Below are 288,358 nucleotides of genomic sequence, written 5' to 3' on the forward strand. Positions count from 1 at the left end.
TCAATTATTTTTCCCTAAAATAAAGCTTAAAGTGTGGCATCAGTGTTCTCCACTAAAAAAAAAAAAAAAAAAAAAATGGAGGGATGTTAAAATGTTCAGGCATGTGGCGGTTGTATACGGTCGAGGAAATCTCCCAGCCAGCTTGCTTTTGAAAAGGGAAAGATAAGACCACAGTGCATGGCGTGACGGTCCAGAGCACTCATGACCTCCTTGGAGAAAGTACTCCACGAGAGACCACCTATCTGGTTAGAAAGTGGCGTCCATGACATGAACTTATTTTGCTATTTCTGTAGGCTTTTATTAGAAGGTCTCACTGAGAAGAAAGAAAAGAATGTTCCTATAAACTTGGGACAGAAAAGCAATAAAAGCCACTAGAGACAGTCTGAATTTTTTTTTTTTTTTTTTGCGGTACGCGGGCCTCTCACTGCCGTGGCCTCTCCCGTTGCGGAGCACAGGGTCCGGACGCGCAGGCTCAGCGGCCATGGCTCACGGGCCCAGCCGCTCCGCAGCATGTGGGATCTTCCCAGACCGGGGCACGAACCCGCGTCCCCTGCATCGGCAGGCGGACTCTCAGCCACTGCACCACAGGGAAGCCCAGTCTGAAATTTTTATTGTAATATTTCACTGATCAGAAGGAGGAAGCCGGAAGCCTCACGAGGTTTGAGAAATCATAGACGATATGGACAGACCATTTTTTTTCTGCCTTGTGGAAAGGTAAAAATTAATCGGGGAATGTGGTTCAGAGCGGAAGAAGCAATTGGTCTAGTTGTGCTAGAATGAAGTATACTTTTTGTGAATTTTTTTATTGTGGTAAAATATATACAACATAAAATTTGACATTGTAACCATTTTTATGTGTCTCATTCTGTGGCATGAATTACATTCAGTGTTGAATAAACCTTCACTATGATTTCCAAAATGTTTTCATCTCCTCAAAGAGAAACTTTGTAACCATTAAGCCTAACTCTCCTCTTCCCCCAATCTTTGGTAACGTCTTTTCTACTTTCTGTCTTTATGAATTTGCCTATGGAATGAAGTACTTTTGTGAACCAGGGAGCTGTGAAACTAAGTTGGAGCTTGGGTGAAAAGACTGATCCTTTTTTTTTTTTTTTTTTTGCATTTTATTTATTTATTTTACACAGCAGGTTCTTATTAGCTATCTGTTTTATACATATTAGTGTATACATGTCAATCCCAATCTCCCAATTCATCCCACCACCACCTCCACCCGCCGCTTTCCCCCCTTGGTGTCCATACGTTTGTTCTCTACATCCGTGTCTCCATTTCTGCCCTGCAGAATGTACCATTTTTCTAGGTTCCACATATATGCGTTAATATACGATATTTGTTTTTCTCTTTCTGACTTACTTCACTCTGTATGACAGTCTCTAGGTCCATCCATGTCTCTACAAATGACCCAATTAGAAAAGACTAATTCTTGATGGATTCAGTACTTAATTTTATAGACAGGTGAAGCCGTGCAAAGTTTCAGAGCAAGAAATATGACCTGATCTATACGTAGCTTTCGTAGCTTCATCTGGAAGAGGTTTGTGGAATGGATCGGGGTCTGGAGACCAGTTGAGAGGCTGTTATAAAGCCCCAGGCTGGGGGTAAGGAACACTAGTAGCTGCTACTGAAATGGAAAAGAAGATTTAGGAGACATTTTAGGGGAAATACAGGAGGAAGCCACTACATGACCTGGCAAAATTACCTTGGGGATAAGGAGAGGGAGGATAACAGCTGTTTTGAGTCTGGGTAACTTGGGTGATTAATTTTTAAGCTACACTTAAATGAGACATTCTATTAAGAAGTCAAGAAAACAGTTACTTAAATTATCAACACAGTACAAGGAAAAGGTCTGAAAGAGGTGTGATGTTCTTTTAGGATAAACCCAAACTAAAGAACAAAAGAATTTTATCTTCTCTTAAACGTCATGGTTCGTGTGACATGGCACTTCATAGGAAGGGAAAGAGGTGGGAAGGATGGGTGGTCAGTCACTCTAGGGTGATGGAAAGTAACAACTCAGGGAGGGAGTGTGAATTAATTCTATGTGGAAGATCAGTCCTCGTGGAGGATTCTGCTGTGGTCAATGCTTGGCAGTGGTAAGTGTGATATCATGGCTAGGAGCCTGGAGTTTGGATCCAGACGTCTTGAGTTCAAATCCTACTCTGTCATGTACTAGCTGTGTGGGCTTGGTCAAGCTACTTAACCTCTATGAACCTCTGTAATAAGGAGTCATAAGAGTATCTCACTGGGTTGTTATACACAGATTAAATGATTTAGCATTCGTTGAGTGTTTAAAGAAGTACCCGGCTCAATGGTTTGAGTTAACCAAGAATACTGGCCTCCACGTCAACGCTAATTATTCATTTTATGGTTAAAAGTCAATTTTAAAGTACATAATTGGTATCATCATAACTCACTTTGAAAAATTCATTGACTTGGACTTGGATTGTTTGTTTCTAATGGGGTGTACGTTTTTTTTTTAATTTGTTTATTTGTTTTTTTTTGTTTTTGTTTTTGTTTTTTTTTTGCCTACAACGTGTAATATTGAGTTGAGCACATAGTAGGGCCTGAATCACCATATGGTTGACTAAATGAAGGAAATAATAAATTATCTTTATCCACGTCTAAAATTAGGAATACGGATTTCTAAGGATCTTTTGCTTCACTTGTAACTAAAATCAGGGGCACTGTTTTGAAGGTCATATTCAGCTTTTAAATGAGAGGGTTTTTCTATCATTTTTCTCCCAGGAAATTTAGAAGACGCCCAAATTGGCTGTGCTTAATACCAAGTGCCTCCGTGCGGTACACGCTTACCCCTGGACCAGCTGCACGCCGCCTTGCCCACCGCCCCTGGAATTCCTGATCGCCAGGCGGACCTGGGGCCCCCGGGAGCCGGGCTCCTCCGCAGGCTGGGCTCTGAGAGATTCGGTGGGCGCTGCTGCCCTCTGCTGGTGACCGCACGAAACACCGCTCTCCGTTCCCTTCACCTGGGCTTCTCGGAGGAAAGGGACTGAACCTGTGAGTACCTCCGAAACCTCCCTCACCCGCACCCTACACCCTGCAAAAAAAATGTTCAAAATCAAAGCACTACTAAGTGGTATAGATGAGCAGTAGGAAGTCTGACACAGTTCTGATTTTTCCCATTAGACCACAGCTCTTCTTTAAACGTTCACTATTTAATTCTTTCCCAAAGTTCACTTTCCTGCGCCTCTGCTTTGTTGAATTGGCTGGATACAGTGCTGTTTCGATGTGTCCAGTGTAGCGTTTTCAAGTTTATCTTAAGAAGAAATTGGAATGTAGGTGCCGTGTGTTCTGGACTGGTCGCACGATGTTTAGCAGTGCTCTGTGGTTGTGTCCTAGACTCCTGATGACAAAAATCAGAGACTCACCCTTTTTTTCCTCTTTATTTATGGCCTAGTGGTTAGCTTTGAATTTATACCTTTTGTAGTGCCTTTTGCCTTATGCCTCTTGATCATTTTTGTTGTTAAATGATAACCTTTGATTTCTGGAAATCATATCAGTTCATAAGGATTTTCCTTATTCTTTTTTAGCTCAGCCTAATGCTTCATCGTGTGTTATGTGCTGTAGCTTATTCGACCCCTTTCCTATATTTGGGCATGTAAATTGTTTCCAGTACTGTACAACTTCACGTAATGCTGCCATGAATAAGCGTGTGCGTGTGTATTTTTGTATGACTGGGGGTGTATCTTCAGGGTAGTGATTAGAAGTGGGATTGCTGCCTGAAAAGGTGAGGCCATATGTAGTTTTGTTCAATTTTACCAGACTTACTAGGGGCAGAGGCTCACTCTGAGAGGGTTAGTGACTAGCATTGATTGTGAGGATACTTGTGATGAAAGAAAGAGAGAGAGGGAGAGAGAGAAAGAGAGAAAAAGAAAAGAAAGAGAGGAAGAAAGAAAGAAAGGCAGAGGGAGGGAGGGAGGACCACATGGAATTTTAGCCATGTTGTCCTATCTCATGAGGACTTAGGAAAATAGTCTGGTTGGCAAGGAGGGGGAGGCATGCACTAGACCTCTTGGGACAATTAGAAACTGTAGCACGACTCGGCTCGTAGAGACCGATCTGCTGCTTGCTGGTTCTGGCCGTAAGGCTGACCTTGGTCCCTGCACAGCCTGGGTTAATGAAGATTCGTTCTGGTATGCCTGTCCCCGTTGGTGACACCACTCTTGTCTGTCTGGCTACTCTTCTTCCCACCACCACCTGAGTCCTTGGCTCTGTGAGACATTCATCCCTTCCTCCTGCTCTTTCTTGCCAGCTCGCGCCTAACTGTCTGATCTGATCGTGGCCACTCTAACTGCACCGCCTATTTCATGCTGTGCTCTGTACGTCCACTACTAACTGGGGAATCCCACCACGTTTCTAATTCAGGTTCTGATAAGTAAGAGTCTCGGTGCCCCGTACTTCCCTTTGGGACAGAACTGGTCATGCCAGGGCGTCTCCTAGGCCACCTGCAGTTTACACAGTGTGTCATGTGTCCCCCTAGGGCAGCCTGTCCAGAGGGGCTAATGGGTGGCACTGGAGCTATGACAGGTAACAGGATTGATATTTCTATAATTGAGCAGTTCAGCAGAAATGGGAACATGGCCGCGCTTATGACTTTACCTGTTATGTTCTCAATGGCTGCACAAGGCCAGTTGTAAATCCGTGCTCTTTCCCATCGCACTCTTGTTTTTAAACTGTCAAGAGGGGGAAAAAAAATGCTATCACGTGTTTCATCACTTGTTTTGTATATGAAGGGAGGTAATTACTAATGGAACTGAGAAAGTTGGTACCAGGTAACTTCCTGAAAAAGTGATCCTAAACCAAGTCCGTCATTTGTATCTTACCCTAAATGTCCCCTTGTCACAAAAGCCTTTCCTTACCATCGCTATCCCAAGAATGTGTTTACGTCCTCGCTATTCTGGCCACTGTCTGAATAATTTACTTAGCGGTCTGTTGTTTGTTTACCTTTCCCCATTCCTTCCCCACCAGAACATAAGCTCCATGAACTTAGTGGCTACCGGTCTGTCCTATACCCACGGCACCCAGAACAGGGCTCGGCACACAGTAGGAGCTTATAAATATTTGTTCAGCAAATCAGTGTAATGACGGCGAGGCTGTGTGAAAAGTGTCATGCTGTGTGACACAGTCGACACTTCCTGCTGCGTGCAAATGGCTTTTAGTAATCAAAAATTAAACTGATCTTGTTTACATCAATTATTCCAGCTCGATAACCCAATCCAGAAACAAGAGCATTTTGTAAGTACTCTTCTTCCTCCAGAATGCTGCTTTGCAAAGGTGTCTTCTAGCGAGGGCGAAATGAACGTGCTACGTGGATTGATCATTATGCTGCCATAACACTGGAGTTTGGTGTGTTCGGAGCAGATGGTCTAAGTCGGCATCCTCTGAGGTGTCATCAGTAGCTGCCTGTAAGGAAGGACGCTGGCAGTGGCAGAGGTAACTGCGCCTGCTTAAACCCATCTCGGACGTAAGCGGGGAAGCTGTCATCAGCCTCTCATATCAAGCCTTTGAAATTCAGTCAAAACGCTGAAAGTGCATGCCATTAAAAGTGAGCATCGCCACAGCCAAGCAGATGAAGTTAATTATACACCAAGAGGACCGTTTTTTAATGCAGTGGGCATGGTCGTCATCCGCATCAGCAGCCTGCGGGGCCTGGTACAGCACACTGACTACGTTCTGCTCAGAATGAAAGAATCCAGTCCCCTGAAACAGAGCATCCTTTTCAGAGCCAAATGCTCTCACATAAAGGGAAAGTACAAAGGCTGAGAAGAAGGAGGGCCCGCTTGATCGGGTTTCTAAATAAAACCAGGCTCCAATAGAAGAGAGCTTGTAACACTCATCATAAATGAAGAAAGTATGATTTAAAAATAAACCCTAGAAGCAGGGCTGATAAAGGAGACATCCCTGCCCTGAGCTCACCATAGCCCGTGTCACGTCAACGTTTTAATTTCTAGGGGGCTGGATTCTACAAAGAAGAGGCATGTTTATTTGTTCTCCAAGAGGCAACAAAGACCCCAGACTTCAGGCTTCTCTAGCAGGGTCTTTGTGAAACTAGTTAATCCAGTCAAATGGAGTTAATGGCTACAGAGAGGTTGATGGAATGGGCAATTTACTGTTCAATAATGAGCTGTCAATATGGGTCAAAGAACCCCTTTGATCAAGCCAATCACGGCAACCGTTCAGGGTTCCATTGATTTCTCTGCAATTAGTGGGCACGGTGCTAAAAAGCAAAGACGAAGACAGACCTGACTAGAAATGTGTCTCCTCTGTGCCGAGCAGAGAGCCTGACAGCAGGAGCCGGGCACGTGGCCTCAGAGAGCGTTGGCACCTGGCGATGAGTCCCAGAATCCCCTGTGATTTAGGTCTCTGGGCAATTGCAGTCGAAGTTTGGTTACGAATCTACAGTAGGAAGAATTGGAAACCAGAAAATACCAGTCGTGTATAATTTAAACGGCTCTCTCTGCTTTAATGACTATGTATACAGGTTTTCCCTTAAACTTAATAATGAGGTTTTTTTTTGTTTGTTTTTGTTTTTTTTGCTGTACGCGGGCCTCTCACTGTTGTGGTCTCTCCCGTTGCGGAGAACAGGCTCCGGACACGCAGGCTCAGCGGCCATGGCTCACGGGCCCAGCCGCTCCACGGCATGTGGGATCTTCCCGGACCGGGGCACGAACCCGTGTCCCCTGCATTGGCAGGCGGACTCTCAACCACTGCGCCACCAGGGAAGCCCAATAATGAGTTTTTGATCATACATCTACTCCTTATCAAAAATCTGAGTCTCTGATGATCATTTTTGGGGGGTTGGGAGGATTCTTTAGTTCTTTGCTGATGGACTTGAATTTATCTTCCCCCTTCTTTGAATTGAAATACTTCATGCCTTAGCTCCAGGTTTTAAAACATTGGCTAATAATTTATACTGGATTTTGTTTAAAGCTGGGCTTCACCTGAAATCATAAATCAAACGACAGAAGTGAGGATTTTCACATAATTCCCTGAGAGATTTATCTTCACATAAAAATGTGAAAAGTGAGGTGAAAAAAAGAATAAATGACAACTAAAAGCATCCCAAGTATAAAAGTCAAAATTTTTCCTGCATTCATTGTAATCAGTCTGTTGTTTTCATCCAAGAATGCTCATCGCCGTCAGAGTTCACCCTCTTGTCTGTGGGGTTAAAGTAATTCCTCAAGTGGAAAATCTCCAGCAGAGATACGGGTTTCCAGAAGTGTCCACAATGAGTAACACATTTAAGAAAAAACACCCATCATGTATCCAGGAAGAAGTATTGTTTAAGGAGGCAAAGAGATTTGCAGATTCCAGACCTTCACAATTACAAATTCCAAAGCAGAGCCTTCAAACAAAAATGCAGAGTCTTGACTGCGTTTCTCAAATATTTAAATGTGTTCTTCAAATTATTCAAGTAGTATATGGTTTTTAAAGGTTTGGTTTGAAAAAACCCACAGTGCCTGGCTTCCAGCACCTTCCCCAATAGTATCCCATATCCAGAGGCCACCACTTTTAACCTTGTCTTGGGGGTTTGACCCCTGTCTTTCTAAACAACGTGCTTGTACTGCTTTTGAACTTCTTTTCCAGTCTTAGATATTAACTTTTAACTGCCCACCATGAAAAGTAAAGCTCCGTGCAGACACACATTTTCTCAGATCCTCTGAAAAAGTTTCAGTCCTGGCTGAAAAAAAAAAAGGACATGAACGCAGAAGAATTTGTGCTGATTGAGAGCACAGTGGTCTGGGCCCCATTCCTAATTGCTGGGCCCGTCGTTTCCATGGATTTCCCATCCTGCTCTCATTAATTCCACGCCTGCTCTCCATCTTCTCAATCTGTTTTTATCCTAGCTTTGCTTCCATTTACATTGTTATAATGACATAAATGTTATTCACAATTGAGCCATGAATTATTTCAGAGTTATATTTTCTTTCCTGTACAACTTCGGTGCAATTGGGGTTAATAATTGTCTTGTGGTTTTGGGCATAGTTTTCTAAGTTCCTATCTGAGACCTAGACTCTCAGGCAAGAGTATAAATACACTCTCAGTATTTTCAAACTCATCATGTATTTGATCTGTTTCTTCTTTTTGGAGATTCCCTTCTAGAAGCCTCCACTCTATTCATTCATTCGTTCATTGATTCAAGAAATGTGTGTGGGTGTCTACTAGGTGCCAGGCCATCTTCTAGGCGCTGAATGTGCATGAAAGATAGGATTCTTGCCCTCCTGGAGTTTACATTGGAGTTGGAGGAGATAGAAATAAGCAGTAAGTCTAATAAAACATATTATTTTAGATGATGGTACATTGTATGGGAAAAAAAGTGAGCTTGACAAGATGGATTGGGAGTGCAGGAAGGGGGGGCGCTAATGATGTTATGAACAGAGGAGTTGGGAGAGGTGACATTTGAGCAGCCTTGAAGGGATGAGCGGGTCACGGGGAAGCGCATTCCAGGCAAAGGGAACGGTCGTGGCAAAGGCTCTGATGTGAAAATGTGCCTGCTGTGTTCAGGCCATAGCTAGGAGACAGGAGCTGCAGCAGATGCGTGAGGGGAGAACGGTCGAAGAGGACAACACAGAGACATTGGGAGGCGGCATCTCGCAGGGCCTTGTGGGCCACTGTAAAGGGGAACTTGAACTTGAAAAGGATCACACCATGGTGACTGGTCTGTCAAGAAGAGCACCAGGGGCGACGCAGGGAGACCAGTTAGGAGACCAAGATGCAGGAGGCAGAGAGTGGCGGAGTGGACCAGGTGTTAGCAGGAGAAATGGTGGAAAGCGGCCAGACTCTGGGTAGATTTTGAAGTTACTGTGAGTATGATTTCCTAGGGAAGTGAATGTGAAGAGGAGAGAGGGGGAGAAAGAAAAAGAGGTATCACGGGGAACCCACTTCCTGCTCCAGTCTTTCTGGAGCTTTCGAGGTCATCGACAAGGTTGTCATCCTGAGATCTCTCCTTTTTTCTTCATTGGAAAAAAGCAGAAACTTCATTTAAAAAAAAAGGAAAAATTGCACATAATTCTGCCACCCAAAGATAACTACTGGTAACATTTTGATGTATGCTTTGCCAGACGTTTTTTTAAATTGAAATATAGTTGATTTACAATGTGTCAATTTCTGCTGTACGGCAAAGTGATTCAGTTATTAATATATATACATTTTTTAAAATTTTCTTCATTATGGTTTATCATAAGATACTGAATACAGTTCACTGTGTGTAGCACCTTGTTGTTTGTCCATTCCCTGAGCTCTCTCTTTATACCATCCCAGGGATTCCTCTTCCCTTGGGTTGGATTCTCCATTTTCTAGGTAGAGTTCATCCTCTGCGACTTCCTTCCTGAGAATGGCAGATGGGAGATATGTTTGAGATTTTTGTAGGTCTTCAAATGCCCATATTCATTCCACAGTAAAAGGTGAGTAGGGGATTCTAGGCTGGTAATCATTTTACCTTGATCTCTGAAGGCCCTGTTTCATGGTCCCCAGTGTTCCATTTCAGAAGATATGAGCCATTCTGATGCTCATTCCTTCCTAAGTGACTTTGTTTTTTCTTCTCTTTAACCCTTGGAATTTTCTTGTTGTGCCCACTGTTCTGAGTTTTCACAGTGGGGCGACTTTAAAAGAAATCCTTATTGCTGGGTACTCAGTGGATTCTTTCAAATTAGAAACGTGGTGTCGTTCAGCTCTAGAGTGTCTCTCTTCTTAGTTTTCTCTGTTCTCTCTGGAACTCTTACTCAGATGGTGGCTCTCCTGACAGCTTCTCTCTGAACACCGTCAGGGAGGTTCCTAGTTCGGATTCTCCAGAAGAAAACAGAATCTGCCCAACCAGTTCATCTAGTTGAGACAAGACAAATTGGTCATGAATTGCTAACCAGCCAATGAATCAGTTTCCCTCAGCTTCACTCTCTGATCAGCTTTGGGTCACATGACCACAGCTGCCACTCCTGAGAGTTCCATAGAGGAGGATAGGCATTTGGGAACGGGCTTATGTCACTAAGATAGAGCTAATTGCAAATATTCTTTGCTGTCAAATCTTATGTCAAGTAATAGATTCTGGGCTGGAAAATATGGTTTTATAGATATATATAATATATATATTAACATATATATTAAAAAATATATATGTATAGTTTAAATATATATATTATAAATATATATTATTCCCCTAGTAAATTGTAAAAATATTTTAAATATGATATACCTTTCTCTTTAGATGTACATTCCAGATGGATCAAAGATTTAAGTGAAGAAAGAGAAAGAGAGAGAAAGGAAGGAAGGGAGGAAGGAAGGAAGGGAGGAAGGAAAGAAGAGCATAAATATACCAGAGGAAAACATGGATGAATATTTTTCAAACCATGGTGTTGGAAAGGTTTGACAATGAGAACAGAGACCATAAGGCAAAGAATGACAAATGTAACTACATAAACACTGTAAACTTTTATGTTGAAAAAAATTCCATAAAAATGTAGAAAAATAACTAGAGGAAAATTTGCAACAGTTGACAAGCATTTAGTTTCCTTAAGATATGAAGAGTGCTCACAGATCAATAAGGAAGATTTCGTAGAGGAATTGATAAAGCAAGATAGGCATTTCATCAAAGAGGAAATATATAGCGTCAGTACAATTGTGAAAAGAAATTCAGCGTCATACTAATAAGAGAAATGTAATGGGAAAGCAACACTGTTTCTGTTGCCGAAGATTAAAATGGGTGATAAAAATGTCTTGGCAAAGGGGGAGACAGGCCCTCTGTTTAATGTTGGTGGGAATGTGAGTTGGTGTATAATTTTTAGAAAAATAATTTAATCCTTATATACTATGTCAAAATGCAAAACGTTCAGCCCTCTTATTCAGCAATTACACTTCTAGGGATTTGGGGTAAGAAATAATTACCCAAGTGTGAAAATATATGCATGTAGATGGTCAACCCTAGGGTGTTTACGAGAGTGAGAAAATGAAAATGATTCAAATTGATATCAATTAAGGATTGAAAGGGGAAAAGTTGGTACATAAAAATAATGGAATCCTATGTGGTCATTAGAAGTGATGATGTCAATCCATATTTACCGGCATGGAATCTACCATACATGGTGGGGCGAACAAAGCAGTTTGTAAGGTACAAGTTTAGAATGATCCTATTAATATATATCTAGGTGAATTTCATTGACGCTAAGTGTCTCTAGAATGTACGTTCCCCCGAGGACAAGGCCTTCATGGTCTTCACTGCTGTGTTCCCAGTGCCTCAAACTGTGCCTGGTACTTTGCAGCTGTGCAATAATGTTTGCTGAATGAAGGAACGAATGAAAGCGGTTTACAGAGTTCTTCACCAAAAGTTTAACATGAAGGAGTGCTGGTAATTTTTTCTGTGCTCTCTACATTTTCTCTGTCTTTTGAGTTGCCTTCAAAATGTTTACTTTTACCAAAACAGATGCGCTATTAAAAACCTATGGTAATGCTTTCTGCTGGTGAGAACGTAGCAGTCCCAAATGTTTCAGTGACTGTGTAAACTGGTTTAACTCTTTCTGAAAACCACTGGATATTCAATATTTGAAAATCACAAAGGGTTCCTTCCTTGTGCCTATTAATCCTGCCTGGGTATTTATGCTAAGGAAAAAAAAAAACAAAACGTAAAATATGAAATGCTGTGTACATCCCAGGGTGTTCATCTTGGTTTTTATATTAGGAAAATAACAACCCTGGACAACCTAAAGGCACTTCTAACGGAGGGAAGAGTAAAAGTAAATTATGAAAATCCACTAGGTGGAATTTCCTGTAACCATTACCAGTTCTGAAGACTCTGTAGCAACATGAACAAAGAGAGGCTGAAAACACAGGCACGCAACGACTTAAATTCTGCATAAACAAAGTAATGGTGCTTTGGTATTAAGAGTGTGGAATTCTGGGAGCCGTTTTCTGAAAAGAGCGGAAAGAACATGAGCTTTCGAGCTGCAGACAGAGGTTTTTATTCAGGCATAGCTGTTGCATAACCTTGGCTGGTCATATTCCCTAACTTCTTTGTGCTTCATTTTTCTTATCTACAAGATGGGCTAATAGTACTACTTCCTAATACTGGGAGAATTCAAATGGGATGCACATAAAAGTAAAAGCCATCACAGATATAGAGACAAACTAATGGTTACCAGTGGGGAGAGGGAAATCCAGCCTTGGAGTTGGGCACCACCCACTCTGGGACTCTCGTGGCTGAGAGCGAGGGAAAGCCACCGGCGACCACACGAGGGCGCCCGCATTCGGGACGGGTGAGGCATTCCCGGGCGTGTCCAGCAGGAGACGCTATGGGCGGAGAGGGACCCTGGACCGGAAGCCGGGCTGGAGGCGTCCGGGCGCAGTCGCGGACTCCTTCCACTTCCGCCGCCGCCGCCGCCACGGGACCGGGCTGAGTTGCTGTTTGTTCCGAGCCGCTACCCTCGCCGTTGCGATGCCGCTGGAGAACCTGGAAGAGGAGGGTTTGCCCAAGAATCCGGACCTACGCATCGCGCAGCTGCGCTTCCTGCTCAGCCTGCCGGAGCACCGCGGGGACGCGGCCGTGCGCGACGAGCTGATGGCAGCCGTCCGCGATAACAGTGAGGCCGGCGCGAGAGCCGAGTCAGCGGCCTAGGCCTGGGCAGCCCCGCGCTCCCGAGCCTGCGGGGTTTTCCACAACGGGGCTCGCGACCCCGGGGCGCCCCTGCGACGGGGTCCCCGAGACCAGACCTGGCCTTTGCGCCCCTCGGGGCTTTCCTTTTGTCGGGGGCGCCTTCTGGGACCTCCAGCCTTGCCCTCAGAGGTTTGCATCTCTGTGCGCCTCCCCCCCTGGGGCCAGCCTCGGGGCGGGGGGCGGGCGGATCCCGAGGTATTGAGCCCCGTGCCAGGCACGGAAGAGAGACATGACTTACTGTCGTTAGCGACTGGTCTCGGGGACTTCAGCATTGCGGGTGGAGGGGAAACTTGGGTCGGTTCCTTTCGCCCTTCCTAGGAGTGAATGGCAGCGGGCCCTGTACCCTTGTACGCACGGGTCTGAGTGTGTGTGTGTGCGTGTAAACAAGCTTAGCCTTTCCCTTGTTGGAAGACTCTGTGGAACAGAAGCCGCCGAGAGGCAAACCGAGGTTGCCCTCCCCCCGGCCCTAGTAGAGGGCGGCGGTGACAGGCCTGGCCCTGATGCTGACCGCCCAGCCCTTTACCAAGCTCTGTCCTATTTCTTCCTCCTGGCAGGTAGGCGACTGGTGGATGACCTCGCAGTCGTGTACGAGGAAGGAGTGGGTAGACACTGAGGTTAGGGCAGGACGGGGCCTCACTCCTAAGCCACTTCCCTCTTGTTCGCTCTCAGACATGGCTCCTTATTACGAAGCCTTGTGCAAATCCCTTGAGTGGCAGATGGACGTGGACCTGCTCAGTAAAATGAAGAAGGCAAATGAAGACGAGTTGAAACGTCTGGACGAGGAGCTGGAAGATGCGGAGAAGAATCTGGGAGAGAGCGAAATCCGAGACGCGATGATGGCAAAGGCCGAGTACCTCTGCCGGATAGGTGACAAGGTGAGTGAGATGGCCTCCCCTCTCTGTAGAGCCTGAAATGGGCACTGTGCAAGATTAGTAATGTCTCATTTTAAAAACCAACGTCCTTTTCCACCAAGTGCAGAGGTAACCTGCTTGCCTGAACTAGTGAATCAGTGCAAAAAATTAATAACGAAAAAGTAGTCTTCTTGCTACACCCATTCTGTCACCTGCCCCCAGACAGCCACCGGTGTGTAGTCGTCCCCCTCTCTCTCTATGCCAATAAAACAAAGTGCCTGTTCGGAGGTGTGTGTTTGTTTATTGTTTTTACAAAATTGGGATCATTCTCAGTAGTTCACTTTTGTAACGTATCCTGGTTGGGAAGCATTGGTTCTGGTGCATTTTGAAAATTATTGTTTACACAGATAATCGTCTCCTTGTAAGAAACTAAAATATTATAGTTAATGGTGAAGTTCTATTTGTTTTTTCTTTATTCTCTATCTCCTCAGATAATCCTTTAAATTCTTTTATTGTACATTTCCACGCATGTGTATGTACTTGTAGAAATTAGGTAGTATTGGTTTAAAAAGTTTGTTTTACATCAATGGAATCGTAGTGTACTCATGTTGTCCCGTTTACTTTTTCATTCAGCATTATATCTGAGTGACTTCCTGTGCTAATGTTCCTAAATCTTGCTCATTCTGGTTGACTGCTAGCTAGGAGTCCATGGTAGGGCTATGCTGTAGTTTATTTAGGTATTCAGTGGTTGGGTATGTGCGTTGTTTTCAGCTGTTTTTGCTAGGACAAGCCACTGCTGTAAACACATGCCTGTGTGTGTGCCTCTTTGTGTATATATGCTCATGTTTCTCTAAGGTGTATTCTGTGAGATGAAATCTCTGGGACGAAGAACAGTTTTTATCTTAGTATGTGTGGCCTGTTCTCCTGCACAGCAGCCAACGTAATTTATACTCCACTATCAGGGCACAAGAGGGATACCCACAAGCATTGGATCTTATAAATTTTTTTACTTAGTAGTTCTGTAATAGTGGTTAAGAGGATGGGCTTTGAATGTCCTAATTTTAAGCAGTGCACCCTGAAGTATTTACATAATGGATGACAGGGTGTCAATATAAAAAAATTAAACAGTGTTGAGCTCTTGGATAAGATTCCTTGGGTTGTATTTCTGACTTCAGTAATTATGATTTACTCCTCTGTATGAGTTTCCTCATCTGTTAAATAGGGATAATGATAGTGCCTAGGGGCAAAGAGCTTAGACTAGTCCCTGCTGCAAAGTGCTGAAATGTTAAATGGTACGAGCTATTATTATTTAGTTTAAATTTAAAACAAGTTTTTTTCTTCTGAGTATAAATTTAGGGTTTGGAAAAAAAGAAGCTTTGGTCATTGTAAAAAGTTGGAAAATACAGAACGGTTTAAAAATAGCTAATAGTTTGTGTGGCTTTCTAGGCTGTGTGTGGTTTGCTTTGGTTTGGTTTTAAAGAGGATGAATTATTACACGTGAATGAGAAACTTAAAGCTTTTGATTCAGGCCTTAAGGAATTTCAACAAGGATGTTTGAATCAACATCAGGGGGTTGTAAATCGGTGATGTTCTAATAATATGTTCCATATTTGTTAAATAGCCTTCTTCTAAAAAGAAGAGTTGTCTTTTTTCCCTCCTGTTTAATTTCTTGTTTTAATATTTTATTTTGTGTACTATTACTAAATAATGGACTTAGTGCATTTTTATTATTCACTGTGGTGTATTGATTACAGTCATTATTCTTTCCGGTGCTCAATTTGTTACAAGTTTGTTAGTGCAGGTTCCTTCAAGATGGTTTCTTGGTCCTTTTGACATGATCTCCTTGGTCTTCCTTATAACAAGATGTCACAGGCTCACCTGTTATTTTCACTCTCCAAACCTGGAACCATCCATTTCTCCTAGGATCCCTGGTTTCTTTTACTGGGTGATAGTATTTGAAAACCGAGATCTTAGTACTGGGTGTGCCCATTACTGTCTTGCCAGTCTCTTTTTAGAAATGTATGAGGCATAACTAATAATTACGTAAAATGAAGCCAGACACATACTAAAAGGTACCAAGTATAAACAAATGATTTTATTCATGTTCATTTTTTTGTTTTGGGGGGTGGGTTGTTTTGGTTTTGTTTTGGTTTTTTTTTTTTTTTTTGCTGGTGGTGGTGGTGGTAGTTTTTTTTGCTGTTTTTTGGCCAGGGCACGTGGCATTGTGGGATCTTAGTTCCCCAACCAGGGATCAAACCGCATCCGCTGCAGTGGAATCTCAGTGTCTTACCACTGGACTGCCAGGGAAGTCCCACATGTTCATGTTTTAAAAGCAATAAAAACATTTTATTCCACAATGATTTGAGATAGAATTGTATATTTAAATACTCAATTGTGTTCTAGTAGTCAGTGATTAAGATAAAATATTTATTACCCTTTAGGTGATAAGATTGACAGTTTACAGTAATTTTACAGTAGTGTATTGTAATTGTTAAAGGAAAAAATATAGAACAAAGAAGAATACTGACATAATGGTGAATAAATTATGAATGTGTTTCTTCCATTGTTTTCTAGAATATAAGTATATGCTTAGACAGAGTTGATGTGTTTTCTATAAAAGTGGAGAGAATCGTATAAGGAGCCCCATGCAATTATCCCCCGGCTTTAACAAGATCAGCTCATGGCCATACTGTTCTATCTCTACTCCTACATGTTTCCCCAACTCCTTGCTAAGAAAATCCTAGACAGCTGTTAGCTTTTGAAACTTTTAACCTTTTCTCACCTGTTGCCTTGGTTCTCTTGACAGGAAGGTGCTCTGACAGCCTTTCGCAAGACATATGACAAAACCGTGGCCCTGGGTCACCGACTGGATATTGTGTTCTATCTCCTTAGAATTGGCTTATTTTACATGGATAATGACCTCATCACACGGAACACAGAAAAGGCCAAAAGGTGAATTTTATTTTTTCATTTTTTTAGTGTTTTATTTATTTATTTTTTGGCTGTGTCGGGTCTTAGTTGCGGCACACGGGATCTTTGTTGAAGCACGCAGGATCTTTTTGTTGTGGCGTGCTGGCTCTTCGTTGTGGTGTGTGGCCTTCTCTCTAGTTGTGGCATGCGGGTTTTCTCTTCTCTAGCTGTGGTGTGCAGGCTCCAGGGCGCATGGGCTCTGTAGTTTGCGGCACACGGGCTCTCTAGTTGAGGCGCGCAAGCTCAGTAGTTGCGGCGCGCGGGCTTAGTTGCCACACGGCATGTGGGATCTCAGTTCCCTGACCAGGGATGGAACCCGCGTCTCTTGCATTGTAAGGTGGATTCTTTACCATTGGACCACCAGGGAAGTCCCCAGAAGGTGCGTTTTAGCAGTGGGGATTTATTCCCTCTAAATTATGATGCTACAGATAAGAAATTGATGTAAGAAATTTACCTATTTTTTTTGTTTCCAACTAGTAAATTTGGTCAAATAATTAATGTTCTTACTTACAGAAATGTTCTCTTTAAATTTTTCTTTTTGGTCTAAGTTGTTAAAAGCTGTTTCCTCTTTCATAATAACGCAAAACTTGTAAAAAGTGGCACTGTTTATTTCCAGATCATCACCTTACTGTTTTGTATTTTATAGCTTGATAGAGGAAGGAGGAGACTGGGACCGGAGAAACCGCCTAAAAGTATATCAAGGTCTTTATTGTGTGGCTATTCGTGATTTCAAACAGGCAGCTGAACTCTTCCTTGACACTGTTTCAACGTTTACATCCTACGAACTCATGGATTATAAAACCTTTGTGACTTACACTGTCTATGTCAGCATGATTGCTTTAGAAAGACCAGATCTCAGGGAAAAGGTAATGACTGGATCATATTTAAAGAATACCCCTTAAATACACAAAAATACACCTTAAATACACAAAAATCATTAAAGCACGTATTTGTTTTTAAAAAAAATTTCTAGGTAATTAAAGGAGCAGAGATTCTGGAAGTGTTGCACAGTCTTCCGGCAGTTCGGCAGTATCTGTTTTCACTCTATGAATGCCGTTACTCAGTTTTCTTCCAATCATTAGGTAAGGATAGAGTTGCTCGTTTTGACTGTCTGTCTTCATCTTATTCCTGACCCTGTTTGCAGATAACCTAAGATGATTTTTCACATACATGAAAAATATAGTGTGCAGACAGCTGTAGGTCTTTGGTCAGTACAGCTAATCTTTTGCCCATCTTGTTTAGAGGGGGGTTAGCAGACTTTGATCAAATGCTTTTGTGTGGTCCAGGAGGTAAGATTGATGTTTACATTTTTTAAGGATCGTTTAAGAAAACAGGACAAAGAAAACTACATGACAGCTCTATGGCTCTCAGCGGCTAAAAATACCAACCATCTGGCCCTTTGCCGAGGAAGTTTGCCTGACCCCTGGTTTAGAGTCTTACTGGGATGTAAGGCAGAAAGTGAGCAAATGGTTCGAAGTACTGAGTTTTAGAATTGAGATCTTGAATCTCCGTTTGATTGAGTTGATGTTAATTGAGTTGAATTCAACAATGGGTTATTTATGCAACAGCTAAATCTTTGTGCCGATTTGCAAATCATTTTCAAGGGATGTTGTTTGAGAAAATCTGTTGAAAGTGCTTGTGGTGTTCAACCCAAGGGTCCTTCCCAGATGATTTTCCTAAAACTTAAATAACTTGGCATTGATAATTCTCTCGTTTGTGCTGCAAGTTTCAGTAAGTATTTGGTTAATAAGTAGGTAGAATTTACAAAACATGGGTTAGGAGGACTCCAAATGATGGTCTTCTGTGTTTGGAGTAGGTTTTGGCCCAGTGTTTATGGAGTGCTTTCTGCATAAAGTTAGGCTGCTTTATGGGAATTCATACTACTCCCGTCATGCAGTGTGGGAACAGGGCTCCTCAAGTGTGAACGACCTGCATGGCCCTGTCTTCCCATATGTGCACGATGGGTGGGTTTGCACCCAAGGTTGTACTTCAGAATTGCCCTTCTCCCTTTTTTCTGCGTGTGGATCTCGTCATTATTCTGCTCAAATGTGGCGCTTTTCCCTTCGTCCTTCAGTCCAAAAATTTTAAAAATCCCTTCTCTGCATTCCTAGTCTTATTTTAGTCTTATCTTATTCCTAGCCCCATCCTCTTTTTTTATTGAGATGTCAATCACTATAAAATTCAGTATTTTAAAGTGTGTAATTTCAGTGGTTTTAGTATATTGACAAGGTGTGCAGCCACACCACTAATTCCAGAACATCTTCATCACCCCAAAAGATGTTCTGTACCCATTAGCAGTCACTTCCCGTTCCTGGTTCCAGCCCCTGGTCTTTCTGTCTCCATGGATTTGCTTGTTCTGGACATTGCACATGAATGGAATTACACAATATGTGGCCTCTTGTGCCTAGCTGCTTTTGCCCAGCATAATGCTTTTACTGTCCTCCATGCTGTAGCGTGTATCAGTGCTTCATTCAGTTGAGAGCTGAATGATAACGCCGTTGCATGGATATACCACATTTCATTTATCCGTTCATCAGATGGTGGATACAGTATAAATAACGCTGTAATGAATGTTTACAAGTTTTTGTGTGGACACAATGTCTAGTTTCTCCTGGGGATATACCTAGTAATGGAATTGGTGTGTCATATGGTAACTCTTTGATTAACTTTTTGAGAAACTGCTGAACTGTTCTCCAAAGCAGCTACACAATTTTACATTCCCACCAGCAGTGTGTGAGTTCCAGTTTCCCCACATCTGATACTGGTTATCGTGTGTCTTTTTGATCATAGGCGTCTTAGTGGGTGTGAAGTGGTATCTTACGGTTCTGATTTGCATTTCTCTGATGACTAGTGATGCTGCATATTTTGGCATGTGCTTATTGGTCAAATGCCCTATTTTTACTTACTTAATTTTTTTTAATCTTTATTTTTTTTATTTTTCGGCCATGCCGCGTGGCTTTCAGGATCTTAGTTCCCCGACCAGGGATTGAACCTACACCCTTGGCAGTGAAAGTGCAGAGTCCTAACCACTGGGCCGCTAGGGAATTCCCTGCCCCATTTTTTAAACAGCAAATTATTTTGTGATTCTTTTTTAGAGTTTTTCTCTACTGCTACTTGAGATAATTAAGAGTAGACCTTACGCTTTTTTCCTTTGTAATGATCTTGACACCAGCACAGTGCCCGTATGTTACTGAGTGCTCTGTGTAACTGTAATTTAAGAGAAAAATGGGGGGAAGTGCTATCCTAGTGTGAAATTGATGGCTTTTGGAAACTTTTGAATGGTTAAGGTAACCTCTTTCCATCTTCCCCATCCCTACTGGCAACCTTTTAAAATTTACTCATTTCCCAGATAGTTTTTTATTTTTATTTTTTTAAAATATTTTAATTTCATTGGAGTATAGTTGATTTACAGTGTGTTAGTTTCAGGCGTACAGGAAAGTGGTTCAGTTATACATACACATATATTCATTCTTTTTTAGATTCTTTTCTCATATAGGTTATCACAGAATATTAAGTAGAGTTCCCTGTGCTATACAGTAGGTCTTTGTTGGTTATCTATCTTATATATAGTAGTGTGTGTATGTTCAACCCGAGCTCCTGATTTATCCCTCCCCCTCCCGTTTCCCCTTTGGTAACCGTAAGTTTATTTTCGATATCTGTAAGTCTGTTTCTGTTTTGTAAGTAAGTTCACTTGTATCTTTTTTTTTTTTTTTTTTTGCGGTACGTGGGCCTCTCACCGCTGTGGCCTCTCCCGCTGCGGAGCACAGGCTCCGGACGCGCAGGCTCAGCGGCCATGGCTCATGGGCCCAGCCACTCCGCGGCATGTGGGATCTTCCTGGACCGGGGCACGAACCCGTGTCCCCTGCATCGGCAGGCAGACTCTCAGCCACTGCGCCACCAGGGAAGCCCTGTATCTTTTTTTTTAATTAGATACCACATATGAGTGATACCATATATTTATCTTTCTCTGTCTGACTTACTTCACTTAGTATGATAATCTGTAGATCCATCCGTGCTGCTGCAGATGGTATTATCTCATTCTTTTTTTGTGGCTGAGTAATACTCCATTGTATATGTGTACCACACCTTCATTATCCATTCCTTTGTCAATGGACATTTAGGTTGCTTCCATGTGTTAGCTGTTTTAAATAGTGCTGCAGTGAACATTGGGTTGCATGTAACTTTTCGGATTATGGTTTTCTCTGGATATATGCCCAGGAGTGGGATTGCTGGATCATATGGTAGTTCTATACTTAGTTTTTAAAAGATCCTCCATATTGTTCTCCATAGTGGTTGCACCAATTTACATTCCCACCAACGGTGTAAGAGGGTTCCCTTTTCTCCACACCCTCTCCAGCATTTATTGTTTGTAGACATTTTGATGATGGCCATTCTGACCCTTGTGAGGTGATACCTCATTGTAGTTTTGCTTTGCACTTTTCTGATAATTACTGATGTTGAGCATCTTTTCATGTGCTTTTTGGCCATCTGTATGTCTTCTTTGGAGAAATGTTGATTTAGATCTTCTGCTCATTTTTATTTTTATTTTTTTGGCTGCATTGGGTCTTTGTCACTGCGTCTGGGCTTTCCTCTGATTGCGGCGAGCAGGCTTCTCATTGCGGTGGCTTCTCTTGTTGAGGAGCACAGGCTCTAGGCACATGGGCTCAGTAGTTGTGGCCCGCAGGCTCTAGAGCACAGGCTCAGCAGTTACAGTGCACAGGCTTAGTTGCTCCATGGCATGTGGAATCTTCCTGGGCCAAGGCTCGAACCCATGCCCCCTGCGTTGGCAGGCGGATTCTTAACCACTGCGCCACCAGGGAAGCCCTGCCCATTTTTTGACAGCATTGTTTGTTTGTTTGTTTTTGACATAGAGCTGTGTGAGCTGTTTGTGTACTTTGGAGATTAATCCCTTGTAGGTTGCTTCATTTGCAAATATTTTCTCCCATTCTGTGGGTTGTCTTTTCCTTCTGTTTATGGTTTCCTTTGTTGTACAGAAGCTTTTACGTTTAATTAGGCCCCATTTGTTTATTCTTATTTTCATTACTCTAGGAGGTGATCAAAAAAGATATTGCTGTGATTTATGTCAAAGAGTGGTCTGCCTATGCTTTCCTCTAAGAGTTTTATAGTGTCCAGCCTTACATTTAGGTCTTTGATCCATTTCAGGTTTATTTTTGTGTATGGTGTTAGAGAATGTTCTAATTTCTTTTACATGTAGCTGTCCGGCACCACTTATTGAAGAGACTGTTTTTTCTCCCTTGTATATTCTTGCCTTCTTTGTTGTAGATTAATTGACCATAAGTGCCTGAGTTTTTATTTCTGAGCTTTCTGTCCTGCTCTGTTGATCTGTATTTCTGTTTTTGTGCCAAGTACCATATTGTCTTGATGACTGTAGCTTTGTAGCATAGTTCGAAGTCAGAGGGTTTGATTCCTCCAGCTCCGTTTTTGTTTCTCAGGATTGCTCTGGCTATTCAGGGTCTTTTGTGTCTCCATATAAAGTAAAAAAACTTTTTGTTCTAGTTCTGTGAAAAATGCCATTTGTAATTTGATAGGGATTGCACTGAGTCTGTAGATTGCCTTGGGTAGTACAGTCATTTTGACAATGTTGATTCTTCCAATCCAAGAACATGGTATATATCCTTCCATCTGTTTGTGTCCTCTTCAGTTTCTTTCTTCAGGGTCTTACAGTTTTCAGAGTACAGGTCTTTTGTCTCCTTTGGTAGGTTTATTCCTAGGTGTTTTGTTCTTTTTGATGTGATGGAAAATGGGATTGTTTCCTTAATTTTTCTTTCTGATCTTTTCTTGTTAGTATATAGGAATGCAAAGGATTTCTGTGTATTAATTTTGTATCCTGCAACTTTACTGAACTTTACTGAATTCATCGATGAGCTCTAGTAGTTTTCTGGTAGCATATTTTCTATGTATAGTATGTTATCTCCAACGGTGACAGTTTTACTTCTTTTCCAGTTTGGATTCCTTTTATTTCTTTTTCTTTCATTGCCATGGCTAGGACTTCCAAAACTATGCCGAATAGAAGTGGTGACAGTGGCCATCCTTGCCTTGTTGCTGATCTTAGAGGGAACGCTTATAGCTTTTCACTGTTGAGAATGATGTTAGCTGTGGGTTGGTCATATATGGCCTTTATTATGTTGAGGTAAGTTCCCTCAGTTCCCACTCTGGAGAGCTGTTATCATAAATGGGTGTTGAATTTTGTCAAAAGCTTTTTCTGCATCTATTGAGATGATCATATGGTTTTTATTCTTCAGTTTGTTAATATGTATCACACTGATTGAGTTGTGGATATTGAAGAATCCTTGCATACCTGGGATAAATCCCACTTGAGTATGCTGTGAGATCCTTTTAGTGTATTGTTGGATTTGGTTTGCTCGTATTTTGTCGAGTATTTTTGTGTTTTTGTTCATCAGTGATACTGGCCTGTAATTTTCTTTTTTTTGTGGTATCTTTGGTTTTGTGTCAGGGTGAGGGTGGCCTCATAGAATGACCCTGGGAGTGTTTCTTCCTCTGCAATTTTTTGGAAGAGTTTCAGAAAGACAGGTGTTAATGCTTCTCTAAATGTTTGACAGAATTCACCTGTGAAGCCAGGACTTAGGTTTGTTCCAAGTTTTTAAATCAGTTTCAATTTAAGTACGTGTGATTGGCCTGTTCATATTCTGTATTTCTTCCTGGTTCAGTCTTGGAAGGTTGTATCTTTCTAAGAATTAGTCCACTTCTTCCAGGTTGTCCATTTTATTGGTATGTGGTTGTTTGTAGTAGTCTCTTATGATCCTTTGTATTTCTGTGGTATCCCTTGTAACTTCTCCTTTTTCATTTCTCATTTTATTGATTTGAGTCCTCTCCCTTTTTTTCCTTGATGAGTCTGGCTACAGGTTTAGCAAGTTTGTTTGTCTTCTCAAAGAACCAGCTTTTAGTTTCATTGACCTTTTCTATTGTTTTTTTGGTCTCTATTTCATTTATTTCTGCTCTGATCTTTATGATTTCTTTCCTTCTCCTAACTTTGGGTTTTGTTTGTTGTTCTTCCTCTGGTTGCTTTAGGTGTAAGGTTAGGTTGTTTATTTGAGATTTTTCTTGTTTCCTGAAGTAAGAATGTATTGCTGTAAACAGCCGTCTTAGAACTGCTTTTGCTGTGTCCCAAAGGTTTTGGCCCATCATGTTTTCATTGTCATTTGTCTCTAGGTAATTTTTGATTTCCTCTTTGATTTCTTCAGTGAGCCATTGGTTGTTTAGTAACATATTGTTTAGCCTCCATGTGTTTGTGTTTTTTACAGTTTTTTTCCTGTAACTGATTTCTAATCTCATAGCGCTGTGGTTGGAAAAGAGGCTTGATACGATTTCACTTTTCTTAAATTTACTGAGGCTCAATTTGTGGCCCAAGATGTGATCTGTCCTGGAGGATGTTTAGAAGAATGTGTATTCTGCTGCTTTTGGATGGATGGAATGCTCTGTAAATATCAATTAAGTCCATCTGGTCTAATGTGTCGTTTAGTGCCTGTGTTTCCTTATTGATTTTCTGTCTGGAATGATCTGTCCATTGATGAAAGGGGGATGTTAAAATCCTCTGCTATTATTGTCTTACTGTCAATTTCTCCCTTTATGGCTGTTAGCATTTGCCTTATATATTGAGGTGCTCCTGTGTTCGGTGCATATATATTTACAACTGTCACATCTTCTTGGATTGATCCCTTGATCATTATGTAGTGTCCTCCTTTGTCTCCTGCAAGTCTTTATTTTCAAGTCTATTTTGTCTGATATGAGTACTGCTAGTCCAGCTTTCTTTTGATTTCCATTTGCATGGAATACCTTTTTTCCATCCCCTCACTTTGTCTGTATGTGTCCCTAGATCTGAAGTGGATTTCTTGTAGATAGCATATATACGAGTCTTGTTTTTATATCCATTCAGCCAATCTGTCTTTTGGTTGGACCATTTAATCCATTTACGTTTAAGGTAATCATCAATATGAATGTTTTATTGCCATTTTGTTAATTGTTTTGGTCTTTTTTTCTTTCCTTCCTCTTTTGTTCTCTTCTCGTGATTTGATGTCTATCTTCAGTGATGTGTTTGGATTGCGTTTTCTTTTTTGTGTCTCTATTGTAGATTTTTGGTTTGTAATTCCCATGAGGTTTTGATAATGGCAGTCTGTGTATGTACAGGATTGTGTTAAGTTGCTGATCTCTTAATCTCAAATGCATTTCCAATATCCTGCCTGTGTACTTTCCTCACAATTGCTGGTTTTGATATAATATATACGTGTGGATGATTTCCTACCGTAACTTTGTATTTGCCTCTACCAATGAGCTTCTCCATTTGTAATTTTCTTGATTCTAGTTGTGGCCTTTTCTTTTCCTCCTAGAGAAGTTCTTTTAGGATTTGTTGTAAAGGTGGTTTGGTGGTTCTAAACTCTGTTAGCTTTTGCTTGTCTGTAAAGCTTTTGATTTCTCCGTCAAATCTGAACTAGAGCCTTGCTGGGTAGAGTATTCTTGACTGTAAGTTTTTGCCTTTCATCACTTTAAATATATCATGCCACTCCCTTCTGTCCTGCAGTTTCTGCTGAAAAATCAGCTGATAATCTTATGGGGGTTCCTTTGTATGTTGTTTGTTGCTATTCCCTTGCTGCTTTTTATATTTTTTCTTTGTCTTTACTTTTTGTTAGTTTGATTAATATGTGTCTTGGAGTGTTCCTCCTTGGGTTTATCTTGTATCGGCCTCTCTGTGCTTCCTGGATTTGAGTGTTTCCTTTCTCATGTTAGGGAAGTTTGCAGCCATAATCTCTTCAAATATTTTCTCAGGCCCTTTCTGTCTCTCTTTTTCTTCTGGAACCCCTATAATGTGAATGTTGGTGCATTTAGTGTTATCCCAGAGGTCTCTGAGACTGTCCTCATTTCTTTTTTTTTTTTTTTTAATTTATTTATTTTTTTATTTTTGGCTGCATTGGGTCTTCATTGCTGCATGCGGGCTTTCTCTAGTTGCACAGCGACCGGGGGCTTCTCTTTGTTGTGGTGCGCGGGCCTCTCATTGCAGTGGCCTCTCTTGTTGTGGAGCACGGGCTCCAGGCGCACAAGCCTCAGTAGTTGTGGCACTCGGGCTCCAGAGCGAAGCCTCAGCAGCTGTGGCACACGAGCTTACTTGCTCCGCGGCATGTGGGATCTTCCCGGACCAGGGCTCGAACCCGTGTCCCCCGCATTGGCAGGCGGATTCTTAACCACTGCGCCACCAGGAAAGCCCTGTCCTCATTTCTTTTCATTCTTTTTTCTTTATTCTGTTCCGTGGCAGTGATTTCCACCATTCCGTCTTCCAGCTTACTCGTTCGTTCTTCTGCCTTAGTTATTGTGCTACTGATTCTTTCTAGTTTATTTTTCATTCCAGTTTTTGTGTTGTTCATCTCTGTTTATTCTTTAAATCTTCTTTGTTAAACATCTCTTGTAACTTCTTGGTCTGTGCCTCCATTCTCTTTGAGATCTTGGATCATATTTACTGTCATTAGTGTAAATTCTTTTTCAGGTAGGTCGTCTACTTCCTCTTCATTTAGTTGTTCTTATGGATTTTTATCTTGTTCCTTCATCTGAAACACATTGCTGTCTCCTTTTGTCTGATTTTCTGTTTGTGGTCGCCTTTCTGCAGGCTGGAGGATCGTAGCTCGTCTTGCTTCTGGTGTCTGCCCTCTGGTGGGTGAGGTTGGTCCTGAGGCTTGTGCAGGCTTCCTGGTGCCAGGGACTGGTGCCTGCTCACTGGTGGGTCTTGTCCCTCTGGTGGGCAGGGCAGTGTCAAGGGGTGTGTTTAGGTGGCTGGGAGCTCAGTATGGCTTTAGGCAGCCGGTCAGCTGATGCGTGGGGCTCTGTTCCCATCCTGCTGGTTGTTTGACCTGAGGCTTTCCAGCACTGGAGCCTGTAGGCTGTTGGGTAGGGCCAGGTCTTGATGCCAAAATGGTGACCTCCAGGAGAGCTCATGCTGATCAATAGTCTCTGGGGCCTCCCCCCAGAGACTAGTGATTGGTGTGAGCCACAGCCAGCCCCTGCCTCCCCAGGAGACCCTCCAAGACTCACAGTTAGGTCTAGCCCTGGCTCCTGTGGAGTTGCTGCTTTGTGCTGGGTCCCAGTGTACATGAAACCTTGTGTGCACCCTCCAAGAGTGGCGTCTCTGTTCCCCTCAGTCCTGTGGAGCTCCTGTACTCAAGCCCCACTGGCCTTCAAAGCTTTTGGGATTCCTCCTCCCAGTGCCAGACCCTCAGGCTGGGGAGCCTAATGTGGGGCTCAGGACTCTCACTCTTGTGGGAGAACCTCTGTGATATATTTATTTTCCAGTTTGGGGGTCACTCGCCTGGCAGGAATGGGATTCGATTATGTCACAACAGTGCACCTCCTGCCGTCTTGTTGTGGCTTCTTCTTTTCACTGAGTGTGAAATATCTGTGTTGGTAGGTTCCAGTCTTATCAGTGGTTGTTCAGCGGCCATGATTTTGGTGTTTTTGCGAGAGTAGGTGAGCTCAAGGCCTTCTACTCTGCCCTCTTCTCTGGCATCGAGTGGTGGCTTTTAGTTTGGATGCTTGCTGCCTCTTTGCTCAGTGTGTGCTGGCTGTTATCCACTCGATATGGGTGTGCAGGTATAGTGGCCCTTCCCGGTATAGCGGGGTTAATTAGCACTTGGTGCCTTGTGGCGGGTCTCATATGGGTGGCTGCTGTTCACACACTTCTGGGACAGCGGGGACAGGGCCTGGTGCCTGCTCGTGATTTCCCAGATATTTAAAATACAAAGGACAGATAGTTAAATCTTTCTGACAACAGTCATCATTTGTATCATTTACTCTCTCCTTTTATGTACTAAGGCATGTAGCATTTATTTGGTTTTATATATAAATAAGCCTTTTTGCTTCTCCAAATATACATAGACTTTGTACTATAAAATATTTTATTTGAAAGATAAAATAGCATCCTTTTCTGGGTAATACCTGATGGTTTTCAAAAATTAAAAATAAACTGAGATGAGACAGTCCTAGGCCCAAATTCATTTACACGTTCACATACACAGAGTTCTTCCGGAATAGAAACATTTTAAGATTGTTATATATCCTTCCAGAACTTTTATTCATTATATGTACTTTAAAAATCAGAAAATAACACACCAAAAAAAAACCCAGAGTTTTTTGTATACATGGAAAATTTTCAAACTGTATCATAGAAAGAAGAAAAAGTTTCTCTAGCCTTTGATTGCCCAGGTCATTTCTCTAGAGGCAACTACTGATTTCAGGTTCCAAGGGTGTCTGTCCAAGGGCATTTGTATCCAGACGTATAAGCACGTAACACCTTTAAACATGTGTGGGTGTATTTTACATGCAGTTTTGTAAGTAGGTTTTTTTTTTCTTTAAAATGTATCTTTATGTCTTTTAGAAATAGCTGGTATTGAGTCAGTATTTTTAAGTGGCTGTCGGGCATCAGACGCTGGGTATGTAGTGGCAGATCAAACAGGCAGAACTCCTTGCAACTGCCAGTTATCCTTTTTTAAGGACCTTAGAACTTCAGTGTATTGAAATAATGTATTTTCTCTGGACCTACTGCCTCATCCTTTGTTAGGCCTCTCAGTGACTAACTGGCCCAGGCTTGGTCATTGCCCTTATCTCTATAATTCTGTCATCAAATACATATGGATGGCAGTGATTTCCAGATTCATGTCTCCAGCCCCACACTTGCCAGTGAGCATCAGACCCAAGCCTTGGGATCTTTGACTTGGGTGTCTGACAGGGGAATCCACCTCAACCCTGCTGAAGTGTAATGTATGAATCCTTCCCTCCCCACCTCCCCCCCCCACCACACACACACACACACACAAAGCAACTCAAAAAAAAAAAAAAGAAAAATTCTCCTTCTCCAGGGATTTTTATCTTGTTCAAGCCAGAAACATAAGTATATTCTTGAATGTTTTGTCTTGCTTACCTTCTGTATCCTTGTAGCTGTCCTCCTGCTACGTTCTGAACCTGCTCTCCTTTCTGCTCTTGGGCTTAGCCAGGCTCTTCCTGCCTTGGATCTTTGCATTCTTTGTGTTGCTCTAAGCCTCCTGCTCTCTGCAGGGCAGGTTCCTCAGAGAAGTCTTCTCCTGTCGACTCCAATCCCATGGAAGCCCTCCTGTTCACTATCACATCAGTTTTATTTTCCTTACAGAACTCGTTCTTTTCAGAGTACCTTCTTTATTTGTTCATTTATTTATCTCCTCTCTCTGAAAATTTAGTTGCTGTGTGTGGCAGCAGAGATCTTGTCTTTTGGTTTCCTACCGTATCCTCATTATTTAGAACAGTGATAGATAGTAGTAGATGTTCAGTAAAATAATTTGCACTTGTGTGTGTGGATTGCTCATTAATACTCTGTATACACTTTGTAGATAAAGGCTGTTAATTTCTATCATGTTATAAATCCATCCTCCAGTTTAATCAGTTTATCCAAAGGGAGGTCCTTATAATTGTCATGTTATTCATTGCAGCTGTTGTGGAACAGGAAATGAAAAAGGACTGGCTTTTTGCTCCTCATTATCGATACTACGTGAGAGAGATGCGGATTCACGCATACAGCCAGCTGCTCGAGTCATACAGGTCATTAACCCTGGGCTATATGGCAGAAGCCTTTGGTGTTGGTGTGGAGTTCATTGATCAGTAAGTTTAAATAACATCATGTCAGTTTACTTTTTACACTTACCTTTGCATGTGTGAACTTGTATATTTTCTCCATTTACATTGCTCATGGAGGAGATGTCCCCGTGTCTTGGACGCAGGGTAGTGGGTGTAGAGTTGGGGAGAATGTGAGCTGTCCAGGTGGTATCTAGATATTTAAGTGGTTCCCAAACATCAGCCTTTTAACTTTGAAGATGTAGTTTGCAGTGGCTCACAGTGAAAAACGCACTTTTTAATGAAGCTGCATTTCATTTTAAAAGACCACACTCTCTTTAGCCATTTTGGGTTTTTTTCTAATATTTTATTATGAAAAATTTCAAACATGATGAACATTGTAAAGAGTTACACTGTAAATTCCCATAGATCCTTGATTCTGTAATTTATTAACATTTTGTTATATCTGTTTTATCACCTTCCATCTGATTTTTAACCGCTTGAAAGGAAGTGTCAGACACCAGTACATTTCACCCCCCGTCATCTTAGCATGCATAGATGACTGGGGGGGTGCTTGTTTATGGGTGGGCGGGTTGGTTTAGAGTAATCTTTACGTTCAGTAAAATGCACAGATCTTAACCGTACCCAAACTATGGAGCCAGAAATTTCCTCCTTCTCTTCTGTGAAAGAAAAAGAGGCAGTGATGGTGGTTTTTGTTGGTTATCCTATCCATACCAAAATAGAAGGCTGCGTTCCCTCGGTTGGTTTGGTTTTGTTTCACTTCTGAATTGAACTCGTGTGTGAAATTGGTAACCACTGCCCAAGAGCAGTGTTGTAAACGTGCTTCTCATGCGGCAGTGTAAGGAGTGGCTTCCTGTGGTGGGCAGTGCACAAAAAGCAGGGGCTGGTCTGGCTTCCTAGCCTTTAGTTTCTTAACTGTGCTGTGGTGGTGATAAAGCCGTGTCCACTGGTTGGGAGCAGTGCGAGGCTCAGTTGAAGCTGTGGATAAGATGCACAGAAGCAGGGGAGTACCAGTTAGATAGACACACTGCAGTGTTCTGCTAGTCATTACAACGGCATCTGAATTGATGGTATGTGGTACATTTCTGGTGGTATTTCTTAATTGTTCCCCATGGTCTCAGACCAGCTTTAGAGGCGGAGGTTGTCAAGTACATACCGAGCTGCAGTTGTTGTTACCAGAAAGGCCTTCTTTGAAATATCTGATTCACGCCTGGGTTTTCACAGATTGTTTTCTTCCCTCCTAAAATGATTTTGGATGATTGAACAACGATTGTACTTCCACTTCCTTAGACTTAATAAGATATTGTCGGAGAAGGGGACCAGGCCATTATTTGAATAAACCAGGCCTTCTGTTGACATATGTAAGGTTAGAAACCATACCCATGGGCTGTATTCTCCCATTTTGTTGGTAGGTGGTTTGTTTGGGGAAGATGAGTCATCTTGGGATATGTTTGATTGATTAGCACACGGGGAGGCAACAAAAACGTCGCCTGGGGAATGGGACTTGAACACGGATTTAGGGCATTAAGTAGTTAAACTTTGGTGTTGTAACCAGAAAGGAGACTCTGCTTACTCTTAGTGTACATAGTTCAGAGTGAGCATAACTAGGAGTCAGAAAAAGTGCCCCCGAAATGGGCACACCACAGATGGCTTCCCGTGGGCATTGAGACTGGCTGTCATTGCGTATTTAGGATTTTTATAGGTAAAGTGGTGGGGAAAAGGACATTTCAGATGGAGGAAATAGCAGAGATAGATTTAGGAGCATGGTTGAGAAACCAGCAGCCTAGGTGCACGGGATGGAACGTGTGGTGATGGGCACAGGGAGGTCCAGAGCAAAGCATGGGAGGAAGATACTAGGTTGGATCTGAAGGGCTGTTGTAAAGTTGTTTAGAGTCTCGTCGTGGGGGGGGGGGGGATGGGGGTGGTAAATGAAGGGCTGAACTAGTCTGGTGATGGTGGGCATGGGAAGAAGCAGTGGAATTGTCAGCCTGGGTGTCAGCAGTTGACTGGGAGGTCTTACCTCAGGGCATTCTTGAGTTAGAGTTTGCTTGTACGTCAAGTCTAGTGCTGTTCTCCTAAATCATAACATCAAGATTCTTCTCCCCTGCTGTTCTTTGGATCTGGGTAGGACTCACAAGGCTGGTTATATCTGGTTGGGTAGTTTTCTCTGTGTACTTCGGTGCCAGTGGGTTTTGCAGCTGCACTCTGGAGATGCAACTATGTACACTGCTGGAAAATGAACACAAGTGAGTTTAGAAACAGTGCTGATCTCTTTTAATTTTTAGATTTTTACCTAAAGCCACTCAGTAACATAACTCAAAAACCAACAGTTGAATTTTTAATGAGTATAGCACTACAGCATGCTCTATAAACAGTTACACATAGTTCTCGCTAGTTTTAAGATAACCTCTAGCTTAAAATCTTCAATAGCATAACTTCCCCATCGTTCAAGCCCATCACCAGATTTTCCAGAATTGCACATTTCCTTATTGAAAAGGAATAGTGGGGCTTTCACCACTGACTGACCAGTGGCAACGACATACTGCAAACATCTTTTAGCCACGTTTTCATTTGGTTTTGGACTTGATTTTGGTAGTGTTTTGCTATGTAGAAATTGTCTTTACATAATCGAGTTTATCGTTTTCTCCTTACATGGTTTCTGGCATTTGCGATAATTAGGCTGCCTCAACACCATTCCGTAAGCCAACGTTTCCCCACTGACTTGAAATGGCACTTCCGTTCGAGATTTGGTTCTTAAGATTTGGAGTTCCTTTCCTGTTGGTGTTTATGTGCTAGGATCAAGATGTTTTAGTGTCTGTGACAATAATCTGTCACATAATTTTTATTTGGAATCAGATTTTTCTTAATTAGGAGGACTCCCCCTAATTAATCTCCAAATTTAACATCATTCTATTATAAATGGATTATCTTAAAGGAGGCAGCTTTCCGTTTATGGCAGCATTGGAAAGCTGTCTTCATGTAGCTCTAGTGCATTTCTGAGCATTTTCTTTCTTCTCTGTGTCATATGGTGGTAGATAGACCTGGATGGCGGGCTTCACTGCTGATGCTGCTGTGGAGCCAGGTGTGTGACTGTTGTTTAAGTAACTGTCTTAAATTAGGGGGTTTGGGTTGTGACGGGATATACTCACAAATGCCTTTTTTCACATTCCTAATCCGAATTTATTGTGGCACGTTATTCCGTCTTAAAAATAATTGGAAAGCTTTCCTTCCCTCTGTGCTCTGAAGGATTTTGAAAATCCTTAGAGTTCCCTGCTCCGGAAAGGTTAAGTAGAAGGAAACTGGATGGTTTCATCAGGTTCCCCCGCCCCAGTAAAGCTCATTATTTTCCTCATGTTTAATTTTTCTAACCCCTTCAGGTTTTTTCCTGAGCACTTCTGTACCTGTGAATGGCTTCATTCTTTGACCACCTACGCTTCATAGGAATAGGCACTTGTAGGGTCACGTTAATGCTGGTAGATAAGACACCTGCAATACACTGGAGACCATCTTCTCAACTACTGCACAGTGCATCAAAATGTTACCTTGAAAGACAAATCATGTGTTTGTTTATATTTTTCTAAGAATTGTCTATAAGGCTAATGCTAAAGGCTTTTTTTCCCTTCTCTCTCAATTAGGGAACTCTCCAGATTTATTGCTGCTGGGAGGCTACACTGCAAAATAGATAAAGTGAATGAAATAGTGGAAACGAACAGGTACTCTTAAGTTTGTGTATCAGTTGTAATACTGCACAAAATAAAGGGCACTCTTAAGAGTGCCTTCTTTTTAAAGTAGGTCAGCTATTGTTATGGAGTAATGTGACTGGTAAATAATTCATTTTTTTCTTCGATTTATTTATAGACCTGATAGCAAGAACTGGCAGTACCAAGAAACTATCAAGAAAGGAGACCTGCTATTAAACAGAGTTCAAAAACTATCCAGAGTAATTAATATGTAAGAAAAAAAAACCTCATACACCAAGGATTTCCTGTAGCGGTGCTTACTTTACTTTGTGCCCAGTTGAACTGTATAAAATAAATACTGCATGGTTTCTTTCAGTTTACTTTTTTTGACATCTCTAAGAATGGGGTCCAGTAATGTTAAAATAATGTCACATTTGCATCATCTGAACAGCTCTGGTTTATGGTAAATGGTTACAGAGACTACAGGACTTAAGTTCTAATCCTGACTCCGCCTCTTCAGTAAAATAGGGGATCATGCATGTCATCTCTTACCTTTAAGCCTTCTGAATTTTACGAAGAAGATGCTGTATGATTAAACGCGGTGCTTAGTACATAGAAGACAGATGAGAAATGCAGTGTATTGTAAGCTTTCCCTCAGAAACAAGTATCTACAGAAGATAGGAAGTTACTCCTCCTTTTTTGAGGCTACCATAACCCTAGATTCTAGAATCTGCCGCCAAAGCCAGTCTCACTGAAGATTTTAGCTATATTGGCAAAGGGAATCTTTTTTCCCAATTATAAACTTAGTGAGTCAGAGGGGGAGAAGTGCTAGGAAGAAAGAAATACAAAACCAGATAAAGGTGATTAATAGGGCATGAGAGCTCTCTGCTATAGGGTGTCATAGAAGGCCTCCCTAGTACCGTGATACTTACAGAAAAAGGAGAGAGAGAGACCACGAGAGCAAGTATCGAGGGAAGAAAGTCGCTGGAGGTTTTCAGCAGAGGAATGGCCCAATTTGACCTACCTTTTAAGTGTCACCATGGCCCTGAGCTGCAGGGACGCTGGGGAGTGGTGGAATAAACTGTAGAGGCAGCCGGATTTGCTAAGAGGATCCCAGGCTTGCTGAATGGTGACCTTGACAAGAGCAGTTTTGGTAGAGCTGAGTTAAAAAGAGAATGGGAGATGGCATTTTACTGTAAAAAGGAAGGGGAGAGAAGTATGAGGTTTTTGATTCATTTTTTTAAGAGAGCATGTTTACATTGCTGATGGGAATGATTCATTAACATATTAAGAGGATAAAACAAAACACATGATCTCAGTGGATAATCTGTTGAAAATAACTTGAAACATTCATTCTTCATTAAAAACTTGAGTAAAACTACGAGTAATAACAGGTTGGGAAAGCAAAGCCCTCTTGCAAATGATATACTTAATGGCAAAGTATTAGAAGCACTGCCTTAAAAGTCAAGACAGTGGCAGCCGTCAGTACTGTACTGAAAGAGGGGCCACTGACTGTTTGCCAAGGAAGCAGGGACCAGAGCTGTGCTCTGACAGGAGCTTCCTGCAGGTGCTGTGGACTCTTAAAATGCGGGATGGATTTCTAAAAATGCTTATTTATAAAAGCTTATTAACAATGATCACTGTAATTTCTTGAAGAAATTGGTAATATGGGGGCTTCCCTGGTGGCGCAGTGGTTGAGAGTCTGCCTGCCGATGCAGGGGACACGGGTTCGTGCCCCGGTCTGGGAAGATCCCACGTGCCGTGGAGGGGCTGGGCCTGTGAGCCATGGCCGCTGAGCCTGCACGTCCGGAGCCTGTGCTCCGCAACGGGAGAGGCCGCAACAGTGAGAGGCCCACGTACCGCAAAAAAAAAAAAAAAAAAAAAAAAAAAAAGAATATGCTCATTGCAGAAGAAATTCAGGATACTAAAGTGGACTTGCCTTGTCATTCTACCCTGCAGAGGTAATAACGCCTATTAATATTTTGATGAATATTCTCTATATTTAGTCCTATGCATTTGTATTTTTTAATACAAAATCAGAGTCTCTGTGTTAGCTTCAGAGTATCAGTTTGGAAGTGAAAATAAAACTGGAACCTAACACATTTCTTTTTAATGTGGCCATATGGTATAGGAGAAATGAGCACTGGACACTGCAGCTGGAAAACCAAATTCTGATCCCAGCTCTCCTCGTGCTGGCTCTGTGATGCTGGGAGAAATTACTTCCTGGAGGAGAAAACCAGGCTTTATTATGAGGTTCATTTATATGAAAACATTACAAACTATAACACATGCACATTAATTACCATGAGTGTTGGCAGAAAGCTGTCACATAAAATTAATAAACTGGGCCATCTAAGCCATGTTTTATGGGAAAAACTGAGAATTTTTTTGTATTTCACCACCTCATTGATGTTTTTCACTTATGTTTGTTATGTAGTAAGACTACGTAGAATGCTAATTTCAAACCTTGGTTCTCTGCTTTTTGACCAGTGGGGGTATTTTAAATCTTGATAAAATCCTCGTCGAGGAAGTTTTAGGCCCAGGCCCTTATTTCTCACAATTGCAGAAACAAAAGGTTCAGAAACCTAAAACAAGTCAGGACGCCAAAGGAGGCTTCCTGAAGCTACCAAGCTGCAAACTGGTCACCGATGGGCAGCAACTGTCATCGGCCCCCTGACCCCCATACGTTTTTTAAGAAAAAAATATGTATGGCTGCCATCTAAAAATTGAAAGACAATTCAAAAATCACCTATTATCTAGCTTCTCTGGAAAAATGGACAGATCAGGTTAACTCTGAGCTCACGTTTCCACTCCAGCCGAATGGCTAGCACATCTCCAGCAGGCCCGGTGCACCCGGCCTGCCCTGTTTGTTACCTTACAGTACCTGCCTGGCTCCACTGCCATTTGAGTTTGTTGTCCTGGTCCCAGCCCCCTACCGTACACCTGGGGTTGATGATCAGCAGCCTCCGTTAATCACCTAGGAGAATCCATCCAAAGAATTAAAGTCTTAATTTTCTGGTTTTAGTCATGAAGGGCACACATATCACAATATGAAAATAAGATTATCATCAAATGATAGTTCTATTTGCTAAGTGATAATAGCGCTAAAACACTTTCACTGTGTTTAGTCCCTTTTCAGTACTGATCAAAGTTGGCAACCTGTCACTTTTAGCAACCCTAGTCTCATAATACACGATTCAAGTACAAAATGAAGTCACTGGGATGAACGATTTTGTCATCATTGTTCTCTAAAACCATAACATCTGTGCATCAAATTTATCCAGTGAAATAAGTATTTATAAGCTTTGTCAAATTTTGGTAATCTATTTCCTAAATGAGAAAAAATAGATCAATTTTTCATTGACTAGCAGTCTTTTAGGAGTGGAAATACTCTCTACAAGCATTTTTGTTATTAAGTGTCTACACCTAACTTTTACCTAACCCAGTGGCTGCAAGGATAACCTACCTCATTTGTTCACGGAGCACACACAACTGCAGTGCACGTAACGTTTTGTGACTGAACACAGGTAGTCTTCAGTAACCTGACCAGGCATTAATAGTAATTGATGGATGGAAGGTTTACTGACCATTAGCAAATCAATTGTATAATTAATTCTAAATTAATCCCTGGTGCTGTCTGAAACCTGTTTTTGAAGATTAATAGCTGATACTTGACATCTGTCCCCCTGATTACAGGGTAAAAAAGGGAGAGGGGCTGTGATAATCCCTCATCCTTCTAATTCTACACAAATTTGTAGTCGTTAGTAACCAACGTCACATCTCCACAACGGCTATGGGGGAAGTGAAGTTACATGCCTGTCTGGAAAACATGAAAGGCTCTAATTATCACTGGTTTTGGTTTCAAAACCATTTTGCATTATTCTTCTGTCTCGGAAGACCTACAAAGGGTATCAAGAATGTGGGTCAGTTTGGTCCAGGCCATTATAATAACCTTGAAGTGCACAGTACCTCTCATCATTTGGAAATCTCCTGTGGTGGCATAATTTTCCCTGTGCAGACTGGATGTAAGAAATAAAAGGTACAACTTGCCAATGAACGATCAGCCTCCTGCCCGGCAACTACATATCATAAGACCTGACACTGCCTTGGGGAAGGGACCACTTAGTCAAGACTACCAGTAGGTGGCGTCCTGACAACGGTACTAACCCTCCCTTTTAGAAGTTATCAGAGACCTGCTTTCCCAGAGTGTCTCTGCAGTTAGTGGATTATCAACACTGGTATAACTCTACACTTGGTTTTGGAGGACTCAACTTTTCTTGAAGTGCTCTGGCATAGAGGCTTTTCTTTCATCTACACCTCAGGAACTTGGGGCCAAGATGAAGTCCACTGTTTGCTACTCCCTGGATCTCTCTCCTGGCCATTATGTTTCCACCCTCATTCAAAACACCTTTTCTTTGAAGCTGCTCACCACCCAGCAATACCACCAACCCACTGTGCTCACTGCCCTCAGAACTGTAAGTTACCATGTGTCGTCCACTCCAGACCTGAGCAGCTGGCCCCGTCTTCCCCTCACCCTTCCCGACTCTGAAATGGACAACGTGTGCAGCAACAGCCTAGTTCCCTGGCCTTAACTCCAGTGCTCTTTTCCTCCGTGCCACTTCCATCCACTGCCACGGGCTCACCCAGGTCCCAGGGATCACAAGCACCTCTGAACAGCTCTGCTTTTGAAACAAACCTGGAGTGCCCCTCGGACTCTCTTATCCTATTCCTATCCTGATCTATTCCTAAAAGTGCTGTGCCACCATCATAACTCTGGATCGGCCTTGTACATAGTCCTTCTTCATTACTGGCTATATCAAATTGGACTTCGCTCTGTAACTCTGAACAAATCACTTAACTGGTGTGATCACAGACAAGTTGCCTGGAAGGAGGATCGTAAGACGTAACAAGAGGGAAACTGCAAATACCACTTCACTAGGGGGCCAGCATGGACTTACACGGCAGCTTCCAGTTCTTCGTTGAAAACCCAGGCAAGGCCATCACTTAGCCACACTCATACTTCTTAATTCTCTGGCAATCTCCCTGCCCAGGTTCTTCTAACTTTTCATCTCAATACCGATTCCAGTTATCCTGGAGAAAGCAGAAGAAAAAAAATACCTAAGTGGGTTGATGGGTTGATAATTAAGACAGAGTCAACTGTCTGAACTTCTAACTCAACCAACTCAACTTCATCCTTCTGTCTTCCCTCATCTGATTTTCTGCTCTTCAGTACCGCTTCTCCATCTGTCTTTACTACAATACTCTCTTCTCCAGGGTTTCATCTTGGGCTGCCTTCTCTCTCTGGGCCATGGAGCATGGGCTTCGTTTGTGAAATCCTGGAAACGGAACATAAAATGTGGGGTGCCTGTGCCTCTGTCAGAGAGAACCTATGATTTCTTCCATGTGATTCTAAGCATCTATTGGAAGGGGGGAAAAAGAAAAGACTTAAGAAGACAGACCTGAATTCAAAGCCTGGCAATACCCCTACTCATTGTGGGGCCTTAGGCAAGACACCTACCTTTTTGGAAGTTCCTCATCAGTATGATTAGGATCAAAGTACCAACTCTATTCGGGGCTTTGTGAGAGAGAAGGCAGATAAAGTGCTTGGTACCATATCTGGCACATTAGGCCTTCAACTTGATGAGTATTATTTTAACTAATAATAAGCCAGATAGCTACCTATTTTTCCTAGGTGAACTCATCCACTCCCAGTGAAAGACAACCCTCCAATTCTGTTTAGGCTCAGACCTCTCTCATAAGCTCCAGACTACACAGATAGCCACTGGGTACTACACTTGAATTTCCCATGGGCAACTCAAATTCATTAGAGTATGTTTTCCCGTCTCTATTGCCATACCACGTATTTCATGTTAAGGCGCCTCAACCAGTTTGGCCACGCTAGAAATCTCTGAAGTTCTGTTAGACTCACTCTTCCCTTGAATGTTCAATACAATGAGACCTCAAGTCCTTTTGGTTCTACCTTTAAGAGATCTCTGGAATCTGTCCCCACCTTATCCACATGGTCACTGCCTTAGTTTGGAAACTTAACAGCTCTTACCTGGATCACTGCAACAGCTTTATGAATGACTTTTGTCCCAAGGTTCTCACCTGTCCATTCTGTCTTCCACATTTATTGGAGGGCCCTACGTGATGGGGATTTTAAGAAATTATTAAATTATAAGTGTTAGATTCTCCCCTCCCCCCGAAAACTTTCTCTTTGGCTGATGGTCTCGCCCTCCCCTGGAAGAGATCCTCTGCCAGTGCCACCTTTGTTCCATGAGCTCCGATTATGGAAAGTGAAGACAACGGGTGCAAGAATCACAGCCTTACCAGGCGAAGGACTCGTTTCAGTCCCACCAGCAACAGGAGCAAGCGTTTCTTATGAGAAAGGGAGGACTGAGAGGGCAGAAAGTGGAGTAAGAAGGGGGAGGACCCTAGGCTTGATGTAGGGGAGAGCCCTGTGATGAGGACTTGGGGGTCGGGGTTGGGGGCTGAAGACAGAGTTTGAGGCCAGGGTGAAAATGTGAGAAAGAGGGACAGAGATTTAGTTGCTTCTTTGATTTGCCAGAGTCACCACTAAAGATGTGAACGACTATTATTTCTGCATGTGCTGGGACGGGACCATGAAAACCTCTGGGCTCTGACAGTTACATCTGGTTAAACTGCATGTTCCTGAGGATGAAGGCCCCATGACATTTAAGGTCCTTGACCATCTGGTGCCAACTTCTCCCACCCTGTCCGCCCCTCCCTTCCAGCAAGCTTCACCCAGTTCGCCCTCCAGTCTGCATTTCTTCACACCTGTGTCAGCCCAGCGTGTTCCCTCTGCCTAGAATGGCCTCACCCTGCCTTTCTGCTGGTCACTTCCCACAGGCCAGCATCCAAAACTGCCAACCTCCATTCCATGAACTGGGATAGCCTCCTGCTGTCCAGAGCCAGGTTATCTGCAAGAGAGCTGAAGTAAAAAGCGTAAAGAGATTGAGTGATTGAAGCTTTTCCTTGAGTGAAGGTTAAGGAGGACATCCGAAGTGAAAGGAGTCATCCACAAGGAACTTATCAAGAATGACTTTGAGCCGTCCGGCGGCTGATCTAAGGACTGAACGGAAGTCCACGGGGCAGGGCAGCGGCGACTGAAGCCAGCCTCACTCCTTCCTGTAATGTATATGCACCTTTACTCCAGTACACAAATCCACTGCTTCCTTCATTGTTTTAAGCAACAAAAATAATTTGTAATTTATAAGAGTGATATGCAAATGGTAAAACCGGCCGAACTTCTAGAGGTGAAAGATTATGCTGTGCCTGATATCAAAATGTACTGCCAGTGAGGGAGGTCTGTAAAAGCAAGGAAGAAACCAGACCAGCTCCGGTTAAAAAACTTACCTCTCTCCTCAGCATTCTGTAATAACTTAAATGGGAAAGGAATCTGAAAAACAACGGATACTTGTGTAACTGAATCACTTTGCTGTACACCTGAAACTAACACATTGTTAATTATACTCTAACACAAAATAAAAATTTTAAAAAAACACACAAAAAACTTACCTCTAATGAAAACTGACCACATGCCATCAAACAGTACAAACAGAATGTATTTCTCAATCTATCAACTTCCCTTTGTTGACAAACCTACAGGGCAAGAATACAGTAGTGGTCACTGTTTACCCGGTTATTAATTTACCCAAGGCAAACCTTTGTGCCCAAGAACAGAAACATCCTAAGCCCTTAGAACCTTTTAGGTGGTCTGGAAGGGAAGCTGAGCTTCATAAGGGTGTCTGATGCTACAAATGAAGAAAAGTCAGACTAGATTGAAAAGGGTTTAGTATCACAACGAGGCAGAAACATGTAAAATATTTCATGCAGCCAACCTTCTTTATTGAGAAATCCTGGTTTTATTGCCCGTTAACATGTTTGCTCCACAAACTAATTTCTCATAAAGCAAAGCACAACTTTTTCTTATAAATAGTATAAATTATTTTATTTACAGAACTTGTTACAAAACAAATAGACTATTATATTTCTTCTCTTTTAAATATCCAAAGTAATTTTCTATCCCTTGACATTTGTTCATGTTCTATACAGCAGCCAACACAAAGTCCAGCTGAGATGCTCTTGATTATGTGTACAAATGATCAACCTATTCACACATTTTAACACAGGAGATTGCTTTTATAACCAAGCTCAAAAACAGAAAACAAACAAACAAAAAAACACAGCAAAATGCTTTCAAGGCCCTACATTCACACTGACAGTATGTAGTGCTCATTTAAATGATCTGAAAATGTAAAAGGTTTTGCACAAAATGTAAAAATGATTATTTTCTGCTAAACAATGAAACTTTTAACAATCATTTTCCAAAGCCCAACTTTTTCCCCCGCAGGACAGAATGGGAGATATTAAGAAATTCCTTGGCAACAGAACTCTCGCAGGAAGACAGCTGCCTTTATAAGTTACATTTTTCAAATTATACATTTTTTTCAGTGTTCTCAGAGGTACTCTGTATATTTTTGGAATACAAAATATTTTAAATATTCTATTTTAAACTCTGCATTTCATGAGTGAATAACAAAACAGACACATTGTGTAAGTTGCTGGCTGACAAGAAGATCTGTAACCCTTGGTGCCACCGGGCAATCCATCACCAGTTGAATTCCTGTGAACCAAAAGGTCTTAATTTTAAAATACCTTATAAAATTACCAGCATTTGGTGGTTTTCGACTCCTCCCCTAAAATTTTAGTAACAATATTTAGGTGGAAAAAGCAAACTCCAAAAGTTCAACTGAACGTTCAAGTCTTTTTAAAGTATCTGTCTAAGCTTAAAACTAGGTTCAGGCACTTTCAGTTTTTTTTTTTTTTTTCCCCCCATTAGTTTTAATCACATCACATACTAACGCACATGTGCTCAGGGCACGCGCGCACACACACACACACACACACACTCTCTCACACATAAAACACTAACAAAAGAAAAGCAGTGTGTCACTTATTACGTGTAGTCTATTGGGAAATCAGGCAACTAGGGAGAAGCAATGCCCACTTCATCTGTATGAATCCACTCCCAAGACACTGAAAGGGACAAAAGACTTTCACAGAACAGAGGCATCCCTTAAACCGTAAAGGAGGCAGGTTCTAGAACTATTGGCTTGGCAGTGAACCACTTCAAATTATAAAAAGGTATTTACTTTTATTAATTAATAAATAAATACTAGATGATCTCAATTGTACCAAAACAGGATATCCGAAAAAAAGACCTGTGCAAAAATACATATTTAAATATGTACAATTCATTTTTAACAAAATATTTCTTCTCAAATAGGGATACTTCCATATTTATAATAGAACAAGAAATTCCAAAATAAAGATACAAAAGTAGGTTTTGTATAATTCTTTGTTCATCATTGCAGCACTTTTTTTTTTTTTGTAGGTTAAGAAAACTGCAGTTGTCATGAAATTCTATTGGAAAGAATATAAAAATTATCTTGGTTTTAAATTGATACCAAAGTCTGTCTAGAAACAACCCAACCACTGCAAATTTGGTTTTTGCAAGTTAATTTAATTCAAAAAAATACTTGTACTCCCGTGTTTTAAATGGTCTTAATTGTTCACCATAATAAAAAGTAGTTGTAGGAGAAAATACAATATTTGAACAACAGTCTAAAATTTAATAGCACTGTTTAGGTCTGTTTGTGGCAGGCGGAATCCAAAATGGCTAATTTCCTAATCCCGATGCTCTGTGTACTACCGGGAGACAATAATGAAATTTCAATTAAAACCTCAGTCTAAGAAATCAAATGATCAAGACTCGCTAATCTAAATATCTACATTATTCTGCATCAACCTGCTAGCGTGGATCCTATTCACATCTTTCGGAACAACATGATCTGTCTATAAATTCCATCACTAAAAGCAACTTTATTTATAACCATCAAGTCCCCTTGGCTCTGAAAATAAATTCTACCCATACCCCATTGCACTTGTCACCAAGGAATCAACTAAGTACGTTCTGATTCCCTCTTACCTCCTTCTCTCCATCTCCTGGGATGAACAACCAGACTGATCTCTCCTAACGACACCAAACTGGCCCATCCGTGCTTTCTTCTTATACAAGCTCTCTTACAGTATCATTTTTAAAACATTTACTGACTGATTGCATAATAGGTGAACAAGATACTGTTCTCCCCTTCCTTTAAAAAGAAAATCAATATTTTACATCAATTTATAGCTAAAGTATCCGAATAAAGTTTTTGTTACCTTACATAATAAGAATAGTTCTGTAGCAATTCACATTATTAGGCTGGTAACCAAGTATTTATTCATTCTACCTGTTGTTGACTTAAAATTCCCTGAAACTGAAGTTTGTAACCCAAGAATTGTAAGGAAAACGGATGCACTGACTGGCTCTGTCCCAGCCCTGCCCAGGGCCATGATCAGAACCTTGTGAACTTTACCCTGTGTTCGGCAACTTCGTGTGTTCTTCTAAGCAAAAGTGCCCGGTTCTCCTTTCAGGAGCTGTGGTGGTGGAATCATCTGTTAAAGAGCTCCAGCTCATCCCCTCAAATTCAAGGACACCTTCTCAATCAGTGCTGTCTGAACCTATCAAGCTCTTTCTTTTGGGGTGGGGTACTGGAAACACTATCCTGGAGGCTCTCTGAAACTCTCCATGAGATGGCAGGCGTAAATCCCCAGAAAGGAGGTGTGACTAGCAGACACTACACATGCCTCCCGCCATCTCCGCATGGGCAGGTGTGCACAGTCACCAGCGCCCCTCCCTGGGTGCCTGCTCCCCATGCCAACGGCATCCACATAAACGTGTAGAGGCAGGAAGGGGTGTGTAGACCCACACAGTATGGGGAGTGCTCCAAGCGGAAATTGACACTTAGTCCCAGGACAGTATCCAAAGAAGAGGTTGCGGGCAATGCACCGAGTGCCTTGGAAACATTTAAAGTATATCAGTGACTTTGTGAACGACAGAGTCTGCTGCATCCCAACTATTTCACGTTACAAAGGCAATTTTTAAAAACAGGAGACTGGGCAGGACAACCAACCTAACTGTATACTGTTTAACATGAAAACAAAGGTTAAAAAAAAATTCAATCTCTTTGGAAATCTTGGAAAATTTTCCCCCATAGTGATTTCTGTCTACCTCCCCACCCACCAGAATTTGGCTTTCCATTATCAAAATTGTTTGCATTTGCATTTTCTTTAAAAAAAAAAAAAATCACACAATTGCTTTTGTACCATGAAAAGTAAGCCTCTAAACTGGTGTATACTTGCTCTCTGGCCATCAATGGCTTTAAACCAGTTTGTACATTAGAAACTTCTGACGGCTTCTGATCCCAAATTACTTGCAAAAGGCTGGGCAAAAACACAGGCTCTTTTGTCATGGTGCCTCTCACTGACGTCCATATACCATTCCCGGCACCTGCTATAAAAACCTAGCTGCAGACCCCCTTTCTCCAGAGGGCTGCTTGGGGTGCAGCTCTGTTCGCCCCTGGGAGGTGTCTCCAGTTAAGGTGCCTGACTGCTGGAGAGGGACCTACAGACGACAGGGTGAGGAAAGAACTAGGCAGGGAGAGGAGGGAGGGAGAAAAGTCTACAGTCACGCTCTTGCCAAGACACTCTCGCCAGCCAACCTCCTCCAAGAGTGGCTCCGTGAAATACTGCAGGTTCAACGAGACAGGAACTTCTCACAGATTGTAGCAAGTAGTCCAGACCACTCTAACACTGATAAAAGCAATTCGGTGGCTGGACTTGATCCAGTGTCCTTTACGAGTACTCACTGCTACAGACAAAGCTTCAGGGACATCCTCGTTAAAACAACAGCCCGGCAGATTTCTACCCTCGAGGCCCACAGGAGGTTGGGAAAACAGACTCAAAGGCATCGTGGAGTCCAGAGTGCTGAGTGGAGGTGTAACTTGTCGTCAAAAGTGTCCAGATTATTCCTCCCCGTGCTATTTTCAGCTGTCAGGGACGTGCCTTTGGCTTTCAAAAAAGAGGGGGTGGGGAGACAACGAAAGGTAAGTAAGCGGCTGTACACGGCCCCGCCCTGATTTCTAAACAAGGTATTCCCGAGGCCACTGCGTCTCCGACCGACTGGGCAATGCCAGGAGCAGGCAGCTCTAGAATTTGGCTTCAGCTTTCAAAAGCCTTCTGTGCCCTGGGGCACAATCCTTCTAAAAGACTGGCTTTTAGAAAACTGTCCAGAAGAGAAGCAGCCTGGGTTTCTAGCTCAGAGAAAAGGCTCACATGTTTGCCTTTTGGTTCTATTTACTGATGCTGTTTCCTTGAAGGTATTCCAGGTTGTCAACTGAGACGTGAACAAGGTCAAATGGGCCACCACACAGGTGTGAAAACTCACACCCAAGGCCGTGCTGAGGCGGGGAGAGGGGACTCTGGCCTTCACAGTCCCACATGAGCTATTTTTAGGTCCTTGGTGGCAGAGCCCAAGAATCAACTCGGGGGCTGGGCTCACACCCAGCCCCATCTCCTAGGCTCCCCAGCAGGTCCCACTGATTCCGTTGCTGAGGGGATTCCAACCAGTTCAGTTATCTCTGCTTTAAAATCAGCTCCGTGGAGAACAGCGAGCTCAGGTCCCTACTGGTCTAAGAAGCAGCCTTCTTTACAGCATTTGGAGTCATGGGTCCCTTTGATAGTCTGAAGAAAGCTACAGGATCCCTCTTGCAGATAAATGATCACAGACGTAAAAATACGCAAGGTTCATCCATCCTCTGATCTGTAGCCATGGGCCCCCCTAGAATATGTGCAGCATAATAGAAAGTACGCCACTGCAGAGAAAATCTTTCTCAAATACAAATTTAACATGAAACTGCTTTTAAGGAAAAGAACCCAAACTTAGGCTGTTTGTCCTAGTGGGACACAGTCCCCCACCCCCGCCCCCCAGACGGTGGAAATCAGAGGTGGCAAACTGGCAGCTCATGAGCCAAACTTCGCTGGCAAACGTGTGGGCTTCACCAGATCAAAACAAAAGGAAAAACTACAGAGCTTTAGAAAATGGTCAAATTTCTCACGCAAGTCCAGATCAGCAGTTTCTCTTTGCAACTGGTAACAAGCTTCTGGGAGCAGCTGCTCTGTGTAGACGAGACTCCCACTCCCCCAATCCCCACAGACACTGTCACTCTCTGCCGCACCCGCCCTGCCTCTTCCTCGCCTTCTGACACTGGCGGGCAGTAAGGTCCGCAGCGGCGTCTACGTGAAGACGGCGTGCTCAGTGACACTGGCGTGGGCATCCCGAGGCAGTGGGACATCCCTCCTGGGATTCATGTGCATCAGGAAACTACACCCAGAAGGGAGTTATTAAGGGATGGATTCTTACAGTGTTTGCACTGCGTTTTTATGCTTATCGTTAAACTAGAAGGAATAACTACAAATCAAGGAGGTTTCGCTTGTCCAGGAACCCCTGTTCAAAGAGACCCAAACAACACACGAATAAGCCCATATGTATTTGTGGCTCAGAGAGAACTGAAGCAGCTGCTACCTAAATTTGTGCATAATTGTTTTCCCCATACCTTTGGCACTGAGTATTAATTCACACAGATATTGGAGGGAAACTTCTATCACGTGAACAAACTTCTTGGTATTTTCTGGAAAAGTTCTAGCCTGGCATTTAAGTTCAGTTTTGAAGATGAGGAAGGGAAAAAAACAAAACAAAACAAAAAAGAGGCTCACATTTTAAAGTAGGGCTCTGGGGGTGACACCGCTGAAATTCCTGCTTGTAAGCAAGGACAGGAGGTATCCTGCTGAATGAAATAACAAGATGAGAGAGGACCTGGACAGGCGAGAAAGGAAGCTGGAGGAAGCGGCCACAGAAGGGCAGGCCAGGAGGAAACAGCAGCAGGGGGAAGAGTGGGGAAAAGACAAGGTAGCGCCCGAGAAAGCCATGGTCAGCAATGAATCCGAAGGCCAGAGAGCCCTTCTCTACAAATGGGTCACGTTCAGATTTTTTTCAATCTGTTAACTTAAACAAGATTTTAGTCTTCTGCTCTGCCCACAGTAAATGCTGTTTTCCTGCCTCCTCGGAAAACAGGGAGGAGGAAAAACAGGGAGAGAATTAACAAGGAAATTAAAATTCTGAAATTCTTTGATGGGAAAAATATTAAACGGTCTCTTTCAAATTTAAATCATCCCTTTCTAGATCAGTTTGATTTTAGCCCAGCTTTCTTCAGAAAAACACACTGAAGGACTGCTCTCTGGGAAACACGGCCCGCCGGCCTCGGGGAGGGGTCTGCCATCACGCATGAGTGCCGAAACGCACTTGTCGTGGCCTCCTCACCCAGGAGCGTCCTCTGAGTCATCACAGAGTCAGGCAGAGAGGAGCCTGTTTGACCTCCGTCCGGCCATCAACTCATCCTTTTCTTAAAAGACCCCACGAAGCTGGACATTGGCTTTTAGGCAAACCCACCAACCCGACCACACAGATCTCCGAGCTGACGAAAGATCTCAAGGGAGGGGCCACGGGCCTCCCCACGGGGCTCCCAGGCCCTGTCCTACCTGATGCAGGAGGGAGCTGTTTGCCAGTCCTGGCGGCCCCGGGCTGGGGCCCGCGTGCTTCACATGGACGTTGTTCAGGGCCGGCAGTTTGGCCACCTTGGTGGGCCTGCCGCTGCTGCTGTTGATGCCGCTCGAGCCGGGCGAGCACTTTCTTTTCTTGCCTAGGAGCTTGTCCAGAGGAGTGTGCGGGTGGGAGCAGGCGCCGTGAGAGCTGACGGGCAGCTCGCCGGCCTGGTGCACGAAGGGGCCGAGGGAGAGTGTGGAGTCGCCGCTGTTCACCATCACGCTCATCCTCTTGATGGACTCGCCGGGGCTCCCGCCGGGGGCGCCCCGCCCGGGCTGCTCGTGCCGGCCGCTCACCGAGTTCGCTTTGCCGGCCACGCAGTTGAGGCCGATGCCGTGGGGAGAGGCTACCGCCGTGGGGTGGGGAGGCCCAGGGTGAGCCACACAGTTTTTCCTAAAAGACTCCATGGAATGAGAAGAGGGGGAGGGGGAGGGGACTACCAGCGGGGAAGTGTTTTTGCGTTTCTTTCCTGAGCCGCCGCTGCCGGCACTGCTACTCGCGTGGTGACAGTTAGTGCCGTTACCAGAAGGCTCCTTGGGCCTTAAAGACTTGCTAGATTTCAACTTCTGAGGTTTCCTGGCCATGGGGGAGGAGGGCACGCAGGACAGGCCGGAGGGCGTGCAGGGGGAGGGCGAGGAGGAGGACACCTGTCTGGACTGCATGCTGCACGCGGGATCCACGGCCCCGGAGGCGGCGGGCTGTGTGTTCAGTGTGGTTCCATGAGCTGGTACCGACTTGCTACTGGGGGAGATGCAGGAGGACGAGAGCGGGGCAGGGGAGGGGGATACGGTGGCTGCCGCCAGGCAGCTGACCCCACAGTGTGATGTCGGCACAGAGTTTGTCCGGTGAGGAACACGTGTGGAGACGGGCAATGCGGTACTGGGCACTGGCGGGATCTTCCTGCGAAACAAAAGAGGGCCTGAGCAACGTCCACCACTGCCCTTCGTGGAAACTTTCAGAAGGACACCCCCTTCACCTCTGGCACTGAACACACCCCTTGGTCACAGGGATCGCGCTGAGATGCTGGGCCACACAGAGGGTCACTTTTCCCCTTCAAATTCTTAATGGCTTCCTGCGCTATGAGAACAACGGCCTGTAAGGCCGTGCGCCTCACTGGTGCTGCAGCCGCAGGCATGTACCCCGCACCCTCCCATCCGGCACCCCGAACTCCGTGATCCTGGCTACTGATCTTCCTTCAGTTCCGAGAACGGGCCGTGAAGCGAGACCCTGGGTATCTCTGCCTACAGCACTCCCACCCCAACTTCTGCTCACACTTCTGTTTCAGCCCCCATCATCACTTTCTTAGGAAAACTGCCCTCACCGTCCTGACTCGCTTCATTCCCGCACTGCCCCCTGTTCCCAGACTCTGGAAGACTCTGGCAGTTTTAACGTGTGACCGATGATCACTGTCTAGCATCTCCGCAGACGGAGAGATCCACAGCTGATTTACCACTGTCCATCCAGCACGGTGCCTGGCACATAGAAGGCGCTCAAATGCTGAGACAACTCATGAAAGAACGAGGAAAAAGCAAGGGCACAGCTAGTTAATAACAACTGCTCGGTCCCAGCTACTGGCCTGAGAGCCTGTACGTGCCTGTACAAGGGAACAAAGCCCCCAGATCTCAGGGGGACTTCTGCTCACGGTGCGCTAACAGTGTACTCTGTCTATAATATTTGGGTAAAGTATGTATTCAAACAGTCAAACCAGGAAGGACTCCCCCACCCCGCCGCCCTCACCCTGGCTTTTATTTTAACTCTGATTTTTAAAACGTGACGGCGCCAAAATCTCAGAAACCCCTGTGGCATAATGAACACTGAGATGCAAAACAGCAAACGGCCTGACTGGAAGCCAAGTGCCAAGACTGCCCAGCTCCCGGCCTCCACGGGCAGCTCTGGCTGATCCGGGCGCCGTACCAGCGGGGGCCGGGTCCCTCATCCTTCAAGTGAGAGCGCTGGCCTAGACTGCTGCCCAAGGGCTTTCCACATGCGTTTTGAGAAGGACTATAGTTATTAATAAACGGTATCAACAACTGCAAGTGTGCAGCCCAGCCTTAAAACTCCCACTCAAAAGTGTGGCTCTGGCCCTAAGTCAGTGCTTCCCAACTGTGTCTGCACATCAGAATCACCTGTGGAGTTCAGGCCACACCCAGACGGGCCACACCAGAATCTCGGGGTGAGGTCCAGGCGTTAGTAAATTCCAAATCTCTCCAGGAGACTCCAGCCCCCCATGCTACTCACGAAGGATAAGCACTGACATTACCTGAGAGGCTTACTAGAGACGCTGAGTCCCTGGGCCTCACCCCAGACCTCCTTCATCGTGGTGTGTATCTCAACAAGATCCCCAGGGCAACGGCACCTGTGAGAACCTCTGCTCGAAACGCAGCACAGGGGCTCCGGCTCCCTGGGCGCAGTGGCTTCTCATGGCCACCAGGTGGCTTAGGAAGACGGGCCTAAGGGCCAGGCTGCTACAACCAAATCCTGTGAAAAGGAAAGGCTTCCACAGGGGCAGGGATGTGGACCTCTCTGGATGACATGGCCGGTTTCTCTTAAAAAAGCTCTTTTAAGTCATTTCTTACCTTCTGCATAAAGAAGAGACAAAAAAAGAAGAGGTAGTCATATTGACCTGTGTTTGCACACATGAACTCAGAGACACAAGCAACTGATAAAACTGCTTCTGTCTGTGAGGAGTGGGTAGAAAACAGAGGAGTATGGGGGCCAGGGGGACTAAAACTTTTCACTGTATGCCTCTTTATATTCATGTTTCCTTTTTTAGCCAAGTGACTTTATTACCAATCTAAAAAATTAATTAGAAAAAGGAAAACCCAAACCACAAAACCTTTGATGGCCATCCCAACCCCTCCTTAGGGGAAGTGCAATAGTCGTCCCCAGTCACAGCACACAAGCAGTGGACAGAGCTCACAGGAGCTTGCAATGCTCCAGAGGAAGAGCTGGTCTACTTTCACTGCTGCCCAGAGACTCCACACACTGAAGATAACGTACTTCACTGCCAGGCTCAAATCGCACCTCCACTTATCCCAAAGTTAACCACAGTAACTCAAGGGTAAGGGGCTGAGAAGAGTGCTGCCGGGGCTCTTTGCAAAAGGGAGGACTTTCGGCTGAGCCAGTAGGATGGGACCTGGCCGACCTCAAGACCTTCCGTGAGTGCCTCAAAGATGCCACCTGAAGAAGAGCTCTCTTCCGGTTGAAAAGTGCCGAGCCACTCCCGGCAAATCTCAGGGGTGGCCTGCGCCAGGCTCCCCTCACTCCCCTGTCGGCAGCATTTACTCCCTCAAGCACCTGGCCTGGCACCTCTCTTCAAGCTCCTACCTGCCCCAGGCCCGTGTGCCAGCTCATCACTGAGTGGCCCGTCTGTCTCTACCGAATTGACTTTTTCAAAACCAAAGGTCACGTTAACAGAAAGAACAGTTTCCTCCTCAATGGGAGCAAGTGACGGATAAGGCAGTGAGCCTCTGACAGAACAGAGAGAGACAGACAGTGGAGTCAACTTCAGGACCTGCTTCTTCAGAGGTTCAGAGCACAAGGAAGAAAACCTCTCCAACACAAGCCGTTAGGAACCGAAACTCTCTCAACCCAAACCACTGGCCATAAACCACTTACCAACATAATGGGGATAAAAATTCTGAGGACCCTTCTAAACCCTTAGGAGTACATTAAACCCATAGTTCTGTGAGCTCAATGAGCTCTCCAGGTCCCACCAGTAAGAAGCTGAGATTTCATGCATTTTAAAGTTTTCTGATGTGAGGCCACCCCCCAAAGAATCCCAACAAACCATGGCCCAAGTCTGTCTGTGGTTCAGAACACTGTTCCTTCAGAAAGGTTCTTACCTAGGAAGAACCAGGAAGAAACGTGAAATAAAGCAGAGCAACACTGCTGCGGGGCTGGTCTTCACCGTGAACAAGTGCAAGTCCTATCAACGAGCATGGGGATGGTTCTCTGGATTTTGGACTACCCGAGGTCTCTGACAACTCCCTCTGACTATATCAGGCAAGCAAAGCAGAGAGGCAAAAATAGATGTACTCGCAGAGTCCACTCAGGAAGGCACTAATAAATGACACCCAAATGGAGGGTTTGGGATGACTAAGTATTATCGGACAGCCCCCTTTAGCAAAGCTCAGTGCTTCCCGAAGTAGGTTCCACCAAACGCTAGTCCCCAGGATGCTCCCCTAAAAGAGGTTCCCAGGTCAAAAGAGCCTGGGAGACAGTCCGCATTATACACGATATCCTCTGCTTTGAGAGTTACGACGGACCGTGCCTATTAAAGGCTTTGAGAAGTCCTGCAGTAACAAAAACTATTTTACTTTAGGAAAGGCTGAGCTAATAAACCTTTCGGGCCATGGAACTGTTCTTCCACTTAAAATCATGTTGGGGAAACGGCGTGCATAAGGCCACACGAGATGATCGCCTTACTTTCAACTGTAAACCAGAGCAAATGGCTCCTTTCCCTAAAGCCCTCAGCAGCTCCTCAGTGCCGTCAATCAATTTCAGTGTCACCTGACCTCTCGGATCCCCTCTTGTTCCAGGAGCTTTCTTGCTCTTTCTCAAACAAGCCATGTTCTTTTCTGACTCAAGACCTTTGCACATACGGTTCTCCTTGCCTGGAACCCACTCCTCCCCGCCAGCCCCACGGCTGCTCTCTCTCATCCATTCATCTCAGTTCAAGGGCCCCTTAAGACAGGCTCTCCATGAATCCCTCCATCCTGTTATTTTCCCACCTCAGCTCTTAGGTGGGTGCAGACCCTGGCTCTACCTCTAACGTTCTGTGTGACCTTGCTTCTCAGTTTCATTACCTGTAAAACAGGAATAATCCAGGCCACGTGACACAGCAAGGTGTGAAAACTGTACTTGCTAAGGTGCCTGGCCTACAGTAGTCTCAGTAAGCGCTACAGGTTATTAGCGTTTCTGTTCTCTCCCTTACGACAAGCTATGAGCTCTATGTTCTGTTGACTGGCTTTCGCATTTCTCCCTGACCTAGAATGTGAGCTCCGTCCATCTGGGAGTCCCTCGGCCTGAAACCCCAGCACCGAGAACAAGACACATTTGCTCCGAGAGTGAGTGGATGAATGATGAGGGCCCTTCCTCCAGGGCTGGTCAAAGGCCATGTGTTCATCTCAGAGACCACTACCTTCATTAAACCAGCCCCGTAAGAAACAAAGAGGATGCAGCCCTAACGCGCCACCCGCCCACAGAGGTGGGGGGACGGGCACTCACTTCCACAGCTGCGCGTTCAGATGCTTCTCCACCATGAGGTTGAGGGCGCAGCGAAGCCGGTTCCACCTGGAGTCAAACACGTAATAGCCTCTTCCAATCTGCCGGCTCCCGAATGTGCAAAACTGCAAGAGAGAGAGCACACGCTCGGACTCGCTAACTCCGAGGGCGTGCGGCCCGGGAAGAAGCGGCCAGGACAGACGGCGCTTACTGAGGACCGAGGGCTGTGAAGCACGAGTGTGACAACGCCTGGCCCTGAGTGTCATGGAAGAGAACGGAAAGAGCAGGAGACGCGCCCGACCGAGTGCATGCCGCCTCGGGGCGCCCTGCTCTGAGCTGCACTCGCACCTTGACCTCGCCCCACACGGACCGGAGGGCATGCCCAGGTCCCCGCCGCACCCCCCCTGCAGTGCCCCGTCCCTGCGGCGTGGGGAGGGTTGGCGCGGGGGCGGATGTGGAACTTACAGATGCTGGCTGAGGATGATGACCTGAATAATGACAGTCCAGTTTTTCAACAGACTCTTCTTTGTCATCGCCTTCTCCCTCCTCACTGGATAACCGAGAAGCTGGCTCAGTGGCAGGCAGGGGAGGGTGTGGAGATTCATGGACTGGAGGAGGGTCAATGGGGGCACTCCCACCTTGCTGAGCAGGGCAGCCTGGAGGCCTTGGTGAGTAGAAAGTGCAGCACTGATCAGATCACATCACATGTATGGGAATCAGCCGCCTTAACTCAGATACAACAATGTCTCCAAAACCATCAGGGGAGGTCTGGGCTCCACCACTAGCACTAGGGACACAGATGCTGATCCGGGGGGCCTGGGAGTGAAGGGTCCTCTCTCCCGAACCGCGCGATGTCAAATGCAGCTGTCTGCCCAGTCTAACCAAAGTAACTTATAGCCACTTCTCTATTCCACAGCCACCTGGTCCGCCTCCTATTCTCCCCAAAGAAGGCGAAATACATGTGGAGTTTGAGAGAATTCTTTCTTTGATTCCTCTTCAAATTTCACCTGGAACTGGGTGACTAAGGCAATCAATGACGTAATTGGTAATGTGCTCGAAAATAACCTAAGAGGGACAGGAGGTGATAAAAGAAGGTAGCTTTACCATTTTATGTGGGTAATCTAGAGTGTGTAACTCAAGGACAGCAGTGTGCTTTTCCAACACACATAAAGGCCTGGTGTTTCTAGACTTAAGCCTATTTTTTAATAGATGGAAAAACTTTAATGAAATTGGCCAAAGAAAGGACTTGCAAAGGAATCGACAGCCTGGGCCTGGCCACATTCTCGGGCACCTCTGATCACTCCTCCAACCGTGTTGTTCGGAAACCAGGGGGCCCACGTGGGGACAGGCTCACGGGCACGCTCAGGTTTCCAAGACGGAGGCACTTCCACCCCTCACAGGACCATTTCAAGAATCAGACACGTGAGGATAAAAGGTTAATTAAGCAAGAGCACCCAAGGGTTGGCACATTGCTAAGCACAAGCCCTCGGCCCAGACTCAAAACCCTCGTTCTCTATGCCTTTCTTTTCCCCTTCTTTCTGGAAAGTGGGTACAAAGTCCTTTACTTCAACTGGGTTAAATATACAAGCACGCACACACATATATTCAGCCCACCATCACTGTCTCCAAGGGATGTGTCTAAGTTCTGACCTGCTGCTCACTACACAGCTCAAATGACTCCTACACGCTCAGGCCAGAGTCCCAAATGAATGAATGAAAAAACACGCTGTAAATGGATGCTGTAAAGACGCAGGCTGAATGCCTACCCCCAGCAAGAATCCCAACTGCTGTGTTTTGCAAGAAGCGAGATAAATGAATGGGAAATGGCTGCCAAAGCCATGTGAAATGTTCCCGTCACTAACTTGCAGGCAGAAACCGGGCCGCAGCCCTACTCAACAGGGTCAGGAGACACCGAACGCTGAGCAAGGGCAGAACAGATAATTCTAGCTTTACTCTGCTGCTTGCATTTGGCCACAAACAGTCCTGGTTGAAACTCAGTGATGAACGTTCTTTTTTCTTAAAGTAAAACCCCATTAGAGAAACATCTCTTCTCGCAGCGAGCCTGATGTCTGTCCTCGACATCACGATACACCGGGGCTCTACAGTCTGCACGTCTGTTCTCTGAAAGAGGGAGAGAGAGCTGTTGGACGGGGCTTACCTTGGAAGACTGGGGGTGTGAGGTTTAGGTTTACTAGCTACAAAAGGCTTTGATTCGGAAGGAATCACTCCGTGAGAGTTTTGGTGTGGCTCCTGTGAAGTTCTAGGAGGAGTGGGATGCGGGTCCCTGAGAGGCTGCGTTGGTTGCTGAGAGTCCGGATGGCGAATCGATTCCTTTTCCCTGGTTTTGTTTTTGTGCTCGGCTAACAACACATCGAATCGTTTTCTTCTACCCTGGACAGCCCTCCGCTGGGTTAAGGAATGTGTCTACAGACCAAAAACAACAACAACAAAAACAAACAACCAGAAATGGAGGAATCGCAGTCATCACTTTTTCTGCCATACATCCAAAAACACCAATGAAACAGCAACTCGGAGCATTAGCTTAATCAGAGGCTGCTCAGCATCTGACAGGCTAAAAATCTTGAGTATGATTTTTTTTTTCCTAATAGTTAGAAGCAGATATTCCAGCCCCCAAATGTATAAGAACCTGGTGATGTTATTTCCACCATAAGAAAGAAGAAATGTTAAATAACCATGCCACCAGGTATGTAACTGAGGGGCAAACAGTAGATACAAACAGGTAACAGGTCCTCGTGTTTTGTGCGACAGGAACTATTCATTGATCGGAGCTGTTACCAACTCCGCTAGAAAAGCCCCCTTTGGGCCATTTAGAGTTTTGAACGTTAACAGGGGAGAAGCACTTATTCCATAAAATACGTATCACAAAGTCTTCTTTCACTAACTGCCAGAGAGTAAAAATTAAACACAACTGTTTCTTTCTTCCTGTGACAATGCCATACAGAGAGAAAGGGGCTCACAGCATCCTGGAGACAGGCCGAGGGAGACCTGGGGGGATTAAAGAGTAGGAGGCCAAAAGAAGACAGGCTGTGCACAGGAGAAGACGCAAACCAGCATCTGAGTCCCTATCGAAAGACACTCCCTATGGGAATCAAGAAAACGGGATAGGATTTTTGGATCCAGAGACGATGTCTAACCTCAGAATTTAAAAATGGTCACATTCTTTTTACTGGAGTATAACTGCTTTACAATGTTGTGTTAGTTTCTGCTGTACAATGAAGTGAATCAGCTATATGTACACCTAGATCCCCTCCCTCTTGGACCTCCCCAAAACGGTCATTGTTGAGAAATGTGAAATTACTTGAGAAGAAGAATGGTCAAGTAAACCTGACCACTCCATACTGCTTAGGGCCTCCGTCTGTAAAGAAAAAAATGCAAGGAGCCGCTAACCACAGCAGCGCCAAATCACACCTCCCAAATATGCGTTCATCTACATAACTCCTTCCCTCTTCTATGTTACAACAATACTACAAATGATACTTTCTGTGTGTTCATTATACACACATTATACAAATGTATTGCTCTACAGGCTTACATTTTCGCTACAATTTAAGGGATTTTAAGGGGAGTTAGGCTTCTAATTCTCTTTTGCGGTTCAATAACATAACCTACGTCCGTACCACATACACTGCAAACTATGTTTGCCCAAAATCTAACCTGGCACAGATAGTTAGAAAACTGTGTTGAGGTTCTTTTTAAGATTTTACTTGGTTTTCTTTAATATGTAATATATCCACAAGAAAGTAACCCTAAATGAAGACAAGGACCTTTGCTTTGTTCAGTGCTGTACCAACACCTAGTACAGCACCTGGCACGCCATAAACGCTTCAAACAAAAACCAGATAAAAATAATGGCCCCCAATACATGTTGAATGAACAAACAAATATACAACATCACTGGGGGTCCACCTGCCTGTCTCTCCAGACAGATGACACAGAAGCCTCTCCTCACCTTTGCGTGTCCCCTGGTGCTTAGAAGACGCGGAAAGACCAAGTGAAGAAAGTAGGCAGAGACGATCAGTATTTTCCCAGCTTGGTTTGAAGAGAACATAGCATTTGCCCTGAGCTCTGAAGAACCTTCCAGCCGCAACCCTGATGCCCCCTCCTCCCCATCAGAACTCTGTGGGGGGCTGCCCAAGGCTCGCAGGATAAAGAGCAGCTGTACGAGGCCCGGGGCACCCCCGCCCCCTGCTCCTCTGGCACCAGGTGCCGCCTCCGCCTCCTGGCTGCCTTTCACACCCTAAGCTGTTTGTCCTGCCCCGTCCCAGAGCCTTCACAAAGGCTGTCTCCTCTGCCTCTCCTACCCCTTTCTGCCCAGACAAATCATATGGATTTCAGCCCAGTATTCCCACAGCAAAGGAGCCTTCCCTGACTCAGTTCCCCTAGTGAAGGCTGTCATTACACAGGCCTCTCTTTTTTTATTACCCCTCAGTGGTAACTTTTACAGTTACTTGAGTCATTACCAAGTTAATCTTCATCTCTTCCATTAGACTGTAAGCCCCAAAAGGGCAGGAGCCACGCCTTGATTTTGTTCAAGCCTGTATCCTCTGAGGCCCAGAAGGAGGTCTGTGCCCGCAGATGTGTGCAGTAAATGCTCCTACCCTGAGAGGAACCCACATCTACTTGCATGGAAGGCACAGAGGACACAGAACAGAACACTGGACAGATGAGGAAGTGAGGAGGGGACAGTGAGGGTGGCAGGCAGACGACAGAGGGACAGGAGTGGGCAGCAGCAGATGCCCTGACAGCTAAGAGAACGGACAACGTCCTCAGTCTAAGACAGGAGAGATCTGGGCAGCAGCGTGGGGGACATTCAGCTGGGTCCTTTGACACGCAAGACCCGCCGCTTGCATGTCAAGCATTCCAGTGTGTTTACTGGCCCACCGCTGAATGGATTCGGGCCGCAACAGAGGCAAGCAGAGGGAGAAGCACTGACAAACAGAACACGGGAAGAAAGTAAGGGTGTTCTGTGCAAGTGCAGGCCAGCCACAATGCTGCATGTTCTGCCAGCTCTATGCCGAACTCATGGCATGCCTGGATGGAGATGCATACTAATGCAAAGACAGGCTTAGCACCCTGCTACAGATGGTAATGACACCCTTAACAGGACACATGGAGAGCATACACGACTTAAAAAGGAAGATGCGAGAAAAATGCAGGATCGACACAAAGCCAATGAAGGTTCAGGAAGAAGGCTGGTCAAATTCCTTGCGGATTCGGAGTTGATAAAGCTTTTGGTTCACCAGCATGCCTCACAGACGATTAAAAAAGAGCACCCTGGGTAAAGCTAGCATCCTTCATTGACCACACGTGTCACAATACTGAGAAATCTATGTTTCTGAGAGCCAGGCAGGCAGGAAGAGAGCAGAGAGGGGTTGGCAGTGTGACATGGCGTGGAGCAGGGCTGAGGCACACACTCACAAGTTCCCTCAGGGGCAGCTGAACAGGACATGATTCTACAGAGCTCAACTGGCTACCGTCAAACAACACACCACTCGATGTGTTCAGTTAATATTACATAAAACAAAGCAATCTGTCCTGAGGAGTTTTTAACCTAGAGATTCAATGGTGCAACTGGAGTGGGGATGACCATCCACCTCTGAAATAAAATGCAAAATTCAGAATACATATGTGTATATATGTCTTCCTCTGGGAAGAGAATCCATAATTCTTTAAAAATTAGGTATTTAAAGGTGCTTTTGACCAACCTAGTTCCTCACAAGATTCAGTACCATTGTTGCAAGATAAAATCCACACGCTAAAATTAAATTAGAAATTGAAATTAAAATAAGAACTACCGAGAAATAACATTTCCCGTTTCTGAAGATTTTAACATTCCTCTACTGTTTAGGGCTGGAGTGGAGTCTGAATTTCTTTATTCAAATATAATCTTTGGTAAAACTTAAAATAATACATCAAAAATTTTATTAATTTTTAGAGAACAACACTAATTTTTATAATTTTTAACCTCCTCCTCCAAACAAGTGTTTTAAAATTACTTCAAGGCAATGATTCTTAATACTTTTTGAACCCTTCTGCACAGTGGCTGGGGACATAAGCATATATGCTCATTTATGAAGGGGGTCTACTGAAGCCAGAGGCCACCCCCATGTCAACCCTTATTTTATAGCCAATATACCGCCTTCTCACTAGCATACTGGCATTTCAAAGGAAAACTCAGGATAGAAAGGGGGAATCTTTACATTTTCTTGGGTTTTACATATACATTAGATTATGTGGTACCTAGCATTTTTTTTAGAACTAAAAAAATAAAGCTATCTCAAAGTCACAGATATTTTTAAAGTAGCTGTAAAACTGAAGAACCAGAGATAACACAAACATTTTAAGAATATTCACATATATGCAAAGGAAATGTCTGGACTCATTCCAAGTCAGTACAATTTAAACCACAGTAAAGGGGAGCCTCTCAAATTAAATTTCTATGAGGAAATATTAAAAGGCTTTGAAAATAACAGATTGATTAGGGAAAAAACACCATTCCCCTGCATATAGTAAGGCTCACTGAAGGCAAAACCCCTCTTAAGATAGCAGTTTATAACAACAGGCTCCACGTTTTCTGAACTTGAGGCATTCTTCATCAAAACGGAGTCATTCCCTCACTTAAAAATTCAGAACAACCCTCAGAACAGATGCCCTGTGAGTGAGAGACGCTTGGGGCGCAGTGCTGTGCAGCCCAGGTCCCCAAGCTTCCTGGAGCATCGGGCTCTGCCCAGGAGCCCCCCTACCTTGCATGTCAAAGATCGGGTGCAGGGCTTCTTGGTGTCGAGATCGATGACCCCACAGTGGATGTCAGGATCAAACTCCCTTTCTGTCAAAAGCACACAGACATTACAATGTCAAACGCTGCTTCATTTATTTTGAAAATAAGAAAATAGGAGAAATCTGAGATTCTCCTATCTCAGACCAATTATAACTTGAAGAAAATCTACCACATTATCAATAAATATAAAATACACAATGTACGAGCGCCACAAAAAAGCCATGACATCTCTAAGAGAGTGGGGACTTTCGCCACCAGATGACAGGAAAGAGACTGTTTAAGCCAGCATTACTCATTACTCCATTTAGGAATACACCACTAGAAAGCTACTTTTACGTCACCTACCTACACGCGTGCACTTTAAAATCAAGAATGAAGAGCTCGAAGACACTACTTAAGGAACTTCATCCTTAAGCTGAAGTTGGCCAGTTTTAAAAAAAGGACTTACAGATAACGGTTGATTTGCTCTCCCAGGAATGCCCAATTAATACAGAAAGGAATACTGAGAGAAAATGTGAAGTTACCTGATAATCTCTTATTTAAAAATTTCCTGTTATTGGAGTTATCTTCTGACTTCTTTTCCAGCGTAGGCGGTGCAGGAAGCCCTTTGCCATTCAGAATCTGTCCAGGCGAAGGCAAGGTTGGCTTTGGTATTGAGGGGCAGTTAAGGCCAGGCTTGACTGAGGAACTCACAGCAGCAGGACAGGCTGGCCCTACCGCAGATTTCAGTAGTGTGCCATCCATCTTCGGAGGAATCTTTTCCACTTTGACAGAGGGCGTCATGCTGTCGTAGGGGGAAGTGAGAACACCAGCACCTGAGTGCCCCAGCAGCCCAGGGTGACTGGTGAGCCAGAGGGACGAGGGCAGAGCCTGGGTCTACCTGTGCACCGCGCAGAGCTAGGCTCCCAAAGGTACATTACGAAAATTTGTTAGGGCTGCGCAGAAAACTCAGTAAGACTTTTACTCAGTCTGTAAGCCCTTCTGGAGAGGCAGAAAGCTCCAGAGGAACCATCAAATTTACCTGGTCTATCGTCATTCCCGTTACCCAATGTAATTCCTGCAAGAAGCAAAATATGAAAAGGTCTAAAAGGACCAAAGACTACTGCAGGACCTTTAGAGGATATCTTTCGAGAGCTGTCATTTTTAAGAAATGATCCATCAAAATAAAGTAAAATGAGTGAGCAGAGAAAAGAATAACTGAAATTAGAGAACATTTCCAAGAAATGTCACTAAGGACTTGGAAGAACTCAAATGTGCCTAACAATGTATCTCCAAGAAGAGGCTCTCTGCCTCTGTCAATGAGGAAGACCAATGTTTAATTAGGATACGATGTGTCAGTGAAGTGGTAATTCTCCAGTCCCTGAAAAAGGTTTCTCTATAGGAGCCTGGAATCTTAGTGCCTGACACTCAGCTGGTGAGCACTGAATACCTGTATCGCTAACCAAGAACTGACTTTTTTCTGGAATCTTACTGATACTGTCATTTGGGTGGCAAATGTTGGTACGAAGCTAACAGTTAGCCTGGTCCCCGTCTAGAGCCCAGCTACAAATAAAGAAGATTTGGACTGATGAGGTTTTATACACTTTGCCCAGTGGCGTCAGTGCTCTAACAGCTGGTAAGCGGGCGAATGGCTTACACACTGTACTGGCATTTTCTTTGGCTCTCTGACAGCTCCAGGAATGAAAGCCAAGCTTCCTGTACTTGCACTTCTGACAGATGAGCAGAGGCTGCGGGCTTAACAACCAGGACAAATAGCACCAAACAGCTGTACCTGGAACAGCCCGAGAGCAGCAGAGACACTGCAAGATGCCACGGCCTCTCCCAGCTGGCAGGGTCCGTGCGCAAGAGCAGGTGCTGGCCGTTGCCCGAAGATTAACCAGGTTATCAGACCTTGGGACTGCGATGTGTGGCATACCCTCCGAAAGGGAGGCAGGCCAGGGAAAAGCCACCTGCCACCAAGGCCGAAGCATGCCGTGATGGGGCAAGATATATTTCCACGGGAGTGCACGGCTGCTCCCTCATGTCACCCACAAAGAGCCTGCCAGCCTACAGGCCCACCAGGGAAGCTCGTCAAGGCCTTGCCTGGTGGTGTGAACTTCTTCCAGTCTCCCCTGATCAGGGCTTGGATGTGAACCCAAGACTGGGGGTGGGAGGAAGCACTGCTTCCCTATTTGCTGTGCAGGCCCCAGAAAATCCTAGAACAGCTTCTGGGGATCTCTTCACCTTTTTATTCCTACTGTCATCCTCAGCGGCGGCACCAGCATCCGTTCCTTTAAGGTCTCCTGTGGGCCGGACACTAGCCAGGTGCTTGAGTCTAATACATGAATCCTGCCACCCCCACTAACCCTGCACAGGGGCCGTTATCTCAGACTCTGAGATAAACAGGGCCTTGGCCAGGCCCCTCAGCTAGGAAATGATAGAGGCGGGATTTGAACCCCAGGCCTGTTTGACCTGAGGGGCCCGTGGCTAAAGTTCTTCAATCTTATCACGCTTCCCTCTCCTTACCCAGAAAATGGAGATAACAGCAATACCTATTTCAAAGGGCTGTTGTGATAAGTAAATGACAATACACTTAGCTAAATTTCAATAGCTGGCACACAAGAAAGGATCAATAGATAAGTATTATTATTGCTATTATGACTCTATAAAGTCTCCCAAGGTATAATAGGGAAACAAAAAGAAACAACAACATATATTTGAATTTTCCCCAAAGTGGGCTCTCTTTCACATTATGCACATACACTCTCAGATGCTACTCGTGTACACAGTTCCACTTCTGGCAGGTGAGCTTTAAGAACCCTCTGGGCCATACTCACATTCTACCATGGGGGACTCTATTTTGCTGAATGGGATGCATTGGCCTGTTCCCCCTGAGCTGCAGTTTCTCTTTGGGCGATTTCAACAACTTGGAACTTAACGAGGATGCACTTAGAACACCTCCACTGGAAGAACGGCTGCTTCCACTTCCACTGCCTCCTTTGCTTTTGGACAGAGAAGGGAAGAAGGAAAATACTGAAGTGGGAGGAACGGCCAAAGAAGGCTTGCTGGATGAGCTATGTCTTCTTTCTGAAAAGGAACACAAAAGGGGCGGGGGGTGGGGGGGGGAAAGACACTGTTTCAGGCAAGTCTCCAATGGAACCCTGCGGGAGTCCCCGGAAATCAACACATTTAGGTTCAAATACGTGTCACTAAGTGAAAATATATTAAACTCAGCAGCTTTCAGAAATGGCTTATCTAGACCCCACAGACTTATTCTGGATTCTAGGAACTGGTCCTTCTGCTTAGGAAACGTCTCGGCCTGAAGAGGTTTATCATACATAGACAACCATTAGGAAACAGACATTCTAACCCTGAGAAGAGTGGGTTTTGCATTTTAGAAATGAACCTCACTGCAACTTGTAGTCAGAGAGGGGAAAAGTATTCATTCATCTGCAGAGCTCTGCTAATTGCCACTGCACGGAATTCTTTCTTCCTTTCTAGCGTAGTACCTCTCCAATTTTCAAAACAGCAAAATGTTAAGAAACAAGTTGTACCTTAATTTTTCTTTTTGTCACTACCCACCAGTATATGACACCAAATAAGAATGTTTCTAGGGTTATCTTATCGTTCCCTAAGAATCTGTGCTGAAATTTTCCAGTGAATCACTTCACTCCCCACTCCCAACGCCCCCCCCCTTTTAAATAATCTCACTTGACTACAGATGGCACAGCTCTTGTTCACACCATAGGATGCCAAAGGCGCAAGACAAAAATACCACAAATAGCTAAGCCTGCTTTTTATACCAGGAAGTAATTCATGGTTAAGTAAGGACTACTCAGGCTTAACTGAAAGTAAGTCTATCCACTAGAGAATCAGGTTTTCTCAGAGTAAGGCAACCCACACTAAATAAATCGAGAGCTGTTGAAGAATGTTACCATCGGAAACAAGTAAATTACTTAGTAACTTTATCTACTTAAGTACCTCAAGCTGGTAGCTTCAGTAGTTGCCTTTAGTTGAAGTTGTAATTTAAAATACGTTTGCTTTACTCTTAAGTTTTAAAATGTATGTGATCCAACATTTATTTATCACAATATGGAAGCTATATGAGTATTTTTTAAATTAAGCATATTAGAATCAATTTGACTACAACCATCATGTAAAGGATTTATTTCCAAAGGTCCTTTTAAATCAGTCCTGAGACTCTCTGTGAAGCTGTGCTGACTTATTCCCAGGAGGGCAATAGCTCAATGACGCTGTATGAGGTACTAAAGAGCCTGCTCTACACCAGGACAAAATCATTATGCTATCTACAGGCAGAATTCAAATTCTCCAACTAGACCACACAAAGGCTACAAGCAGGTTAGGAAGGCTAAACTGATAGTAATTTGTAAGTGCCTGCTGCTTCCCCCCACCCCCGCCAGATATGAAAGTAGTGTGTAAGGGAGGGAAAGCTAAAATAACAAGTTTAATAATTTTCCAAATTTGGCACCTGAGGTTTTCTTTAAAAAAAATTAGTTTCCTTCTCTTCCGTGATCCCAAAACACTCTGAATATACTTTCAGGCATCAGCACTTGTCAGCCAGGACTGTAAAAATCTGTCTCCCGTTCTGCCGACTCCCTTGGATGGTGGAGCTTCCTGTCTCGGTCATCTGCCCCGACAGCATGGCACAGAGTAGGCCTTCAATTAACATTTGCCCGATTGGTATGGCTCTTCTTATGAAGACAGTGATTTTCAAATGGTCCTAGAGCAGTGGTTCTCAACCTTGGCTACACATCGGCATAATTTAATGAGCTTAAAAAATACTGATGCCTCAGTCCCACCTTCAAAGATTCTGATTCTGATTTTTCTGTGGCCTGGGCATCCAGACTTTTACAAACTCTTCTGTGTGATTCCACTGCGCAGTCAATGGTGAGAGCCTACCCTAGACGAGGCTAATGCCTCAAGAACCATTAACCACAGCTGAGTAAATTACCATCTCTATGGCACTGAGAACACTGCCGAGCACGTGGCACTATATACCAGGGTTTGTTAAATGAAGCTCACCGCTACTACTTGTCCTCAACTAGTGTTTTCCAAACTTCCCTCAACTGCAAACTATTTTCATCATTCTTACCAAAGACACATAAAATACTATTTTTTACTCAACACTTTTATTCAAATTATCAACTCTACTGTTCCTTCCTCCTCCTCAATCTAATACTCACCAGTCTTTCACGGGGACAGCATTGGTATTTTGGACACAACAATCCTTGTACAGGATTTCAGGGTGGTTAGAATTCCTGTCCCCCAGCCCTTAATCACCAGCAAGTAGTGCCCCTCTATCAGGGGCAACCTGAAACTACCCCCAATCTGTTTTCAGATGGCCCAACTTTGAAGCAGGGTACCATACCACTCTCAGTGTTTTCCAGAACTCTTATTGTTTTCCAAAACAATAGCATCTATAAAACAACAGGTTTCAAAAGTGTGTAATATATATCTCTGATATACATTAAAATTATTAAATATTTAAATTAAAATGTTCAGCCACAAAAATCACCCCCAGTGGCAGTGTACTAAAGGAATAATTACCATGTCTGTGGTACAAAGAGGGGGAAAAATTCCAACCAAAACTTTGACTTCTAGGAAATACACTCTTTTTACTATTTGGGGGGTATCAGAATTCTCAAGCAGGTGTCTCAGAGTAAAAGTGATATATTTTCTCTGATATCAAATGATGTAAAGAAAATTCTCAATCGAATTAAACATAGTTCACTGTAATGCTTGTTTTGAAAACGTAAACTTATTCCGAAGTCACTGATCTACTAAGGAACAATTTGAGCAAAAAGAATTTTTGTATTTCCTTCTGCAAGATTTCATCGGCAAGAAGCACTAGGTAAATGCAGAAAACGACACCTGGCTAAACTGAGCCACGTGGGAATAAAAGCTCACACCCTCAGCCTGCCCAGCCACCCCCCCGCCCCGCCCCCAAACATGCACCATCCACCTCAGTTCACCATGGACCTTAGGAGCCACACCATCCACACAGCTGGTGCTACACCTTTTCCTCGATATCAGATAATCTTCCTTCCACCACTTCACAATAGCTTACAAACTGAAACCCTTCCGACACCTACCTGCAAAAGCACATGTCAGGTTGTTTTCAAGGAAAACTGTCATGTTAGAATGAATATTTATGTATTTTTTAAACCATTTAATACACATAAAACTGTGCTACCATTCTTGTTAGGTTCCTATCTTTTTCTGGGTGTCACTGATAAAGTTTTGGGTGTTGTACCCATTATCCCATTTTTCTAATGAGTCTCCTATGGTTTTTATTACGTCATTTTGCATAATGCGGTAATTTCTTAGGAATGTGTGCTGTCTTATGGCAGAACTGGCTGCAACTTCCAGTCTGCCCTTTCAATTTTTTCCTTCTTTTTTTTTTTAGCTGCACCGAGTGGCATGTGGGATCTTAGTTCCCTGACCAAGGATCGAACCAGAGCCCCCTGAAGTGCAAGTGCGGAGTCCTAACCACTGGGCCACCAGGGAAGTCCCTGTCCTTTCAATTTTCTATCCCCATCATAGTCCACTTTCCCTGTTTTCTTCTGTTAATGCTTTTTTTTTCCCTGAGTTGTCTATTAACTCTTTGATATGGGATTTTGCATTAGAAAATCAAGAGTGAAAGCTTTCTAACATTAAAGGTCAGCTGATATATCAATAACATTTCAGAAAAGTTGTACTTTCTACTGCAACAATAAAAGCTATTTAAAAACTAAGAATGGCAATCCATCATGTGAACTTCTTTCATTCACTAGAACTTGAAACAGACTGCGTGCGCGCGTGCGTGCGTGTGTGTAACTGTGATTCTGGCTGAAAAGTGCCAGCTCAAATCCCTGTCATGCTGCTGAATTAAGTTGTTCCTTCACATCATGGTCTGGTAACTCATTCTCTGGAAAGGGTGGCATTTGGCTTTCCCTTCACGAGAAAGCAAAGAAGAAAACACAAATTAAATTATAGTTGAGTTGGACTCTCCCCAACCTTTCACACTGGGCCCCTATTTTTCTTAAGATTTTAAACTGGGCTTCCAGTTTTAAAAAAGTGTTTGTTTCCAGATCAAAAGGGAAACGGGCAAGTTATGGGTAGGGTTAGGGACCTTATATTAAGTGGACAAACTGGTGGCCAGATGCTAAGCATAACTGAAGTGTGGTTTGGTGAGGAGTCCAAGTTGAGTTTTCAAAGCACTCCTCTCTCCAGGGTCTGGCACCAGCCCAGAGAAAGCACACTCTGTCCCTGAATGAGCAGGGCACTGTGAATGGCTCCAGCAAGCAGGAGAGACAGGCAGACCAACAGACAGACAAACACAGATACAGTGAAAAGACAGAGCAGAGACAGAAGGACAGACACGGGTGAGTGTGCGGTGTATGTGTGGCAGTGCTGGGGTTGGGGGCGGGGGGGACCACACAAGACAGATCTGGAAACAGAGACAGGGAGAAAGAGACAGAGCAAGAGATGGATGCATCGGGCTTTCTTCCCTTGTGGCTTGAGCATGTGATACCACTGCAGGCAAGGGTAGGATTCCGAGGTGGCCAGGGGAGAGGACAGCTTTCAGTCTTCCAAAATAGAAAGCAACCAAGAACACTGGGCTTATAATTGTGGATTCATGCTGAGGTTTAAAAATATATATATGTAAGTGTTGACACCTAGGTACAAACCAAAAAGGAGTTCAAAGCAAATAATTAGATCTTTTAAAGGCATATACATTGCTTTGAAATAAAAAACTAAAGATAACTTATATAACGTGTAAGTGTCAAAGTTAGGACACAAACCTAAAATGCAGTCAAAAGCACACTGTCACGTCAAATCATTCATGCTTGAAAAAAATCTAGAAAAATATTTGTCAAACTTTTTTTAAGTGGTTATCCCTGGGACTGTAGGTCTATTTTTGAAAAACTTCTGCACAATGTTTAATTTTTCTACAACAAATATGGTTTACTTGCTTATTAAATACATACTTTTAAAAGAGAGAGATCATTTGGTGTTCTGGCCTCAATTTCACACATGCCAAAATAATGCAAGGCCTATTATCACTCGGGAGCATAGAATCAATTTGTCCCATGCTCAATGATCATCACACAAGAGCAGGCAGAATGGCTAACAGCTCAGAAAAGCCCACAAAACTGTTTTTACTCCAAGCCCTTTTCTGGTATCTTATTAAGTAAGCCTTTTGCTAATCTTTTATGATCCCAGCAACTGATTAATGGAAAGTCTCACCTGCAACAACAGCAGCCACTACTGTTAGTGGGCGGAAACCACCCATCAGGCACCATGCTACGAAACTTATAGGGATTGCCTCATTTAGTCCTAACCATCTTCCTACAGAGCAGATATTGCCATGATCCCCACTTTCCAGATGAGAAGGCCAAGGATTTAAAGGACTCAGGTCAGTCGCCAACATCACCCAGCTAGCGAAGAGGCAGGATCAGGATGCAACCCCAGGCAGGGTGACTCTAGTGCCCAGGCGGGACCACATGACAGTCCACCTTAAGCGGTGTCATTAGCAGGCCACAATGCATGGTCCAAAGGCAGGCAGAGGGGTGATGGTAAGGGTTGCGGCATATGTCATCTTTCCAAGCGCTCCGCAAATGCAGGCTATTAGCACAAAGGGCGGCACAGTTGGAACATACAAGTTTAAGACAGAGTTTTGGTAAATTTGGGGTGGGGATCCAGAATCTGTTTAAGGGAAACCCAGGCTGTTGTGGATTTAATCTTCCTATTTTGGAAGTTGCTATCCTAAAGATTAGCTATGGGTGTCAGCCAGTGTTGCATTTGTTTCTTTTCCCGCAGGGAAACATTAAAGATGGTTTGAAGAGTGAATTTTGGTACAAAGTGCCAGTCAGAGCTGTCTTTCTGGCTTGGCTAAAAAGAATCACTTAGAAAGTTCCCAGATGGATATGCTCTACAAAGAACCCATGAGGAGGAGCAGTTATACCTGTTCTATACCTATAACAGAAATACCTGTTCTATAGGATTAGGCTGGCCGGCCCCCACAGACCAACACCATTATGCATGCTTGCAGTCACGCCCTGGTCCTGGTTGCCTTCCCAGCAGAGGCTGTTGGGCACAGTCTTGATTAACTAACCAGCTTGAATAGAATCCAAAGTAGAACCAAAAAACTTAAAAAAAAAAAAAGATCACGTGAAGGGGCAAGAACGCTGGAGTCAGACACATGTGGGTTCAAACCCTTGTTCTGTCACTAACTAGCTGGGTGACGCTGGGAAAAGACCTGACTCTATCTACTTTGGCAGACTCTTCATCTGTCAATCCTACCCTGCAGGGCTGTTGGGATTAAGTAACAGAGTTGTAAAGCCTGCAGCCCAGGGCTGACTGTGGACCAGGTACTGGGAACTCCAGAGGGAGTAAGAGGCCCCCTGTTAGTCCAGGTAATGCCAGTTACAGACTCAAGTGAGAAAGGCCAAGCAGACAGAAATCAGTGAAGAACAAACCAAAACCACTTACTCTACCTTCCCCAGTGTGGTAGAGACTTAGTTTATAGATTTACTTTACATGTCGTCCAGGAAGATACTAAGCTCTTCTCAATCAAGAGCTCGGAAGAACAACGTTTAGAATTCATTAAAAATGAATAAGGAGGGGCTTCCCTGGTGGGGCAGTGGTTGAGAGTCCGCCTGCCGATGCAGGGGACACGGGTTCGTGCCCCGGTCCGGGAGGATTCCACATGCCGCAGAGCGGCTAGGCCTGTGAACCATGGCCGCTGAGCCTGCACGTCCGGAGCCTGTGCTCCGCAACAGGAGAGGCCACAACAGTGAGAGGCCCGCGTACCGCAAAATAAATAAAAATAAAAAAATGAATAGGGCTTCCCTGGTGGTGCAGTGGTTAAGAATCTGCCTGCCAATGCAGGGGACATGGGTTCAAGCCCTGGTCCGGGAAGATCCCACATGCCGCGGAGCAACGAAGCCCGTGCGCCACAACTACTGAGCCTGCGCTCCAGAGCCCATGAGCCACAACTACTGAAGCCCGCATGCCTAGAGCCCGTGCTCCGCAACAAGAGAAGTCACCGCAGTGAGAAGCCCACGCACCGCAACGAACAGCAGCCCCGCTCACCACACTAGAGAAAGCCCGCGTGCATCAACACAGCCAAAAATTTTAAAAATAAATTTAAAAAAAATGAATAAATTCACACACCAACCAAAAAAGATGCTCATTCAAACTAAAGTTATTTTATAAGTAAAAAGTTGGCTCATTTTCCTGACAGAACTGAGTCACTTAGGAAGAACTGCAGGTGAAAAGGAAGAAAGTGAAGATCAAGTTTATGGATCCAAGGGTGGCAATTTTATGTGGATTATCAAAGCAATGATTCCTAAAACTCACAATTTTTTCTCTAAATGAAACTCACACTTTTGGATAGATTTGGTCAGGTAAGGTTAAATAGAGTGCATACTCTGTTACAGAAAATGCTCTCTATAACTGCTCCCATTTAAAGCAAGGATTTTTAATAATCAAGCTTACACATAGCTATAAAATGTAAAACACAGGTAAACATATAGAGCTCCTTTGGCCAGGCACAGCAATTAATAATTACATATACCGAAAGCTCAGTTTAGAAACGCTGGGTCATTCATTAAGCAGCCCTTTCAAAAAACTAATCGAATTGTTTACTTTGACATCCAGGTTGAAAATAACTGCTATGTACTATTACCCAGCTCCCGGTTAACCCAAAGTAGCCATCATAGTTCAGTTTCAGGCCACCAAACACAACTCATGAGGCATCATCTGTCTTTCACAAGGATTATGACCCACTATGAAACATCTAAGATCAGGGCCTGAGGCAGACTATATATCAAAACTGCATATGTGTGTGTGTGTGTGTATATATATATATATAATATACATAAAATTCAGTGACTGACCAGGCATACCCAATTCAGCATTATCCTAAGCAGTATCTGTGAAACCACACTTTGGGTGGACACATCTATTTTTTTTCTTAATAACTATTACAAAAAAATCCTTGGGACTTCCCTGGTGGCGCGGTGGTTGAGAGTCCACCTGCCGATGCAGGGGACGCGGGTTCGTGCCCCGGGCCGGGAAGATCCCACATGCCGCGGAGCGGCTGGGCCCGTGGGCCGTGGCCGCTGAGCCTGCGCGTCCGGAGCCTGTGCTCCGCAACGGGAGAGGCCACAGCAGTGACAGGCCCGCGTACCGAAAAAAAAAAAAAAAAGTGTGCCAAGGTTGTTTGTTTGTTTTTGCGGTACGCGGGCCTCTCACAGCTGTGGCCTCTCCCGTTGCGGAGCGCAGGCTCCGGACGCGCAGGCTCAGCGGCCACGGCCCACGGGCCCAGCCGCTCCGCGGCATGTGGGATCTTCCCGGCCCGGGGCACGAACCCGCGTCCCCTGCATCGGCAGGTGGACTCTCAACCACCGCGCCACCAGGGGAGCCCCTTGGCACACTTTTAAAGTCACACTGTGGACTATGTGTGGACATAAAGCATTTAATAGTGTCTCCTCACTACTCTCACTGTCAACTTCTCCCTGTAAACGTTCTTATTCTTTTCTAAAAGCACTTTCACGTGTCTCACCAGCAAACACAATCCAACTCCACTCCTTGTCATTACATATTCTTTTTTAATCCTATATCTGCTTTTTCTTTGATCCAATTTCTGGAGGGTCCCCAGGGACTCGACCGGACTACTCCACAGCAAGCAAAGCGTGGTCTGATGCTAAAAAGGAAGCAAATCTGTGGGACTGTCCCGAAACATTCAAATCTCAAGTTGTGGAATCCAGAGCTGACCTCTGACACACAGTGCCTCAAAGGACAGTTCACCAAAAGCCAAAACCAGAGCCGCGAGGCAGCCTCAGAGCATGCTTAGGTGGGTTACAAATGGCACTGGAAAACAGTGAGGAAGAAAAAAAAGTCTTTACACAAAGCACTCGGCATCATTTCCACTAGAGAGATTTAACTGAAAAGGATGATTTCAACACTGGCTGCCCTAACAAATTAGTCTCCAACTGCGACTTCTGCCAAATGCATTTCTCCTCCCCCTAACGCAGAATGTTTTTAAATTAAAACACGAGGGGAAAGTGCAGAAGAGAGAGTCATTTACAGCACTTGGGCCACTTGAAACAACTTTTCGCCAAGGTCTATAATCAAATTATCAAGCTCTTGAAGTCAGTGCTTTATGACGGAAATAAAAGCCCCACTAAAGTATTCCAGGTCCCTTGGCATTTCCACGTCTCTGGGCAGGGCGGCACTGCAGCATTCCCATTCACACTAGCTGATGAAAGAGAACAGATCACAAAGGGCAGATTACAAGGGAGAATGACTCCAACTCCGGTGGGGGAAGGGACAGGCGTGAATGGATTGTAAATAATGTTGCTAAGAAAGGACCACAAATATGGCAACCTCAGATAATCCTCTTGCCAGGAATTCTTCCCATGGGGACTGTTCTTTCTGAACTTTGCTTTCAAGTATGTGAGAAATATGAAAACCTTACTGAATATCTGGAGGTAGCCCTCCCCTGCTGTCTCAACTTGTAGGTCTGTACAAACATTAGGAAAAAATGGCTTTTAAAAATTCCAGATACTTTATTAAAGGAGATGGAATGATAGAGAAAAAGAGGGGATACTGGATGGTATAACAACTGATCACCTCCGTTGGGAGAATATCATTTCTTCATAATCGTTGTCATAAGGCATCTTGTTTAAGGAACATTGAATGGTCTGAATAAGAGTTCATTTCCTTAAGGGGGCCCTTCCTATCCTGTTCAAGGTGCAGACTTCGAACTGAGAGTTATCATCATGATTTCAGACAGACACACACAGATGTTTTTAGCAAATACAACTTTGGGGAAAAGGCTGTTACCGCCTTGAGCAAAACACAGCCACCAAACTATGCCACCCCTGTGATGTTGCCGTCACCATTTCTGGCTACAGGATATCATGCAATGAACGACATGCTGGCTGACACTTCCACTTTGCTAACAGTCACAAGCAGCTCTCTCCGCCGTCCTCAGGACACACACTGTTACCCAAATGATACTGGCAGAGTACAGCAAGCACTCACCCTGCCTGAAACAAACAGGACCGCAGGTCTGAGCGATGCACAGCATCTCCCCCGAATTCGCTCCCATTGACTTGAAATGTCGGCACGCCTCAGGTATCAACATGTGAGAAGAAACCAAAAGCCAAAACCAAAACTCCATCAGTCTCCATTTACTTTTGCTTTAATCCTTTATCTGCTGGAGGAAAAAGCATCCCATACGTTTAGCGATCTATCATTTTAAGTTTAGCCTTCCAATTTGTGAACACCTTGCACGGGTCAAGCATCGACATCCTCAGTCCTTACGCAAGTACCTCTCTAGTCACGTTTTGGGTCTGGTTCCCAGTTTTTCTCTAATGAAAGATACAAGGCTATCATCAAAATGCAAAAAGTATTAACAAAAACAAGCTATGCCTTTACCACTCCAATCCAGTTTTAACACACACACAAAGGGTAGGGGAGAGAGAAAATTAAAAGAAACCTGGCAGAACTCAAACTAGAGGAGTTCTCTGTTTTTGTTCTGTTCCTTTGTTTTTTAAAAGGAAAACTTCTGTGCAGGAATCCCCTCAGGGAGCACTGTCCTCTGAGGCCAAGAGGAGCAGCAAGTCCAAGGTGCAACGGAATGACAGCACCATCTGCTTCAGAGTGCTGCGCTAGTCTGTAAGCCACATCCTTATTGCTGTTTCCCAATAGTTTTGTGGCCTTTATATTTCACTTTATTGGGGAGAAGGTGGAGAAGGGGTGAAAAGACCGTGAACCTGGGAATAACAAAAACCCCAAACTCACAACACAGCCCTTAAAGTCTCCTCATTAAGCGCTCTGTTAATAAGGAATGGGTGATTCATGACGTAACAATGCCAACGAGGAGTCTGCAGCACGTGTTTATTTTTTCTGAAGACAGAAAACAGCGTCTGCCCCACCTACAGGATGGGGCTGTCAACTAATCAACACCAAAAGCGATATGCAAAAATGAAACCAGAAACAGCAACACTAAAACTGCCTGACGAGAAATAAGAGTTCTTAGAAAAATCAATTTTAGGGCATTAAACAGCAATTTGAATAAAGGTTTGAAAATCTGTTTGTATTTAAAGTTCTGCAAACCAGTAGTTAAATTTCAGCCTCAATGAGAACCATCCGGTCAAGCACATTACTGCAGGAGGCATGAAAGGTGAATCCAGTGAAAACTAAAGATTTCAACTGTCACCTCACTTCCTGCTTGCAGACGAGGCATGAGAGAGTTAAGGTAACTTTGAGAACAGCCGCCCAACCCACCCAGGAAGAATCTGCTTGGCTGTACTGGCTACCTTAATAACACAACCGAAAAAGAATAGTCTTTTCTGGCAGTCAGTCAGTAATTAAATTTTTATACACTCAATTTAAGTTACTGAATGACTTCCCAGGGTTACTGTTTGTATTCTGAAGTTGTTCTTCCTCTTGACACAGTGTTCTGCTTGAAACTTTGCTGTGGATTTGAAGTATCCGACAAAACAGCTTTCAAACACGTTCTACAGGAAACACGGTGAACTGCCTGTCATGAAACCTCACTCACCACAAGTGAGATAAAAAACAAACAGTTAAAGCGTGTTACAACGTTCGTCCATTTTTAGAGAGCGATGTAACCACTGCTCTCCCTGTTTTGAGATATGGGCACCGTTTGGTGCAAACCTCAGCATTTTGTTGGAGTTAACAGCAAACTCAACTCCTGCCTGCGTTTGACCTTTGGCCAGATCACTCAAATGACATTTCAGCATGGCTCCTGTGGACGGCCGGCAGCAGCTAATCCCTCTAGCTGCGATTACCCCCCTGCTCCACGGGTCTGCAGAGCGCACTCTCTCCACCACTTCAGCCACGAAGTGCTCCGGGCCTGCTGGCGGGGCAGGACGGCCACCAGAGGAAGGGGGCCTGCGCCAGCTCGCCACACTCGGCTCTGCGTGGGTCTCTGTCCTGTTCCCAAAGACCTAGCCCACCTTCCGCAAGCTCGTCCAGAACTGGGCCCCGGGCCAAGTCCAGCCTCGGAAAACTGCTTCGGAAAACTTACCCGGTGGAGCTTTCAGCCCCCGTGCGGAGGAAGGGCTGTTCTGAAGAGGCTTCTTGTTACCTTCCATTCACATAATTTGGTTGTGCTTCATTGCACACTTGCTACTGCAGGCTTGCATCATGATTTGAGTCTGCCCACCAACTCCAAATATGCTCCATGTTTGGTCTTATGTAACATTTGCTACTACTGTAAAAAGCACTTGAATTACAAAGGTCCTGGCAGATCAACAGAAAACAAGGGGTGGAGTCTAATTTCATCTAATATGGTCATACAAGGCGTCCTGGCTGGTGTAAATGAATCCTTCTCTTTGAAAGGCAGCTGGCCAAAACTGAGGGAGATGGAATTTATAAATTTAACCTGCTAGAATTAGAATGTAAATTACTCACACCTGATTTTCCTGAGTGAGTAAAATGACAACTATTACCAGGTATATTAGAAAATGTACTTGATTCGTTATATATCTACACTTTAAGCCTGGACAAACCTACAAGTTTTAATGTTATACATTTTTACAAATATCAGCAGTCTTTCTCCACATTCTATTTTCCCACGATCTATACTTTAAAACAACAGAAGTCTGTTATACCTAAGCACACTTTTCCTTAAATCTAGTAAGAAAAATCTTAACCCATTTTCTGTGCATGTTTGTAAAACAGTCTAATTTCAGAAAAAATATACACCTTATTGTCCAGAGTTCAACCACTGGATGACCGACTAAAGCTGGGGAACTTTTAGACTTTTAATCCCAGTACTTCTCGAAGTGGCTCTTTGTAAACCAGGCCTTCCTGGTTTAGCTGTTTGTCTGTCTTCAGCCCTATTACACTCCCTGCGTCACTACTCCCCAATCTTGTCAATCGCCAAATCTTACTATCAAATAGACGTGGAAAAAAGCAGCCAACAGATCTGAATTTTATGATAATAAAGGCTGCACACATAAACAGACTCAGATGCCTGATAGTTCAGAATGAACACTTTTAAATGTCAAAAGGAGGGGGTAAATTCCTCTACAAAATACCATCACCCAACACAGACTATTTGGCACAAAGTCATGAATTACATGTGTGGAAAAGATTTGGCCTGGAAGGGGTGGTAAAGAGTTGTGAGGCATAGGAAATGGCTTCTATTAGACCAGACACAAATTCTACATTTACTGTAAAACAAAAGAGTAGTAGCCACACTGCTTTATTTTCACAGCAAGCATTCAGACCCTAACCACAGCAGCAATATTAAGATCTAGAGGGCTTTCTGAAACCCTCCCCCGACCCCCCACCAGATTTCCGGTTCAAACAATGCAAAACTATGGTGGTTCTTAAAAGACAGAAGAACACAAGGAAAGAGCCATCAGCGGGACTAGAAGCACAGGATGAGCAAATCTTTCCAAAGTTAATTAGCAAAAATAAGACATTTAGGTTAACTCACTGACGGGTTTCTTAAGCTAGCAGGAGAAAAAAAAATTCTATTGCCATACTACCTGATTGCAGAAAGTTTTTTATCATCATTCCCTGCATCCACCTGCCCTCGCCCTCGCCAAGGGGGAGCTGAGGAGTCTCCCTGACACCATCAATGGCAGACCTGAACTGGGATAAGAGGACCTGACTCAGACTAAGCCTCAGCTCCACATCACTGCACCCCTCAGCCTGGACACCAGACTCCTTGCCAGTCTCCCAGCACAAACGCTTGCCTTTCTAATGTTCCCTTTTGTAGATGGTGATGGTGCTAGTGGGGAAAACAATCCTTACGAGAACCAGCCAACCCAAGACAATTTTGGAAACGACGTCTTTCTGTAACCTGGAGGAACTTCAGGATGAGCTTCAGCAAATCTTCGTAAATGCTACAAACATACGTCTACACTTAATTTCATATATAAACAAGAAAGAAACAATCCGAATTTATCTTTAAGATCTATATCAAAGAAGGGATGAATGATAGTGCAAACCAGAAAAATTAAAATTTGTACAATAAGAATAAAAACAAATACACAACAACTGGGCATATAAAGCTCAGACTGAACTTTTAAACACATACCGCTCTTAATACCCTGAGTAAAATACTTAACCAAATACCACCCTGTTCTGCTTGGAAAGCATTATTACTATTTTCTTCAAACCACTTCTCAATATCCTATCCAAATAAAGTTTATATTGATATTAAATCTCCCAATGATGGCTCATATTTCAGTGCCTAGGTCTGGGGACATGGTCACATTTCTTTTTTCTTATGAAAAAATAAACAGACTACAGACTAAAAAAAGACTACGGACTAAAATACCATTTTAATAGAATAACATCCATGCCTTACAGACCAAAAATTATAGGTATTGGCTGTGGTGTGGATGGTGTGCACTCATCAATTTTACTCTGGTTGCACAAAGGGAGTCCTGAACTGACACAAATTCTTCTGTGAATTAGCCCGCTCCCAGCAAACAAGCAAACCGGCAGCAGCTAGGAGGGGCCACGAGGGCTTGGGTTTGGCCACAGCCTCAGCACTTTTAGTTGTGTAGCCTTGGGCAAGAGACTTCTGTCCCTCAGGGTCTGTGCCCTCCCCTGAGAAGCAGTAATACTGCCTCCTCTAACAGGGCCTCGGTGAGGAGTAAAGGAGGTGACACATGTAATGCAGTGCCCAGCACATCTTAAATGCTCGATAAGTGTCAGCTATTACGATGAGAAAGAAGGAGAAACTGGATGGTGGACATCATTCAAAACAAAGGAAGACCAAAAGAAAGACAGCGGTTTCTGTTACAGAAACTAGTGAGGTCCCCAACACATCTTGGGATTTCCTAAATCCACACCTGAGAAGCCAGCAGAGGTGTCATTTGGTGTTCTGCAGGACAACAAACGAGCTGTTGGCAGTTGGGAAATCCTGTGTTCCTGTCACCAGCGGCAGCCAGTTCTCCAGCTTACAGCAAGCAGCACAAGCCTCCACTCACTCCACTTCACTGTCTCAGCAGGCCGGGCCGAGTTATAATTGGCCTTAATTGGCACTTACAGGAGCTTTAACATTCCTCACCTGCTGCCAAGGAGCACTTGAAAGGGGGAGAAAGTATTTTCAAACTTGGAAATACCAAGCAATTCATTCAGCTGTGGGCCGGGAAGCCTGCTATCCAGAATCAGATTAGCTTCACCCAGAAATGCTGCTATGTTATTATCCAGTGCTCATTAGGTGCTCACACAGGATTAGGAGAGGTGGGAGATGAAGTTTAAAAGGGGATAATTCACCTTGGGGGCTAACAGCACGCAGCAGCCTCCCTCTGGCTGGCATCGTCTGATCTGTTTGGTGGACACTTCTTCAGGGCTCAGCCACACTTCGTGTGTGTGTCCCTTTTCAGCTGTTCAGATTGTTCAAAGGCAGGCAAATAAAGTATAACCTCACAGCCTCATTTACATAGGCTTTGTGTGAACCACAGTCTGACCTCGGCCCAGTCATTATTTGATACACAAAGTGAACACTGTTAAAAGGTGACCAATCACACCAAATTCAAGGAGGATAATGAGATCAGAAATAAAACTGGCAATAGTTTTTCACTGGCCTCGCAACTGATCTCAACAGAAATTACTGTCTTCTAGAAGACTACACATTTTGCAGAGAGGAATCTCAGCCTAACAGAACTAGATTTCTTCCCTAAGATAAATTCCATACAGAATGAATAGAAATCTCCCACAAGTGCCAGGAAAACTGCCTATAATTGTTTAAACGAATATTTTAAAAATCATCACTCATTTTGAAAGATCTCTTTGCCTCGTATCATTACTCAAACTATCACTCAAACTCAGAAGACACATGCTACACTGGTAGTAAACAAAAGTTTGCACTTGTTTGCGAAACTGACTTCAAAGTCAAATTACAATTAATCACACTTGTGCATATGCGTGTAAAACACTGTAAGAGGCTTTAGAAAAATAAGAAATGGAAGTTTAGAAAAATAAATAAAACACCTACTCCTGATGGTGATACTGTCATACGTGGCTAGTAGAGAGCCTTTTTGGAAAACAACATAGTAGCAGCTATTAACAATGCAAATAAATACCCTTTTTGATCCCAGAATCCTTTCCTGAGACTCTATCCCATAGAAACAAAACCACCAGCAGTTAAGGACTTATGTAGCAGGGTGGCTACTGCTGCTTTGTTCATAGAGGCAAAAAGCAGGAGACAAAGTGAATGTCCACAGACAGAGGGTCTGGCTGAGGAAGCTACCGCACAGCCGCACCTTAAAAAGGGGATTAGTATTATCTTGGGATGTGAGTGGATCTCCATGTTGTATTGCTGAGTGGAAAAGAAGCAGAAGTATGCATAACAGGATCCCTTTTTTTTTCTTTTTTTTGGGTAAAACTATGACCAGTAGCCCCTGCTAATGAAACATGGGATTACATGTGTCTGTAAAGAGTTATGAGCATGAGAAAAAATATAGAATGATGTATACTAAGTTACATACTAAGAATGTATCTAGTTACATAGATGGATTACAGAGTGGAGGACCGTTACAGTTGGAGAAGGTGGGGAGTGAACGCCAAAGAAACAAGAAAGATGGGTGACTAATAAGAAAATAAATAAATAAATAAACATTTAAAAAAACAAGAAAGAAGTAGGCTGAACTGAAAATAGCATGTTTGAGATTACTACATTTGTGTATCTATGTAAGTATATATGGCGGATGTATGCATCTCATATATTCCCATATCAATCAAAAAATCCACTAAGAAACTCACTTGAGTTTTTGTTACAAAAAATGCACTGTGAAGAAAGTGGAAGAAAAATTTAAACAGTATGAAATTCTGGTATTACATCAAAGCACTTTATCCTGACTGTGGAACCCATTTCATTTGTTTGGCTACACAGACTGAGAGTCTAGTAACACAACTGAGCACAGTAAGAATAACATAGAAAAAGGCCTATTAGCCACTCTTGCGAAACAACACCTGAATTTTCTAAAGCTCACTACAAATCTTCTATAGTAGGAGTTTCAGCAATCTTTTTAAAATATCAAGCATAAGAAGTGATGAAACAAATTTCATACTGGAGTTTTTCACCCTAGGAGACTACAGATCAAGAACTATATCATGTGTGATTAGGGGCTGATGGCTTGTATTTTAAATTGAGATAATTACCTTCCTCCATTTCTCTTTTTATTAACTTTCAAACACACAAGAGGAAAACGTATACAATTGCTTTGACGTTCAAATTGAGAACTGTCGTCTTAAAAACAGAATAGAGAAGTAAACCTAAAGACTGGAATTTCTATACACACAATAAGGAATGAGGAAGGAAACAGATATATTTAGCCATTGCCCCCTCCCCCAAACCAGTTTTAGGGGTTTGAACTAGCATGTGCGTGGGAGGAACTACCCCAGCCAGGTAGTAAGTAGGTGCTACTGCATATCCAAGCGATAAAAACTCCCTCTTCTGGTCAGATATAAGACCACAGCTTAACGGGGTTGACATAGCAGGTGTATGTGTATCTTAACTAGCCAACCCACAAATTAGCCTTGTGAAATGATTGTCAGGAAAAACATCTTTCAGCAAATATAACTAAAATATGGATTTATATCCTGAAATGTCCCCTTTAAAATCTGAAGCACATCCATCCTAATAATTTCTGTATGTAGCAGACAAGAGTAGCATAGGCGAACATTAACAATTTTTATTGAATGACTGATGCTGCTGGAAACTCACATTTTCACTGCCTCATTCTGGTGACACAAATCAGACCCGTTGAAGTAGTTCATTCAATCACAGTAGCACTAACCTGGAGGGCAGCTCTGACCAGCCTCCAGGTGGAAAATCAATACACTGACATACTGACAGACATTCCCAAAGAAGAATGGGTTTAGGGCTTCCCTGGTGGCGCAGTGGTTGGGGGTCCGCCTGCCGATGCAGGGGACACGGGTTCGTGTCCCGGTCCGGGAGGATCCCACGTGCCACGGAGCGGCTGTGCCCATGAGCCATGGCCACTGAGCCTGCGCGTCCAGAGCCTGTGCTCCGCAACGGGAGAGGCCACAACAGTGAGAGGCCCGCGTACCGCAAAAAAAAAAAAAAAGAAAAGAAAAAAAAGAATGGGTTTAAAGCGCTGCACGTGATAATGTAGCACTAACAATTTATATGTCCACCAATAGGGGACAGGTTAAATTAAGTACATTAAGAAAGTGGAATAATAGGCAATCTTTAAAAAGAAGGAAGTAATGTGCATTAACATGGAAAAATAAGCTAGATCACTAAGTTTAAAAAAGTGAACTTATAATAAGTCTAATTTTCCATGTGTGTGAGAAAACAAGAAATACACAGCTAAATATTCCTTTGTCCAGGGTCTAGAAACATCCCAAGAGTTTATGTCAACCTGTACCCCTGAAAGGTTAAGATGGAGATTTACTTATTCTGACCGCATATTTAACCTCTTGCTGATGGTTACTGTTTTTCTTTCACAATGTGCATTACTACGTTAATAATGAAAAAATCAAATACATGTGTTTTTCCTTTTTAATCAATAAGTTTCTATTACCCAAGTCATGGCTTACATGACTAAATTACTGTTCCACTAAAAAAAAAAACCAAAAAAGACAAAACCAACAAAAACCCAAAAGAATAAATGACCCCAAAGTTTGGCATCACTGCAATAACTATTTTCTATCCCCACAATCTCTAGAAAATGTCTAAAGACTGAATGAATATAATACATCAAAGGCTTTTCATTCAGGTCAGTACACCTCATTAAAACAAAACAAACAAAAGCCCATATACAAATTGAAAGAACAACCCCATGATCTACAAGCTAAGTAAATCCATCCAGCTACTGAGGCCAAAGCCCCAAGAGCCATTTCTCATCCCTTCTTCTCCCGTATCACTCAATCCCAGTCCATCAGCCACCCCTGCTGGCCTTCTACTTCTGTGCTGATTCCCAGTCTATCCGCATCTCTCTGCCTCTGCTGCTACCACCTTCAACTTAAGCTTTCTCTCCAAATCCCACCCTCACCTGGACTAGTGCAATACAGCCCACTAACCGTCTCCCTGCTTCCGCTCTTGCCCTCTATGTTCCTCAGAGCAACCATGAATCACATCAATACACTTCCTTGCTCAAAATCCTCCAGTGACTCTGCATGGCCTGCATTGGCCAAGCCTGGTTCCTTCCATCTGGCGCCAGCACCCCTTTCTCCAACCTCAACCTGGACCCCTCTCCTCCCTGCACACTGTTTTTCTACCTCCTCACTGGCCTCTCTGCCAAGGTCATTCCCTCCCACAGGATCTTTGCACCTGCTATTTTCTCTTTGTGGAACACTGCTCCTCCAGATCGTCAAATGGCTAGCTCTTTTTCATCACTGACCTTACGCATCAACTCCTCAGAGCGGCTTTCTTTGACTAGCCTTACCAGAAGTGCCTTGCCCCAGTTATTCTCTCACACTATCCCAAGCCTTTATTACTACCTGAAATCATCTTATTTTACTTGATTTCATCTTTCTACCCTAGAAAGATTTCTATCTTTCATCGCTCTACCCTCCCTAAGCTGCATGAAATCAAAGACACTGCTTTCCTAGTTCAGTGGAGAGCAATGCCTAGACAGGAGGTACTCAATAAATACTTGTTAAATGTGAATGGTATTATTCATTTCCAGTTTATGATTTTTAAAAAAAACCCAAAGGCACAGACATTAATAAAGGCCCAGATTTCAGTATAAAGGAAAATCAATACATTTTATAACTAGCAATTAAAATGCTGCTCCTACAAATAACACCATTTTAAATGTACTTGCTTTTGTATTACTAAGAAAAAAAAGATAAAATTACATTGATCCTTTATCTGATGCTGCTGAAGTTATCTGAAATTTTTAATTAGCACTATTTGGCTTGCGGTAAAGAAGAACTGAATTCACTGCATTAATTTCACATCATGCTGTTCAGTGACAAGAAGCTTAGATCAAATAGTTAACTTGGAATTTCCTTCGAGAATTAAACTAACGTCTACCCTGACATTGCTCACGTTTTGATGTGCCTGCTCTGGTTTGCTCCCTTCCCTGGCTCAGCCCCCGACTGCTGGAGAAAGGCCTGGCGTGTGTCTTTGAAGTAAAAGAGTGAAGTATTTTTGGCTCTGCAACAAATTTCAATCTTTATACTGACTGCAGAAATATGCCAACCAATTCTCTAAAGAAGCTGGAAAATGTTATGAGGCTGCAACAAAAAGAGGAGTAGCTTGGCTTTGGATAACTACTATGATTTAGGGTTAAATAAAGTAGAACGGGCTGAAGAGAAATCCAATGACTATGCTAAATCAAATATCTACCTACTACCATTACGTCTTCAAATTACTAAATGTCCTCTCTGAGGTAATGGCTTTACAATGCTGACCCAGCCACTCTAAGCAAACTTAAAATTCTACCTGAACTAGAACATCTGTCATTAATGACAGTTTTGTGACATGTGGAATTCATTACATCTACTCTAGATTTTCTTTTAACTCTATACATCCTTATTATATGCAAAAGAAACAGATGTAAGGAGACAGAAAACCCAGCCTCGGACATTTTATCTGTGTGAATGAAATTTAATTTAGGAGTTTGATCCGTAAACTGGGAATAAAACCATCCATTCAGTGGGTTGCTAAGAACAAGAAATAAGATAATACGTGCAAAAACACTTTGTGAATCAAGTACAAATTATCATTAGCCTGTGGGCTTTTAAATGAATGCCAATCCTAAAAAGATTAAGTATCACTGAAAGTTTCAAAGTAGAATAAGAACCAGATTATAAGAATGTAGAGGCCAAATTTAGCTAACAACTGGAAGGAAAAAAGAAACATTTTTTTCTTTATCCAAAATCACAGTTACTTAATAACCAAATAAAACAACTCATTCAAAATACCTGAATATGTTATTTTCCATGTCTAAGTCAATCAGATGACAAGAGGGAGAGGGTGTTCTTTATTAAACAGCAAAACCTCTGCTCTGTGATGCAGATTAACTTAATTATGTGATGGCAATCATTGGTCACAACTATGTGAAATTGTTGTCAACAATGGGATCGGCATTTTTACCAGAAACAGCCCACGGGATCTCATAGAGTAAGATTCATTTTGCTCTCACACTGACCGTCTTTGAAACCAATTAATTAGCTCAAAAAAGTATGAGTAATTTCTGTTTACTCGTCCTCTGCTGAAAATGACATTTTAGAAAAATATAATTTATCCTGGCACCTAAAAGAATCCAATCCACTTCAGTGCACTTTAAGGAACGTTAAGTCCAAGCAATACATGTGGCTGTTAATTTTACAGGATTTGTAGTATCTGCAAGCGGAGAAAGCTCTCAGATTGCAGAGGTGTTTCTGCTAAAGGTACCTTCACAAAGTTATGAAAAAGCCATATTTATGACATCCCCATCTGTGAAGCAAGGTCTGAGAGAGGGGCAGATGTTTTACACCGAGCCCAGACTCCCACCCCACTTACAGCAATGGGACAGCACGCAACACGTGATACCGATGGATAAATGGCAAAGGGTATTTAACTGTGATCCTTTTGCAGATCAACATGAGATCTGAGAATACTGCTCGGTAAGGCATTTCCTAGGCTAGGGTTGGCCTCAGGAGACAGCTCCCTGAACATCAGAGGAAACCAAATCCAACAGCTTGAGCTGGTGTTTCCCCAAACATGGAGTAGGTTATCACTCTTCAACATTAATAACATTAAATCTCAAGTGAAAACTTACTCCCTTTCCAAATCTCTTTCAAGTCTTCTGGTAACATCACGCTACTCTGTGGATGACACTTGCCTAAAACGTGCTAGTCTTGCTTTTAACTAAGAGAGCAGGCTTCAAGGTTCAGTGATGGCATTGGCAAGAGCAGCAACAAAGGATTTAATCTTTTCACTGTGTTTATTTTCACACTTACCATCTATGGCAAAGAAGAGTAGTTTTCCCGTTGATGATTCTAGTAAGGTTTTCTTTGTGAAAGATTTATTTAAATAGAAGTGGTTTGATTTAAAGAAAAAATATTAAGTGGCATTAAATAAGCAAATCATAAAGATGGAACTCGGTGGATCGAAATTGGGAAAAGGTAGCAGAGGTACATGTGCTCAGGGACTCCGGGCTGAGCCACAAGGTGAAAAAGTAGGTCAGCCTAACTCATCAGAGGCAAAATACTTCAACAGCTGACATTCGAGCAGGTTTCAATTAATTATAGAGATGCTAAACGTAGCACCTGTCCAAGCTGAATTAACATCACTCATTTATTTCACCTAGGTAAGATCAGCCTATGTCTGCCTAAGAGAGAAATTATCGTAGTCTTCACAAGGAAATTCAAAGAGAAGCGGCAGAGCACAGAGCAGTGCAAACACACAGCTTCTCAGAATCACCTGCGAGGCTCTTTCAACACAGAACCCCACAGGCCCCCCACAAGTCATCAGCTGATCCTACCTGTTCAGATCCAGAGTAAAGGCATGTAAACAGGAATACAAAGTTTACAAAGTTTACTTTGTAATACAAAGTAAACAAAGTTTACGCTATTCAGTAGCCAGTTTAGGACCAACACACTTATTACTGAATGATCAACTCAGATTCCCAACTTGGTTCACCACCTCAAAAGAAAGGTGCTTCTGGCCATAAGGAATGTCACCATCTCAGCCCTCTTTCATATGTAAAGTTTTAGAGGCAAATGTGAGACTTCTAGCAAATAATACAGAAAGTTAAAAATCAGTTAAAAAAAAGCAGGGGCCTCCTTTCATGCCATCCTTGCTAGACTCAACGAATCTCGGAGTGCTGATCTGCGCCAGTCACTATGCCAAGCACAGGAATACAAAGCAGCAGCCCCTACCGAGTGAGGGGATCTGCTGTGAGCATAATGCATCCTGGCCAGCTTGTGGGCCAGAATCAGCCTAGGGAGCTGTGTGGAATGCAGATTCCTGGGTGCTATCCCCGGCGACTCCCAGCCAGCTAGTCTGCAGTGGACTGTAGGAAGGGGCCACTTAGGAAGCTCCCCTTTGATGTGGAGGCACAGCAGGTTTGGGATCCACTGATTCAATTATATTTTTAAATCTGAAAATTAGCAGGAAGAAACATCTCACTCCTAAAAATACTGAATAACTGAAGAGAAATATGAGGCAGCCTGGACTATTTCAAAACATTAAAACAAAGCATGGTATTACTATGCAGTTTCCAAGAAAGAAAGCCATCTATACTACAAGAACAGTCAGACTATGAAACTAGAAATGCCAAAATGACACTACAATCACTCACCATCATTGCTCCAATGGAAATCCTGCTTAATAGTCAACTCCCAAAGAGGCAGCTCGGCTAGCAAAAGAGTACTGGCACACTCCACAGATATTACACTGCAGGTGTGGTTCAAGACCACCGCAATAAAGTGAATATCGCAATAAAGCAGGTCACACAAATTCTTTGGTTTCCCAATACTTAGTTATGTTTACACTATACCGTAGCCCATTAAGTGTGCAATAGCATTATGACTTGAAAGAATGTATATACCTTAATTTAAAAATACTTTATTTAAAAAAAAAACCTTTATTTCTAAAAAATGCTAACCATCATCTGAGCCTTTAGCAAGTTGTAGTCCCAACAATAATCACTGATCAAAGATCATGATAACAAACATAGTAACAAAGAAAAAGTATGAAATGTTTCAAGAATTCCCAAAATGTGACACAGAGACATGAAGCCAGCAAATGCTACTGGAAAAACGGCACCAACAAATGTGCTTGATGCAGGGTTGCCCCCAACTTTCAATTTGTAAAAGACGCACTATCTGCGAAGAACAATAAATCAAAGCACAAGAAGTGAGGTATGTCTGTAGGTCTCTCGCTACTATGGGTAATAACCTCCTCACCAATTCAGAATAACATTTACCACCAACATGAACTGAGTTATAAGCCTTGCTGCCATTGTAGCTCCCTCCCTGTCACTGCCAGGCAGCAGTGGTTTTAAAGGAACCGCCTGCTGAATTTTGTAGCAACTGCTCATTTGTTCATAAAAGTCACAGATGAATATCAGTAATACATGAATTCACAGAAGACTGCCCACCCACACATTTTCACCAATTTCATCAAAAGATAAGACAGGGCTTCCCTGGTGGCGCAGTGGTTGAGAGTCCGCCTGCCGATGGCAGGAGACACGGGTTCGTGCCCCGGTCCGGGAAGATCCCACATGCCGCGGAGCGGCTGAGCCCGTGAGCCATGGCCGCTGAGCCTGCGCGTCCGGAGCCTGTGCTCCGCAACGGGAGAGGCCACAACAGTGAGAGGCCCGCGTACCGCCAAAAAAAAAAAGATAAGACAGTAGAATCTCTCCTTTAGCAGGTATGAGTTCTTCCTAATATAGTCATAAACAGATTGTAGAAATTTCTTCAATTTCAAAAACATTTTTGGTCTTTTGGTGTTAACTCTGGAAAACAAACATGTAGTGATAAGCCTTCTGGAATGACAACAAAGAAGAACGGGTTCCAAATACTTCTTCCTGTTACAGCCCCTCACCCCAAACACAGAAGAGACACTGGCAACATTGGGAATGGTTCTTGGTCCTGGTCCCCTGACTGCCTCTCCTTTCTAGGTGAGTAAGATGTTACTCCCAAACCAGCCGAGAGCCATCACATGGTGCCTTCCTCCACTGCGTGGAGTTGCCCCCAAGCCCACACAACTATCCATCTCCCAACCTCCTGTTTTTTCCATCAGCCTTCTCCTTGGCTGCTGCTCCCAAAGAGGGACCTCCTTCTACACTTCCCAGCTGAATCCCTCTCTCAGCACCTGACCCTCATCCTTCTGCCAGACTCTCTTCTTTCTTACAGCTTTAAATTTCCCTTGCCACAAGAGGGTCCAAAGTCCCCACCCAGGGGCCTTTATCAGTTGCATTTCCTGCCTGGCTGACAAAAGGCACTGGATTATGTATGTAAATCCTGCATTCACACCACACCTTCTTCTACTTTGGAAGTTACCACGATTGCTTTGTCACTGAACAAGTACCTTATTAGCAGACACTGTGTATGCTACACATTGGTAGATAAAAAGAGCAGAAATATGATTTTAAGACACTCCCTCCCCTCACCCACACCCCGCCCCCAATACACAGACATTCTATGAGAGAGACAGAGGAAGAGAAATAAAATCATCTCCATGAAACGTGCTGTATGTAACTGAGTGAAGTGCTTCTGGAAGAGGGGACCAAGAGGGCCCCCTTCTGCCTCAGGAAGTCCTGCAAGAGGTAACACCTTTAAGTGGGCCTTGGTACAAACAGCAGCTGTTTTCACACTCCTTTCTAATCCACTTTGCCCATTCTCTAGAGCATCACTAAGTCACATCACTCAGGTGCTAAAAAACCTGCAATAGGTCCCCACCGACATATCAAGGCCAGGGGTGTCTGATGGCACTGAGTCTCTCTGAGCAGCCCCAGCCTGCCTTTGCACACAGCTTTTCCACACATGGGTACACCAGCTCCGGCCAATGGAGACTTCGTGGAGTACATTCCAGACAGCCTGGAATTTCCTGCCTCTGCACTTGCTCCCATCATCCCTGCTGCCAACCTGGAGCCACCAAACATGGCTGTTCAGTGCACAAGCTGTGCAGCTGTATGTGGCAGCCCTGTCCATCCATCAGAACACTTCCAACTTTAGGGTATTATAGTTGATTTTTTTAAAGTATTTTCTGCATTTTCCACAATGGACATGTATGTATTACACACCTAAAAATTGACGGGAAAAAATGTGCACATGGGAAAAACAATCCATTCTGCTCTTCCGAATAGCCTAATGTGAAGGCTGTTTCCTTTAAGAAGCCTGCTCTGAGTTACTGTGCGAGAAGCAATCTGTGACCCTCCTTATTCTTAAGAACTTGGACTGTTTTACGACTTTCGCCACATCCTCCTGTATCTACGGCTGTACCCTTTTTTCTCTCTCATACCTATCAACTGTCAGGCACTGCATGAGGGGCTTCACCATGCTGTTTCATTTCATCCTCTCTGGAAACCAGTGAGGTTGCTATTACTGTCCCCACATTATAACAAAGGAAGCCAAGGTTGGAAAAACTTGCTCAAGACAAAGAACTAACCTATGGTTCTTCCAAGTTTAGATTTAAATCCAGTCTAGTCTGGCTTCAGAATCCTTAACTCCAAAATACTTGGCAACTAACTGCCTTTTCTGATACTGGCCACTTAAGAGTCTTCAGCAAGGAGACAGTATCTTATTCAGCTTTGTACTCACTCTGGTGCCTACTCCCAGGCCTCACTGAGAACCACAAACTCAAAGAACTTTTTATAATTACAAAAAAGATTCCTTGGGGTAAGAGGTGGGATGTTGATTATGACACTGACTCTTACAACTGCATCCAGCCCGACAGAAAGCCCTGTAGGTTCAAAGCTAGCTAGGCTGTGTCCCCAGCTCTACTCCCCCACTTAGCCTTAGTCTATTATCATCTTCACCTCTGAACCATTCTCCCTGCTTCTACCCTTCTCCCACAGTCTACACTCAGCAAGTCAACCAGTGAGATGGTCCTGTGTTACTCCCTTACATAAACTTTCCAATGCCCCCAAGCGGCTTCTTCCTCTGGCCTACAAGCCTGTACATGAACAGGGTCCTGGTTCAAAAGGTCTGACTTCCCAAGTCTCTACTTCCCTCACCAACTTCACTAGCCTTCTTCAAGTCTGGGCACCGGCTCTCCCCTCTGTATCAAATGCTTTTATTCCAGATCGCCACATGGGTGGCTCCCTCTCATCACTTAGGGCTCAGGTCCCCAGGGTCACCTCCTTAGAGGCTTTGCTTGAACACGCTATTACAGAAAGACCCTGTTGTTCTTCCCTGTCTCAAGCTTGCATTTGTAGTCATGAGGACAATGACAAAACAACTTGCAGTCATTTAAAAAAATGTGTCTCGTTAGTTTTGCCTTTCTCTCCAGCTAGATTTTAAACTCCACGGAGGTAGGAATGATACCACATCCCCAATGCCTGAAACAAGGTGGGCACTCAAATACTTTCGAGTTGTTACTGAATCTAACTGGATATAAAATTAAGTTTTATGATCGGAATTTTTTTAAAACACTTTAGGCAGCATTATGACAATGGAAAAACAAGCTTATTTGGATTCTCACATGATTGACATCAGATAACAACAGGCTTGGAGCCTAAAAGAACAGGGACAGCTCAGAGGTTCATGAAACTCCTGAAGTCACAATGCTTCATTCTAAGTACATGCGCATTTTGATGGGGCAAGATAGCATAGCTTCATCACATTCACAAATTACAACATCAAGATACATTTAGAACTACTGAACTTGGACATTTCAAAATCACATTTCCTTTAAAAAAGCCATGCCTCTATACTCTGTGTGTGTATATATAATTTTGCCAACCACTGAATTCACAACCGTGGGATCTAGAAGGAAACAAACCTTTTACTACACTGATGCAATATTTCAACAAAGATTTTATAAAGTACACTTTTTCCCTGTCTAATTTTAATAAAAATCAGAAAATGCACATCCCTTTCAAGAAAATTCAGAAAATACCCAACATCTGATAGGCATTAACCCATTCAATGAATTAGAAAACCTACTTCCTGACAGGGGGAGGGGTATTATAGCCTACCCATGCTGTCACTGGTTTAATACTGCTCTACCTTTTACCCTCTAATAATGATTTTTAAATGGTTAAGCACTTACCATAATGTGATTGAAATGCCTGCGGTTTGACAACCTGATTACAGTCGTTACACACCACCAAGTAGAAATCATCGTGGGCTGGACAGAGACCAAATATTGGCATGTCTGCAATAAAGAAAGAGAGCATCACTCACTCATGTGGTTCCTGTTAATATGAAACCATCTGGGGTGGCAACACTTTCTAAAGGAGCTGCCTTATGATAAAGTACACAGGATAAAAGTTGTTCCAGTTTAAAAGTAACTGATGTGACACACCATGACTATTAAAACAGAGAAATCAAATCAGGCTTACAGAAACACCGTTATAAAGGGTTAAAATAAAATGCACGAGAAATCATTAGTATGAGGTAAACCAGACAAATCTTTTAAAATGCGAACAATGAATACATTCACACAATAAAGCAACTTTAGATGAACTCTACCAAGGGTTATGAGGAAGAATCTGCAACCACATAAAATGCCTAGCAATTCACAAAGCTGTAGCATCTAATGGTTTTGTTTGGTTAACTATGCATTCTATTCCAGCCATCTGGTCTCTGCGTTCTATGCAACCATTAAGAAAGGAAGCAGAGGTTTCACTGAAGAGTAAAACTGCTGGTTTTGTCAGCATGTAATACAAAGAAAATGATTTTCGTACTTTTTTTTCTTCAGGTCACAACTAACCTCTAGTCCTTTGCTTGCACACTGATGCCACTGGACAGAAAGAACCTCAGTACAAGCACAACATTTCATACATTAATCTCAGTTCAGTTACCAGAATAGGGCAAGATACAAGTTGGATTTTTTTTGTACTAAGAAGTTAATTAAAATACAAATGTAAAACTAGACTATCTGCATATACATGAAAACGAAGTACAGTAACTTGATACCTGGTAATATATGGTTAACTAAAAAGTCCTAACTGGACAATTAATTATTAGTAACAATCCAGGGAACAGAGCTAACAGTTCAAATCCAGAATCTAAATCTTTTAAATATTTCAGACTTGGCATTTTACACTATAAGCACTATTTAGAACATCTGCAATGAATGGATAATTAGCACATTTCAATTAGGCAAATATTTTAGTAGACCAAATACCAAGTTTAAAGAGGGAAGAAAGATCCAAAAAGCTGATTAGCATCTGCTTTCTTTCCTGTTAAGATTTAATTTCACACTTTCTCCAGCTTGGGTGGGCTTGGTGGTTTTAAAGGAAACAGAAAATGCCCCGAGGTGATGTAAAGTGATGATAATCTCTAAAATGTCAAATTACGGATCTAATAATATCTACACACAGCTATAGGTCAGATTTTCTTAAACAGTTTCTATTACACTGAACTGCACAGATAGCTAGCTGTGAACCTGAAATATACCAGGGACCAACAGGATTCCGGGATGCAGCAGCAGCACTGAGCAGGTTCTACGTGCTCCGATCTCATTTTATCCTCACAACTACTTGGGTAGATACCATTATAACCCTGCTCTGGAGAGGAGTAAACTGATTCACAGAAAGGTGAACTACTTTGTCTAAGTCAATAGCTGAGATTTGATTCTGACTCACAACAATGGGTTGAATTTGGTCCCTTGAAGACCGAAGGAATATGATTTCTAGAAATTCCTTCCAGATTCCAACTCCAACAAGTTGAATGTCAGGGCTGAACACCTTTGACGGAATAAACTGATAAGACAACAGAAGAAGTTTCTAACAGACTGCTGACTTCTGTGACTAAGCTTAACAATTTCACGAAAAATAAGAGCCAAACAATGTGCTATTTTCCTGGAAAGCATGCCCACATTGAGTTAAAAATAGTACATGTGGGAGAAGGGGAAAGGTTATATCCATGCAATGATCAACAAGTAATAAGCCATTTTCAATGGCTACAGTTTGACATGACATTTCCTTTTTTCTTTTTCTTTTTTTGGCCATGCCCCGTGGCACGTAAGATCTTAGTTCCCCAATCAGGGATTGAACCCGCTCCCCCCTGCATTGGAAGCGCAGAGTCTTAACCACCAGACTGTCAGGAAAGTCCCAACATTTCAGTTTTAAAAATAAAAATTTAAAGTAGTTTACTTTAAGTTCCATATATCCCTATGCTAAATCATTCTGACACAGGACAATTAAGTATGAATTACAGAAATGGCAAAACATTCATAACTTACAGCTGAAAAGTATGAAATGCCTATACACATCAAATCAACAGTTTCATTAATGAAATCAACTTGATCAGTTTTATTAATTAAACAGTAGTTAAAGTATTAAATTAAGTGGTCTCAGTTTAGACTTAGGCCTCGGCAATGTGCCTGGTTTGTGTGATTTCTCACAGCACTCTATTTACAAGCGATGCTGTTTAAAATATGTCACTTTGCCAGATACCAGATATTGCTGGGGACTAGCTTCCCACCCCTTTATAAATAAGCCAATTGTAAAAAATTAAAAACTGTATAAATCCTTGCAAATAATAAAAATTTAACTGGCCACAATGATGTTTATGTAGAAAACTGTTCTTTTTTTGTTCTGATTCCTTTGATCCTTTTGTGAGACTCAGAAATACTAATAAAACTAAGTGAGTAGGGGTCATTCTGTGAGGGACCAAGAATTTATACTTCTGTAAAAAGGTTCAATTTCCTCAATAACTTATAATTATTTGCAATTGATGACAATAAAGATGATAATCATAATGATAAACAGTTGGCATTCTCTGAGAGACCACTCTGTGCCAGGTTCTCAGCTAAGCACTTTTCATAAGGTTTATCCTTCAATATAATCTTCATTTTACCGATGGAGACAAGAACTTGTCTAATTTCACCCAGCAAAAAAGTACAACCAGGACTCAAACTGAGGTTTTTGCACCATCTGTGACCTCAATTCCACGCACACCCACACCCCACACACACACACACACACACACACACACACACATACACAATCCCTGTGGAAAAAAACATGGTACATTTAAACGCACTTCATGCTACCCTATGAAATCAAGTTCCTGTTCGGAGAACCTAAAGCAACTTTAATTTTAGCTTTCTGAATTCTTTACTTTCAGATATCCATATTTGGACGTAAGCTAAAGGATACAAAATAATTTAAATAAAATGTCTTCTTTGGGGGAAAAAAAGGAGTTTATATCCTTTTTCTGAATTAGGACATTCCAGAGGCCTTAGCAACAGGAACAGCGTGTGGAATGTTGTGGTAACAGAGAAAATGAAATAATTTTTGTCAGCGACAGTATGTATGTTTCTGAATACTTTCCAAGTGTAAGTTCACAATCAGCCCATCTACAAATTAACACATGGAACTTGCCCAAATGCAAGAAGGGAAAAGCTTCATTTATGACGGAAAACAGAGTTCCTATTGAGTTAAAATGAGTTCCTACTGAATTTTAAAAAAAGTTTACAAAATTTTCTTTAAATATACAACTTAAACCATTATATGAAATACAATGAAAGTTTTAAAACTGTACTTGACCCCATGGACTCTGACCTAATTTGAAAGAATGGATTTTATCATGTGTAAGCCCTAAATCTTTCTCAGGTTTCAGGTCACCCTAACCTTCCAATCAGTGAGTGGCCCGGCACCCACACCAAGGCCGTCATGTATTTTGGAGACCCCAGGCCAGCAGCGTAGGAAGGACTGGGTTTAAGCACATGGACACATGAGCACATGTGTGCAGAACCTTCACAGTCCCATGCAGACTGAAGGCCCTCTGGCCAAAGCCTGTCCTGAACAGTTACTTTGGTGCTGCCATCCCCATTTTGAGGCCTGTGCCCAACAACAAAACTTGAGCACCGTAGCAAAGCATTTCACCTTTGCAGTACCCTGTGCGTCTCCCTTCTCCCACGCACCCAAACTTCTACATGCCAATGACTCCCACATTTCTATCTCTAGCCCAGACGGCTCCCGAGCTCTGTCTAGACTCACAAATCCAACTCCCTCCCTATTAAGACACTGCCATCTGGATGTCTTTCATACATCTCAAATCAAACAAGCACGTCCAAGAGAGCTTTGCCTTCCACCCTGCCCTGTTCCCTGCCCCCCAAAATCTTCCCCCTTTTGGGTAAATGACTCTGCTCATCTTCTAAAACTAAAAACCCACACAACACCCCGACTCTTCTTTCCCTCATCACACCCAGGCCACCAGCAGGTCCGATCAGCTCTCCTCTAACACCTCTGTCCATTTCTCTCCACTGTCCAGCCCGCCACTGTAAAGCCTGTCACCAGCACCTTTCCTATGGACTGTGGAAGAAAGTCTCCCACATGGTTGACAATCCCTTCCACACGACTGCCAGAGTGATTCTTCGAAATCCTCCAACAGATCACGTAAATACCATTAAAACTTCCCAAGTGACTTCCCACTCCTCTCGGAATAAAATCCAAGCCTTTACCACAACCCCCAAGGTTATGGGATACACCAGCGGTCTGTCCTCCGCCCTTCACTCCCTGTCCCCTGAGTCCCTGCTCCCCTCTCTTTGGCTCACTCTGCTCCAGGCACACTGATCTCCATTCTCTCCTTGGAAAGCTTTTTCTCTGCCAGGCTCTGCCCCTGCTCTTCACAAGATGCCTGGGGCATTCTCACACATCAGGTCTCAGCTCAGCTGTCATCTCTTCAAAGGGCTGTCTCCAGCTCCTCCCCAGTTAGTTATTCTCTGTCACAGGTATTTTAAGCAGAGTGGCTAACAGTGTGGGCCACTCCCCAGCACCCCGAATCCAATGTGATCTCGGGCAAGTTCTATAACCTCTTTGAACTTCAGTCTCTTCATGTGTCAAATATTGACGATCACAGTACCTAATTCACCAGGCACCTCCCAGGGTAGAAAGAGTAAGAGAGCTAATACACGCAAAGCCTTAGAAGGCCCCAGGAAGTGCTCAATCAATGTCCCCCAACGGCCTGTAAGGTAGCAGTCATGCACGCCCACTGTATTGCTCAGGAAACTAAGGCACACAGACACTGAGATCTCACAAGCTAGTGAGTGGCAGAGTCAAGATTTGAACCCAGGTCTGCTGGGCTCAGAAGCCCAGGCATTTCCCAACATTCTCCCAGAAGCTGCCAGAATCTGCCTCCTCCATGCTGCTCCCACTGCCAGTGCCTGCGGTCAGAGCCTGGTGGCCTCCACACACCGGTACAGAGCTCCTAATAGGGTCTGAGTTGCTTCCCTCTTCAGCCTCCTCCACTCTGCTGCCAAAGCCACCAACCTACAAAGTAATAAAGCCATTCCTCTCCTTGGAGACCTCTGCTGGCTTCAAAGTGGTACTTGGACCCCTGACCTACCTCTCTGTAAGCAAGGCCCTAGCACTCTTTTCTCCTCCCATCTCTCCAGGCTGAGTCAACCTGCTCTAAGCTCAAGACTGTGTGGGTCTTCTCAGAACCTGCCCTGTTCTCTGCAATCCTACCTTTTGGACACAACTGTTCCTACAGCACAGAAAGCTCTTCTCTCTTCTTTCTGGAATTCCCGCCATTCGACCAGAGCTGTGCTCTTACTCATACCATTCATATCTCCATCACAGTCCTTCACTCACTGACTTATGATTTTTGAATGGTAATTGATGCCTCTGCAGCCCTGTCTGACGGCAGACTCCTCGCCTTGCCTAGCACAGAGTCTGAGAAGTGAACTCAAGATTATGTGACGGTGAAGTAATGACTGACATCTGGAACTCTCCCGTAGCTTCCACTTGCTCTTAGGATAAAAACTAAGACCCCTGACAAGGCTCTCTCCACGCTGGCACCCTGCACCTGGCCCCTCTGGCCTTCATTTTGTCCCTGGTGCACACCATGCTCTCTCCTGTCACAGCACCATGGTGCTTGCTGTTCCCTCTGTTTGAACTCCCTTCCTCCAGATCTTGACCTGGCTTGTTACTTTACTTCATTTGGTCTCAGCTTCAATGTCGCTTCCTTCAGACTTGGCTAGTCAGGGCCCCATTATCTGCTCTCAGAGCACTGACTTAGCCTTGCCACACAGCACCATGCCCTGTTCGTAACTATCCATCTAACTGTGTGAGCCTTAATCTCCTCCCACTAGACTAAGTTCCACATCTGTCTTGTTTTCTGCTCTAGTGGCAGTGCCTAACAATGCCTAACTTGATGGACAGGAAGCAGCAAATGGATGTACTAATACTATTGGGTGGAGAGTAACTAAAGTATTAGATGAAGTCCCTGTGGTGCCACCATAAGTCAAGGGTATAATTGCGCCTTTATGTCGTGTAAAGACATACAGTCACCCACTAAAACTGGGTATCCAGTGAGATAAAAGTTCAAGGGTGAGAAGGTTTCCCTTGAACACATGATCCCATTCCTGGGGGCGGTTTCTGGTAAAATTTGTGTTGCAGGGTCTGCTTCTCAAATGTGCACACTGGCAAATTCTCTTCTGCTAGTGTGTGCAGTGCAGTAACTAGGAACAGTTCTGGAGTCAGACTACTGAGATTCAAGTCCCTAATCTTTCCCTTACTAGCTATGTGAACACAGTTAAGTTATTAACTTCAGTTTCCACATCTGTAAAATACAGAGAACAGGACCTACATTTCACAGTGCTGTTGTGAGGATGAAATAAACTACTCCGTGGAGAGCATTCCATGCTGAACACATAGTAAACACTCAGTGTTAGCAAAATAAACAAAAACACACAATATACACACACTAGACGTGTTCTGCTGCAAGGGCCCCAGTTCTCACTGATTAAAGTCGCAGAAGATCGATATATACACCAAATGGCAACTATTTTATAATGTGAGCTTAACCTTCAAGTGGTCTCTGCCCCTGCTGCTGACCACACACTCCTCCCTGTAAGCAATGAAAGGCAGGGGAGAGGCGGACGAGACTTGCTGGTGCTCCCCCTGCAGAGGGTCAAGGCTCAAGTTTCGGAGTTTAAGCTCCACCCCGCAAGCCTGGGAGAACCCACAGTTTTAAGGAAGGCAGCCACATGATACAAAAGGTCACTCTGGCATGCGTCTGGATCTACCGAGGTAAGGGGGTAGTGGGCTGGTCCCCAAGGGCTGATGCAGAAGTCAGAGTGAGACAGGAAGTGCCTATGTGATGAAGATGGAAGAGACCAGACTGAAGACATGCTCTGGAGAGCTCTGCAAAGAGATGGGGAGACCATGGATCGGGGGTGAGGGAGAGGGGAGAAAGCCAAAGATGGGCTGCAGTTTGTTCCTTGCTCACTGTAGCTAATGTGGCCAGCTAATGCATGAAGGGAGACACACAGATGGAAGAACTTAGCTTGCTAAGGCAATAGAGCCTGGCAGTTAAAGGCACAGCCACCAGAACCACAATGGCTGCATTCAAATCCCAGCCTTGCCGCTTGGTAGCCTTTACCTCAGTTTCCTCATCTATAAATGGGAAAAGTGACAGTACCTACCTCACTGGTTGTAGGAAGAACTAACAAACAGATGTAAAATGTTTAGAACAATGCAAAGTACTTTGTAAACATAAGCCATTTTTAAAATCATCTTCCAGATCACTGTCCTCTGGTCTTTGACCTAAATAGTGGCTATTCTCCCCTCCGCCTATTCCAACTCCCCCACCCATACGCATTTAAATAGTGGTGTTTTTAGGGACTTCCCTGGGGGCACAGTGCTTAAGAATCTGCCTGCCAAGGCAGGGGACACAGGTTCGATCCCTGGTCCGAGAAGATCCCACGTGCCACGGAGCAACTAAGCCAGTGCGCCACAACTACTGAGCCTGCACACTAGAGCCCATGAGCCACAACTACTGAAGCCCGCGTCTAGAGCCTGTGCACCGCAATGAGAAGCCCGCGCACCGCAACAGAGTAGACCCCGCTCGCCGCAACTAGAGAAAGCCCGCGCGCAGCAACGAAGACCCAATGCAGCCAAAAATAAATAAATAAATTTTTAAAATTAAAAAATAAAAACAGTGATGTTTTTAAATCATAAATGTCACCTAGTCTGATTAAACCCTTAGTTTACCACGTAGAGTACTCCAATGCAGTCAGAATGAAAATCAGTGCTTAGAAAGACCCTGCCTGATCTCTGCAACCGTAAGACACAGCCACTCCTCATCCATGCCAGAATTCCATCTCCTCGACAGTTACGCACACAGGCCAACCACTTTCCCACCTCAGGCCCTTTGCTAATTCTGCTCCCTCTGTACAGAATGCTTTGTCTGGCTGGTTCCAGATCACAGCTTACATTCCACTGAAAGACCTTGCCTGATCACTCAGTTTAAAGCAGGAGCCTATCTCTTCAGGCAGTACTCTCTCTTCACTCATTAGTTATTTGTAATTTGTGTTTTGGCTACCGCCCTAAGATATAAGCTCCATGAGGGCAGAGGCCATGTCTGCGCAGCACAGTGCCTAGCACACAGTAGGTTCTCAACAAAAGAATTTGAGAAAGGCCCCTGGATTGGACTTCCTGAGTTCAAATTCCAATGCCATCACTCACTAGGAGCAGTAACTCGGGCAAGTTCCTCCGCTTCAGTACCCTCATATGTAAAATGGACACGATAATAGTAGCTACCTTAATGTGTAGTTATGAGGATGAGATGAGTTAGTATACATAAAGCTCTTAGAACTATGTCTGGCACAGAGCATGTGCTAGGTCTGTCTTACCTATTAGGATTATAATTATTTCCATTTTCACTGTCAGTGGCTTACACTGGCCACTGCTTCTAATCTTCTGCTGGTCTACAGCCACCACCTCTTGTACACTCAGTGTATTAAGTACTCACTGTATGTCAGGTCTCATGGCAAGTACTCTGTGTATATCATTCATTCATGTATCAAAAGTCTACTATGCCTAAACACGATTCTAGGTACTGGCTATATATACATCAGTGAACAAAAATCACAACAGCAACACCACCATCTGAGAAGCAATACATATAACACAAACAATCAAAGTTTTCAATTACTGAGCACTTCCTATGTTCCAGGTACAATGCTAAGTATTAACTCATTTGCTCTTCACAACACCACCCACCTTTCAGGGTCGCTGTCCCCACTTCACAGATAAAGCAAGTGAGGAACAAGATTACCTGCCTTAAGTCACAGAGCCAGCACACAGAGGAGCTGAGATGTGAAGGTAGGCTACTCCCACGTACGTGCTCCTCACCTCACCTCACCTCACGAGCCTCAACATTGCTCAGCGCACTCCCAGCCTCTCCCGCCTTGTTTAATCAAAGTCAGTCAAGGCATCCTATCGAACAGCAGACTTCTGATGCTACCTCTGGACTGTCTGCTCTCACTGCTACGCAAAGGTTTCCTTAGATACTAGGACTCTCAGCTCCACTAGTGTCGGAAACACTTCGAAGTAACCTGATGGACCAACTTGGAAGGCTGGTCTGCACATAACTGACTTTTACTATAGTCAGTCCCAAATTTATTTCAAATGGTAACTGTCAGTTCTGGGTAATCAAAAGGAATATCAATGATATAATAAAAAAGTTTTAAACTGCTCTTAAGTGAGCTTTAACATCTCAACGGGGAAAAGATAAAACAGAATTTTATTTCTACCTTCTGCACACACTTCTCCAAAATTCATATTCTCTGCTCCAATAATTAAAGGGAACTGGACTTTCCTTTGATCATAAGACATTAGATGATGAACCAACCAGACACAAATAAAGGCAATCAACAACCTGCCAAAATGTATGTGTTTTGGGACCCTGTCTGAAGTAAAGCAGTCAATAAAATTACATTAAAAAAAAAAAAAAAAAGAGATGTTTCCAGTACCAAACACCAGAGGACCAAAGAGTCAGAGATTAGAAAGCAGTCTAACAGTTATTCATCACTATGTAAAAGTGGCCAACCTTATAGTGACCCTCCATAGACAAGTCATAAGTGCTACTGTTGTCACTAATTGTACTGAAAATGAGACACAGTACCTGGCAAAGAACAGAGGAAGCAAATATCAAAATCCTAGGGAACCTGAGTTAGGGAAGGCCAGGTAGGGTTACAAAGGTGACATACATGACAGGCTACCTCACATGTACCTTTAGCTACTCAAAATACTGTCAGCAAATTCTGACCTTTCAAACGGAAACTAGAGGCACCTTCCAAAACCCTTAGGGAATCTTACCTGCATCACTACCATTCAGCTAAGTTGCAGACTATGATAAGATATGGGCTATAAGAGAGTTTACCACTTAGCTGGTATTATAACCTCAAGAGAGGTACTTACCTCTAGACATCCAGTTCCTGCGTTTGAAAAATGGTGAAAACAATGGTATCTATGTCAGGAGATTGTTGGATTGAATAAGATAATTCACGTAAAATGTTTAGTTCTATGTCTGCCTAAACACAGTAAGCAGAGTATATGTAAATACTTAATGAAGAGTAGTGTTAATATTATTATTGTTAAGCCTATGGTTATAAACTCATGACTCAGTTAAGAATACTTTCTTTTCTTCAAAAGGCAGTCAATACCCAACACCACATCTGCCAGACATCTTGTATGCGGAAAACCCACAGCTCTCATACAACTAAAAACAGCATTAACTATGGAATGGTATTGCCTACTCACCTAGCTTTATATTTTTAAGTGGTTAGCTTTATACAGACCATACCCTAGCCCAGAAAATCAAGCTCAACAAATTTAAAAGAAATGAAATCATGCCAAGTATTTTCTCTGACCACAACGGAATCAAATTGGAAACTAGTAACAGAAAGATACTAGAAAATTTCCAAACACTTGGAACCTAGACACTTCAAATAATCCATAACCAATATAATATGTGATATTAACAAGTTAAAGAAGAAAAATCATACTACCGTAATAGTTGATGCAGAAAAAATATGTATGATTTTTTTAAAAAATCCAGAGAACTCGGAATAAAGGGGATTTCCTTAACTTGATAAAGAACATTTACAAAAAACCCTACAATTAACATCATACTTAATGGAGAAAGGCTGCATGCTTTCCTCCTAAGGTCAGGAACAAGGCAAGGATACCCACTCTCATCAAAGCACTGAAGTTCTAGCCATAGAAATCAGGCAAGAAAAGGAAATAAAAGGCATACAGATTTGAAAGAAAGAAATAAGCTTTCTCCATCTGCAGATGACTTGATGGTCTGTGGAGAAAACCACAAAGAACCTACAAAAAACCTCCCCAAATTTACCAGCTTAGCAGTATCACAGGATACAAAATTTACTTAGTCTGTTTGGGCTGCTGTAACAAAATACCATTGACTGGGTAGCTTATAAACAACAAACATTCATTTCTCACGGTTCTGGGAGCTGGGAATCCAAGATTAAGGCACCAGCACACTGAGTGTCTGGTGAGAGCCTGCTTCCTGTTCAGGGTCAGCTTTTCATGGTGTCCTCCACATTGAGCTTAAGGGGAGAGGGAGCTCTCTGGAGCCTCTTTCACAAGGGCACTAATCCCATTCATGAGAGCTCCACCTTCATGATCTAACCACTTCCCAAAGGCCCCACCTCCAAAAATCATCACACTGGCGATTAGGTTTCAACGTATGAATTTGCGGTGGGTGGGGGGGACGATGGGACACAAACATTCAGTCTGTACACAAGATCAACGCAGAAAAATCAACTGTCTTTCTATATATTTGTAATGAACACATGAAAACCAAAATCACATGGCTAGCCTTCAGCTGGCATAGCATGTTAAGCAAGTTATTTGCTTTATGGTATACCTGAGTATTATCCAACAGCCATGTGGCTATGATGAATGTAGCAAACTAGAGAGCTGTATCTTTCATAACATCCTTAAAGGGATGTTATAATTATCTCATATTTGTAAAGTCTCTAAATATCTTACCCAAAGCATGCCGCAGAAGATTCAGAGCTTTTAATAGAAAATTAAAGTGTAATAACTGTCTTGAGTTTGTTTCAGATTCCTCAAGTCAGAGGGGAAATGCTCTTTAGATTTTCTATATTAATGGTCACAATGAAAAAAGTACACTGAACTCTATATTCATCCTCAAGATAAAGCCTCACTACTTGAAGTACGGTCCACAGGCCAATTGTTTCTGTATCATTGAGAACCTGGTTAGAATTACAGAGTTTCAGGACCCAACCCAGACACTGCAAATCAGAATCTGCATTTTATCAAGATTCCCAGGTGATTTATATACATGTTTGATAAGTGCTGAAAACAGAACATCATATAACCTGGACTAAAACTTGAATAATGTGACCAATATTGGAGAAATTATTCATATATTATCCAGACTTTTCCCAATCCATCCATCAAAGGCATATTGAACATATTTCCTCACCTGTACATTGCTCAAATGTGTATTTAGTATTTGCCTATTATAGAATATAATAAATATATACTATATCACGTATACTGAGTATATTAGTCTGTAGTTTTCAGTTACTGTGATGTCTTTGGTTTTGGTACTGGCCTCATAGGATGAGTTTCTATTTTTTAGAAAAGTTTGTGTTGGGCGGGCCCTACTTCTTTATACATTTAGTAAAATGCACCAGTGAAGCCATCTAGGCCTGGGCTTTCTTTTGTGGGAAATTTTAAAGTTTGCAGTTTAAAGTTGACAGTATCTTTCTTGGAATTTGTCCATTTCATCTAGGTTATTCAATGTGTAGGCATACAGCCATTCACAGTATTCCTTTATAACCCTGTATCTGTCAGGTCGGTAGTGATATTACCTATTGAATTCCTGATTTCAGTGATATGAGTGATGTGGTCAGGTCTAGCTAAAGGTTTGTCAATTTTATCAAAATCAAAGCACTCCAATGTTGTCAAGGATCAACTTTTGGTTTCACTGATTTTTTTGCTTTGTTTTTCTACTACCTAGTTCATCTAATTCATTATTTTCTTCCTTCTGCTTGCTTTGTGTTTAGTTTGCTCTTCTTTTTCTAGTTTCTTAGGGAGGAAGGTTAGGTTATTGATTTGAGATCATTCTTACTTTTTAATATAACTATTTACAGCTATAAGTTTTCCCTTAAGTACTGCTTCAGCTGCAGTATGTTAAGTTTTGGTATGCTATGTTTCATTTTCATTAATTTCAAAGTATAATTTCTCTTGTGATTTCTTCTTTGACCCACTGCTTATTTAGGAATGTTCTTTAATTTTCACAAGCTTGTTAACTTCCCAGATTTCCTTTGGTTGTTGATTTCTAATTTTCTCCATTGGGGTTAGAGAATGTAATTTGTACTTGTATGATTTCAGTACTTTTACATTTAGTTAGGCTTATTTTATTGTGGCCTAACATATTATTCTGAGAATATTCCATGTGTGCTTGAAAAGCATGAATATTCCGCTGTTGGTTGTGTCTAATTGGTTTATGTTTTTCAAGTCTTTGACATCCGTCCTGATCTTCTGCCTAGCTGTTGTAACCATTCTTTAAAGTGAGTTATTGAAATCTCCAACTATTACTGTTGAATTGTCCATTTCTCCTTTCACAGTGTAAGTTTTTTGCTTCATATATTTTGAAGCTCTCTTGTTAGGTACATATATCTTTGTAACTGCTATTTCTTCCTGAAGGATTGACTCATTCATGATTATAAAATATCCTCCTCTATCAGTAATGACTTTAAAAAGTCTGTTTTGTCTGATATTTGTACAGCTAGACTAGCTCTCTTTTGACTACTGTTTGCATGTTATATTTTCTATTACCTTTCAACATACTTCCAACTTTGAATCTGAAGTGTCTCTTGTTGACAGCATATCACTGAATCATGATTTTTTAAAATTCATTCTGCCAATTTCTGCCTGCTGATTAGTGTTTATTCTATTTACATTTAACGTAATTACTGATAAGGTAGGATTTATGTCTGTGATTTTGCTACTTAATACATGTTTTATGTCTTCTTTTGTTCCTCTATTCTATTACGGCATCCTTTTGTGTTAAATTAATAGATTCTAATATACCTTTTTAATTCCCCTTTTTTTCTTTCACTCCCCCCACCCAAGTTATTTTCTTAGTAGTTGCCCTGGGGATTACAATTAACATCTTAACTTCAGACAATGTAGTTTGAATAAGACCAACTTAATTTCAACAGTATTTTAGAAATGCTTTGCTTTGATATGGCTCCATTTTGTGCTTTTTTCTGCCAGCATGTGGGCCGTGTTCTGCTGTTTCTCTGCCTTATAATTTTTTGTTGAAAACTAGACAATACAGACAATGTAATGTGGCAATTCTACAAATCAGATCCACCTGCCCTTTTGGTTTGTTTAGTGAGTTACCTGGTCTAATTGTATAGTCTGTATTCTTTGTTATGTGTGTGCTTGGTTAGCTAATTATTGGACAGGGATTTCCTTAAATATCTTGAACCAATAAGTCTCCCAGGCTTTGCCAAGGGGCTCTGTGCATATGTTGGGACATGTCTTCAATGCTCTAGCAATCAATTTACAACTCTGCCTTAGCCTTCACTTCCTGCTTGCATAGAACCTCAAAGTCAGCCAGAGGTGAGATATTAGGGTTTTCTCAGGTCATTCCTGGGCATGTGGACAGCCCTATACACACACACTGTTTTCTTTTCTTTCTTCTTTTTAAATTGAAGTATAACTAATTTAATGTACTTGGTTTTCTAGATTCCCAGGAATCTTGAAAATGTTGGAGCTCTTTAAAAACTCCAACTGACATCTCATTTCCCAGTGTTATCTACTTAGTTTTTTGGTCAGCCTCTTGTCAACCTCAACTAATATCACCACCTCAAACAACTGCAATGTACAATAATTGCCACTAATTTTTTTTTTTTTTTTTTTTAAACAAACACCTTAGGGATAGGGCACAGAGTGAGCTCTGATACGGACAACTTCTGAGAATGGAGCTTTTTAGGGAGCTACTAGACAGATCAAACAGTGACAATTTTCTGGGCATATGGCTTTAGGGAAGCTCCCAAACCCATTCTTTCCACTCCGATGGCTTCTAAGCTACTGTTTTTCACAGCTACTGTAGTTGTGAGGTTTGCAGGTTTTCAAAGTTACTGTGGAGTTGGGGGTGGGGTGCAGCAGCATTAACACAGAGTGAGTTAAAACACCACAGAGTTTGCTATATTTATTTACAGAGATTCAGTTATTTTTCTTGTATAAATGCTCCATAAATCCTGCAAGCCTTTAATTTTTAGAACTCTGAAAAAGTTAATTTTGTCAATTCTTGCCAGTGTTCTCACTGTTTTTACAGAGATTTGGGGAAGTCCTTACTCCACCAATAGGAAATGCTCACTGGAAGTATTTTAATGGAGGATAACATTATCAGATTCTTTATTATTTTCAACTCTACTCAAACTGTGGAATGGAGAAGGGAAATTTGTGGTTCAAAAGTAAAAGTGAGAAGGCCAGGCATTTGCATTTGCAATAGTACAGGTGAGAGACACAGGGTAGCTTGGACTTGGAGATCACAGTGAGATGGCATAAAAACAATTCACAAATATTTAGAAGGAACTGCTGACATGACTTGGTAATGGCCTGGATACAAGGGTGGTGCAGAGAATGATGCCAAGTTTCCTGTCTTGCAGAACAGGATGGATGGGTGGTACCAGTCTCTGAGAAGGAATCCTGGAAGAATGCCAGGTCAGAGTAGGAGGAATACACACTGGGGACATCTTAAATCTAGGTGCCTCTGAGATTTCCAAGAAGATACCAAGGAAGCCATCATCTTGCAGACTCTCCCCCGGTTTTAGAGAAATGCTTTATAAATCAAGTCCTTAAACATTATTTCCTCTACATGGGGAGGGGGGAGGAAAGGCAAGGCATGTATACTAAATACCAATAATTCAAAGTCACCCAGGAATTAAAAATACGGTTCCAAGAATGATGAGAACCATGCATAAATGTCTGAGATTACTCATTGCCTACATGCAAGTGAATTAAAGCTTCCCCAAAGGCAGCTTTATTTAAAGAGAAGTTACAATGAAAATAAAGATAAATCTTTCCTCTGTCTTAAAAGATTCTGTTGCACTCTTGCAGACGTCAATTTAATGTTCAATTTAATGTTCTCATTGATGCCTGTGAAAACAAATCAATCACATTCGTTCTCGCCTCCACTCATTCCATAAATACTCGAGTGCCTCCTATTTGAAAGCGCTTGGTCAGGCCTAGGAGACAGCTGGGAATAGGTCAGACTAGGTCCCTGAAGTGTGAATTGTTCTTTTGGTCCCAACATCAACTTGTCTGAATATCATAGTTTTTTGGTTCTGTAATCCTTTCCGTTAGGCCTCTCTTTCATGCATGAAATTCACTTGTACAGATGCTTTTTCTGGTCAGAGTTGGGCAGGCATAGATTTGTAAGGCAACACTGCGGGGGGGGGGGGGCAGGGAGGGTTGACTGCTGGCTAATTACTTCTATTCCTAATCTCTCTTAACGTTACAAAGGTTTGTTCTGCTTAAATATATGAGGTCCAGTTTATTACGACTGGGAAACATTAAAGTATTTCAAGGTTGTTTTGACTGTTAGCTCATTTCTGACCTAATGGGCAATACTTTCACAAGAAAGTTTTATGTATTCTCTTATCTCAGTTTTGCTTCTTCAGACTTTGTAGTTTCACTCCTTGTCCTTCCAGAGGAAACTGGTCAACATACCTGAACAAAGAACTCAAAGCTCACTTACCAAAACCATATGCAAACAGATGTGGTTTGCAGATAACACCCTGTGCAGCCACAGTTCAGAGTGATGCCTCAAAGTTCAACACCCATTTCTCCCCAGTAGCTTGTGTGTTTGTTTTCTAGAGAGGTTCTAAAGTAAAAGGTCAGGCAAATGTTTAAAATACAATATAATAACAATAGCCACCTTGTCAAATGTTTATGGAGAACTTACTGGGCCAGACAGGATGATAAGTATTTTACATGCTGTATGTTACAAAATCCTCACAACAACCCTGTGGTACAGGTACTATTATTAGCCCAAGTTTACAAATGAGGAAACAGGCATGGAAGGATTAAGTAACTGGCCCAAGATCACACAGCTGGCAAGAGGTGGGGCTGGGGTTAAAGGTTAAATCTAGTTGATTCCAGATCCTAGTCCCTTAACCAGCATGCAATGACATGTCACTGGTCACAGAGCTTCAGTCCCTCCTCCAACAGATATTAACTAGGGGTCCTAGTAGTGTCACCTCTGGGGAAGAATAAATAAGAAACACAAAGTGTCAGTCCTTACAGAATTGACACAGCTGCTTATATCATGAAAACTGTTTAAGACACTTGTCTGGGCAAAACTATTCACGTACATTCTTCACACATACTACTACTTAAAATTCACAACTGGCTTAATAAATCCCAATTAAAGTATGGTGTATAAAAGTTATAATGGAAATGATTTTAGTTGGTGGGGGTGGAATCCAAATATGTTCAATTGAGGTACAAAGCATTCAGCTATAGTTTTAAAAAACTAACACGACAATCCACACTTTCTCCCGCCACTCAGCACATTAGGAAGCACTTAGAACAATAAGGAAAAAGAAATACATGTGCTAATAAATGGAAACTAACAGAAACTATACTTTTCCCCCCACTGAGCATTTGGTCTATTTTATTTGAGGTAACATGTTTCTGTCCTCCCACATTTTAGAAAAACAGCCGACACACTGCCTTACTTACATCTATGCTTATCAGTAATGACACGGCTATATCTCTGCAAACAGCCGGTTAATTAATTTGTACCCCTCTCTTTTGGCAGCCTGCCTATGCAACCAAACAGCAAAAATAATTACACTAGGCTAAAGAGGGAACATTTTCACTCTTCTTTTTGAGATTTCTTATCAAGGGGCCTGCTGCCTTTCTTTAAATGGGTTTGAGTTGTAGAACACTTGCAAACCAGATTAAGGTCATTACAAAATGATAATGTTTCCATTCTTTACTAAAGCATGAATATTCAATCGGGAGACAAAGGGGCAAGGGAGAAAACTGACCAACCAGTCTAAGGCAAAAAGTATGGGCTGAGTAGAACCATGAACGAAGAAATATCCAGCTCTTTTCCAGAAGAGACCTTCATCACTTTCATCATGTTAAATCTGAGGTTAATCTATCAACAAATATTTACCTAGAACCTACCAAAGGCAGTCCCCTTCTTTTCTACACAAAACCATACATGAGAAAGTCAAACAGGAGATCAGTGGGATCCTGTACTCAGCACCACAAGCCACAAAATTTCTAATAAGGTATCACCTTTGAAACCCAGTCTCTGGTGATATAGTTCTAGCTCTTCAAAGGTAAACACAGCAGTCCCTTGATCCGCTTAAGCCCACCTAACGTACAACTGACGTCAACGCTTTCTGCATGCCTAATGATTTTCATCTGTTTAGGTTGTGATGGTGGAGTTCCGTTTTAAGAGAGGAATCTGTTGGTTAGTTTCTAAAGTCACTTGAAATCATCCATGAAAATTTCTCGGACACCACATGGAGCTCTACCAGTAAGTCCTACACAGCCAGTTGTGTCACTTATGTCAGAACAGATGGCTGCTTCTACCAGATTAAGTAGTTGGCTTGCGTTTAAGGTCCTTCTTGTATGAAAAAATCCATGTAATTCAACACCACAAACATAGGACAATGAGATGCTTACATTCTGAGACACTTGGCGGGAACTGAGTCCAAATAAAGGAAAGCAATCAATATTCCATAATAATTTGTGTGCTTACTATGTTCAAAGCACTCTTGGAGGATGCTGAAGAGACAGCAGTAAGCAAAACCCTGTCCTCATGGAACTGACATCTTGGCTGCTTCACACCTCCCATTTCAAGCACATTTCAGGTCAGTATGCACTGAATGACTGGTGAAATCAGCCACACTGCTTTTCTCTCTTGTGCCGTCGTATAGTATAATTCAAATAACTTACAAGCACTTATGATACAACCCTCCTGTAAAAGTTGGAGACATATGTTTCTTATCACCAGCGTTAGAAAACTAGTTTGTACTGTGTACTCACTCATCTTTACAGTAAGCAGACTGTAGTAAAGCAGTCGAGTAACCACCCAAACACACTGCGGCAGGGCAAGATAGGGACCACGCAAAGAACACTGCTGGTACCAACCTGTGCGAGACTGCACTGGTTTCTGTCCGGAGCTGTGTGAAGGTCCAAAAACCACGTGAAAGGCAGTTTAAGGGCATCATCACAGAACACTGGAAAGGGCAGGCTGCTCAAACGTTTGAGACTGTGCGTTTGAGGCACTGTGCTGAGTACTGGAAAAAATGGCCAGGTAAGACAGCCGCTGCCCATAAAGAGCTTCCAATCTAGTTGCAAAGCCCAGACATAGACAGAAATACCTCATTCCTTAATTTCAAAGATGCCATCAAGTGTGTGTCAAGGCCAGCATTTGGGGAACAATAAAAAAAAATGTACCCTTCAACTTTATAATCCATTCTGATTTCAGAAATAATGAAACATGAGAAAAATAGGCATCTTGGAATCAAGGATATACAGTAATAGCTACTCTGACACTTCATGGGTGCTGCTGTGCAATGGAAGTGAAACTCAGGATGGGGAGGGAGGGCTCCTCTTGGTAGCCAGCCCCAAAGATTCAGTTACCCGAGTGCCACTAGAGTCTCACCAAGGAACCTCGTGCATGTGACTTCTACGGAGGCAGCTAGCACCCTTCCAGTACTCCAGCAACACAAACATTCATTCATGCATGCGCATTTTTATCAAGCATCTCCTACGCCTCAAACTCCGAAGAACACTCTACCTGCCACACACTAAGCAAGGGGCTTTAAAGCCATGGTTCTCGACTGGGGGCAATTTTGCCCCACGGGGACACTGGCAATGTTCGGAGACGTTTTTCCGCTGTGACGACTGGAGGGGGTGGTGCTACTGGCATCCAGTGGTAGAGGCCACATGCTGCTAAACATCCTACAATGCTCAGGACATTCCCCTACAACAAAGAATGATGTGACCCCAAATGTCAGCAACATTGAGACTGAGAAACCCTGCATTAACTAAAGCACCCTCAAAACGGCCCTATGGGGGAAACACTACTCTAATCCATGCCCACTTGCAAGGAAACTGAGGCCAGGAGGTATTACATAACTTGCCCAAGATCAGCAGTGAAGATATGGAGGAGGGACTGTGACCCAGGAAATGCGATGCTATGCAACAAGCATTAACACCCTGCGAAACTCTTAATGTGATTACAGAAACCCAGAGAGGAAGTACTTAAAAAACTGAGTCACCAGGGCATAATACTCATTTCATCCTCTCTTCCCTCAGCTCCCATCCAAAAGTATTCCCTTTCTGCATCTCACACAGGCCATCTCTCTCCCAGTGCTACCCCATCTCATCTTGATCTCTAGAAAGAGGTGCTTAAGTAGGATGACTGTCTGATCTCTGATTTCTCCATCCACTCTTCAGCATGGTTCCCATAAGCATCCACAAATACATCCCCTGCCCCCAGGAACCCAGAGAACCAGGCAATTCTTTCTCTCTGTGAACTCTCTTCCCAAAAGGGGAGAAACCTCGGCACGTGGTCCGCCAAAGAAGCCAGACTCAATCATGGCCTCCGAGTAGGCAGGAGCAAAGAGGCTATGGGACGTGGGAGGCTACCAGCTGGCAGGCAAATACGAAAGGACAGGACATAAAGGGGTGGGTGTTCAGATTTCCCCAGCTCCTGGAGGAATTAGCCTTTGGCCTCTCAATACGGATGCAGTGTTGGCCATCAGCTGCAAAGGAGTTAGGACAATTGATGATTCTGAAAATAAGGATGAATATCAGTAACTTTTTAAGCACTAAATGTGTGAATGAATTTTGAACCACCCAACTTCTAGTAACATTTTTTTAAAACGAAAAAAATTTTTTCAACCATTTTACCTTTTTAAAAAAAACATTCTTTGGGAAAACTGAGGGTTCTATCTCAAATACGATACCAAAAAAAAAAAATCAACTAGCCGCTCCCTCCAACAGGTACCTGTGAGGCGTCAACTTTATTATCCCTTCAGCAGGAACCATTACCCCCTCACCAGAAAGGTTATCTAACCAACTACTTTGCACAGATTTATTTCAATACCCAATAAAGAATATCATTTTATCAAGAGGGAGGACAAGGGAAATTACCACAGTCACAGGAAAATTATGGTTCCTCTTTTTTTGTGAAAAAAGAGTAGCTTAGACTACAGTCACTTAACATTCTGTTCCGTATTCCACCCCCAATCCTGTTATGGGATGTTCACTCATTGTGGACTTTCTCAAGGAAGGTGGAAAACAGCTTTTGCCTTTGTTTGAGACTGTGGAGGCCAGGGCTTAGCTGAGTAGGTGAAGAAAGTCAATGGTAATGTGGCAAAAACTGGACCCCAGATTTTGTGTGGATTAAAGAGCGAATCCTCAGGTACTCTGTGAACCTCAGATGATGAACCTTATTGTAACTGGAAGCCTACAACTGATTCTTCCTTTAACAACAACACTTTGAAGGTCAGACTGCATTTTCAAAACACGGAGCTCTAAATTTCCACAGGACAGACGACTGCAATTTCAACAGCCCAAAACTTGGGGAGTAGGAAGACAGGGAAAACAGCTGGATCCTGCCAGTTCCTTAAGGAGAGACAAACTCTCAGAGTAAATAACTGTGCCCCCAGCCATAAACATACTTTTCTGTCACCTTGAAAAGACTCTGACACTTGAAAAGCTTTTTCGGAGGGCACTTTGGCAGTATCTACTTAAATATACTCTACATTTGTCTATTTATTTAAGGAAAAAACAAGCAAAATAAAACTTCACTAGCACTAAGAAGCTTATAAAAGTACTTTAACTGGGGCACTGTTGGTAAAAGCAGCAAAACTGCCAGCAGCCTAAATATCCATCCAGAAAGGTCAGGTTTGCACAACCATGCTAATACTCATGATACAAAACACTATGCAATAGTTTAAACAAACCTAGGCAGAGCTATACACAGTGACATGGGGAGATGTCCTCTGGATTAACATAGAAAGCACACTGCAGACATAAAGCCGGCCCAGGGGCCCAGGTGGGCTGCCCGGAAGAATTGATGTTGAAGCCTGGACCTGAGAGATGAAGGTCAGTTTTCCTTCTGTTGGGGAAGAGAGTTAGGGGAAAGAAGGAAGCAGGAGAGGGGGAGGGTGTCTGGGCAAAGGGGGCAGTGTCCCTACCCAGGGACAGCACAGAACCTGGAGGGAGGAGCTAAGGAGCTGAGAGGCTGGGGTGGCCTCAGGCAAACAGAACCTTATCCAGCAGCCACAGTAAGTAGTTTTACCTTCACCCTAAGGGCAAGGGGAATGAGTGAGGTCCTTCAGCAAATAACACTATTAGGTGTGAATTTCACAAAGAACACCTAGGCTGCCACTTCATGTCCTCAAGTCTGTCCCTCACTTGCCCTTCAGTTATAAACAGGTGCAGTTAACAAAACTTCAGGCAGGATTTATATCTGTCTATCTGAAATGACACAGGTCCACAAGGTATTACTATGAAAAAAAATGGCCATCTTCTCAGGTGGCCCACTTATGACTCGTAACCTTTAATGTAGCCAGAATACTATGTTTTTTAATGAAAACTATAGAAAACAATACTGCTGTGAAAGCATTAATAAGCAAAACAAAAAATTTAGAAACCCAATAGGAAATTTTAAAAATATGTATCTTGAATATGGCAACTGGAACACAAAACCTGCTTTAACTACAAATAAAATAATAATGGAGACTTGCTAAGATCTTATAAAAAAACTTCGGGTATCTTCACTGGTAGCGCTGAACACTATTAGTATTAGATCATGAAGGCCTTTGAACATCTGCTGAAATGTATATTGTCTCCCCCTAGAAAACTGTGCTTATGCAAATACAGACAATATTTTGCATAAATCTATGAAGGGGTTCAAAGACTGTTCACTACTCAAGTTTGAGAACCCTGATTCCAAAGCCCACGTATTAGCTCTTCATGTATCTGTTTCCACTTCTACATTCGAGGATTTTCTTCCCTCTGACACAGGTTTACCGCAGTCACTATTTACATCCATCACCCACGTCATAACGTAAGATGAGAGACGTTAAAAGAAAGCAGGATTTAACGTGAATTATTTTCCTGAAATAAGACTTAGAGGGGTAGGGGGTCAATTTAAAGAGGGTGTGGGTATACAAAGGAGACTACCTAAACCAAAGAAATACAGCCAAGAGTGTTGGAAACAAAGTAAAAAAAAAAAAAAGAGATGGCAATGATGTACTTTTTTTTCTGAAGAGAAGGTAAAAAGGCTGTAAGGAAGAGGGAACCCTGACCGGGTGGGTCCGTCAGTGGCCTCACAGGCCAGGGAGGAGGCTTGTTTTCTGTAGTAAAAGAAAGTCCACGAGCGCCCTCTCTGGTCTTCAGGGGCTCTTCCTTCCTGACACCCTAGTCAAAAAGCCAGACATCTATAAGCACCAATTCCACACATGGGTATCCACAGCTACCACTCGCCAAACCTCTGTCAGAGCTCAGTTACAATTCTGAGTAATTAAGCTTCATGTTTTCCCCTCCACTTTTTCAGGGGCTGCTTACAAGTAAATCATGGTAAGAACATTAGCAGTAGAAACTTCTACCATACATTCCATTGATTTCCGAGCTCTTCTAGACCCCTGTTTCACTTTAACTCCTAGCAGTTCTTTGTAACGGCACTGCTCCACTCTCCACACCTCGTACGGCACTCAACAGCCAGACTCAACAAAATGAACGTGCAAGCTCTTACTATGTCTCCACAGAAGCAGCCCCCTGCCTAGGGCCTTAAAAGTTGGTACAAAAATCCTAAAGCAACAGGGGTGTGTTAGAACCACCCCAAATTTTAAACTGTAGGCTTGAAAAAGATCAGGTGGCTCTTCTTCCACTCTGGCTCCTCTCTTCCTTTGACAGTGCCCACATATAGACATAATCCTGGCCAAGGCCTTCCAGGGAAAGATGTGGAGGGCTGCATACAGAGGGATCTTACTACAAGATATGTTCATCAGGCAAATAAGAACTTGAGTGATGATGCCAAACCAACTGCTCAAAAGACATATTCCCTACTCGCTCCTTAATTACCTTTTCATAAAACTGACAGCACTTAAAATTTCCTGGGGATTTGAGAATAAAAATAAAAACTTGTTATCTTTTTAAATGGAAGGAAAAGCTGTCTCTGAACAGGGGCTGCTAAATTTTACCGAAATCAAGCACTGAAGTCTGACCTCTCAAAGTAATCAGCACTATTTGAAAGCCATTAAAATATACATTAAGACCTATTTTTCCTGTAGAAAAAAAAAGAAACCCAAATTATGACCAATTTAATCATAACCATTTCAAAACTCTAGATTCCTGCCAAAGGCTCCTGAACCAGTAATTCCCAGCTCCCGTGGATGAACAGGGAGCCACTAGGTCATCCCTCCACTACTTGTCAGTCGCTTCACTGACAACAGGCTGTGTAAGCCCACTGTGTGCAGAGCAGCTGGGATGCTGTGAGGGGCTCTGTGGCCAGAAGAGTAGGCTGCCTGGCCTTCGAGCCAACTCCCATTTGCCTTGTGCCAACCGTGGCACACGTAGGCAAGACCACCATTAACACAACACGACCAGAGCAGAGAAAAAATACGTGACGCAAAGTTTTGTTGTTGAAACCTATTTCCCTTTTGGGGAAGCACCACCGGCAAGACAGAGATGGGGGGAAAAAAGAATGAGTTCAGATCAATCAACTGAGCTACTTAATATCAACCAGAACGTGGTTTGGTGAGTGAGATAGTAAAAATCAGTGATTAGAATTTTCAAGAGTTTTTCCAAGTTCTCAAACACTTTTCAAAAGCATTTTGCCACTCAAATAAAATCGGTATGCAAACCACAAAGCTATCAGGATTTGACATGTTTTCTTAATTCTTGAACACCATCTATCAAATTCTTGTTAAGGAGCTCTTTTTATTTCAGAATTACTAGTGAGGAAAAACAATCTTTGTGACATTTCTACAAGAAACTGCTGCACACTAGCGCTTCCCAACTTTAGCCAGCATTTAATGAATACTAGAGCTTACCAACTTTATTAATCTATCTGGGTGGTTTGGTTTTTAGATTATAAAAAAAATCAGTTATTTTGTTACCCTGCCATAACTCTTTCTTCAATGACAAGGTTATGATTCATGGACAGATTATAAACTCACACAACACAGATTATTCTCAGCAACAGCCACCAGCTTTTAAGAAAACATCTACCGAACACAAGATCTTTTAGAGAAATAGCCACTGCAGCTGCCAGTTAACAATGAAAAGCTCATGAGACATGGTGCTAAGTGAGATAAGAGGAATAGAAAGTGTAGCACACAAAGTCTACAGTAAACTCTGAGTCTGTCCTGAGTACAGTGGTGCATCAGAGAGACAGAAAAAGGCCTAGAAATAGGAATAAAGGGAAGGCAGAAAATAAATTTCCTATTCAGAGACTGAAAAAAGCACAGAGTTTATCTTGGGAAAGAAAACCCCAGTGATGTAACAAGAGGATTCGGGCACAGTGTCATTTATTCGTACATAACCAGTTATTCTAAAACCAAAACCATTTCTCTCTTCACAGCATACTGTTACTCAACCAAAAAGAGGGTGCTGGAACACTGGGAATAAAGATGAACAATGGCCTATCAAACTTCATAATCAACAGGGGAATGAAATGTTATTGCAGTGAACACTATCAACCAGAGGCCAAAGAATATCATTAGTGGCTATTCTATATTGGTTTTCCCCTCTAGGTCAAATTTGCAAATTTAGCCGAGACTTATGTAAAAACTTGCCGTGATAATTCCTTCTACCCGGCATTTATACCCCAAATCTAACAGTAATGACCTATCTTAGTACTGGTGATGGCTTGCTTTATATCAACACAAGATACTAACAGGGCTTCCCTGGTAGCGCACGGTTGAGAGTCCGCCTGCCGATGCAGGGGACACGGGTTTATGCCCCGGTCCGGGAGGATCCCACATGGCGCGGAGTGGCTGGGCCCGTGAGCCATGGCCGCTAAGCCTGCGTGTACGGAGCCTGTGCTCCGCAACGGGAGAGGCCACAACAGTGAGAGGCCCGCGTACCGCCAAAAAAAAAAAAAAAAAGATACAGTTTTTGAAAAGGGCTATGAACCTATAGTGATGTGGAGGACTCCTTCAAGAAGGTGACGCCCCCGGGACTTCCCTGCTGGTCCAGTGGATAAGACTCTCCATTCCCAATGCAGGGAGCCCAGGTCTGATCCCTGGTCAGGGACCTAGATCCCACATGCCGCAATGAAGATCCTGTGTGCCTCAACTAAGACCCAGCGCAGCTAAATATATAAATATTAAAAAAAAAAAAAAAGAAGAAGAAGAAGGTGACGCCTGACTTGAAGGAAGGGGTAGGGGGCAGAGAGAGAGGGAAGAGCCCATGCAAGGGTTCAGAAGAGGGGAAGAGCCCAGCCTGCAAGAACAACTGGAAGGAGGCCGCATGCCTGAGGCCCAGGGGAAAACAGAAGGGGATGCTGGCTGGCCTGGCAGAGGCCAGACCAAGCAGGGCCTGTGGGTTGCAGTGAAGGGATTTGGATTTTCAATGGGCTCCGAGGCCCTTAAGTGATCTGCCTCCCCAACTCCCTCCCAAGCCCTCAGCAGCTGACTTCTGCTGCTACACTCGCCTTACTCAAGCTCCACCAGTCCCCCTGACCCCCTGTTTTTCTTGGAACCCTCCAGGACCTTCTCCTGCCACAGCCTTTGGATTCTCTGTTCCTTCTGCCCAAGGTTCATCCACATATCCACATGGCTCACACCTTCACACCCTGCAAGTCTTGTTCAGAGACCTCCTTCTCACCCTATCTTAAATTGTACCCCTTCAACTTAATCCTTCTCCAGACCACCCATCACCAACTACCGTATATATATTTCACTTTTTTTTTTTTTTTTGCGGTACACAGGCCTCTCACTGTTGTGGCCTCTCCCGTTGCGGAGCACAGGCCCCGGACGCGCAGGCTCAGCGGCCATGGCTCACGGGCCCAGCCGCTCCACGGCATGTGGGATCTTCACGGACCGGGGCACGAACGCGTGTCCCCTGCATCGGCAGGCGGACTCTCAACCACTGCACCACCAGGGAAGCCCTATATTTCACTTTTTTAAAAGTTGTTGCCTCTCGCCCACAAAAATAGAAACTCTGTGAGGACAGCTCTAGAACGTTTGCTGTTTTTCTGAAAATTAGAATACCTAGCTCAAAGTAGGTGCTCAATTAATACGCATTGAATCAATGAATCAATGACTGAACACAAAGAAACAGACACCAATGAAGTGTGTTATGAGGGAGAAACTATCTACTTTAGATTTTAAAGCTGTATTTTGAAACCTCACTTCCTCAGCTTATGATTACCTATACCCCTGAGGATTTCACATAAGGAGGTAGGCTACAGGCCCCACTGGCCTCCAGCTTCTACCTCAGCCACTGCTAATTCAACATCCATATTACTACCATGGCAACCTTTCAGAGCCCACCCTCTGGACAAAGTACAAACCTCTTTTCAGGATGACTTCCCTCCTGGTGCATGGAGAGCTCTACCTCCTGCCCTCCAGCACTCCCCTTCCAGGACTGCAGCGAAGTTCCAGGCTCCCCCACCCCCTAAATACACCCCCCCACCCCCCCACACCTGACGGACGCAGAGGCTGCTCCCATACCACACCAGCTAACTCCTCCTTCGTGGCTTAACAAAAGCTCCAACTCTCCCCTTCACCGCCTCCAGGAAGCCTTCCCTGCCTGACCACTGCTTCCCCACTCTGAGCTCTGACTTTACTCTCCCTCAAGTTGCTGAGATCGCTGATTTGGGGGGCTCACACTCCCACCCATCCAAGGCCTCACAGGTCTTGCTAGGAAGTTTTGATTTTCTTCTAAGCACCATGGGAGGCTTCTAAAGGCTACATAACTGCCCACTTACTTGGGTAACACCTCCCCATCAGCCCTGTCTAGACACTTTAAGAAAAAGACATACAAAATTCTTCTTCCTACCCACACTCAACTGATAACCTCCTATGTTCTCTTTTACGTCACAGAAATGACAGGAAAGAACTCCCTACCTTATCTTCCCACAATTCCACATCCCTACCTGCAACTGATCCACGTGCTCCTCCTCTCATTACAACAGAATAAAGTCTCTGATTCAACCCAGAACTGACCCATCCACCTGGGCTGTGATCCCATGGCCTTTTCCCATCACAAGGTATTATCCTCGTGATTATCCATTTTCTCACATGTGATCGATTACCTTTCACTCCTGGATCATTTCCAGTGGCAGACAAATGTGCCCTAATACTATCCAAAATAAATAACATGAAACAAAATGAAACAAAACACACCTTCCCTTTATTGCCTTTATCTATGCCCCCATCCTGCTTTTAACTCATTTCTCCACTCTCTTTAAAGCAAAACCCTCTCAAGACCTGCCCCCACTTGCCCTCTCCACTTCAGCTCTGGTCATATAGCTCCCCTCCAACCAGGCATCTGCCTCCCTGACTCTCCTGATTAAGGTCACTAACGACCTCCACACTGCCACAGCCAGAGATCAATTCCCTGGCTTGGCTTTACTCTACTTCACAGCAGCATGGGACACGGGCCATCACTCCTCACTTACTGTGTTTCTTCTCTGGAATCCTACACCACCACACTCACCTGGTTTCCCTCCCCCCTCACTGGTGATTCCTCACCCCTCCTGCTGATTCCCCCTCACCCACGCACCCCCTTAATGAGGGCTCAGCCACTGGCTCCCTTCTTTTCTTTACTGACACTCACACCTGAGAGGAACTCACCTGTCCCCCAGCTTTCCATGCCCTCTGTACAGTGATGACACAGACTCACCCAGTGGCTCCAACCCAGGCTGCTCCACCAGCTCCAGGCTCTATATTCAACTGCTGCATGAGGATACACAGTGTGGCCAAAAACAGAGCTCCTGACCCTGAAACTCCTGATTTTCCACCATTCCTCAGCTCATTAGATGGTACCACTCAGCTGCTCAAGCCTCAGATTCCAATCCTTACTTCTCTCCCTCATCCACATTCAATTCTTCACTAAATCATAAACTCCAGGGTGTAGAGAAAAAGAAACCCTCGTACACTGTTGGTGGGAATGTAAATTGATACAGCCACTATGGAGAACAGAATGGAGGTTCCTTAAAAAACTAAAAACAGAACTACCATATGACCCAGCAATCCCACTCCTACGCATATACCCAGAGAAAACCATAATTCCAAGAGATACATGCACCCCAATGTTCACTGCAGCACTATTTACAATAGCCAAGACATGGAAACAACCTAAATGTCCATCAACACATGAATGGATGAAGAAGATGTGGTACATATATACTATGGAATAATATTAGCCATAAAAAGGAACGAAACTGGGTCATTTGCAAAGAGGTGGATGGACCTAGAGTCTGTCATATGGAGCAAAGTAAGTCAGAAAGAGGAAAACAAATATCGTATATTAACGCATATGTGTGGAATCTAGAAAAATGGTACAGATGATCTTATTTGCAAGGCAGAAACAGAGACACAGACATAGAGAATGAACGTATGGATACCAAGGGGAAAAGGGAGGGGGGTGGGATGAATTGGGAGACTGGGATTGACATATATACACTACTATGTATAAAATAGATGACTAATAAGAACCTACTGTAGAGCACAGAGAACTTCACTTAGTGCTCTGTGGTGACCTAAATAGGAAGGAAATGCAAAACAGGGGACATGTATACGTATGGCTGATTCACTCTGCTGTACAGCAGAAACTGACAACAATGTAAAGCAACTACACTCCAATAAAAAAAAAAAACAACTCCACCTCCAAAATACATCCTTAAGAGGACAGCCTTTCTGCCTTGCCAGCACCATCAGCGGGCTCTAGCCACTATCACCTCTCACCTAGTTGACTGGTCCCTATACCCTCTCTCCAATCCATCCACCATCCAACAGCCAGTGGTCTTTACACATCACAAATGAGATCAGGCCACTCCCTGCTGAAGCTACTACCCCCCAGTAGGCTCTCATCACACTTCGGATAAACCCAAATTCCTGACCTTGGCCTCTGTTATCTGATCTTTGTTAGCCTCATCTCCCTCTACTCTGCTCCATGCCCACCTCAGAGGCTGCATACTTGCTTTTTCCTTCTGCCTGGAACCCTCTTTCGCCTTCTTCCACATGATCCAGTGGCCACTTCCTTCTCACCATTCCCATCTCAGTTCAAATGTTAAAGCTCAGATAAGCCATCCCTGATCATGCTAGCTTGAACTCCCCCTCCTCCACCGCCAACTCATTAGCCTACTTTACTGACTTTACAGCACGCAATGTCCTTCAAAAATGTTTGTGTATTTATTGTGTCTCGCTTCACTAAAAGGCAGGGGCTCTTTCTAACTTGTGTCACTCTATCCCAACACCCACAAGAGAACCTGGCACTTAGTGGGTAACTCCATCAACACTTGCTAACCAACTGCCGGACAGGACTGTGCCTTCTTGTTTGCAGTTATACCCTTGGACTCTAACCCCACAAGAGGCACAGAGAATGTGCCTGTCAAATGTCTGTGGGATGAAAGCAAATGAACAAAGGCAAAACAGCCAGAGGATTCTCAAGGCAGGAATCATGGCTGGACAAAATATCCTGAGGCCTGCTGAAGGACAGAGTCTGGACCTTGACAGAAACTGAAACGACCAGGCTGCAAGTATACAGTAAGTGCCCAAGGTAGTTACATGGGTGTCCCTGATCAGGTATGAAGTGCCCTAAGTCCAAATCCTGTAACTGAAGACTCGAAACTGGCCTAGAGTGGGATTACAGAGAATGATGGCTACATACTACCATTAGTAGGGAAAAAATTAGTGAAATTATTAGCAGAATCTTTCCAATGAATATGTATTAAGTTCAATAACAATTTTTTTCCATTGTAACATATCTGTCTATATAGTTTCCAAAGAGAACAAGGTCAGTTAAATGGAGAACTGCTTCTAATTTAAACGGAAATTTCCTAGAACTGAAAGGCAATTCTTAAAATTCCATCAGGCAGAAAACCCCGTGACTACCACCACACATACATAAAATCATAAAATAGTAGCCTCAGTTATTTCTGACCCATTTCCCAATGAGGATGACTTTATTCTGGTGGCTGCAATTTACCTTTCTTGCCCAGAAAAAGAGCTTTGTAAAACATTCTAAGAAACACAAACTACAGGCTTCCGGGAGAGGAGCAAGTGCAACTCTGTACAAGCAGGGGAAAGTCAATCCCCACACTAGGCTTCCCTCTGCAAGTCAAGAGACTGACTAAAGGATGAAACAAGCAATGTCAACCCCCCCCCTTCTCATTTTCACTAGAGTCTGTGAAAGCTGGGAGCTTGGGTTCGTTTGCTATGCTCTGATATCCTGAGCACACTGAGGTGTCCTCTCACTGCCTACAAATTGCCTGCAAAAGGAAAACTAGCATTTCACTTCCTGCTGCTCCCGAGAGTCCTGGCAAACCACTTGATTAGAGGCATGCTCGTGTCACCGCATTTTCATGATTGACAAAAATAATAAAATTAGCAAGTAACGTTTATTGAACAGTTGCTCTGCCAGACATTATACAAAAGGCTGAAACCGTATTATACCATTTCATCCTCCCAGTCACTATGAGGTACTACTGTACTACGATTCCCATTGCACAGGTAAGTCAACTGAGGCTTAGCAAAGCTATGTAAATCTTTCTCAAGTTACTCACCTACTAGAGCTGAGATCTGAACCCAGGTTTGTTTAATTCCAGAACTGGAGTTCTCAGTATAGCCTGTATTTAAAGTTATCTTTTGCAAACTTACAAAATGGAACCTGGTTTTCTGCATAACACCTACTAGGGTTACAAGACAGACACTTAGGGAAGCTGATTTAAAGCGGTGATTATCAAACACCAAAATACACACTGAGCTCCAAAAAGTCCACAAGGAAATGTGAAAAATGAGGACAATGCAATGAGTCCTTCCCAAACTTAAACTTTCTTCAAATTTAAAGGATTGTTCTTTATTCTAAAACAATGGCCCTCACACTTCTATGATGATAAGAATTATATGTTATAATGTCTAATTATATACATTATAAAACGCTAGCAACCCTTTGTTTGGTCCCCAATTTATTTCAGAAACTTTCTGGTTTGAAATATAAAAGCCTGGGACCACTGGTTAAATGCAATCTTTGTTTTTGTTTTTTTTTTTTAAACTGCCTCACTGGAGTTCAGGATTGTGGAAAACATCTGTATAACCTGGGATGGGAATATTTTCTGTTTTTAAGATTATGAGTCTAATTGATAATGAACTATTACTTTCTCCTTGCCAGAAGCTTACATATAAGAGAAAAAGTATTTGATGTTAGCAAGGTCTTTATCACAAAGAGGAACAAGAATACTGCATCCAGTTTTATGTTATAAATGCCTGAAATGCAAAAATCATTCTTCTCCTTCTTCTGCTCATTTATAATAATCCCTGCTGTACAAGATGAATATAAATGTAATCTTCTGCCTTCCTCTCAAAAGTACAGTAACTCCAACTGTTAAGTCTACTAACAGGCTTCTTTTTCTTCTTAGAACTTCAATGAAAAAATACTTTAATAATCAGAGGAGCACATTTATTAAAAATACTGCCATAAACTTTGAATATCAATGTGATTAAAAGCAATCTTGCACTGAAATGCTATTTAAACAGTGGAATTTCACTTCTTTTTTTTAAAGGATTTTTTTTAATGGTACAAATCCCAGATGATTGTGTTTGCTATCCGCTGCAACTTTAGCTTTCATTTAAATCTTTTTTTTAAAAGCCAATTACTTCTAATGCAAACTGTGCATACTTCCCCTCCTCCTCAAAAAAAGAGATTTTATGAAAGAACTGCTTTAGACTGCTGTAAAGCACACCAAAGAAAGGGTTCTTCATCTCTTTACTTAAAAAAAAAAAGAAAAAAAAAATTTTTTTTTTTTTAAGTCAGTATTTCTAGCCAAAGAGAAGGAAAACAAAGGTCACAGCAACCTGTTCCGGCTCATGAAAAGCAGGTGCACATTCTGGAATGAGCTCAGCACAGCAGAGGGTAAAGCATGTGAGCTGTGGAGTTAGGCAGATATGGGTTCCAGGGTCTCTTACATGCTTTGTGTTCTTGGTGAGGTAATCTCACTTCTCTGGGCCTCTGTTTCCTTATCTGTAAAATGGGGATAATGCTAATACCTAGATCATACGACAGCTGTGAAGAATACATAAGGTAAAACCTATGCTGACACAGAGTAAAAGTTCTCACTGAACTTGAGCTGTCCACATACATGTAGGAATATCGTGAGATGTGGCCAGGAGGAAGCAGGATGTTGTTATAAGGGAAAAATCAGACCGCATAACATGTAGGTCATACTCAATAACGAGGCATAAATTCCCCATGCTTCCCTCCTGAGATCAGAGTTCATAAGAACCAATCAAAACTGTAAATGGAGTACATTCAGCTTGGAAGCCCCTTGCTACTACAGGAAACGTGCATGGTTTCCTTTACTGAGAAGCCTTGTAGGTTGAAGAATTCAGCATGGACTGTGCCAGGTGTGACACTTCCCAGCAAGCACAAAATCAAAGATGAGAGATCAAAGGATTCAGTATGCCCTCTTTATAAATCAAAATGTAGATGTGTTTCCTGGAGAATCTGCCTTGTAAGTCAAGTTCCAAGGCCTCCAACAGGGCTTCAGCTTCTCTAATCCAACTCAAGGGCAGAAATTCTCAAGAATCTGTGTCAGGTACCCTTTTGAAGAAAATCCCATGAAAGTTCTAGATTCCTTCTCCTGAGGATTTACATACTATACAGGAGCTTAAGAGAAGCCAAGCCCCATCCTCACAGTCAAAGGCTCTGGGAAGCTGGGACAGTAACAGCTCTGTTGATGTTCTATATTTGCATTGCCCAGAAACAGGTATATGCCCTAGAAAAGTGGCAGGGAACGAAAAAAGTGACAAAAATATGAACTTTCTTACACAAAACCTTATACTCTCACATGTATCTCCTTCTAGCTCAACATTATTTCTTCAATGTTGAATTAACTTTGGGTTTAATAGTGGTTTTTACTATTTTGAAGATTCTCCCCCTCAAAACAGAAAGTTCGAGTAGTAGAATCACATTCTGCAGAAAGAATGGCCCTTCATTAACCAAGAAACCCATTAAAACAGGGATGGCAAACTTTTTCTGTAGAGTCAGATGGTGAATTTAGGCCTTAGTGGGATGTATGGTCTCAGTCGCACCTAACTCAGCCCCATGGTTCACTGCATGGAGAAAGCAGCCACAGACAGTCAGTAGATGAAGGGCTGTGGCTACGTTCCAATGAAACTTTACTCATGGACTCTGACAGCTGAATTTTACATATTTTCCCACAGGTCATGAACTAATCGTCTTCTTTCGAAAGTTTTTATTTCAACCATTCAACAATGTAAAAAGCATTCTCAGCTAGAGTGCAGCTTGCGGTAAAATGCTAAGGAGCCACACTCAGGGGAAAGAATCGTTCCTTATGAGTGTCTCTCTAGGTCTACCGGGGCTCTCACTCCTGGGTTGGCGCCGACTTTACAGGTAGAAAGCTACAAACAGGAACTGTCAGCAAGGACACTGACTACTGCAGCCCTAGCACTCATCCAGGGAGTGTCAAGTGTGGGTGATCTGCAACCAAATCATCCGAATGCTCTCCTTAAATATATGCTAATGCAATTCTGATGCAGTCAGCTTGGATCGCACTGACTCCTGTCTGAGGCTTAGTTTCAGTCTCTACTTGAGATGTCGGCCGACTGCAAGCCCTGCCACCTGCAGAACCCTTACACACTCATGGAGGGGATCACAAATGGCAGCCGGGCTTGACTCAAAAGAAGGCGCAGAGTACAGGAAGGCTCCGTTTTGCAGGAGACAAGCTTAAGTCCATGCAAGCACAAAAAAGAAAACCAAAAGAAAAATGATGTCTGGGACATGTGGGGAGTTCAGCAGAGATGAAACAAGATTGGGCAGGGACTCATTAGCTGTTTAAGCTGTAGGAAAGATATAAGGAGGCTCATTAAAATCCTGTCTCTAATTTTGTACATTTCAAATTGTCCAAAGGAAAAGCTGGGGGGAAAAACATAAGGGAAACCCTAGAGAAAAACAGAAGAGCTCTTTACTTCAGAGAGAAAGTTTTATGTCTATAACGTAGTTACTTTAATAGTCTTTGGCACCAATACCTAATTTGTTTTCAGTTAACTCACTATGAACATTTTTTTTTCCCTAGGAAAGAAAAAGGTGGTATTGTTATATTGACTCAGTCCGTGTTGACTGAGGCTACCCATCTTCCTAGTCTTTTTTTTTTTTAACCAGCTGCCTGTAGATGCCAACCAACCTCTCTTCCATCTTGCCCTAGGCTCAACTATGTCCCTGTTATTTTGACAGGGAGGTCAACTGTCATCAAGTGTGGATATCCTCTAGGTTGCCATCCTACTCCCTTGCCTAAGTATCAGAGATAAGAGAGGTGGTGTCCTGTCTGCACTCTTTCTGGAAAGTGTAAATGGAGTGCTAAACTCAGGACAGAGATACAGGAAATGCTGAAAGACAGTCCCTGGCCTCCCCTGGGGCCAGAAAGTGCATCTCGCCACAGAACAGGTACCTTTTTTTTGAGTCACAACACAATGGAAAATTGGTCATTTGAACTCTTCAGTCTTCCTAGTAGCCCAGTTCATTCATTTTGGGGGCAAATATTCACTGAACACAAACAATGTGCAGGAGCTCAATATATCTTGGTCAATAAGAAGCCTGTCCTCTGGGAGCTTGCACTCTAATAAAAGAGCCATCACATAACACACACTTTCAAATGGTGATAGAGTGTTTGGAGGAAGGAAGAGTACTGGGTTTGTCGATGTTGTATAAGAAGTGGGCGCAAGAGAAGTTAGGAATGACTTCCCAAAGAAAACGTCGTATTTCCACTGCTGACTCCCACAATAACACTTTACATTTTGTTTCAACTTGCTGTGAAGTTAAGGCATTTAATGTATTTATTTTTTAAGGCTCCCTACATTTTCAGGTACTAATATGGAAACCTTAGTCAGTTACTCATACCAATTAATTTCATCTAAACATTACTTTGTTAAATCTACAATTTCAAAAATCACCTTTAAATAAATGTATTTTTCTTCTGAGTTTAGTCTTTGAAAAAGTTAAAACTGTATTATCAATCTTTTTCCACTAAAACCAAATGTGCCATCAAATAATATTACAAATTACAGAATAAAACAAGGTAATAAAAATGTGAGGATGCAGATAAAAAATAGGCTGCCCTCTGAAAGATAGCTTAAATTTTATCTTAACATTTACCTACTTGAGCTAATAGGAAAACGGGGATGACATATTAGCTAAACCACTAATAATCTCACTTCCATCTAAATCTATAGTTCCGACCTCTCCCACAGCATTAACTCTTGGGCAGTCTCACATGAGGAAACTGGCCAAAATAAGCTACAGGAGCAAAAAGAAAAAAGGACAGAGATCCTAGCTTAGCAGTTTTGAATTTTGGGGGTAGAGATATGTGAAGAATCCTTGAGAATCCAAGAGAAGCTGGGAACACTTGCCCTGAAAGTGGACATACATACTATTTTGCATACAATTTCACAGGAACTATGACCCCCTGAAGCCCATTCAAGCCCCAGGTTAAAAACCTCTGACCTTGACAAATACCAAATTAGGAGATCAGGTCTAAGATTACCAGCATTTAAAAGAGTTGAAAGGAATTAGTATGTGTAAAGTCATTTTCCATAATCTAATTTAATGTCAACCGTTATTAACAACCAAGGGAAGTAGGTGTTATCATCTCCTTTTACAAAGGGGAAAGCTAGATTCTGAAAGGTAAAATGCAATATTAAGCAACTTAATCTTACACCCAGGTTTCCAACTCTCAGATGCACAACTGTGAACTGGAGAATTCGAAACGTCTGGCCAGTATTCCTCAATATCCTCCAAGATGAGGAGTTTCTGACTGAGTGCTTCATTCACATTATCAATTTATCTACATATTTCTTTCCAATTTAACTTTGTTGACAAGAGGAATTAGTATAAATTTAATTCCAAAACACGTTTTCTTGGTAGTAGATAATCTCAACCAAAGACAAAGGATAACTGTCTAATAATTTGATAATTTAAAAATGTATCTTCTGGGCTTCCCTGGTGGCGCAGTGGTTGAGAGTCCGCCTGCCGATGCAGGGGACACGGGTTCGTGCCCCGGTCCGGGAAGATCCCACATGCCGTGGAGCAGCTGGGCCTGTGAGCCATGGCCGCTGAGCCTGCGCATCCGGAGCCTGTGCTCCACAATGGGAGAGGCCACAACAGTGAGAGGCCCGCGTATCGCAAAAAAAAAAAAAAAAATGTATCTTCATTTCTTAAACAGCCTGACATGAACTATTTGTTAGAAAAACAAAGGCCCACTGTGTTAGGTGCTGAACATCCTTATGCTTGGATTTTTAAACTGTCCCAGAAAATCCACAAAGTCACAAATGAATCAAGAACTGACTGAGTTAAAAACTTCAGTCTCTACTCAAAACAGGCAGGCAGAGTTTCAGCCATCCTGGCTGCTTCAGCATCCTCTGAATGGTTAGAGCAGCCTACACAAAAATGGCACCTCTAACAGTCACAAATAATTTGATAGGTCAGAAGCACACACAACCAAATAATCTATGATGCCTTTGTGCCTGAATAAAGTAATTAAGAGGTCCTAGATCTTCTTGGTAAAATCCACTCATGACTATGTCCCAACTGAAAATAATAAATACAGCAAAAAGTGGGTCCAGGCAACTAAATTTGGTTGGGTCTCAATCCAGACCAAGTTGCCCAGTGAAACGCTAATACACTTACTCATCCTCTATAGGGGAATTACCAATAATTAGCACCCTGTATTCACACAGATTTAGAAACCCTTTATGGGAAATGCATCCACACCCAGAGAAAGAAACTAAGAACAGGAGCAGGTCAGGTCCTCTACAGCTCTACTCCAACTGCTTCCTATGAGTTACCACCTAGTGATTTTAATTTTTTTAAGCCCAGGCGGGCTGCCAATTCAACACTAAAACCGGACTAACAACTGATTTTTCCTATTGCAACATTGCCAACAAGTCCTGTGCTTTCCCTTTCTTTCCTTTGGTCTCAAACAGCAATTCTCATTCTCAGAAATCTACTACTTTGCTCTCTAATCTGTTCTAATTGGAAGCTCTCAGAGAGCTGCCACTGGTATTACTCTTCCTCCTAGTGCCAAGAGGCCAACAAATGGCCAGTTCAAAGAAACCAAAACAGTGAACGTGGAGGCAACACAGGCACTAAAAACAAGAAGTAACTGCGGAGACAGAATAACAATGGGCCAACTCTGGACCTTAAAATATTCCACTTGCCAAAGTTGTACCTATTCTTGGGCCCCTGACAATAACTATACCAAAATACATGGTCACGCTGAGAATTAAAATTGCACTGGGAATATAAACTCAGTATTCTGGATACCAAAAACTCACTCAAGTCCTTGTCCGTACTGCTACTGAAGGAATCGCTTGAACTGAACCTAAAATTGACTGGGCTTCAGAAGTCCTTTCTGACCACAGTGTGCCAAGGCCTAGCAGAGGCATTAGCCAGCAAAGGCGACTATTCACAGAAAAAGAAAATCTGAAGTAAAGGTCTGACAGTTCCTAGATACCTGACCTTTCATTTGGAGGCACACTTTTAACTACAGTTATTTCCCTAGAGTACCCCTCTACCGGTTTTATTAAAAACTGACCAATAACTAGACTCTGGTTTCACTAGCTAAGAGCACTAAAGGCTTGTTTCACCATATAAAATTCTTCACCCCCACCGCCTCGCTGATTTTGGCAGCTCAAAAAAAAAAAAAAAAAGTAAAAGAAAAAAAAAAATCCAACCAAGAGCTCCTCAGTTGTGATGATCCTTTTGATAAAACTCTAACTTAAATCCCATAGAAATAGGCTGCACAGGTAAAGTGTCACCTTTTTTAAAGTTCAAAATTCATTTTGATTGCCGGCAATAAATTTCAGGTGGCAAGGTTTCCTTTTCAGAGCCCCCTAAAACATTCGTGGAAAAGCTTTCGGAAGCTGACAATTCCTCCACTCCTCTTGTTTCTCCATAAGGGGGTCAGACCCGAAGGGATCTGGGTTAAAATCACTGCTGCTCCCCAGCGCTCATCACGGAGCGCCGCTCAAACTGCACCCAGCCAGGCCTCCACTGAAGGGTTCCTGACGCTCCCCGTTACAGGAAGCCCCCGGAAACGGGATTTTCCAAACGCGCAGTCCTCCCCCTTCTTCCTCAGACAGCATCCTCGCGTGCGGGGGCGGAGCGGGTCAGGTGGGCTCGAGCTCCCGCCCTGGTTAGCCGGCCGGGGTACTTCCCCTAGCCTTGCACAAACTCCTTCAGGGGGCTGGACTCACCTTCGCGACAGAGCCCCATGACTTCGCGGTTTTTCCCAAACTCCTTGAAACTTTCGTCCAATTCCGTCCCTAGGAGATACACACACACAGGAGGAGGGGAGAGGCAGGTCAGTGGCCGGGAGTGTGACGCACGCTCACGCACGCACGGAGTAGGTGCGGGCACCTCCGCGTTCCCCAACCGAGCGATAGCATCTCTGACCCCCGAGGGGGGCGGGTCACGGGACGGGGGAGGGGAGAAGGGTCAGACGACGGGGGAGCGGGGGTGGGGGGGCGGAGCGGGGGGGAGGAGGAAGGCGTGGACACTCACCGTCTTTCCCAGGAAGTTTGGAAGCCTCGACCCACAGATTCCACGACTGTCCCAGCATCGCTTCGGGACTGGGCAGGGGCCGGCGCTCCCCGACGGTCGCCATTGCGGTGGCGGCCGAGGTGGAGGCGGCCCCGGGGCCGCCGTCCTCCGGCCGTAGGCGCCGCGGCGGCGGCGGCGGCTGCCGCTGGGGCTGCGGAGTCTGCTGTTGCTGCTGCTGCTGCTGCTGCCGGGCAGCCGCGGCCGCTGCTCCGCCCGCCGCCGCCGCCGCCGCTCGGCGCGGCTCCCCCCTGACGTCATCTGCGGCCCGCTCCGACATTCTTTCCGCTTCTACAATGTAACAAAAAAAGGGGGGAAAGAGTCGCGCGGGGGCCGCTTTTAAGGAGGCGCCGGGGAGTTCCGGCGGCGTGCGCGGCCCGCGGGCCGGGTGGGGCGCGCTGACAGCGCCCCCAGCCGCCCAGCCCCCCAGCTCGTCTCCTCCCGGGCCACCCCCCGCCCCAGGCGCAAAGTCCGCTGCGCGGGCTCGCTTTCGCTTTCGACTCCGGCGCCCCTCGGGGGAGGGGACAAGCGCCGGCAACCCGCCACCGCGGCGCAGGATCCCCAGCCTGCCTCCGCCGCGGAGAGCCGGCGCGGAGGCCGGCGCCCCGAGCTACCTCCGCCCCAGCCCCGCGCTCCGCCGCGGCGGGGAGGCCCAAGATGCACCCCCGGCCCTCGGGCTGCCCACCCTGAGGCCGCTTGCATCCCCGGGCCGGGCCCGGCGGCCCCGCTCCTCCCTTCCGTCCGCGCGTCCGTCCGAGCGGCGGCGCCCGGCCGGCTCCCTTAAGCGGAGGCGCCTCCCGCCGCCTCCTCCCCCTCGCCGGTCCCACCCTCTCAGCTCGCTCCGGCGAAGTTTGCGCGTCAAGCCCCCGGAGTGGAGCCAGGGCGAAGTCGGAAACGCAGCCACCTATGGAGAAGCCGGCCGGCTGGCCCCGGAGCACCAGCGGGCGGCGTCGCCGTAGGGCCTTCCCGCCCGGGGTCCCACCTGGGGCGCAGGGGTCGGTTCAGGGAGCAGTTGGATGTCCGCTCGCGGGCGGCCGCACGGCTGTCAAAAGCATGAATGGGAAACCGCCGCCGAGCGGAAGCCTGGCGTGGAGGAAACCACTGGCAGGCGAGGAAATGCGGCCCAGGTGCAGTCCCAGGTGTCGGCCCTAAGCCCACCACGGGAGGTCACAGCGTGCTCCCGGGGTATTTGAGCTCGTCCAGCAAAGAGGAGACCATGAAATCAGTGTAAAATGGAGTGGAGGAGAGAGAGACCGAGGCGAATCCATTTACCTGTTTTGGAGACACTACCCCAAATTTCTTTATTTCTCTTTCCAATGCTCCTAGAAGTGATTCATTCGCCCCGCACCCCCCCCCCCAATCTAGTTTAGTTTTAATTCAAGCCGTTGGTCTCCCTCTTTATGATTGTCTTTGCCTGGGCAGGGAGGGAACCTAAGGTTTAGGTGTAGGTACAGCATTCCTAGAAAATACTGTTTTCTGTTAGATATTGTTCACTAAATTAAGCATTGGCCCACACAACTTAGCACCCCTCCCCAATACACAGACTGCGCGCAAAGCTTTTGCTCAAGTGATGGGTAAAGATGATAAAATAAAGGGATACTTAATGAACTAAAGCACCTGAAATATTTGAAACTGTAGCAGACCACATCAAGCACTTTCGATTAAGTGTTCTTATCATTACTCTTCCTTCAGACAGATGTGAAAATCTGCAGCCTGAGACATGAAACAATGATTTTAATCATCATGTTTCACATAGCAGTAATATCAGCACTCCTGAGGCACGTGTGTCATAGCTGCTTGCCTAGAGGTGCTTTCTTTAGGTGGGGAAAAAGCGGGCTTATTCAGGTTTTTTATCTAGAACATCTGGCGTCATAGAGGTGGCCAACTTCTCTGCTAAAGAAACAAAGTCCAACTCTCAGAAACATAAAAATGTTTAAAAAGAGTAAAAATAAGGAAATGTTATTGCAACCTAAACTCAATGCAGGGCTCCTGTAGAAAGTGCTTGTTTTGGGTTCAAAATTTAAAGGCTTTAGTGAAAAAAAAATAAAATATATATACACACATATATATTAATTTTTTTTTTAAATGTTTAGAAATAAGTGCGTAATTTTTTCCTGGATTGCATGCAAACAAAAGTTCCCCAAAACTATGGATGCTTCCTGTCCTTATCTAAGAAGCAGAAAAAACAGAATAAACAAAAATGGTAGAAATGATTGGTAGGATTAAAAACCATATTTCTAAAGCTTTAACTTCCTACATAAGAGCATCAATGACCAAAAAAATGCATAGGTAAAACATAATTCCCTTAGTAATAAGGTTCCTAACTCTTAACCAAGGCCCTCAATCTTGGATGTCACCAATGCAGACCTTCAATTTTTCATCCAGATCACTGAAAAATCTGTAGAATTACAGAAATACATAAAAACACCTAACTTTTTAGTTTTCCGAGATTAAAGTGCACAATTTATGAATTGTTTTGAATTTTCTAATTCTACACTTAAGGGAAACAAAAATTTGAATTTTATGGCATTTGGAGCTGCCATTAAAAAGAAAAGCTTAGGGCCACCCAGCTATATAGGTAAAAAAGACAGCTTGCCTATTGAGTACAGCCCTTCTCTGATCCCTGAGAGTAGAGGGTGAGAATGAAAATAAGGGGAAGAATGGCAAACATGAAGTACAGTCCTACTTCCTCAAGACACTGCTTGATTTCCCCCTTTTTACATGTGAAAATACTTCGAGATTCACTAATATGACTTCAAGCTAATGGGGGTCAATATGGCAATTTATAATACTTCAACTTCTGTCATTATTCTTGTTTCATACTTCCCCCCCCATTTTTTGATTGGTTTAATAAAGAAAACACGACAGGGCTTAGAATAAAAAATACTAAACATCCTCTTAGTATTATGATAGTTATTAAGAGAAATTGTTACTAATAGCAGCTATCAATTATTGGTCACCTACTAGGTGCCAAGCATTGCTGTAGGTACCTTTTTGCATTATCTCTATTAATATTCTCAGTTGTGTAGGGTAGGAGTTGTATTACTATTTACAGATAAGGAAAATGAGGGAGGGCTCTGGAGCCAGTCCCTGTGAATTTTTTCTGGGTTCATATACTGGGTCTTTCACTTACAAACTGTGTAACGTAAGCAAGTTACCTAATTTACTTGGATCTCAGTTTGCTAATCTGTAAAACAGAGATAAAGCCAGGTTTCTGAGGATTGCATAAAAAGATCCATGGAAAGTACAAAATAACACAAAACGAACACTATAAACAAGTATCTTATATCACACAGAGCAATTCAGATCTATTCTCATCTAAGAAATGTGTCACCAAGTTGAAGAAGATGCGAGCACCAAGAGAATGACAGGCAATTCCTGGCCATCTCCCTACCAATTCTCTTCTGCTGCAGCCAATGCATTTTACTACATTCTCTTCACCCATGAGAAAGTCCTAACCCCTTCCAGAACGTGCAGTTTCTGATATCCATAGTTGGTTTGGGTTTCTCAACTGTTTGAATGAGTCACCAACAAAAGCCAAAACTGCTAGCTGAGAAAGTACAGTTGTCTGATACTCAAATCTGGGCAACATTTAAAAAGTGTTCTTATACAAAGGGCACTCTCTATAAACAAGAGTACGACAGAAACTCAAACACTTGGTTTTATAATAAAGAACCTGATGACTTCTTAACCTAAACCCCCTCCTCTGCACCCAAAAAATATTTTAAAACATGAACAATACAATTTACATTCATTTACTATAATTATTTTCATGTAATAGCGTTCCTTGTATGCTATCAATCAGTTCTCCTACCGGCGTACTTCTGATGATGTCCTATAGTTCTGAAGATCTTCAGCATTTGTCTGTACAGATAAATGATATGTTTTGTAAGGTTTGAGTAATGAGGATTCAATTTATCAAACCGTTCCTGCTCGCCTACCACATACCAGGCACTCTGCTAGGCACCAGAGTAAACACAACATCGTAATTTCACTGAGGATGTGAGAAGAATGAGAAGTAGGGGAAATTTTTTAATTTAATTTTAATCAAAATGCTCTTATGGAAAAAGCTGTCACCACCAATTAGACTGTATGTGGCTTAAGAACTAGGCCGTCAGAAGTGAAACGCTGCCAAGTTCTGAGTATTTCATCCCTTCCAGGGATGTATTTAAAAGGTGGCCTTACTTCACCATCCAAATTTAGGGATGTTCCCAGTAGGTGCCAGGGTAACAAGGTCTCTCTTTACAAAAAGGATTCTTTGCACAGCAGATTCACTTGTAAAATGCTTTGTTCAAAGGCCAAAGGCATCACTAAATACAAAACAAAACAACAGCAACAACAATAACAAAATCTTTAAATTCGGTTTAATGTAAAATGGCTGAAACTGTCCAAAACTTGCCTAAGATGCAAGACACCACACAACCAGCCTTTTTATTTGGAAAGAACCACCAGTCCCAATACAACATTTTAATAAACTTGAAAACCAGCAACTACAGTATATTTATGGGTGCAAATTACAGGGCTGATAACAGAGATTCTCCATTATCAACCCCAAAGGATTGCAGTCATTTGAGTAAAAAGAAACTTGGAACCACTAAATTAGGAATGTGTTGCCTTGGGTTGCATTATCTCCTCCTAAAATTGGCTGTGCCTTTGTTCATATCCTCTCTCCCTCCTCTGACCACACCTATCTCTTTCCTTCTTTCTTCTGGAGACAGAGCCAGGGCTCTCTTCTGCATAAGGGGTATGGCAGGCAAGGCCCCTCTTTAACTGTGCTCCCTCTAGTGAAATACCTTACAGCCTGTTATAAATACATCAGTATTCCAGAAGGGGGAGAAGAGAAGAGTGGAAGAAATTTAACTCATCAGCTCGGTGGCTAGAATTGCTGACAATCAAATGCGAAATTAGGAATAATAAGGAGAGTTGCAAAAGTGGAGACTAAAAGATGAAGGTAATTATCTTTTTAAAGGCTTAACCTGTATGCATAGTCATTCTATAAACTGTGTCATTTGCCCAAAAGTTCAAAGCTTTGAATTTTTGGTTTGTTTTCTTAATCATATGTGTGTAGCTACAAATTCTCCCAAAGAATCATTCACCAGTAATAGTAAACCGCTTGAAAAGAGAGAAAATTTAACAATACACCTATAAAAAGGTATTAACATGTAACTTTAAACTGAATAAAGGCCCAAATGTTTCTAGGAATTTAATACCGGCCTGTAATTTTGAACGATTGGCAAATTTCATTTAAAATCTTCATTTAAAGCCTTCAGGTTAAAGAGTTTTTTTAAAAAGAGAGAGAAAGGATTAAGTTATAGGAAAGGAATGGAAAAAATAGCTAAATGGACTAACATTTAGCTATAAAAAGCGGCTGACTGTATAGTCATAGTTCTAGCACACTGCCTCAGATGCACTAAAATGCAAAGATTAAACACACTGTCAAAAATAATTCCCTATGTCACCTTTGTACCCATCAGCTTTCACTGAAGTGATGGTAAGTATTACCATCTTATGGGCCCAGCAGTTAAGAACAGGTGTTCTAGAGCCAATATGCCCAGGCTGAATCCCAGTTCTATATAACTCTGGGGAAATTTTGACTTCTCTGTGCCTGTTTCCTCATTTATAAAATGATGTGGGACTTCCCTGGTGGTGCAGTGGTTAAGAATCCGCCTGCCAATGCAGGGGACACGGGTTCGATCCCTTGTCCAGGAAGATCCCACATGCCACGGAGCAACTAAGCCTGTGCGCCACAACTACTGAGCCTGCACTCCAGAGCCCACGAGCCACAACTACAGAGCCCACGCACTGCTAGTACTGAATCCTGCGAGCTCTAGGGCCCGTGCTCCACAACAAGAGAAGCGACCGCAGTGAGAAGCCCGTGCACCGCAATGAAGAGTAGCCCCTGCTCGCCGGAACTAGAGAAAGCCCGTGCAGCAACAAAGACCCAACAAAGTCCAAATAAATAAATAAATAAATATGATGTAAAATAGGAGTATCTACTTTATGAGGAATATTAAAAAAGTTAATAGTGCAAAAGTACCCTACCCTAGAGCTATCATTACTATCACCATACCTATCACATAAGAAGCCCCAATTCTAATCTAGCCATGATATGCTAGCAGATCATTTTTGCAGGGTAAAGCATGGCATTAGTTTGTCAGTCCTTGCTCTAACACTTTCAGGGGCTCAGCACTGACCACTGAACTCAATAAAAACTTTTCTGCTAGCACTCCAGGCCCTCTCCAGGTGGCCCCAGGCTCAGCTCCACCGCATCTACAGTGTTCCCTCTTGCAGGTACCCTACAGTCCAGCCCAAATGACCAATTCATAGCTTTGAATATGCTCCCCCTCCAGATCCCAGCTCTCAAGCCTTTGTTCATACAGGCCACGCCATCTGTAATGCTTCCCCCCCCCCTTGGCTGAAATCCTACTGTTCAGTTACGTTCCCCCTCAAGTTTCATTTCCTTAACAAAATCTTTCCTGATCTCACACTAACCTCATAGGAACTCATCCCCACTTCTACATCTAAATCTAAATTGGACTTCCTGGACTAGGGTTAAGAGTATATGCCCTGAAATCAAGGTGGCAATGAGATATATGCTTAGTCTCCCAAAGATTAACAGTTTGCATTCCAACATAAGGGTGTCATTTGGAACATGGAACCCACCTCCTCACAAACCATAAGATGTGCAGTGTCCAGGTCCCCAAGCTGGTCAGCAAAATGCCTTAGGGCTGAACTCTAGGACTAACAGTATAGGTGTGTTAGTACAAGAAGGAAGGAACAACACAGCTTTTTCTTCCCCCTTTCTGCAGCAAAGTTCCAGTCCTAAGTAAAGACACAGATCTAGCAAACACAATCCACCTAACTTTTCCACATTCTTTGTGTACACCCTGATCCAGGAACCCATCTGGGTTTGTACTGCTTCCCCAAAGGCAGACTGTTCCACAAAGGCTTGCAACCCCTTTCCACCTCTAAAACAAAACCTTCCATCTCTTGGTAAAGATAGATGGCATGCAGATTTTACTACATTTCACTAACATGTGAGTGAATGACTATGAATGAATACAGTTCCCTACCTTCAACCCCCAACCTAAACACATATTTTCTCATACAAAGGGCGAGACCTGAACCCAAATGACTCTCCAGATTTCAGGGTCCCTAAACCATTCTTCCCAGAAACACAGTTACTTCTCTCCCCGGGCCTCTCTGATTTTAAATGGCACCACCTATGACTCACAGCGAAGTTTTGACGTTTTATTTTAACCTATTCAAACCTCTCTTTTGACATAAAATCTGCAGGACCCGGAGACCATGATCTTCTCCACTTTCTACTGCATCCTCCTCTCCACCAAACTGCTCCAAGTGAAGGAACTTCAGGAGCCAAAACGGTGAATCAAAACAAAACCACTACTGGTAGGAAATCTATCTTTGCTGCTTTCTAGAGCTTCTTGCCTCCACTTCAGAAAACAGGGATCTTCACAAAACATTAGGATTTTTCCAAATGGTTTCTGGGGGAAGTGGCAGCACAGCAGCAAGCACAAGTGGATGATTAGAAGGCTGGAATCCAACTTACCAAGTATTTCTTACAAAACAGGGCCAAATAGATAAACTGGACTTCATCAAAATCATTAAACTTTTGTGCTTCAAAGGACACCCTGAAGGAAGTGAAAAGAACCCAGAGAATGGAGAAAATTTTTGCAAATCCAATATCTGATAAGGGACTTGTATCTAGAATGTATAAAGAGCTCTGACAACAACAACAACAAAAGACGAAGAATCCAATTTTTGCAATGGGCAAAGGATCTCGACAGACATTTCTCCAAAGGAGATAATACAAATGACCAACAAGCACATGAAAAGATGCTCAACATCATTTGTCATTAGAGAAATACAAATCAAAACCACAATGAGATACCACTCCACATCCACTAGGATGGCTAGTAAGGAAATAAAAACAAACAAAAACAGAAAATGACAAGTGTTGGTAAGGATGTGGAGGAATAGGAATCCTTCTACATTGTTGATGGGAATGTAAAATGGTGCAGCCCCTGTGGAAAACAGTTTGACAGTCTTTTGAAAGGTTAAACAAACAATTACAATATGATCCAGCAATTCCACTTCTAGGTATACACTCAAAGAACTGAAAGCAGGGACTCAAAGAGATACTTGTATACCAATGTTCATAATGGCATTGTTCACAAAGCCAAAAGGTGGAAACAACCCAAGTGTCCATCATTTTACTTAGAATGGCTAAGTAAAATGTGGTATACCCAGCCACACAATAGAGTATTATTCACCCATTCAAAGGAATGAAGTACTGATACATGCTACAATATGGATGAACCTCAAAAACAAGCTAAGTAAAAGAAGCCAGACACAGAGGCCACATATTATATGATTTCATTTATGTGAAATATCCAAAACAGGCAAATTCACAGAAACAAAGCAGAGCAGCGGCTTCCAGGGTTTGGTGAGAGGGGAGGATGGAAAGTGACTGTTTAATGGAAACGATGTTTCCTTTGGGGGTGATAAAAATGGTTTAGACCTAGATAGACGTGTTGTCTGCACAACATTGTCAATACACTAAAAATGATTAAAGTGGTAAATTTGTGGCATTTAAATTATATCTCAATAAAGCTATTTTTTTAAAAGCCAACATTAAAATCTGGAAAATTTCACACAAAATTCCAGATTGACTTCTCTTGAAAAATCTTTATAATCTCACACCAGTGGCCACAAGCTCCCTCGTAACAACCATCAGTTGGAGCTGAAGCTGGTCCTGGAGCCCATTTCTGCTACTGCCTAACCATGGACCATAACAGGACACATTTTGTCTCTGCCTCAGTTAACTTCTCTGTAAAAGGAGGATCAAAACAGTATCTACCTCATCAGGTTGTTACAAGGAGTGAGTGAATTAATATGCTTAGAAGAGCGCCTGGCAAATAGTTAGGGCCCATTAAATGTTAGCTACTTTTACATTTTATGATACCTCATTTTCTTCGTAATAGAGGTAAATGGCATTTGCTTTTCAATTTTTTTGCTCGTTTTTACAAATGAAAGTCTAGCATATAATGTAGCAATCCAAAAGAAAGAAGTAGAAAGACAGCCAAGATGTAAGTTTTTTTAAAGTGACATGCAAAATACTATGCATAATATGTGCCTGTTTTTGTGAAAATGTAATAATGATGATGACGATAAGTCTATTCACAGACAACAGTCTAGATAGCTTTGGACTTATGGGTACTAGGGAGGGAAGGAATGTAATTATTATGCTTTTTATTAGGGTTTATATAATGTTTAAATTTTTTTCCAGTTTTACTGAAATATAATTGACACATAAGATTGTGTATGTTTATGGTATACAATGTGATGATTTGAGATACTTGAGATAGATATACAGATATGGATATATATATATCTCAAAACAATTACCACGATAAGGTTAGTTGACATATCAATCACCTCACATAGTTATCTAATTTTTTTAATAACACACACTTATAATCAGGAACTATAATAAGCATATTCTTTAAAAGATGAAGAAACTCTAAATTAATTTTGTTTGCGACTTCCATGAGGTTATCATAAAATTCCACGAGGTGAGCAGCAATAGCACAGATTGATAAAGCCAGAGGCCGCTTGCTTTGCTTTGAATCCCAGAGGCTGCGATTCCCAAAGCACCAACCTCTCTTCAGTTTCCTTCTTACTTAGGGAGTACACACTGCTATGTTTTACAGCTGCTAACAGAAGAGAGTCTAAACTGCTTGCCTGGCAGCCAACAACTTTCACTATCTGACTCAACATCCTTTTTTTCCAGTTTTATCATCCATCACGCCCCCTTACAAAGACTCCACTCCAGCTAAACAAGACATAAAATACACATCCTTCAAATACTTTTCCACATGCCATCCTTTTTTAAAAAAAAATTGAGGTAAAATTCACATAACATAGAATTCACCATTTTAAAGTATACAACTTAGTGACATTTAGTACACTACAATGTGGTGCAATCATCATCACTATTTTGTTCCAGAACATTTCATCACCCCGAAAGGAAACCCTGTACCTGTTAAGCAGTCACTCCCCGTCTCCCATCCCTCTCACAGCCCCTAGAAACCACATCTGTTTTCTTCCTCAACAGATTTGCCTATTTTGGATATTTCACAATGTTGAAACCGTACAGTATGTGACCTCTTGCGTCTGGCTTCTTTCAGTTAGCCAGGTTTTCGAGGTTCACCCTTGTTGGAGCATATATCTGTAATTTTTTCTACTTTATGGCTGAATAAAATTTCACTGTGTGGATATGCCAGTTTGTTTATCCATTCATCAGGTGATGGACGTTTGGGTTCTTTCCACCTTTTTGCTACTGTGACTAGTTACATGCCATTATCTTCTCCCTTCCTTCAGCTTCATGTGCTAATCAAAATCAAGCTTTCGTGTGAGTTTCAAGTCAACACTGACCTTCCCCAACTTAGCCTGGCCCAAAGTCCTCACCTTTTTCTGACTTCCTTTATCACTTCTATACCCAAGGTAGCAAACTGTCACCACGTGGCAGAATCCCACCGACTTATTTAGGTGGACTCAAACTGTTTTCTTAAATTGCTAACTTTGAAAAAAATCAAGAAAAGTCATTAAAGTTACGATTTCAGTTCCCTTAAAATTCTGAAAGGTCTGGGTTATTTCAATAACCATAGTTTAACTGCTTTCACTGCTTTTACCCTTGCCCTCTATATCCTATCTCAATATAGTGGCCAGAGTGGTTTTATTAAAACAGAAGTCAAATCAATGTATTTACTTATTACATTTGCTACATCTATTTCTTCTTATTAAAAGGTAAGTGCCACAATGGCAGGGACTTTGATTTACTAATTAATTCCCAGTGCCTGGAAGAGCACAGCATATAAGTAGGCACTCCATTAATATCTGTTGAATGGATTTTGGGACTAGGATCAGCTGGCATTGAAAAGGTAAAAGCCCTTTGAGATTAGTCATGAATTTAACAGCTTCTCATAGTTCCACCTGGTCCACTTCATTCCTCCACGTGTCTAATCCCTGCAGTCTTGAGAGTTGCGATACTTCTTTACCCCCCTTGTCACTGGCTTCCTGGTATCCTACTATACTTGACTTTTCATCGGAACGGTATTCAAAAAGAGTAAGTCATAATTATAGTCTGTGAAAATCACCTCCTATTCTTCTCTTTTCCTCCTCAAGGATAATCCTTCTGCATGTAGCAGAAGCTCAGTAAACAGTTATGGACTAAAGAGGTCCTTTGGCATATTTCTGTCAAATGTTTCCTCTCTACCTTCACCTCCCACTCCCTCATATCCCACCACTGCCAGTTGCTGACCACCATCTAGGAAAGCCCTGCTTCTTGCTTCTCTGGCACTTTCCAGACATTCCACAGTGAATGCCATCCTTTGTGATGACTTTGATGATCACTGAAAGATACCTCTGCACTGCTGGCCTTTCAGCTTTGGGCTGGAAAATTTTAAGGGCCTATTTTGAAGGTGGAGACTTCAGAGCTGCCCAGTCCTGTTCTTCTAAACACCTTAACAAAACTGCTACATCCTTCTACAAGCTCCTGTTTCTGTTTGGTCACAGTCAAAATGTTATCTTTGCAGATGCATGTTCATGTTGTCCAAAATGTTTCCATCTTTGCTACAGATGCCTAAAACCTGACTGAGGCATTGCATTTGTTGCCTAAATTTGTAAGTTGATCAATTTCAGAGGCTGAAACTCCTTTGGTCTTTCCTGTTTGGGTTCTGTTCAGTTTTATCCTTCAATGACTCATCTTAAACTGCATCTTAACTTGGAAGCCCCCCTCATTCCTTTCAAGAGTAGATGGGAGGATGCATCATTTTTTTTTTTTTTTAATAAAAACACCTTCAGAAATTTTTCTTCTTTTTCACATTATATGAAACTTACCACCCTCCTCCCCAAATAGTAAATGAAAATAGTGAATATGCAGCGAGGAACTCAATCAATGGTGACTGCTATTTTTGTAATGATCTGGGACTGCTCACGAGCAGAGCCAGCAGGCTGGGCAAAGGCACTGGGCCCAGAAAGTGCACCTGAAGTTCTCCGGTCGGTTTTACAATTTCCTTACAATCTCCCCTGCCCTCAGCAGCTGGGTCTACATTGCTTGTAGAGAGAAGAAAACAGGAGCTTGGGAAAGTGGAACAGGACAAAAATGCAAGAGCACATCTTTAGACGACTTCACAGGAAAAGGTGAATATGGATTGGTGCGGGGGGGCGGGTGGTGCAGGTTCCTATCTCCAAAGTATTCCAAAAATTTTAATGAATTTGGGGGAGGGAAGGTTATTTAGCAGATTTTATTTTGACAAACATCTAAAAATATTGTACTCTAAAATTCACTGTCATTTCATATTAATAAGCTATTCAATGATCCAATGCTTAAAATTGGAGACCTTACTCAGATACCTTAAATTTAAAAAATTATCATCCTTTGGTAAAACTCAAACTCCATTATAATCAGAGGCACTGCAGCATTTACTCAGCTGTGCTATGCTGAAAGAACCAGTTACCTTTTCTTTGGAGGGCAGGCCAAAAATCCTGATCGATTTACCAGTGGATCTTCATCTGCTGTGATTGTAGAAGCTCCTTCTTCTTAATTTTGTTCAGACCTACAAAAAAAGGGGCAAAGCGATGAAACAATGTATAAAATTAATCAGAAATCGACAATCTCATTAGTTGCCAGGTGTCCCAAAATTATATGTGTTTAAAATGTCGAAGTGTTAAAATTCGAGTCACTTTACCAATTTTACAACAAATGCAATTCAATTTTTTTTACAATGAACTTAATTGGCTATATTTATACAATAAACTAAGAACAAACAACTATTCAATATGTACATAGAGTCAGCCTCCTGGGGCTTAAAATCATTGTGTGTAATTTGCCACTAGTGAGTTTTCACTTAATTTTTTAAATGGCTATTCAGAAAGCCTGCTCCTATGAAACCTGTCAGATTTTAACCCACACATAATACACTGAGTGAGAATATTATTTGGAAAGCTCTCTCTGTCCTTTATCATTCAGCAGTTTATAAAAACAATTCATAATAGTACAAACAGGAAACAAAAACTCAATTAAACCATCTTCCTAAAAAAACACAAAGAAATTACCTGTTGCCTTATCTGCATATTTTTGTACATGTGCACTCATACATATTTCAAGTAGAATGTGGGTACTACTCAAATTAATTTGGGGAAGAGCATTAAGTTATGGAATCAAGGGACTGGAGATTAACAAACCAGAGTTAGAAATTAAGCTGGTTTTCAAGTTTGACATGCAGCAGGAGGGAAAAAAACAGCAAATGTGGGCAATGACACAGCTATGGAACAGATGCTGTCCAAGTAGATAAAGCACAAGGCAGGCTGATTTCATATGAAAAATTCACTGGTAATACACTTCTCTTCCTATAATCCTCACTGGCTATACACCAAGGCTTTGCTCAACTTTTATTTATAATCACGTACTCTAAGACGGCAAATATTTCTATGGTTTGAGGTGCCAATAAAGCATCTTCCAAAGTCAGTGGCTGAAATTCTATGCCATGTTTGAACATTTTTTCATAATTACCTTTATTGGCTTTTAAGTTATTCCTGGATCATATCCTTCCCCTCTCCCTTTTTTAAACAGTTTTATTCACCCACAAAATGTTACTCAGCAGTGTAATCATTCAGTAAAGTAATCATTCCTACAATCTTTATAAGCCAGCTGTTTCTCTTTCTCAGATTTCTAATTGCTTCCCAGTCTCCTATCTTTTAAAAATTTTCTCTGATTTCCATTTCAGTGTCCTTTTCTGCCTTATTTCCAATAAAAGCCACTATCTTGTTTAACGTGTCTGTCCTGAGCCAAAATTCATTTCTTTGCATTCTAAACATTTTACGGCTATGCAAAATCACTCAAAGGAAGCTACAAATTCCCAGGATACAGGCAGCCAATAAAGATGTTACATTACAGATAACCACCTCTTTGAAGGTGATTCCTTCAAGGTAGGCTGGAGATGCAGATACAACAACACCGGCATCATGTGTGCTTGACCCTACTTCTCTAAGTCAAGCTGGTTTTCAGTTTTCCATCAGAACACTTCAGCTAGATCTCCAAAGTATCCAAGGAAGTCATCAGAGTGCTATGAAATCTCCCCCAAGATAGAGTTTGCCTTAGTAAAAAGAATTCACCGTTTACTAGCCTGAATACTGTAAAAATGCTTTAAGAGAAACCCTGTTCTTAGAGAAAAATGGTAGTGGCAGTTACTAAAAATAAGCATTTAAAAATAGTAACTTTTCTACTTAGAGTAGGGGTCAGAAATCTTTCTTTAGTAGGAAAAAAGCAACTATCACATATTTGTATATATTCTTTCATTTTATCTTCACAATAACACTGTGCTCAAAAGAGCTGTTATTTATGATCTCCATTTTACTAGTGAGGAAACAAACTGAGAGAAGGTCATAATTTGCTCAAGATAACCCAGAAAATAAATGGTTTGAAACTGGAAGCAGAATGGAGGCCTTTGGTGCTATTTAGTTCCCTTTCCAGTATACCAAACTGCCTAAACAGCAACTTAATTTTGTTTTGCGAAGAGAAAGAAATAATTTAAAAGGAAGACTGGAGAACATTTTCTAACAATAGAAACATAAAACGTGATAGCTTTTACTCATTCACCACCTACTATGTAACAAGCATTCAACAAATACGATTTTTTAAAAGATTTTTTAAATGGCAACCCATTAGAGGTGGGAGAGGAGATGGAAACAAGAAGAAAGAAAAGACCTAATCTGAGTGTTCTCCAAAGTCCTGACAGGCATAAATTTAATTTATTTACTCTTTTTTTTTAATTTTTGGTTGGGGGGTGGAAGATGGAGCTTGTAAGAGATGGCTTTCTCCTAGAGTAGCTGCCTAGCCCATGGTGACCCTTTTTGTAAGCACCATATAACCCAATGCCAAGTAATGCTTGTACTATGAAACTCCAAACTTCTCTCTTGTTTTGGTGAAAGCTGGACACATGACCCAAACTGAGACATTCAACTGGTTCTCCTGAGCACTAGAAATTGGGACGAAGAGGGTCTACTCTGGTCTACGCTGCAAGCTCCCCCATGTGCCCTCAGTCTCTAGGAAAAAGCCAGTCAGCAAAGACTGACGAATGAACATGCTGCTCAGAGTACATCAGCCCCAGGAGGCCCTGAAGCCCCACAGGACAGAAAGGGAAACAGTTTCTGCCCAGGGGGTTCTAGGGCTTTCCTGTCCCACGTATAGTCTCCCAGAGGACCCAAGCACATCCTTCTGTAGGGTTTTAAGAATCCCCTGGACCTGAAGGGTAAATGGCCCCCCCTAATCAGAGCTTGAATTTTTAGGAATTGATTTCTGATAACCGCAACAAAAATAATCTTGCTCAAGACAGTAAAACTTCTGTACTAAAAATAAATAAATAAATAAAAGGGCAGATATCAGCAGAATTTGATATAAAAGAAGATCCTGTGGAATGCCCAAGGGTTCAGAAAAATCCTCTCATTAACTTTAAACAGCAAAAAGCCCACACTGTTACATGGGCACTGTTATATCAACTTTAACAAAGAAAATGACTTATTTTCCAGGAGTAACATTTCTACGTCCTTTTAAGGCTCTGAGACCCTTGTTGCAATTTATGGCATAATCTGGATCACTTCTTGTTATACAATTGAGTCTATCAAAATTAAGCACTAACCATGATACAGGAAAGAAAATACAGGCTACACTGGGTTGGTCCTGTTTTTAAGCATAGCAGTATACATTTTCTTTTTATTTCCTAAACTTCCTTAAATTCTAGGCAAACCATGGAGCTGCAGTGTGAGAATGCACCTCAGGTGCTTGCAGAGGCTGTGAAAGGGAAGAGAAAGGGCTAGAAGGGTGGGCCCAACAAGGAGGGCAACACAGGTTTTGACTTGATTCTATCTTCTAAGCTGGAGGTGAGGGAAGGCGGACTCCTCTCTCCATCTCTCTAGAGAGGTTTACCCCAGCCGGTTTATTTATTCAATGAAAACGTGTGAAGCACGTGCCCCATGCCAGGTTGTGTGCCTTGCGGGCACCAGAACCAGGAGTGTATTCATTTGAGCTGCCTAACTCCCAGGTTACACATTTTTCTCTCCACTCTTTGACTCTCACTGCAAACAAAGAACATGGGCCTAAAATAGTTCACTTTTTTGTCTGTTTGCTTGGTGATCTTAGGGGGAGAAAAAGAGAATTTGTTGCTAATATTTAAAAGTTAGAAGGATTCACTTAAAATTCCGTATTTCCACTTTCTCTTTGAAGGTCCAAAAATCTGGCCACTGAGGCTAGCTTTCCCACATGGGGATAACTGGCTGATGCTGCGTCGTGGGCTACCTCTTGTCAGTGGGCATGTACTTCCCAAAGTACGCAGCTTGGTCACATCACTTATTTTCCTTCCAGGCCTGTCTCCTGTAGGCAGCCAAGCTTGTGACACTGAGCCTTTGTCATTTTCCTAAGTCTCTTCTCCCAAATGAAAAACCACAAACCAAAATTTTTAAAACAGGTTACATTGTCAACTGTAGGCATATTCTCCAAAAATATGATTTGACAGTGTCCCTAGTTTATTCACTCTCTTCCCACCCAAGTTCCACCTTGCTTTCACCCTAACCGGTTTTCTCCCTGGCAAAGCAAATTTAATAATGAAACTCTATACAGTTGGCCCTCCTATCCACAGGTTCCACATTCGTGGATTCAACCATCACTCATCTGGTCGGGCACTATGTTTACAGTCTGCAGTTGGTTGAAACCGTGGATGCGGAACCCATGGATACCATGGGACTGGAGGGTCCACAGTGCAGTACTGGAATAAATCTCCCACAGATACCGTCAAGTTTTTGCACCTACTGCTCTAAGGGTCACTCCACTGAACACAAAAAAGAGTTTGAAAACATAACCTGTAAAGAGGGAGCTGAAACCAGTTACTAGGAAGGACTCCAGCACCTCTGGCCTAGGTTTCAGGGATACGTTTTAGTACCTGCAGTCAGTCATGGGCTTTCCTGACCCTCCATAAAACTCCTCACGCGAAGCCTTAACATTTTAAAAGGAGCCTCCAGGGCTTCCCTGGTGGCACAGTGGTTAAGAATCCGCCTGCCCATGCAGGGGACACGGATTGGAGCCCTGGTCCGGGAAGATCCCACATGCTGCGGAGCAACTAAGCCTGTGAGCCACAACTACTGAGCCTGCACTCTAGAGCCCATGAGTCACAAATACTGAGCCCGTGCACCACAACTACTGAAGCACATGCGCCTAGAGTCCGTACTCTGCAACAAGAGAAGCCACCGCAATGAGAAGCCCGCGCACGGCAACAAAGAGTAGCCCCTGCTCACCGCAACTAGAGAAGAACCGCATGCAGCAACGAAGACCCAAAGCAGCCAAAAATAAATAAATAAAATAAAATAAACATTAAAAAAAAAAAGAAAAGAAAGGAGGCTCCATTTTCTGACAACTTCTACATATCCACACACATTGAGCCCCTCTTCTCTCCAAAGGGTTCAACATAGCCATCCCTCCCTCCCTTTGCTATTTAAGTCTCACGGCTCTCCCATCTCTAACTCTCCCAGATTTCACTGAGATTAACTGGGCTCTCTATCCTTTTAGCTCAGGGGTCAGCAGGCCATTTTTCCATTAGTTGTTACTACACTATACTCTTTCACCAGTAGCCTTAAGAGAGAACCAAAAATATAATAAAATTCCCAGTAGTTCTCTAATTTGCCTGCACAAAATCCTTGGTCAAGGCAGTGGGTTTACAAGTCGATTTACAGAAGCACACAAAAACAATAACAATAGTAGCAGCTGACATGTACTAAGCACTTACTATGTACCCAGTACTATTAACACATAGTAAACCCTTTACATATATCATCTCACTTAATCGTCCCAGGTCTATGATGTCAGAACTTTTACTCCACTCCTTTAAAAGAGAGAAAACTGAGGCTTGCGAGGAGAGGCCGATTAGGGGCAGACCTGAGGCAGCTGCATACTGGAGCTGAGCTTGTGCCATTCCTTCCGCTGCCGCCCACAGCAATTCCTACCTCTATTCCTCCACACCTGGTCTTCTCACCACCTTGAATTCCTTTCTTCCTATCTTCCAAGAAACTCACCCTTCCTAAGTCGGTTTCTTAGAGGCAGGGTCTGCAACATTTCAACCTTGTATCCCCAGGGCTGTTAATAAATGTTTGCTGAACAGAATTAAGTTAAAGGAACCACAGGCTCTGACAGCTACCCATCCACTCAAGTTAACATGGGCCTGGATGGGATGTTCTTGCCTTGCTAAGAACTTGCAATTAGGCCTGAGCAAAAAGTAGCTGTTCTGACATTTACCCTCACTCTTCCCTGACAAACTCACAGAGAGAGTTCAACACTGAGAAAGTTCTGGGAAGAAGGGAGTAGAGGTAAATCACAGCCCAATACTACTGTTGTCCTCTTCATAGAAGAATAAAAAGTCTGTAGAGTTAAATGCGAGGATGCCAGCCTTGGGGGACAGAGAGGGTTTCTCCCCCAATATTCTGCCAGGGGAACACTAATCTCTTATTACTGAACTGGGGTTATGGAATTCTAAAATTCATAGAAATCTACTCAGTCAAGTCATTGCTACTCTAAGTAGTCCTTTAGGAAAGATGACAAATAAATGAACAGCTAGCAAGTATTTAGCTCTGGGGCCATACATATTAACATTATCAGTAATAATAACTCTTACTGAATGTTTACTCTGGGCCAGACCCTGTGCTAAGCACTTTGTATGCCCAGTCTTGTTTAAACTTCACCACATCCCTATGAAGAATATTTATAAGTGAGGAAATGGAGGTCTATAGTAGTTAGATGGCATGCCCAAGGTCATTACCAAATGGCTTACAGTAAAGGCAGTGGCTAGTGGGACAAATGTGTAATTTTTATTAACAATGCTTGCAGGCTTTTTAAGTTCTTCTATCCTTCCTCTTGAAATAATGCCACCTAAAGGCAGGCTGAGTAACCTATTACAAATCTCACTTTCTTCTCTAAAAGATCCAGGAAAAATCCCTCCTCTTCTATTAAGCCTTTCTAATTATTATTTGTATAGACTGCCAATGCTCACCTATATCCAAATTCTCCTCTTCCTGAGCACACAATTAGACTAAATTTCCCAGTATTTGTTCTAGTAAGGTGTAACCATACGACTGAGTCCTAAAACATGAACAGAAATGTTTGGGGCCACTTCTAGGTTTGGCCCAGACAAACCTCCTTGTCTTGATCCTCAATCTCTCATACCCTCTACTGGTCAAATGGAGAAGGCTCCAAGCACCTAGAGGTGATGAGCAAAGTCACAAAATTTCACCCTTGAATGACTGGGTGAAGCAAGAGCCTCCTTGCCAACCCACACTGAGCTGTGACTTGAGTGACACGTAAACATGTATTGTGTTAAGCTACTGAGGTTTTGGGTAGTGACAGCAGTCAACGTACACTAATACAGTATTATTGTTGTTACTATATCATCATAATTTTCATTATCAATGGCACAGCTATAATTGATTGAAAGTGTACTAATAGGAAATACATACCTATTTTATTCATTTCTCATTATGAGGTAGGTATTATCTGCATGTTACAGGTGACAAAAATTAAGGGTAAGAGATCAATAATCATTTCCTCCTCTGAATATTTATAGCATTTACAATCTGATTTACTTAGTAATTAATTATGGATTGCCTTATACACATTGCATTGACAGGTTAAGTAGTTCACTCCCGTAGTTAGTTGCTTTTTCTTGTACCTATAAATTATTTTCCTCATCTGGATAGAAAGCTGCTAAAAGGAGGGGTAGATCTTATATCTTTAAATCCTGTATCACTTCACACATTGTATAAATATACAAGTTGATTAATTGATATATATTCTTTAAATTATCTCTATATAATGTGTGTGTGTGTATATATATCTATATAGATATAGATAGATAGTGTTTTGGGCCACAGGCCTCTTAGGTATACCTGACCAAGAAAAATGGCTTATTTGCTATGAAGAGTTACTTAGTATGCTATTTATTTCAGACCCATCACTTAATGAGTATCATTAATGCAATTTTTCAATACTATAATTACATGTGTAAATGTACATACACAGTACAGTGGCTGGCATATGTTCAATGATCGATAAATGATTGTTTCCCTTCTCCTCCATACCAATAGCTACTTTAAGTAGGGTCAAATGCTACTTGAAGAAAAAAAAAAGTAAAATGTTGTCAGTAAATAGAGGCTGATTTTAATTACAAAGAATATTTTCCTGTCTGGGAGGAAGACTGTCTAAAACGTCAGGAGCTAGAGTCAAATGGAGATCAAACACCAGTTACAAGAGTATCCCATTTGTAAAAATCTGTGCAGGAACAGGAACTCTGGGCAAGCCGAGGAGCAGGGCTCACTCCTTCACCTTCACCACCAGTGAGCTCAGAATGGTGCCTTGGGACCCACCTTCTATTTGCTCAATTACAATTCTGTAGGTCTGGCCACATGGGATTCCCTAGAGCCATGGTATCATTATTTGTAGCCAAACACTAAGGCGCCCTCCTACAGCTCGCAGAGTATTTTTAATATTTTGTTCAAAAACAACACACCGGATTCTGAGGAAGATTTGTTCCTTTGGAGGCTGTTTGTTCCCAGCCTTCATTTACACACAGGACTCCATTTCCAAAGAATCTCATTAACACGATAAAGATACTGGCTTTCTTATGGTGATATTTCACAATAACCACATATAGCAATTCTGTGACACGATCTTTACATTAGCTAATTAATGTAAATATTTCAATTGTTGTTCATTTAAATATCCTGTTCCAAAAAGTCTCTCTTCTTTAAAGAGTTCTTTCAGGATGAAATGGAACACGAATGTGGGTCAGTTACTGTATTTGGTACAATTAAAGTATATATTTGGACTTCTTACTCCTGCTCAGTAATCAATTGTAATATTTACTTTGTTGATGAAATTGGCTTCTCCCGGAGTAATTTTCCCTTTAACTTCTCCGTATCATCCTTAACAGCAGGCAATAAGGTTAATGCTATGATCAGCTATTACGTCGGCACATACGACTTCTAATGCTGTTCAAATATAGCAACACAGAGTATACAACACCCAAGCCAGAAAAATACAGGTTTGAAAATTTGTGAATCAAACTCTGGATGATAACTTCTTTTAAAAATAAATATTCCTTAAAAATGTTTAACATAAATATTATTTTTAAAATAAAAGTCTTTTAAAAATACTCAGTGAAAAAAGCCAATCTCAAAAGATCACATTTATGTAACATTCCCAAAACTACAAAATTATAGAGTTGGAGAACAGATTAGTGGTTGCCAGGAGTTAGAGACTGTGAGGGTAACAGGAATGACTGTGCCTCGGAAGAAGCAGCACAGGGGAGATTTTTGCAGCGATGGAATAGTTCTGCACCTTGATTACTGTAGTGGTTACATGCATCGACAGATGAGATAAACTAACACAGAACTATACCCATACCTTATATACCAATGTCAATTTCCTGGCTTTGCTACTGTGCTATAGTTAGGTAAGATGTAATCAATGGGAGAAACTAGGTGAAGAGCAACCAGGACCTCTCTGTACTATCTTCACAATTTCCTGTGAATCTTGAATTATTTCAAAGTTAAAGAAACAGCTAAATGTTGGATTATAAATATATTTCACAGAATAATTTATTCATCCTATAAGATTATAAATAATACCCAAGCCTATGCAAATATATTTTATCATCTGATTTTCCATTTTGTATACAAATGAACTACCAATTATCTTGACAGAGGCAAGGAGAGAGTGAAAATGGAGTAGGTTTTAGAATTGGTTTTGCTGTCAGGATACATACTGTTCAGGACAATGTAACATGGACCACTCTGGCAGCCAACATCTGGATGTCTTACAAAGGGCAGGAGGTATACAATATGTAAAAACTAAGAGCATGTATTTAAAGACTTATTTTAAAATCTGCAAGATTCTGCCATTAAAAAAATAAAGAGCCATGAAATAGTATACTTTAAATATAACAACCTATTTGTGATATCAAGATCCCAATGAGCATATGATTATATGCAATTTGCAAAATGCATTAGACTTATGTGATTATCAAATATGAGATTTATTTTCTTATGTACACATGGCAATCATTTCTACAATTCAAACATCTCTCTGGCTAAATTAATATAAATTGCTGCAATGTGCCAATAATAAATGAGACAAAAAGAATTCCAGAAGCTGGGAGATGCAAATTAAAGCCAGTGTAAGTTATTTTCACTAGGGCTTTAGACAGAGATCTTTTTATCACTGACTAAAATGTAACATTCTGGGACTACATCAAAAACATGACTCCCCGATTCCCTGGATCTCACACCTAAGCTGGCTCAACACTGGTTCATCATGACTCGGAATCTAAAGAGAGGCTGGCAGCACTTCATAAGTACCTTCCTTACAGTGATGCAATTTGACCTACATTTCCAGTGCCCATTGAAACTTCGTAGGAGGGGGAAGAGGAGAGTTTTTCATTTCTCCTACCCTCTGATTAACTAGGACAGCAAATGCCACTCAAGGGACTGCTACTGGGCAGAAGCAAAGGGGGAAGAAAGTCATGCCAGTAGGAAATTCCACAAGAGAACATTTAGAAATACTGCATTCTCTGATTCTGCAAACAAACTGTCATGGCTTTACAAGACAACAGCAAGGAAGTTGCCCCACTTTACACCATAATCAGCCTAGAACACCATGGGCTGTTTTATTTACTTCAGGCTCCCAGCATGATGAAAATTAAACTTGAACTATAGATTAATCTTTGCCACAGTCTTTTTTTTTAAATAAACTTTTAATTTTAGAATGATTTTAAGTTTACAGAGAAGTTGTAAAGATTAAACAGAGTCCCTATACACCCCACCCCATTTCCTCTATGGTTCACCTCTTAGTGTGCCATATTTGTCATAACTAATGAACCAATACTGACACATTACTATTAACTGAAGTCCATACTTTATTCAGATTTCCTTAGTTCTTGCCTAATGTCCTTTTTCCACTCCAGGATCCCATCCATATCACATTACATTTAGTTGTCATGTCTCCCTTCTCCTCCTCTAGAACGTGACAGTTTCTCAGACTTTCCTTTTTTGATAACCTTGACAACAGTTTTGAGGAGTACTGTTGAGAAAGTGTTGAATTGTTTGTCCAATGTTTTTCTCAGGATTATAATGAGATTCTTGGATTGGGGGAGGAAGACCACAAAGCTCAAGTGCCACCCTTGTTATGTCATGTCAAGTGTACATTTGTCACTGTTGTTAACTTGATCAACTGGCTGAGGTAGTGTCTGTCAGGTTTCTCCCCTGTAAAGGTTCTCCCTCCTCTTTCCATACTGTACTCTGGGGAAGGAAGTGACTGTGCAAGGCCCACATTTAAGGGATGGGCAGTTATGTTACACTTCCTTTCAGGGGATTATCGACAAAAATCGTTTGGAATTCTTCCACACAGAAAATTTATCTGTTCTAATTTGCTTTACTTATTCAATCATTTATTTGTATCAGTATGGACTCAGGGGTATGTGCTTTACATTATTATTTTGCTATGTATATATTACATATTAGTTATATATATTTTATTAGTATTTATTATAGGTACATTATATATTTTATATTTATTTTATATCTTGGGTTATAATTTAAAACTACATTATTTAGTTAAATCATCCCAGCTGTGACCACTGGGCACTCTTTCAGGCTCCTGTGTCCCTTTGACTACCTCATCATTCATTGTGTGTTATGTATGTGTGTTTTGTTTCATCACTTTCTTGCTTTCTGGCATCAGAATACCCTCCAGGCTCATCTTGCTTATTCCCTGCCCCAGCCATAGAATTAAGTCACGTGTCGTTGTTCCTTTTATTGGAAATGGTATTAGAAACCAAGATCTGGGAATTGGGGCTTATCAAAGTCTTTTAATGTTTGACACTTTTAAATTTCTGTATGAACTACTTGCATAGTAAATCAACACAATTATCCCATTAAGTATCTTCACTTTGTGGTATAACATGCTAAATCATGAAGAGGATGCTTAGTAATCAAACTACCATCTGACTGGCCAAACTTTCAGGTTTGATATGACAATAAATGCCTTATTGCAAAGAAAGTTCCGGGGCGGGGCTGGGCTGGGGGGGGGTGGGGGCGGTGGAGAAACAGAATGAACTTTTTTTTTTTAAATGCAAGAAGGTCTCCTCTTTTCTCTCCCTCCCCCCCATTACCATTATATGGTACTTCCTTTATGTCAGCTCTTAATTACCTGAGTTAAAGGAAAATAGAAATATCAGTCAGATCTATCTATGAAATACATTGATGATGACCAATGACAGCAGCTACACCTTCCTATTTATAGTCTGAATATTTTAAGGTTACACATAGTTTATCTTAACTGAGACTAAACTAATCAGCCCAACACAAGGACAGAGCTAGGAGCTTCCTGGGCATCAGGGGTTTCCTAATGGGAAACAAACAGATTTCCACAGATAACTGAATAGCACAGAATGGAGTTAAGCACATGCAACACACACAGGAAAATTCTTCACCTCAGACTCCAGCCATTAGTCTGTGTAAACAGACTATGCTAGTAAAATAGTTAGTGACCTCACCCCCCGCCTTTTTTTAAATAGAAAATAGGCTGGAGCCAGCACCTAATACTGATTTTCTGTCATCTTTTTCTCACTCAATCTGATTAAGATTTATATTCAGTAAACATTTCTTGAGCCTCTTCTGTGCACTAGACAGCACACTATGCCTAGTGCTTCCAATTAATCCTACAGATTCAAAAGAAATTAGCTCTGTTCCCATTTTGCCCTCCCAGCAGAGTTGTTGAAGTTGTTGGAAGGTAAGTCAGGCCTTGACAATGCTGAAGGCACAAAACGGTTTGGAGAAGCACATGGTTTAGCGTCTACTTCCAGAGTTGTCTTATAACATCTTAGAAAAGATCATAACTTCCTATCTGTAAAATAGATATAATCAATCTATATAAAATAGATATAATCAATCTATAATCAGGGAGAATGCATGGAAAGCAAAGCCCCAGCCCACACTATGGATTCTGTAAGAATTAGCCTGTGTTCACGCTTTACGTTTCATCATAATCACATCTAGGAAACACTAGGACTGTCCAACTAGGGTGTGCCATTGCCTTTTTTTCATTGCCACTTTTACTATCTTTGTAAACCCTAAAATCATGATCTTTAAAAAAAAAAAGTCAATTCCTATGCCCCAGTCAACCTGTCTTTGATACGTAAACGATGCCCATTCATTCAAGAGGCACGGACCAGAATGGACAGGAAATATTAACAACGATAACAGCTAACAATGCCTGAAAGCTTATTTTGTGCCAGACACTATGTGCATGCAGCACGCCAGGCCTATGAAATAGATATTTTAATTGTCCCTAATTTCCAAATGAGAAACTGAGGCTAGAGAGGTGAAGTAACTTGTGCACAGGTGCCACCCATCTGGGCTAGGCATACTCTTACAGAAAAACCATAAGCAACAATAACAGAATTATATCAAACAACTGAACATAAACATCCGTCCCTTACCTCACACTGGTGCTTCCTTTTCAAACACTGTTGCACTGGGTGCTACAGTGGAATGAAAGAATCAGCTAAAATGTATCCTTTGCTACAGAGATGCAAACTGAGAGGGCTTTGGACACTTCTGCCCGCAAAGGGACTCCAAACCGAGACTTCCTACTTCCAAAATATTTTCAATAAATAAAACCCATTGAGGTCTCCCCTATAGCATTTTACAGAAAGTAGCAACTCCCTGGCTCAGTTTGCAAGGCGCTTCACTCTTTGGCCGCAGTGATTGCCTCAGGGCGTTCACACTACAGGCCACTTCTAGATGCAGCTAGCTTCTTCAGGGCTCAAGTCATTACCTCTCCATCTAAATGGAGTTAATCACACACACTGATTCCCTAAAACTGGTTTAAGAGATCTCCAGCTGGCCTCCTCATTCATGTTAACATTCCCAACCTGGGCATCCATACTACCCCGTATCAAGGACCTTCTCCCCTCCTGGATTTACCCCCAGGACAATCACAGGCCTGGAGAAGAGCAATCAGTTTTTGGAATTAGATCAGGATTTAAATCCTGTTTTCTACTTAACAAACTATGTGACCTCAAGCAAATCAGTTCACCTCTCCCGATGAGAATTAATGGAGGAGATAAGACCAATAAAGCACAGTGCCTAGCACATACTAAGTGCCATTATCACCATTATCCCCATTCTACAGATAAGAAATTGAGTCTCCAAGTGGTGAAATAACAAAGGTCGCAGAGCTGGTGAGTGGTAGGGGCCAGGGCTTGAAACCAGTTTTTTCCTTCCTTCTACAACTCTTTATTGAGCACCATGCTTGGCACTTAAGGACATAACTGTGAAACAGACAGACAGGTACCTTGCTCTCATGCTGCTTACATTCTGCTAAGGAAGACAGCCATCGAAACTTTACACAAATAAGTGGAAAGGTGCTTGAAGGAGTAAAAGCAGGGTACCTGAATACATATGGGTTTGACAGAAAGTAACAAGATCCCTGGAATTTGTCTGGAAGGTCGGGAAGGCTTCTATGAAGAGGTGGCATTTAAACTGGGACCAGGAGGGTCCAGGAGACAGAAGAGGTGTTCAGAGATGAGGGTGGCAGCAGGCTCTCCAGGCAAGGGAAACTCAAGTGAAGAGACTCTAAGAAAGCATGTCACATTCGAGGAACTAAGAAGCCAGAGCACCTGAGGAGGTTGGACAGGTAGGTGGGGCCAGATCAGAGGACCACGGTAGAACATGGTAAGGATTCTCGATGTCATCCATCACTGAGGCAATGGTAAGGCATCAAATGATTGGCTGCCCTTGATGAAACAGTAGTAAAATGCTTATTCTGACCCCAGCTCCCTGAGGTCAGGGCCATTTGGTATCTTTTTATCATCTGTACTTCTAGGACACAGCAAGTATACTTTTGATAAATATTTATGAGCCATATGAAAGAATCTTTGGGAAAGACAAACCACTTCTCCCTCTTTCTAAGTCCACAGCTGATGCTTCTATTAAAGTTCCTATTGCTGATTATTATAGATGGGTGTGAACCTCTTTTCACTGTTTGGTCATAAGTTTCTGGAAAGCAGAGTAAATATCTTATTTATTTTTCTATCTCTCAAAGCCAAATACTCAATAGTTATGGACTGAAACATATCCTCTTTTAACAGCTAAAAATCTCTTCTTCTGTTTCTAGATTGCCTGAGTAAGAATCTTCACCCTACCTTAGTGAAATAGATCTGAAGGGATAATTGGCAAGGATTAAAAAAAAAAGTTCTGCTTTCCTTTTGCAGCTTAATTTTAACAACAAAAACTCATCTCACCAATGTGTGACTGAAATTACAATTTTTATATTTTAGGGTAAATCACTTGTACAGTTCGCATGCATTTTTTCTAATCTTAGTTTAATTTTAACCAACAACAAAATGCCCCAACAGAAGGTCTTTCAGTGATTTTCCAATTCTTCTGAGAATTGTTCAGATTCTCTCTTTGAATATTTAATAACTCTGATAAGGGTAGGGTAACTGTTTAGGCTACTTAAAAGACAGAACTGAGTCATAACCAATAGCTCATATACTTGAGGGTTTATTCTGGGATTTCAGGAGATGAGGATGATAAGATAAAATGATGAAACTGGGATTATGAATATGCTACTAGGGTGTGCTAGTAATTTTCTGTTTGATTCTTTTTCCATCCCCAGACCAATTTTCCACCATTCTGGCCCTGCTCTGTGCCCCAGAGGCTGACCTCTATGGGTAGCATCACTAGGTTCATGCAGTCAGGCTTCCAGGTGGGTTTGGCCAATAGAAGGCACTGGAAGGAGATCAAAGAGGGAGGAAAGAAAGTGGAGGAGGGGAGTATTGCTTCTTTATTCTCTCCCCGGTCTGGGCTGCATTTTCTGGCAGTGGCTGAATCCCTCCAGGGCTATTGCGCCTGTCAGACAGCCCCTCCTCTTTGGCTCTAGCTCTCTCTTTGGACTCCAGGAATGAATGCTATTTCTTCTCTTTGCTCCTTTGGACCTAGCAGTGATAACAGCTTCCCATTGCTGTTAGTTTCTGGGTGACAGGAACCCCATGTCACCCTTAACTCTGCCCACTCTCTGAAAATAACCCCTTCATTAAAGTCCTGAACCATCAGATTTGGACTCTGTTTCCAGCCAGAACTAAGAATTCAAACCATAGACTTGTAAAACCAGCAGTCTCCCTCCTTTGCATGTGAGCAGTTATCACAAAGGTTATTCATTTTCCAGAGCAATTCCTTCACACCAAGCACTGCATGTAAGCTCTTAGGTTTCTCAGGCAGAAGTGACACCTTTTAAACTGGTCAGTTCAAGAGAACATGAGAGGGCGCTCTTGAAAAACAGCTGGCAGAATGGAGGGGCTGACACTTAACAATTCTCTAGGCAGGAGTCTGCTACATGTGAAAAATAAAATGTTTACAAAGAGATGCCACCTCCTCCTATTTCTCCCTGGGTTTCCTCTCCCTGAGAGCTTTGGAATCAAAGTCAGCACTGTATTTTCACACTGAATACCCAGAAGTTGTATCACTGCCTGGGGAAGTTGTCCTGTGTGTCACTTCACTTTGCTATTTTCTCAGACCTGAGGATCTGCTTACCACTAGCCAAGGCACACAGAAAGAAAAGCCAACCATCTTGTATTACTAGCCACCTGCCTGTGACCTTTCCTTCTTTCTCTCTTTCACAGGGTACGTCTGCACTAGGCAAAAGATGAACCGGATGAGAAATTCTGCTTCGTTCAGCCTCGCTTGTCTCTTTAACACAGCTGACCAGATTAGCACTTTTCCAATGGCAAGGACTGGCATATGCTTATACCATAATCTGCTCTGAGCTCCTTCAGATTTTTTTACCAAGGCGACTGGATTTGAGGTTAGATGTTAATTGAAATCACCTGGGAGTCTCTAAACACTCCACCTTGCTTTCACTTGGCACGACTACCCTGGAGGTTACTATATTTCTGAATATTGCGGCATTCTTCTGATCAATCAAGAGCTGATTGAAAGAATCCTTCTAGGAGGTTGATAAGAATCCATGGGGCTTATGTCAACAAGCCACTCCAACAAAGACTCCAAATGTCTCCCTCTGCAACCAGCAGGCATTCAGAGCTGACAGCAAGAGTTGCTAAGATAAAGACAGGCAGATACACTACAGTCTGCAGAAAAGATGCTCTGCTACACTTCAGCGAAAGCTGGCCAAAGAGCGAGATAGCTCTCATGTCCCACCCCAGGGGGGAGGCCTCTCTCTTCAGCCTGAAGGAAACATTGAGAAGCAGTGGGATTAACAAAACTTGGTTCTCACTGTAGTGTATCCATTTCTAACACTTGTTACCCTTAAGTGTTCATTTCAAAGGATATTTTATTGGCAAACTCTATAAGCAGCTAGGTGGACATACATGAAATGTTAATAGTGGTATCTCTAGGTAGTAGAAGTATGAGTAACTTTTATTTCCTTCTGTGTATTTGTGAAATTTTCCAAATTTTCTACAAACACCTCTGACTTATGCAAATCAGGGAAAAATTATTAAACAAAAACCCTATAAGCATTCTGGAATTTCAGCTTTCTGTAAGAACCAAGTTTATGTAATTCTTGAAACTCAAAATCCAAGTTACATTTCTTAGCTTTTGTGTATTTTAAGATTTTCAATACTACTTTTTATGAACTATGTTTTCAATTTAAGAAACTACTCTAAATGTAAAAAACAAGAATGATGAACTGCGTTTAATGTGTAAATTTTTTCTGGGACACATCACAACCTTAACTGAGATAATTTAGACTCTTCAAGGTCAAAATTCACTATTTTCATACTCTGAAGCACTCCTAATACAGACGAAAAATGGAACTGTTTCTTTTTGTAAGAATACCACGCAATATCATATGCATGATATCATATGCAATGATATGTCTAAGAGACTACAGATAAAACACAGACTGGTGTTTCTTGCACCACAAATGTTAGCCAGTAAAAACTTTCCAGTCTATAGCTGATTAACACTTGACACCAGCTCTCTGGAAAAGAAAGCTAATCGTTGCTGGCAGTCAGCTAAAGCAACAGACACACTCAGAAACGTGCCTACTACGACATCATCACTGCTGTTTACTATGACAACTGATTTTTCAATTCAGTGCCATTTATAGTTCTAAACAGAAAGCTGGAATATGTACTAGCTTTCTAGGAGCTACCTTTCTCGTTATCTGTAATAGCTAAACATGTATTATTCACTGTCTTGTGTTGAAATAAATTAACAAGGAATCTTAGAAACCATAAACATCTTTACTAGCTTCAGGAAGCTAGTAAATTTGAACAAGTGACTCCATTTAAACTGTCCTAATGTAATGGCAAATGGTCTCTTTTCCAACTTCGATTTATAGTTATAACTACCAGAACAATAATAATCAACAGGGTAAGGAGTACAGGGAGCAGAGACTAGGGTCTTAAATATCTCCTCTTAAGAGCAGCTAAGAGGAGATATTTAATCTCCTTTTGTGTTCAGTACTTTAAAACTTAAGGATAAAAAAGTGAATAAAATACAAAGCAATGAAAAGTATGCATTTTTCAATACAGAACTGTGTTAGCACTCTTCACAATTAAGTTCAAGGATCCTAAAGGTTCAAAATGTCTGCAAAAATGAGACCATAATACAAATTAGAAATGCAAGAGACCATGAGAAAATTAGATTTTTGACTACTGTTGTTAACAGAACATGTTTAAAAGCTGTAGAAATCAGTGCCTGAAACAAATTAGAGAAAGAGAGATAATTTAAAAACTAGTGTTAAATGCTAAAATGAGGTTCTAAAGCTACAGAAAAGTCTTGTGACGTCTCTATGGCCAAACAAGAACCACCATATTGCCATTATGATCATGTTGATGGTTCAGACGACAATGAAACTTTAAAACTGAGGCGGAAAAGGCCTAACATACAACCCTATTGTTAACAGAACACTGTCTGGAGACTTAATTAAACAAAAGCGTCCGTCAAGTGCTCCTCTCAAAATCTCTTGTAGTGATGGACCTGAAGAGCAGAAAACAGGGCAGACCATTTAAAAGAAGAGTCCAGGGGTTGGGAGGACAAGTGACTACACCAAAGGTGGTAATTACATCCTGGGGAAGTAAAAAAGGCCAGACTAAAGGGCTCCAAGAGGTACTTCAAAACCAGCTAATCATGGGAAGATGAGGTGGGGTAAATCAGCGGCTTCTCAACTGGTTATCTGTGGGGAAATAAAAAGACGCTGGGACTCCAAAGCAACAGTAAACAAAAGCGGCTGCAAATGACCAAGGAAACCATTAGATACCTCCATTACACACCAATGTGCCCGCAGTAAGAGGTTAATCGTAGGTTCACGCATCTCTAATTCAGTGTGGGACCTTGAGTAACCGGATAAGGGGCTTCTGCAATTGGTAAACCACCATTCTAGAACTGCCCTCAGCAAAGGCATGGGTAGTCAAAGTACCCAGGGGTTCTCCTGCCAACAGTCATATGCTGCAAGGGTAACTGCTTACCTTTTCTAAACCATATTCTCAGCTAAAAAACAGGGGGAAATATGCTCTTCTCTGACTTCAAAAGATGAGAGTATAAAACAGGAAAATATGTGAAAATGCTCTGAATAAAATCACATTGTATTTGCACATTTTACTGATTGAAGCATGGTTTAACTTATACTCTAAAGGCTATATAAACATAGATTGTCCCTTCAGCTTATAAGCTAGAAGGTCTAAAATGTTTATTTTAAGGTATCAGCAAGAATACAATGAAAGCAGCTAGACATTTCAAGAGACAGAAACAAACGCAGGGCAGTTTGGGACATTTAGTGCAGAGGCCAACAACAGTATTTATCTCACTGTGTCCTGAAGGGATCACTGTGCATTGGGTAAAAATGTTCTTCACAGGGACTCTGTTACCAAAAAATGGTTAAATTACAGTCCATGTGCTTTTCTTCTAAAATATCAGGGAAATGCATACTGTTTTATAAAAGATTACCACATAAGAAATGGATAAATATATTACTGCACTTACAGTGGTAAGATTAGCTGAAATGGAAATAGGTGGTGTGGAACCACAAGATTGTGTCTCAAACTGGGGTTTAAGAGGCATGTAGGATTGGGAGGGAAAGAAGTGTTGCAAGTATTAAATGTGATAGATAATGCACAAAGTAACGCACACAGAGGCCCACAAATGTTTAGACCGTGGACGTCTGTGGTTTTACCAGCCCTGCGTCCACTCCCCCCTGCTGAGGAATGATAATCGCCCCAAAAGGTACTTTCTTGGTGAGGCAGGAACCAAGGCACCTGCCAGCACGCAGTCTGAGCCTGAGAGAGACACACTCAGTAGAGAGAGGGGTTAAAAACAATTGGAGAAGTTATGAAGTCCGGCACGCCGAGGACACTCTCCACCGAGTCCCGCTACGTGGATCCCTGAAGCTGCTCTGGATCTGATCCATTCTGAGGTCTGGTTCTTCAGCTCTATTGTCAATGCTGAGAGCTACACCACATCCTTCCAGCAACCTCCTTTCTCACTTAAAGTGGCCAGATTTAGTTTCTGTTGCTTACAACCGAAGACCTTTAGCTGATTAGTCATTATTTTGAGTCTAGAAGATGCAATTTTCTCAGAGATTTGGGAGATAAAATGTTAATTTGATTGGCAAGTAATTTAGACTTAATTTTATGGTAAAACAAAGGCATGCATCATGGAGTAGAATACAAAATTCATGTCGAATTTTAAGATAATGGATTGTTCTTTCGAGATTGTTAAAGATCTGCTTCCTCCCACTTCTCACTCTCTCTCCCTGCCCCATGCAAGTGTCTTTAGCAAGGGGTTTAAGAAGCACTGGTATAGAGATTAACTTTCCTTAACTTTTAGAATTTGATCTCAGAATTTGATCTCAAGACCTGTGGAAGAACTGCCCTGCCCTAACTGTAAGCAAAAAAATGATCACTGTTTTAAGCCACAAAATTTTGGAGAGGGTTATTATTACTCAGCAATAGATAACTGATAGATGTGCTTCATGAATTATCATAATATATCTACATTCTTTTATTCCATGCATTTCCTAAAGTTTCCTAGGAAGGAACTCAACGCTCCAGTGTTTCCAAATAACTGTCACAGGCAGATGTGGTTACACTTCTCATTCTTTACAGCCAGGTCAATGCTTCTAATTCCACAGAAACAATGAAATGTACCTCAGTCAGAACACAGAGGTTTAGGCAGGAGGTAGAACATACTCCAAAGCCCAGCTAACTTAGGTGAAAATAAAGTGAAAATTTTCTCCAGTTATCATAGTTATACCACAAGGATGCAGGTACAAACAGGGTTGAGCTGGAATTGAAGGTAACTGGCTAAGAGAAGAAAAATGAAGCAAAATTGCTTTGTCTAAAAACTTAGTTTAAAAACTAGAGAACTCAAAACAGATTCTCCCTTTAACAGTTTCTCTGCCTGGAACCGCCTTCCATATAAACTTGAAAAATGAGAAAAACCCTCTTTTAAAAGCTCACCACATACTATCTAGAGAAAATGCTTGCTTTAGGTTACCATCCATTCAACAACTATTTACGGAGCACCAACTCTATGCCTGTGAGCCCCTGAGCACTCCTTTTTCTTCTTCTTTTTTTTTGATAGTGATACCAGGGTAAAGGGAGCATGACTGGGTGAAACTAGACCACACACCTGTCTTGGTCAAGGTAACTGGTCTGGTTAGAGGGTTTAGGCTGATGAATGCAGCAAACAAGGCTCTGCCCTCATGCAAACCTATATGTAGAAGAGGGGAAATATTAGTAGCTAATATTATCATTATCAGCACTATTATCACTATCACTGCTGTTATTATTATGCCCTCACCCCTCCCACCACTTCTTCCTCCTTGGATACTGCTAAGTATCTGGCACTCTGCTAAGCACTTATCATTTAATCTTCACAACAGCTTAGCATGGTATTATCCACATTTTACAGATGAGGAGACTGAGTTCTAACTGGACAAGAGCAACACAGGAAGTGCTGGAGCTCATGCTTTTAACCACTAGCCTGGACTCCCTCCATACATATGAATTCCTTACAGTTTTATAAGAATTTCAACAGGGGGAAAAGAATCCTTCACAACAAGAAATGAGGCACAGCATACTCTCTTTATCAATGCCTATGCGTCTGTGTTTTCAGTGAGTTTCTTCTAAAAACTGATATTTATTTAGTCCTGTATGGAATTTTTTCTTTCCTGTTGGAAGAGTCTGGAAAATATTCTTGCTTATTAGTAATATAGAAAACATTTTAAAAGGCATTTGAGAAAGCATATTTCACTTCTCATTCAATACAACACAGACCATGAGGGAAATTGGTCATCTCGGGGAATGAGGCCTCATTTAGCCACATATAGGAGATGTTTTCCATTAGTATGTTTATTCTTTAATAACTTTATCATTTTTTCCTCATTATAAAAGCAGCATATGCTACCTAAAACAAATAAACAAACAAAAAAAAGCATAAAGAGAAAAGATCATCCACAATATTATTACCTAGAGGTAACAAGCTCCTATTAGTATTTGGTGTACGTCCTTCCAGATACTTGCTTTTAGGTTTCTATACACAGGGCTTTCATCCACCTTAAAAATCACACATTAAACATTTTCTCATGCTATCCTCTGTTCTCCTAAACATCATTCCCATGCCAATAAATATCAACTTGCATCATCCTGTTTAAAGATTGCACAGTATTTTATTTCACTGTATGGATAGGCTCTAATTGACTTAATCAACCCTTTATTAATAGGCATTCAGATTACTTTCTGTGTTTTGCTATTACAAAAACCAGGGTAGTGAGGAGTCTGGCACACACATCTATGCACCCTTGACTGACTGGTTCTTTAAGATAAATTCCTAGATGTTGGCTTCGCATTTTATTTCATGACTTTGTTGGATTCATATTGCCCCACGTGTCATCCAGAAAATATGTACCAAATTTACCTTTTTCAAAAGAAGGAAACCCTTAAATATTAAGCGTAATAACATACTTTACATTTCTAACATTTAGATTAAATGGCCAAGAACTTTAAAACTGCAATTTATCACTAAGTATCTAAAGTATCAATTCAGGCCTCTGATATTGCATTAGGTTTATATTTGGAGGAGGGAAATTCTAAAACACCCAATTAGTGGGTTTTATTTCCAGCATAATGTGGTTTTGAAAAGTTAAACTCCAAAAAGAACATATTTGCTGCAAAACAAGCAATTAGTAGAGAATTCTAAAAGGCAGGAAGAGAAGTAAAAAATAATCAATTATAGCAACCACTAGGTCACCAAATCTGCATCCTATACAATGGCCAAGAGAAAAGGGTCAAGAGAGAGAAAAGGTGAAAAGAAGAAGAAGCGACTCTCAGAGCTTCAGTGACGGCCGGATGAAATTACACACAGACATATACATCTACATGCTCTGTACACACCAATCCTGGAGCTAATCTCCAGGGGTTAGAACACAAGAGGAATCTTTGTGTGCTTTATTTGAGCAAACATCATGCAGAGGGGGGTGGAGGAGGCTGCATACAGGTAACAGCGGCTCCTTAGCAGCTTGTGGCCTAGTATCAATTACTTCCCTTCCAGGGCACAGGGAGGGTAACAGGAACTTGAGGCGTAAGACAGCTCCAAAGGCACTGATTCCCTTCAAAACCATCACACAGGACAGGGCTCACTCATCAAGCTCTACAGAAAACTGGGCAAAGTGAGAACATTTTTAGCAATAAATAATTTACTGGTGAGTACAATGCGTGTGCTAAGAAGGGAAGGCCACACACCAAAACTAGTAACAACTAACTGTACTGGAGTCTCATGCTAATGGGGACGATGGGGGCATTAGATAAAGTCTGCATACCGAAAGCACTGAATACTTGAGATGGCAAATGGCTGCGGGGAGTGCTGCTTGGTGACTTCATAAACCTATAGGATTTCCGGGTCTTCTCGGCAAGGGGGTCAGCAAACTATGGCCCATGTATGGGTCAAATCCAGCCTCAGCCTGTACACACCATGAGCTGCTGCCTGTACACAACATTTTTAAATGGTTGAAAAAAAATTTTTAATATTTCATGGCATATAAAAATTATATGAAATTCAAGCATCAGTGTCCACAAAGTTTTACTGGCATGCAGCCATGCCAGCTCACTTTTGTCTATGGCTGCTTTCTCCATGCACTGACAGAGGTGGACGGTGTGACGGGGACCTGGGTGGCCAGCGCAGTTGAAAACATTTACTACCTCATCCTTTACAGAAAGTTTGCTGATCTCTGTTCTAGGCCATAAAAATCAAGTCGTTTTTGAATGGTTCACAGCTCTCAACCTTGGTGCATGCTTATTAGTTTGGCTCTGACATACCCAGGATTTAGACATAGCCTGCCAGCCTAACAGAGAATGCAACCCCATTGTTAAGAACAGTAGACAGGTCTAATAGGACCTATAGATACTGGGGTACCTACCCATGATAACCAGAAAGATGTGAAAGGCTTTTCTGAATTGAAAGCAGGATGGTCCCAGAAGGTTTATGTGGGAATGAGTATGATTAAAGGTTTTCTCTTTGAAAGAACGTATGAGCTATCTCCTTCTACAGACAAGGATAAAACCATCCTCAAAAGGGCTACCACCTTTGAGCACTTACTAGGGGCCTATGACTGAGCAAAGCCTTTTGCTTTTCTTATCTCATTTAATGGTCATCTTTTCTAGACTCTGAGAGGCTGGCTGGCTGGCTCAGGAAATGGGAATCAAATCCAGGTTTGAGTCTAAAGCCTGTGTTCCTAACCACTCTCCAACTTGAAAGCAAAGGGCAAGAATGCTCACCAGGAATAAATGAGAGGGAAGGGAAAGACCACAGGAATACCGGAAGCAAGTTTATTTTTATGGCCATGAGCATTTTATTCATCTCTCTCTTCACTCATAATATCCTCTCTTCCTTCAATGTTCAAAGAAAGGAAAATACAATTCACTTCTTCCAGAATCTTTGCTGGAGAGCAGTAGAGAGTGGAACTGAATGAACCATTCACTCCAAGAACTGGTTGTCAAGCTCAAGCCTCTGCCTATCGACCATCAATGTATTCGGTCTAAATTTTTAAGTATAATTGAGAAACAGCCACAATGCACCTAGGGCCAGCATGTCAAGCCCTTTATGTGTATGCATGGCTTATCAACTGACAGACAACAGTTTGCTGTGGGAACAAAATGGCAGTGCTTTTGCACCCTTAAGACCACATGACAAGGTTAAGACAACTTTAAAAGGCAAGTACTGAGCACAAAGATATACTTTTTCTTATTTTTTTTCTCTTATTATTCTAACTCCCATTTTATTTAATAAAAACATATATCTCTTATTAGGGGGGCCCAGGACCTCTCCTATAAAACTATAGACCCCTCCCCAGAAAAATACACATACACAAAAAAGATTAGGTCACAACCATAGGGAGTGCAGGAATCTCCTGAGGCCCACTCATGACTCCTTGAGGTCCACAGACCGCCAAAATAATCCTAGCTCTAAAAGCATATTACGAAATGCCTGTTTTACAGAACCAAGGTAAAGACCATAGAGCTAGCTCTCATCATCTTTTATAGTTTCAGAGGCTAATATTAAATAAATACTCAAAGAAACTTCCTTAACTAGACTCTCATACTCTCAAAGAACAAATATAATGACTTGAGTAAATCACCAAACCTAAAGTCATACATGTGCAAAGTCCAAATCAGTTTTCTTAGAGTTTAAAATCTGCTACTTCTTTCTGCTCACAGAGATTTCCCTAGGAAAGGAAGAAATGTTAGTATGGCATAGAGCTTGAGTCTCTTCTACTTTAACATTCATGAACATGTGAATATATAATAAACTGTATAAAAGAAAACCACTTGTAAGATTTATTAAAAGATGTTCTCTCACTATATATGAGATGGAGAAAAGTCAATTAAAAGAGTGCTTAAATGTTCAGTACAAAAAATCTGTGTCAATGCAATTGCCAGTTATGCGGCTGACAAAGCAGATTTTTTCAAGTTCAGAAAGGCTCAAATTTTGCTGTGTTTCCCACCACTTGAGGTAAGAATGTTCAGAAATGTTTATTTTCAGGTATACCTCAAACTTTAAAGTCTTTTTAATCTCTCTTGGTCTTATTACTTCAGAAAATTCCTGGCACTGCCCAACAAAATACAAAATGAACTTATAAGCATTTCGCCAGGACTCCATCTACGAATGACGGATAGCCTGCCTCATGAAAATTTAAGTTACAGGGAGCAGTGATACTTTCCCATCAACAACATTAAAGATTATTTTAAGTCATTAGATACTGTTTCCAAATCAGTATTATGATGATACAGCCAAGTAACAAGTAACTTAAAAAGAACACCCTTTCACCACTTGACTATTACTTTTTTTTTTTTTGACTATTATCTTTTAAGCAACAACGATCCCCTCCAAAATGCCACTTGGGATAGACAGTCAACTGACACTTCAACTTACAATATGTAGTACTTAAGATTTAAAGTAATTCATCTTTTGGTTAGAGTGTCTTCTCTGCCTCTAAACCAAGAAAATGCACAGGATCCCAAACCCATGCACAGTCAGCATTTAGGCCAATATTTTTTCAAAACCAGGAGAGATTTCCCACGGTGGGGGAGGGCAAGTTATACCTCAAAATATTCACTCAAGGTAAAAATTTTTTTTTTGCCTTTGTGCTAAAAGTCAAAGGTGCTAACTCTTTAGAGAACTGTTGAAGAGCATTACTGAAGTTTAGACGTCATATATACGAATAAAATTCCATGCATACTGATTTCTCACTAGAGGTGATACACCCTTCACTGTCATACATTTGCATATACAGCTCTTCCTCTACAACTAAGAGAAAACCGGGAGAATGAACCCAATTTGCTTAAGGAAACTGAAACAACCAAATCCATACTCGATAATTGCTTCATCCCTAATATGAAGAAGCGAGGTACCTGGGGGGCAGAAATATTGGAAAGTAACTCAACAGAATATCAAACCTGGGTTGAAAACTCAGACCCGCTTCTTGCAGCTCACTGAATCGATCCCACTGGAGATCAAATCAGCCGGACTGCTGCGGCTCTTTTCCTCTCGCCCCTCACCATCGAAATGTTGCCATTTGCGAGAAACCCATCGAAGTTGAATCAAAGTGACTTTTGGGAAAAGACACCAGTATCACCAGCAGTGTGCTCCAGAAATGTGTAACTCTACACACTAGGCATCGTTTCTCATCGAGCACCTCCCTCTCCCGTCACTTGCGACTTCCCCTTAAGATGGGGGCAGTTTTTGAAAATCACAGAGAAAAATAAATAAGAGCACCCCATCCCGGTCATCGACGGGGATTCCAGCGCCCAGGGAGGACGCCCGGCAGCCGGCTCCCAGTAGCTGCGCGAACTCCGCCCGCAGCTCGCTAAATGTCTCGGGCCCCCTTTCCCAGCACCCGCCCGAGCCCCGAGGGGAAGGGGGCGGCCGCCGGGGCCGGAACCGCGCCACCTGGAACCCGGGGCCTTTTTCGCTCGCCGGCCGCGCCCCGCGCAAGTGTCCGCGGGCAAGACCCGCCCAGGCGCGCGTGGGCGCCAACTTCGCGGGGACCCTCACGCCGCGCCCCCTCTGTGCCCTGGCTCCCCCGACTCCCGTGCTCAGGCGGGCAGGGCGCCCCCTCCGCCCCCCCCCAGGAGAGCGAGCCCACCACTAGCAGCCGTAGCGGGAATGGGGCGGCGGGGCCGCGGTGGCCGTCCCCCGGGAGGCGCGGGGGGCTTGGACCCCGCGTAGCCCCCGCCGCCCCGGCGGCGCCCAGGCGAGCTCACCTGGCGTTTGGCGGAGGCCTCCGGGGCGGCCTCTGGGCGTGGGCCGGACGGGGGCAGCGGGGGGCGGGGGGGGGGCGGCAGAGGCCGGGGCTGCACCGGGGCCGCCGCCACCGCCCGCCTGGCTTCGCCCCACACGCGCCGGCCGCGGCCGCCCCCGGGGAGTTCGGGGAGCGCGCAGAGCGCAGGTCCCGCGGCGGCGGCGGCGGCGGCGGCGCGGCGCGGCTCAGGCGGCGGAGCGGGCGGCCGCGGGCGCCGCCGCCTCCTCCTCCATGGCTGTTTACCCGGCTGCATTGTGGGAGTTTGACCTCCGCCGCCGCCAACCGCCGCCTCAGCTTGCGCCGCCGCCGCCGCCGCCGCCGCCGCCGCCGCGCACGCCATGGGAGCCGTGACTGACGGTGAGGCCCGCTCGCTGCCGCTCCGGCCCAATCCCCGGGGCCGCGCGGCCTCCCCGGCCCCCGCCGCCGCCTCCCCCGAGACCCCCGGCCTCCCCTGCCGCTTTCGGGAGCCCCTTGGCCTCCCCGATCGGGCCCCTCGGAGACCCGGGCTTTCCCGGCCGCTTCCCCCGAGCCCTTGGGCCTCTCCTCGGAGCCCCGCGAACTCCGAGGCCCGCTCTCCCGAGGCCGCGCGGGGCGTGGGGAGGGTACGCTGGGAGGATCGTCGAGGGGCCGGGAGCACACGTGGGGGCCCGGGGAGGCCGGCAGCTATGCGCTGGCGGATGGTACCCGGAAGGGGTCCAGGCTGTCGGAGGATGTGGTGAGGGAGCACTGAGTGGGGGTGATGGGGCCCGAGGAGCGGCGAAGGGGAGGAAGGGGTGGAGGCCTTGCAGCCGGGGGTCCGGAGGACCTTTGGAGAGCTGAAAGAGAGTGGGAACTCCGGGGATGGGCCGAGAGTTTCGGGCCAAGTCGGAAAGAAGGGAGTCCCGGGACAATAGTACCAGGGGTGTCAGCGCACAGAGGGTGACACCTGGAGGAGTCCTCTGGACGGATTGGGAAGGTCCCCCAGACCATGGGGTGGATTGCACTGAGGCCTGAGAACTAGTCCTGGCTTGGGGGTAGCGAGAGGGAGCTGGGGACAGTATCTAAAAAGAGTAGATGTGGACGGGGTGTCCGGAGGACAGCCAGGGACTGTGCCTGGGGTATTAAGAGGAGCCAGTATAGGGATGGGGCCACCTAGGGTAGATCAGGACACTAGAAGATTCCTTTGTATGTCTTGGGGAGGGTGGTTTGTCTGCTGGAATGGAGTCGGGGGAGAGGCAGGGGCTGGGTTTCGGGAAAGTTGTGAGGATAGTTTAGGAGGTCCCTCCATGTAAGGAGGGGCCCAGGGGGTGGTCTACAGATTGAGAGCAGAAATAGAGTGACACCTTGGGGAAGGTGGACAAGCATGATGGGCAACTGGAGGGAGAATCTAAGAAGGTATCCAGTTAAGGAGTAAGGAAGTCCTTTGACATTTGGGAAGGGGGACCTAGGGGTGCAGGGTCTATTTGAAGAAAGAGTGGCCAGTAACCTTAGATGCCTATAGAGAGGCCATTTCTGAAGAGTGGGAGGTAGACAGAGTTTCCACCTTGAAGGACCAGGCCACTGGGGGGAAGAGTAACAGGCCCAAATTTGTGATCATGATGAGGAGTAATGAAGTGAAGTCTCTTCAAGGTCCAGTTAAAACTTCGCTTCATTCCAGTTTCATTTATTCAGTAGATATTTATCCCACCTGAGCTAGGCCTTGGGCTTAACAGCCCAGAACCAACAGGCAAGACCTTTTCCTCCTCTGAGGTCACAGTCTGGTGGGAAAAACACAGGAGATAATTAGTTTTCACGGTGGCAAACGTTACTACAGAGGAAGTTCAAGGTTCGGAACCGTAGAAGCATGTAACAAAGATTGCTTATCCATTCTCAGAGATCAGAAAGCCTCCCTGAAAAAGTTACTCTTAATCCCGTTTTTTGAAGGATAACTAGATGTAGTTGGATTGGTATGCCAGGTGGAGAACTACTTGTGCAAAGGCCACAAAGCATTGGAAGAACTCAAAGATAGTAAGTATTGGTTAGAAGTTAGAAAGTTATGAGCCAGAAATTTTTGAGGGGAGTGGGAAACCATTAAAAGTTTTTTTTAGCATTGGTGGGATGTTATCAGATTTGCATCAAAAACAACCACCACACTCTACTATGTGATGAGGGGAAGGGAAAGTGAGGAGTTAAGTGGCCTCTCTCCTTTCTAACATCTATATAGTATGTTAGTATGTCAAGCATGTTCTAATTATTATCCCCACTTTACAGACGACACTGGGACACAACGAGGTGAAGTAACTTGCCCCAGGTTGCACAGGTAGCAAGTTATAGAGCCTGAGCTCCACATCAAGCAATCTGGCTCAGAGTTCTTCCTCTTCCCCCTTGTGCATCCTGTCTCTCAGCTACAGCTGCCCTGGTCCTAGTGAGAGATGATAGAGGCTGGGACCAAGAGGGACTGCAGAGAAGTAGACAGGTGGGAGAGAAATTTATGAGGTCAAATGTCAGGAGAGCGAATGGATATGAGGGGAAGGGCCGAGGACTATCCCTGGTTTCTGATTGGAAACTTCTCTATTCATTGAAGTAGACAACGGCAGGGGAGAGAGAGGTTTTGTCAGAAGGGAAATGGAGAGGGAAGATTAGTTCTAGTAAATGCACTGATTGCAGTCAAATACTCCCTACATCCAAAGAGGCCATCAGAATCCTCACTCTGCCACTTAAAAGCAGTCTGACCTTGTGCAGGTTAATTAACCTCTTTGAGCCTTACTTTCATTCCTTGTAAATGGGGATAATAATACAGTCTACCTCATAGGCTGGTTTTGAGAATTAGATGCACTAAAAGTTGTGAAGTGCTTTGCACTGCATCTGATACATAGTAATGTTCAGTAAATACTATTAAATGTAAGAGTTGGTTTACTTGCCTCTCCTCCACTTTCCTCTGATGAGGACTGTGCCTTCTCCCTCTCTTTTATCTGTGCAGGTTGCCACTCCCTGCCTTTTCTGCCTGGTGACCACCCATTTATTCTTCAGGACTCACATCAAATATTCTCTGCTCTTAACCAGTTGATCTTTCAGTAGGTTAACCTATTAACCATATTATCTTATGTATATTTCTGCTCTAGCCCTTAATACTTAATTTACTTATATGGCATATTCCAGAAAATATTTAAAGCAGCTCATTATAATGAGAAAACGTTAAAATAAATGGATGAGGAAACAAGGCCAAAAGAAGATCAAGACTAGTAAAAACAAGAGGAAGTTAGAAGTGGGGTGATCCTTGTAATCAGGGGGTCAAATCTGTATGTTAATTAAAGGTGCAAGTGACTTGTTTCCCTAGCTGTCCATACCAAGAGGCAGGACCTAGGCCATCCTGTGATATAGTGTTCATGAGAGCAGGAAGGCAACATTAGATACCCAGGACAAGCAGTGGGGTTTTTTGTTTTTTTTTATTTTATTTTATTTTTTTTAATTTAAACACTAAAAAATAAGCTGCTCTTTAGGGTCCTCATAAACAAAAGCCAGTGTCATATCCTTAACCTCTTTTCAGCACTGAGGATCATAAACCTGTTTCTTAGCACATGCCTTACTAGGTCAAAGAAGGCTAAATCACAACTTAGAAAGGCATTCCAAAGCAGATAGACCATGTGGTTTAGGTGAAGAGCTCTGCTGGTCTGCCTTACTTCAGAGCAAGGTTTTTGGGCTTTTTTTGTTTTAAGAATTATCTAGACCATAGAGGAAAGGACAAGCCACAACTTCTTTAGGTAATCTCGGTAAACTTGATTTTCTTCAGCTGAGCTTTTGGTAAGACTCAAGCAGGAGTGCGTGATACATAATGTAAATATCTATTGCATGCCTCCCAAGCACAGTGCTGGTTATAACAATAGACTGTATAGAGGAAGACCCGACTCTTACTTGGGGGAGGGAAGCAACAGCATGCAATCAAGTAAGTAAGATAATTTCTGAGAAAGAGCATAATTTGGTTCTGAGAATGAACTAGATGGAATAAGAGAGTAATGGGGGAGGGCTGTGGAGAGTTAGGTTAAAATCAGGTGCTCAGGTGTGACCTCTGATAAGTGATGTTTACGCTAAGACCTGAAGGGGTCCACTGCGTGAAGAGCCAAGGAAAGTATTCCAGATAGAGGCAACAACTAGTGCAAAGGCCTGAGGTGCAGACAAGCTCTGCGCCGTTTAAGGAAGATGGGGAAGGCCACTGGGGCTGGATCCAGGTGGACCAGGACGGGTGGGATGCAAAAGGAGGTCAGAGAAATAAACAGAGCCTTGCAAGCCATGGAAAGGAGATCAGGTTGTCTTCTGTGGGCACTCGGAAGTGATCGGAGGGTTTCAAGCAGAAGAGTTAGTGATACAATACATCTTTTGCATCATTCTGGGTTTCTGTGTAGAGAATGGATTCTAGGAAGGCAAGAATGGAAACAGGGAGGCCAACGAGAAGTACTCCAAGGTGGGCTTGGATTAGGATGATGACATGACAGTGGAGAGGACTGAGGAGTGGGTGGCCTCCATATTTCTATCATCCTCCTGAAAAGGTCTTGAAGAAGTTCCAATACCTGTCTCTGGAGACTAGAGGAGGGCTGATGTCCTCTTCCAAGTTTGAGTGCCTGGCAAGGTGCTGTGCCTTTGTGTAGTCCTTACATCTGGGTTTGCATATCCAATTGGACTAGGAGCCTTTGGAGGAGAACCTCTTTATTTCCTGTACAAGGACACATTGGTTAATTGGAGGAACTGCCCTCCTCAAAGAGAAGGAGAGAGACGCTATCTTGTTACCTATAGATACTGAACTATAAATATTATCACCAATACCGTTGCCTTTAGATGGACAAGTGGAAGTCCTGGGAAGTTAGTGGCTTACTGTCATATAGCTAGTTATTGGCAAAGCCACTCTCCTCTGTTGCCACCCCAGCATTCTGGCTAACTGGAAAACAGTTTAGATGTTGTTTTTGTTAATTTAAACTATGTTCACAGTTTGTATTTTGTATGTGTTAATTTAAAGGGTGTTAAACAGTGTTAGTACTCTGATAGAAGGTGTTTCAGAAGCACTTTTTTCAGTACAGAGAACATTAGGTGTATATCTTGATATGCCAGAGCCACAGATGGGAGATGAGAAGGGGCGTGGGAGCAGGATGTGGCTGTACACTCCATTTCATAGAGCTTGTTGGTTTTGACAGTGTTTTTTTGTTGTTGTTTATTAAATTAGAAAGTGTCATGCATGGATAATATGCTTGTTAAAACTTGAAATAATGGTTTTTAACATGCCCATGAACAATATGACAGAATAATGGAATGGCACTATGGCTTTTCTAATAATGTAATTGTGTATATATTCCTCTGACTCCAGAGGTGACACTACTCATCTGTAAAAGGAAGACAATAATACATACTTTATAGGGTGTTTTCAAGGATGAAGCGTGATTAACATATGTAAAGCACTTCGAAGTTGAGTGACCATTTAATTGATTGTCCAAACGAGGACACTTTTCAGAGTGAAAGGAAACAAACAAGAGTTATGGTCATCAAATAAAGGAGTGTACAAACGCTAAGTGTCTGCTGCTGCCGCTATTCCAATCTCAATTGCTGATCTAAAGTTAATTAGACATTTGTGGCCAAGGAGTTTGCTTGGCTTTTTTTTTCACTAGTGCCAATGGATTTGACCACTTTTTGCCCTCGTCTGTGGTCCCAGCACAGGGGTTTCTGAAGCAGTTCAAATATAAAACAATACTTCTTTAGCCAAGATAAAAGGTATCTCAAAGCAAGATTGGAGTTTCAACCTTGACTTTATTAGGGCCATACTCTATAAACATTTAAATAAATCTAGAGAAAAACAAAGGCCTTCAACATTCATTTTTTTGCTTTTCTTTTTTTAATGTTTAATTTAATTTTGGTTTATGTAATTTACTTTGGTATCAGCAATTTATTTAGACTGGGCCTAAGTGTCTCCCGAGAGATCCATATTTACATGGAAGAATCAAACCATCTTATTTATTCTTTCCACCTGACTTCTTTGTGTCTTAACATTGTTGGCCTTAAAAGTTGTTTTAATGATTTTAAGCTCCTTGAAAGGAGGGGCTAGGTGTTATTTTACCAGGAGGAATCCAACACAATGGAATATATGTAATTCAGCTTAATAACCCGTAAGCGATGGTGATCTAGTGATGACTCTTAAGAGGAATCTACACACACGTTGTTTTTACATGGCCTTAGTCTCTCCTCTAGTTAATAGGTCAAGTCAAGCCAGTTTTCTTTTATCTTGTTAACACAGCATAGATTTATTAAAGAACACTGATGAGAATTTTTACTTCAAAAAAAGTGAAGAAAAATACCTCAAAATGACCAATAAGCTCTCTATCCAGATAACAACTGTTGATACTGTGAGGAAGACAAATAATACACGTTAGGAAATTCAAGAAGAAATGCACCAAGCGACAAGTGAAAACCTTCCCCTCTTCACCTTCCACTGCTAATCCCACTTCCCAGAGGTAATTAGTGTAAGGTGTTTTTTTGTGTACCCTTCCAGAATGGTTTTTAAATGCCATAAAAGGCAAAAAACACCTCGGGCGTCAAACTCCTGAGTTTGAGTCCCAGCTTTACTCCTTCAAGTAACTTTCAGTGCCTTCATTGGTAAATAGGGGTAATATCCACTTTATAGGGCTTTTGTGAGGATAACTTAGCATATTATAAGCATTATGTATATGTTAGTTGGTGTGCCGGTATGCATGTATAAAGTTTTACACAAACGTTTATGTGCTCTTTTGAACTATACTTCCATAATCAATGATACATCTTTGAGTTCTTTTGGAGCTTTTTCTACCTTATTTTGTGATATTCTGTTATATATATATTTTAATTAAGCCCCTTGTAAACATTTTTTTTTTATTTTCTGTTTTTTACTCTTACAAATAGTATGACTGGAGATATATGCATAGTTGTCTTTGTACACTTGTGGGAATCATTTCTAGAAGACAGGTCAAGGGTATATGTATTCTTAATTAAAATACATATTGCCTCATTGGTTTCCTAGTAGCTAGCTGTTTTTTCCTGTGTAATCTTATCTCGTTATCCCTTCCTGTGGTTTTCAGTTTGGATCCAGAGTGTTTAGGAACACCAAGAAAAAGCCAGTGGTGTGCTTGTGTGCCTGCAGAATTTCTTGCTAAACTGCCTTCAGAAAGGAAATGCTTATCCTCACTGTTAGATCACAGAATTGCTATTTCTTGAAAGCAGGTGAGATCGGGAGCTGTGCGGTCTAGCAGATCGGCAGGCACGCTTAGCGGTAGCTTAGCCCTAGGAGGAAGTTACATAACAGGCTCTTATCACTGGTTGTCAAGCCTTGACATGTCCCTAAAGTAAGTGTTTTGGAACTTGGCCCACCATTATCTTCCAAATTGTTCTTCTCTTTCCTTTGTTCAGTATTTGCTCCAAGAGGGTATGAAAACTTGTTTTGTAATCAAGGTTTCAATAGCCACTTTGAGGGAATAACAATTAGGGGTTTTGAAAGCCGTGTTAGTCTGGGTTTAGGAGAGATTGTCCTTTCAACACTAAAATGAGAAAATTCCTAAGATGTTTGTGTCATCCATCCAGAGGCTTGGAAATGGAGAGTTGGTTTAGTGACTGTAAAGCAGTCATTTCTTCCAGCCTGTTTATGGAAAATCGGGCATTAAAATCTAACCCTTTAAAAGGACTTCTTGACATACTTCTTCTAGGTAGAAAGTGGCATATAAGACAGGAAAGGGTCTAAAATACATCCCAGTTTTTTGAGTAAATATTTGCTTGTCGCCATGCATGTGTCATAACTGATTTGAAAATGATTTTTGAATGGCAGACATTTTGTAGATATAATTATGGCACACATACAACTGAATCCAGTAGGAAATCTTCCTACGAGCCTAAAATTAGGTGGAAAACCACCACTCTCAGAGCAGATGTTAGGTATTTTGGTTTCAAGGCTTTTCCCACATGGTTTTGATCCTCGTGGTCAGTTAAGAAAGTAATTGGGACAACTGAGGAATGATGTTGATAACATCACTGAAATAGTTTCTAAGCCATCTTCACCATTTTTACAGGTGGGCCAAGGCCCGCCAGGATTAATATTAGCATCCAGATTGCTTACAGAGAGTTTCAGCATGATAACAATTTATGAAGTCAATGTATATAGTAAACAACATGTTTAGGTGTGTTCAATCTAGAGCTAATTGAGGAGGTACCATTAAAAATAACAATGCTGGTATCATACACGCTGGGAACTGTCAGCAGCTGGCCATCTTTAAAAAGAACAGAGGCTGTTTTCAAACTGGCAACTTACCCTTTGGTTTTACTTTGTTGCTGTTGGAGCTGTGCTCTGTACTTTATGTATGTTATTTCAATCATCCTCATCCCCAGAGAATTTCCTAGGTAGCAACTGCCTATGCAGTTTAAGCTAGAAATATCATGACCTTACAGTACAAAGCTTGAGACAAGCAAATTTGTGAGAAATCATAACTGGACAAAACTTTGTATGCCTAATATATATCTACATGGGTATATAGATGTATCTATAGATGTATCTCCAACATATACTCACTTTTTAACATTAAATTGTGAATTAAATTTAGCATGAAGATAAGAATAACTTTTTTTTTCCTTTTTTTCTTTCCTACAATGAACAGGCATCATGCTCCTCTGTACACTTTTATTTCCATAAAGTTTCACAGCAGTCCTATGAAGTGGATAGTTTTATTCCCATTTTTAGAGGTGAAGTTAAAAGTTGGTCACAAACACAAAGTAAACACTGTGGACTAACCAGAACGTTGGACCCAGGTTTTGACTTCTGGCCCAGGGTCTGGCTGTGAAGAAATGCTCTGTAGACAAAAGAGGGATAGGACTGACGTAGGAGAAAGATCCGTGAATGCCTGGACAGCGAATCCCCCCCCTCACCAGAACTCATCAGACTGCACTTCTCCTTGTGCTGTGTCGGCCAGTGTTGGCCCTGGCCCCTGCCTTTCGTAATTTGCCTTCCGGGACCTGCGATTCTAATCTCTGCTTTAATTCATGGCATTTTAGCTCCTACTGCCTATGCTTTGGTAGCCTCCTAGGTGCTTCACAGCTGCGTTCCATTTTGTACACTCTGCCCTCAACTTGATCCTCCTAGAAAGTCCAGCCATGAATCTTCAGCAACTCCAACTTGTTGCCTTCCAGGAAGGTCCAAGTCTACCAGGATGGCATTTACTAGTGTGGACTCCCATAATCTGACCTCTAACTGCCTTTATGAACTTGGGTCTCGATGATGATATCTGTCTTCACACACATCCAGCCTCCCTATTGTCCTAGAGTACTCACAGCCAGATCCAGCCTTGCATTCCACACCTCTGCCTTAGCTCACAGCTTTCTCCCTGCCTGCTGGGGGTGGGTGGGGATGGGGAGTAGGGAAACAACTTTAGCTTGCTTTCTTTGTTTCTAACACTTCTATTGAGGTATAATTGATACACAAAGAACTACGCGTATTGTGTACAATTTGATGTGTTTGGGCATATATAAACACCTATGATACCATCACCACAATTATAGCTTGCTTTCTTTTTCAAACAACAGCTAACAGATTTTGAGTACCTATATGGTTCAAAAATCAAATAATATAAAAAAATATTTGCCCATCTTCCAGCCTGTCCTCCAGCTCCCCAACTGATACTGCCCCAATTCCTTGGTAACCCCTTTTATTAGCTTCTTGTATAGCATTCCAGGATATCTATGTGAATATAAACACGTGAATATACTTATTTCCCCCCATTTTTATATGAAAAGAAGCATGCCATAAATATGATTCTTCACCTTACACTTTTAACAAGTTGTATTAAGTGGTCTCTCTCTCTCCCAGTACACAGATGTTTCCTCATTCTTTGTTTTTTATCGCTTCTTAGTATTCCATCATATTCTTATGTTGAAATTTATCTAACCCCCTGTTGATGAACATGTCATATTGCATATAGGCAAGTATATCTAGGATTTTTGGGTCAAAGAGGCCATATTATTTGAAATTTCGATAGATACTGTTAAAATGCCTTTTGGCTTTTTTGACTGATGGTTTTCAAGTATCAAAAGAGCAGCTCAAAATCCTCTTTCCCTGTTCCCCCCAAGCTAAAGGAAGCTCTCCTCTTAATCTCCTGCTGTGTGTGTCACTCATTTAACAATCCCAGCTTCCTCTGTGTGTGTGTGTGTGTGTGTGTGTATTCATATGGGTGTTACTTCTCCAACTAGAGTGAAGGAGCTCAGGTCTTTACTTCATGTCCTCAGAACTTAGTCCGGTACCTACGGACACATCTGCTCATTGATCAAATATTTGTGTCTTTTGTACAAGAAGGGAAATCTCTGCTATGGACCTGAAAATAAGATGGTTGCTGCTAGTCCTTGTTAGTGTTTTATTGAGACAAACTCTTTGGAGGGCAGATGGTCCCAGGCAGGCACCACAAATCCAATTTAAAAATCTTTATTGAGCATCAGAAATGTAAAGACACAGTGTGAGAGGCTGGAGAGCAAACAGAATGAACAAGACATAGGGTGGGCCCTGACAAACCTTTTTCCCAAGTTTATTTGGCCTGTACAATGCTTTAAACATTTTTCAAAATTTTCTGTAATTATGGGCTTCCCTGGTGGCGCAGTGGTTGAGAATCCGCCTGCCAATGCAGGGGACGCGGGTTCGTGCCCCGGTCCGGGAAGATCCCACATGCCGCGGAGCGGCTGGGACCGTGAGCCATGGCCGCTAAGCCTGCGCGTGTGCTCCGCAACGGGAGAGGCCACAACAGTGAGAGGCCCGCGTATTGCAAAAAAAAAAAAAAAAAATCTGTAATTAGGATATTACATACATATATAAAAAGTGCTCAGATCTTAAGTACTGACAAGATCACAAAATGTATTTGAAACATTTTTAGTTAGTCACCAAACTTTACAAATCTCTTGAAGAGCCAGCTTTGGTAATAGTGTACCCTTTTAGGTACTTACTCCTCAATTTCCTTACTCCCTATTCCCTGAATTCATTTACATTTGAAATCCCTGGTCCTCAATAAAGTAGGGTGCCTGGGTATCTGAGAGGAAGATGGGGTTTCTTGGGGGCTTGGAAGATTAGAGATGAGGAGATCAAAAAGAAACTAAAGAGCCTCAATTGACCACTGGATTGCTCACCCACTGAATGTTTACTTTTAACAAAGTTAAAACATTTGTGATTTTAGAAAATCAATTTCATTTTCTGCATTTTAATCTCTTCAGGGACTGTGTTTTGTCCTTAGTCTCCTCAAATAACATTGTTGGTGGTTAAATACGGAAAGCATTAGTTTATATTTTAAAGTGTAAAATTAAAACACTTGATGAATCTGTAGCTTGAGCCATCTGTCAAAGCCGTGACTCTGAGAACAATACCTAATTCTAAAAATGTTTATCTGATGTCACAGAATAGATTTTAAAACTGGAGCCATCTGCCTTCCAAAGTTTATCTCTGTTGCACCTGCGCTCAGAAATACTTCTGCCTACACACAGGAACTATTGTTTAAAGATTTTTCTGTATTCATCCTGCAGGCTCTCCAGGAATTATTCACACTTTAAAAATTATTTTTTTTAGATTCACGCACATGGTAAGAAAACAAATCCTACAAAGTCATATAAAAATTAAATCCCTTCTCATCCTATATCTGTAATCCCTCTCACCAGAAACAGCCACTGTTACCAGTTTCTTGTGGATTCTTCCAAAGATATTCTCTGAATACACAAACATATATGTGATGGGCGCACATATACACACATGGCCTCCTCCTTTTCTACACAAATGGCAGCAAACTGTTTCTCTGCACCTGTTTTGTTTTCATTTTATTTAACATATCTAAGGAGATTTTTTTGATATCAGTATATACATCCACACTATTCTTTTGGCTGCATATTATTACATTTAATGAATGTTTCATAATTTACCCAGTCTCTTACTGGTGAGTGTTTAGGTTTGCAATCTTTCTACCACAAGCAGCACTGTTAAGAATGTCCCTTTACATTTATCTTTGTGCATGGGTGCACATGTATCTATAGGATGAATTCCTAGAACTGGAATAATGGGGTCAGAAAGGTATGTGCGTTTTGAATATTGTATTATTGGCCAGCTGCCCTGCAAAGAGTGTACCAGTTTGCATTCCATCAGTGTGCGTAAGTGCGATTTCTCAACACCTTTGCCATCACTGATTATCAGGTCTTTGATCTTTGCCAATATGATAGATTAAAGTGATACCTTATTGTGGTTTCAATTTGCGTTTCTCTTGTTATGATCCAGCACTATCTTGTCCAGGAAGAACACTAGGTCAGGGCTGCCAGGCAGACCCTTTGGGGCCCCACCTGTTACTCATCATTATCATCTGCACTGCTTTTCTATTCCTTTTTCTCTTTTTTCTTTTCCTTGGAACAAAAGTGAGACAGACTTATTAAAAAAAAAAGTCCTCATGGGGAAAGAAACATTACAGATATAATAACTAAATTACACTTTTTGGGGGACTTCCCTGGTAGTGCAGTGGTTAAGAATCTGCCTGCCAATGCAGGGGACATGGGTTCAGAGCCCTGGACCGGGAAGATCCCACATGCCACCGAGCACCTAAGCCCGTGCGCAACAACTACTGAGCCCGCGCTCTATAGCCCGTGTGCCACAACTACTGAGCCCGTGTGCCATAAGTACTGAAGCCCGCACGCCTAGAGCCTGTGCTCCGCAGCAAGAGAAGCCACCGCAATGAGAAGCTCGCGCGCCGCAACCAAGAGTAGCCCGCGCTTGCCTCAGCTAGAGAAAGCCCTTGTGCAGCAACGAAGACCCAACGCAGCCAAAAATGAATAAATAAAATAAATTTATTTTTAAAATTACACTTAAAAAAAAAAAAACAGGGCTTCCCTGGTGGCGCAGTGGTTGAGAGTCCTCCTGCCGATGCAGGGGACACGGGTTCGTGCCCCCGTCCGGGATGATCCCACGTGCTGCGGAGCGGCTGGGCCCATGAGCCATGGCCGCTGAGCCTGCGCGTCCAGAGCCTGTGCTCCGCAACGGGAGAGGCCCCAACACTGAGAGGCCCGCGTACCGCAAAAAAAAAAAAAAAAAAAAAAAAAAAACCTATTCCTTTTTCTCTGACCCATCTCATTCTCTTTTCCTATTCTGCCAATACATCTTTTAAATCTTCTTTTCTCTGTTTTCCTTTTACCAGTACCTCACACTAGTCAGAGACATGAATGCTTTAGACTTCCTTCTGTCTGAACAGGATTTTCAAAAAAAAGTTCTCCGAGAATTATTGGCTTATTTCCCTGGTAGTACCCGAAAATTATTTCTACTCAACAATCCGGTAGTAGAATGCCAGTTCTGTGAGGGCAAGGCTTTTTTCTGCTATAACCCTAGCCCCTAAAACAGTGCCTGACACGAACACTTAATAACTTTCCATATATATATGATAGTAAAACCTAACAAAATTTAACAATTTTAAATGTACAGTGGCATTAAGTACATTTACATTTCAATAATTTTCTTTTGGATTAATGAATAAGTAATGGTATTGGTTATTTTCCCCGAAAGTTAACAAGAGCCAGACAGTCATTTTAATTCACATTGTTCTTTCCTCCAGACGAAGTCATACGGAAGCGTCTCCTAATTGATGGAGATGGTGCTGGGGATGATCGGAGAATTAATCTGCTAGTGAAAAGTTTCATTAAATGGTGCAACTCTGGATCCCAGGAAGAGGGGTATTTCATTTTGCTGTTGTTTCTATACTAATGTCCTGGTGTGATTTTTTTTTTTAGACCATATATACAGTCCTGTTAATATTTCAGATTTTCACTCACCTTAAATGTCCAATGGAGTCAACTCTGTTAATCCAGAGTAGACTTTTCTGGCCTTCTCTTCAGAGGCCTGCTTTATGTTTATTAAAATGTGCAGAACGGGCTTCCCTGGTGGCGCAGTGGTTGAGAGTCTGCCTGCCGATGCAGGGGACACGGGTTCGTGCCCCAGTCCGGGAAGATCCCACATGCCACGGAGCGGCTAGGCCCGTGAGCCATGGCTGCTGAGCCTGTGCATCCGGAGCCTGTGCTCCGCAGCGGGAGAGGCCACAACCGTGAGAAGCCCGCGTACTGAAAAAAAAAAAAAAAAAAAAAAAAATGTGCAGAAGGCATAGTGGTAAGAAATGAAGGTGAAATTCAGACTCATTACTTTGGTCACTTTTAAAAGCAGATGAGTGTTTAGTAAGAAAATATCTAAATGAAATTTTCTTTTTTTAACATACTAATAAAAGTTGCTGCAAGGTTTTATATTTTTGATAATTTTTTTAACTTAAATTTTTTTTCATCATTTGAACTAGCTTTTCACATAAATAATTGTATAGAGTGAAAAAATTATGAGAACAGAATTGTGAAGATAAAAACCATCTTAAAACATTTTAAAAAGGATTTTAAACAAAATTCAACAAATAGTTGTTTGAATTAAGCTTATATTGCTAAGATCTACAGTCCCGTCTTTGCATTTGTAACTGATACAGTTTATATATTCAACTAAACCACATTTGGAAAAAGAAAACATAAGGGACAGATATTCTAATTTTTTTTTTAAATAAAGAAAATTATTCTCTCAGAACTTGGTATAATTTACTTGGCAAATCTGTGCCTGTATTATAATACTTCAACTGGAAATCCACAAAAATCTTTTTTCTTTTTCTCTCTTTTTTTTGTTAGATACAGCCAGTACCAACGTATGCTGAGCACACTGTCCCAATGTGAATTTTCAATGGGCAAAACTTTGCTGGTATATGATATGAATCTCAGAGAAATGGAAAATTATGAAAAAATTTACAAAGAAATAGGTAAGGAAGCTTAATTGTTGTTTCTATCTGTAATTGTAATTTTTATGGTCTAAGGGAAATAATATCTGCTAACATTTTTCTTTGGTTAGTGGTAAAATAATAACAATAACAACATTAATTGAAAGAATGTTTTCTAAAATGATATGTAATACTTTGAGTTACAGCTATTTTTTAAATGCCAGCATCTATTTTATTAGCAATGAAACTTAATTTACAAACATATTTTAAAATTGAAAATGGGTGGAGATTATGCCTGTTGTTATAACTATCTTTAAAAAAAATAACCTTTTATATAGAATGTAGCATTGCTGGAGCACATGAAAAAATTGCTGAGTGCAAAAAGCAAATTCTTCAAGCAAAACGAATACGAAAAAATCGCCAAGGTAAGGGTTTTGTGGGATTTAGTGTGCAAATACTTTCTTACTGATTAGTATTTTCATGCAGTTTTTGACATTGTGAGGGAAAACCTTCAGCTAGAATCAACCTGAATTATAAAAAAGAATTATGAGTCAAACTTAATTCTTTAAAACTATATTATTCTTTAAAATAGCAGAGAAGGAAGGTAATGCTGAAAAAAATTTTTGTTGTTGTTGGACTGTATTGATTAAACAAGTATTTCTTTTATTTGTTTTTTTTTTTTTTTACTGTACTCAGATCCCTTTGCTTAAATAGTGTTACGGTTAATGAGCAAAGGTAATTTATTTAGGGTTTTGTTTGTTGTTTTTTTGTTTGTTTAATGGAACTACTTTCAAAAAACAGAAAAGAATTTAAGCCCGTGAATTTTTTTTTTATATATAAATTTATATATGGCTGCATTGGGTCTTTGCTGCTGCGCCTGGGCTTCTCCTTGCGGTGGCTTCTCTTGTTGTGGAGCACAGGCTCTAGGCACACGGGGGTTGTGGTGCACCACGGCATGTGGGATCTTCCCGGACCAGGGCTCGAACCCGTGTCTTCTACATTGGCAGGCGGATTCGTAACCACTGTGCCACTATTAAGCACAATGGAAGCAAACATTTACAAGCTGCCTAAATTTCTAATAAGAGGATAAAGCTTAGCTTTGTTCTGATCTCTTGTTTTTATTTAGCGTCTGTCTTATTTTAGTCTATAACAACTATTTCAAAATAATTTTAATGGCAGGGGCATTGTTCCTCCTATAATGTAAATTGAAAGAAAGATAAAAAATATAATGTGTAGTCACAATTGTGACATATAAATGCAAAACTAGAAGGATATCAGGCTTCCCTCGTGGCGCAGTGGTTGAGAGTCCGCCAGCCGATGCAGGGGACACGGTTTGTGCCCTGGTCCAGGAAGATCCCACATGCCGCGGAGCGGCTAGGCCCGTGGGCCATGGCCTCTGAGCCTGCGCGTCTGGAGCCTGTGCTCCGCAACGGGAGAGGCCACAACAGTTGAGAGGCCCGCGTACCGCAAAAAAAAAAACTAGAAGGATATAGAAAATGTTAATGGTTATTTTGGAGTTGTGGGGGTTTTATGACTTAGGGTTCTTTTGTGTTTTTTTTCTTTTTTTTACACTGTAATCCAAAAAATTTTTTATTAAAAATCACACTTATGGACTTCCCTGGTGGCGCAGTGGTTGAGAGTCCGCCTGCCAATGCAGAGGACACGGGTTCGTGCCCGGGTCTGGGAAGATCCCACATGCCGCGGAGCTGCTGGGCCCATGAGCCATGGCCGCTGAGCCTGCGCGTCCGGAGCCTGTGCTCCGCAAAGGGAGAGGCCACAACAGTGAGAGGCTCGTGTACCGCAAAAAAAAAAAAAAAAAAAAAAAAAAACACACACTTATATCACACTTATATCGAATTAATACACTGATTGCCAAAACAATGAATTTTACTTTTTTTTTGCATTTTTTAAGTTTGTTTTTTTCTTTAACATCTTTATTGGAGTATAATTGCTTTATAATGGTGTGTTAGTTTCTGCTTTATAACCCAGTGAATCAGCTATACATATACATATATCCCCATATCTCCTCCAACTTGCATCTGCCTCCCACCCTCCCTATCCCACCCCTCTAGGTGGTCACAAAGCACCGAGCTGATCTCCCTGTGCTATGTGGCTGTTTCCCACTAGCTATGTATTTTACATTTGGTAGTGTATATATGTCCATGCCAGTCTCTCACTTCGTCCCAGCTTACCCTTCCCCCTCCCTGTGTCCTTGAATCCATTCTCTACGTCTGCCTCTTTATTCCTGTCCTGACCCTAGGTTTTTCAGAACCTTTTTTTTTTAGATTCTATATATATGTGCTAGCATACGGTATTTGTTTTTCTCTTTCTTACTTCACTCTGTATGACACACTCTAGGGCCATCCACCTCACTACACCTCACTACTACTCTAGGGCCATCCACCTCACTAGAAATAACTCAATTTTATTTCTTTTTATGGCTGAGTAATATTCCATATGTGCCACATCTTCTTTATCCATTCATCTGTCGATGGACACTTAGGTTGCTTCCATATCCTGGCTACTGTAAATAGAGCTGCAATGAACATTGTGGTACATGACTCTTTTTTTTTTTGGCTGTGTTGGGTCTTCGTTTCTGTGCGAGGGCTTTCTCTAGTTGCGGCAAGCGGGGGCCACTCTTCACTGCGGTGCGTGGGCCTCTCACTATTGTGGCCTCTCCTGCTGCAGAGCACAGGCTTCCAGACGCGCAGGCTCAGCAGCTGTGGCTCATGGGCCCAGTTGCTCCACGGCACATGGGATCTTCCCAGACCAGGGCTCGAACCCATGTCCCCTGCATTGGCAGGCAGATTTTCAACCACTGCGCCACCAGGGAAGCCCTGTGGTACATGACTCTTGAATTTTACTTTTTAATGAGCCAATTAAGATGATATTTAATTCCTAATTCCTTATTTTTATTTATTTATTTTTGCGGTATACGGGCCTCTCACTGTTGTGGCCTCTCCCGTTGCGGAGCACAGGCCCCGGACGCGCAGGCTCAGCGGCCATGGCTCACGGGCCCAACCGCTCCGCGGCATGTGGGATCTTCCCGGACCGGGGCACGAACCCATGTCCCCTGCATCGGCAGGCGGACTCTCAACCACTGTGCCACCAGGGAAGCTCCTAATTCCTTATTTTTAAAAGGTGTTTTTTGAATTCAGTCTAAAATGCATGTGGTCAGGTTGCAGTGGCCAATTTAGAGTAGGATATACCAACTTACTTAAGAATTAATGTCAATTTACAGTATTTTTATTGATTAAAGAGACTTTTAAATAAATGTGCCACATATCATTTCATAGGAAAACTTAACAGGAGATACATGACTTATCTTGGAGTTCTCAGTGGAGCAGAAACAAAGTTCCTGAACTATAAATCATTTCTAAGTTTATGAGATCTTTACCTTTGAAATGAGTGAGAAGTATAATTTTCTGTTGTCTAAGATCTGAAATTAATGGTAGGAGATAGATACATAGATATATACACCTTGCTGATCTTCTATTTGATGGGCAAATAGGGAATAAGATCCTCTTCAGAATCAGTTCACTTGATGATCAATGACTTAAGTTCACTTACGTTTATGCTAGCCTCTTGTATTCTGCCCAGGCATAGGTAAATGGAAAAACAGTGGAGGTAAAATCCTTGTTTGGAATACTTCTGAAGTCATGTATCCTTGAAATTATAATTGAATCAAGAGAAACTGACGATACTCTGTCCATCCTTCAGTGTTTCCACTTCTTTATGTACTAAGAAAGTGATTAGGAGAGCTCTGTGATGTTAGACATTTTGGTTTGATAACAAGGTTCAAAAAACCTTATTTTAGTAAACATTTTTATATCTTTCAGAATATGATGCATTGGCAAAAGTGATCCAGCGTCATCCAGACAGGCATGAGACATTAAAGTAAGTTCAGAGTTTTACTCTGAAAGGAACTAATCTTTATCCATAAATGTTTACATACTAGTCTATGCATTCCATTTTTGTGGGAGTACATCATCAAAAGGAGGAGCCCGATCTTCAATAAAAAGAATTAACTAGATAAACACTTTTTAAACACAGATCTCAAAAACAATTAGTGAAAGAAAAACAGAAGACATATACAATGAATTTTAAATTATTCCTAAGTTTCGGAAATACATACAGAATAATACCCATTTATAAAAGTTAGGGCCCCCCAAGTATTATATACTTATACTGTATGTTATTTAGAGATACAAATATATGTATAAAAAAGGATTAGAATGATATAGTGATTACCTGAATGGGGAGTAGAGGAGGAGAAAAAGGCCTGGTTCAGAGGACTAGGGGTAAAGTTCAAAGGGTATTTCAAGTTAACCTGCAATTTACCAAAAAAAAAAAAAAAAAAAAGACTTGAAATAATTATGACAAAATGTTAAAAGTTACCAACTCTTGGGGTTTGATATCCTATTATCAAGTTTTTCTATACTTTAAAAGTTACCTAAAATTTAATTTTAATGAAAATTAGTGCATATTTAGAAGAAATCACCCTTAGTTTTAAAAGTCTCATCATAATGGAGTATTATAACTCCTTATCTTTTATTTTTTAAATAAATACTATTTACTAACTAAAAAGTTAGATATTAATTATGAATTCTCTTCCCCCAATTAGCAAAATATAACACTATTTTATTTTTTTCAGGGAACTAGAGGCTCTGGGAAAAGAATTAGAGCATCTTTCACATATTAAAGAAAGTGTTGAAGATAAGGTATTTGCATGTGATATATGTTAGCCTTTGTGTTCTGTATAGGTTTATAGATCAATGTGTATTAATTTTTTTTCTTATTAACACAGCTAGAATTGAGAAGGAAACAGTTTCACGTTCTTCTTAGTACCATCCACGAACTTCAGCAAACACTGGAAAGTAAGTAACAAGAGTCACAAAATGAATGTCTATGAAGATTTTTAAGTGATCAGAGGCATGTCTTCTAAAATAGAGAGTGCACCTTCAGTTTCAGAACAGGAGTGTAGCTGGATGACATTAGAAGGTACTCATGTTGTTCATCTTTCTGATTATATGCAGAAAAGCCTGAATATGTACGATTTGAATACCTGTCTAGTGGTTTGTAAATTAAGAGAAATTTAAGCATGATAGACTTGGAATTGTTCTTGGTTTACTGTAGTATATTGCTATAAAGTAACAATTCAGGACCCAGGCAGGCAATAAGTGAATGAAATAATCAATGCATAAACACATTTGCATTCTCAATGAACTAGGTGCTTTGGGGACCTGGGGACTTGCTCTTTGTATTGACTAAAGCCAAGTTTTATGTAACCTGATCTTCTGATTGTTTGCAAAAAAGCCTAAGACCTAGATTGTTTTTTTTTTAGCTGAAGTCTATCACATAAAATTTGCATTTTGATTCAACTAATAACAACAACCAAAACAAGACTTTTAAAACCAAACCCACTTGTGTGGGTCAATTACAGTCATAGGCTGCCATTTTGCCATTTTTGGTTTAAATATATTCGCTAATAAAGGATAAAAGTGTTTTCATGTATTCATTAAACATATAATTTAAGCAAATTTGATTAAAGTTTTATGTTTCTTTCTCAATTGCAGATGATGAAAAGCTCTCAGAGGTAGAAGAAGCTCAAGAAACAAGCATGGAAACTGATCCTAAACCATAGACCAGCTAATCACTCACCATTCCCAAGAATATTGAAGTAGCAACATGATCTTAGTGTGTTCAAAATTGGTTGTGCTCTTGAGACATATAAAGTTTTGGTAGTGAACTACGTTGCTGTTAAATTTCAATTCACAGTTCATTCACATTTCTTCACACAAAGGGAGATGACTTCATTATATATTTGTTTTAATTGAAATGCCTTTTTTTTTTTTTTTTTTTTTTGCGGTACGTGGGCCTCTCACTGTTGTGGCCTCTCCCGTTGCGGAGCACAGGCTCCAGATGCGCAGGCCCAGCGGCCATGGCTCACAGGCCCAGCCGCTCCGCGGCATGTGGGATCTTCCTGGACTGGGGCACGAACCCGTGTCCCCTGCATCATCAGGCGGACTCTCAACCACTGCGCCACCAGGGAAGCCCTGAAATGCCTTTCTTATACTTAAAAGATAGGAAGCAACATGCAAAAATGTTTAATGAAATATTTTCAAGCCAGATATGTTAGTGCTCATTGGTATTCTAGGTAATTTTTAACTGGTAACATTGATTTGCTCACAAAATAAGTGGAAGATAGTGAGAAGGTGGCATTTCTAGGATGTACCTGAGAAAATTAGTTGATTTCTGGAAATCGTTACCACTTTTGAAAATGAGGTCCATGAATAGGCTCTCAGGAGGGCTGTGAACTTGTGAAATTATGTACAAAATGTTTGTGGTGTATGCTTATTGTGGGAGAGGTTCCATGATATTAAGAATCACTGATATCACAGGTAATTACAAGATGCAAAGTAAATCAATATGCAAAACTTTCTAGATCTCTGTCCTTAATACTTGAGCAATGTGGTTGTTAAATGTTTTGTTGAAATGTTTTCTCTCTATCGTTTTGTTCTGTAGGAGTCATTTTCAAGAGTCGTGCAAAAAGGATTTCATGATCTTTTTAAAAAATTAAGCCAGGTCTGAATCACTTACAATTGTCTTAAGTATTGAATTACATGGCTAATACTTGTTAGGGTCTATACTTATCCATTTATTTTAGTGCAGAAACATGGCATTTTGCATGAATCATACCTTAATAATGCTACATTTTTGTAATTTTGATACAAACTCGTATCTTTAAAAACGAAAGTTTAAAGTTAGCTCAATAGTAGACACAGTGACAGTGTCAAAATACTTTTAAGTGCTTCCTCTAATTTCATCTGGCAAATTTCATGGGAGAAATTTCTTTGCAGAATTGCTATTCCCTGATAAATATTTCTATTTTCCATTATTAGTAAGAATTATGAAGCAAAAATTTGCTTATATTGACTCAGAATTAAAAATGAATTTTTCCCAAAGGATCTTTTTTTAAGGACTGCTGGGCAGAATATTTTTACCACCCACCCCACCTCCCTTAACCCTCCCCCCACCCCGCTGCCACCACTGATTAAGAGAAACTTATTCAGGATTATGTACCAAAAGATAAGAACCCCTATGAACATAACTTTTGCGCTGTCAGAAACAAAATCAGAAGCAGCACCAGGTACGAGGGAAACACACGTTTTTCACTTTATACTTCCTCATGGTTCTCTTGGATATCCTCTGGAACTGCTTGGAAGACTGAAGGATTTCATCCCCTAGAAATTCACACTGTTGAAGCTCAGCGTGTCTTTGGGCCAATAGCTTCATGGATTTATCTGTCACTGCTTCTATGAGGTCATCCACCTATGACAGCCAGATACAGAGAAATGAAACCATGTGTTAGAAAGCCTTGTCCACACCCAAAGGTGGCCTGATTTTTCCTGAGAGATAAGTTCAGGAATTGTTGGACGTTTACAAGTCCCAAAGTATTAATCTAATTCAAGTCACAGCAAACAGAGCTTGAAAACATGCATTTACCACCCAGTGGTAAAGAGGATCTCATTTCTTCTCAAAAGAAGCCCATGTGTGTGCCTTCATTTTAACTGAATTCACTTAATATTTATTAGGCACACAGCACCATCCTCGGTGCCCTCAGCAATCCTGTAGCCACTCTTGAATGCCCCCCACTAACGTTCCTTCATGCTAATCATTAGTTTCATCCCACATCCGCGCTGTCAAGCAGGGCTGTGCATTCAGTTAAGCCTGGCCCTCTGATGCTTTTGAAACACCAAAGTAAAAGCCTTTGTCCACTACCTGCATTTGAAGCTTTCCTACTGTCAAATCTGATTTTCGGAGGATGTTTTCCGTGCTATGTTTCTTTTTTTTGAATGCTGGAAAGCGTGGTCTCTTTTTTGAGGAATACGGAACTATCATAAAAATGCAAAAATACATCAGATTAAGAAGTGCTAACATGATATCTGTGACGGTGCTTAAATGAACATTCTCACCTTTGGGACATTCTCTTATAAACTGGACATTCGCCACATAACAACGTCGAGTTGGAGGTCGTATTCATATTATTCTCCACCCCCCAGGTGTCTCCTTTGTGCCCAGAGCTCGCTTTGAAGAGATCTATAGGGTGCAGAGAAATGAGATTGTCTGGTTCTAAGAAAATACAGTGTCAGGAAAAAAGCAGGTCATTTGTAAGGGGAAGAAGAAGAAATTGCTTCTGCAGCCGCTGAGCACAGAGTGTGGGGCTGTTGTAGACCAGTGCCCCAGAAAGCTCATTATCACTGGATCCAGTTGTTAATTTGGTCTCGTTTCTGCAGGTTTCCTTATTTTCATGACAGGCATGTCTCCAAACATAAAAAGAAAGCTCTGGGTTCTTTTCGCTGCATGCCTGATACTCTTCCCCTGGTCCCTGGCTTGCTGGTTACAAGTACCTGTGCTATTGGAAATCATTCCTAGGTCATGGCTCCTGGCTAATATGCCCTTTTTAGTCTTATTGGGTTCACTCTTCCTTCCCCTTGTGCTTAGTAATTAGCATCAGGACTATTGTGAGGGCTACACAAAGTAGGATGTGGGACCACATCTGGGTCTTGCCCTTTGCCTGAGTTTACAAATGAGTCTGCGGAACCTCCGCTCTGCCCTGCCAGCTCACCCAGGCTCAAGTGTCACTGGCAGAATCTTCCCCAGTCCGTCCAGAGTATGACCCCTCTTTTTCCTCTCTCATAAAACCAAGTGTTTGGGGGGCTTTTTTTTTTTCTATTAAGCACTTGGTAATTACTTAAGTTATTTCTGTGTTTGTTGAATACCACTATTAAAAAGTCAAATGCCTTGAAGGGTCAGGCAGGGTTTGCAAAACAGGCTCACTTGGGGCTGGTGTGAACTGGAGAGAACACGCCCTCCTGCAAAGGGGGCAGGCCTCTGCGCCTGCTGCAGTTGCCCCAGGAATTGTGGGCCCAGTGTTGCCAACTCCTCCTGTTTTCCAAAAGGAAGTTGAAAATCCAGATTTCTGTTTGAATTTTTTCTAATTTTGAAATGTGGGCTATTAATTCAAATATACTTTTGAGAACATTCTGAGAGCTAACAGTACCATAGTTTAATGTCCATCTCCTCTATCAAACTATAAGTTCCACACAAACAGGACCATGACCTTGGATCACCTTTATAGCCTCCCCAAACTGCCCAGCACATAATAGGAGTACGATAAGTGCAAACTTAGCACAAAAGAGGTAAAATTCAAAACTAATATTGGTGCACTCTGGCAGTGACGCTCTAGAGCAGCACTGTTCGACAGAACTTCCCACAAAAATGGAAATGTTCTTATCTGTGCTGTCCAGTACAACAGACACTGGCCATATATGTTTACTGAGCACTTGAAAGGTAGCTACTGCAGCGAAGGGAATGGACTTTAATTTTAATTAATGTAAATAGTCACACGGGGCTATTGGCTACCATATTGGACAGTGCAGTTAGTACCTAGCATAGTAATTAGGACTAAGCACTCCAGAGCCAGGTCTTCTGCTGTTTGAAGCCTGGCTCTTCCAATTATCTGGGCCAATTACTTAACCTCTCGTTGCCACCCCTAAAATAATATCCTACTTACTGTAGTAACCTATCGCTCTCTACCTTATAGGGCTGTCGTTAAGGATTAACTGAGTTGGTATTTTTAAAGCACTGAGAACAGGGCCTGGAACACAGTCAGCTTTAAGTCAATGCTTATTATATCTAAAGTAATGATAGTATTTCAGGGTTCTATTAAAAAGATAGTCTGGGCAATTTAGGCTAAAGCTTGATAAGTACAGGTAAGTACAAGCTTTGGGTTGGAGAGTCCTGGATCACCTAGTGCTGTACTGTCTGTACTGTACATATGGCTATTTGTATTCTAGTTTCAATTACAATGACATAAACTTTAAAATTCAGCTCCTCAGTTGCACTGGCCACATTCCAAAGTCTGAAAAGGCCACACGTGCTAATGGCTACTATTTTGGACAAATGTACACTTGCATCCTCGCAGAAATTCTATTGGGTTGATCTAGAGAATTCCTCTCCACGTGTATGCATGATAGGCCAGGTGCTAATATACTAATGAGTCTTGATATCTGAACAGCTGACAAAGTCAATATAAAGCTGTAAACGCCACTGTTGCCCAGATTGTAGCAGAAGCTGGACAGTTTGAGCTCAGAACTAGAGGAATCAGAACTGGAAAGTCTACATTCTGTGCCCTAAATTCTGGGAGTGGAGACACACAAGTAGCAGCTTTAAATGCTTTATTATGAGGGACTTGCAGTGGCAGAGAACTTGGTTTTTACAACATCCCTAAACACTGACTTACTGATAAGTCTTTAGAGGCGAGTTTGTTTTAGCATTTTACCTTCTGCAGTCCTGAGGGAAGGGATGTCACAGATAACCGCTTGGTGGTTCTCCTGGCTCGGAGGAGTGTATTTCCTTGGGTTATCTCCTCTGTCTCTGCTTCTACAACATCAAGTTGTATAGTTGCTTGGAGGGAAGGGGAAGAAAAAAACAGACAATCTTGAAGGATCACAGTAATAGACACATGCTCCCTATTTGAAAGTCTCCTGAAAAGCCAGCATCACACGCTGTCTCAGTGGCTTTTTTCTTTGGGGTTAAAAATTAAAAATGGATTTGTTTTGCTGAAGCTTACACTTTCTCCTGAACATTTGCCTTTTCTTGTGGTCATGACCTCAGTGGTCACCGACCCATCTTAACAAGGTGGTTACCTGTCTTTGAGACTTCAGTTTTGACCTCTGTTGCCTTTCCCTGTAACTCTTGTGGAATTCGGAAAAGTAATCCTCTAATGTGTAAGACAATCCCTTGAGTATTTGCTGTTGACAAAAGCCAAGTTTAAATCTACTCTGCAGCAAAGTGGCACAAAGCTCAGCCATTCACATACCGTCTTAATAGTTTTTCCCACATTCCAGGAACCCCGTGAACCCTAGAGCCCTTAATATTTTTCTCTATCAATTCAATTCTTAACACAATAAATGTACTTATAAAGAAAACTTAAAACGCTATCATAAATCAAAAACCAATATCATAAATATAGGCACTGAGACTCGTATGGTAAAACCAAAACCATGTTATTGCCTGGAGAAGGCACTAAACTTGAGGTTACTCTCTTTTTTACTAAAACAGAAAAGGGCAGGAAATGAGGCTTTTTCCTTGCTGTAGTCAAAGGGATCGACAGGGTCATTTGGAAAAAGGGTTTTGCAGCTTGTTCCGTTTCAGCGTCTTCAAGCTGTGCGCAGCACCTAAAATCAACTCAGCTGCTTTAGGTCCATTGATAACCATATCTAGCAGCCGGGGTTCCTCATCTCAGTGACTGGTGGCTCCACCTTCAAAGCAGATGCTCAACCCAGGGACCCTTCCTTCTCCCCTGCCACTGTCCAGCTCACCCCCAAATCTTGCAACTTCTACCTATGAATATTTCTCCCTTGATCTCACCATCCCCACTGCCACGACTCGTCCAAGCTATTACCATCCCTTGCCTGAACGAATGTAAGAGCCTGTTTATTGTTCCTTCTGTATCTCTTCTTGCTCTCCTTCGATCCAGTCTCTACCCTGCAGGCTCAGCTACCTTTAAAAAATGCCAATCAGATTATATAAATCACCAGCTCGAAAATATTTGATGGTTTCTTATCACCCTTAGGAAAAGTTAAAATTTCTTAACATGGCTTACAGACACCCTTACCACCTTATTCACCAGCCTCTCCCTGGCTGGATTACTTTAATTTCTTAATTACGCCCAGTGCTCTCTTGATGTTGGAACCTGAAAGTGTTCTCCCCTCTTCCTGGGAAACTGTTCTCACCACTCTTTCCTTATCTAACTCTAGTTGTCCCTCAGATCTCATCTGAGTTGATCCTTCCACAGAGAGGCCTTTCCTGAGCCCCCTCCCCTAAATTAGCATCCGTGATGTCTACCCATAGTGCCTTCTGCTGCTACTTTGCATCAGAGGTAATTATCTGCATAATGCTGGAATGTCCCTCTGTGCTGTAACTCCAGGAGGGTAGGGACCATGTGTGTTCTATCTGCTACTCTATCCCTAATAGTGTGGCTGGCATATAATAATTACTTACTAAATTTTTGTTTAAAAAGTGTAATGAGGGTCAACAGGGATGAGCAACTGTCTTTTGCTCACAGCTGAGGGTCAGAATGTTTGAGTGGAAGCCTAAAGGATGGGCAAGTTTCTTGGGACGATCTTAGTGCAGAGATTTGTTATTCCAACTAAGATGAAAATAAGCCAATGCATGGGATGAGGGGAAGATTTTGGTCCTCTGTTTTCTGCTGGACTCTCCAACTCCAGCCCCATCAGTATATAAGCATGTCCTCTTTGCTATTTTTAACAGAAATAGGCAGGTCAATCCATACCAGGTAATTGCTAGATGCTTGGATCCTTGTAATGGTGACTGCTTTTTCCGGAAGAGAGAGTTTGTTTGAAAGGGCAATCAGTCAGCTGGAAGCCATCATTTTTGTTTTTTTGTTTTTTTTTTTTTTCCTGCAAAAAGTATCCACTAGGCTTGCAGCCTTATAACCATGTGAAATTTGAAGGTATGTTTGAATTTCCTACATATACATAAGGACTTTATATGTCTCTGGATGCTGTGCTATAAAGGGTATTAGAAACCTACAAAGGATATTCATGGCAGTGAAGCTCTTCTGTATGATATTATAATGAGAGACACATTACATGGTAGGTTTTTCAAACCCACAGAAGTGTGCAGGGCGAAGAGTGAACCCTAATGTAAACTATGGACTATACTTAATAATAATATATTAATATTGGCTCATCAACTGTAACAAATGTACCATGCTAAGGCAAGATGTTAATAACAGAGGAAACTATGGGGGTAGGGTAAGTAGAGAGAGAGGTATATGGGAACAAATTTCTGTATTTTCTGCCCAATTTTCCAGTAAACCTAAAACTGCTCTAAAAAATAAGGTCTATTAATTTTAAAAAGCTACAGAGGAGAATGCAAATAGTAGTAGTATCATTAGTCATCACTCATGAGGGCCCCCCCAAAACAGCATCACCATGTTGCAAAAAAGACAAAGTTAACCGTTCAAATGCTGATTGATACAGCCACTGTGGAGAACAGTATGGAGATTCCTTAAAAAGCTACAAATAGAACTACCATATGACCCAGCAATCCCACTACTGGGCATATACCCTGAGAAAACCATAATTCAAAAAGAGTCATGTACCAAAATGTTCATTGCAGCTCTATTTACAATAGCCCGGAGATGGAAACAACCTAAGTGTCCATCATCGGATGAATGGATAAAGAAGATGTGGCACATATATACAATGGAATATTACTCAGCCATAAAAAGAGACGAAATTGAGCTATTTGTAATGAGGTGGATAGACCTAGAGTCTGTCATACAGAGTGAAGTAAGTCAGAAAGAGAGAGACAAATACCGTATGCTAACACATATATATGGAATTTAAGAAAAAAAAAATGTCATGAAAAACCTAGGGGTGAAACAGGAATAAAGACACAGACCTACTAGAGAATGGACTTGAGGTTATGGGGAGGGGGAAGGGTAAACGGTGACAAAGCGATAAAGAGGCATGGACATACATACACTACCAAACGTAAGGTAGATAGCTAGTGGGAAGCAGCCGCATAGCACAGGGAGATCAGCTCGGTTCTTTGTGACCGCCTGGAGGGGTGGGATAGGGAGGGTGGGAGGGAGGGAGACACAAGCGGGAAGAGATATGGGAACATATGTATATATATAACTGATTCATTTTGTTGTGAAGCTGAAACTAACATACCATTGTAAAGCAATTATACTCCAATAAAGATGTTTAAAAAAAAAAAAAAAAAAGAAGTAGCCATTTGAAAGTCTGCCTCACTCCTTTCTCCAGAAACAAAACAAAACAAAATCCCACTTTGGTTTGATTTTCTAATATATGTGTATGTGTATATGCATATACACATACATATGCCTATGTGTGCATCTGTATTTAAATGAAAAGTAGCTTTAGACTGATGAGAACGACTGATTAATTGGACTGGGAGGGACCTCAAAGATGATCTAATTCAGAGCTTTTCAAAATGCATGTACATATCAGTCACCTGGGGGTCTTTCTAAAATGCAGATTCTGACTCAGTAGACCTGGGTGGGGCCTGAGCTTCTGCATTTCAGAATATGGCTCCCAGGAGATGCCATACTTGGGGTAGCAAGAAAAGCCATCCTAATTTCATTTTTCCTCTTGGCCTTGACGCAACATAACCATATGTTGCCTTTGATTACCATTCTGTGAGAGCTTTCTCATTCTTGGTTTGGTAAACAACTTGGGCGATGGAAGTTCCTTGACAATTCTAGGAAGAAGGCTCTGCGTATTTGAAAGGAGGGTTTCCTTAGGGTTAGTGGAGCCCTCTCTGCTGACACTTGCTGGCCTTGCTTCTGTACTTGTGTGACAGCATCCTTCCCCCAAAAGTCTTCACTTTCTTGACCAAATCTCTTTTCTGATTTTGCTGGCTTTCATGAAATTCCATGTCACTCTCATTGGATGATTCCTCTTTGGGGACCAACACATTTTGTTTTACTAAGTTGGTAGACACAGCTCTATGCCATCTGAACAAAAGAAAAATAATTTGCATCAAGGAAATTGAAAAGTTAAAAAAAAAGGTATCATTTAAATCATTAAAATCCACTGCAAATGTGAAAAAATTATACAGTTGAAAAAAATAAATTTGAAGACCCAAATCACAGAAGAATAAAGCCAAAGCAACTACTTGGCGTTTTGTTGCCAAACTCTAGAAGTGCATTCTGGACACTATCTCATTTAATCCTCATAGCAGGTAGGTTATATTATTATCTTCATTTTACTAATGAGTAAACTGAGACATAGAGAGATTAACTTAATTGACCAAGCATAGAATGCAGATTTTAATCTTGGTTTGTGGTTGTTAAATTATATTACCTCATATTGGCAAATTGGAGATCTTATTTCAGTAACGGTTTGAGATAGTTTTTGCTGGATTTAGTGCTTCCCAGGCTACAGTGATGAGAGATGAAAGAGTCTGATAGGGTAGTCAATAAAGAATATAGTCTCCAAGGTCCCATAAACACTGCATTTACATAGAATACTCATTTAGAGAGAATAATTCTAAATGCATTATTTCCAAAATTCCAAATAGTCATATAGCATCTTCATCATTTTTGCATATTTTAGTAAATAGGTAACACTTAATAGACTTCTACGTGTTAAACACTCATCTAAGTTCTTTCATATGTATTACACAATTTAATCCTCCTACTGTCCTCTCCATTTCACAAATGAGGAAATTAAAAGTTGGAAAGATTAAATAACTTATGCCCAGACAATCTGACCCCAAAGTCTGTGTTGTTATCCTCTGTGCTAGGTAAATATCACCCATTCCATGATACCCTGGATTTACCTAATATTCTTCCTCCATTAACTGTTTTTTGTTAGTTTCCTCCAAAGCAACAATATCTATAAAATCCCAGGCATTTTAAAAAACTAACCTTTTTATTTCGAGATAATTGTAGTTTCACATGCATTTGTAATAAATAATACAGGGAGATTCTCTGTGTACTCTTTATCCAGTTTCCCCCAATGGCAAACTCCTGCAAAACTAAAATACACTGGCACAACCAGGATATTGACACTGATACTGTCAAGATACCGAACATTTCTATCACCACCAGGATCCTTTGTTTTATAGCCACACCCACTTCCCACTCACCCCTACCTTTTCCTTAAACCCTGGCAATCACTAAGCTGGCCTCCATGTGTATAATCTATGTCCTTTCAAGAAGGTACTATAAATGGAATCATATAGCATATGGTTGACCCTGGAACAACGTGGGTCTGAACTGTGCAGTTCTACTTACATGCAAATTTTTTTCAATCGTAAGTACTACATGATCCAAGGTCAGTTGAGTCTGTGGATGTGGAACCTTAGACACAAAGGAACTGCAGATATGGAGGGCTGACTCTAGGTTATACATGGATTTTTGACTGTGCAGATGGCTGGCATCCCTAACCCCTGCTTTGTTCAAGAGTCAACTGTAAAATCTTTTGGGGTTTACTTTTTTTATTCAGCATAATTCTCCAGAGATTCATCCAGGTTGTTGTGTTTATCAATATTCTATTCCTCTTTATTGCTGAGTAACATTCCATGATGTGGACGTACCAAACTCTGTCTAACCATTCACTCATTGGAAGACATTTGGGTAGTTTCCAATTTGGGGCCGTTATGAATAAAGCTACTATAAACATGTGTGTACAAGTTTTTGTGTGAGCATAAATCTTCAGTTCTCTGGGTGAAATCCCAGGTTTTATATTATATTATGTTACATTATATTTATAATACATGTAATACATATTTCTAATGAGGATATAAATAAATTCATAACTATTAAAAACATTTTTCATATACTACTTAAACTATGTCAAGTCCCACCAGTAGCAAAATACCAACCTCCAGAAAAACACTATTCTCAATTGAACCTAAATCATTCAGTTTCTCTGTCATTATGCAGGAGAAGTAGTTCAGCCCACTAAATAGTTCAGCCCAAGCACTGGAGTTAAGTGGTTTGGTTCAAACCAGCACCATACTTCCTAACTGTGTGATCTTGGTCATGTTATTTAACATCTATAAGCTTCAGTTTTCTCATTTGAAAATAGGTATGTCGTTCTCAAGAATGTACAAATAAAAGAAAACAATTTATGTGCTTGGAACCTGATAATACATTCAATAAATGATAGCTTTTATTACCATGTGAAACAGATCTGTGTGGAAAAAATTTAAAAGGCAAGAAGGGAGTGCAAGCTAAGAGGTCAAAAGAAGGGAGCCCTCATAGGCTAGCAGCCTCCTTTGTGGGACCAAGGACGTAGAGTTATGTTAGTTGTACATACACACACACACACACACTCACAAGGTGGTATTATTCACATTCATTATAGTTGAGCATATAATACAATAACTTTCCAGCAGAGGGCAGTCAAGTGTCCTGAGGAAGGGGTGCCATATTCTAATTTGCCCAAAGGTCATTTGCAGGCCAAGACTAATTTCCCATGGACCCTTCTGAGAATCTTTTAATAAAGCCATCTGTTTCTACTACCGTAAATACACATACACATGGAAATACAATTCAGGAGGTTCAGGAACCCCCAAGGCCGTCCATGCAACCCCTCAAATAAAAAGCCCTGCCCTAAGCAGTTTCTGAATCCCTAGAATGCCTCTCCCATTCCCATCCCTCCACCCTTATTCCCAGTCTATTTATAACATAATTAACAAATGTAATTTTGCTCCAGAGCCTAGGATAGAACTGCTGCCATTGCTGTTATGAAAACAATCCTTTCTTTCCTAAGCTTTTAGGTATCTTGGTTGGTTGTGAATTTATTTGGTTGTATTGCCTCTCCTTTTAACCCCTGTTTCTTACTGAAAGTGGAAATCTCTGCAAAATTTCATTTTGCCTGTGGAAGTTCAGAAGTCTGATCTCTGAGGCTTCAGGTCTCATGAAAACACCTCATTTCTATCTATCTAAGCTACTGCTCATGAACCTGGTAAGAAAGAAGACACCCTGCCCTCAAAATTGGAAAATAATTCATCTCACTGACTTTCCAAATTAAAATGTATTATTTTTGGAGTATTTCATGCTTGTCTTCATGGTTTTGCCATTGGCAAGAAAAATTAGGTATAAGACAGTTTTTAGGTTACATTAAAGAGCGTGCACATGGGTGAAATACAATTAGCATGTATTTCAGCAGCCAGAACTGCTGGAAGAGGGAACAGGAAGAGCATTGCTCATGGACTCCTCTTGAAAAATGCACTATTGAATTTTCAGAATAATAGTATTTGCTGTCTAAAATTGTGAGACTGACATATTAACTTACTGTCTGCTTATTTTAGTATAATATGCAACATTAAAACTCAAATTCAGGTAGAAAGGAAAGGTTTTCCCCATTACAATGAAGACTTTTCTAATCACAAAATGAAGCTTCCGTTGTGGCACTAGGTTCTCTGATCCAGTGTATAAATGCTGTCTCCTCCTCTAATCCATAGAGCCTTCATTTCTGAATGCAACGCTTAAAAAGAGATGCTACCTTTTCTAATCATCACGGTGAATACTGGTCAATGCAAAAATCCAAAGAATCTCACTCAAGAGAGAAGAAAATGAGTCCCAGTTTCCTACCTTTCAATCCCTTTCCTTTTGAATGAGCCATTTCTCTTTCTGGGTTGCTGAAATCTTCGGTACCGGCCAACTCTTCCGTAAGCAACCTTAAAGGGCTCTGGTGTATACAGGTGGGGATGGTCCATTGCTATCAACTGCACCTGTGGTAGCTGTTTTGGATTTCTTTAGCTCTTGAGCTCACAAACTTCAAAACAAAATCATGCAGTGAGTGACTGAGGCGCTTTTAACTTCTGGGCTGTTTGGGGTAAAGTACGTAGGAAATTTTTGGAATTGCTTCCTTATTCCCTTTAAGGTGTTAGAGACATCATTTGTTGGACCGGCCCTGTTTACCACTTCACAGAGGTCACCAGCGATGCATTTGACAGAGCGGTGGGAAATTCCCTTTTCTGTTGTGAACTTCTGGGCAAGGCAGAGGCAGAACAGGTGACCTGATTGTCTAACCACTGCCATTTGGGTTGGTAATAAAATAATCACACACCAATTGATTATCACAGTCAGGTGTGCATGTTTGAATTCCTAAGAGGGCAGAACCAGAACCAATAGGAATTCCAATGATCCCAGCTTTTGTTAGATTTTTCAAGTAGAGCTGATGAATGCTCTCTGTCAGGTTTTTATTTGGCCTTCTCACAGTTCACTTCCAAGGGCGATTTTATTATATCTCGTATTTTGTAGTGATCTCTCAACACACGTGGCTGAGAAAGTTGAGTCCACCGCTCCCTTTAACATTTGCTAGTTTATTTCCCGGAGAAGAGCAAATTCTGGCTGGGTTTGAACTTCCCACCACAAGGTGGCAGCAGACACTAGGATTTATTCCCATCCTTCTCTGGTGCTTTGAGTTTTTCAGTCTGAACTTAACTAGAAGCTAAGAGGGAAAACTCTAGAAAAGTGTTGGAAGATACAAGGATTACTCTGTTTGCTGTGTTTGCGCTCATCAGTCATCTGGAGCTGGCTTCTCAGACTTTCGTGTGCACGGAAATTACCTGGGGATCTTATTAAAACGCAGATTTTAATGCAGTAGTTCTGCCTGATAAGATCATTGGGCCAGAGAGCTCAACAAGATAAAAGAGTTACTTGCGAGGATCTGTCTGCTCCAGGCAGATGAATCAGCACGTACCAAAGCCCTGAGGTGGTAGGAGTCTGATGTCTTTGAAAATTTACAAGATAGTCAGGGTGGCTGCAGCAAAGAGATGGATGGATGTATCTGAGGAGCTGGAGAGATAGGCAGGGCCAAACCTGCTGGATCCTACAGAACAATTGAAAGATTTTGGTCTGGCTCTTCAGAATAATGGAAAGTAATTAGAGTTTTTGTTTTGTTTTGTTTTGGCCGTGCAGCGCGGCATGCAGGATCTTAATTCCTCGACCAGGGATCAAACCCATGCCTCCTGCAGGAGCTAGTCAATACATATTTATTCTGGGCAGTGAGGATCCAGTGTTGAGCAAGACAACTGGAATCCCTGTGGAAGCTCCTAGACTTAACCACTGAACTGCCAGGGAAATCCCTATTAGGGTTTTTCAATCATTAAAATTTTAAAAATAGAAAATTAAAAAAATTTAAATTGTGGTAAAATAGACGTCATATAAAATTTACCATTTTGAAGTGTACAGCTCAGTGGCAGGAAGTATGTTCACACTGTTGTGCAACCATCACCACCACTGTCTCCAGAACTTTTTTTATCTTGCAAAACTGAAACTCTATGCCCACTAAACAATAACTCCTAATAACATTTCTGTCTCTATGAATTTTTTTTTAATTGGAAAAAAATTACATTTTGGAAGAACTCACCACATAAGGTGATAGAATTCCAAAAATCAAATTACATGAAAATATACATCACAATTTCTTCATACAATTGGTGAGAAAAATCTGCTGTATAGAAGAGAGACAACAAAATAGGAAGGGCTAAGGAGAAGGATATGAGGATAAACAGCTTTTTTATTTTTTAAATTTCTAAAAATAAATAAATTTATTTATTTGTTTGTTTTTGGGTCTTCGTTGCTGTGCACGGGCTTTCTCTAGTTGCAGTGAGAGCTTTGGGGTCAACGTGCTTGTGGGCAGCATACAATTAACTTCTTCCACCTGGGGGGGTGGGTTTCAGTATCTGCAGAACAGCTCAAAGGACATGGCTCCGAATATTATCTATAGACCCTGGGGAAGAACTAAAGGTCCTTGACTTTGTTTAATGGCCAAAGTATTATTATTTTGTCTTGCTTGACTGTGTTCCTTTCTTTCCCCATTTTCTCACTTCTCAGATTAAATTTATCCTTTGACTAAAGTTTTTCTACAGACAAAAGGCGGGTGGGGTTCTATTCTGAGAAAGCCTCATGGGGTCCTGCTTGGTTACAGGAGCTAGTCAGTACAAATTTGTTCCGGGCAGTGAGGATCCAGCGCTGGACAAAGCAACTGGAATCCCTGTCCAGGACTGACACTCTAGTGGAGGACACAGATACCAAACTTATTAATGAATTGATACAACGTTTCAGACACTGATAAGGAATGCCAGGAAAAAACTAGGTGAACACTGTAGAAAGTGACAGAAAGTGAATGCTTCTGCCAGAGCGATCAAAAAAGCCTCTCCAAGAAGTGACATTTGAGGTAAGACATGCTGCATTGAAAAAGGACACAAACTATGGTCAGATCTGTGCTCCAAAGAAAAGTATTCCACAGATGGAAAATTACCAGAGCAAAAGTTCTGAGGTAGGTGGGAACTAGGTCATGTTTGAGGACAGGAAGGAGACCAAGGTAGTGAGAACACAGGTGACAAAGGAAGGCAACGTTAATGTTTGTGTTTTAAAAAAGATTGCTGTGTGCCGCTTGGAAAATGCATTGGAGAGGAAGAAGTATGGTGGCTGAAGAGGTAATCGGTCAAGGATGGAGATGCTGGTGGTTAGGCGTGGAGTGAGGTAGACGTTTAGGGAATCTGGAAATATTTAGGAGGTAGCATGCTGAAATGAACTGGGTGTGGGGTGTGGTGAGAAGACAGAGGGAGATACTAGACTGGGAAGTCACTTTGTTCCAGTAGCTCAAGTCTGAGATTGGAGTGGTTTAACTAAATAGTGGGTAATGGGGCTAGGGAGAAGTGCACTGATTCAAGAGTCCCCCATATGGCTACTTTTCTTTTCCACCGTCCTTCACGGGATATGGCTTGGAGTAAAACCCATACAATCATTCCCTAGACATTTGTAAATGTCCCTTTAAAAAGCCAGAGCAGGGCAAAGCTTGGTCAAAACACAACACCCTTGTTCTTAACATCATCCTTCTATTGAAAATATCTGAGATCACATAAGCCTATTTAGGTAACAACATGTGACTCCTATTCAGATAGCAATTGATTGAAACCACTGAGTCTGGGATTGCAAACACGAATGCTCATGGGCCGAGACAGGGAAATGGGAGAAGCTGCGCGGTGTAACAGGGAGGCGCGGCAACTGTGGTAAACCGTAGGGTGCTGGACCAATCAAATGCTCTTGGAGTTCAAATTGTAAAGGCTCTTCATGCATTTAAAAATGTGGCCCGCAGGTCCTATTTAGCCTGTGGGTCACCTATGTGCTGGCCCCAGAGATCTTTTCATGTAAACTCTCCATTCAGTCTTAGGCCAAATCTTGGAGTGATAAACACATAGAACAAGGCAGGACAATGTGTCTTAGTGCAGTCATTTAAAAACTGAATCCTTTTGAAAATGAATGAAGAGTCCTCACTAATTCTGGCCACCCCAGGGTTTGGGAGGCCTTTGCATGTAGGGGAAAATAAATCGGGGACTTTTTCTCTTTGCTCAAGAAAATCTTCTTACTGGAGCTTTTGCCCATTTGAGAGAAGAGGGTGTCACTTTACAGATCACTTAGCAAGAATTGTGCCACGAGGAGGTGTATACTGGGCGCCCAGAGACAGGATGTTTCACCAGAGGACTCCTTACCAAGAGGTGCCACTCCCTAGTGGTCAGTGAAGGCTTGGGCTGAAGCAAGTGGCTTTTCAAGAAATGATGCCTTGTTTTCATTTGCTTTTTGTGTTGGTTGCTGCCCCAGGTTGGTATCTATAACTTTAGACTCATCTCCTATAACTTTTTTTTTTATAATTTTAAAAAAGACATCTATTTATTTATTTATTTTTGGCTGCGTTGGGTCTTCGTTGCTGCATGCGGGCTTTCTCTAGTTGCGGCGAGAGAGGGCTACTCTTCGTTGCGGTGCGCGGGCTTCTCATTGCGGTGGCTTCTCGTGTTGCAGAGCACGGGCTCTAGGCGCGCAGGCTTCAGTAGTTGTGGCGTTGTTTGATTTTTTAAAAAATGAGTATGTATTACATTAAACTAAAAAAAAAAACCCAAGAATTTAAAAATTAATTATCCAAACTTTGAATGCATAATACCAAGACATTTGTATAAGTGATTTTTTTTCCCTCACTGTTGCATGGGTTGATTTCATAAAAAAACTCAATTGATGAATTTAGCTATTTGCTTTAGAATCAGTTGCCTCTGGAACAGGATAAAAGCCAAACTGTTATTATTGCCAACAAAAAGTCATGTAAGATATGTTAAAATTCTAAGAATAAATGATGGGTGTCTTAAAACTGAAAAAGTTCTCTAAGGTAATTTCCAGCTTCTTAGTTAGCCATGATTAGACTTGATACTTCCAATAAAAATGAATAATAATATTTGGAAAAACAACAATGAACTTCTATAGCTGTGCTGCTCAATATGGTAACCACCATCCACTCATGGTCATTAACCACTTGAATATGGCGAGTCTGAACTGAGATGCAGTTTAAGTGTAAAATACATCCTGAATTTTGAAGACTTAAAGTGAATAAAAGAATATAAAATATATTATTAATATTTAAAAATACTGATTATATATTTTAGTGATGATATTTTGAACCCATTGAGTTAAATAAAATATAGTATCGAAATTAATTTCACCTTAATAAAAAAACTTTTAACAAAGTAGTTACTAGAAAATTTTAAATTACATATTAGACAGGGCTGTTCTGTAGTCCTCGAAATTCTGTAAACGGAATTTTTCTTAAGGTATGGAATACTCTACTTGAATCCACTACTCCTGTCTTATATATGCATCTCTCTTTTTGAAATTGAAATTACAGATGAATTGATCACATCAACTCAGCAGGTGGGACATTTAGTAAAGTCAGGATCTAATGAAGTCTAAGAAAGACTTTATTAATTTGTTCTGTTCTGCTATTTTTGTGTGTTTGGGTGAAGATTTTTATCTTAAACCTGGGGTCACAAACTATAGACTCTCAGATGCATTTGGTGTCCAGCATGTTTTGAATATTAGAAGAGTTTACATAAAAATCTCCATTTTAGGATCCTCACAAAAAATAAGAAGATCTGGCAACTCAGCATACATTCCCATATGAGTTGAGTAGTGGCTGCCCTGAAACAAGCTTTCAGTTTCACCACAGTCCCCACTACGCCCTTATGTCCTACGCCCAGGTGTTGGACATTATATTACAATTTCCACTAAAAGAATTCAACCAGTTGTTTTTCACATCTTCTCTTGTCCTTGGGTACAAATATGTAGGCTCTTCAATCTCCATCATTCTATGAAGTCACATGCCAGGATTTTAAAATAGCTTTCAGTAATTTTTCACAATTTCTTCCTATGATCCAGCTATGGGCCTACCACTATTTTTATACTTTTTATTTCGAGTTACTGATGTAATTTCACAAAATGGAGCATTCATTTTGTAATTATTCTGACTGGAAATGCATAATAAAATGCCAACTCTACTTGTTTAAATACCAGTTTGATGGATGCGTTGATATGCTCCTAAAATAATTGTCCTCTTTCCTAGAAATTATTATATATTCAAGGTATTGAGCTGTTTTTCAGAATATACCTTTAGTGGGAAACTTAGTATTCCCAAGTTTCTCAGCACATAAAAATACATTGAAGAACCTAAAATCAATTCATTCTTTAATGTGATGGCAAAGAGGCATCGTCAAATGCAGAAATGCACTGTTGACATGGCCCAACCTGTAGAATTGAATAGAAAATCTGAACCAATGAAATGACATGTAATTGTAAATTTTCTAATGCATACAGTGTCACAAAATAATAAGGTCTTGATAAGTAGGTCAGTAGTATCTAATTGAGCTACTTCAGTTAGCAAAAAGGAATCATTTTATTCATTTATTCATTCAACAAATATTTATTAAGGGCCTACTATGGCCAGACACTGTTCTTGGCCCCATCATATCAGAGGCCTAAAGAAAGTGAGTAAACGGGAAATGTGGCTATCCAGGGAAGATGCTTTTGGACAGGGAGTATGGTCAAGGCAAAGGCCCTGAGGCAGGACCTGCTTGATATGTCTAAGGAACAGAAAGGCTTGTGTGGCTTGAGCAGAAGGGAGTGAAGGCAAGCGTAGAGGAATATGAGGCCAGATAATAAATGGAGACATCTATCATGTGGGGCTTGGAGGCCAGCATCTGAACTTGGCTTTCACTCTGTGCGAGATGAAAAGCTATTATAGGATTTTGAGAAAAAACATGGTGTTACCTGATTTCAGCTTTAGCACATTGTCACCTCTGCTCCGAGTTGCTCAATCGTGTAAAATGTGCGTATCAATATTTTCTAACATTATCTAAATAGCCCCCGTATTAGTTTTCTTTTGCTGCTGTAACAGATTACCACAAACTTGGTGGTGCCTTAAGACAGCATAGATTTATGACCTCACAGTTCTGCAGTTAGCACTCTGACACAGGTCTCACTGGGCTAACATCAAAGTATTGACATTCATCATACCTCCTTCTGATTCTCTTTTTCTGCCTCCTTCTTCCACTTTTAAGGACCCATGGGACTATATTGGTCTCATCCAGATAACCCAGGATCATCTCCCCATCTCAAGATCCCTAACTTAATCACTCTGGCAAGGTCCCTTTTGCCATCTAAGGTAACATATTCAGAGGTTCTGGGGAATAGGAAGTGGGCATCTTTGGGTGAGGCCATTACTCTATCACAACTCTCAAGCACCGTACTTTGCTAAATAACCACAATCCCCCCACCCCAGCATACACATATATCCCTCATGGAGTGCAAATTTCAGCTATGGAGAAAAAAATTCTGAATAAGACTTCGAAATGCTGTTCCAGAGGAAAAGTGATGAGCAGAAGTTTAAAGTTTTCCATTTACAGATTTCATGCTTCTGAAATTTTCAGATCATTTCTTAATTGTGACCTAAAGGACACATTTGGAAGCAGAAGAGAATCTGTTGATATACGAAAGAGGATGGTGGAGTATCTATGACTGGAGAAAACCTTGCCAACATATTTAGAAATAGATTCATGAAATAACTGAGTCAAGAAAGTCTCCTTGGATGGAGACAAAAGAAAAAAAAAGAAAAAGAGAGAGAGAAGCATTAATTCTCCAGCACTTCAGAGTTAGAGGGCGTCATCAGACAAGGTGCAGCGGCTGGCAGACAGAACTGGGCTTGAGTGCACTGAAGTGGTAAGAGCTGAAGGGAAAAAGGAACAGGGCCAAGGCACTGAAACGGCTTCCTTCCTCTTCCTGGAGACATCACACCTGCTATTAGGCTGGGAGTGCCTGGCGTGGGAGAGAAGAAGCAGGTAAAAGGCCCTATTCATCATTGTATGAGAGCATTCATACACATATTCTCTTACTGTGAATGACCACTGCAATGTCTTTTAAGTTTTCTTGTTCATTTCAAAAAAAAAATGATACAACAATACCTGGTCCCCCTCCCTAGCACTTGATAATTGCCTGACCAACTAAATTGAAACAGAATTTTAATTTGAGAGTGGAGAGGCAAGAGGACCTGAATTCAGGGCACTGTCTTATTCTTTCCTCTTTCCAAAGAGGTTGTTGAGAGTCTAGCCTTAGTCTACCTTAGCTAAAATCTTCACCGTATGAAGAGGCCCAGCTGAAATTCAAGGGCAGCAGACAACAAATAAAAGAGAGGGAAAGAAGGAAAGATAGAAAAACAGAGTTATACTCCCCAGTAGGGAGTATAATGGCTTCTGTCTCTCAATGTATTGTGACTTCCAGCACTGAGTAATTTCCTGGCACTGCAGAGCTAGATAGAAGTTGTATCGAATAATGTCATTTAGGAAACTATTTTTACTCACATTTCATGCATCCTGTCTAATAAAACTTATAATGAGTTGATGTAAAAAGCAATCCTACGTTTCCCATGAGAGTAAATGGCAAATCTTTGTTAAAATAATGGCCAATAATCTAAATCACTTATCTCTTAAATACAGTGATCTGCTCCTTGGTTTAGTTCAGCCAACGAGGCTTCTAATCAAACAGCAGTTGACTTCCACCTTCAGAGGAGGTGAGTTGCTTTCCCAAGTGGTCACGTGACCAGTAAGAGACAGACCTGGGATGTAAGTCAAGGTCTGCTTGGTTCAAAAGTCCATTTCTGATGTGGTCCCTCTCTTTTCTCCCCAGAACTAGTAGTAGTTTGGTGAGGGCCTTCTCAAAAGTTGAAATTCTGAGGACGTTTACCTTTCCCAATTTTTACCCCAAAGGACTTCACTCTGAATCATGAACTCATCTCTATCATTTAAGAATATGTGATTTGGATCCATCAAGTTTGGGGTTCAAATCCTGACTCTACCACTTATTAGCTGTGTAATTTTAGGCCAGTTGGACTTTCTGTGCCTTAGTTTTCTTATGTGTGACATGGAAGTGATAATAATACTACCCCTTGCTCCAGAGCTATTGTGAGGATTAAATGAAAAAAATTTATGTGAAAGAATGTCCTATAAATGGTCATTAATATTATTTATTATTCATTCAACAAATACATAGCAGGTACTCTTATTTAGTGTCCAAAATAGACACATTCCTTGCAGTTAAATTTGTGGTTTCCCGGGGAGTCACACAAGTGAAAGGAAATTATAACACAATGTGTCCAATGTCATGATGGCGTGACATGGAAACACTGAGAAGTATCTAATCCAACCTGGGCAGGTCAGGGCAGGCTTTCTGAAGGAAGTGGTATCTAAGAGGGAACAAAAGAATGGGTAGAATTTGGGGAAGCAAAAAGTATCTTAGAAACAATTTATATAATTATCCAGAGATGATCAAGAGAAATGGAAAGCAGGTCAGGATAATTGGAACAAAGAACGTGAAGAGAGTTTCTCAAAGGTGATACAAGACTAGTGTATGCACAGCATCCTCCTGGTCCCCTCTGTGTTGTCCCCTCCTGTTCTTTTCTTACTGTGGATGGCCACTGTAATAATCTTTATGCTTTGTTGTACATTTTAAAAAACGGTTATATCACATGCTCTTCTGCAAGCAGAACCCAAGAGAAGGGTTCCAGTGCAAGTAGATTTATTTGGGAGGTGATCCCAGAAAGCTCCAGTAGGAGGATAACAAAATGAGAAGTGGAAGGCAGCTAATAAAAAGGCGCGTCATCAAGCATGTAAGCCGTGAGGGCAACCAGAGCTCAGTCCCACTGGGACTCAAGCATCCAATGCAGAAGCACATCTCGAGTTACCAAGGGTGAAGAGGTTGAGCTGTTTAACCACCAGGTCCCTGTTGGCCACCAGTGGAGGGCTGCATCCAGGGCCATGAACTCTCTGGCACTCTGGCTCTCCCTGAGCACAGGCCATGCTGCCACCCTGGCAGAGCTGGAAATGCTCTCAGTAAGTAGCCTTCTGCACGTAGAGGTGGGTATAGATGGAATGGGGGCAGGACACTTAGCATCTGTACACATTTATAAACAAGTTTGGAAACCAAAAAAAAAAAAGAAAAGGAAAGAAAAAGACCAACCCTGCCTAGGAGATAGCTCTCCAGGGTCCCTTGCATTCCTATACATCTTGTAAGAGAAGGTAATGGCTGCTTTGGGACCCCATTATGTATCAGTTGCTGGAAAAATCCAAGATGCACTTATTTTACAGGTGTCTACTGAGGACATCCTCAGACACAGGGCAAGGCAGTGGGGCTCTCATGGAACACTGTCCTTGCCCTCATGGTGTTTACTGCTTTATAGGGAAATATACTTGTCAAGTAAATACTCACAGAAGTATAACACTGTAAGTGTAATAGGAGGCATGGAAAAGAGGCCGACGGGTCTGTGAGAGCACTTAAATGGGACATGTGACTTAGTCAGGCTTCCCTGAGGAAGAACTACATGAGAAGCAACCTTCAGAATGAATAGGAATTAGAGAGAGAGAGAGAACTCCAAGTAGCGAGAACAGCAAGTGCAAAGGCCCTGTGGCAAGAAAGAATATAGTGAAGAGAAGGGACTGAGAGGAGGCCCAAATGACAGGGACTGAAGGGGGAGTAGAAACAGAGACTAGGAGGGAGGGAGACGCAAGAGGGAGGAGATATGGGAACATACGTATATGTATAACTGATTCACTTTGTTATAAAGCAGAAACTAACATACCATTGTAAAGCAATTATACTCCAATAAAGATGTAAAAATAATAAGAATAAATTTAAAAAAATAATAAAATAAAATAAAAGTCCATTCGTGACAAAAAAAAAAAAAAAGAGAGACTAGACTGTAAAGGAGGTGGCGGTAGCGGTGGGTAGATGCTACAGTGTCTGTGAGCCATGTTAGGAAGTCTTGTTTAGCATCCAGTATAATAAAGCTAATTTACCCCTCTGGAGCAAAGTTCAGGCAGGCTTACTGCTCATTTTACAAGGTTTAGGTTTGCTAAGCTCAAGCTTCCTCAAATATGATGCAAAGTCACTGCACGCATACCATTCACATGGACCCCTCAGCATCACCCCCCATGGGACTCAGGAGCAAGGGGAACCATATGAACGTGAAGCACATGTTGTTTGCTGTGCTGGGGGGTAATAAAGTCCTAAAGAGAAATGTGTGATTTCCACCAAAGAGCCTTACTTATTATGTACGGGCATCTGCATTGGCTCCTGGCTTTAACAGGCTCTGAAACCGAGAGGGTGAACGGATGGCTAAATGACCAGCTGTAGTGAATCAGGAGAGGCAGCATGAGATAGTGGGTAAGAGTATGGACTGTGGAGCCAAACTGCCTGGGTTCAGATCCTGGTTTTGTATGTATCACTCTGGGCAAAATGAATTAACTTGTCTGTTCTGATTTTTGTCATCTATAGAATATGGATTTGTCATTTATGAAATATGGATGAAAACAACAGGTGCCTCACAGGCACTATTAAATACATAAAGTGCTTGAATAGTGCTTGGTAGTCAGGTCTCTATCAGTGTTAGTTATGCTACTATAATGGTGATGTGGGCTAGACAGACGTTGATACAAAGAGCAGTCATAACTCAGGAGAAATCCAAACTGAGAAAGCCTGGGATAACCTTTGTCAAGGAGCTAACATTCCTTCTAGAGGACTCAAGGGAAAGGGCATTACATCAGAGGAAACAGCATTAGCGAAAGCCTAGAAGTATAAAAATATGGCATTTCTTAAAGACCAAGTATTAGTACGGCTCGAAGAGTGTGAGGGAGGAAATGGCCAGAGGTGAGTCATGAAAAGGTAGGTGGAATCACATCCTGAAGGGGTCTGTGCATCTCAAGCCTTACCGCTCAGCAAGCAGTTTCCCTAATACACTGTCTCCTTGGCTTGAATTGTCTTGATCTCCTTTGCCTCCCATAGTTTAAGATTCAACCAGGCTTCCCCTTCTCCAGTTAGCCATCCTTGAAATCCACAGCCAGTGTTAGCTTCTTTTCCTCTGTGCATCAGTTAGCATTTTTCCAATTGAAAATAACAGGAACCCAACCCAAAATGGCCTAAGACAAAAAAGAACTTCTTTAAAATATGAACTCTTTAAGAAAGTAGATCTAATATTACTTTAGGTGCAGCTTGATCCGTGATTCAAACAATGTGAAGAGGACTTGGTTTCTCTCTGGTTTTCTCTATATGGTTCCATTCTCAGGAAGCCTCCCTCCACATGGCTGCAAGATGGCTACCAACAAATCCCAGGGCCACATCTTCCAGGGTCATTTCCCAGCATTCCATTAAAAAGTCCTGAGATTCAATCTGATTGGACTGGTTTGGGTCACACATTCACTCTGAACCAACCACTAAGGCCAGTGGAATGAGATGAGATGATTGACTTAAAGTTGGGTTACTGCCTTTCACCTTGGTTGGGAGCACAGCCCCACTAAGACCAGTAGAGAAAGAGGTGGAATTGCAATGCAAATTTGTATTAAAAATGGGACCGTTGAAGCAAGGATGAGAGAAGATTAGGTGGTAGACAACAAATGTCCACCACAGGTTTTATCACTCCTCTTATTACACGGCATTATCGTTCACTGTGCAGGTATTTATCTCCTCAACTAGATGGTGGGTTTCTTGAGGACAAGTGCCTGGTCTTAATTGATCTTTGTGTGCCCAGTGCCTATCATAGCACCTGACACACAGTAGGTGCTCAGTCAAATTTCAGTGAGTGAATGAAAGCTTTGCTAAGTGGATTAGACTTTCTCCTGTAGAAACTGAAAAACATCACCGGAAGTTGTAAGTAAATTCAGAATGAATATACACAGTTTTGAGCTTAATAAAGATAGCTTTATGCCTAACAGACTGGCAAAGTCAATAAAGTTTGATAATACCTAGTATTATAAAGATGTGAGGAAATACACACTGTCAGACAGTGTTAGGGGAGATGCTGGTGACCCCCGAGGTGATGCACAATTAGTTAAGTGGTTGCACCAGTCTCAATTTGTATATGGGGACACAGTGCATCCTCATCTTAATTTTTAAAATTCATTGTTTAGAATATAGTTGTTTACATGCTATTAAAATATCCTAAAAGGAAAATAGATAAAATCCTGTGGGGTAATGCAAAGGTTAGTGGACAGATTGCTGGCCCCAATGCTATCATTAAATAGCTGTAGCACCTTGTGCAAGGTTTGGATCTACAGTTGTCACATCTGCGAAGTGGGATAATGGTACTGTATTCCTTCATAATTTCATCGGGTTGTTAGGAGGATCAAGTGATATAAAATACTCTGTAAAGCACAGTAAGATGCTTTCAAAAAACAGCAAGCAGTTACTGTGGCCGAGGGGAGTGAGCAAGGGGAGTGGTCACATAGGAAGGACTGTAAATCTTATGGGGAATGGCTAGGATTTTAGATGTATTCTCAGTAAGGTGGGGCATCATTTAACAACAGCTGCAACAATGCTGTGTAACAAAGCACCTCAAAACTCAGTGGCACACAACAGTAAGCATTTGTTTCTGGCTCATGTGTCTGTGGGTTGGCCTGTGGTTAGCTGATCTAGCCTGGTTTGTCTCCAGGCTATATGTTGGGTTCAGGCTCTGTTTTTCCTGCCTCTCACCATTCTTTAACACTGAGGACATGCCCAAGCCCAAATGTACATTTCAAGACCTATGTCTGCTCACATCCCATGGGTTAGAGCAAGTCGTATGTCCATGCCATGGTGTGGAGATACAGACACTGCTTCTAATAGAAGGCACTGTAAAATCACATGGCAAAGGGCTTGAAGATAGGGAAGGGTGAAGAAGTAGGGACATTAAGTCCACATCCCACATCTAAGAAAACTTTGCGGAATTGTGCAGAAAAGGTATATGACTTGCTTACATTTTAAAAAGACTACTCTAGCTGCTGTAAGAACAGACTAGAGGGAGGCAAAGGCTATCCACTAGGTGGCTAATGGAATATCCTCGCCAAACCTTGGTATTGTCAGATTTTACACTTGCTTCCAACCTCAGTTAGGTGCAAAATGCTATCTAATGCTTGTTCTTAATTTGATTTTTGTTATAAGTCTAAACCTCAAAAGACGCAAAGATTGTTCAGTAGTTTGCTTATTGTTTTGTTTTGTTTTTGGTGAAAAAGTGAATCACAGCTGTTCTAAGCATAGGTTTTGTGGTTCAAGAAACCTAGGTTTGAATCAAAGCCCCTCCAGTTAGTAGCAATGTGACCTTGGGAAAATTACTTTTCTGCACTTTGGTTTTCTTTTCTGTATAAAGAGATTAATAATAATAATACCACCTCACTCAGGGATTGGTAAGAAGATCCCATGAGATAATGTATGTAAAATGCCATTTAGTGCTTGGCCATAAGGAGCAATTAACACCGTACATGTTACTATAATAAATATATTTATACTTCAATATTCAGTGCTAGTGTAGTTAAATTACAGAGAACAAAGAAAGATTGTCACATTACCATAATTATGTCATACACCAGCTCTAGATAGCTTTAGAAACATTTCAATCATGAAACAGTTTCATAGCATGGAAATAAATCTACAGATAAAGGCACAACTAAATGAGTTAATATGTTTTTACAACATCACTCTATAAAAGGGGATATACTGTTTTATGTGAGGTTTAGCATATCATTATCCTTTGTTGAACTTCCTTCCTTGCAGGATATATGCTTGCTTGGTTTGCAAAAGACTTGGGAGGGGTGACTGGGCAGGCAGGCAAACCAAAAAAAAAAAAAAAAGAAAAGAAAAAAATTCAAAGCCAAACTAGTCTCCTGAAGAAACAATAACAAAGCTTGAAGTGACCTGATTGTATAGATACATCAATGAAATGAGACAAGGTACGCTCCGGTTATGTAATCTTCAAATTGCTACCTGTCATTGGGTAATCTTAATGGGGTTGCACAGGCAGTACAGCAAAAGAAATTCAAGTTACCCTTTGGGTGTGCACCTTCTGCTCCTTGGACAGGAGTAATCAACCAGAGGAAGACTTACACCATCTTCCTGTCTTCTTCCATTGTAAAGTGTAACGAATAGCATTTGCATTTTTAAAAATTTAGCAAGTATTTGTTGAAAAGCCTGATACTGTGGAAGGAGCTAGGGAGTAAGAAGGACACAGCTGCTGCCCCCGTGGGCTCCCGAAGCAGAGGGAACCACACCATTAGGGCCGTCCTGAGTTGAGGGCTGTGTTTCTTGGGCAAGAGTCCTTGAGAACAAGACTGCGCCCAATTGCAACTTGAAAATCCTATGTATCTTCAAATCAGGCTCAAGTATTAAATTAACTTATCAGGAAGCATCAGAGTTTGAGAGAAAGAAAACGGGTTGTAGAGTCAGGAAGACTTTTTAAATCTGGCTTTAAATCTTAGCTCTGTCACTTCCTAGCTGTGTTACTTCGGTCATCTAATTTCTGGGCCTCAGTTTCCTCATCGGTAGAATGAGGTCGCTGACAGCATTTGCTCCATGGGATAATTGTGAGAATCTAAGAGATGAAGTGTCCAGCCTGCGATAAGTGTTTGGTAGAGGAGTGCTGTCAAATAGGAATACATTACTGACTTCTCATGGTAGTGGGAGGAAAACACTCAGGGGTAACTGCCAGAGGTGGTGTGGGTCAGTGCAAGAGCCCTGGCATAGACTGGCAGGGGTCAGGTCCAAGTACTGCCTCTTCCAGCAGTGTGACTTTCCTGGCTGTATTATATAGTCCAAACTTCAGTTGCCTCTTCTGTGAAATGGGAGTAATAATGTTATCTTCCTTGTGAGTTTGTTTTGATGTTTAAATGATGTCAAAAGCCGAGAGCAATGCCTGGCACGTAGAAAGTGCTCAATAAATGTTAGCCCTTGCTTGTTAGCACGAGGCTGGCAGGATGGCGTGATGATCCTCTGTACTCAGGGTTGGAGGCAGACACACTGGAAGTGGAACAGCGTGGTTAAGGGCATGGACTTCAGTGCAAAAAGCCTGAATTCACATCTTGCCTCTGTTCTTTGCTTGCTGACCTCTCTGAGCCTCAGTTACTTCATTTGTAAACTGGGCACACTAATAGTACCAATAACATTGGGTCTTGTCTTTTTTTCAGGGTTAAATGAGTCAAATTAAACATTTGCAGTTGGTACATAGTAAGTGCTTAGTACACGTAAGCTATTATTATTGCCTTAGAATCCATCATCATTATGGACAAGGGGTTCATGGTTTGACATAGAACATGCAAAGACAAGTGGCCAAACTTTCAGTGGGTTTTGTTACTCAATAAAATCTTTATTATCTGTAACTTTACCAGTGAGAAAAGCTTTAGAAACAAGAATTCCCCAACCCACCCATATCAGACCAGACATGGAAAGGACATTAGCAACAGAACATACAAGGCTTTCATGTGAGGGTGAAGAAATCCAAATTAGAGACCGGAAGGGTCATGGTCAAAGTCTTGAAGCCATTTCATAGTGGACGTGGACTTGAACCCAGTTCTCCTGTTGTTCAACCTCAGGGGATCCCTGAAGAGAGCAGTTCAAAAACCAGTGTGAAGGATTTCCCGGGTGGCGCAGTGGTTAAGAATCCTCCTGCCAATGCAGGGAACACGGGTTCAAGCCTGGTCCGGGAAGATCCCACCTGCCGTGAAGCAACTAAGCCCGTGAGCCATAACTATTGAGCCTGTGTGCCACAACTACTGAAGCCCGCGCGCCTAGAGCCCATGCTCCGCAACAAGAGAAGCCACCACAATGAGAAGCCCACGCACCGCAACGAAGAGTAGCCCCCGCTGGCTGCAGCTAGAGAAAGCCTGCACGCAGCAACGGAGACCCAATGTATCCAAAAATAAATAAATAAATTTATTAAAAAACCCCTGAAAACCAGTGTGAAACAATCATGGAAAACATAGAGTAAGAGATTTGGGGTGACTGAACGGGGAGGAAGAAGACTCTTGTGCTCCCTTTCTATCCAGTTTTGAGGTGCTAGGCAGTTTAGGCTAATGATTAAAAGTAGAAGCATAGGGCTTCCCTGGTGGCGCAGTGGTTGAGAGTCTGCCTGCCGATGCGGGGGACACAGGTTCGTGCCCCGGTCCGGGAAGATCCCACATGCCGCGGAGCGGCTGGGCCTGTGAACCATGGCCGCTGAGCCTGCGAGTCCGGAGCCTGTGCTCCGCAACGGGAGAGGCCACAACACTGAGAGGCCCGCGTACTGCAAAAAAAAAAAAAAAAAAAAAAAAAGAGTAGGAGCATAAGTGTGACGTCAGATGGAGTCCAGAGCTATTGTATTTGTGTCTGCGAAAACTTGGCTGAGTTGCTTAACTTCTACAAGGCTCAATTGCTACATCTGTAAAATGTACCCAATAATAGTACCCATAGCAAGGAGAGAATGAGCTATTTGTAAAGTGTTTAGGATAAATTGTGACAAATTAGAGTAGGCGAAGGGATGTGATCAGCTTTGTCATTTCGAAGAATAACGTGGAAAAGTGGGCTGGATGAAGGGGAAACCATTTGATACAACATGCGTGAATTCTCTGTTCATGGAAGTTTTTAAGAAATCAGATCCCCTTGCTTCCATTTTTAATTTTTTTAATTTTATTTTTAATATTTATTTATTTGGCTGTGCCGGGTCTTAGCTGCGGCATGGGGGATCTTCAGTTGCAGCATGCAGACATGCGGGATCTAGTTCCCTGACCAGGGATTGAACCTGGGCCCCCTGCATTGGGAGCGCAGAGTCTTAACCACTGGACCACCAGGGAAATCCCTGCTTCTACTTTTTAAATACAAGGTTTTTATTTCTTTTTTTTTTAAGTGCTGATTCATAGTGGGAATTATAGATCTAAAATATTCTGTCTACATCTTTAGGAAGCCAGTCATTATTCTGCATTAAAAAAAAATTTTCGTTATTCACCACTGGAGTACCCAAGCTGGACTTTGAGATGGTGGCTCTCTACTCCCTGATAATTTATGCCAAAGACGATCAAGGGGCAACAGCCTCACAGACCATTTTAATCCAGATTGCAGTTGTGAATGAGACACCCATCTTCATCGGATCCCTTGCTCAAAGAGACCAAGGTGTACAGGAAGGACACTGTGGACATATGTATGTCGGCATCACACCCCGTGTCCTCTAATAGTGTCACGGTTATAAGAGTGATAAGGTGAATACTGGTAACAAAAATAATGATACATGACTGCCACTTACAGGGCGCTATGTAGCAGGCACTATGCTAAGAGCAACAGATGGATTAGTTTATTTAATGCTGAGAGCACTGGAGGTACGTTCTATTTGCATTCCATTGTATAGATGAGTCACCAGGCTTAGAAAGGTGAAGTAACTTGCTCACTGTTAAGAATTATTCATTTATCTGTTTATTATGTACTAAAATTATTCCTTTATTTGTGTGATGATTTAATGAACAGCATGTCTATGTCATTGAGTTAGATGCTTCATGAAGGCAGGGATCAAGTCCTTTTTTTTTGCAGTATGTGGGCCTCTCACCCTTGTGGCCTCTCCCATTGTGGGCCTAGCCGCTCCGCGGCATGTGGGATCCTCCCAGACCGGGGCACGAACCCGTGTCCCCCGCATCGGCAGGCGGACTCTCAACCACTGCGCCACCAGGGAAGCCCAGGGATCAAGTCCTTTTTGTGCTCTCTCTCTCTCCCTCTCTCTTTTTCTCTCTCCCCGTCCCTTTGTATTTGATTTTCACCACATATGAATCTCTTTTTCTCACTCTCTTCTCATTTATTCTCAACTCTGCCTTTTGCTAGGTAGTCAAATATTTAACACCTATGTGTGGACGATCCATGTTCTTTATTAAAAGCGTAAGCATTTGAGGCTTAGATGTGGGGATGGTCACTGACTAGGGACAGTTACTCATCCTGCCTGAGCCTCAAGTGTCCCCAGTAGTTAAACTGAGATATTAGTCCCTTCTTGATGAAAGTCACCTGACAGAGTGTGTTCACAGGCCAACCCTAGTGCCAGGCACACAGGAGGTGCTGAATACGTGTTTGTTTCCTTCCGTTCCCTGTTTCAAGCAGAGGATAAACTCCTCAAGGGCAGATCCAAGGTGAACTCATACTCTTCTGACTTCTGAATCAGTGAGCCTGGTGCCAGGTTGCTGGTGGGCACGCCATGCACCTTTGCTTATGGGATGGCCCAGCCAGTGTTATGACTAGAGTCCAAGCAGGCTGTGGAGGCCTTTGCTGCACAAATCCTGTTCCCTTGGCAAAACGGTGCAGCAGCTTCTCCGGGGTTGGGTCCTCTCCTCCAGCACTAAGGGGTCTCCCTCTGCCCCAGTGTTCCTGACCCCTGAAGAGTGGTTTGACTAGTAAATATGTAAGTTTATGGTCCCCAACGCTTTAAAAATGGATAGAAAGAAGGCAGACTTAAGGAAAGACATTAATAATCAGACAATAATGGTACCCAATAACGTATTAGCTGTGTAACCTTGAGTTACTTACTCTTTCTAATCCTCAGTAAAATGGAAATAATAGTCACCAATGGTTTTGAGTGCTTAGCAGTTATAAGCACTCATGAAACATCCAATATTGTTTTTATTTAAATGTATAGACCTCTTTGCTCTATACCTGATACATGATAGACACTTGATAAACGATGTCTATTATTATGATGATGATGATTAATGGGAATCACCCTATAAAAACATCTGTACAGAGCAAGCACAAGGCATTGTTTGACCTAAGATCCAGGATTGAATGAGGAGTTTCTGGACGTCTATTTTGCATTTTCTGGCAGTTACTGAGATGGATGTCCTAGAAGACGCTGCCTCTGGCACAGTCATTTACAGGGCAGCGGCCAAGGATCCAGAGGATGCTGTTTTCGAGGTAATTCATGCTCTGGGGCAGAGACTATCAGTGCCTCGTGGTTTTATGTCTGACTGTGTTCACAAACAGAGTCATGGAGATAACCAGATCAATTATGCCCACACTTCATGTTCCAAACATAACTCTTGCCTCAATTATGAGGACGTTTCAGGGGAAAATGAAAGAAGGCTGGGTTGTCTGAGTCATTTCTTCCCTTCTGGTGCGTTTCACTGTGCGCAGGCAGGCCCAGCCTGATCCTTAGGTAACTTTTGTCAAAAGATGCCAAGCATTTCATTTCATTCTTGGGAATTTTGGCTACACATACTGTTGGGAAACAGTACAACTTCCTGGCAGAATTAACTTGTATTTCAAAGCACTAGGTCTGGTCCTCAGGCTTGATAACGCCCCAAGAATGAACTTATTTAGAATAGGTGTCCTCTAGGTACAGATACCACGGGAGGGGGATGAAACTGTGGATTTTGTGCCAAGAGGCTTGGATTTAAGTCCCAACTTTACTGCTCTAAGTCTTTTTTTTTTTACGGTACGCGGGCCTGTCACTGTTGTGGCCTCTCCCGTTGCGGAGCACAGGCTCCGGACGCGCGGGCTCAGCGGCCATGGCTCACGGGCCCAGCCGCTCCGCGGCATGTAGGATCTTCCCGGACTGGGGCACGAGCCCGTGTCCCCTGCATCAGCAGGCGGACTCTCAATCACTGTGCCACCAGGGAAGCCCTGCTCTAAGTCTTTTACACGCCTGCTTCTCTGCTTCAGCTGTAAAATTGGGAAAATGATATCTGCTTTGTCTTCTCTCATACTGCTTTCTCACGTGTTATAATGGACTTAAAAGTAGTTTTTCAACTATAAAATATCTTGCAAATGACAGGATTTATATTACCGTCTTAATTTTTGATGTCATATGGAATCGTTATGACATTATTAGGCTGTAACATTTTTAGCTAATGGATTGATAGACAAGAATATCACGGCCTTAAATTTTTAATGTTGTACGACTTTTCTAAATTGGTGAAAAATTAGAGAATTGTTCATGCTGATGCTGTACCTTCAACATTTACAATTTACTGGTAATGCTACTGGGTCCTTATCCAAGGCAACTTGTCTTTTACAAAATTTTCTTTAAACAATAGATGGCCACTAATATCTGAGGCATTGTCCATATGGTTTTATAAGGTATTGAACACACTCAAGTAATTACACGAATGAACACTGCTGTTGTCAAGTTCCCCCCCCACACACACATTTGTCTTATCCTCCTCCCAAGAGCACAAAACCACATCCAGGATGGGACTGGAAAGGTCACAGCTTCCTTTACAACATGCAATTAAGCCACCTAATCATGCATATTGCTCCAAATCAACCTATTCAAGATTATAGTGTTGAATCCAGCACTGAGCAACTCCAGCCACACGGGCACCAGATATCATATTGCAATTGCTCCCCTGGTGTTCTGCATGGCAGGTCACCCACCATGTTGACATTTTAGTGTGGAAAACACATCACAGTCCAATAGGGCTTAGCTGTGACTTTAATATGCAATCACAGTGACTTACTAGCCAGTGAATGCAAGTAATTCATTTCACATGAAAGACTCCCAAATGCTTGGTCGTAGAGATTAAATGCTTTTGGCCCTGACCCTATACTTTTCTCAGAAGAGAATTGGCTGCTGGGCCATATTTGGAAGTCTCATGCAATGTTCTTTGTGAATCTTACAAAACATGGAATGACATTTCAGTGTTGATATAGGCCGTGGAAACTTACAGTTAGATCCACTCCTACACACATCCTTCTAACACAGGAGATCAGACCAGATGTGTTATTCAAGTATTCATGACTGGGCAACAACTTTCATTTGCATTTGACTTCACATCGGTTCAGAGAAAAACTGGTTCTAATCTGGGGAAGAGCTTACCACTCTTTGGAGTCTGGTGTATGATGATAATAATAATGACATTAATAACTGTTAAGTGTTTATCAGGTGACAGGCATATATCTTATATCATTGAATCCCTGTGTTAATCCCTGAAGCAGATACTACTGTCTATTATGATGTTAAGTAATGGATCAATAAGCTAATGTATTATGCCTTTAATTTATAGATGAGCATCATTAGGCTAATAGGATTAAGCAATTGGCCTAAAAAATAATTAGTGTAGTTGAAATTCAAACCCATGTTCCTTTTGCTCTAAAGCCAGTGTGTTTCTTCTCATACTACCAAAACCATACCAAAGTATATTCCACCAAACACAAGTCCCACCAGATGCCCCAAGAGAAAAATAAAACATCCTATGATCAAATGATTCAGGGAAATGATGTCTACTTATCTCCTCTGAATTCGCAATACCCAGCATATTAAATTCCCTGAGGAGTTCTCTAATAGAGAGATGTCTGTTTAATCTGATTTGTTGTAATTATTAGTCCATAGCACTTTTTTAAATGAAATGTAACACCTGTTAACTTTTCATGTAATGCCTATCGAGCACCCCACAGGGTAGAAAGATTATACTAGATGCTGCTGTAAGATTGATAAAACGTGACATATCTCTGGGGTTGTTATAATGATGAAAGAGGAAATTCTAGATGAAGACCTGGCCCACAATAATTAATGTAACACGAGTGGATTTTTATATATCTAGACTCACTATGTTCCAGGACTAAGATTTTTCATGCTGTACCACCATTGCTACTGTACATGTTCAAAGATCCTTGAAACTCTGGTTCTTAGAGATAGAAAAAGTAAGACCTCTTATCCTGAACAAGCTGAAAATCAAAGACTTTTCTTGGACCCATCAGGAGAAACCAGCACTCCAAAATGTGGATAGACTGGTGAATCCCAAGAGTCACAGCCAATTTCTGCTTACTTGGAGCAGAAACTGCTAGAGCCATAAGCAGGTATAAAGACTTCTCATGGTAATTCTGATGACTTGCTGGAGGCTGAAGGTAGACTACCATGAGACAAAGTGCTGGGTGCCACAGTCTTAGGAGGACCCCACACTTTCATAGTTTTTACCACCAGGAACTCCATTAATTAGGTTTTCACAGTGAAGATTCAAAAAATATCACCTGTGTCTTGGGGCGAGCGAGAGAGAGAAAAGAATCACTGTGAAATAAACCCAGAGCTTTCTCCTAACAAAGCCTACTCTCTTGGAGAGAAGAATTTTCCTGAACCTTATCTCATCTGGATACACACACATACACACATGCCCTTAGGCAAATCATATTCAAAGTTCAGAAACCCGAATACAAAGAGAAAATCTTGATAGAAGCCACAGGAAAATGAACACCACACCTGAAGAGGAACAAAGGTAAGAAATACAGCAGACTTCTTGTTAGAAACTATGCAAGCAAAAAGAGAGTGGAGTGAAATATTTTAAATGCTCAAAGGAAAAAAAAAATCAACAAGAAGTCTATATCCAGTGAAAGAGGAATAAAGACTTTTTCAGCCAAACACAAACTGAGGAAATTGATTACCAGCATACTTGACCTGCAAGAAATGTCAAAGGAAGTTCATCAGTAAGAAGGAAAATAATATAGGTAAAAAACTTGAATCTACATAAAGAAAGGAAAAGCATGAGAGAAGAAAGAAATAAAGGTAAAATAATTTTCGATTTTTAGTTCACTAAAAGATAATTTTATTTAATAGTAACAATGTAGTAGAAGATTATAGCATATTGTTAAGTGAAATGAAAGTCAGCAGTATCACAAGCAGCAGGAGAGAGGAATCGGGAATACCCTGGTATAAGCTACCTATACTGTTATTGTTGCAGTTTCTAGAAAGCAATATAGTGTTATGTGAAGCTACGTTTAGGTTAGTTAAAAATGTACATTAGAGGGGATTCCCTGGTGGCGCAGTGGTTGGGAGTCCGCCTGCCGATGCAGGGGACACGGGTTCGTGCCCCAGTCCGGGAGGATCCCACATGCCGCGGAGCGGCTGGGCCAGTGAGCCATGGCCGCTGGGCCTGCGCGTCCGGAGCCTGTGCTCCGCAACGGGAGAGGCCACAACAATGAGAGGCCCGCGTACCACAAAAAAAAATAAAATAAAATAAAATTTAAAAAATGTACATTAGAAATTGAGGCAATAACAAAAAAATTAAGACGTGAAACTGATATGCTAATAAAGAAGACAAAATGGAATCATATAAAATGTTCAGTTAAAACAAAGAGGGAAACAACAAAGGACAATTGCAATGAATAGAAAACAGTTACAAATGTGGTAGATATGAATTCAACTAATACAAATGGTCCAAATGCATCAATTCAAAGACAGAGATTGTCAGAGTGGATGAAGACAAAAACAAAAACAAAAAAAAGGCCCAACTATATAACGTCTGTAAGAAACATACTTTAAATATAAAAACACCAACAGGCTCAAAGTAAAGGGGTAGAAAAAGAAATACCATGTTAACAGCAATTCCTGGAAAGCTGGAGTAGCTATATTAATTTCAAACAGAAAGTGGGGAGTAGGCAGCTAGGGAATTTCCAGAAAGGGCAAGTCAGCAATATCTGGGGTCCATCTAGGGATGATTAAAAAATGGCTGCAGATAGAAGATCCCCCTTCTTTCCCACCCCATAGTACTGAAATCCCTGGGTGACTTGAAGCTGACCCTACTCCTCCGCACAGAGGTCTTTCCAATGCTTCCCTGGGTCTCCACTGTACCCCAACTCTCCATGTCACACTCCATCCACATTACCAACCCCTCCCCCCATGTGACCATCTTAACCTTCCTGGTTCCATGGTGGTGGGAGTAGTGGTCGTAAGGGGGTTGCATGTGGCTTTTTCTATTATCTGTTACATAGAGAGGCAGTTTTAGAAACCTATGTACATTGTCTCAATTCAATTTTGCTTTAAGAATCCTACTTCCTGGGGAAGTATAGATGCCTCTGACTGTCATGAACAGGAAGTAGCAGGGAGAGAGCTATCTTGCTCAACATGTGTTCTGTCTTTTCCTTTCTTCATGGTGAAATAAACTTATTCCCTCAGAGTTAGTTTTCAGAGTACTATGTTGTGCCTTACTGTGTCTATCAAAACAGTTAATTAGTAGCTTGTAAAAATAAGCCCTGGCTTTGAGGACAAGAAACGGCAGGACAGTGGGAGAGATGAGAGTAGGGTTGAGGGTGAGAAGGATGAAAGTTAGATAAAATGGGACTATTTTCATGAAATAAGATTTAATCACTCTATTTCAAGGTAAAATATCTCATACAAGGTATTCCAAAGTTAGTGACAAATCTTAGAATATAGATCTTGGATATATATGGTCATTTCATTAATAAACTTTTACTTTCTTTTGGGCATTATGTAATAGGATAAGGAAATAATCAGCTAACTAAACCAGCATACTAATAACTTGCTGGAAAGATTTTTTTTTTAAATTCCAATAAAGAATAATTTCTGGAAGTTTCACGGTAGCCCTTTAAAGATAAAAGATATACCATTTAGGGGCTTCCCTGGTGGCGAGGTGGTTGAGAGTCTGCCTGCCGATGCAGAGGACACGGGTTCGTGCTCTGGTCCGGGAGGATCCCACACGCCGCAGAGCGGCTGGGCCCGGGAGCCATGGCCGCTGAGCCTGCGCGTTCGGAGCCTGTGCTCCGCAACGGGAGGGGCCACAACAGTGAGAGGCCCACGTACCGCAAAAAAAAAAAAAAAGATATACCATTTAATGACAAAAAGAAATCTGTTTCTATGGTTTTATTATTTTTCCCTCTGATATGTACAATGAATTATTGCAGCCCACAGATTTTATATGGAAATAAATAATATTTTCCGTTCAGTCAAGTATATTGACTGAAAGCTGACGATGATCAGATTTTTATGGTAAAGTGATATTTGGATCTTCTAAGAGGCATAATTAGTGATGGAATCATCAAAAGACTCAACAGCTATACTGCAGTAGAGCTTATAATTACGGACCTGAGGATTTTAATTATATACTCCTATGGTATAACTCAGCTGTAAAAACAAACATTAAAGGGAGAAAAAGATCAGTCTATTGAGTTAGAAACCAGAATATGTAAATTTTGCTTTATAATTTGGGGTGACAATTCTGGTTTTAATGGCCTGTTTTTAAGTATAATCATTTTAGGGAAAAGGCCCATGTTTCCTTTGGATAGCATCTACACTTTCAATTTTTTAAGTTTCATTTGTGTGTGGGGGGCATTCCTACAACTCAATAGCAAAAAACCCCCTAATGACCCAATTTAAAAATGGGCTGAGGAGTTGAACAGACATTTTTCCAAAGACATACAATGGCCAGAAGTCTATAAAAAATGCTCAATGTCGCTAACCATCAGGGAAATGCAAATCAAAAACACGAGTTATCATCTTATAAGGGTCAGTATGGCTGTTATAAAAGAAAACAACAACAACCAAACAAACAAAAACAAAGACAGCAAGTACTGGCAAGGATGTGGAGAAACTGGAAAGCTTGTACCCTGTTAATGGGGATGCACAATGGTGCAGCCACTATGTAAAACAGTATGGAGGTTCCTCAAAAAATTAAACTACACATGATTTAGCAATCTCACTTCTGGGTATGTATCCAAAAGATTTATTTCTGCGTTGCTCCAATGGCCTGGTCTTCTACCCTAACCTCACCTTAAAATTTCATCTCTTTGTGACACCAAGAGAAAGGGGGGAAAGGGTTAAATCCTACAATATGACATTCTTGTCAAGTTCTGGTATGTGATGAAATATATCGTTTTGGCATATACTAGCTAAATGAATTTGAGAATTGAGATAATTATCTGGGTTATTCAAGCTAAAGAAAAACTTTGCTTAGAATAGTATATAATTGGGGAAAACAGTGATTTTAAGAAAAGCTTTAATTACCTAGAAAAAAAATCTTTAATTCTCCACACGAAAGGCAGATGTTTGGAGAAAACCACAGTCATATTTTTAATAAATATTTTTTTGGAGTATTTACTTTGTAATTACATCACTTGCACCATCCTCCACAAGATGGCATGCAAGTTTGTAACATACTTTAGCCAGTAGTCATGCTCTTGCTAAATGATCTTGTAACAATTACACTGACTCACATCAGACAAGTTAGTTTTTTGCCTTACAATTTGCAAGTATATACATTCAAGCAATGTTTTCAATAGGTAAAGACCATTGCCTTTCAGAGATGCATATCAAAATGTAATTATTTGAAGAATGTGTGAATAGAAATCAGTAATTTGTCTATTCATACAAGGCAATTGAAGATTTGGCCATGACTAGCCTATTCAAAGTCCACGTTGTATTGAAGTTTCAAGAAAAGACAAAACAAACAAAAGTGTTCTGCTGTTCATGTTCGAAAAGACATTTTTATGAGACTGAGAAAGGAATTGTAAATAAAATATTTGGGTTTTGGAGGATTTATTTCGTTCTTTTAAAGTATGCCTGAAAACATTTCCTGGGACAACTGGGAAGCAGCATGTCAATTTATCTGAATATTACTGTGGTTCTTTACCTTTGCGGCAATAATATAGTCACTTGGGATGCTTTAATAAAACACAGATGCCAGGTTCCCTCCTCAGACTAAATCAGAATCGCTGGAGGTGGGATCCAGGCATCAGTGTTTTTAAAAACTTGCCCAGGCAATCTAGTGCTATCTTAGATATCAAAGTTCTCTGAGAGTACCTACTGTGATTGCCTTCTCATTTGCTTGTGGCAGGCATCACTAATCGAATGTGACACTTTTCCAACCGGAGCTCGTGGTCTTTCTCAGTAAAATGCTCTGGGTAGCCCTTACAATTCAGAGTTGAAATGAATCCTACTTGCTATCAGAATTATCAAAGAATATGGGACAGTGAACTGTTCCGTGGAAGGTGATGGGTTTCTTAATATGGTAACTATCTCTGCTCTCTAGCCTGAGTCAGCCGAACAATTGTTTTCAGCTGCTTGTAACAGAGGACGTTTTAGAGACTGTAGGGGATAATAGCCATACTCTTCCCAGATCTCCTTGGATACCTTTGTATCTTTTCTGTGTGATGCTCCCCGCTTGCTTCCGCCAACTTCAATGTGTTTTTGCTTCCTTCAGCAAGAGGAGGACGGTCCTTGGACTTTTCTTGCACTTCCAAGGGCAGGAAGCACCTGGGAATTTCCATCTCTCTGGGGTAGCCCTTAACCACTGAATGAGGGGTGCAAGGGTAGGAAAGCCCCATCTCCTTTTCTGTGAGTGGGGAAAACTCAGGGGCATGAGGTCCCCTCCACAGCTTCCCTGTGGCATCAGGCTGAAACTGCTTCTGTGGGCTTTGGAGGTAGCAATTTGCTTGGCTTCCTCCCCTTCTCTGTCCTGTTTCCCCAACTTCCACTTTAGTCTTCCTGGAGTACTTAATGAATAAATCTCTTGCACAGAAATTTTCACCTGTGGATCAGTTGCTGGGGAATCCCTAAGACGGAGGCTAAAATTTAAGGCCACTGGACTCTAGGAGCATCTATATAAACGATTCTTTAAATCATGCAGAGTTAACCCATCTGGTGGAAACCTGTGAAAGAGTGTGTGTGGTAACTAACTCTGCTTTCTAGTACAAGTTGGCCCAACAATTGTTTTCAGCTGCTGTAACAAAGGAAGTTCTAGAGACAGTATGAGATAATATCCATGCTCTTCCCAGATCCCCTTGGATACCTTTGTACCTTTCAGTGCATGAAAAATGTGGGACCTAAATAGACTACTGATGGGTGAGAAGAGGTAGGATGTGCTGTATCAATAGATCTCAGACGTGACTGCACCGTGAAGATATCCAAAGAGTTTCGAAAAATACTGATGCCCAGATGACACCCCCGCCCCCGCCCAGAGATTCTGATTTCATTAATCTGGGATGTGGTCTGAACATTGGCATGTTTAAAGTTCCCCAAGTGAATGTGCTGTACAGCCAAGGTTGACAATCACCCTAAAAGAACCAACTTTAGGGTACCTAGAAGTCACTCTTGTCAGCCTGTTAAAAATTTACATTCCCAGGCTTCCCTGCCCCAGGTATTCTGAATCAAGTAGGTCTGCGTATCTAATAAACACTTATGGAAATTTTGTCCATATATAAAAGTAGAGAGAACAGTGTAATGAATTCCCACTGAATCCCAGCTTTACCGGTTGACTCGCGGATGAAGGTTCTTAATGCGTAGGCGGTCCTTGAGCCACAGGCCGAGAAACATTGCAAGATGGTTTGTAAAGTTAGCTTTTCAGATGCTGTAACTGCTACCAGGTGTATAATAAATACCTGGGCAAGTCCGCTGGGAACATCTGGCTCGGTCCCGGGATGGCAAATCTGTTTCAACGTGCATACCGTCTCTGATGGATAGAGAAGGCTTCTGAGGCAGAGTCTAGGTTCAACCAGCAAAGATACCATGATCAGCACTTCATTAAAGGTCTGTAACTTTAGCTAGCCACTGGGACAATGTGTTAGACATGGTTAATAAGGCTTTGTTCTAGAAAGAATGAGGGCTCTAATATTCCAGTGTCAGTGTACAGGTAGCAAACTATTCCTATTGTTTATGAAATGAATGTAACAGAGTGCTCTAGTAGGACTGAAATGCAAGGTTATACTAACATAATTAATGTTTAGTCTAGAATCATATCCTTTATAGTTTGAAAATATTTTCTTGAGAATGTATCTCTCTTATAAAAAGGTTTTGTAGGTGATCTGTGATTAGCCAGTATTTGTGCTTTAAAAACATCACAGAATGTCTTGTTATGAAAACATTTAGATCATACTTCTGTACTAATTTCCTTCAAGAAAATATTACCTTGGGACAAACTACTAAGTTCACACAGTATTTCAGCAAAGAGTTCAGATTCTAATGTCAGCTAGCCTAGTGGACCAGGGCTCGAACCCGTGTCCTCTGCATTGGCAGATGGATTCTTAACCACTGCGCCACCAGGGAAGCCCCACGTTTGTTTTTATTAACACAGAAAAATCCAGAAGAATCCTGTCACTGCTCCTGAAGCACGGAGGCCCTAACTCTCTTTGCTGGGCTTGGCCTGTAGTTTGGGCTCTGACATTTCTAATCCCTGAGCTTCTCTGAGAGCAAATAGTCATGAACAAGCCTTTCAGAGAAGGGAATAAACTGGATTTTGAAGGTAAGTCCATCCAGAAGGACGTAAAGCTCCCCTTGCCATACTTCCCCCCCCATGAGATGTTGTCATAATTCTGAACCTGGGATGAGACTGCCATTGTTATTCTTATGGCTGAGATACTTCTGTACCAGTTGATGGTGGTGTTATAGATAAAATGGAGAAAAATGAATCTAAGGTGCCTGGTTCCGCAGGGAGTTAATTTCTCATCCCTTGGACTAACTTCCTGTGCTGGGGATCGTTCATTTCGGTGGCTTTCCCAGTGATGGCCCTGGCTGCCTAGCAACCGTCAGCTCCAACCTTCTCCGAACAATGGCAGCTGTTCATAAAAGTGCCATCGATTTTTTTAAAGACCGTTTCATTTTATGAAAAATTAAACCTCATAAAAATACAGCTTCCCGCTATATGTTGTTCCCAAACAACTGTTAACAGCTCTGTAATGTAGAAATTGAATTGAGAACTGCCAATTCTTGAGTGGTTACACACATAAATGCGGGTGTCTTTCAAATAATCATGTATTTTTACATATAACCAGTGCTTTTGAGCACTCTCAAGTAATGTAACTACCAGCCATCCTTCGTCCTTCCACCATGAAATGGGCATCATTATTCCTCTGTTTGCCCAAAAGTAAGTATTGATTTTCCTGCAGTTCCTGAATGCTAATTTCTACAACATTGTTCTACAGAAAAAGCAGAACTCAATTCCATCTTATTTTTATGTGTAGAAATGGATGGTATGAATTTAAATTCATCAGAACACTGTGATTCATCAGAAAATCAATAAATTTAAAAGGTCACAAATGTCTCCAAAAGATTTTTAGGCAGCTTTGCAATCCTTCTGGGTTTAGTCTTCTCTATTAAATTATCTCTGGGTCTACACGATTATTAAACCAGTAGTGCTTGGTATAATTAACTACTGATATTAATCCTCCCACGGATTTTTTTTTTTTGCCCCAGCTTTTTCTAATCATTTGATTCTTACCTATTCTAGAAACCTTGACCACACCTACCCTCGTTGGCAAAAAACAAAAACAAAACAAAGAAAGCATTTTTCTTGGGGATGCAGTGTGGTGAGCAAAGAGGCATTATGGAAAGCTCAGCTCTCAGACTGGAGGCAAGCCACTTGAATTTTCTAAGCCTCAGAATTCCTATCTGTGAAATGGGGAATACTATCAGTATCTATGGCAGAACTGTGATCAGTAAAAGACAATGTATTTGCAGCATTTAACAGAAAACTAGAAGATAGTATAAATGAGAGTCAAAGAAAAAAACAACTTAATAAAGGACTGCCTGTACCTACACACATAAAATGAGATGAACAGACATCCTAATATTTCCGTTTTCCCCTTCCACAGCTCTGTCCCCCAAGTCCCCCCCCCGACAAAAAGTGTACCTTCAGCACCACCAAATGAACACAAAATAATCTCTAAGTTCTCATTAGACAGTCATCATGTTTTTCTAAATCTAACTCCTTTTTAATTTTAGCTTTGGTTGGAGTGTGAAAAATGTTCAGATAACATAGGGAATGTATTGTATTAGGAAAATCTAGTTTTAATATTTAAGGGCAAATGATCTGGCTTGAAGTCAGTTGACTGGAGTACAATTTCATCATCATCATCATCACTGGCAAACATTTAAGGAGGATCTTCTCATGTGGGGTGGGGGGGGAGGGAGGGGTGGCCCAGAGCACAAAGAGATTTCAGTCCTGGTTTTTGCAGGTGGGCGTAACCTAGCTATGTCAATGTCCCTGCAATATTTTCCTTTCTCTTTCCTGTCCAATAAACAGTACTTCCTTTCCTCGGAGGGCTCTGGCTTCACAATCGACAGCACTGGAACAATTTCTACATCAGCAGTTTTTGATTTTGAGAGCGAAGCTAGAAGGTAAATACTGCTACTGGCTTTTCATTTACTCAAAATGCCTGCCCTTTGGTTCATATTTCCCTTTTCAAGAGTATTTCACCCCATCTGGCCTTAATGTGCTCCCAAATGAGGATGCTTTTGGCATTGCCTTAGATATGAAATCATCATCTAAACTGTAACTGCACAATTACTGGTTTAGGTATAGATGTGGCTAATCTGGCCTTTCTCTGAATCATCCACTTTCTTCAGCTCTAAGCAACAAGGTGATTTCGGTGATGGCGTTTGTGACCTGCCATAGAAGGCGGTGGGGACTTCCCTCCAGATGGCTGGGACACAGAATTCATTTCCGATGTAATCCAGCAGCTTTGAAAAGTTAATGGACTGACAATTTCTCCTTATTTCCTCCATATCTGCTGAAGGGGATTGGTTCATAGTTATTATTTCTACTTTTATAATGTTTTTTATGACCACCCTTTTCAGCCTCATGTTCTGCATCTACGTGCTCTACGGGAAAACAAAATGGACCTTTAAACCATTCCAATTAGCTTGCTCCTGAATCTCTTAAGGACATTCTTCCTGATTATGAAAATTGAGGATGGGATATATCCTGTCTTAGCATCTTCAGTAAAACAGATTGAGGGTTCAAAAATGGGATGTGACTGAAGTCCGCAGGCGAAGAACACTCCTAAATTTGTATTATCATTATATATCTGGGAGGTAGAAATTGCCAAAATCTTTATCCATTTCCCCTTACGCTCAAAATCCTCTGCCCCCATGTTTATCTGATCACATAAATAGCTCTGGAAATAATGGATAATGTCCGTAACAATTTTCTTTTTTTCTTTTGTTGGCCTGGCATAATCATGGAAAAATGATTATGTGTATTCAAGATATTTACAAATCTTAAATTTATTAACAAATTGGAGTAAAACTTATTAATGAGAGTTTAAGAAATTAACTTTTTTTCTTGATAAGGGAAAACTAAAGCTTTCCTTTTTTTCAGCATCTTTGAAATCAGAGGAGCTGGCACTGAAAGCCTGAAGCTCTGTTTGAAGAATTTGAATAAATAATTCTTTGGCTAAAATTTTGCAGTGGATTTTCACTAAAACTTTACAGAGAGCACACTACTCCTCAATTTTCCTAACTCCAGAGTTTCCAGGGTCACTGAGCAGACCTATGAATGGGAGGAAAGGAAATTTTGGAATGCCTCATTGGCAAGGGAATCATCAATTCCCTCTCTTTAAAGGAGATCTAGGGGCTGTGAAAGCACTTGTTCAAATCCATATGAAAGAGTTAGCAAGGCTCATTTCTTCCTTATTCCTTTGCAGTCTACTCTTCAGCATCCAGCTAGACCAAATGTAATCCTGCCCACATCTTTTTCCTGCTCTTCTTGTGGTTAAGACTTCCCAGAATTATGAAAGAAATGTCTCTATTCTCAAAAGTGGATTGGCTTTATGATTTTTGTCAAGAGTTGTCTCCTAAATAATCATCTTTTTGTAAGAGAGGTTTTAAAATAAGAGGAAAATTGAGAACTGATTTGATTTTTAGGATAAATAGAAGTAAAACATTAATTCTGGTCTCGATTGTCAGTATATTTCAAGTTAAAATAGATTTTTTTTTTTCTGGAAAGGTGACCAACCATCCTGGTTTGCCTGGGAAGTTTCTCTGATGTGTGTGGGACTTTCAGTGCTAGACTGGATAGTCCTGGGCAAATTGGGACCATTGGTGACTCTAGGACACAGTTTATGGGTGTCAACATTCATCTTTCCATCAGGATATATTCTGTACTTTCATTCTTCAAACCCGTAAATATCTCTGCTGAGATAAAAACCCTTTAATCATCTAACCGGCCTAATATTTCCCCATTGTCATTACGTTACTTTGAAGTGTTTTTAACACCTTCTCCTTTGCATTTGTCAATCAGTTTTCCATATTGAAAAGTCAATGTTTAAAGGTAAGAACCCATACCCATAGCTTTCTTTGCTCTACCACTCTAAGGAATTCCCTTCAATTTTGTATGATTGATGGGGATTAACAGACTTTCCTAAGTTTCTGCCTGTCTTTTCAATGGATTTGACTAATATGGTTCCTAACAAAGTGTTAGCCATTTCCAACTGTTAAAACAACTTGTGTGGGCTTCCCTGGTGGCACAGTGGTTGAGAGTCCGCCTGCTGATGCAGGGGACACGGGTTCGTGCCCCGGTCCGGGAAGATCCTACATGCCGCGGAGCGGCTGGGCCCGTGAGCCATGGCTGCTGAGCCTGCGCGTCCGGAGCCTGTGCTCCGCAACGGGAGAGGCCACAACAGTGAGAGGCCCGCGTACCACCAAAGAAAAAAAAAAAAAAAAAAAAACACAGACAAAAAAAACAACTTGTTTGACTGACATTTTAACTAAATGAATCAATTGTTTCCACTGGTCAGTTAAAGTCCAATAGATTCTATTTCTGTGAAAGTCTGTCAGTTATTATAAAATCTTAGCTGTCTTTCCTGTGGCTGCCCTTTCAGTTTCTCACTGGTTATTAAAGTGATTGATCCCGGAGGACTGTTCACTGTTGGGAATCTAAAGATTTTCCTCGTCAATGTCAACAATAAGGACCCCATTCTTACCTGCAGGTAAGGAAATAAAATGTATTCTTCTAATTTGGCCTTGAAAATTGAATATGAAAATGTAGTCTCTGAAATTCATTAGTGAAATTTCCATTAGAATGAAATGGTTTCTTTTTTTTTTTTTTTGCTGAGAAGGAAAATAAGTCAGATGTAAACAATCTCTTAAGATTCCAAAGAAAAGGCTTTCTTAATAACTGAAAGCAAAGTAGTTTTGGTTTTTTTGGGTTTTTTTTGCGGTACGCGGGCCTCTCACGGTTGTGGCCTCTCCCGTTGCGGAGCACAGGCTCCGGACGCGCAGGCTCAGCGGCCATGGCTCACGGGCCCAGCCGCTCCGCGGCACGTGGGATCCTCCCGGACCGGGGCACGAACCCGTGTCCCCTGCATCAGCAGGTGGACTCTCAACCACTGCGCCACCAGGGAAGCCCCAAAGTAGTTTTTTAAAGTATAAAATATATTAAAATGGCAACAGAAGTAGGTGTTATTAGTGCAATATGTTCTTAGTATCTGATGGGCTGGATTCTCTTTTACTGCCCTCAAGGAAAATTCTGGTGATAATTATCACCAGGGAGTTTATAACCATATCGAGGGAACAGCATTTTTAAGAAACTCGTTCTTACAATATAGGGCTAAGAGCACAATGGTTAAGCATACAGTCTCTAGAGCCAGATAGGCTAGGGGTCAAATCCTCTCTTAGCCACCTTGGTATTTACTTCTTAGAGTTACTGCATTTCTTAAAATCTCTTTCCACATTTGTAAAATGGTACCAACTTCCTGGGGCGGCTGTGAGGAATAAATGAGAAAACATGGAAAGTGGTTAGCGTTGTGTCTAGACTCTAGGCAAGTGTTCAGCAAATGGGTTAATACCATGGTCCATAGTTTCCACTTTCATCATTACTACCTCTAGTCCCTACCCCTCCAACACCATAAGAGGTGGAGAACAATATACACCAAACAAATGCCACTCTAATTGTCTCCTCTTTAAAACAAGATTATTCAATATGGAACATGCTATTTTGAGTGTTACCTCTGTAAACTCAACTCTGCACCATAAAGTCGACATCACACTGGATGAGGAAATTCCAACTGGGGAAACAGTTGGAGTATGCCAGGCAACCGACGAAGATTACTTCGGAGGCTTAACCTTTGAACTAGACCCAAGGAATGCTTACTTTGCAGTTGACAAAGGTAGGTTGAGATTGTTCAAATTCTCTCTTATTTCCTACTCTTATCATCTATATTACATCTCCTCTGCAAGACTGAGTTCCTTGAGGGTAGATACCAGATTGTCTTCATTTTCAGAACCCCTACAAGAAGCAAATGGTAAATGCTTAATATGCATCTGGTGCATAACTTTTGGCAAAACCTAGTTTTTTGTCCACTCATGAGCTAACCTGTGCCTCTTCATGGCTGCTACAGAATGAGGACCTTAGCTCTTCTACTCTACTGACCTTCTAGTTCATCTTTTCAGACCTAGATCCTTCTTCTCTCTGCTCTACGTTCAAGTTTTTGTGAGAGAGAATCGGTTTGAACTTTCTAGAGTTAGTCATTCACTTCTTGTCCAATCAGCTGTGGCTGAGGCTGGGGTGGGGTGTGGGTCAGATTATGTGGAATGTAAGGCTTCTTCCGGGGCCGAGCAGAGAAGACAGGTGCTCATCTTTAGCACATCTGCAGGTTTAAGCCATTGTAGCAGGTGCTGTCTGTGTCTTCAGGCCTTAGCATTTTGGTGGCCTGACTTCTAACTGCCAGTAAGTATCTGTGTTTCTTTGCTTGAGCGATGATTTGGGGTCTGACATCTGCCCTGTCCCTTCTCCACAAAGAGCAGGTTAGAAATGTTGGGAAAATACTACCCACCCCCACAAGCTCTCAACCAATCACTGAAGAGAATGGGTGTATGAATACTCCAGCTCCTTGCCCTTGGAGGGACGATTCTGAGCGCGTGTTTTGTGCTGGCTTCCAGAGTTTCCCAGGGCTATTAAGCTCTAGTTGCTCAGAGCAATAACTTGTCTGATAATGAATGCATTTTTTTTTTTTTATCAGCAGGCTTTCCTTTACTATCTCACTTCTCCCGTGCCACAGTGCCCTGGCTCTCCTCCCACATGAACTACTTGCACTCAAATTCTTATCCCAGGTTCTGTTCCGGGGGTGGGGGGAGCATCCCAGTGAAGGTGGCCATCATCCCCTCTAACCTGAATTACTGCATAGATCTCTTAACTGGGCTTCTGCCTTCCCACTTCCCCCCTCCAATACTCTGAGCAGAGCAGCTAAAATGAGTTTGTTTAAAAGCCAGATTGGATCTCTGTAAAATTCTCCTGTAATTTTCTTTGCACTTGGAGTGCAATCCAGACTTCTTACCTCATCCCCAAGACTGTGTTTTCTCTGGCCACTGCCTCTCTCTCCAACCTCATACTGTTCCTTGTCTCCCCTGGTCCATTACATTAGTCGGCAGCCAAATGACTAAGCTGACTGCCTTGAGACCTCTGTCCTTGCATTTTTCAGAACCTCACCCTTAGACATTGTTTTTAATCACATCACAGTTTTCATTTCCTTAATAATGTGACTATTTGAATTTCTTTTCTTGTTTACACTTGTTTAGTGTTGGCCTCTCAGCCCAGATTGTTAATTCCATAAAGGCAGGGATTTAATTGTGGTTCATACAGTGCTCAAGACAGTTTCTGACACATAGCTGGCACTCCACAAATGCTTGTTGAAATTGAATGAATGCATGGATCGATTGGGTGGAAGGAAGTCTGATAAGTTATGACCTCATTACTGTGTTTTCATGGATGATGTTCTCTCTGCTGGGAATGATCTCTACTTGCCATTTCCTTATCCTACATATCCTTTAAGGCCTAAAATAAGGACCGCCTCTTCTAGAAAGTCTTCCCTGTTCTGCTAAGCCAAAAACCTTTTTCTGTTTTGCTACTTGCTAACAGAATATGATTAATGAGGGTATTTTGTGTCTACATTTTGAGTCAGATTCTTAATTCTAACGAATAGGGCATAATTCACACTTTATTTTTTCCATCACTATATAATAAAGTAATTTTGAGAGTGACAGCCTGGGCCAGTTTGCAGCAAGATGTGCTGTTTTGTTACAGAGCGTGGGACCGTGGTTACTGCTTCTTGCCTTGATGTGGAGAGAGCTGGGTTTGCATGTGCTCAGTCCTTCTCCAGTAAGGCTTGTGACCATGACCAGTGGTATGCGGCCATTCCAGTGACTGTCTATATCCACGCCATTAATGACAATGCACCTTGCTGTGATCGATATCTGATTAGGTGAGCTGAGATGGGTGGTCAGGGTTAAACATTTTAAGTGAGTGGAAAGCAGAGGCGTTGCTATGTTTATTGGCTCAGCTGGATATGTGGTTGGTGATCACAGTGACTCTTGTTTAATCTCATATTCTGGTCCTCAGAAATGACCTGTTGAAATCTAGGTTTCCTGGATCTGACAGTAAGTTGTTGATAGCTTAAGTTTTGGAGTCACAGACCTGGCTTGGCATCCTGGTTCTATCACACGTGAGCTCTGTGATCTTGGGTAATTTACTGAAACCCTTTGATCCTCAGTTTCTTTCTTTATAAAATGGGATAACAATAATACTTACTCTTTAGGGTGGTTGTGAAGAATAAATGGGATAATTTATAAAAACATTCTCAGCACAGTGCTGAGCATGTGGTGTGAATTTCATAAATGTTATTTATCACAGTTTCACAATCCCTTATTTGGAAACTTTGGCACTGGCTACGTTTCAAGATAAAGATTTTTTTGAATTTTAGAAAGGTAATATGGTGTGTCTATCATATATTTTGCAAGTACCCACTATTCACATCAATGAATAGCACCGCAGTGGTACATAGAAACAGTCACACTAAGTGGGACAAAAAAAGATCTGGCAGGTCAGGTTAGGTCAGGCTTTGATGATCTCAATAAATTATGAGAAAATCCTGAGTTCTGGGCTTTTGGATTTTGGAATCCGGATAAGGGATTATGGGGCTGTATTTCTGTCAGTATGGCTATTTTTATTATTTGAAGCTCAGTCTCCGAACCTACGTTTCTGTCACTTTTCTGTCTCCCCTCCCCCCTCCAACCAATCTCTCAACTACACATAGGACAGCTGTCCCACCCCACCTCATGCCCTGTTTCCTAAGCCTTATTCCTGATTATCTAATGAGAACTAAAACCTAGCTTCTGCTAATTACAAGCCATGTGGCTTTGTTTGGGCCCCACTTACTCTGCCTTTGGAATCGAGATGATAACTGCATCTACCTCATAGCATTGGTTTAAGAATCAAATACAATGCTTGGAATCTGTTCTGTATAGGAGTTGGCAGACACTCAGTAAATGATACCTTCCTTTTCCTTTTCTTTCTCCTTCTTCTCCACCCCCCCCCTTCCCCGGGATTAGAGTTAATTAACCAAACACCTGCTACATGCTGACCCCAGTGCTATAGCCCCTGGAGGTGACAGGAGTATTTGCTATGCTCCTTTGTTGTAAGGAGGTTGTATCTTGTCAGGATGATATGATGAATACATGTAAAAAGACTGTAAAAAATACAAGATGATTTTACATTAAAAGAAGAACACGTGGGACTAGAGTATTCAGGGGAGCTTCCTCAAGGGGTGAGATCTATGTGAGTCTTTGAAGAATGACTAGGATTTAGAGGTTGGAGGCTTAAAAGTGAGCATTTGGGGCAGAGGGATCCCAGTGAAGAAATGGGTGACTATACAGAGATAGAAGTAAGTCCACTATGACCGCTAGGTTAAGATTGTCCCTCTTGAGCACACCATGCAGATGCTGTAGATTGGAACAATCTCTGAGAATTATCTGATTCCAGCCTACGCCTGCTCTATTGAGGTGATGTCCCTGATAGACTTCCAAACAAGTACCCAGCTGGGTGTAGAAAGGAAATACTCCCAGAAAAGGAACAAAGTCAGACCAAATTCATAGCATGCGTTGGGAAATGGCTCCCAGATGATGCTTCATAGCTGAACTGTCTGTCCCAGGATAAGTAGGGCCGTCACACATGTGCATTATCCAAACTAGTGGATATTTATGGGAAAAGCATTACCTTTTAAGACTATCCACCTAAAGTGTTTTTTCTCCTTGCAAAATAAAACAGGTACACAGGCAAAGAGATGACTGCAAAAGATAAAGTAGTTGCAAAACTCTTGTGTCATGACCTTGATGAACCTCTTGATGTGATCCATTACGCTTCTAGCTTGGGGGCCATTGGTTCTGGACAACTCTTTGAGCAAGTGCCAACTGCTGGAAATTTCATCCAGGTGAGCACCAGGTGCTGCATCTCCAGGGAGTTTTTTTCCCCAAGGAGATGGAGTAATTTCATGGCCACCGTGTAGTTAGTGTTGGTAGACTCTGCAAAAGGAGCTGGGACACAGCAGAGAGGAATCTGGCCTTCTCTGCTGTCTTGCTGGAAGGCATTTGGGCAAGTCCTTCATTATTTGTTGCCGACCATCATTTTCTCCTTGTCACGAGTACAATATAATTTACTTCCTATTTAGCTGGGGAAATGAATCGGAGGCTAAAAATCACACTGATTTCCTTAAAGATAAGTCTGCCTACACGTGTGATGATGGCTGATTCTCCTGGCACTGGGAGTGATAGATCAGCTCCTTCTTTCCCCACCCTCTTGAGATTGTAAACCTTCACCGTTAGCAGAGGATGGACACAGTAAGCTTTTTTTTTTTTTTTTTTTCCCTTCACAAGATGGAATTCTGCTTTGGGAGAATCCTCCTTCTAATTTCCACGGGTCTTTTTTTCAAAGTACCAATCCCTGTTAGGTTGGCTTAATTGTTCCTTAACCAAAACATCACCAGATACTCCCCCTCAGCCAGAAGACATGGCTGAGAAAGCCACTGATGATCTCTCTCATTTTTTGGTCCAAACCCTAAATTTTCTGGAAAACTCCACAAGTTACAGGCTGAGCATTTATATATGTTGTGAATTTGGAAGCTTAGGCACTGAGCCAAGAGGTTTCCTGGGTTGATGTTCATTTTGAAATGCGATGGAAAACTGTCATTTTTTTGTTTTGTTTTTTTGCGGTACGCAGGCCTCTCACTGGTGTGGCCTCTCCCGTTGCGGAGCACAGGCTCAGGATGTGCAGGCTCAGCGGCCATGGCTCACGGGCCCAGCCGCTCCGCGGCACGTGGGATCTTCCCGGACCGGGGCACGAACCCGTGTCCCCTGCATCGGCAGGCGGACTCTCAACCACTGCGCCACCAGGGAAGTCCTAGAGCCAGTTCTAATGCAAACTGTGGAACAATGCCAAGTTCCATGGCTCATTCCCTTCATGAAAGAGCAAAGAGTGGCCACCTCTCTCTGCCATGTGGCCTTCTCATAATGCAGCCATTGTATATTTTGTTATTATTTGTAAAATTTATTCTATACATCTTTTATATCAGTAGAATTTTTAATAAACTTATGTATTTATGTGGATATATATTCACATACACACTTACAAACACACACATTCACACACTCTTTTTTTCCCCCCTCCAGAGATCTGGTTGTTAAACATTTGCAAGCATATCACTGGGTGAAACCCACACTACTTCAAACCAGCTTATTTCCTTGGCAGACAAACACATTCTTTAGACAGTTGTTTTGAGGCAAGACTAGGAAATAAAAACCCCACGTATTTGGATTTCAGTTCTTTATTTGCCTCACCATGCCGTTCTGGGCAAGTTCTTAACCTCTCTGTAAAATAAATAACTATATCCTAGTTCTAGAACATAACACAGTTGAATCTTACAGTATATGACCAGGCTATTTCAGAAAAATTGCATGTAAATAGAATTATTGTAAACAGCATCCTGGATTTCCCCCCATAGACTTTTGCTATTCTTTTAGAAGTACTCAGAATTGATTTCTGAGTAATGAGGGAGCCTCATTACTGTAATTTCTTTCCTCCCTTTGCATTCTCCCAGTTCTGTGGTGCTCTTCTAGTTCTAGGGGGTTCTAGAGTTAATGGAACGTTATCTCCTAGCTTATAAGTTGTAAATCTGGACCAGAGGGTCTGAGCATTGGCTTTGAGGGTCCCTAAGGGAAACGACCCATAGTCTTCATGAGATTATCAAAGGGATTCCATGACCCTCCAAAGTTAATGACAATCAATGTAGAATTTAAAAGAGACTTGCATTAAAATAAATAGACCATATTTTAGTGCAGTTTAGGTTTACTGCAAAATTGAGCAGAAGGGAAAGAGATTTCCCACACATGCATGCCTCCTCCACTCTCAGCATCCCCCACCAGAGTGGAACATTTACTACAATTGAGGAACCTGCATTAACACATCCTTATCACCCGAAGTCCAGAGTTTACATGAGAGCTCACTCTTGGTGTTGTACATTCCATGGGTTTGACAAACGTATAATGACATGTACCCACCATTACGGTATCATACACAATTGTTTCTCCGCCCCAATGGTCTTCCATGCCCTGCCTATTCACTCTTCCCTTTCCCCTAACCTCTGGAAACCTCTGCTCTTTTTAACATGTCTATAGTTTTACCTTTTAAGACTGACATTTAAAAAAATTAGTGTTTTATGGGAATCAACTGTTTTATGTCAGTTTCTTTTCCAACTATCCAAAGTTGTCCTGAAATGTAGTTTTATATTTTGAAGGCAAAACTTTCTAAATGTGTTGAACACTTCTACGTTTTCTTAAGGAAAATTTAATGCCTTATTGATAGCTGAGGAGAAGGATTTAGAATTTTTAATTACAGCATCACCAGGGCTGGAAAGATTCAACCTGTTTATTTTACAATGAAAAAATTGGGGCTGGAGAGAGACTTGGGTCACACAGCTAGTGAGTGGCAGAGATGACAGCTAAATGCTATCATTTCTGGTCCAGTTCTCTGTTTAGTATTCCAGGCTGCTTTTTTTGGGATGGATTTGGATGACTGACACCAGAAGTCTGAAAACAAGTGCTGAGAATTCATACAAAGAGATGAGTGAGTCATTCTAATGTGTACTAATCTCCAAATAGCTGGCTACTGACCCGCTGTAGCAGAGAGAAGACGTCTAGGTCTTCATAAGAAAGCGACACGATGTAGCAGAAGTACCGTAACGGTTGGGGTCAAACAGAACTGGAGTCAAAAAGAACTGGATTCCAATTCTATCTCTGCCACTGTCAGTTAAGTGACCTTAGGCTCTTCCCACAACCTTTGTGTGCCTTCGAGTTCGCATCTGTAGAATGGAGCTTGTAAGAATTATGTCAGGGAGCTGCGATGAGGATTAACTGATCATTGTAGGTACTGAAATTACATGATACATACTAACAGTAGCCATGACAGCATTGCCAATAATAATAATAGTAATAATAACAAGAATAACACCAATAATTAAAATAACCACTAACATTCATTGAGTGAATGTTACACTCAATGTTCTACAACGTGCTAGAACCTTTTCCTTGCTTTTTAAAATCATCCCTTGATTTTCCCTACCATAGTAAATAAAATTAGGGAAGGGTTGGTGCTTTGAGGCGATGCCCATCAGAGAAGACAAAATCTTCACAACTGGCAATTTGCTTTAAAGGAGGAAATTGGAAAGTTAATACTACTCGGAAAACAAACTCTCCTCAGAATATCAAACATTTAGCCTATGGACCTTGAGGATATTAAAAATCTATTACCGTGGAGGTGTTTTTTCATGCTGTGTTGATTGGAACAGAGGATTTGAGTGTGCCTTGAGGACTACAAGAGGTTTTTCATCTTAAAAAAATTATGGGAGTCTATCATCTTTAAAGTAAAAAAAAAAAAATTTCTGATGGTATGTAATGAATACCTGAATCTCTCATTGACAAAAGGCTTCTGGAGGGAGGGAGGCACAGGCAAAGAAATTCCTTGATCAGAAATGACTGAGGGGGAAACATGAAAATTAAGTCACGCTGGGTTTCAAGTCACAAAGGAAAACATATTTCATTTCCAATGGTTTTTTTGATGAGGAAGTTTGGCAGGCTTACAGTTTCATAATTACTCTATTTTAAACTTAGCTAAAGATGCTCAAGATAGCTTTTAGTTTTATTGAAAGGTTAATTTTACACCTACAGAAAAATAACCTTCCCATTTTACTTTGCCAGGTGTTAAATGTGAAAATGTTACCATCTTTGCTCAGGAATGTATGCTAGAGATGGCAAGTTTACCCTTCATCTATTTTTTCCGTGGTCCTGTATCAGTTATGACACCTTTCTCTTACTAGTGATGCTTTCACACAACCAATAGGTTGGACTTTTTAGATTCTGGACTTGCCATAACAAAACAGTAAGTCCCTTTTCACAAAGGCGTTTTCTCTGTTCTTAGTATTCTGGGTTGTGTTCATTGCCTGCTTAATGATACATTTTCAGAGACTGATGAATCTTGGTAAAGGAAGAATGCAAACAGAGAAAGAACCCCCGTAGGTTGAAGGGGGTGGGGACAGCACATGAAATGATGTCTTCACCCGAATTTTCATTCTTGGTTATCAGTAACCCAGACGTCCTAGATCAGGGGTCCCTAACCCCCGGGCCGCGGCCTGTTAGGAACCGGGCCGCACAGCAGGAGGTGAGGGGTCGGTGAGCGAGCGAGGCTTCATTTGCTGCTCCCCATAGCCCCCCATAGCTTGCATTACCGCCTGCACCATCCTCCCCCGCCACCGCCTCCCTGCCCCATTCCCTGGAAAAATTGTCTTCCAACAAAATCGGTCCCTGGTGCCAAAAATGTTGGGAACCGCTGTCCTAGATAATACATGTTGGTGAGCCTAGTCATTGTGTGGTAGAATTCCACTAAATGGAGAAGGTCAGGTATCTTCCCTGGAGTTTATTATCCAGGCAGAAAATGATTGAGGGGTAACTCTGTTGGGTCAGTTATCTATAAGTATGCCATGTAACGAAACCCACAAACAATTAGAGTAACGCAACAGCAAACATTTGTTTAGCCCATGAGTCTGAGAACTGGCTGGACTGTGCTTGCTCGGAATTGGGGGGATTTGCTGGCTTTTTGTGGATCTAGCCTGGCTTCAGTGGGCGCGGCTGGATGATCTGGCTCCTCTCATCCTCCAACAGGCTAGTCTGAGCAGGTCTCAGGGCAGAGGAAGAGGTGCAGGAATGAGGCAAGCCTAGGCACACAAGGGCTTTTCATGCCTCTGGGGGCGGCAGGTTTGCTCATGTCCCATTGGTCAAAATAAGCCACGTGGGAGGGCACAATAAGGTTACACAAAGAGCATGAACATGAGAAGGGTAAAGACACTGACCCTATTAATGCAACCCATCTACCACACCTGTGTTTCTTCTAGAAGGTTATTTGGGAGAACTGCACACTGAACTTAGAGCAAGTCATTTTTAAAATGTGGGCTGTAGACTCAGCAAGCACAGATTTGAATCCTGACTCTACCTTTAGTAGCTCCGTGACCTTGGGCAAGTTAGTACCACTGGGCTGTAGTTTCCTTATCTATAAAGTGGGGACAGTGATAGCACATACATCATAAGGCTGTTGAGAAGATTTAATGAGATAATGTGTATAAATAATAGCTAATTCTTAGATAACACTTACTATATACCAGACACTATTCTATGTCTTACGTATTTTAACTCATTTAATCCTCACGGCAACTCTATGTGGTAGATACTGTCATTATTCCTAGTTTGCAGATAAAGAATATGAGGCCCAGAGAGATTATAGAACTTTCTGATGAGTTACAGCTAGCGAGTGGTAGAGCTGAGTTTCAGAACCTAGGCAGTCTGGTTTCAGAATCTGTGCGGTGAGCCATTATCTGATGCTAATCTTAGTATAATGCCTGGGAGAAAACAAATGTGCACTACATGGAAGCTACTTATTATTTTTATAAAGTTAGTGTTAACTCATATCATTTGACCCATGCCATGTGGCTTAAAGTGGACCGTCTATAAATCCACCTTCCATCATGTAGAGCTGTGCTTTTCAGACACACTGCATTGTCTAAAAGGATGCAGGTTGACCCTCTGAGAAACTATGATACTATTTGGAAGGCAAAGACATGTTAAGCTTTTTAAAACGGTGTATCTGCATGACAAGAATGAACCTTAATAAACATTACTGGCAGCTTTCTACGAAGTTGGAAGAGTGACAGCCATTGATGAACACAACCCACCAAACTGTGTGACGTACAAGATAACCAATGGTGGCATCCAGGTTATACCAAGATTCTGGATTCACCCTCTCTCTGGAATCACTGAGCCCATCACAGAGCCAGACCACGAGACTGTGAAGCAATATAACCTCACTGTGGAGGTGTCATCCTTGTTCAGCGACGGCCCTGGTAAGTAGAAAGCCCCAGTTTTTTGGGTTTTTTTAAATTAAAAAAAAATTTTTTTTTTTTTTGCTACACCATGCCCCATGTGGGATCTTAGTTCCCTGACCAGGGATCGAACCTGCGCCTCCTACAGTGGAAGCACGAAGTCTTAACCACTGGACCACCAGGGAAGTCCCTAGAAAGCTCCAGGTTTTGATGTAATAGAGATGATGTGTTAAGTTCTAATTTATTACAATTGAAATTGTCAAATCATTACAACAATAGTTCTCATGAGATTAAAGAATTATAATAATAGCAAATATACATCTAGCACTTGTGCCGGTTCCTGTTCTAGGTACATTGTATACATTGATGTAGTTAATCTTTACCTTTAGTCTTCAAGGTAGACAACATTATCATCATTTCTACTCTACAGATGAGGAAACTCAGGCACAGAGTTTGGGAAACTTATGTGAAGTTACTCAGGGTTTGTAGAACTGGACTCACACCTAGGCTGCCTCTCATTAAGAGGTGATGTTTAGAATGAAGTTAGTTACCGAAGGTGTGTTCTTTGGACATCACAGTAGGAGAAAGTGTGAGGCTCTAAATTATTTTAGCAACAAAGGACTCTTGAAAAACCTCCAGAGTGAATACTACTGTATTGATGATGTGGTACGTGTTTTTAACGACTCTAAGGTTTTGTCGTCAGAGAAGAGACAGAGGTAGGTTTGAAGAATATTAAGGTCCTCATTTGGCCTGATGATTCAGTATACATTTCCTCTTCCTGTAAGAGTCCCCAGGCTTGCTGCTTGTGTAGTGATTAGGCTTCCTGAGTGTGTCATTGTGAGGAAAACATCAGGTCCACTCACATCAACAGTCAGAATGACTTTCACAGGGACTGAACTCCAGTCATGTGGACAGGATTAAGTGTCAGACTCCGCAATTCGTTTTCAAGTTCCAATGTGCACTGTTGAGTAATGGTATAGAATTTTTTGGCGGAGGGACGGGTCTGTGAGGGAAGTGCATTGTTCACCCTAGCCCAGGGGCCCTGGAAGAAGAATCATCTTTCAATTAATGGATTTTTGAGAGGTGACTCAGCACGTTGAAGTGTCACATGACACTTACAGAAACGTTTTAAAATAAAGGTAAGGTTAGCTGTTTGCGTTGGGACATTCCATCATTTATCAAATGTTCTGGGGAACCCAGAATATGATGCATAAGGCATTGCTTTATTCATGGAGTCTTTATTCATGGAGTCCAATCAAAGTGAAAGAAGGCATGTGCCCCTACCCTAGGTGGTTAGTGGTTACAGCTCTGTAGCTGGACTCCCTGGGTTCAAATCTAGGTCTGCCACTTACACATGGTGTGGCCTTAGCGAGTTACTTAACGTTTCTGTGCCCCAGTTTCCTTATCTCTAAAGTGTGGCTCATAATATGTATATATCTCACAAGGATGTTGAATGGATTAAATAAATTAATATATAAAAACAGAGTCTAACATATAGTAAATAACAAAGAAGTCAACTACTATTATTGTTATTATTTTATTTATTAATTATACCCTAGTCACCTAAGAAACAATTGGTTGACTTCCTACTATATCAGACCCTATTTACCCTGTTTATTTTCTCTTGTATTATTCTTATTACATTATTGTTTCTATGAAGGATTGACTGATTAAACTCAGACACAGTAAAGGGCACACCACTTTAGGGACAATTTAAAAAATAGCTTGGTGTATTCTTTTTTTAAAACTTTTGATTTTACAATAATTATAGGCTTACAAGAAATTGCAAAAAATGGTACAGAGAGGATTGTGTACTCATCACCTAGCTTCCCCCAAAGGCAACATCTTTCATAACCACAGCACCAAAACCTGGACATTGACATTTCTACAATACAGTTAACTAGACTACAGCCTTTGCTCTGACTTGACCAGTTTTTACATGCACTTATTTTTTTATATTCTCTGTGTTTAGTTCTGTGACATTTAATCACCTATATAGATTTATATAACCACAACCACAGTCAAGAGAAAGAACTGTTCCTTCACCACAAAAGGGCTCTCTCGTGCTAAAGGGGCAATGTTTAATGCATGTGAAATCACATGCTGCTTCAAGTTTTGCTTCTAATTTTTCTTTTGGTAACAAAGCAAAACTTATGAAGATGAACAACTCGTCACTAGGCTGGCTATACAGCAAACATTCAGTAAACTCTTTCTGGGACGAATAAATGCTTTGTAACTTCATTATAATTCACTTTCTCTGTGTTTTGGGTCCTTCTCCCCCTGCTCTCTGGGAACGTGTATGAATATAATAGCAGAACAGATGCAAGAAAGTGGAAGAACCCCCAGGCACCGGGAGGGGTCCTTGGCAAACATATACTTGATCCCAGAGGCCCATCCTTCTGAGGAGTCTACATCCTTAAAAATTCTTATGCAACGGTAGTGTCTTCCTGGGTCTCTGATTGCTTTTTCAGTGTCTGTCACTATCATCAGGCACTTTACCCTCGGCTACCTAAAATTAAATTGTAGATGTGAGGCCAGCTGCTTTGTTTGTGTTTATAGCCTTCTGTAATCTTCCAGTTCAGTGCTGACTGAGGGCAGCAGGTATGGTCAACCTTGAGTCTCTGAATATGTTTTGCTGCAAACTAGCGACTCAGTTGATACATGTTCATTGCCTGACTTTGCCCAGTGGAAGGTATGCTTGTTACGACTGGAGACTTTGTTTTCCTCACTGCTGTAGCCCCAGCATATGCTTGACACCTAGTGGGGACTCCATGAATATTGGGTGAATAAATATCTTTGAATATATGAATTCAGATCTCTTGCCTTTTATTCACATTACTTGTTACTCCTATGACCCATGGAGCAGAAATGGGAATTATCTTTAGAAAAGAACTTTTTTGGTTTTTGGAAGTCATAAAAAAATGCAGGATTTTTCTCAGCATTTTTAAAAAGCACCACTGACCTTCTTTTTTTTTTTTTTTTTCTCGGTACGCGGGCCTCTCACTGCTGTGGCCTCTCCCGTTGCGGAGCACGGGCTCCGGAAGCGCAGGCTCAGCGGCCATGTCTCACGGGCCCAGCCACTCTGCAGCATGTGGGATCCTCCCAGACCGGGGCACAAACCCGCGTCCCCTGCATCGGCAGGCGGACTCTCAACCACTGCAACACCAGGGAAGCCCTGACCTTGCTTTTAATTTTCTTTTTATAGCGCTCTGGAGAATGACCACCTGAAAACTTTACTTATTAATGACTTGCCAAAGAAATGTTGGCATCCAGTCTTGAGAGCTATGTACTTAGACAAGTCGTTCTTAAATACCTAGGAGCTCTCTGATGACCATCCTTGGTTGTAAAAGACACAATAGCAGAGACCAGAAGGATTGTTGACGGTAGAGGGTAAATCCACACTTAACCCAAAATAGAGTTCAAGCTGGGATAATTTTTTAAAAACAAATTTAACCCAAAATAGAGTTCCAGTTGGGATAATTGTTTTTAAAACAAATCTTATTCAAAGTAAAACTGACCATGAGCAAAGGACTAAAATATATTTGAGTCAGAGGAAAATGGGGACTTGGATGGTCATAAATATGAGCCTTGATATTTATGCCCCTTTGCACGTGTACACACAGATTTCTTTTCAGTCTAGGAACACCTCACTTCCCAACAAGAGAGCACCTGAAAATAAACAGGCTCCTATTTTATGTACGTAGCTCACATGGGTCGGTCCTCAGGAGGTGCTGGTGTAGAGGACATCAGTGGATTTGAAGTTTGGAGCTTGGACAAGTCCTACCGCCTCTCAGAAATTCACTTTTCTTCTTCTGGAAAATGTATACTGTCATTCCTGCCCCATTTCTATCTCATAGTTGTGTTGTGAGAAACAGCATAAAACGGTTGAGATTCTACACGTGGCAGCACTTTTTGAACTGTAAGCACTGTTTAAGAGTAAAATAAGATTAGTTTCATTAAGTCAAAATTGGCCGCTCACAGAGCAGTGACTTGGAATAGAGACGGTCACTGCCTGTTTCTAAGCCAGTCTGTGTTGGAATTGGTTGATAATTAGCTTCTCAACTTCTGTGAAAGGAATATACTGCCTTGTTCCAGATGGCAGGATAATTCTTCACCAGGGGAGAGACCAAGGATTCTCTGGGAAAATGCTCTCCCCTCTCCAGCAAGGCTCTCACTGGATCAGTTATGCTAAGATGGATGTAGATATGTGAGTCTCCATCTGCCATCACCTGAGCTTTTGAGGAAAAAAAAAAAAAAAAGCAAGCTTTTATAAACTTCCTTTTCAAAGTCTGGATTGGATCAATTAGTACTTAATCTGCCTGTGCCAAATCAACAAAAATTGGTGAGTGGTAAGTTGAGTGTTTACTTTCTTCTGTTGAGCTGTTTTGGGTCTCAGTTTCAGACATGGCCAAGGAAGAAAGTCTGAGCTGGTGACAACAGGAAAGGAGTTGTTTGGGGGGAAGCTAAAGAGGGCTGCTTTCAGGGGCACGGCTCTGGAACCTGACCTCTCTATTGGGTCAGAACCTGTTTGCCTCCAAACTCTAGATGTTCTTTTCTCCTCCAGTTTAATAATGATTGTATGAGTTTGCTGAGGCCGCCATAACAAATCGCCAATAAACTGTGGCTTGAAACATAGAAATTTATTCTCTCACAGCTCTGGAAGCTAAAATTCTACACTTGATCTTAGCCAAAAGGCCGAGAAGTGATGGAAGCTAAAATTCTAAAATTGAAGTGATGGCAGGGCCACATTCGCTCTGGAGGCTCCAGGGGAACATCCATTCCTTGCCTCTTCCAGCTTCTGGGGCCTGCCGTGGCCTTCCTGGGTTTGTGGCTGCATCCCTCTCCTCTCTGACTTGGCGTTACTTCGCTTTCTCTTCTAGGTGCCTGTCAAATTTCCCTCTGCCTCACTCTTATAAAGGACATTGGTTATTGGATACAGGGCCCACAGGATAATCCAGGTTGATCTCCTCATCTCAAGATCCTCAACTTACATCTGGAAAGTCTTTTTCAAATAAGGTCATCTTCAAAGGTTCTGAGGATTAGGACGCGGACAAATCTTTCTGGGGGTTATCATTCAACAAACTATAATAATTTTGGAAGTCTAGGATTTTCCTGGTGGTGCAGTGGTTAAGGATCTCCCTGCCAATGAAGGGGACACGGGTTTGAGCCCTGGTCTGGGAAGATCCCACATGCCGCGCAGCAACTAAGCCCGTGAGCCATGGCCGCTGAGCCTGCGCTCTAGAGCCCGTGAGGCACAACTACTGAGCTTGCGTGTCACAACTATTGAAGCCCACGTGCCTAGAGCCCATGCTCCGCAACAAGAGAAGCCACCACAATGAGAAGCCCGCACACCTCAACGAAGAGTAGGCCCTGCTCACCATGACTAGAGAAAGCCCGCTCGCAGCAATGAAAACCCAATGCAGCCAAAAATAAATAAGTTTAAAAAAAATCTTTAATGAGGTATATAAATCAATACACTCTTTGAGTGTACAATATGACTATTTTACTTTATTTAAAAAATATTTGAGTATCTACAGTGTGCCGAAATTGTTTTAAGGCCTTTAATCAATAAAAGTGCAGATGCCTCTGACCTGGTAGTTTTACTGATTGGAATTTCCCTGTAGATATGCTTACAAAAGATCTACAAAAAGTTTTTTTTTAGATGGTAGCTGATGGTAGCATTGGGTGTAAGAGAAAAACAACTGGGATAATAACAAAGTGTCCATTCATCAGGGATTAGTTGGAAAATCACACTGAGTTCATATTCTTATTATGGAATGTACGATGTGGCTATTAAAAAGAATTAGGCATATATTGATATGGAAGATACATTAAGTGATAAAGTTTGGCAAACTACAGAATCCTTATTAATATACATAAATAAAAATCAGCATCTGTATAGATACGTATGTTGGTATATGCATAAACTTTAAGGGGCAGTGAGAAATCACAGGGAACTCTAAATAGTGAATATCTTTTTAGAGAAATTCTGGGGGAGGGAAATGCAGAGGGTGAAGGAAGTATTTTACTTTTCATAGTTTTATGAACCACTGAATTTTCTAAACTTATACATGTGTTATTTTTATTTTTTTAATAATGTAAGTAGAATTTATCTGGTGTTGAGAATTTAGGACATTCATTTCTTTTTTTAATACCTAATTGTGACGTTTTATAAGAAGTCTGACGCTTTTCTTTCAAATCAACTTGAAGCTAGGATCAGATCTTTCTACAGCTTGGTATATTTTCTTCCTTGATTTGTATAATTATTGTTGCTCTTCCATCTGCCTTTTTTTCTCCTTGTGACATTGATTATTCTCCTGTTAGGTCTCCAGGATTTAGCGGCTAAATCTCTATCTTTTCCGCTCGTAATTTCTAACACACTGAATTATTGTTCTGCTGTTTCACAGATTTCTTTCACTTGATGTTCGTCACTAATTTGGGTCTCACAGGTGACCACTCATTGTTGAAGTTGTCCATTTTAGTAGAGGTCTGTTCTGAATATTTTATATTTTATTCCTCAAGGTTCCTGGATCCCATAGGCTCTTGGGCCCCTTGGGCTTCTTGTCATTTTTGTCTGTCTGCTTTGGGGCTGAGGTCGAGTTGCTATGGACTTTTCTGAGGCAGTGGTGGAGCCACTGCTGTTTCTCCTGGGTGGGCTGATGGTACAGCAGAAGCAGGCATTCAGACCTCTCGTGGCAATGGGGCTTCCCTTGGCTTCTCAGTTGCAGGGACAGAGGACCTTCTCCCAGACTCTCTCAGTGCTTCTGCAGGTCTATGGGGGTCAGGGAGACATGACATCTCTATACTGGTTAATGTCCTATTCTCTCTGGTGGGAGAAGGGGGTGTCCAGTGAGCTTGAGCTCCAAAAGTGAGATCTTCCCTTTCAGGTCCATGCAATGAGGCTCTCTTGTGCTGGTCCTGTGGTTCTCTTCTGGTCTGAAGGGGAGAAAATCTTGGCAGACTTTCAATCACTTCCTCCATGCCTTATCTACACACCACCTGGAGCTGCCCCACCCAGTCGAGCCCAGCCTGAAGCAAGAACCCCAGCCAATCTACAGATGCATGAGTCCAGCTCAAGTGAGCACAAGTGCCCAGCTATGGCCAGCATAGATAACCTAACCTTTAGCTGACCCTCAAGCGTGTGAACTACAACAATAAATGAGACTTGTTCAAAGCCACTGGTTGGTTACATAGCAACAGCTAACTGATACCAGAAAGGAGGTGGGATGCTGGCTTTTATATTTCTCTCTATTTCAAAAAGAGTCAACAAGTAAGTGTTGCTAAAAAACAAAAACAAAAAAAAACGGAGACCAAAGAAAATATTTAACAGGTGGAAAAAAGAGATCTGATATAACTTGCACTAAGAGAAGTTGTAGAACCTCAGAGTTAAAAATACTGGACTGTATTTTGCTTGAAGATAGGAGGCTGTGTCCTACCCAAAGTTCCATTCCATAGCCCCTGGCCCAAGAGACGGGCCCAACACTTATTAAATAAATAACTTATGAAATACTCCCAGTCAAATCCTTATCTGAGAGACTGAGAAAAGTTTTCCCTACAGTATTTCCATTCTTGGTCCTGGGTCTGGCTTAACCATCTTCATGACGGGGTGCTCACTACCTACCAGACAGCTATTTCCTTTGTGGGATAACAATAATTATTAGAAATATTTTGTTGAAGCAAACAAGAAATCTAGTTGACAGCGTGAAATCTAAACTCAACAATTCAAAAACATGAGCTCTTCCCTCCTTAAGACACCCCCTTGGATGAAACAGGCATATTTTCACGGGCTGGTAAACAAGCTGCTATGGATCGGAACATCTGCATAATAGTTTCCACTTATCATTGTTACCTTAAATTCTATCCAGCTCCAAAATTACACTCTTCATCTGTAATAAATGATCTGCCTTCAGTTGGAAAAAGCAAAACGATCCCTTTTGTATTAAAATTACCTAAGAATGTAATTAACGGCATCTCATTTCGTTAGCTCTAACGGCATCTCATTTTGTTAGCTCATCATCTTAACTGTCTGGAAGTCTTTAAATAGGAAAAATTGGCACTTTTATTGTGTTCTTGATGTACTGCAAACATTGCTTACTAGTACACATGGTTACGGGGCCAGTCCAGACTCTCCATTGGATCGAAAACAAATTTGTGTTTATTGTAGTGAAAAATAACGTTAGATTTAAACAGCTCCTATTTAATGTTACGAGGTATCTTAACATTCACCAACCTGCCTGATTGTAGGTAAGGCTCAAGGACAAAGATTATTAGTTGAGTTCTCTCTCACTCATCCTTTTAGAATAAGTCAATATGAAAGTCTCTATTCAATTTATATTAAATGATCAATAAAATATCTAATGCACAGTGCTTGAGAAAAGTCCTCAATTGTATTTATTATAATAATAATTACTAGCCAGTAGTACTGTGACTGTTCTTAGCTTTGCGAGCTTTCTAGATCATCACACAATATACTGGATCCTCAAACTCTTCCTTAACAGCACATTCACTCGCTCCTTCCCAGACAAAACTGGGTTGTTTTCATCTAGTCCAAGAACTAACATAACTATGGCAATAAACCTTCTTCTTGGCTGCCTTCGGAGGTCAAAAGCTAGTGGAGGCTTGGAGGAGAGGGTCAGGTAGAATCCCAAAGGCTCTGTCATTATAGTTCTGGGCTCTCCTAGCTCAGGCTGTAGAGACTGAAGAAACCCGTGGGCTGATGGCACAAACAATTAACTGGGTAAAAGCCAAATCCAGCAGGCAAGAAGTGCAAGCCTGATGACATAGGGGTTAAAATTATCCATTACTTATGGCTTGCTCTCCACTGTTGTGCTCCAGCATCAAGCCCCATGCATGGCACATAGTGGGTACTTAGTAAGTGAATATGGAATAAACGAAGGACGGTGAGACTGCTTATCAGAAACCAGAGGAATGTTTCCATTTTCAATCTGGGCAAATTGATAGTTAACCACATGGCAGGCAGGCTGCATTCCCCTTTGGACTGGTATGCTTTTGGGTTTTCTTCCAGATTCAGTCTATTTTGGGCTATCATCATGATATTGCAATTATAGGCCTTACCCATTGCCCCTGTTACTAATGCAGGGTTGCCCAATATCTGGCACAGATGCTGCTGTTCTGCACATGGACCATGACAGACATTGCTAATGGATTGCAGCACCGCCTTTTTGTTGAGTGTGTACGCACCCTGCAGCAGACACGGAGTTGCGGCATCCAGATTCCCTTTCAAGGAAATATTTGCTGTTCAGCTGCAAGGAGTATGGTCAGCAGACGCTCTAGCTGTTAGCATCTCTGAGGTCAGCTTCAGCTGCAGTGTCCCCTGCCTGGAAGGCTTCCCAGGGCAGCCTTCACCTAGTGCCTGAGCCGGGTAGGTGGGTGAGGCGGGGGCATGGCGTGTGGGGAACGGTGGTCATAAAGGCCCAGCCATTCCAGGGCACTGTTGAACAACTCTAATGGAAAATGCCAGCTCCAGAGTCCTGCTCATCTACAACCTGAAGTTGGCTGATGCTTTGTCAGCCTTGCTTTGTGCTTTGTTTTCTCCCTGTACCCAATACTGCTTCTCTCCCCTTCTCTTTAGGTGTTGATCCTTAATAAACACCTCATACTCCAGACTCTCAAGGTTTCAGGGTCTGCCTCCGGAGAACTCAACATGGCAGCCCCTGCCACTAGACTGGGGCTGGCATGTGGAATTAAGTCCATTTTCCATGCCTGTCCTTCCTAAGGCCAGTGCTCACCGATAGTGATACAATCAAGATACTCAGACCATTCCAATAATTCCTGAAAATAGACAAGCCCAAATCCTTCTTTGGCCTGCAGGCCACAGAGCATACAGCCAGTTTTGCTGCTTTGACGCATTGCAGCAAAGACTCATGCCTTCCTTCAAACCATGCAAATAATGTCCTTGGTTGTCTAAGAGAGGGTTTCTCAATTGTGGCACCATTGACATTAGGGGCTGGATAATTCTTCGTCGTTGGGGGCTTTCCTGTGCATTGTAGGATGTTTAGCAGCATCCCTGGCCTCACCCACTAAATGTCAGCAATACCCACCTCCCACCAGTGGTGGTGACAACTCAGTGTCTTCAGACATCGTCAAATGGCTCCTAGGGGGCACAATCTACCTGCTTGAGAACCACTGGTCTCAGAGTTCTGTCTGGGGAGGTAGTCTCCAGGTAAGGGACATGAAACCCTGAGCATGTTTCAAAACACTCCTTCTCTGGGCTTCCCTGGTGGCGCAGTGGTTAAAAGTCCGCCTGCCAATGCAGGGTACATGGATTCGAGCCCTGGTCCGGGAGGCTCCCACATGCCGCGGAGCAACTAAGCCTGTGCACCACAGCTACTGAGCCTGCCCTCTAGAGCCCGTGAGCCACAACTACTGAGCCCGCGTGTCTAGAGTCCGTGCTCTGCAACAAGAGAAGCCACCGCAATGAGAAGCCTGTGCACCACAATGAAGAGTAGCCCCCACTCGCCGCAACTAGAGAAAGCCCACGCGCAGCAACGAAGACCCAACACAGCCAAAAATAAATAAATAAATAAATAAATAAATAAAAAACCCCACTCCTTCTCTGTGGGCCTTGATCTCCAACCTGAGCTCTTCTCTCAGCAGAGAGGGGGCAGTGGCTCTTTGAATTAATCATCACCAAATCAGAAGAAAGATGGGAGACTCCCCTGGTTCCTAGTTCACGAGCTTGAATTCCCGACTCGCAGGCTTGCTGATAGCTGTGCTAGATCGCAGAACCAGCCTACGACCCCCACACTCTGGTCCTTGAAAAGGCCTCTCACCCCCAGGCAGCCCGTAGGTGTGTGCTGGTTTGTCTGCACCCTGAGGGAGGTGACGTTCCTAAGGTCCTGAGAGTTCCTACGCACTGAGAGTTGGCTTTCTGTCTCTAGGCCTAACGTGAGCATGAGAGGGGCAAAGTCGTTTACTTAAAAGCTAAAAACTGGGTTTCATGGGAACCTTCAAAAATAATTAGCACCTCAATATTGTTGGAACATTTGGGATCATAGATGAATGTATATATGTGTGCATAAACTTGTTTACTCTAGATTTTCACTTGTTTCATTCTTACACAATTACATACCCCCTGAAGAAAATTCAAAACGGTAGATCACCCAAGAGTAGAGAAAATAAAAATCATTCATACTTTTACTACCTAACGATAACTATAGTATTTTGAAAAATAATCTTCTGGCGCTCTTTCTTATAACGTAAATAGGTGAAGTGTGAATTTTATAATGAAAATAGGATCATATTGTGATATCATGTAACTCTCTTTGTTCTACTTATATAGGTTGAGCCTGTATTTTCTGCATCTCCACTCTTTTTTTCGGTGATTACTCTCCCTTCATTTACAATGAAATCTTCTGAGGGAGGGAGATTTGTCTTATGACGACCCTGATTCTGATTTTTGGAGGGGAGAAATAAAGGTTAGGATAAATAAAGGTGAGGTGAGCTATGCTGACCATGTTCTGTGCCATATCTCACTCACGCCCACAGGTCCTAACCTCCACAACCAGCCTGGGGATGGAGTGCTAACTCTGACTCACTTCGCAGCTTTGCCTGGAGAAATTGAAGGCTGAATCCGGAAGGAAACCTCCACTGATCATATAATAGCTGTACAGAGGACTTCAAAATACCATCTCCAGCAGTCAGTGCCTCGCACATTAATGCCGCTTACATAAGACTTATCTGTAGGATTTACAAGGGAATAGAAAGTAAAGTTTTCTCACAAAATGTTTCCTGCCTTTCAAGGTCAAGTTTTAGAGAAAAATGCTTTGGGCTGACCTTGGGGAGCATACATGTACCTAGAGGGGAAGATTGGCCTCAGTGATGCCTACAGTTTCCGGGAGGCACTGAGGCTGTATGGCTTCAGTTGGAGGCTAGCAGTGGTTTGCTATTAATGAATCCTGTGACCTTGGGGCCAATCACTTCCTCCCTCTGGGCTTGCATTTCTGTACAAGTATTCCTTTTTTTTTTTTTTTTAAACACCAAATACTTATTTGGCTTTTACTGTGAGCCATGCAGAGTCTGGTGCTGTGGATAGAGCAGTAAAGCTGTTGTGTTCCGTGCCCTCAGGGAGATTACTGCTTCAAGCCGAGCTGTCCAGGGGCTTCCCTGGTGGCGCACTGGTTAAGAATCCACCTGCCAATGCAGGGGACAGGGGTTCGAGCCCTGATCTGGGAAGATCCCACATGCCACGGAGCAACTAAGCCCGTGCACCATAACTACTGAGCCTGTGCTCTAGAGCCTTCGAGCCACAGCTACTGAAGCCCGCGCGCCTAGAGCCCGTGCTCTGCAACGAGAAGACACCATAATAAGAAGCCCATGCACCGCAACGAAGAGTAGCCCCCGCTCGCCACAACTAGAGAAAGCCCATGCACTGCAACGAAGACCCAAAGAAGCCAAAAATAAATAAATTAATTAAAAAAAAAAAAGCTGAGCTGTCCACTGTGATAGCCACGAGACACACGTGGCTATTTAACACTTGATATGTGGCTGGTCCAAATTGGGTTGTGCTCTAGGTATAAAATACACATGTTGGGCTTCCCTGGTGGCGCAGTGGTTGAGAGTCCGCCTGCCGATGCAGGGGACATGGGTTCGTGCCCCGGTCCGGGAAGATCCCACGTGCTGCGGAGCGGCTGGGCCCATGAGCCATGGCCGCTGAGCCTGCGCTTCCAGAGCCTGTGCTCCGCAACGGGAGAGGCCGCAACAGTGAGAGGCCCGCATACCACATGCACAAAAATAATAATAAAATAAATGTCACGTGAATTACAAGTTATGAATATCATGCAGCTTAATGAACGCAGGTGTGTGCTTCTTGGCCAGTTTGTTTCCAGTGAACTGTTAGGCTTCTATATAATAGGCTGCTTCCACTAGAAACCTGGGTATTTCCCTCAGCTCCTTACTTTCAGCCACACTCCATATTCACCAGAGTCCAAGAGTATCAAGTTGTAACAATGTCACCTCGTGCATATCACTTGCCTCTATCTTTTCTCTCTTCTCCATCACTTTACCCTCCCCAGGTGAGGCCCTCGTGATTGCTCACCTGAATCAGTGCAGCGTCTTCTCTCTGACCTTCCAGTCCTGCTCTCCACCAGTCCATCTTCCCTTGCTGCCTGTGGGCAACGCAGACCTGATTTTGTTACCCTTTCCTACAACTCGACAGTCCATCCCCCGCATTGTACCTGGACAGGTTCTGAATCCCCTAACACAGGGGTCCCCACGCCCTGGGCCTCGGACCGGGTGCACAGCAGGAGGTGAGCGGCCGGCGAGTGAGTGAAGCTTCGTCTGCCGCTCTCCATCGCCCCCCATCACTCGTATTACGGCCGGAGCCATTCCGGCCCCGACCCCGGTCTGTGGAAACATCGTCTTCCACGAAACCAGTCCCTGATGCCAAAAAGGGGACCGCTGCCCTAACAGGTCCTTGATGATCTGACCCTGATCACTTTCCCCATCTAATGTACCATTTAGCTCGGGAACACATTTCCCACTCCACGCCCTTCCTTCCTTCCCGGTCAGGTACTGTATGCGGCTCCATTTGTTGTACTTGGAGCTCCTTCTGCCTCCTTGCCTGTGCTCCCACCGTTTCCTCTGACTTTCTTTGCCAACTTACTCCTATTTTCCTTTCAGACAATGAGTCTGGCTCCTCCAAGAAGCAGATGCTAAGATAGAATTAAACACTGAAGAAATTGTTTTTTAAGGAGAAATACCTGAATGAAAAGAGTTTGGGAGGGAGCTGGAAAAGGCTGGGAAAGCCGTCTGACTGGAAAGCAAGGAGACAAGGAGAGAAGGCTGAATAGAAGCATCTGGATGGCCACTGAGGAGTCCTTGAGCCAAAGTCAGCCCGTGGAGTGTGGCCTTGGTGCTGGGATGGAGTTCAGAGTAGCAGCAGCTGCAGCCCTCAGTCAGCTACCCTCCCTGTAGCGGAGGTCTGTCTGCAAGGGTCGTTTGCATGACCACCACGAAGATCAAGCTTGTGTCACGTCCTTCGGACTGGCTCTTTCTCTCCCACCCCATTTCTTTCTGTTGTTCTCTTAGCCTTAGGCGATCGCCTTTGCTAGAACGCCACTTCCATTGTATTATAATCCCTGGCTTACTTGTCTTCTCTGTTAGATAGTAAGATCTTTGCAAACTAGGGCCTTACCTCCATTATCTTTCAGTTCCTAGCTGTACCACAGGATGTGTGGCACACATAGGGCCTTATGAAAAAATGCTGCACTCAGAGGGAGGTCCTACTGAACCAGGTTCGTTTATGCCTGACGCTCAGCAAGCCAAAACGCTGAGACGCAGAGGTTTGTAGCAAAGAGAGGTTTTTTGCAAGGCGACCAACTGTGGAGACCACAGAACAAACCTCACACACACACACCCACGAAGGCAAGGGGGTAGGGGTGGGGGGAGGGTTGTATTTATAGGATGAAGAACAAAGCAGCAGGGCGGGCTGAGGCATGGGGAACATGCGGGGCGTGGGGAAAGGTGATTGGAATCAGGTGCAGGAATCTTCCTTCTGCGCCTGTGTAACTAGGCTACAGGGCTCCGCACGGGCAATGGATGGGGCTTAGCACGATCTGAGGGTGGAGCTTTTAGCCCTCTGATGTCAAAAGGTCACGGAGTGGACACAGGTGCATGCCCAGTTGGCGGGTCAGTGCTCCTATTCAGTCTTAACCAGCGCAGCTAGAACTAGACACAGCTGACTCCAAGTTTCTGGAAAACAACTCAGGCAAACATCTTATTGTTTAGGCTCCGTGCAGCCTGGAGGACACGCAAGTCTTAAAATGACCTTGATTAGTCAAGGCAGGTGAAATGGATGAGTAATCATTACCCACAGTTTCAGAGGCAGAAGGTGTGCAGACATCATTACCATTTCACAGATAAGGAAACAGAGGCTTGGTGGGATGTATGACTAGGCCAGGGTTAGTCTGGGGTGCACTGGGGATTTGAACACAGGTTGCCTGACTTTACCTCGAGGGAAGAACCTAAGGGTGAACTGGAGGCATCACCAGCTTTTCTTCACCAGATCATTCTGCTCTGGGGTCTAGGAAAAGGCCTCCTGATTAAAAATATTCAGCAAGGAAATGTATTGGCTCAAACATGAAATAGACTCGGGGTTTATCTAGATATTCTGAACTCCTAATGAAAGAAAAGAAAAACCAGTCTCTCTTCTTTGCTTCTTCCTGTGTATCAGAATCCTGTTCCTTTTTAATTGGAGTCTAGTTGATTTACAATGTTGCGTTAGTTTCAGGTGTACAGCAAAGTGAATCAGTTCTACATATACGTGTTTCCACTCTTTTTTAGATCAGAATCTTGTTCTTCATTCAAAGTTGGAGGGGATGCTCTTGGTACCTGCCCCCCTCCACACTCATCTCTACACACAGAAAGATCCTGACTAGGAGTGTCTGCAGTCTCTGCTTGACGGTTTTTTCCTGGCTGTAGGAGCACGACTGGCCCTGAGCAAGCCAACAGCACCGTCAAGCTAATGCTCTCAGGAGCGGTTCTCAATCAGTGCTGGACAGGGAGCCTGTGGGTGAACACTCCAGCTTCCTCACCGCGCAGCTGGGATGACCAAGGCACATGTGACAGTGTCCTGTGGTTCCCCAGCAGCTCTGAGCTCCACTGTCCACAGTGAGATCTGCTTCATAACACCCCCCTCACTGGCTGCCTCCTGTTCCCTGTCTCACTTCCCCGACTCCCGCACCCACATTCGTGGGACTACTTCCCACCTCAACTACTTGCACTCAAATCTCTGTCGCAGGGTCTGTTTCTGGGGAACACAAATCAAGATGAAACTCTAGCTCAAGTCTCACCCTGTTTCATCAACATTTTATCTAAATTACCTTTTGAATCTGAAGGGGAGGTGTGTTGCCAGAGCTGCTCCAAGTCTTGGCTCAAAACCCACCAAACCCCACCTTCAGCAGGAGTTAACATAAATCTTTAAGTTAAAGGGTCCAGAGATGAGAAAGGAAGCTACAAACAAAAAACCCAGATGGAACCAGCTGGGACCAAGATGGTAACGACGACGACGCTCCAACAGAGTCTCATTTATGCTGATTTTACTATATTAGCATGTTAAATGACACACCTACCGGTGGCCCTGACCAGACATTACGGATCAAAAGAGGATAAAAAGGGGGTGGCACCCCACGCCCTAGAGAAAAGCCCTGGCCCTTCTCCAGTAGACTAATGCGTATGTCTCCCCATCACTAGCCTCACTCCTCCTCCCTTTGTTTTTACTCTTTAAAATTAAATCCCTCTCCCCACGTGGTGAGAAGGTGATCTGTGAACTTAGTTCCCACTTCTCCATTCTTTGGCCACTGAATAAAGCTTGTGCTGTGTCCATCTCAGTTCCGGTTTCATTATTTGCCTCCCTGAACCCAAAGGGAAAAAAGAACCCTCCCCTGCCAGGGCAGACAGCCTCGGCCAGGCTGGGCCCGAACGGGGTCCATTCTCATTTCCATTTACACATAAAGAAGATGAAGCGCTGACACATTAAGTAACTTGCCCGAGATTCCCCCATGCTACGAAAGGGTGGGGCTGGAATTCAATTCCGGTGCCGGCTGCAGACTCTGTGTTCTAACCACTGAGATGTTATCTGGCCGTTGACACTCATCGGACCTGGCCTAAATCATGATGTGACTTTGGACATATTACCCTAAGTGTCCTGGCTTATAAAATGGAGTTATGACATCAACTTCATAGGGTTTCTTTCAAGCCAATGTTTAGAAAAATTTTTAGCATCACTGTTGATATGCAGTAGCGATGCAGTCGATAGACTGTATTCTTATTGTTGCAAAATAAACACAATTAATACAACTTCTCATGAATATTGTAAGTTCCATGGCACTCTGACCTTTTTGTATATGTTATCAGAACCTTGCACCATCATCCAAATATGTTATCGAGAGGTTGGATGATTGCACTTTATGGATGGATTGTCCCTGATCACCCCACTTATAATGAAGGGACTCCTGCAGCTGTATTTAATTTTCGGAAAGAAAAGAAGCACCTCACTGACTTGGAAACTTGTTTATAGTCCCTCCTTTTTCTCACTTTTCCTGAGCCAGCACAGTGTGGCCAATTTAGAGGGTCTCCTGAACTGGGATTCATATATAAAAACATTGTTCTGAGAAACCTTGGTGATGCCTCTTAGTGTTCTCCATAAACATCCCTCTTTGCAGTAGACAGTTTCAATGTCCTAGACAATAGGAATTTGTTATCTTTTGGAGGGGGTTGTCCCTAAATCTAGTTGCCGTAATTGTTGATGTAAAGTTGTTCATAATACTCCCTAATTCTGGGTTAGGCTGGGTGGGTCTAAGCTGCAAGTCTGCTGGTCAGTCAGGTAATTCTTCATTATGTGTCTGTCATCATATTAGGACCAGTGGGCCGGCTGGGGCACTTACCTCTCCTGGGTAAGGCAGACACACAAGAAAGTAAGCAGAAGTCTGCTATGCCTCTTCACGTCTGGGGTTGGAATTGGCACATTGCCTCTTCCCCCTTTAGGCCATTGGGCAAAGCAAGTCATATGGACAAAGTCAAGGTGTAGGGAAATATACTCAGCTCACAGCGAGGCCACAGAAAAACTGTACATGCAGGGAATCTGGCATTCTTTTTGCTTCATTTATTATGAAGTTCTGGTGTTAACATATTTATGATTATTATGTCTTCCTGATGAATTGAATAAATCAAATTCCTTTGATCATTATGAAGCATACCTCTTTATCTTTGGTAATATTCTTTATCTTGAAGTCTTTTTCATCTTTTATTAATATGGCTACTCTAGCCTTTTTATGCTATTGTTAGCATGGTATAGATTTTCCCATCTATTTTAACCTATTTGTGTCTTCATATTTAAAGTGCATCTCTTGTAGGCAGCATACAGTTGGATCTTAGGACCAATCAGAGAAAGCCAGATATGCTCCCCTAACAAATCACATAGGACGCCCCGCTCCTAGACAGCCCTTCTCCACCTTCCCCATGCCAACAGCCTCCTATCTGGTCACGCCTGAAGCCTCTCCTTTTTTCTACTACAAACCTTTTTCATTCCTCTGCCTGCCTTTCAGTCTCTGCCGCATGCAAGCGATGGTGGCCAACCCCCTTGTGTAGCAAGCTCTGAATACATAGTCTTTGCCTGCTCTCAGTTGGGTGGTTTTTGGTGATTTCCACAATATTAGTATCCATACTTTTTTTCCTATGGATATTTGTTCATCATGTATATCTTATCATATGGACATGCTATATTGTGTACTTTTGAGAATGTGTCAAGAAGTATCTTCGAAAAGATGGTTTTTACATGGCTGCATAATAGTCCATCTTGTCGACCTGTCCTCAGTTAAACATTGCTCTGCTGTTTGGCCCTTTAGCCTCTCTTTACTCATCTGTAAAATGGGAACACTAATAGCAATCCTATATGATAGCTGTGAGAATGAAATAAAATCTAATCTGTGTAGCTTCTAGCAGAATTTCAGTCACATGATAGACACCCCATAAATGTGAATCTCCCTGTCAGTAAAACAGGAGGCTTCACGGGAAGGCTCCATCCCTCTCACTCTCCCACCCCTCCTTCCCATACTCTGGGTGCCTTTGCAGGACCCCAGTCTTCCCCACTGGGGTCAAAATAATTCCATTGCCTAGGAAAACAGCCTGCGAGTCAGAGATCAGCTTTCTTAGCTTCTCCCATAGCTAGGAGCTACTTAGAGAACTTGGTAATGAGTAAATAAAAACCCCAGTAGGGTCTCTTCCTGTTGACATGGCAACCTGACTACCAGCTGTTAGGCAGTGCTGTCAGGCCATGCATTTAGGGAACTTTACCACCCGTACCTGATTAACAATTCTCAGCTGGGGGAGGGGAGTGGCGGATGTATAAAAGCCCTTGTCCTAGGGCCTCCTTTCCCACCCCGCCCCCCACCAAGCTAAAGAAGCCCCCCCCTTTGAAGCTTAATTTAGGGTGCACTTCTTATTGTCCTCCCCTACCCCCAGCAGCTGCTTAACCCAAGACTGCAAATAATATCTGCTTGAAGACCTTTTGTCTTCAAGTTTCCACCTGGCTGGCTTTCAAAGCTTTCCCAGCCCATGATTCAGCCCATCCTTTGCGGGCACATTCTGCAAGTAGAACTACAGGGAGACACAACAGGCAAGAAACAGCCAGTTGTCAAAAACACAAGTGATTGGGAGACAGAAATAACTTCCTTAAGGAGCAAGTTACTGCTCTGGAGTCAGAGACAAGTAGTTTGGATCCCAGTTACCTTGAATGCACGGCACGATGGGGCCGAAGATGTCTGGTGCAACTGATTCACCCTGTCTTTTATCCCTTCAACTTCAGACAAATGGTCTGATTTCTTTCCTGAAGGGTCAGACAGTTGTCTCAGGGTGGCTTTGTGTGGTAGCACAGGTTGTATATTGCACAAAGCTGCCTGACAAAGGGGGCCCAATAGGGAGATCCAGTGTGTGCAACACTCACCACTCTGGCATGTGGTCCCAGAGTGGGAAACCTTCCTAATTAAATAAAGGCCCTGAACAGCCTCACAGGGGCTCCGGTGAGGCTGTATTACTTTACCAAACCCTATCATGGAGGAAAATGGGTTTGGGGGTGTGGGTGAGGGAGAAGAAGAGAGCTTTTTTGCCTGGACCTCACATCTCCAAAGGGCCTCAAGTTTAGACTTTTCTCATGAAGTCCAACTGAGTGTCTAAATACAGCACAGGGTTGGACCAATAGGATTGAACAAGTAAGATAGCCCACAATTTTTATAATATGGTTTTGGGATGTTTCCATTTTCCAGTACAAGAGGAGTCTCTAGGTGTGAAAGAGATTTGAGCCACTCTGGGAGGCCTTGCTTGGCTTCCTAGGCCTAGATGGCCCGACCTGGGTTTCGTCCTGCAACATGGGTAGGGTGTGGTTAGGTGTTGGTTCACTCACATTGCATTAGAGAGAACTTTCCCCTGTCTACTCTTTCCATTATTTCTTTGAGCCTTGGAACCAACAAGAGGCCCAAAATGGAGTTACTTGTGCTGAGTCCCCACTCACCAAATCAAGACTTAATTCTGTTTTGGCTCTCTCAGAAATGGAATCTTAAACCAGCCAATCAGGAATTGCCTGATCAGCTTCAGTTAGGTCATGTGCCTGATAGACCCCTACCATCCCCTAAGGGAAAATAACCTTGCCAGAACCTGTCTACTTTCTGCCTAGTATAACTTCCCTGTTCCCGCTCCCTTCTGCCTGTAAAATCTCTTGCCTTTCTCTCTACTAGATTGGATGCTGCTTGACTTATGAATCACTGAATAAAGTCAACGAGATCCTGAAAATTTACTCAGTTGAATTTTGTTTTTCAACACTATCTACTTCTCTGTGTTTAGGAAAATCTGTTGAATTGATAATTTGGGCTTTTTCCCCAAGCATTTTCCCTTGGTCTCCTTTCACAGGCCTTTTTGCATCCTCTGCCCTGGGATGGGGGACAGTGTGGACACAAAGGCAAGAACAGGAGTTGTGGGCGAAGGCACCTGTCTTCCTGAAGAGCATCCCAGCCTCAGAAAGACAAAGACTTTGTTTTCTGTGCTCTGGAAACGTCACTGCCTGGCATTTAATAGGTTGGGTGATCAACTGTCCTAGTTGGCCCAGAATTTTCCAAGTTGTAGTTCTGAAAATGCCACATCCTGAGAACCTCCTGAGTTCCAGGCAATCTGGGATGGCTGGTCACCCTACAAAGCTTTGCTAAACAAATGAATGAATGAATAAATGCCTTTTGTTTTCCGAAAGTCCACACTCACTGAAGAGATTATGTTAAGTTTCTTTGAGGACAAGAGGCCGGAGCAGGGATTGGCCAGTTACTTGTCGTGTGCCAAAGCTGGCTCCGCTGTTTCTTTTCAGTGTCCTGAACACTAAGAATGGTTTCTCAAAATCCAGTTCTAAAAAATCAAATGAAGAATAAAATGTTGTGACATATGAACATTTTGTGAAAATGGAATTTGAGAGTCCATAAGTAAAGGGTCATGGGGCTGAAGGCCCCTTCGTCCATTTATGCCTTGTCTAGGGCTGCTTTAGTGCTACAACAGAGCTGAGTGGCTGTGACCGAGACGGCATGGCCTGTGAAGCCTGAAGTATTTACTATCTGGCCCTTTGCAGAAAATGTTTGCAGAGCCCTGGGATAGAAGAAGCCGTCTGGACTCAAGAAGAGACCAGAGTCGGAGGGTGAGAAACGTCGGGATGCTTACATTGCAGAGTGGCAGTACCTCCCAGGGCAGCCAAACATCCATGGGGTGGCCGGAATGAAGACACCCAGGCTCTCCACTTTCATAGGAGTTGTGTTCCCACAGAAGCTGAGTGCTTTCGAGAGTGGGAGGGACCGCTGCCAGCATGGCCCATGAGGAGGTTGGTGGGGGCCGTGGGAGCCCTATCTCCCGGGTACCACGAAAATCTCCTGGATTCTAAAGTGACTCCCAGAGAGGTAAACGCTCAATGGTGACGGAGATGGAAGTTCTACCCAGCCTGGAGGGGGTCAGGCTTGGAAACTGATTTAAACTGAGTTTGATTAAAACAAAGAAATAGCAGTGTCTTACATCTGAGCATGGGGCTAAGACTGTCACGTTCTAGGGAGGATTCTGCTGTAGGAGTTGAAGTGTTGGAGTCTGTACTGCAGAATCTGAGTGCCTACGTTACCTAAGAAGTGCACCAAGCCAGGAAGGCAGGAAGGATGAGAAGCAGGAGTGAGCCAGGAGAGAGAAGAACACGTTCAACGTCCAGAGCCTTTTCTGGCCTCCGTCTCCCAGGACCAGTGCAAACCCAGCACGTAGTTGTTGCTAAAAAAAATGCTTAACGAGTCATTATGTTTTCTGTCTCCCTTCTAGCCCTTCAGAATCTGTCAGACTCTGACATGGATCATTTCTACCTTAGCGTAAATTTAACTAAACTGCTACCCCTCCTAGATATTTGTGGTTAAGCCTGACCTATGATAGTGGAATAAAAGCCAATTCTCCACCTAAAGGGGTTCAAACATGAGCAAATTAGTTGGGGGAGCAGGTGACCTAGAGACCCTTCCAAGGCTCTTGAAATCAGAATCCCAGGAATTATACAGACAGCTACTGTGTACTCATTAGGTGTCAGGTTCTAATATAAGCACTTTAAATGAATTGTCTGGAGTCCTCACAAAATTACTGCAAGGTAAGTATTCTTACTGGACAGATGAAAATGAACTTCAGAGAGGTCAAGAAACAAGCTCAAAGTCACACAGCTACTGTTTAACATTCTCAGCTTCTAAGGCCCTAGTGGGAGAAGGGATTTAACTACTTAGAAGGAAATGTTTGACCACCATTTCCCAGAAGAGTAACAGGTTGCCAGGACTAGTTGCCTAGCCTTTTCTTCTATACATTGAATTTCTGAACAGAAGGAGTTACAGAGCCATGACAGACTCAGTGCTGGAGGAAACATATTCAGCTTTTCTCCCAATTGTTTTCCCACTTACTTGCAGCTGATTTGTTCATCAATCATCTTGGAAGAAACACAGATAAACCTCTGCTTCATTAGCTTCATCTGAAGCCTGGGGAAATTTAGCCAGAGAACTGCATTATATTGAATAAATTAGCTTTCTACCTTAGCATTTCCCTGTGTCAGAAAGTACTTGCATTAGATTACTATGTCTGGCCCCCTTACACGAAAGTCTGTCTCACGTGGAGTCCAGTTCGGTGATATTCCCAGCAACGTAATGAGGTGCGAATGGAGGATTAATTCCTACCCCTGTTACTAGACTTATTACAGAACAGACTTCTAGATCCAATGATAAATTATAATGCAATATAACATATTCCCGAATCTCACAACACCTCAAGGACTTGAAGAGATAATTTACCTGGGAGTTATTTACATTTATTGCTTCTTGTTTTCATAATGCCAAATACCTCCTATTTGTTATTTAAGGATTTTTTTTTAAACTGAATCCTTGCGCCCAAGTTCCCTGTGTTATCAGCTTATGGAAATAAGGAACTTGTTTTCTGCTGGGGGGACAGAGGGTTCTCCCAGTGAGGGTGCATCTCAAAAGGAAGTTTGTAAGTGGCGTACTTTTTTGCTTTCAGAGTATTTCGGCATTCGTGGAATGCTGAAGACCCAGGCTTTTAAAAAAATTATACGTTTTTTTCTGAGTATAACATGCAAAACAACCAAAAGAAGTCATTGTAGACAATTTGAAAAAAATTAAAATGCATATGATGACACCATTCAGTTATAACAACTATAAACGTAGGATTTGGCATATTTATATGTGCAGTATTTTTTAGGTGCCCAGCACTATGCTAAGTGTTTGCATGGATCAACTTATTTAACCCTTTCAGTCACTTCAGGAGATGAGTAATATTACTACCCACATTTTATAGATGAGAGACGGGGCACAGAGAGGTTAAGTAATTTGCAGGAGGCCACCCAGAGGGAGTAAGAGGTAGATGTGGGATTTAGACCCACCCAGGCACTCTGAAGCCAGACCTCAGACGCTTCAACAGCATCCAGGGTTATATCAGTATTTCCATGCAACTGTTCAATACACATTGTATTAATGGTCATATATATATGTTAATGTAGTTACACTGTATATATAGCTTAGTGTTCCTCCTTTTCTTCTACTTAACTTTTTTTTTTTTTTTTTTTTTGCGGTATGCGGGCCTCTCCCGTTACGGAGCACAGGCTCCAGACGTGCAGGCTCAGCGGCCATGGCTCACGGGCCTAGCCACTCTGCGGCATGTGGGATCTTCCCAGACCGGGGCACGAACCCGTGTCCCCTGCATCGGCAGGCGGACTCTGAACCACTGCGCCACCAGGGAAGCCCTCTTCTACTTAACTTTTGTCATAGCATTTCCTCTTGTCATTAAATTGTTAAACAACCCCCCCCCCCATTTTTAAGTTGTGGCAGGGTCAATTGGTTACAATTGTAGAAAATGTATATTTGTACATTTGTAGAAAACAAAATACTGATGTCTCATTTCATGTCATGTTCCAAAATAAATTCCAGAGGGATTAAAGGTGTTTCAAAACTCTAAAAAGAAAACTAAGAAAATGTAAGTGAATCAGGCTCACCAGAGCTCAAATCGAAGTCCAGCCGGAAGCTCTGTGACCTGGGAAAGTGACTTAACATCTCTGAGCCTCTGCTTCTTAATCTGTACAAATGGAAATGATATCTAAATTAGAGGGACGTTTTTAAAGGATTAAATAGAGAGCTTAGCACCGTGCCTGGCATATAACATGCTTCCAGTACATGCTAGATATTGTTGTGATATGGAGGGAAAGAAAAAAATTTGTCCAAAATTTCGGGGGATAAACAGCCCCTCCCCTGCCCCAAAGATTGACTCCTAATAACCCAGTCTATCTAAATCACCAGACCCCCCCAAACCTCCACTCTATTGTGATGAGAGAGGTTTGCTCTAATTGGTAGCGAAGGAGGAATTGCTCTTATTCTTTGCTGTGGCTCAGAGTGAGTTAAGTCAGCTTCAAATTAAGTTCAGAAACGCGAATGTTGTCTTCCTTCCTCTCAGCTTCTTTTCTTTATCATAGAATCACAAATGAGAGGTTTGGAGTATGAGTCTGCATATTTAGAAGAGGCACAAATGTGATTTCCATAACCAGGCTCCAATCTCCAAGGAAAAAAAGCTGGCATAATTGCTAAGCAGAAATGGTGGGTGAATTCTATTTCAAAGCTTCAGGTTCCATTTAGCCCAACCCACTCACCCAAATGAAGCCAGAGTTGTTTGCAATTCAATATCAGGTCGTTGACACTTAAACATTTTTAATTTGTTTGACATCGTGGATGGTAAATCTGTCTGTAAACCCAGCTTTATGCTCTGCGTGTTTAGGTCTGGATGATAAAGTTAGACAGTGGCATTTCATCAGAAAGTGTGAAACAATATGTGGGAGATTAATGAAGCAGTTGGCACTTCCAAGAGATTCTAGAGCAACTATTTCAGCAACTGAAGCACTGTGTCCCAGGGTTAAAAATTACCTTTCAGAAATACACAGTTTGAACAACAGACTGGTCACCAATCTGTTGATATCCTGACCAAGCACTTGAAGAAATAGGAAAGTCACTGTTAAGAACACAGTAATGTGACAACAATCTAAAATTTGTTGAATATTATCAGTGTGACAAGATATATAAGAAACAACCGGAAGCAAATTGGGATGGGTTTTGTTGAAAGCTGTTATTAGTGCAAACATTTATTTGGTTGAGAATACATATATATGGGAAGAGAAAACCGCGGGGGAGTATAAACACACACACCCATATACACACCACACACACATATACATATGCAATATATAAATATATAAATAAGTATAATATATAAAAATATATCCCCCTACCCCCATGTTTTAGTTTTTAGTTTTAAATTGGCATCCTTGGGTAACTAACTCATTTGGGAAGTCGTGTGGGCCGTTTAGGAATTTTGTGGTCTTATTTTTCCCTGGCTCAGATTTCTGTACGATCTTCACTCTTACTGAGGTTATTGGTTTCCTATTTGGGAACAATGCAAGTCCTCCCTGTCACCTTTCCCTGAAGAGGTGTATCCCTTAATTATTATGCACTTCGTAGAATTATAAAATGGCACTTGTTGCTTCAGTTACAAACACCAAGTGCAATGGAAGAGTATTAGAAAAACAGTTGGGTGAATACAAAGACGAAAACACTACAAACATCCCCAGAGCAAATATCTAGTTTGCGCATCTGCGGCAGACTCTGTGAGCTGTCTTCCAGCATTCATTCATCCCTTGTACTTCAGTAATAGAACCCCCCCGATTTTTTTTTCACTTCTTTTTAATTTCTATTTTTGCTCTTATGATTACAGGCAGACCTCATTTTATTTCTCTTTGCTTTATTGCACTTTGCAGATACTGCATTTTTAAAAATTTAAGTAAAGTTGACTTACAATGTTGTGTTAGTTTCAGGTGTACAGCAATGTGATTCAGATATATATATATATATATATTCTTTTTCGGATTCTTTTCCATTATAGGTTATTACAAGGTATTGAATATAGCTCCCTGTGCTATACAGTAGGACCCTGTTGTTTATCTATTTTATATATAGTAGTTTGTATCTGCTAATCCCCAACTCCTAGTTTATCCCTTCCCGCCCCCTTTCCCCTTTGGTAACCATAAGTTTGTTTTCTAGGTCTGTGAGTCTGTTTTGTAAACTTGCTCATTTGTATCATTTTTTTTTAGATTCCACATATTAGTGATATCATATGATATTTGTCTTTCTCTGTCTGACTTACTTCACTCAGTATGATAATCTCTAGGTCCACCCATTTCGCTGCAAGTGGCATTATTTCATTGCTTTTTATGGCTGAGTAATATTCCATTGTGTATATGTACCACATCTTCTTTATCCATTCAGCAGTTGATGGAATTTAGGTTGCTTCCATGTCTTGGCTCTCATAAATAGTGCTGCAATGAACATCGGGGTGCATAGATATTTTCGAATTAGAGTTTTCTCCAGATATATATCCAGGAGTGGGATTGCTGGGTCATATGGTAGCTCTGTTTTTAGTTTTTTAAGGAATCTCCATACTGTGTTCCCTGGTGGCTGCACCAGTTTACATTCCTACCAACAGTGTAGGAGAAGAACCTGCAGATTTTTAGTTGGGCTCATGGCTTCCTGGAATAAGGACTGCCTTTTTCCATCCTCCTTTTCAATTCAGTGTGGCCATGTGATAAATCTATCGAAATGGACACTAGGTGTGGCTCATGGGATGTGTTCTTCAAGGCTGGTCACGTCTTCCTCCTTCCTGCTGGCTGGAATTAGTCATTTGAGCTTAAACCATCACGTCCTAATGTGGACCCTGAGAAGAAAACAGCTGGGGCACATGGCAGATCAACTCCCTGATGACTGGGCAGTGTCATGCTAGCCCTGGACTTCTCAACAGTGTGCTTCTCTAGAAAAAAGAGAAATAAATATCTGTCTTGCTTAAGCCGTCTTTATTTTGGAGTTTCTCTCTCTTGCAGTTGAACTTATTCCTAACTGATATACTCTTCTTCCTGCCCTTCTCCTTTCCCTCCTTTCCCTTTAATTGAACTGGTCCAAGATTTTGGACTAGTTCGGAATTTCTTAATTTCTGCACTATTGACATTTTGGGTTACATGATTCTTTGTTGTGTGTCCCGTGCATTGTAGGATGTTTAGAAGCATCCCTGGACTCTACCACTAAATGCCAGTAGCTTCTGCTACCAAAAATGTCTCTGGACATTGCCGCATGTCCCCTGATGGAGACGGGGTGGAGAATAACCCCCAACTGAGAACCACTGGATTATTTCAAGCAGAGAGTTCTTCTCCTTGAATTTAGGAAAGCTGGTAAAAGCTGAGTGTCTGGCTCCTTGACCTGTACCTCTGAGAAGTTTTGGGAACTCATAAAAGCATGCAGTGAGATGGCTAGAGATTCATTGGGTACCCTAGAGAAGACAGTCTTGCTGTGAACATGTTAAGTCACTGGGCCTCCATTTCTTCCCTTATAATCTGACAGGATTGCTAAAATCTTCAAATCTCTCAGTCAATGAATATGACATTTATTTTGACCGCAGCAAATTTCAAGACCATTGCTTTGGATAAGTAATGTACAGAAAATACAAGATTAGGCAAAAGGTGTTACTCTTCCCTGATCCAATCAATTTTTGGATAATTTTCCTTCCTTATCATGAAGTACACTCCTTGAAGGCAGGACTGTGTCTTATTCATGTCTGTAGCACTAGTGCCAGACACTAGGACGTATTTGGTGAATGTTTATGGAATGAATGAATGAATGAATAAAAGAGTGAGTCAGTGAGCTGCCTGTCATTCCTCCTACCACACTGTAGGTCTTTGGTATGTTTCTCAGACTCTTTTAAATGCTTTCAGCTTTTTATTTGGAAATGATTTTAATCTTATAGAAAAAGTTTCAGGAACAGCACAAAGAACTCTTATGCACCCTACACCCCAGATTCACCAGCTATTCACATTTCATTGCAATTGCTTCATTATTTGCTCTATGATTTTTTTCTGAACCATCTGAGAATAAGTTGTATATACCAAGCCCCCTTGTCCATAAATACTTCCACATATATTTCCTAAAAAGAATATTCTCTTCCAAAAACCCCAGTAAAGTTAAAGTGTTGAGGAATTTGACATTGACAAACTTTTCTTTAACCCATCATCTATTTTCCATTTTTGTCAGTGGACTTATTAATGCCTTTTAAATTAGTTTTCCCTGGTAAAGGATCCAGTTTAAGACCAGGTATTACATTTAGTTGTTCTGCAAAATGCCATAAAGATTTTAGGAAAAAACCAATAACACTACCAACCAGGTCACTGCCTAGGTGAAGCTTCCAAATGGTACCATCCTCCCTCTTCTGCTCTCCTTCCCTATTGATTGCACTTTTGAGGACAGGCAGAAATAGCCTTTTTGGCTCACATCAGACCTTTAATCTTGGGAACCTCAGACAGGAGTTTTGCAGGGAGGTTGGGAGTTAACACACTGCAAACGCGAAAACGTGAGGTCTAAAAGTTAAATGAAACGGAGGTGTTTTTCCCTCTCCTCAGAGCTGAACTGGGATGTGGAGCCTTCTCAGCATAGCTGTGCACAGAGACGACCTTCCAGCAGGTGACAGCTTCTCAGCCACTATGAGCTTTGGGTCACTCCCCCTACTGGAATTCGTCAGAACAGAGCACAAAACCTAATCATAGACCCTTATGGTTGAAGTGGTAGGATTTCCAGTACAACTTTGAATAGAAGTGGTAGGAGTGGGCATCCTTGCCTTGTTCTTTTTTAAAAAAAATTTTTTTTAAACATCTTTATTGGAGTATAATTGCTTTACATTGCTGTGTGTTAGTTTCTGCTGTATAACAAAGTGAATCAGGTATACATATACATGTATCCCCATATCCCCTCCCTCTTGAGCCTCCCTCCCACCCTCCCTAACCCACCCCCCCAGGTGGTCACAAAATACTGAGCTGATCTCCCTGTGCTATGCTGCTGCTTCCCACTACCTGTCTATTTTACATTTGGTAGTGTATATATGTCCATGTCACTCTCTCACTTCGTCCCAGCTTACCCTTCCCCCTCCCCGGGTCAAGTCCATTCTCTACATCTGCGTCTTTATTCCTGTCTTATCCCTAGGTTCTGCAGGACCATTTTTTTTTAGATTCCATATATATGTTTTAGCATACGGTATTTGTTTTTCTCTTTCTGACTTACTTCACTCTGTATGACAGACTCTAGGTCCATCCACCTCACTACAAATAACTAAATTTCGTTTCTTTTTATGACTAATATCCCATTGTATATATGTGCCACATCTTCTTTACCCATTCATCTCTCGATGGACACTTAGGTAGCTTCCATGTCCTGGCTATTGTAAATAGTGCTGCAATGAACATTGTGGTGCATGACTCTTTTTGAATTATGGTTTTCTCAGGATATATGCCCAGTAGTGGGATTGCTGGGTCATATCATAATTCTATTTTCAGTTTTTTAAGGAACCTCCATACTATTCTCCATAGTGGCTGTATCAATTTACATTCCCACCAACAGTGCAAGAGGGTTCCCTTTTCTCCACACCCTCTCCAGCATTTATTGTTTGTAGATTTTTTGATGATGGCCATTCTGATTGGTGTGAGGTGATACCTCATTGTAGTTTTGATTTGCATTTCTCTGATGATTAGTGATGTTGAGCATCCTTTCATGTGTTTGTTGGCAATCTGTATATCTTCTTTGGAGAAATGTCTGTTTAGACCTTCTGCCCATTTTTGGATTGGGTTGTTTGTTTTTCTGATATTGGGCTGCATGAGCTGCTTGTATATTTTGGAGATTAATCCTTTGTCAGTTGCTTCCTCCTCGCTGGCTCACCTCACCGAGAGGTAAGGGGGGAGGCTGGCTTCATGGACTGCTGCCCTCCAGCCAGACTGGAGTCGGGGGCTTGCACAAAGGCGTCATGAATCCATCACCGTATCTCTGAGCTCTGGGTCCTTCCGCAGTGCTTTCATTCTCAGGCGGTTCTCTCCAGTTTACATTCCAATGGCTTAGAAACCCTGGCTGAAAGAGAAGTCCTTTTTTCTTTTTTTAAAAATTTTAAATTTTATTTTAATTAATTTATTTTTGGCTGCATTGGGTCTTCGTTGCTGCGCACGACTTTCTCTAGTTGCAATGAGTGGGGGCTACTCTTTGTTGTGGTGCGCCGGCTTCTCATTGCGGTGGTTTCTCTTGTTGCAGAGCAGGGGCTCTAGGCGTGCGGGCTTCAGTAGTTGCAGCATGTGGGCTCAGTAGTTGCGGCACATGGCTTAGCTACTCTGCGGCATGTGGCATCTTCCTGGACCAGGGCTCGAACCCCTGTCCCCTGCATTGGCAAGTGGATTCTTAACCACTGCGCCACCAGGGAAGTCCAAGAGAAGTCCTTTCGCTAATGAGTAACGACCACATTTTCAGCACTAACTCTCTGAAATGGATGCGTGCCTATCCCTGAACTGATCCTTGTGATTGTGGGCCCACCTAAGGTTCAGGGAAGATGGTAAGCTCTATGGGTGCTGATGGCCCACCCAGTTCATTTTCCAAGAGGAAACTGAGGTATGGTCGTGAGAAGGGGGAATGGACACTAGGTAAGCAAAGACAGCAGATGTGTGCTCCCAAATGGTGGAAAGGTGGCCAGTGAAAGCCTCTAGAATGAAGGGACCCCTGTTTAAAACCACGGAGTGTGTTTTGTTTGAAGAACAACAAACAAAAATCAAGGGGGCAGCACGGACTGGAGGTGGTAGAGGCAAGGAGATGGGAATGATGCAGTAATACATTCAGAGAATTTCAGTTTTCCAAATGCTGTCCCCTATGTTTTCTTCTTTGAGCCTCCCTTGGACCACCTGGGTGGGAGACTCCACTCCAGTTTTCTCACCTGTAAATTGTAGGTAGTATGTCTGCTGCAGAAGTGGTACCAGCAGCTCCCACTGTCACTAGGTCCAGGGTGATACATCACCCCTTGTTGGTTTCTCTTACTCTGTGCACACTGCTGTAAATGGTTCCTTTGTTAATGTCTCCTCAACTAGCCTGCTTGGGTGTGTTAGCTGTGCCAGGCAGGGGCCTCGATTGGTACAACAGCATGTCTGGTTGGGAGTAGTGTGCAGTAGAGCTGGTCCCCCAAACCAGGTGTTTCTCTGGGCAAAGCCCTGTCTCATCTCCTCCCAACATATAGAAAGGGGTTGTCAAATAACACTTACATGAATCTTGCAGCATGTTGGCCAAAAGTCAGCAGGAGAAAGAAATGAATTGCGGGCTATTTGTCACTAACAGGCAAGCCAATCAAGCCCCTTCATGATCTGTAATGCAAAGTAGGCTTCCACAGGAGACATTTATTTTAGCTTCATCACTCCTTCCTCCTAATGATGTTTACTCTGCAAAATGCTTCTCATAATTTCCTTTTTTATTTTTTCTTCTTGGCAACTGCATCCTCTTGTCAGTATCCTCTTTTATGCCAAGAGCCTCAGAGATTCCAACCTTTTCAGAAGACATAGGACTCTATTAATTACTCTCTGAAATGAGACTTCTGAAACTCAGCTGTAGAATGAAAGAAGAACCTTAGAAATATCACAGGAGGATGAATGAATGATTCTATCCAAATAGATACTAGAAAGTCAAGGTGAAGACACTTTTCTAACAGCAACATTCAGAGGCCACTGATTCCATCCATCTTTCCTTCCTTTTGTCCTTCCATCCATTATATATTCATCCGTTGCTAGGGAATTAGACTGGGCTCTAAAGAAACAATAGTGAGCAAGACAGATATGGTCTCTGCCCTCCCGGATCTTATGGTGCAAAGGGGCACTTGGAAAATTAAATAGCCACAGTGCAGTATGATCCGTTTTAAATAGGTACAAGATATTCATTATGTGAGCACATTAACAAGGGGACCTCAGGCAGTCCAGAAGGGAGGGCCAGCACGAGCTTCCTGGGAGAAATAATGTTTAAGCTAAACCTGGAGATGAGAAGGAATTAGCCAGGTGAGGGAGGAAGCATGTACCAGGCAATAGGAACAGCATGAACAAAGGCTTCAACGTGGGGGTCAGGTACAGATGGCTTTCTACATCTCATTGCATTTCCAACTGTACCTTGTCCAGCTGGTCTGCCCTTGAATCTGGCTCTGACTACATCACCGTAGTAGGCTCCAAATCCTTCAGCTCTGTTCCAGTTTATCTTCAGTCCATATCCTTCTCACTTTTGTCAGAGCACCTCCCCGCAAGTACATCTGGTCAGACATACTGTGGCCCCAAGTCCCAGCTCCTTAGGCTACTGTTCGAGGCTGTTCGCGTTTTGTCTGTGACCATCCTTTGTAGTTTAAATCTTACTACGTTCTCAGCTCACTATTCTCGTCACGGCTTTGAGCCTGGCTTCTGCGCCCTTGGTTGAGCTCTTCCTTTCACCTGCACTGTCCTCATCCTCTTCATATCTGTGTGAGTCAGACTTCCAGCACATTCCTGCTGGTACCCTCAAATGAGGCAGCTCAGAAGGATTAAAAAAGAGACTGCGTGCTTACATAGATGTTGGCAGGGTTGAGGCAAACCAGCATGAGATGGGACGGTCCCCACAGCTACCCCATGACCACCTCCAGACCAGAAGGGGCAAGAGACGGAGCAGTTACCGGAAACACAAGGAAGGGCTCTATGGAGAAGTCTCACACCCCTCCACCCTCCCAGCACCTCTGAGGCCATTGGCCTAATCCAACAAGAAGCCACAAGGCAAGGTCACCTGTTAATGCCATCCACACAGGTCAGCTGTCCTGGACCCAGGGCAGGGGGGAAACGAGTGCAGAGAAGACCTGGAGAGATAAACAAAGAATAAACAAAAGACCACCCCCCTTCCCAACTGCTTTCACCATTCATCTCAACCTTTTGAAATAATATCCACTAATTGAGACCCAGTATGGATGCCAACTCACCCACGATTCCTCCCACCTGTGCCCTTCACAGCCCTCCAGCTGGACGCACTTTTCCTCACCTCTGAACGTGCCAAGTGCTTCCTCAGGATCTCTGTCATAGTACTTCTCATTCTGAACCTCACTTCCTCAGAACTTACATGCATGGGTCTTAGGTTGGGTTCCCCCAAAGCAGACTCGGACATGAGATTTTTCTGTCAAGGTGATCCATTAGGAAGTGTTCCAGGAGGAACCGGTAGGGAGGCGGGAAGAAGGATGGGAAGGGAACCAAGGTAGGGTATGACTCACTGCTGCAGGGGAGGTTGGTCTGGGCGTCAGTGTACAGCTGGCTTCAGAGTTGACCCCATCAGAGGCAAGGGGCCAATTAGATGGATTCCCACACAAGTCAGTCATTGGCGAAGGACTTCGAGTTCTCTGAGCTCTCAGGCAAAGTGGCTCCAGCAGCCTGTGGTCAGACCTTAACAAAGGGACGGAGGATCTGGCTGTTGAATATGGTTGCTCACTGGGATCAGATGTGGACAAAAGTGGTAAAGAAATTGAAAATGATGGGGAGAAGCACTGACAGGTCTTTTATTACACACATCTTCCCTCCCTCCTTGGATACTAACTTCTCTAGGGCGAGCAATGGAGTGTTCTCTGTAACAGCACATATATCTTTATAACATCAAACACCAAGGCTGGCTTCATGGGTGTGACATATGTAATCCCATAGTGCTTAGAAGGAGTCCATGCTTGGTTTAATGCTCTGCTGTCACCACTGAAATTCTTAAAAATTACGGAGAATTCTTAATAATCAATGCACAAATTAGGCATTTAACATGGGTTTATTGAATGAAGGAATGAATGCCTGGCATTCATTAGGTGGTCAGTAAATGCAGGTTAAGTGGGCGTATCAGGAGGGACTATTGTCCTAAGTCTTCAACTTCAAAAATAAAGAAGAGGGAGTGGGGTCCTGCCACCTCGCCCCCTCCCCTGCTTCCCCCAGTCTTCACACCTTTCTAGGCCCCTGCTGAAGTGTGGGTAGGACTTGTTTATTTCAAACTGCTATTTATTTTTTTCTCTTCCCATGCCATGGAAAATTCCTGGCATCAGGCAGCCTCAGAGCAACACTATTTTTATTTCCCCAGCGAAATAATTAAATTTAGGCTCAGTTACTTTTCCCTAGTAGAGAGGCTGTGGGCAAAATGTGACGAAGAGGCTGCTGCAGAGGGCTGGTTGCGATGGGTTCCAGAGAGACTAGGCACCATGATCTGAGACACACTTACCATGGAGCCACACGGGAAGGAGGTAGCGAAGGTTTTGTAAAATCAGTCAGTCAGAACTTTCTGCTGAGTAGGACAACCACAAACATGTCTTAGAATCTTAGAGCTGGATGGAGCTGTAGGAATGATCTAGACCAGGGGTCAGCAAACTATAGGTCAAGGGCCAAATCTGGCCCTGCTGCCTGATTTTGTAAATAAAGTTTCATTGGACCGTAGCCATGGCCATTCATTTGCGTGTCATCTATGGCTGCTTTCATGATACAGCAGAGTGAAGATGCTGTAACAGAGACCATATGGCCTGCAAGCCTAAACATACTTATTGTCTGGCCCTTTGTAGACAAAATGTATTGACCACTGACCTAGACAAGGAACGCTCACAATGTGTTATGTGGAAACTACTAGTCTTTCAGGATGCTCTATACAAAAGTATGCTGTGGTCAAATATCTTTGGAAAATGCACAAACCTTATCTCCCCTCTTGAAACTTCACAGACCCCATCACCCTACTGCAGCAGCCCCTGTCCATGCTGTGCCCACATGCACTGCACACTCTGCTTACTGTACGCACCTGTGGCTCTTGCCCTAGGTTCTTGTTCTGTTATTTGTTGTCTTTTCCTCCTGACCCAGGGCGCAGGGCAAGCTGGAAGCACTGGAGAGTCAATGACCTTGAAAGCAGACATCAATCAACGATAGACAGTATAAGGGAGAGAATTCCTCAGCTTCCTTGCCTGTTGGTTGGGAAAACTCTGAGGCATGATCTACACTGTCTCCTAGAGCTCACCTGAGGGACCAAGACCCCGCTGTCCACGGGGATCAACCTGCTCATTAACGCACCTTTAGTGACTGTCCTCACTTCCCCTAGCGGAGTTCTTTGAAATCACCTCCCAAACAAACGAATTCTATTCTGATTCTTAGTGTGCTTCTGGTGGAATGCAAACCAAGATACCTACTAATTAAAGGCTCTGAGAAGTCCTGTAGTAAACATATACATATCTTCTTAATTTGGCCCTCAAGTCTTTTTTTTTTTTTAATCTGGCTTCTATCCAACTTCCCAGCCTAATTTTCCTCAAATCTCCCCCACTCATCTCAAGCTTTTTTTTTCCTATTTTTCTTCTTTTTATTTCATTTATTTATTGAGCCTATTCCGCTTAAATACATATATATGTTGACAGCAGGAATTTTGTTTATCTTCAATACCTATAATAATGCCTGGCACATAATAGATATTCAATAATATATTTTGAAAGAATGAGTAAATGAATGAATATTATAAAATATTCAGCTGAGTTGACATCTAGGTTCTGTGTACAACTATGTGTGGCCAATTTAAGGAAATATTTACTTATAAAAATAAAGTATAATTCCATTTTCATATTTATAATCTTCATAGACTTTTTTAATGTAGTAAACATACAGTGTACATTAAAAAGAATGTAGCTCACAATACTTTTGTTTCCACTATGAATAGGAAAGTCTTCTTTCTTTTTTTAAAAAATTTATTTATTTTTTTATTAGTTTTCTATTTTATACATATTAGTGTATATATGTCACCCATCTCAAGCTTTTTTTCAATTTCTTGAACCCACCATATTCTTAATGATGTTATTCTCTTTCCTCATTGCCTTGCCAACACCTACTCACCTTTAAGGCTTTAAATACAATGTCATGTCATCCTGGAAGTCATCCAAAAAAAAAAAAACTTAACCAGGACTAGGTGTTCCTGCTGGATATTCCTGAACTTCCCGTATCACGGTGTTTACCGAGCCACGCAATTCCCAGTTTGTGTCTACCTTCCCTCCAAACCATGTAGCTTCATAAGAATAAGGGCCATGTCTGTCTTCCTACCCCACTGTATCCCGGAGCCCAGCAGAAGTACTTCATAAGAATCTGTTGACAGTGTGGATGGACGGTTTAATGCTTCACGTACTCTTTGTGTCGGAGCAGAGGTAGCACACTGGTAGGGTTTGACCAGCTTCTTGGTCAAACTTTAACCTGGTGCCTTTGAGCCCAGCTCTTGACCAGGTCTTTCCTGTGGCCGCCAAGCCCAGGATTAGCAAGTTTAGTGAGAATCCTCCCACTCTTGATATCTAATCAATTTCTTCTTACTAATTTTTCACCTACTCCCTCACTCTGACCATTGCCTCTAAACCCCCGCTTCTCCCTTTTATATTCAGAGTTGAGTTCAATTTCTCTCCCCTATTTGAATAGTTTTGATCAAAGTCTTCTTTGCCTGTTTAAGTTAGAGTTGAGCTCAATTCTATATGGAGATCTCCTTTACTGCGGTACCTGGAATAAAATGAGTCAATAAGAGAGAGAATTGATAGAAACCTATTTCCTGTCTCCTTCCCCACCATTCATCTACCACCTACCCAAGTCCCAGGCACACAGAACTATAACCTTTCCCTGCAATTACCACACATGTTCCTGCCTTCATATATATGCTGTCCCTCTTCTTCAAAGAAAGGGAGTATTTCATCTTCTCTGTTTCATGATCTCCAACTGTGAATCATCTCCCAAAGGATTCTAAGGAATAGCTGGAATTATCATTAGCAAGATTTCCCAAGACATCCACGTGTACTTTTTGATTACTTACGATGTATGAAAAACTGTTCTCAGTCTCCCAATTCATCCCACCACCACCCCCTTTCCCCCTTGGTATCCATAAGTTTGTTCTCTACATCTGTGTTTCTGTTTCTGCTTTGTAAATAAGACTGTCTATACCAATTTTATCAGATTCCACATATATGCGTTAATATACAATATTTGTTTTTCTCTTTCTGACTTCACTCTGCATGACAGTCTCTAGGTTCATCCACGTCATATATACACTATTGATATTATGTATAAAATAGGTAACTAATGAGAACCTACTGTATAGCACAAGGAACTCTACTCAATGTTCTGTGGTGGCCTAGATGGGAAGGAAATCCAAAAAGGAGGGGATATATGTTTATGTATAGCTGATTCACTTTGCTGTACAGTGGAAACTAACACAACATTGTAAAGCAACTATACTCCAATAAGAATTTAAAAAAGAAAAAGAAAAACTGTTCTCAGTATAGGGGTCAGGGGAGGGGTTCTCTCAGTTTGGATTCCACCCCCCCAGCCCCCCCCGCAAAGCAGACCGTGAGACAGGAAATTAGGTGCAGGAAGTTTATAGGAAGGCGAGCCTAGGAAGCAAAAGTAAGGAAACTGGGAAAGTGAATTAAGGAAAGGAGGAAAAATAATAAAAGTATATTAACGGGTAATTTACCACTGGAGGCAACTGGGTCTCAGTCTCCCTGGGGACCTTCTGAGAAGCTGTGAAGGACTTGACTCATAATCAAAGGGTGGGGAGGCTTTGAGGATTTAGTCATTGATTTTCCTCCTCATTGGCTGAGAGTTGCCTCTGGGGGTTTTAACTCTCCACATGCCCATATGTCCCCTGCCGGCTATAGAGCAAGCTCCCAGGGCTCCAGAGAAGAAAGACGTGTGTACCTGAGGTAGGAAGTTGTCAGCGAGCTGGAGATAGTCTCCTGAGGTGACAGGGGGGCTCAGATGTGCTGAGAAGATACGTGCTGGGCATCAGCGTCATCCGCTACATAGTGACATTCAAAATCTATGACTCGTATGACATCAGCCCAGAGCAATGGGCATAGATGCTGATTGTGAATGTGTGCTGTGTACTTGCCAACGAGTACAATCAACCCATCCTCGTAAGGATACAGACACGAGTAAGAGTCTTAGTTCTCAGGCTGAGATGCTCCAGGCACAACTGACATGATTTCTCAGGTCATCTTTCTCAGGAAGAGTGATGACCTCCTCTTCCTGAGGTTTTGCATCAGCCCCCAAGCAGCTCAGGACAGTTGAAATGAAGATCAGAACTGACATCATAAGCAAGTTGGCTTTGTGTGTGGCCTCTGGGTGCTGACAAAAGCCTCCCATTCCTCTGAGCCCGATCACCTGCCTCGAGCTTAATTTCAAAGGGGTCTCCTGGTCAAGAAACCGCAGTTCATTCCCACATGGTCACCCAGAGATTAGAAGTAATTTCCATTCTTCACCTCTCTTCCCTTTCTGATTTCAGGGAGCGGGTGGGTGGAGGGAATCCAGCGTGGACAGCTCATGACTCATAAGCCCCGTTTCTCTGCCATTTGATGTCTTCACCATTCCACACATGCCTTGCAGGGGGAATCGAAGCTCTTTCCTTGAAGACCAAAGTGTCAGAGAAATCGAAGTTCTCCTTTTCCCACTTTTAATTTCATCATTGATTTTCATGAAGCCCTTCAGAGGCTCCCGATACCTCCAGCTTCTTTCCTTCAAAGAGAGAGATTTAGAGAAAGCAGCCAGTTCCCAGCTTTCACAGGCCACTAGCGACGTGGCTGCCTTGCGACCAGATCAACCCGGTCCTGATCCTGAGGCCTCCATCTCTCTCCCTGGTGAAGGGGCCAAAGCTTTCCCAGGATTAACCTGTCCCACTGTGGGCTGCAAATCTGCTTGAGGTCAAAGTGTACTCTTAAGGTAAAAAAGGACAAGAAACTATAATGAGAAGCAGATGAGGGCAGTAAAATTTCTTGGAATATAAAGACAAATCATTGCATTTTGAAAAAGCTTCATATTATAAATAAAAATGTGCCTTTGGACCTGGCTGAGGTCCCATAACAGATAAGACACAGAAGGAGCTGGAAGTGCACTTGAGGCTCTGCCCCCAGATAATCACAGCTGGAGAGCGGTTCTGGGCTCCGAGCTCCACTGTCTTGAGGGATTGTCCACTCTGTGTGGGCTTTATTGGCCCCTAGACAATGGGGATGTTTCACTCTCTGTGTCTTTGATCTTGACAATACACTTTGCACGGCTGATTTGCTGGTTCTGAGCTAAGCTAAAGCGAAAGCAATCTTAAACTGAGTATAAATCTTCATTCTTACCGATTTTTAAAGCTAGCACAGCCTTTGTCATCAGACCCAGTGTGCTCATCTACCGTTAAAGCACACCATGTTTTCTTTTTTTTCAGCAAGACATTAAGCTGTGTCCAAGCAAATAACTTCATGTTCCCGTTTTCCACCTCTTCTGTTTGAGAAGGACTCATTCATTAATTTTTTTTGTTTCACACTCATCAAGCACCCCCTATACTCTAGGTGCTGTTCTAGGTGTTGAGGATACTGTACAAGCCTGGCAGCGCACTTACTTTTAAAGATGTTACTTACAAGGCAGTAAATGGCCACATGAATTGTGTGACTTATGTGGCACTTTCAAAACTTATATAAAGCATAGTTACATGTTTTTAATCTACAAAGCATTGAGAAATCATCAGCTTTTTTTTTTTTTTAATCTATGTCTTTTTTCTCTGGGACATCTCTTGCGTACGGACGTTTAGCCCTCTGTGTATTGGGCTTATACCACAGACTGCCAAGGTCAAAGATGGGAAAGAGAAGTAGAAGAGACAGCTTTTTTTTTTTTTTTTTTTTTTTGCCGTACGCGGGCCTCTCACTGTTGTGGCCTCTCCTGTTGCGGAGCACAGGCTCCAGACGCGCAGGCTCAGCGGCCATGGCTCACGGGCCCAGCCGCTCCACGGCATTTGGGATCCTCCCGGACCGGGGCGCGAACCCGCTTCCCCTGCATCGGCAGGCGGACTCTCAACCACTGCGCCACCAGGGAAGCCCCAGAGACAGCTTTTTAAGTGATTAAAATTTGTCCATATGGTCACTGGCACTTGCTATAATTTTCTTAAAAAAAAAAAAAGTCCTGGTTAATACAAAAGATTATTTCAGAATGGGAAGGGATTTGGGGAACATCCGGTCACAGGGCACCCTTTCACGAAGTGAGGAAGAATCTGAGACCTGGAAGCAGGGGATCAGGCGCAAAGCCGGGAAGAAAAGTCCAGGTTCTGCCCTCCACGTCAGCATCCGCAACGCCCCGCCTAGCAGGTGCATGTCGGGAATCTCTTCCTCTCCCAAGGGCCCTTCTGCCCTTCCTTCCCTTCTTCCATGGCCTCCCTCCTGCCACTTATACTTTCTTCAAGCAAAACCATGGGCTACAGACCACACAGATTTTAAAATTCCATGGCCTTTCCCCAAAGGAAGAATTGCTTTCCTAAATGACATAGAAAGGCAAGGAAAACCAAGTTATACTGTTACTGCTTTTCCCCTTAATGCTTCTTGATTCCCTTTGGGTTCTGGACGCGTGAGATGCTGCTGCTTGCTCTTCCTCTTTCTCTCTTCCTCCTCGTTTTGGAGAACAGCTAATTATAATCAGGTATAAGCTGTAAATCATGGGGATGCTCTCCTTTGGGGAGTTTTATATCCACACGTGTCCTCACAGAAAGGAGCCAGACTGTGGCACGAGATAGACGTGGGTTGGAACCCGGGTTTTATCTTCCACTTATTGCTCTGTGACCCTGGTAAGTCACGCGACCTCTCTAAATTGCATTCTCTAAATTGAATTCCGCTGAGAACTCTCGTTAGCTTTACCAGTGCCAAAGGTCAGCTGACGTGCAGGACTCCTGTTGGTTTCCTTCCAGCACTTACCCCTTTCTCACAAAGGACTATTTA

At 42.4% G+C, this 288,358-nt stretch overlaps 5 protein-coding genes, 1 long non-coding RNA gene and 1 other non-coding gene across 11 annotated transcripts in view; 2 read left to right on the plus strand and 5 right to left on the minus strand.

The window, feature by feature from the left end:
• The first annotated feature begins 12,359 nt into the window (after window positions 1-12,359).
• Window positions 12,360-33,169, plus strand: PSMD6 (proteasome 26S subunit, non-ATPase 6). 4 transcript variants are annotated; one of them, XM_004267991.3, is made up of 8 exons: window positions 12,360-12,593; window positions 13,337-13,542; window positions 16,325-16,470; window positions 17,135-17,354; window positions 17,462-17,570; window positions 28,968-29,136; window positions 32,745-32,822; window positions 32,968-33,169. In XM_004267991.3, the coding sequence occupies exons 1-8, from the start codon at window positions 12,449-12,451 to the stop codon at window positions 33,062-33,064; spliced, it is 1,170 nt and encodes a 389-aa protein (XP_004268039.1). In that variant the 5' UTR covers window positions 12,360-12,448; the 3' UTR covers window positions 33,065-33,169. The 4 variants fall into 4 exon arrangements, with proteins under 4 accessions (XP_004268039.1, XP_033280665.1, XP_049549717.1 ...); XM_033424774.2 differs by having other exon boundaries at window positions 12,452-12,796; XM_049693760.1 differs by having other exon boundaries at window positions 12,464-12,593; window positions 13,222-13,542.
• A 7,577-nt stretch (window positions 33,170-40,746) lies between these two features.
• ATXN7 (ataxin 7) lies at window positions 40,747-169,601 on the minus strand. The gene is given in 16 exon segments (XM_033424772.2): window positions 40,747-44,765; window positions 46,470-46,491; window positions 46,493-46,537; window positions 47,292-48,255; window positions 52,585-52,706; window positions 53,047-53,245; window positions 54,740-55,005; window positions 59,346-59,428; window positions 59,905-60,164; window positions 62,197-62,446; window positions 90,051-90,155; window positions 129,237-129,305; window positions 129,544-129,870; window positions 142,122-142,220; window positions 163,354-163,434; window positions 169,482-169,601. Coding segments are annotated over 13 exon segments (2,811 nt in total). The 5' UTR covers window positions 129,860-129,870; window positions 142,122-142,220; window positions 163,354-163,434; window positions 169,482-169,601; the 3' UTR covers window positions 40,747-44,655.
• Window positions 169,602-169,713: 112 nt separating this feature from the next.
• THOC7 (THO complex subunit 7) lies at window positions 169,714-190,709 on the plus strand. The gene is made up of 8 exons (XM_049693762.1): window positions 169,714-169,876; window positions 183,085-183,202; window positions 184,184-184,311; window positions 184,608-184,694; window positions 188,109-188,166; window positions 188,924-188,990; window positions 189,077-189,146; window positions 189,846-190,709. The coding sequence occupies exons 1-8, from the start codon at window positions 169,858-169,860 to the stop codon at window positions 189,911-189,913; spliced, it is 615 nt and encodes a 204-aa protein (XP_049549719.1). The 5' UTR covers window positions 169,714-169,857; the 3' UTR covers window positions 189,914-190,709.
• LOC125960327 (uncharacterized) lies at window positions 170,874-183,439 on the minus strand. The gene is made up of 5 exons (XR_007469911.1): window positions 183,302-183,439; window positions 176,676-176,770; window positions 175,813-175,858; window positions 174,043-174,185; window positions 170,874-171,255 (listed from the first exon to the last, which is right to left on the minus strand). It is a non-coding gene; the product is annotated as an uncharacterized LOC125960327 (long non-coding RNA).
• On the minus strand, window positions 187,858-231,183 carry C10H3orf49 (chromosome 10 C3orf49 homolog). Of its 2 annotated transcripts, XM_049693763.1 has the most exons (5): window positions 192,246-192,487; window positions 192,052-192,164; window positions 191,437-191,601; window positions 188,521-188,599; window positions 187,858-188,009 (listed from the first exon to the last, which is right to left on the minus strand). In XM_049693763.1, the coding sequence occupies exons 2-5, from the start codon at window positions 192,055-192,057 to the stop codon at window positions 187,954-187,956; spliced, it is 306 nt and encodes a 101-aa protein (XP_049549720.1). In that variant the 5' UTR covers window positions 192,058-192,164; window positions 192,246-192,487; the 3' UTR covers window positions 187,858-187,953. The 2 variants fall into 2 exon arrangements, with proteins under 2 accessions (XP_049549720.1, XP_033280662.1); XM_033424771.2 differs by lacking the exons at window positions 187,858-188,009; window positions 188,521-188,599; window positions 191,437-191,601; window positions 192,246-192,487 and adding exons at window positions 194,615-194,739; window positions 231,071-231,183 and having other exon boundaries at window positions 192,043-192,164.
• Window positions 219,720-219,792, minus strand: TRNAG-CCC (transfer RNA glycine (anticodon CCC)). Its single transcript has one exon. It is a non-coding gene; the product is annotated as a tRNA-Gly (tRNA).
• A 51,830-nt stretch (window positions 231,184-283,013) lies between the features above and the next one.
• Window positions 283,014-288,358, minus strand: part of SNTN (sentan, cilia apical structure protein) — a 25,393-nt gene continuing 20,048 nt past the window's right edge. The window contains exon 4 of the mRNA XM_049715745.1: window positions 283,014-288,358. This exon is cut by the window's right edge and continues 3,433 nt beyond it. The gene's annotated coding sequence lies outside the window, so the exon portion shown is untranslated.

The sequence above is a fragment of the Orcinus orca genome, chromosome 10, assembly GCF_937001465.1.
Source record: "Orcinus orca chromosome 10, mOrcOrc1.1, whole genome shotgun sequence".
Taxonomy (NCBI): Eukaryota; Metazoa; Chordata; class Mammalia; order Artiodactyla; family Delphinidae; genus Orcinus; species Orcinus orca.

Excerpts from the sequence above, each read along its gene's own strand:
- PSMD6 (XM_004267991.3), top strand. The coding sequence starts at position 12,449 with ATGCCGCTGGAGAACCTGGAAGAGGAGGGTTTGCCCAAGAATCCGGAC. Across the intron at positions 13,543-16,324 it reads TCTGCCGGATAGGTGACAAG|GAAGGTGCTCTGACAGCCTT; the intron begins GTGAGTGAGATG and ends TTCTCTTGACAG. Across the intron at positions 17,571-28,967 it reads AGTTTTCTTCCAATCATTAG|CTGTTGTGGAACAGGAAATG; the intron begins GTAAGGATAGAG and ends TATTCATTGCAG.
- THOC7 (XM_049693762.1), top strand. Across the intron at positions 183,203-184,183 it reads TCTGGATCCCAGGAAGAGGG|ATACAGCCAGTACCAACGTA; the intron begins GTATTTCATTTT and ends TTTTTTTGTTAG. Across the intron at positions 184,312-184,607 it reads AAAAATTTACAAAGAAATAG|AATGTAGCATTGCTGGAGCA; the intron begins GTAAGGAAGCTT and ends CCTTTTATATAG.
- C10H3orf49 (XM_049693763.1), bottom strand. Across the intron at positions 188,600-191,436 it reads GGAAGTATAAAGTGAAAAAC|GTTAACTTGAAATACCCTTT; the intron begins GTGTGTTTCCCT and ends GGTAAATTGCAG. Across the intron at positions 188,010-188,520 it reads CTCCTCTACTCCCCATTCAG|TACATAAAGAAGTGGAAACA; the intron begins GTAATCACTATA and ends TCACTTTCTTAG.